The sequence below is a fragment of the Prenolepis imparis genome, unplaced genomic scaffold (genome assembly GCF_030444845.1).
Source record: "Prenolepis imparis isolate NDT839.2.m4 unplaced genomic scaffold, iyPreImpa1.0 SCAF_9, whole genome shotgun sequence".
Classification (NCBI taxonomy): domain Eukaryota; kingdom Metazoa; phylum Arthropoda; class Insecta; order Hymenoptera; family Formicidae; genus Prenolepis; species Prenolepis imparis.
In genome coordinates, this window is record NW_028141167.1 from 1,610,468 (window position 1) to 1,825,293 (window position 214,826).

Below are 214,826 nucleotides of genomic sequence, written 5' to 3' on the forward strand. Positions count from 1 at the left end.
AAGCAGTGGTATCAACGCAGAGTACTGACCACGATCAATTTTATATAATCCTCTTTGCAAAGCATTATACATTTAATTTATTAATATGAATCCACATTAAATATTTTATACAAATAATTATATATTTTATCGTGTTTGAGAAAAAAATGAAATAAAAGAAGCTAAATCATGTGTACATTTTCTTATTGTAAAACAATTGATTCCACATACATTTTATTAAGAAATAAATTCTATTATTTTAGGTACGTCTGACAATAGTCAAGCAGTGGTATCAACGCAGAGTACTGAAGAGATTTCCCTTATGATCTTCGGCATTCGACAGCCGGCATACAATTGTCGCATACATTGTTATTAATAACACTGTATGCGACAATTGTATGCCGGCTGTCGAATGCCGAAGATGTCATAAGGGAAATCTCTTCTTTACTCGCGACGCGACATTTGTCAGGACTATTGTCAGACGTACCTAAAATAATAGAATTTATTTCTTAATAAAATGTATGTGGAATCAATTGTTTTACAATAAGAAAATGTACACATGATTTAGCTTCTTTTATTTCATTTTTTTCTCAAACACGATAAAATATATAATTATTTGTATAAAATATTTAATGTGAATTCATATTAATAAATTAAATGTATAATGCTTTGCAAAGAGGATTATATAAAATTGATCGTGGTCTATCGAATAGAAAAATTATTATGCGACTTTTCTTCTTTCTGACATTGATTGCTCTAACTGCAAGTTAGTTATAACTATAACAAATTTACATTATACGGTACCTAACGATTGCACGACGTATTATACAACACTGCTCATTGTTTCCGTGTATTGTGGCTGATACACAGACTGCAATGGAATCGGGCGATGGTATCACTAAATATTGATCCCACCATCTGGTCACCACGATAGAGACATAGAAGTCCAGGATTAACGGAACCGGTATTAGGTCGTCAAATTCATTGCAGTATGCCACTATTAATTCGAAGGTCTTCTTCTGCTCGTCGTTTAACAGAAATCGGTAGACGCCGGATAGCGCATAGTAGATGACTAGGAAGACTGATAGGTCGAGCCAGACGAGTTTGTAAATACTCGCGTGCCATATGAAACAAATCGCGTAGCTCGTTAATGAGATGCGAACATCTGTCACGGGAAAGAGATACGAGACTCGAGATGATCTCTGTGAAATCGCGCCTTGGCGAGTAGACAAAAGTCCTAAAGATAGTGCGCTTTAAGATCTGTGGCAAAGTAGTCAAAATATAAATTTAAAACCATTGCACATAATATATGCTAACTAACGTTATCGCGTAATCGTTATCGAGCCGTAAGTCAATCATTCTCTTACGAGTTACGAGTAGAGACCGTATTTTAATTTCTTCCTACGAATAGCGGCATCACGTTTAAAGCAGTATGTCAACTTTGGATGACGAAGTGTCGTATTTTAATGCAAACACACGTTGGAAACGTGTTGTCACCCGTTATTTGCGATTGGAAATATTCCAATATAATTTACAGTGAACACTCTCTTCTCGAGGATGCAGCTTGCTCGTGAATGTCATTGTGACTTTTTCTAAATCTACAGCTCTACGTCAGTTTTACGTAAAATGATTGATTGCGCACAAATGATTAAATGGAGAAAGAAAGTATTTCATCATATTTCTGAAAGAAATTTCTGCAATTGCATTAATTCGTATTACAATGGAAAAAGATGAAAAGATAGTAAGAAATGTACGTGAAAAATAATATAAATATAAGAAATTATAAGCAATTATATACGCATTAAAATCAATATTAGAATTAAAATTAATACATTCAATATTACTAGAATATCAATATTAATAGAATACTTTTTAATATTGTGTAAAATTTTTATTTAAACATATAGAGACAAGTATTTTCTTGTAAAAAAATGTATATTTTTAATAATAAAATCAAGAATAAAAAATCATTCAAAAATTGCGAAAAATATTGAAATAAAAAAATAATAATAACGTTATAAATAATAATTGTATGTTCGTGCAAGATTCGCTGTTCTGTTCCGATGAAATAAGCGTTTGTAAGCAATATTTATGACGTTGCAGTGATATCATTAATGTCTTTCTGAGAGCCGAGAGAAAAGAAATAAAAGACACGTTTATTGGCGTTAAAAATGTTGTGAACATTTAATGCGCGCGAATTTATATTTTATAAACGCTAATTAATTGTAAATGATTTCTGATACATCATAGCTTTAATTTGTACGTCGATCGCTCTTTTACACCACGTATTCTCTCGAAGAAGGGTAAAGCCCCCGCGACAAAATTTCACTAATAAACGAGACAATCGCGTCAGAACGGTCGAGACTCGGATTTACAATTTATCAAACGTGATAATTACATACCCTTACTGCGGAGGGTAGCCTCACCGGAACGTTTCTCCTTGTCTTAGTCCCTCTCGAGTGCGCCAATCTCGCAGAAAAGGATCTTAGATCGCCTCGCGTCTTACTAATAAGTTGAGCGGTCGCACCAATCTGCCGGATCTATCGGCCCGAAATCGACAGTTGGATCAATTCTGCGCACGCGGGGTGCGTACGCGATAACCAATTACGACGCCGTGCTGTCTACTGTCGCCGCGCGAGATTAGCAAGGCCATACGGGGTGTAAGAACACCCCGCGCGATAACGCTAAGAATATCTATTCGCGCGATATTTGCGCAGGATTTTGAGGCCCTCGCGACCTCGTGCCGCGGACCTCCACGCGGTGGCCTTGTGTCTAGTATCCGACGGGGCGGTGACCCATGGGCGGGAGTTTATCCTCCCGGTCTCGGGCCCTTCCTGCGCCTGTTGTTGGGCGCTTCACTGGATCTCCTGCCGGTATATCGCCAAGGCCAAATTCCTGTATGACGCGCTATATTTGCTTCCTTCTGTGTTGTGTCAGCAAGGTCAGCTCTGATTGTTTTCGGCTGTTTTTGCGTCCCGCTAATCTCTCGAACGGCGGCTTTCTCTCTTCTGCGACGACAATACTTCTCTCTCTCTCTCTCTCTCTCTCTCTCTCTCTCTCTCTCTCTCTCTCTCTCCCTCTCTCCGGCGACAATTTCTCTCTCTGTCAGGCTCCTGATAAATAAATTAAAAATACATGCGAATTAATAATAATTAATAATGCGGCGCTCAGTCTCTCTGGGATTTCCGGTTTGGCTCTCTCTCTCTCTCTCTCGCTTTCTCGCGATTGGCGAGACCGCTCGGCTTTTTGCCCCGCGATTAGGTTGGGGTAAACGCGCGTCGTGACGACACGTCACAATATATATATATATATACATTTGAAAAGGACAAAAACGTTGTTTTGTCTTATTTTAAAATTGATATTTTTAAAACAGAAGGATTAATTTTTAATTATACATATTATATCTCATAGCATCTTCATTAACGTGATCAAAATCAGATCGTAAAATGACATTGTTTTCAGCGTTTTTCTTTGATCAAAAATCTCACGCTTTCGCTGTTCTGTTCCGATGAAATAAACGTTTGTAAGCAATATTTATGACGTTGCAGTGATCTCATTAATGTCTTTCTGAGAGCCGAGAGAAAAGAAATAAAAGACATTACAGTTTATTGGCGTTAAAAACGTTGAACATCCAAAAGCGCGCGATACTTTATAGACACTAATTAATTGTAAATGATTTCTGATAGAGCATATAGCTTTAATTTGTTTTTTTACCGCTATTGCTTATGCTTTCGCAAACTGGAATAATTTATCCAAAGAAAATAAATTTCACGATAATAATTGTATTCGTAATTTTTCAGAATTTTTAATTTTGTAACTGTTAGAATTCTTGTCTTGAATTTTTATATATATTTATTATTTTTCTTTCTCTCTCTTTTGATAATCTATCCTGTTTGATAATCCTATCATTATATATCTTTTCAGCTTTCATTTGTTTTTATTGAAAAAATATCTCTATATACATACAACAAAAAAAAAACAATACAAGCAAAGAATCTCGTTCGGTTCGGTTTGTAACGCGTGCCAGTTCCAAGTTACATTAGGTATATTTTGTATGTTAGTTATATGTAAAATGAGGTCTATTGATTGGTTGAAAAGGCGATTTGCTGGCAGAAACATAACGCAGATGATACAGTTGACTCGTTTTTCTTTTAATTCCGCAACATGCTCTCCTTACACTGGTAAACGCACACAACGATAATCCGATCATTATTAAAATACTATGAGATAGCACGTGTAACGTGTTATCGATATAATATTCAATACGTATTATTCAAATCGATATCTCACGATATTTTCTCTCTGATATTGGTAATAACACAACAATAGATATAACAAAGCACGTGTATAACGTCATATTATATATTATATAATTTATTTGAGGCGTTCCGTCGATCGCGCGCGTGCGAATCGATACCGGAAATAGGAAATAACCCGACGCAATCACGGTTCTTTGCGTCCGCGTCTGCTTCCTACTGTTTCACTTTACAATGTGACGCGTAACATCTAACGATAATAACTTAGCTAAAAATTTGTTTAAAAAATAAATCGGTTTGATAAAATATCTACCAGCGGGTGAACCGCGCCTCTCGCGAAACACACACACTGTGTATATACATATAGACTTAACACTCAGTTTTTCTTATAACATCTTTGTACACTTATTCGAAAGTATGTATATAAATAAAACGTTCGATATACATATATCTATCTGTGTGTCTCCGTCCGTTGGTCTTCCGCCTAAAGAAAATAGAATACGCGCGGATACACGTTCGAGTGAAATGTTTCAGGTCGAAAAAAAATACAATTAAAATACTTCAAGTAGAGCGCGGCGTAGAGACTTTCGCTCGAATCCGGCTTGCCTGATATAATTACAACGCACAGTCTTGGTCCCTAGAAGTCACAGCCATTAAATGCAACGAACAATCTGAGATTTAAGGCCACTCGATTTTTAAATTTAGTCGCGATAACTCGAATTCGAGAATGGCAATGAATATGTTAGCGTTATCGCGATAACGAGAACACGTCACGAACGACAAAGTTTCGACGATTCTTAACAATCTATATTGCACGGTTAGATAGCGACGAGCGCGAATCTTCATGCTCGGCTGCACCAACCACGATTAACTAGCTTTCCTTTCGAGTATCTACATCATTATATAGCTACAACCACGATATGCGGGGAATCGTGAACCAGAGATAGTTAATCGCGGTTGTCAGTCATCGCAAACGACTTTCAGAGAAGGTCAGAAAAATCCCTCTTAACCGATTAAAGATCACGCGGCTTTCGAAAAGGATCGCGGCGTCGAAGAGCGTTCCTCCTCTTCCTTCGCGGCGACTAAAGTCGGCTTTCCGAATTGATGAGATGGGCACGCTTCACTTGAATCCGATTGTGCCTGTCACGCAACGATAGTCGTGAGAGCGCTGCTTTTGCTTCTGTAGCTGCCGGGTCTGCAATGAACAATGAATTATACATTCGGAAAAACGAACAATGCGGAACCCGTGTTTAGCGTAATTATATAGCACGGGGTAACTGACATATATACCTGATGGTAGCGTGTTGCGAGGAACGTGACCATCCAGCAATAAAGTTGACTTCGCCCCTTTGACTACTGATACGCTGCCGACGAACTTGACTACCGCTTTTTGCGGCAATTTGCTGCGAGACGACTTGTATAGCGTCTGGTGCGATCGTGGACCGTATCGCCTTATAGACTAACCTGCGATCATTAAGAAACCAAAGAATGTCATTGTTTAATTATGCCGATTATAAGAACGATAATAACAATTAAATTATATGTAAACGTGCGCGGAAAGTTTAAAGTACATAAAATAAAAATCAATTTAAATTGTAAATACATTAATTTAAATAGCTGCAAGCTATCTTTACAATCTTTATCTTGAATTAATATCTAATCTTGAATTAATATCGCTTGCACAGTCTTAATTTAATTTACAAGGTAAGCATACCTAGGCGTTAACGCGAGGACAGATGTAAGTCCTACAGTGAGCCAGTACGTATGTTGAGTAATGGCTTTTTCCATTACCCAGAACGATCCGGGTAAACCCATGCAATTAACGCAGACGGCATTGTAAAATAGGCAAAATACGAAGAATATGCCCAAGGAACCCAAAATGGCACCGATATGAATTATAGTCTGAAATAAACAACACGTCATCATTACCCGGAACAAGATTATCTTCGGTTCTTCTTGCTTACCCAAGATCTAATTTCTATGGCAGCATGTAGCAGCATGACGACGATACACGCCGTCATGATAGTCGTTCCGAATTCCCATATATCGATAATCGAATCGTAATAGACCTGAAAGAAGCGAAATGATGGTGATCTTTGTGTGCAGTGATCAATCGAATTTTTGACTCCTTATACCTTATATCGCACTCACCTCTTTGGTGATAAAGAAGATAACAATACTTTGGTAAAGAGCGTCGCCGATCGTCAGCCAAAACGAGTGCGGCTGATAAACTAGTCCCAGACGTCCTCTTGTGTACAATTCCGGTGCCGAAAGTAATACGCGAGGCGCGGCGACTCGATCGTAAATCCCCAAAACTAGAGGCGGCAGCGAAGTGAACAGCAAGTTGTATAACATTAAATATATTTGATCTATCATTACGGCACCGGAGAAACCACAGTACAGCTATAAAAAGAAAAAAGAGATGCACGTTATTATAATTTGAGAAACACATCCACATAAATCTTTCGGCTAAAATTATTTTACGCGGAAAGCAGTATTTTTCTTTCATTTATTTTTATACATTTTTAATTAATCTCTTCTCCGTTCTTCGCGACACTCACCTGAAACCAGAATACGAGGAAGACAAAAGTTGCATTCTTGTAAAAGAAATACAAAATCATTCTGGCGAGACGGTCGTAACACCAGTGTCCGTGCACAAGGAGAAGCCGGCTGAGCATGGAAAATCGTGAAATCGCGAAATCGGCCGCCATCACCGCCTGCGTACCTTCCTGTCCCGAGATACCGACGCCCACATCGGCGGTCTGTATCATGCTAACGTCGTTTGCGCCGTCGCCGATCGCTAACGTTCTCATTCCCAATTGCTTTTTAACGATGCGGACTATGTATGCCTACAACGTAGAATTGATCGCGCTTTATTATTCCTTATACTATATTAATTAACTATTAGATTACATTTAGTTACAGAACTTGTCTCGAGTCTATATGGCAATCTTATTTCATAACTGTAACGTTATTCTTACCTTTTGCAACGGCGTGGCGCGGCAGGCTAAGACGCTGGAGCACGTTTTCGTGAGTTCGAGGAACGGGCCGGTCAGGCCCGATCGCGGATCCAGGATCACGGTCAACGTCTTACCGTCCACGACAAGCGCGCGTTGCCGTGGCCACGGACTGCCGATTCTATGGGCGTCTCTCTCGACGGAATCGCGATTGGGATACATGCCGACGGGATCCGCGATACCCGCCATCATGCCTGGTTGCTGCGGATGGCCATTGTTTGCGTTCTCTTTGCACGCCGACTCCAGATAGCCGCGTATGAGCGTCTCGGCAACGGATTTCGATCTCGCCTGCAGTTGCAGCAACTGCATAGCCGGCGAGAAGAGCCGCGCCGAGTACGCTACGTTCACCGCGGTCTCCGGCTTGTCCCCTGAAACCGCAAAAGCGATCACACGATCATACGTATGACACCAAGTCGCGTAATCGCTTTGACACGAGCGCGCGTTAATTACGCCCAAGAACGTGGCTTCGAGAGAAACGTTGATTTTATCATCTATGCATATTTTCCTACATAATTTCTTTTTTTCGCACAATCTTATAATCTTATGTAATCTTACATAACGTCGTTTATGTAATATAATGCATAGACGGAAGGTTGACTACGAACAATGCATTTGCGATTCGATGTGAAACGTATATTTCTCTACGATGAGTATTTACTAAAAAAAAATACGCGCATGCCAACGTTAAACCGGTTTGTGTGCGCGAAAGCCGATTCCGCTCACCCGCATACGAGCCTTTCCACGAACCTGTCAAAACCCACACGACGATCCCGGCGGCGACCAGAGCGGCCATTGTCTCGGGCACGCCGACTTGCAACTTGTCCTCGATGCCGGTCGCTCCCAGCAACGTCAAGTGCGACTCCAGCATCGCGTACGAATCGCGTATGCGACGCTCGCGATTCTCCGTCGCCAATTCCGCCTCGTCGTGCTTCTCTCGCCACATCTCGTACTCCTGCGACGTCAATGTCCTCCTCGTCATCATCAGGGTACGCAATCCTTGACGAGCGTACGACTGTAGATACTGTCGAATACTCGCCGAGGCGACGGTATTCTCGTCGCTCGGCGACAACGCTGGCAGCATCGTCGTGTCGGCGCCCTTGCTGTATAACACTATCTCTCCGGTGTGAGGATGCCTGAGTAACACCGACATGCACTTCCTGTTCGAATCGAACGGCAACACCTGCAACAGGTCGAAGAGTAACAATCAGTTAACTGAACACTCCACCGTCATGTGATTCTCATCCGTTTACAACCACCTACGTGAAGTATCTCGAATGCGAGCGTCGACTTGTCCGGAAAGGAAACGATTGCGCTGCGAGGCGTCCGTTTCACCAGCTTGACGTCGTAAGCGCGCGCCGCGTGTACTAATGCCAATTCGTCTGGACTCTCCGCCTCGTAGATCGCTTGACTTTGTAGCAACTCGTCGCTGTTTTTCGCGTCTGGACTACGTCTCTTCTGTCCGTCCGGCGAGAGTTTTCGTCCCAATAAACCGATGCCTAGACTCGGTATCGACGTTACATTCAGCAACTTTGGCCTGCAAAACAAATTGCTCCGTTAAATATCTTCGTACTTTACGTATACTCAAACGTTATACCAACCTGGAAAGTTTAAACGGAAATTTCGGCGTATCGTCGAACGTATTCGTCGTGCTGATTACAGGTGATACTGGAGACAAGATGCGGACACTTCTGTTGCTCGGAGATATCGGTACCGGCGGAGAATTTGCGGTCGGAAATGAATTGATATCCGAGTCTGTTATTCTGCAAAATGTCACAGCGTTAAACGTATAGAGAAAACGTGATAAAAAAGTAATAATAATAAATTAGTCGCGTTTAATTAACCATTCTTTTCCTTTTACAGACCGTAATAAATCTTTATATTCCTTTTATTTCTTAATCTAACATATGCCAACCTCCTGGGACCAGTTCCATTCTTTTGAGGTTCCTCGATGACCCCGCTAGAATTCATGATATCGTGATGCGGTTGAGAATTTACGACAACCGTATTGCACGTGGCCAAGACAATTAGAAACTCCTGCAAGCGATGTCGAAATGTACTTATGAGCAGGTCCTCTTTAAGCCGTGGGCACGGAAGCAGATTCTCGTTGTCGCCCATGTGCGCGTAATCCTGGCCGCCTACCGCGCATCTCCTGAATAGCATTTTGTTCTCCGTAAGGGTCCCGGTCTTGTCGGAAAAAACGTATTGCACCTGTAATTCAAGGGCAAATAATTTTAAGTAATATTTCTAAATATATATATATATATATATATATATATATATATAAATATCTATAGAATATATGTTTGTCTGAGAAAAATGCAAAGAAATGCAGAGAAGATTACAAAAGACGATAATATGACGTAACGGATGACAGATATCAATCAAAGTGGAAATGCAAATGAGAGACGAGAAATGTTTTAATAATAAGTATAAATATATATTAATAATTTTCCAACACACAAAAAAAACAATTATTTCACTAATTTTTTTCTCTCGTGAGAAAGCATAATTTTCATAATATCGATCGTATAAAATACTCTCTCTCGCGCGCGCAGATTCATTTAATATAAATTGTCGCACTCACTTGGCCTAGTTCCTCCGTGATATTCAGCGCGCGGCACTCCGCCTTACGGCCGGTTTCCGTGTCGTGGAGGGCCGGGTCGTGGCCGATGTGATACACCTGTCCCACCTTGGCCATCTCGATCGTCACGTACAAGCTCAGCGGTATCATCACTTGAAATATTATGACGAAGGTCAGGAAGGTCAGTATGCTCTCGTAAATCGGCTCTTGCAGCACCGGCAGAAACGGCACCACCGTTAAGCCCGTGTACGCGGACAACCAGGATCGGCAGCCGAACGCACCGATCACACACAGGACCAACAATATCACTACGCACCATTTCACGTCTCTGTTCATTTGCTTCTCCAGACGGGAACGCTGAAATTCATATCGCGTCGCATTATTATTTAAATCCGCGCGTTGAAGTTGTACTTTCATGCCATCTCTTTATTTAAGGAGGCAATTTGCGAAATTATACGCACAGACTATCTGTTTTTAAGATTCTTTTTCTCAACACTTACGTTTATTGTATATACGAATAATTTAATCTTTTTACTTTCTTTCGCATTTGTTTCGCTTTTGACATTTTGATAAATGCTTTTTGTTGTATAATAAACTCTTTCTGAATTTTAATTACGATTGAATAAAATCAACTTTTTTGACAATTTTGATCATTCGTAACATTTGATAAAACGTTTCGAAAGTTTTGACGTTATTCTTATACATCTTTTTAGATACTTAGTTATATCCAAAATCATTTTATATGTATAGCTCAAAATATTTAGGAAAAATTATCTGTTTTTCTTACACAAAAAATGTCATTATTCTCGCCCTCTAATTATTTCAGTTGTTAATTTAGTTATTAGGTTTTTAAACATTTTTTTACCTTGTATCTGGGTCCACCGTTGTTCAGCAACGCTTTAGTCTCGTGACCGGCGTATATGACTATACCCTCTACAAAGTCAGTGTTCTTTAAAACACATTCCCTGAGCAAAAGATTTTCCGTGGACACGGGCACTCTGCCACCGTTCGGATGCACTACGGCGCCATGGAACCTACAGATGCATTTAGTGGGATCACTCGTAATCTAGTTAATTCCTGATTTATCGCGACAATAAACACTGTTGCGATAACTGCTTTTGGAATAAATCGTAAAAAAATAGAACTTTATAAAAAAAAATACACGAATGACAGACGAGTAAGACTCTGACTCTGGAAATTTATAAAAATAATGAGAGTCTAAGAGGTGATTTTAATACATTGCAAACAAATTATCGTTCTCGTGTATATTACCTATATATCCTAGTACTTGGCTGATCGACCTCGACCACCGACCGGAACTTGATAGGCTGAAAGGTATCCTGCAGATCGAGGAAACCCCTGACAACCTGACGTTGCTTCAGATTCGACTCACCGTCGAGGTTGCACGTATCGAGATAAGCTAATCCCTGAGGATCGCTGCTTCTCAGAAGCAAGAGATCGGCCGGTACCAGTTCGTTGTTCGAGAGGTGAACCAGATCACCCACCTTGACATCCTTCCACGCCACCTTCATGTATCTGTCGCCTTCGCTACAATAAAATCACGGGAGATATCTCTCGTCATGAAACTGAGGCGCTATACTTTTGAGTGTTACTTAAACGGCAACGTCGAAAACAGTAATTACATATTTTTCGTAATCGCGTGAAATAATTAGAGTTTGCACGATAAATGGATTACTTCATCACGCTTTTTAATTTCATCGCACGGTCCGCAATTATATAAATTGCATTTTACGGCATAACTTTGCAGTAAGGATTTAATTGCGAGCTGTCTGTTTTAACTTAATAAACTTAAGCTATTACGTGTGAATATTATGCGATACTCTATAGTTTTCAGTAAATTAATAAAGCAACTCTGACGCGGGCAAACGCGCGTCAGAGTATTCTATTATTAAGATCTATTGTTAGGACCGGAAAGGGATTAAATCCAATCAATTATTTATACTTTTCTCTCTCTCTCTCTCGCGTGCAAAGGAGAAAAAAATATCCGGCAAATAAAGTTGTAGAATCTTGCTTCACGGTTTGACGTAAGACAATCGACAAATCCTCGGGTTGCATAAAAGAAGAACTCCTAAGGCTACTTTGCTGTCGTCAGTATCGCGAAAATGGACACTACGCAGAGCGAGAAACGCAAATACAACTTTTCGAGAACTGAAATGAGCGCAGCTTGCGATACGTGTATATTCGTTAATAAGCAATTAACGTCCACGTATACTCACTGGAATAGAAAATTGGCCTCGCGCTTCATCATAAATAGCGCGCGAGGAAAAATTATAATAAGTCAACAAGATGTTGCTCTTTCAACCATTCTTTTTTAGCTTTAATATTACACAATACGCGCCAAAAATACTCGATACCTCTCGTAAAAGATTTGGGGAAATATTTGAAACGACTCTCTCTCTGTGCAAGAACAATCAAAAATTAATACGCGAGACATCGTGCTGCAGGAGAACTCGCTCGTGAGAGCTCGGATTCTCTATTACGTGATTCTCTATTACTCTCCGGAGTTGTAAGCGGTGGCGGATCGGGCATGCCTAAGGCACGACCTTGAGTAGCTAATTCAAGTGTTCAGAAGATAGATTCATCTCGCTTCACCGAGCTGCCGTGATGAAATCGGCGATTGGCGATATTTTCCTTCAATTGCTGCAAGCGCGCGGTGTCTCTCGAGATTGCGCGACCTTGAACGTCACGTCCGCACGCGTTTGATCGGAACGATATTGAAACGACGAAGGCGTAGGCGAAGCCTTCTCGAACGAATGGCAAACAAAGTCTCTTTGCCGTTTGACATTTGAACGCGAACGGGAGAGACGAGGGCTAACAGTTGTCTATTCGCGTTCGTTTCGGGTCTCGAGAGAATACCGTACTGTCGCAAGGTCGTCTCTCAGGGACGAGGGATTAAATGCTGCAAAATATCAATTCTTTTGTTCATTTCTCGGAGGATAATATAAAGTAAGAGACGCGTCATTCTCGCTTTTGTATCGCTCACTTTTGCGCTAAGCTCAGTGCGACACGTGAATCGCCGTAAATGCATGCATTATGCATCGCGTATCGCAGTCATTAGTATCATGACGATTAGGTACGTGTTTTTTTTCTTTTTTTGTCGTGGATGTCGCTGCTCCGCGAGGAATTCGCGACAAGTAGCGCGGATGCGCGAGCTAATTAAACAATTATATATGGACGACGTTGTAATGATCGATGTACGATAGTTATATGGTATGATACGGATGAAACGAGACTGGAAATACAGAGCTAGAAATCTAATGGCTCGCCCACAAGATCATTTTTCCGCAGATAGTATAGCATAATGTTGCAAAAACAATAACTGTCTGATGAAAAATAGCGAGTTCTTATCCACGCTCATGGTACGTGGTGGATTGCATAAATGACATAACCATTTGTCCTCGGGGCACGCTGTATTAAAGCGGAACGATTAATTCGTCGTAACTATTTGCCATTTACTAGTGAACAGTTTTTTTTCCTCAGTTATACCGAGGAACATCAAAGGCACCGTATATAGCCCGTATGTGTTTGCTATCGCTCTAAACCGCCCATAATAATTCTAGAATAATTTTTCAACCGCACAGCAAGAGATAACGAGTCAAGGATATAGCTTACTACTTAGTTGCGCGCATTATATTTCAATCTTATCGTAATTCGCGTAACTTTCGTGAGATTTCTAAGAGATTTTTCGACATTTCGACGCCTAGCGTCTCTTGGCATCCTCTTGACGTTCGAAGGTCGACCTTCAAATGATTACTTTAGAACATCGCCAAGAAATAAGACATTTACGAAGCGTAAATCGAATTTATTACATTGGCGTGTTGATTGATTTATTGGATCTAATATTCTCATTCACAGACAAAAAAGATTGGTAAATTAAAATATTATGAAAGCATACTTCAAAATAAATTTTAAAAAAAGAATTTGTTTAGTGATAATTGTAAAGCTTATTGTTAGCAGGTAGACGCATATATTATAGATAAAGATCAAAGTATTGCCTGAGCCTGAATAGTCTCGACGTCTTTTTACGCGAGGAAGATCCATTCAAAACCTGATGAAAGATATCGTGAGAAACTCATATATATATATAGTCCTACGATGAGTACAACAGAGGAGATTATCATTTGCAGCTAAAATACGTTACTCGAGCATTTATAATTACCCCTTTTTATGCTGAATAATTTATGTCGAGAACTTTTTACGGAACATAATAAAGAAGCGGCCTTTACACATGGATTTGTAAGTCGCTCACCGATATTTCAGGGCTTCCAACGCGTTTCGTAAAAGCAATGAGTAAAACATGCACAAGTGGATGTGTATATATACACACACAAACATACATATACACGCATACACTATATACGTTTACAGCCGTTTACATCGCCCTGCTCTCATATGACATAAGTAATGACATCATCACTCGTCAGCTTAACGGCACTCCGAAAACTCCGAAAGAGAAGTAGACCGAAGAGAGGAGAGACTTCTCAATTTTCACTGAACTGGACTTATGCGGGTACCTACTCTGCTGGTGCCGAAAATTCACTACGTTGTAATGTAAACGAGAATATTGCGCAAGTATAGAAGGACATACATATATTGGCGAACGATATTTGAAAGTTGTTTGCATTGCGAAAGATGATATATGGGTTTCGCGTCGATGAGTCTCTCGGAGAGAAAGAGGCTTCTGAAGTGGAATTTTAATTCTTAACGCGGTAGCACTAGGTCACGCCTAGAGATGACGAAACTGATTCGATGAAGGGCGACGAAGGCCAATATTGCTGCTACAATCGGTGTCAAATAGACGAGGCAAGTGCGATGATTAGCCGACACGCAACGCCTCCAATATTTATTCCGATAAAACTTTTCCAGCCTATTCAGCTTGCAGCTCTGACCGCATCCTAGATTCCGTTTCAGTGAGTCGCAATAAATCGGATTGCATGTTTATAAACTGAAATAAACAAACTCTCTTTACCATCGATTTTTTTATCGAATGGTCATGTAAATAATTCCCAATGTGACGTTGAAGAAGCGAACTTTGAAGAATAAATTATTTTTCCGAAACGCTAACGGACTCGACTTGGACTCTCTCGACTTGACGGCTGTGAAAATGTTGATATTCTAGGCGTGGACGAGGCGCATAATGGCGATGAAAAATACGTCGCGGTAATTTAACGAGCGGAATCGACAGATTGCGAAGCACGCGCCGCGAGACGAGATAAAAAAATAAAAGAAGGTAATGGTAATAAATGCGAATGTCAAGGTCTCCGGCGCACGAGACGGATTGCAATCGACCTGTGGTCGCGAGAGACCAGAGGAAGGGAAAGAGAAAGCGGAATCGTTCGCACCATTATGTGGATATGTTGTGTTTAGAAAACGATAGGCGCGAGCGATTAGCGACTCGTCGACGATATGTAATTTCGAATCGATCGTTCCTTCCTCGAGACAAAGAATGCACGCGAATGCATCAACCGATGGTGCGTCGCAACACGTGAAAGATTCCGTCGATCGTTTCGCATCATACCGCTTTTTTGCTCGATTATTATATTTGTCCCGTCTGATATACGATTATGCTTCGACGAATAATTCTCGCGATTCCTCTTACATTGTTAATATTATATAATTTTGTTACTACACACACACACACACTCGTGACATTTGAGCGATAGCATCTCTCGTGTTAAATATGCATGTATATGTAATGTATGGAATATTTTTTCATATGGCAACGGTAAAAAATGCATAGATATTTTATCATTGTAATGATAATATAATGATAATAAATTTTTATCGTAAGCGCGACAATATCTCATTGTCAATGATAAAAACGCAAGTTGAAATCAAGATTGTCGCAAAAGTTTCTATAGAACGATCTTGATAGAATCTCTCATCGCAATCGGCAAATATCCAATTAAAAATTGAAAGAGAATCGACGTTCAGGGGACACTAGGGGACACGACGAAGGCTAAGGTCGTCCGCGAAATCTTTGCCCAAGTTATACCGCTGTATCAAAATAGCCAGGTCATCGATCAACTTTTCAATTACACTGCATTATGAACGAGTCCTCATGACGATCAAAACTGCGGACGTTCGCACGATCGAAATGATGAGCGAGCGATCAGATAGACCCATTGCACACAAACTCGATATATATTTATACGAGGCATTTATACGGGATCAACCAACTGTACATTTTTATGTGGATTCGGATTTCAAGAATATCATAAAACATATAAAAAGAGAAGTTGCTTTCCTCGATTTTCTTTCACGGATTCAATTCATCATAATTTAACGTCAATATATGTATAGTTGATAAATTTTTTCTTGCTATTTTACGAATATCTTTTTAAATAGTTGAAGTAACTGCCGATTAAAACAACGTGATATCGAAATACATATAATTATTCCTTAGTATGTAAAATTATTTCTTTTGCTAGAAATTTAGAAAACGTAATTTTAAATTAATTAGATTATTGAAAATTTTACAACGTTAATATAGAACCGTTTGTTATCTCGTAAGACGATTGCGGGCGACGAGAGAATTTTTCGGAGTTCATTCAACCCTCGTTCAATCCCTCCTTGTTGCGCTGCAATCAAAACCACGTGGCGTATGTACATACGCGTTTATATCGGCGCACGCGTTGAATTGTATCTATCTACGGTTCGATCACGCGCATGTGTGCAAATGGTACCGTGCAACGCTCTCCGATCGTTCGCTGACCATTTTGGATGGCACGATGAACGGCGAAAATAAACATATCGAGATCGTTTCATTAAGCGGCAGTTAGGCAGTTGACGATGCCGCGAGTCAATTAGGACTGGGGTTACGAGCGTAAACAATGCTCTGGCGATAGCGAACAATCAAGAAAGACACAACCAAGAACGACGACAATCTAGAACGTCGCAAGAGTATTCTTGCGGAAAAAGAACGGTATAACGCCGGACACTTTCCTCTCCATGTTCGCGTTCGTGCACGCAGACCGTTCGTCCGCGCTTCGTACGTGACCTACATATCTAGAATTGTCGGTCTTATTGGAATCGATCTATCGGAATCCGTTGCCGCAAGGATTCTAACTGAAGCGGCGAGTCGCGCGGTAAACTAAGCAAGGATAAACGAGCGAGGCCGCTGAAAAATTAAACATATCTATTCAATCATTCATACACGAGAGAGGGGGAGAGAGAGAAAAACCTATCATGCATAAAATATAGCACAACGTGAAGAGTGATGATTCGTTATTAGAAATAAAATTAAAACTCACGGAAATCGATCACATTCTTTCATGTTTCTTTGATAGATTTGTCAAGTGAAGAATTATTAAGGTGCTTCGAAGATGCTTCGAATTTCATTTTCCTTTAAAGAATTTTATAAATATCAATGTGTTTATGTGGTAGCATATTTACACACTAGGAGTAAGATTATGCATTGAAAAAATTATTGAAAGTCTGAGATATCTATATCAAGTTATATGTTATACTATTAGAAAAAAGATTCTCTATAATTAGAATTATAATGGTTATATTTCATTAATATCCTAATACCATCATCAAACTTTCTCGCAATAACGAAGGCATTGTTCTACGTGTTTTATCGCTTTCGATCGCTAATGTCTCTCTTGCTCAGCTCCCACGTATAATTCGCAGAAAGAGAGAGAGAAACGCGTAACGTTGTATTAACTGTTTTTATGATAGTCGTAAAACTTGCATTATCTCCGTGCACTGTGTTTTTGCGCAGGTCGGAAGGAGGAGAAAGGGGAAAGGGACGGAAGAACGAAGAAGAAAAGAGAGGAGCTGATTGTATTCGAACGATCTCTACGCTCTATGCTACACTATTATACGGATGTAACGTCGCACTTTGTTCGTCGACTTACCTAACGTAGACGCGGCAGGTGGAATTGTTCACACGCCGGTCACTGGCGAGACGCCGGCGATCTTCGAAGAAGTCCTTAAGCGCCGTAACACCCAGAACGAACATGACGGGGATCATAGCGATTTCCTTGCCAAAAGCATTTATAGCCGGCACCCAATTGAGCAGGACGATGAAGATGAAGTACAGATTGGCCACGCGGTGAAACTGCTCCAGCAAGTTACGAGGTAGGAAGCTCAACGCCGTATACTTTGTTGTGCGTACCCTGAAACGCGACGTTATCATGTCAGACGTGCGAGATGATGATCTTGTTCGTGTCAACTCTGACGCATACACGTCACTGTCCTTACCTGTTGTCCGCCCTATCCCCATTGGGATGCTGACTCTTCGGGGTTTTCGGGGAGACTAAATGATTCGGCACTATTGTCCTTAGACGGGGCTCTTCTGGTAGTGAACCAAAACAATGGGCCCATAGTCTCCTCCACCAGGGAGGTGCAACGCTACGTCTTATCGTATAAATAGACTCCGATCTACGAACAATCGTGGCATAGATCTTAATACTGTTACGCACGAAATATCGTCTCTTTAAAGAAAAAAAATATCTTAACTCGATTTATATATGAAAGATTCGATTCTCATTGAGACAGTAATTTAATTGATTGAATGAATTCTATTGTCTGATATATCAGAGATTCAAATAATGTTTCTCCATTATACGATGCATAAAATTATATAAAAAAAATTATATCCAAATTATAATATAAAGATTTAAAAAACATTTTACTTATTTATCGAATATTTATCGAAAAACTATCGATCGGACAAATAGATTTTACCTCTAAATTTATAATTAATATTAATTAGCTTCTCTTAGACATTATCTGCTGTTAGTGTATACTGTTATTCGATTCTGTTTTACGATCAATTTTATTATTTGGAACAATGGTAAATCGCGTTCCGTATGTCCCGTTTCGTACCTGGACGCCTGACGAGAATGGCCACGAAAGGAAGGCATCCTGCCGGCAGTAGGCGGCCTGCCTTCCTCTCTGTGGCCCGGCGGCAAGATGAAGTCCGTTCTGGAACCGACGCGATGGTGTCCCGTTACGGCCGACTGGCCTTGCGTCACGTCCGCCACCTGACCCTGGCTGAAGGCTCTCTGGTGACCCGGCTTCTTCAGCGCCGACGGTCGACCGGCGGACGTGGCGCTTCCCACCGTCGTCGGGGCGCCCAGGAAGGACCCGTAGGTCTGCCGTCCGATCGTGCAATCCGCCAGGACACCTCCATGGCTCGCTGATCTCGCGTGCGTCTTTGGCAGGGGTCTCCTCCTGGCCGGCGAGGTGACTTCTTCTACGGCGTCCTCGTCCTCGTCGCCGTTGCTGTTCTTCGTCGACGTGGACGTCATCGTCGTCGTGGTGCTGGTCGTCATCGTTGTTGTGTTGCTGGTCGTCATCGTTGTGCTGGTTGTGGTCAAGTGGCCGCCATCGTGGAGGCATGACGACAGTGGCTGAAGGGACGCCGTCGATGTCGACGACGACGACGACGACGTCGTGCAGCTGGGGCGGTCCGCACCCGGGAACACGTAGAGGGATCCCTGTTTCTCGCTCCTGGCTGCTTCCTGCGCGTCGTCCTCGGACATGCTGGCACATCTGCGCAAATACACGGAGTAAAAAGGAAAGATTAGCTGCAATGTATGAAATATTAAGTGCACAGGTAAATATCAATTGACTCTTAGCGATGATATGTCCCGAGAATTTAATTTATATTTTTATATATAATTATTTTAATGAAGATTTCATGGAAATTATTATTTATTTATTTTCAATTATTATATTAATTAAGATAAAGACACTTATTAAAATATAGACACTTATACATGTAATTTTGTATTTTTTGCATATTAGATATTTTTTTTTTATATCTTATATAATTTTTACATATTATATATAAATTTCTTATTATTTTGAAACAGACATACTTTTTTGCGAATTATTTATATTACACTAATTGTAAGATATTTTCAGAATTAGCTTGAGTGTTTTAAGTAATTTGAAATATTTTAGAAAATTAAAATCTTCTGCCTTTCTCTCACATGTGATTTCTGAATCTAAATTGACCGAATTTTAATTGATAAATAATAAAATCTCATTTTTAATATCAAATATTTCCAAATATATAAATATATCTTTATATCAACACTTTAATACTCTATATTTCTATATGATATCATTAAAGAATAATAGTAATTTGTATGAAAGGTTTTTTATCTCTCTCACAATTAGTAATTAACTGTATGGCTCAACCCACGGTGTAATATTCCGCCATACACATTAGCTGCAACTGAAATTAACTGAAATTTCTGGAATCGATAAAATAGCAGGTATTCAATCTTCTTCGATCGCATTGTGGGCGTGATAATTTCCGCCCTTGTTCCGATAATATATGTTTCCAGTTTCGTTCCAAACGTAACTGTTTGAGATTCAAAATTCGTCCGTATTATTCTTTTCGACAGACGTTTACTTATCCTCGCGACTGACAAATCATTCGCTTATACATTTCCGGAATAACAATCATACATGCATTAACGCAATCGTACAATTTCCTTAAATCATTACACGTGGCGTGAAATTAAATAAATCGATGCAAATTAAAAAATTAACAAACATTTACAATTTACAATTTACATTTATAATAAAAAAATGAAAATGATGTATCGAGATATTAATTTATTTTTTAAATATATGTATACGTATATGTACTTGTTTTTTGTTAGAATCTTATTTTTACAGATTTCTTATATATGTATAATAAAATTTTGCTCAAGCTTTCCTTTTGCGCGAATGCGTTAATAATCGCTTCGTTAAAAATAAATATGCAAAACTGGCGTATTATAATATCTGTTCTCAAATAAATCATTCTTTTGGAGCAGTTTCTCATATATCATAATCAGATGTCACGTATCATATGTCATGCGTTTGTCATATAAAATCCTGTGTTAATAATTATTTAACTAAATCGATTTTATCGGACAGTGTCGTTATGATTCTTGTACAACCTATTCGTTATAAATTTCGTTTATTCTTCATCGATTTCTCGCCTGATTTATTAGTAATGTGATACGACAAAACAATATTTGATCATTTCCAGTTAATTGGCAATTACATGAACACTCCCATCCGAGTTTCAACAACATGTAGTCTAAAATAAGCGCGAGACATATTTTACATTACAAACTCTTACACAATATAAGAATTTTAATGTCTGGGTAAATGTAAATCTGTAACTTGTGAAGATTTATTATTCGTCTTACTAAAGAATACGTATAATTTCACGCTCTTATCGGAAAGAAAGATACGAGATTTCTCGATATAGTGCATATTGCAAAAAATGCGATATTCAATAGATATGTCTTCAGTTAATCGCAGTTTCAACACCAGATATTCTATATATAGATAACTAAAGTAGACTATTTCCGCGAAAAATGTGCAATAATCATTGAACAAGCATTTATATTCAAAGTACTAGTATCTTAGAACATTCAGAAATACAAGATAGATGAGGAAATATAATACAATCGACAAAAGATGATTTCCTTGTACAAAGATAATATAATAAAAAATGTAGAATAATGTTTTCATATCAAGCTCTGTCTTCGAGAAAATTGACTTTGGAGTAAATATTTGCACTTTATATTTGCTTGAATTATCTCTACTGATATTATATCGAGAATTCGTGTCTCGATAACTTATAAATATAAAACAACAATACTCTATTTAGTAAAACAATTTAAAATAATTTAAGTCACTAAAGATGTTATTATGTAAAGTATCAAGATAAACTTTATTTCTTTAATAGAAAGAGTATTGTTTTTTCTTATACATATTTTAACAACCACCGAAATGAATTCGATGCAAAATCGTTGCAGATTAATTGTCATTCAAACTTAAGAAAGCGTAAATATAATAAATAATATAAATTTTTCAATTTTCAACGTCAATTTTCTCGGAAATATCTCTTTTCCTTTAGAAAAAAATTTTATTCTACATTTTCGACTTATTTTTACACAAGAAATTAATTTTTCTTCCGATATATTATATAATTATACCGGGTGTCCCATTTTAAAGGACCCACTCAAATATCTCAAAAACACTGCGTTAAATCAAAAAATGTTTCCTACAAAAGTTGTAGGGTTTCGAGGGGGACATAACATAGTAATATTCATATGACCTTGGGCGGCGTCTCCAAGGTCAAGTGAAGGTGAGAATAAATTTTTTAAATGGAAACCCATATTTTTTATTACAACATCTTTTTCTACTAATTAATTTGAACAACTTTTATCTGAAGCATTTTTTATTTTCTTCAAAATTCATTCTCACCTTCACTTAAGGTTAACCTTCACTAACCTTGGAGACGCCGCCCAAGGTCAAATGAATATTACTATGTTATGTCCCCCTCGAAACCCTACAACTTTTGTAGGAAACATTTTTCGATTTAACGCAGTGTTTCTGACAATGAGATATTTGAGTGGGTCCTTTAAAACACTTGGTATATCCTCCTATCTTAAAATTATCTTCCTATCTAAAGTTTTTAGAATATTGTCTCGAAATTAATATGGCAGCAGTAATAAATTTTAAAAGCTTTCTCATCTAAAAATGATAAAAATTTAATATTTTTTTTCAAAGATAGATCTAAAAAAGAAAGAAAGGTTAAATACATTCTGTACATATATAAAAAAAAGTGTGTATCACCAAGAGACCGAAACACCACTTATCGTTTATCTAACGCGACTGATACAAAAAAAGTATGCCTTTCGTCCAATATATGTATATCTGCCGATAATCTGATAAGCGATCGATATTACGATTTCTACACAGAGAATGGAATTTTCAGTTTTCTTTCTGATTTATTCTTGCTAACGTTAATAACCTCGAATAAAACTCATTGTCAGTATCGCGGATAATTGCAACACGATGCAAAAATAATGTTGGGTTAATGCGATCGATGAGACGCTTTTAAACGTACATATATGTACATATATATCGAACTGGCTTCAATTAATGTAGACATTGTTTATTTTGTTCTTGAACGATTCCCTAGTCACTGATATATATCCTGATCAGATCTTATCTAACTGAAATGTGTAATCGTTATAGGTATTCCTTTTATTAAAAAAAAAACAATTTTTTCATAAAAATAATCATTTTATACGATTAAACAAAATTTGAAACTTTTCTAAATTAAAACTAAATTATACGTGTATTACATATACATACATATAAAATCAATTATGTATGCGTGACCTAACAGAATTAGAGATGTAATTTAAAAGAAAAATTTTATTACTCCGTTTTTTTTTACGACATTCCATTTTTTCCCATCATTTTCCTTATTTTTATTAAAGACTTAATTCGCTCGGGACGATGTCGGCCTGATTCCATCTCAAAGTCGCGAATACGTGTCACGGTTTGCCGTTGTTTGTATGTCGGGCGTGCACACACGCGTCAATGAGCACGTCCGATCGGGTGTGCGTGCGGTCGCGATGAACGAGATTCCGGTGTACGACGATCGATGTGGTGTGCTGTAAGCTGTGCGGGTACCCTTCTCTTTGCGCGCGAATATCGCTATCGAATGTAAACGAACCGAGTATGTATATATATATATCAAGGCTAGAAAAAATCGAGCGGTTTATAAATTGGGTCACCTGTTTACTCGCGAGCGCGCTTTATCATCGCGTCGTTCGCTATCATTAGGATATGATTGGAGGTTGCAGATGAAGAAAATTACGATATCGATCCCTCGTCGATTATCGAGGCTCCTCTGAATTATCCGAGATTATTTTCCGCAAAAATCGCCGTATCATCGTATGAATACACGTCGGTATATCGATCAAAGCAAATTCTTCCCGAAGCATTTAAATCTTTTCAAGAGGATGATTCAACATTTTTTTTTATAATCCGGAACGCCCGAGCAGATATAATCAATGGAATTTTTAAACGCTCTAGATGTTTCTGATAACTTAATTTTTTTTTTCGAAGAAACGAAAAAAATTCTTGAAAAAAAATCTATTTGATTGAAGTTAAGGAGAAATCATTTCGAAGAATCTACAAAGCGAGATCAAAGACGATTGTTGGTTTGTTTATTTTTTGCGACTTTGTTATGGCGATATATTCCAAGTGATAACGCGAGATTTATTCGTCACCTTCTCACGCTTTAAGAGCGATGTCTCTTGATCAGTGCCGAAATAAACGTAAACGGGTGTGTATAACAGAATCTCTCTTTTTCTTTCTCCTATGGAAAACATAACAAAAACCTAGTAAAATATAGGATTCCTGAAACGTCTCCCTTGACGCATGAAAATAACATTTTCACTGGAATCGCGTCATCCTTTAAAGCGAGATATCGCAGCTGCTGCGAAAAAAGTGTTCAATGCACCATTTGAAACATCTAAACAATTTTCGCGGAAAGAAATATCATTTCAATTAATAATTTATAAACTTTTGATAGAGCGGCCATACAGTCATAATTCTTACATTCTTCTGCTATCGTGCAGATTATTATAATTTCATTCAAATTAACGTTTATTTAAATCTAGACATGTTTGTCTAAAGACGTGCATTATTAGTGTCCAATATGGCTCAGGTAGAGTATTGCAATTTTTTTCAACATTCGCTTTAATCAGTTCGCTGATAGCGAGCGACTGCGATAAGCGCATAAATAATGAACGAATTTGTGTATACGCAATGAGTTAATGAATAAGACATGACATTCTCTCTCTTTCTCTTTTTTCTCTTTCTCTCCTCTTTCTCTCGCTCTCGAAATTGACTGAAATCCCAACGGAGTACAGCATCGCCCCTTATTTAGTCGAAGCTAAATGTAATATTACTCGTGTGCATTATTTTATTATATCGCCCGGTCAGAACGAAATAAATCGACGAAACGTCATCTCTTGGGAAATGATAAGGTTGACATTTCTATCTAAAACGCAAATATCGCAAAATGAGGGATGTAAAGTTAAACCCCTGACATTCTCCAATGGTACTGGAGAAATGGAGAACGCAATCTGCGTATCATATTTATTGTAGCACGCATTATCATGCATGTGGGTGTGTACGTTTTTATTAAATTACGTGTTGTTTTACTGCGTCTCTCTTATTCTTTCATTTCGACGGCATAAAGTGTATCGTTTTACAATTTATTTTATTGAATTATTGAACATATAATGTGTATGCGTTATATGTCATGTAAATATTCCGAATTGTATAGTGTGTGTCTTTTAAGACTGTAGATATTTTAGAGACAGACGAATGCATCTGAGAATGACGCAGGACTATCTGGTGGACTCAATTTAGGACGGTGTCTTTTTGTTAACAGTCGGGGGAACAATTTTGCGCGATTGCATTTGTCAGTTGCGAATTAACCGTTACTTTGCACGACGCTGCGAACTGTAGGTTTCTCCCTGGCTCTAGTCTCATCTTTCTCACCGATTTAACGCGAACGCTTTTTTTAATCGAATTGAATTTAAAGGATAACCACGGTGTCCGAGGTATCGCGCTCGAGATCGCTCAAATCATCGCGCTCTCGCTTTCCGCTGCGAAATTAAATATCATCTGACGTGATCCCAGTTATAATCGAATCTTTCTCTATCACACGCAATTCTCATTAAAACCCTTTCACTTTTTTGCCTCGCCCGACATATAAATCTCATTCTACCGTCAAAATTGATTTTTTGTTCTCGACAAAATATAATTCGTTCGCAGCTTTTCCAAAAATTTTCGTATCAAGATCATCTTCCGCCTCTTTGACTTTCTCATTTTCTCATTTTCTCATTTTACGAGAATCGTGCGATCGCTCGCGGATCAAAAATCGACGGTTTCATTCCGCAGCTAACTTTCCCGAAGAAATACGTCGCTTCGAGGAAGAGGAAAAAGTTGGCGCGCGCGATCGCAACGCGGAAGAGAAAGAGAGAGACAGAGAGAGAGAAGGAAAGAGAGAGAAGGAAAGAGAGAGAGGAGAGAGAGAGAGAGAGAGAGAGAGAGAGAGAGAGAGAGAAAGAGGAAAAAAGAGAAGAGGAAAGAACGGACTCACATTTTTCCTGGCTCCCGACGTGGTCCACGTGGCCTCGTTTAAAACGGATGGCGTCTCTCTCTCCCTCGGAACTCGTCTCGTCGAGAATTCACATCTCTCCGTTGGTGGGAAAATCGGCGATCCCTTAGTCGGCTGGAGGAAACTCGATGACGGGGATGAGTCACGAACGGGATGAGGTACCTCGCAACGCGAGAATCATCAACCCGCGATCTCTTCTCCGTGGAACGAAAACGCGCGAGCACATCGAGTACGTTACGCGATTCGCGTTCTTCGGGGTCTTCGCGACTGCGCCGCGTCGTTTATTTTCTCTATATGTTTGGACCCGCTTTCAAAATTCGCGCATCCCCGCGAGGATCTCACCGCGAGAGCGCGTTATCCTTATCGCGGACGAGATAAGAGTCACGGCTGTGATAATAAGAGCGCGTCGTCGCCAGACGGTTGCTCCGAGATATGTTCGTTATAGGCCGACGCGACGCGACACAGCTTATCGCCGTACACGTACTGACAAGTTGAACCGACAACCAACACGCCGCGCAGTGCTGGGGGGGGCACGAATCTCCCGCGCATGCGCAGTAGCGTAAACGCTAGCAGACGCTGTTACGCCTAAATATATATATTTTCGTTGCACTGAGGGATATTATTGGGATCCTCGCGAAAAAGGATTAAAAAATATTAAATATATATATTAATACATGTAATATTTAATATATACTGCATATTGTTAGCATAAATTGTAACAAAAAGTATTGATAATTTATATGGGTTCCGACAAATGTATCGGAGCATGTTAGCACGAGTCTGCTGAAGTCGGTCACGTGTTCAATGACGTATTCGCGCATGCGCAAACCTCATTGGGGAGATTTGGTACGCGTCTATCGCGAAACTGGCGCCATCTGGTGGTGACTGAACGCAAGCAATAGGGAGAATTTCCCTGCAACGGGGGCGAGCGAAATATTACTAGAAGAGGCGCAAGGCGCGTTTAGAACAAACGATAGTTGATTCTGATTGGTGGAAGCTGGTAAACGATGTGTCATTCGTTACGATGAAAAATATTAATCGATTATAACTCATTAAATTATTCATGCATAACATATTTAAATTTATTAATAAAAATTAAATTTATTAGATTCATTAATCTTTATAATCAATTGTATACGTATAATCACTTTAATAATCAAGTGTAAAATTACATGTAAAATTAAAACGACTTTAGTGCCTCTTTGCAACGCGTCGGCGGGACTCGGCCTAGTGAAAAAGTCGACGTCACCGCCGTCAGTGACACCGTCGCTGCCGCTGCCGTCGTCGTCGTCGTCGTCGTCGTCGTCGCCGCCGCCGTCGACACAGAGTAGCGAGATAACTGGTCTTCCCTCCGTTCCACGTCGTACGGTGTCGTGTCGTTTGGTTCTCGCGTAGGTGATCGCGAATTGTCTCGAATTCTTCGCCTGCAAGAGGATCGGCGGCGCGCGCGAAAAAGAGGAAGACAGATAGAAACAGAGACAGGAAGAGGGAGAAACGCGAAGCAGACGTTGTAAAGGCTTGTTGGCGGCTCGCGCGAGATCTTCGGCTCTCCTACCTTCTCCTACCTTCGGCGCGAACATGAATGAGGAATACGACGCGATCGTCCTCGGCACCGGCCTCAAGGAGTGCATCCTTTCGGGCATGCTCTCCGTCAGCGGTAAACGGGTGCTGCACATCGACCGCAACAAGTATTACGGCGGCGAATCGGCCTCCATCACGCCCCTCGAGGACCTGTTCGGGTAAGTCGTAGAGCTCGCGTCCTGCCCTCCTCTATTCTATCCCCCCGTATATCCTATCGTCTATCCGTCAAACGACACGAGAGAATGTCCAGAAGGACATTCGACAGACACCTACGAGACATCCTCATCATACTTTTTCTTTCTAGCATTTTATATGTCGTACAAATTCTTCCTTCCTCTCCTTCTCTCTCGCGACATATAGGCGGGAAATCATCGACAGCTGGACGCGATTTTACGGAATTTCCTTCCCTTTTCGTTCGATCGAGATCTCTCGCCGGTCGATTATCTCTACGGATAAATGACGAGAGAAGAAGAGAGAGAGAGAGAGAGAGAGAGAGAGAAGGAGGAGGAAGTTCTCCCGCGGAGAACGTACCGAATCGTCGGAACTGCGTCGTATACGGCAGGGGGTGGGGGGAAGGAAGTATCGATTCTCGAGCCCGCATTTCCGCGGCGCGCGCGAATCGTCCGAACGCTCTTAATTCTCGTTCCGCGATTGATCGAAGTCGATGTCGAGATGCTCGACGCAGATAATGTATATTATATATTTTTTTTTCTTTCTCTCTTTACAGATTTTATCTTCATGTAACTCGTATACGTCAGAGTTATGTATATAATAATTGATATAATAATTAACGTATAATTATTCCATTTCGCCGAAAATTCTTGCATGATTTTTCGCACGTTTATTGTTTTGATATTAATCATTATAAATATTATTTGTTTAATAATAATATTATTATTATATGAATAATATTAGTAGAAAGTATCTCGAGCGTTTCTGACATCGCTTACAAGATTATTCGTCCTTTACTTGAATTTTCTCTGCATTTATTATATGAAATAGGAATAAAGAGAAAGCTGGCTCCACATTATAAATACTAAATACAAAAAAGAAAAATATGGCCAAAGCATGGTAATTATGGCATCAAATCTATGAATATATTATATAAAAGTTTGTCTCACAAGTAGAGAACGTTACATTTCGCTCTATTTTCAGATCATCTTCAATAAAACATTGCAAAAAAGTCAATACATAACCGCAATAATTGTCAGAGATAAAAACCGGTCAAGATACATGAAATATCAAGCTTAGGAAGAAAAAAATGAGACAATAGGAAATGGAAGGGACAGGAGCTCGAGCAGATTTATTTATACGAAGCTGAAATATTTTGGAACCACAGAAACGGACACTGTATTTAATTCTAAGTATAGCGAGTACTCCGAGCGTCTAATTGTGAATTCCGGTCGTTGCTACCGGTCGAAAGTAGCGGAAAGTTCGGTACCGTCAGCTTGGTCAGCAATAGTTACACTTGAGCGTAAAGAGAGAGCAAGAGGAAAGAGAAGGGAGGAAGAGACGGTGTCCGCCCTGCGTATACAAGAGAGAAAGAGAGACCTCGATCGAACGTGGCGAATTCGTCATCGCGTTACTTTGTCAAACGATTTTGCCCTATGCTAAAATTCTTCGATGTTTCGCCGCGATTTCATCTGCAATTCTTCAAGATATCAATTTTTATCTCGATAGTTTATTCGCGTCACGCCAAATAATTCTCTGCACTTTCCTCTTTTATCACCACGTGCGAGCATATTTTTGTTATTTTAAAAATTATACTAAAAATAATGTAATACAAAGAGCTATTTGCGATCTATATATTTCTCGTAATTGTCATATTTATTTTTATTCGCAGTTTATTTTTTATTTATTTTTTCTATAAATTTTCTATTTTTTCTTTATTTTTTTCTTATTTGCTTTTTTTCTTTTTCAATTTCTATTTTTTTCTTGTTTTATATTTTATTATTTTTCCTTTCATGTCAAGTTTTTCACAAACATAACGACCTTGTTAACCGCGTTTGTCAACATTTTACTGTAGATGCAATTGTGCGAAATGCACACGCCACATTATTGGCATAAAAAGAAAACAGAGACGAGAGATAACGAAAAGAGATAACGTTCGAGATGTATGTTTCGCGTTGTTTGTCGCATTTCGTATTTCGTTCATCGCAATTTCGCGATGGCTTTTCTTCATGCGATCGTTTCGCAATAATCGCGTGAAAAAAATGCGATCAAGTGTCAAAAGTTCACGATTATGGTCATCTCTTTCTCTCTGAAATCTTCCCTCTTTTCTCTCACCGCGACGTTTCAGTTGCAGCGATTGCGTGTTCTGTTAAAAAGGTACAATGTCACCTGAAAAACACGGATATCCTGTTGCCGGCATTTGATATATCCGTTACGTTCTTTTGTGCAGCAACGCGCGCGGAACATGAAAGTTCGTCGAGGAGAGAAGGAAGGAGGCGGCGGCTGCATTCGCGCGCCGAATGCAGATGGAAAGCGGAACGAGACGGCCGTTTCGAAGAGATTGCATTGTAATTATGTACTTCGCGGAAAAACGCACGTCGCGCGACACGCGAATCTTGGTCCCGGTAGCTTTCCGTCTCGCGATTACGAATGCAAATCTGATGAATCTGGACAAGTAGAAAAAGTAATTAGCCTCAATTTAAAATGCGAATGGACACGCCGCGTAATATTTCTCTCTACTTTATTCACGCGCAATAATATCTCTCCTTAAAAAAACACGAACAGTATATTACATTTTATAATGAAAAAGAAATTCCGTAATTTTATATGCTCTTTTTATATAATAAAAATAAATTTAATATAAAAATTAATATAAAATATGTATATGTATATAAAACTAAATGAGAAAAATTTCCGTAATTTTATATATGCTCTATTTGTATAATAAATATAAAAGTTAATTAAAATATATATATATACATATATAATACTAAAATGAATCTAGACGAGGTAAAAACAACGGATTGCGCAAAGAGAATAATTGGATGACTGTATACGACTATATAATACATACATCTCGCCCACAAAGTTGCGTAATTGCGTTTTTTTTTTTACGTTGTATACGCAACGCTTCTCTATGGATTCACATCGTTAATACAGAGAAAGCAATAACGAGCGACTATCGCGATTCCCTCTCATAAATCATCGTCGCGCAGCTAATCCATCCATATCTAGCGCTATCAATAAATTGTTGTCCTTGGTACTCGCGTCTCGCGTCACCTTCGCGATATCGCTCAATCATCATTTAGTGACGAGTTGTCAATTGATGAATGCAATAAATGCGGATTCATGCGAATAACATTTACGCCGTATCTTTACACAGCTTCGTGTAAAAATAATTCTTATATTTGCAGTTTCTAAACGCACAGATAAAGCCTTCCGGAAGCGGAAGCGTCATAAGCGTTTAATTACAATTGATAAGAAACTATCCACTATTCGTTGATGTCTTATTCGTAATAGATTAATTGTTTTTATTAATTTTTGTGATCCAATTTTTCTTGACAAATTCGCATAAATTAATTAAAAGACAGAGGAGACATCCAACGTCTAATTATCTCATTAAAAGTAATTACTTAATTAAATTTAATTTCACTTTATCAAACATTATTGTACATTGTGTTATTTAAAACGTAATATACTCTACAGATAAATTTATAACATAAATAAAAATTAATTATCGTGTGTGTGACCGCGTTTTATAATATATTATCTCGCTTATTCATAATGATGTTTACGTTTGTGTAGGAAATTCAAGGCCCCGTCGCCGGACGAGAGTTATGGCCGTGGCCGAGACTGGAATGTCGACCTGATTCCTAAGTTTCTGATGGCAAACGGTCTCCTTGTCAAGCTACTCATTCACACTGGTGTGACGCGTTATCTGGAATTCAAGTCGGTGGAGGGTTCATATGTGTACAAATCCGGCAGGATCTCCAAGGTACCCATTGATCAACAGGAGGCACTGTCCAGCGACCTGATGGGTCTGTTCGAGAAGCGACGGTTCCGCAGCTTCCTTATGTGGGTGCAGAATATGCAGGAGGACGACCCGAAGACGTGGGAAGGCTTCGATCCCTTCAACAACAACATGAGTGCGCTCTACAACAAATTCAACCTTGACAAAAACACGCAGGACTTTACTGGACACGCGTTAGCGTTGTACAGGTAATAATTGATCAAGACTTGTTTCGACAAGAATAAATTGTCGTGAGATTAAAGGAATCCATGAAACAAACGTGATATTCATTTTTGCTATCTTCAAAAAGAATACTTTATAAGAATAAACATTCAAATCTATTAAATAATACTTATTATTGTCCATCTTCAAAGAATGTTTATTTGTTTTCTGATCAGGGATGACGACTATATAAGCCAAACCGCGATACTCACCATCAGGAGGATCAAGCTATATAGCGACAGTTTAGCGCGATACGGAAAGTCGCCGTATCTTTATCCGATGTACGGTCTGGGTGAACTTCCTCAGGGATTCGCGCGTCTTAGCGCCATTTACGGCGGCACCTACATGCTGGACAAGCCAATCGATGAAATCGTCATGAAGGACGGCAAGGTGAGTGTCTCATTACGTTCGTTGTATCTCCGTAATTAAACTCAGTCACTGAAATCGATTATTATTTTGCCCAGGTGGTTGGCGTCCGTTCCGGCGATGAGGTAGCTCAATGTAAACAAGTTTTTTGTGATCCTACGTACGTACCTGATCGCGTGAAAAAGATCGGTCAGGTGATAAGATGCATATGTCTCATGGATCATCCGATTCCGAACACAGCCGACGCGCTATCCACGCAAATCATCATTCCTCAGAAGCAGGTAATTAAACATTGCATCATTGTTCTACTATAGTCTTCTTCTTTATTTCTAAAAAGTTCTATAACAATCTTTTTTGAATTTTAAGATTTAATATAAAACACTTTGCAAATCATTTATTCGTATAGATGTAAATTTTATTATTGTAATATTATTGTAATATTATTATTGTAATATTTATAAGAGTTTCCTATTTGTTTTATATATTCATATGCTTTTTTTTATAGGTCGGACGCAATTCCGACATTTACGTGTCCCTTGTATCGCATACTCATCAAGTCGCGGCAAAGGGCTGGTTCATCGCTATGGTCTCGACCACGGTGGAGACGAAGAATCCGGAGGTTGAGATCAAACCCGGTCTGGATTTGCTCGGTCCGATCAAACAGAAGTTTGTCAACATCTCTGACTATTTGGTACCGGTGGACGACGGTCTCAACAGTCAGACATTCATATCCACCAGCTATGACGCGACTACGCATTTCGAGACCACCTGCTTAGATGTGCTCGATATATTTAAACGCGCCACCGGCGAGGAATTCGACTTCAACAAGGTCAAGCACGAGCTCGGCGACGAAGATCAGTAACCGTAATTATGGAGTGCGCACGTGCATTTTTACATCATTACATCACGGGAAAATCGAAGCGTTCAGTGAATTCGCGTATTCGAGTAAACAAGAAATCCCTCGATGATCGCCGACCCGCATGCGACAGTGTCTCAAGGCAGATATCACGAAACAGATGTCACGCTTGCGAGCAGACCTGTGCCTAATTATGTAGGTTCTCTTTGATAGAGGATAAAAAACGAAGGTAAAGTTGACTAAATTCTCTCTCTCTATTCTATTTCGTCCATAATTTCATCTCCTGCTGTTCCCGCGAACTCAACAAAGTCCTGTTCGAAAGCGACACGAATTCTCTATTACATTTACATGGGAGAACTCTCGGACTATATTTCTACGACTTCAAGTATCGGATTATAAGATTAGATCGCCTCTTGTAAATTTATATTTTACATGAAATCCAATCTGCTAATATACGTTCGAACAGAGGATAATAAAAAAAACAAAGTTAATCTCGAGACGTCCGTGTCACTGCGTGTATACAATATATATGTATCATATTTTGATGTACCGAAATATAAGTAGGTGAAAGGTTCATCAGCAGATTACACTGTACAAAAAGGAATCTATAGGTATATCACTACATAAGAAATACAATATACCGTTAAGCTGACAATTGATTAACGACAATTGATAAAAACAATATAAATATCATATTTGTCTAGACTAGAATTCCTATAGATATAGAAGTTTCCAAAAAATTTTGGAAATTGTATGAATCTGGAAAAGTTTATGTTGTCTGGATGTTAATTATCTAGGTTGTTCTAAGTTGCATTTACCGAACAAAGTGATTGATTAATGATTTAGTTTTATACGAATCGCCGAGAATCGCAGACAAAGGTGTTCCAACGATAACTCTCCATTGTTTGTCGATTATTTAGTAAAATAATATCTAGGAATAATATAGAAATATATAACGCATTATATTTCGATATTTGCGTATATATAATTCTAACTATGTTTCATCTCATATATTTGTCTATTCTTATTGAAGAGAGATTTATTTAGGAAACAAATTGAAAGCACGATTGGATATCTTCAACGTGCGTTCGAAAAACAGAATTAGGGATAGGAAAGTCGCATTCATATATACTTGAGACAAAATCGATGGGGAAAATGAAAGAAAAAAAAAAGATCGATATCGAAACGTTGGAACGAGGAAGAAAAAGATATTCAAACTCTCCGGAGCGGCCAAGCATTTCACATTATATATAGATTATTATTATAAATCATTATAGTATATATATTATAAAAAAAAGATATGTATACATATATATATAAAAATATGAGAAGGTGGAGTCGTTGAAATATTGTTGTTTCGTGTGAGCTTGAGATCCGGATTATTTCTTTTGCATAATAAAAAAAATGCGGGTGTATCTTGTAATATTATTATTATTATTATTATATCGTTACCTGATAAAAAAAAAAAAGAGCACAAATATTTGTATATGCTCACCGAATAAATTAACGGCAAATTAATAGCGGGTGAGTGTAGGAAGAAGATATGGATTGGCCGTTTTTCACCTTTTTGCTTGCACTTTAGCATGAGTTACTATAATGACACAATGACACAACTTCACACTACGTATGAAAATCTAATGCAAAGAATGGAGAGGTATACTCATTGTCAGATGACGAACATTTGTTTCGACAGCAGATATCTTTCGCAGTTATCCGTCAACTTGTAACACGAGAGTAGAATAGAATAAACGCTATTGTATTAATCGTGTACTTTTTGCGATTTGCCGACCAGTCTCGCTCAAAATCGAAGAATTTGAGGAATTTGTAGCAAAGAGTTGCACATTTTTTAGTACACAAATATTTTAATGTTACTTTTACATCATGTTACACACAATTTCAAAACGTAAAGATTGTTATCTCGGCATCCCAAGACAGCAAGATCGTTATGAACAACTGGTGAAGAAAACGTTTCACCGGGAAGTTGCTTGATCGCCAACAATTTACCTTCCGAGAGGTCGAATACTTTAAGGACGCCATCCGTACACGCTACAAACATATGTCCATCTTCGCACCAAGGAGTCGCAAAAATAGGTGAAGACATTTGCAACTTATATCTCAAGTTCGGTTCACTTCCTTCAGTCATCTGCTGTGGCACCTCCAAACAATACACATGTTTGTTATGACTAGCCAAAATAACATGCTCGTTTGTAGACTCGACATTCCATATCACGGGATACGAAAACACATTGCCATGTATCGCGTATCGCCACATCTGCAATAACAAAAATTTGGTCACAACAGATATCGATCATGGGAAGAGAGAGAAGAAGTAAATAGATCTACCTGACAATCAGTTTCGATATCGAAACAACACAATACTCCAGCCACGGAACAAAATAAGACGTAGCCAGTTCGAAGAACGACGGGCGCGACGAAAATCGGATCCTGCAATTTACGTTTCCACATAATATGTCCAGAAGATTGCTCCAGAGCCAAGCACGAACCATCCAGCGTTCCGAAAAGAACCGAGGTCGATTGTCGATGCAGACAACCGGTTGCACAGATCCCACCTTCGCTCGCTTTAGTTTTCCATATTTGAGTACCGTCCTAATAGATTTATAAAGATATCAATTAACAGTTTCAAGTATACTGATATAGCATGACTTACCTCTATCGAAAGACAGTATACATAGTGGTCGTAAGAACCCACAAATATTTTGCTTCTTTGCGCGCACGTTATCGCCGTGCATTTCACCATATCTTGCGTTTGAAATTTCCAAATTACTTGGCCAGTTTTTAAATGGATACAGTAAACATACCCATCGTAACAACCTGTCGGCATTTGTTACTTGTTAATTAATAATTTTTTAATTGCATCTCTCGCATATCAATATCAGACGATATACTTACCTACGATGCCGCGAAATTCAGCTAGGACTAAAACAGAAGCTTCTATTCTGTCTGATAATTTTATCTCGTACGATCTCCCGCTGGTTTCTAGCAAATCAACAGTGCATATAATGCCGGAATGTGAGCCGACTGTTGCATACAATTCTGTTCTAAAAATTAACGAACGCGTGTGAATGAGACATGATATATCTTTTCGATTAAAATATTTTTTTTTGTTTTCAGAATTATCCTTACTTTGAATAACGGTAAACAATTGGCGAGGCATCGACGCACTTTTGCAAATTATATGTCGCTAATACTTTAATACTCGATATATTTTCCGAGAGAGCAGTATTTTGTACTTTCATTAATGTATTACCGTAAGTTTTTCCTCTGCATTTGTACCATGGATGAACATTTTCTTTATTTGACAATGAGAGAGAATTAGCCGACGATGATTGTCTTGTTAAAGAGTCTTCTGTATTCAACGTTTTCTGGGAAGAGTTGTCATCGAAAGAAATGTCGACGCGGCAATTGACATTCTTGCCGCAATATTGCTCAATTAAAGTATCTCTAATATAACTGACGCATTCGTTGCACGTAAAGTCTTTTAATAACATACCAATTAATTCAGGGAATTCCGCGTTAAAAGCTTCAGCGGCAGCGTTTGAGATTTGAAGGGCTGCTATTGACGTACCGCCTGATGTTAAAAAACCAGTGTTTTTAGATTTTATATGATTGTCCCACAAGTTTCCAAATATTTCACCCGCATCAGCACGCACATCGTTTACACTGATCATTTCTGTTTCAGATTCTCTGCATATTTGTTTTAATGACGCGTGGCAAATCTTTCCGCTAGTGGTAAAATTAAAATCGTCTATTATAATTATTTTATCAGGCTTGTAGATCGCCGGTAGTATCTTCAGATACGACATTATATCTTCTTCCAACTTAGGAAATTCTTCTTTGGTTTTTGTAGTAGATACACACAGATATAATTTGTGACTTTTTGCGTCCCAATATGTAGCACAATTTCGTACATAATTTAATTCCATCGCGACTTTCTCGAGTTCCCGTAAATTCACTTTATTTCCATATCTTTTTATGATGTTATTTCGTCTTCCTTTATAAAATATTCTACCCCGATCATCTGTCTAAAAAGAAAGAAAATAATAAAATTTGAGCGTTTTTTTATTAGACATATTTAATTTGAAGAAAATTAAAATTCTATTTTGTCTCTCTCTCAATAAAACTTACTCACTGAAACTACATCGCCAGTATTACGAAAAATTGGCTTATTTAAATCTTCGTCAATTTCATTTTCAATGATACAAATTCTATTAGTACTTCCTATATTGAAAACATAAAAAAGAAACAATTTATATAAAATTCCACAAATATATGTTTCACACATGTAATATTATAAATTATATATTTTACATATAATTGTAATGTTAAAACACTGACCGATATAAAGAGTGCCTTCACTTCCAGTTATCACTTCATTATCTTCATTTCTAATTTGAAATATAGTTTCTGACAATGGTTCACCCAAATAAGACTCATCTATGTCCTCGTCTTTGACGATTTCATTAATACTAGACCAACACGATACTTCAGTTATACCGTAGATATTAAATAATCGTGTCGTATTTTGTAGATGACTAGCTTTTAAAATTAATTTCGTACTGGGAAATGGTTCTCCACCCAAAAGAAGAACTCTTAATTGAGAATCTTTGTCCAAGATTGTTGTCTTTAAATGTTCAGTGGACCACTTGTGAAAAAGAAGCGATGGAGTAATTTGAAGAAATGTTACATGGGCATGGAATATTTCTTCTAAAAGTCTAAAAAAATATTTTTATTTGTACATTATAAACCTCATTTTATTTCTTTTCACATTTTTCAAATCTATTGAATAATATTTACTCACCTGCTAGCTTCATTTTTCAGTGCTTTTGAAACCATGAACAGAGTCGCAGCACAAGAAAGGCTTAAGAAAATCTCAACAATACTAGGATCAAAGGTAAAATTTGTTAATTGCGCAATTTTATCAGAGTTTGTCACATAAAGGATTCTCCTCAAATCTGTAATATTAGGCAATATGCAGGAATGAGGCACTTTAACAACTTTTGGAGTCCCAGTTGAGCCTGAAGTAGCAATTGCGTATGCGAAACAATACCATCTTCTATTATTGTTGTTTCTTTGGACATCTATTAATTTTGTCAAATATAATGACTCTCCATGAATATTCAATTGACATATGATCTTTCTGTTGGATGTCACATATTTTGTAAAAATATAGTTTACTTGTAGAGAAGCGAGTATCTTTTTATATGTTGATGGATCTGCAGGTACATTGAAAAAAGCATGTCCACTATCAAGGATCCTATCAAGAAATAAAAGTTTAAGTAAATATTTATAATATATATTATACGAGTATGATATACATACATGTAATGAAATACTGATTGAATATTTATAGAAACAATTATATTTCTTACCCAAGCATTAAAGAAGGAACACAATATTCTAAAATATCCAAATTAATACCGATGAATTCAGGATGCTGTAGTATACATTTCAAACAATTTGAAACTATTTGTTTCATCGTTTGTAACTCATTGTAACTTATAATCTTGACTTTCTCTAAATCGTGACATTCTATAACTGCTTTGTCAAGATAAAGCCAATTACATATATTATGTAAGGTTTGTCGACAATCTTGCTTGTCATCTTGCAATTTTAATTTTTTAGTATCATTAACTAAAAAAAATTCAATAAATATAAATGTATATTAAATGCATTTAGATATTCGTGTTGCTTTTTGTAAGATCAAATTATTGATTATTTATATTAATGTATTTACTCACTTGTATGACTCATTGCACAGGTAAAACATTCACAGATATAACATTAAAAGTAATATTCTTTTTATAATTGAACACGTATTAAAATTCACGTGTGAAATTAATTTTTTAATAATTAATAATAATAAAATTAGAACATAAAATATATTTATTCAAAGCAAGTCTTGTTGTTGGTTACGTTTTGATTTAAAGGTTAGGAAACATGGGTTCTCAATCTGTGATCTTACAAGTATATTTATCGAAAAATTATATCAAAGATATATAAGAATTTAATAAAAATAATTATACTATTTTAATAACGACATACAGAATTTAAGGCTCCTGGCTCCTTTCCGACCATGTCGAAATCGTGACGTCAGAGGCGAGAAAATACACGCTAAAATTTCTTAGGTGCCATTTCGAAATAAAAAAATATTTCGATGAAACAGCACTTCAGATGGCTTTAGCACACTCTTAAAAAACCCCGAAAACTATCCTTTCCCCTTTATAATTAATCAACAGCTGTAAAATGTAATATTATGAAGCCCAGTCCGTCTGGTCTTTGCACATGCGCAGTCATTCCGCATGTCAAAGTCTGACATCTTGATCATTTTACAGATGTTGATTGATTATAAAGGGAAAAGGATAGTTTTCGGGGGTTTTTAAGAGTGTGCTAAAGCCATTTGAAGTGCTGTTTAATCGAAATATCTTTTCATTAAAAAATGGCATCTAAGAATTTTCAGCGTGTGCTTTCTCGCCTTTGACGTCACAATCCAATATGGCCGCGGTGAGCACCCAGGAGCCTTAATCAGTAAAATAATCTTATGTGTTTCAAACTAATTTGTTAGTTCCTAGATTATTGGATTCCATAAATTGTTTTTTTAGCGACAACAAAACTTATGACTTTATTGCTATAATTGCAATTGCGTATAATTTTGTCGCTGAATAATTCGTCACCAATGGCTTATATAAATTTATAGTGGGTATCGGAACCTTTTTATCTAAAAAAAAGCACTGCATAAATTTAATTGTTTTCAAGAAGGGAGGATTTGAAGAGGATACAGAATATAAATTTTTAAATGGGTTTTCGCATAAACACTATAAATGTATATTTAAGAGTAAATTATTGTATACACACAAATTTAATGATACATTAAATGGAAAATTTTAAACATAATATAAAACTATTTAACATAAAAGTACATTTATAGTATACTATAATGATATCAAAGGATTTCGTATAGTTTTAATGATAAAAAATAAAGTATGGAAGTATACGTATATATTTGACAAAGTAATTTACAATTATTATTTTATCTTCATTTAATGAAATAAATAGTAGATCTATAGTAGTAGAGTAGAAGTTGCTTATATAATTTTAATGTTTTTACCATAATTAGTTCAGTTTTATTCAAAGAAATGTTCTTTTTTTTTTAAAGAAATCTACTAAAACAACAAAGTTACTAAATTCGAAATCTAGCGATACAATGACGAATTGTGTAACATTTAAGATATTTTTGCAACCATAAGCTTTGTCACTCTATTTACTTCTCCTCACACCACTCGTTCTCCTTGCGCACCTGCTCTTCTTCTGAAGCAGTGAAGTCATTCTTGATGTTGAATGTTTTACGAATCTCCTCGGGTGTCTTGCCTTTGATCATATTGGCAACAGTTTTGCATGTGACATCCAAGAGACCCTTGATGTCAAGATAGTTAGCTGCCAGAATTAATTCGAAGAGAGTGCCTTGATCAACCTATGAAACAAATATATTCATGTTTATAGCGAAATTCAACATTTTATTGTCATAGTATTCTCATTTATATTATTAATATTTATTTTAATTCTATAATCTTTAGATTCAATTTTGGTTCAGTTAACGTTTAGATTTAGTGTAAAGACATCTCAAACAAAGGATACTTGCTTTCAGAAAATCAGCATCCCATGAACTGATGTCATCGGTACGCTTCTCTTTGTTCTCATCATCTTCTGGTGGTGGAGGATCATCCTTGTGATACGTAGCCCACTGTATGACCTTCCTGAGGATTGCCGAATTGACATTCGGCAACGGCACAACCTCCTCTTCCTCTTCATCCATACCGAGATCCTCCAACATGGTCTTGATGGTGACCGAACATTTTGCGATCTCGACGTCAACTTCAAACACCTCGCCGTCAGAGCTCTGTAGCTTTATGTTAGGCATCTGTATACACAAAGGTATGGAAATTATGTTATTAATTACTATACATGAAATAATATTCCATATCATAATCAAGCTGACTTTATTACTTTATTAAAAAATAATTAACGATAATTTAAATAATTAAACAGATATGCAATAAATCGTGGAAAATATATTTTTGCAATTTGTTTCTTCCAAGCGTTTATATGTGCAATCAGTTTTTGTAGCACAAAAGAAGGTAGAAATCCAGTATTATACGAGCACGTGAGTGAAAACAAACAAAAGACATGGTCGTAAAATGCCAACTATTAGAAAAACACATCAGGTAAAGGCAAGTCATCTATTTAAGAATTCATGAATACACAAAATTCTTTTTACAAAGCCATGACACGTGAAAGTTTTGATCATAGTTAAATATTCTTTTTACTACCTGAAAGAATGCTTTGTTGTAACGTACAAAGCGATGTAGCACAATAAGCACAAGATATTCGACCTCTTTCTTTCTCTCAACATAACCTAACTTAATCTTACGACAAAGAATCACGATTTGTGATAACTGTAAATTCTAAAAAAAAATTTATTTCTCGTGTATATTTTTAAACTTCTTCCGAGTGACAAAAAAAAGGGCTTTATAAAAAAAATTTAAATTCAAGATTTTAATTTCTGATAGCAATCAGAAGATATATATATATGTACTAAAAAAAGCACGTGGTACATTTTCAGAATATTTCAAAATTAATAAGACTTTTACTGGCAATAATTAGAAAAAAATTTAATTTGTCTTTAGACGTCTATTTATATACATTGTTGTTTAACCTAATCGTACTTGTACCACTTTATGTACGCGTATACTGTTCTATTTGATATATTATCTCGTTGTATTATTCACGTTACGAATCGCGCGTAAAGAATCTTTTATACATGCTGACGAATTATTATATCAATCACCTAAAGAGATTATACTAAATCGAGAAAATGCAATAATTACTTATTGATGCAAATAGAAAGCGTCGACTCAAGTGAAGCTCCTTACCTTGCGGACTCGCTCTCTTCTTCCGATTCTTCTTTTCGTTCTCGTCGCTTTTCGACTACTGCCTTGGATCTCCTTCTCGACACCTTCTATTCAGAATTCAGACTGATGAGGAAAGCCAGGTCCGTTTTTCCAATTTCCGTTTATTCGACAAAGGGAAAGTCGGGGGAGAGAGTTTCCCGAGAGTTCCGATTGGTTCCGAAGCGATATCTGGAATCAGCTGGAACCTTCTAGCTAATTTCTGTCGGTAAGATCACCGCGTCGATAGAATTCTTGGATTAGAAATTAAATTATACGTCTCGCCTTTTGTATAATTTAATTGTGTATTCTTTTATATCCATGTGTGATCTTATTTCATTATATTGTTTCTGTATCTTTTTATAGCTTATAAAATTAAAAAAAACGATTGGAACGAACGTGTATTGGCTGGAAATGATGACAGATGGCGCCACAAAGCAGTTTTTTCATAACCTGCTAATTCAGGCAACGTAGCATCGACAACAAAAGGTGCGTTCCGTTTCACACATATGTGCGCGCATTTACCTATAGTACACGTTACGTTTACTATGCGTGAAACGGAACGTACCCAAAGTGTAATGGAAGAGGCGGAAGAGGATATTTGATCAAGAATATAATGTATACAAAAGGTATGTAACAAAACATATAATTATAATATAATGTTCACTTCTGTCACGTTTTTTAATACAAAATTTTTTCCATCCATAATAGAAAATTTTTCTTTAATTTTCTATTATAACGACGGAAAACTATATATTTTTCGTCTTTTCTTCTATTTATTTATTCATACTCAAGAAAAATGATTTTGTTAAGAAGTTACGGTTTTATTAAACGAAGGGAATCACATATGCAATAAAGATTTTTCTTTAATCAAAGAGCTAAACTAACCCAGCAGGTAGAACATAAAACTCATAATGACGTCATTATGACGTCACTAAAATGTCATTTTGAAAAAATCATAATAATCTCATTTAATACATTTTTAGCAACATTTTAATGACTTATTTTTGATTTCATATTGATCATTTTTTTATATATTACAATCACTATTGTTTATTCTATTGTTCGCATATATTCTAACAATATTTAAGCAATATAAATTTTTTGAAAGTTATATAATGCGATTTTCTTATATTAGCGGGCTTAAAATATTATTTTTTTTGTCATCTTTAAATCATGTTTTAATCATTTCTATTTAGATAACTACCCAGGTAGAACATAAAACTCATAATGACATTATGATGACGTCATTTAAAAGTGATTTTGGAAAAAATTTTTTATACATATATTGCAGTTATTTATTTATTGTTCACACATATTCTAACAATTTTTCAAGCAACATAAACTTTTTAAAAGTCATATAATGCAATTATTATATATTAAGGGGATTTAAATCTAATGATTACTTTTGTCATCTTTAAATCATTTTTGAATCATTTTTGTCCAGATAACTTTTAAGTGATGAATAAAATCATGATGATGTCATTATGAGTTTTATGTTCTACCTGGGCTTTTAAGTGATGAATAAAATCATGATGACGTCATTATGACGTCATTATGAGTTTTATGTTCTACCTGGGAATGTAAACATGAAATGGACTATCAACTATTTAGCTATTTTAATTTGTATGCGTCATTCGATATCGTGTAGATAGGCCCGTTTCTATCAACGTCGATTAATTTTAACCTTCGGTTAAACTATATCTTTGTCTCTTTTTAAGAGCGTATCTGAAAAGAGACAAAGATATAGTTTAATCGTCGATTAAAGTTAATCAGAGTTGGTCGAAGTGGCGCCATTAGTCATATTTATTTGGTCGCGCATTCTTTGTTCTTGAAAATGCGCTAGACAATTTTCCTGAGATTTCTGAAGGTTCGCGAACGATAGTTTACCCGGTTAAAAAGACAAATAACACATGTCAAAGGAACGTCACCCTTGTTGTTTTTTATTGTACTTATACACAGACTTCAAGGCCATAGACGAGCCGAGTAATTTGAACTACACGCATATGTTTATACAGTCTTTTCCTCGGGCACGATATATCTTATTACGCGATTGAATTTCGACAGATTCAGAAAAAATGCGCACAAATAGAATTAAATTAAATAAATTAAATAAATTAAATAAATTAAATAAATTAAATACTAAATCAAACGAGTATATAAAAGTTATCAAATTAAAGCGTAAACTTTGCTTCTCAATTTCTTTAAAGAGGATGAGCGATATATGGAATAAGAATGCGAATAACAAGGTGCAAGGTTTATTGAAATTACGGAAATTTATTTTACAGTGTTTATATTGTGATCAAATGAATTTTTAATCCACTTTGTTGATGCGTGAAAACCTGATGAATTAATTTTCTCCTCTTTCGATTTTTAATCTTAATATACCTACTTTGATAATTTAAAGCACAATCAGATATACCTCTTTTGAAAATTTAACTTATAATCTATTTAACTTATAATTTTGCTCGATTTTTAAAGCGGGAAACTCTTGGCTTACTACTTATTTAAAATTTATGAAGATATAAATAAAAGAACTGAATTTTTATATAAATTAAATGTATAAAAATTTTTAAACTTTATAAATATGAGAAAACTGAAATTGAAAATAGGAGCAAATCTCACTCGGGAATATGCGTGGTGCAAGGCCACTTAGAGATGATATTACTTCACATTATAATCTCTTATTAAAGCAATTTCGAAGAAAATAGAAACTATCAGAATAAAGCTGACATAGCATATTTTGATTTACTTCTGTGTTAAAAGCTTGAAATAATTCCCTCCTTTTTCTTCAAGCAGATTATATTTTAACATAAGATAAGTTTCCAGGCTCATATCGTAAGAGAAAGTGTGGAACATAATATATAATAAATGATATAAATAATATCATTTCAGGCATTTGACAGAAAAATCCGAAATACGTATAATTATCAGCTTTACTTTGATATTCACGTTTTTTGTGTTCTTCGAAATTGCCTTAAAGATTGTAACGTAAAGTGATATACATTTTTCGAGCAAAATCGACTGTTTTTTGCTTCTACAGGTATCGAAATCACTGCTCTTTCCCGCGCGCGATTGCATTGTAATCACTTTTTTCTTGGTTTCCCCTTTCTTATTGTTAGCGGAGATAGATAATGGAGTCGAAAAAGGATCAAACGTGACGTGGCGATTTTTATAAGCCACAGAATTACGCACAAGCTGCTTCGGCTCCAGGCATCTATAAAGTTCACTATTGCATGCGAAGTGAATGGCGCCAGCACCCACGCGAAACACATATACACACACATATACACGCGAGAGCAGCTATAGATTAACCCTCGTTCGGTCCTCCGCTTTATTAAAAAAAATGTTTTCTCTTTTTTTTCCATCTTAACTTTTGTTCGACTAATAGAAATGAAAAGAACATCGCACGCGAGGAAGGAAAATCTTCTTTGTGCCGGACATGATGATATAAATTCACTTCAAGATTGCGAGAAATGTAGAACAAAAGCGAAAAGGGAAGAACTTAAAGCGGAATGAACGAAGTAAACGCGAATGAAATACGCGAATGGAATTTCTTTCAGTTTTTCTGTTAATCTTCACGTGAAATTGTATAACTTATCGGTAAATTTTATCGTATAAGTATTCGAGCGATCATTTATAATGGTTGCTGACTGAACTGACTAATTATAATTAAAGATAATTATCGTGAATCGGCTTTTTTCGATGAGCCTTTTATTATATACTTACATAATATTAATACGTCTCTCGATCTACACGATTTTTTACATTCAAGAAATTGTAGATTTTTCGATTCCGAAAAAGTAAAAAAAAAATCCAACTAATGAAGAGATTAAGAGGAGAGAAATCGATGGAGAGAGTTTTCTAGAAAAGTTTAAGAAGGTGAGAAAGAAAAGCTTTGCCCAATTCACAGGGGGATTCGTGTTACGCGGTATTACATAATTGTCTCGGTTAATAATGACAAGTTGGATTGTAGAGGGTGTCAAATTAAAAGATAAAGGTACGCAATCGATGGTCGTTTTCACCGTTTGATGTTTGATTGCCAGCTACAGCTGGAGAATTGCGTAAGTGTTTTTTCAAATTGGCTGTTATCTGGAGAAAGAGTTAACTGTCGCAGGAAGCGTTACAATATTAATATTATATAATATTAATTAGCGCGGGCGCTAATTAAAGAAGTTACGAAAGTACGGCGCGGAATTCGCGCGTCACAAGGATTATCGATGCTTGTATATTTATTATGATGTGCCGTATAATTTACGTGTCAATTCTTTACGTAATTTTTTACACGTATAAATTAATTTTTTATCTTATTTATTTTTTACGTAAAAACGTAAAGAATGTAAACAATAATAGGATGTAAAAATAAGATGTAAAAATAATATTCTTTACACGTTCTTTATGTAAAAAATAAAAAATAATTTCTTTACGTGTAAACGCACATCACTGTTTATTATCTATTATCGACTTTTCGTGTCGACTCGTTAATTCTGACATTGTAATACTGTAATTATTAATACTTTGAAACGCTTCCTTTATCTCTCTTAGGGCAGGATTGAGGTTTCGGTTTTTCCGCAGGAGGAATTTTTATATAATAAGGAAAATTATATACAATGCATTTGACACATTGATTTGCAGGAAGGAATTAAAATCAATATTTTTAGAAATTCTTACATGCATCGTATCAATTTGACAGAAATACAATATGTAAATAATTACAGCTTACGACTCTCAATCGTAAAAATTAAAGCTATATGTTTCTTATTGTTCCCAAATTAATTTAACATATTTTTTAAATTATTCGAGGATAAATATATGTCACTCGTATTAGTTACTCATTTAAACTCACGAATTGAGTTCATGAATAAAAATATGTGTCTATCTAAATTCTATGTAGAGATTTAAGTATTTCTTTTTTATCAGACACCATTTGATCAGACTTTTGCAACACTTATCACAAGATAGCCAAGTCAAACATGCTTTAATTTGAGAAAAAGATTTACCTTTGGAATTAGTGCGAATAACGTCGGCGATGTTAGTCGCTGTACGACTAATTAAATCTTTTAAAAGCACTTTGAAGTCGTCCGGGTTCCTTCTGCCCTCTCGTGGAAGAGTAATATTCGTCTCGTATCTTTCGAGCGACGACGTCTCAATTTCCTTCGTAAACAGTGAATCGCGACGACATACTAAATGTAACGTGCCTGAAAAAATTTAACGATGTTGTGGTGTAGAATTTAGTATAGGAATTATAAAGTTGGCATGCAAGTTTCGTAACTTCTGCCGGTTAGGAAAGAGAGACAAGCAATTTAATTCCTCTTGAAGAGAAATATTCTTCCTGCATCAAGCATATATCTATACGAAAGATATTTGCGAAAGTTTGGAGACAAAGAGAAATCATGCGATATTTCCCGAATACACTTATCTATCGACATTTCGAAACAATTCTATTGTCATAGTGTCCTGATGTCTTCTCGAGTCGAAATTTTGCTCCTATTTTCAATCTCAATTTTCTCACGTTTACAGAGATTCTAGAGGATTTCGATAGATTTAATTTATACAGGATGATTTATTAAATGCACGAAAATATTTTAGAAGGTGAATGTACACAGTAAAATAAGTAGGAAATATTATTTGAACATAAATCATATATCATGGTTTCTGAGTTATGGAAGATTAAAGGAAATACTCGAAGTGTGTGTTTTATGTGTTATATCGCAAATGTTGTATTATATATAATGCCTCTATATAATACTGAATTCTTAACTCTCAATAAAAAACATTGTTCGAATTGTTTCGAATCCATCTCTTTTTGCAAATCGTGAACGTTATTAATTTGCATAGCGTATGCGATAGGTTTTAAATGATCGCAAAAATAAAAGTCTAATGGGTCTTACATCATGAAATTATGACCATGCTATGAATCTTTGCCCTATCGATCGGAAGAGAAGTTATTTAAAAATATTCGAATTGCAACAAGAAAGTATCCTGGAGCATTTTTTTTAATCTTCCATAACTCAGAAACCATGTACGACCTATATGTTCAAATAACATTTCTTACTTGTTTTTCATTCCCTGATGTATCGTGCATTTAATCATTCTATATATAAAAATTGAACTTGCACTTTTTGCCTCAAATAGGAATAGTAAACAAACAATTTACCGTCTACTTAGAATTAAATTGATCTGACTGCTTAAAGTGTCAGAGTTAATGTTAAATTAAAAATCAAAATTAAAAATTAGATGATTAAAATTTTGATTTGATAAATTTTATGGTAAAATAAACTATAGCATTGATAATGAAAAATATATCCATCTATTTTATATAAAAAAGATATGAAATTTAATTTTTAAACTCGTATCCATTTGTATTTGCAAATTGGAAAAGATTTATCAAGAAATTATCAAAAAATTATTACTATCGTCTACAAATTAGTAAAAAAGTTAAAATGACAGAATTAAAATAAGTTCATATAATGTTTTAAATATATATACGATTTAATTTTACAGTCACACCGATATGATGTACATTTATAAAACGATCAATCTCAGAGTGCAATTATACAATTCGCATAAAAACAAGCTAAGCGTGGCCGAGTAACATTGTAAAGTACCTGAGTTTCTCTTTGAGTGCACGCTTTCTCGAATAATTACGATAAAAATTGTTCAAACGATGTTTCGTTAATCAGATCGCAAGCGTTAATTTCTAAAATGCCTGCCGGCGATTGTAGCGAATCGGGAAAAGGATGTAAATGCTTTGAGAAGTCGTATTCGTCATTATGAAGATAAACGTCTCTATATAACGATCTCGATGTAATGAATACTGAATTATATACAAGCTTTTGACGCAAGGAACGAAGGCGCCGCGAAGTCTATCTCCCATCTCCGGTCGTCGCGCAAATAATTCGCTCTATCGGTGTATTCGACTTTTATCTGTTATTAATCGCTTAAGATATTTAAAAAAAAAGAAAATTAAATATAGCATGGACAATTTAAAGGATAAAAATAAATAATTGCACTTATCTCATACAATAATAGAGCGCAATTAACTAAATATTAATTCGGGAAGTTAGTGACTAAACTATATAACTTTTTCTCCTACTCTTGATTTCAATTTTGAGTCCAACATTTTGATACCTACTTTAAGCAGGCAGATCATTCTTTTTTGAAACTATCACTTATAATTTCAAAAGCTCTTTTTTAAAATCTCTAACAATAATAGGGAACCTGTTTGTTTATTTTCTGTTTTGAGATATAAAGTAAGAGCTCAAATTTCTATATAAATTAAATTTATTAAATTTCTCTGAAATATGAAAAAATTGAAATTAAAAATAGCAGTAAAATGTTGAAATGATTAAAAAATGATTTTTATTGCATTAATTATAACAATTATAATATTAGACATCGATAATGAAGATATTTTCGATTGTTTTTCTTTGCAATATTTTTTTTGTAGAATAAATTATTTAATTTTAAGAAAGGGGGTCTCTCTCTCTCTCTCTCTCTCTCTCTCTCTTTCTCTTTCTCTTTAGAAATGAAAATTAAGATTGTTATATTTATAGAAAAACTTTTGTTATATCTTTATCCGTCATAATGTAGTAACAGAATTATTCCATTGGCAGAAATAACAAACTTAATAAAGTGGAATGAGTTATATAACAAGGACATAAAATAATCAAGAATGATTGATTCATATATAATCAATAAGCTTTTTAATCTGATCTGTGTAAACTGTCTCAATTGTGAAGTAATATTTTTGCGAATCATCTTACATAATGAATCATGCATTTTATCCCAATATGTTTTATGGGTGAAATTATATTTATATGTTCGCGAATGCACATAAAATAATCTTACATATTTAATCAAGTAATTAAAAATGTGAGAGAGGACGGGCGCGGGAAGGGCGACTAAATGGAGACGCAAGTAAAAAAGAGACACTCGTTTATTTGGAAAACGCAGCTAACAATAAGACAAATTGCACAGTCACTATAAGGTACGCGAATAATCAAACTAATTTATGGAGAACTCAGACCAACAATTTCTCGCTTTCAACCGACGAAGTTGTTTTCAAAACTTTTTATCTTATACTGACCGATTCAATTACGTTTTATCAACGGACTCCACCGACATCTATTGTATAGACATAGGCGTATTATGCAATTAACAATTAAGAACCGTACAATGAATTCGATCACATTGCAACAGTTGCGCAAAAAATCCATTATACATTAATACTCGATTTACGGTCATCCGTCTGTTAGACCGATATGAATTTAATCATGTTAATTTATACTTATAGTAATTATATAGAATATTGCGTTAGAGTACTGAAGAAGACTGTGTGAGTATAGTCGAAACGTTTACTTATATTGGTACACTCTTACATATATTGAAATTAATAATAAACTCAAATATCTTTAACAACCTACTCATTGCTCGTTTAGTTGGCCTATTAAATTTCATTATTATTATTCTATTTACCTCGAAGAAGAAGTCCAACTCAATAACAAGAAAAGATAGAAATTGGGATAGAAATATTTTGACAATCTGACCTTTCATTGATATTGTCTTGCACTTTTACCCTCTATCTTTCTTTAGAACAGTAATGTCGTTATAAAAGATACTTGCCAAAGTTGTCTCAGCATTCCCGGTAAATATACAGCAATATAAATTATACATACAGCGCACATTTTTCTGAAATTGCATTGTCCCTCGAGTAGTTTCGCGTGTTCGCATACCACTTGTCAGAGTATACACTTATCTATACTACTTTTTATTCCGATACCAAACAACGTAGACTGTAGACAAACTGTGGAAGTAAATCGATTTTTCGCATCGCATCGACACTTGCCAAGTTTCGCCTGTGCTTTTTAAGACAGAACCGTCGCGAATTATTAATCGATCCTCGCGATTGAATAACCGTCTCAAATTTTCGAGAGATTATTGTGAGGATCATCTTCGAGGACAACCAAGGATAATCAGAATGTTATTATCGAGGGATCACGATTCATTGTTGAAGTTCCGGGCATTCTTATCCCATTGAGGACGAAGATACGTTTACACGATATAAAATTCTCATGAAATTCTAAGCTCTCTCTCACAAGATGATATTACAAGACGTTGATAAAAATTAAAGAATCCGAGCGCGCTTTTCCTTTGAATCTTTCGCGTACATTGTGAAATCAGTGTTCGCTTGTACGTACGTACGTTCGTACAAATCTTATAACGGGCGCAAGATTTTCCGAAGAATTACGATTCCTATAAGAATCATCTTTCGTGCTTCACAGATCACGTTGATATCCTAGAAAATATAGTGTTGCTGTTGCATGTGTGGGAGTGCATCATTTGACGTCTTAATTGCATCAATACATCTTTGCGTGTCAGCTTTCATGGCGATAAAATGTACAGTTTATCTTAAACAGGATCGATGTTAATCTCTATCCTGATATTTGTCCTCAATTTTTATGATTGTATCTCATGACGCGCGCGCGCGCTCTACTGTCAGTTTGATTTCGATAAGTAAGAGATATCGTGTAATTTTAGATTAACAGAATTGAAAAATATAAATACAATTTTTAACATTTCTTCTTTCGAGATAAAAAAAAAATGCAGAAAATAAATGCAATAAATACAAGTAAAGTTATGAAGATGTTAGAAAAGAAAAGCTCATATATAAAAGAAATGATTCTTTTGGAAGGACTCCTTTAAAAATCCGTGTTTTTCCTGATACTTTATAAAAATATTATAATTACATATCTATATTTTATAAAGTAACAGAAAAATAAGATAAAAAATCTTATTAAAATCTTAATTAAAATCTTATTGTGTATCTTATTAAAAAATAACTATATCTTTATGAAAAATGTTTGAGTACACGAAAGATATATGTGTGTAGGTTTTCGAATGTTAAAAATATTTATAAATGTTGAAGGAAAAAAAAGTTGTACAAGATTTTCTGAGATAAAACAGTTTTTTTTACTCTATTAAAGAGCTAAAATCGTAAATAAAAAAAAACTATTGCCGTGTTAGCGGCATTTTCAATACAGATTTTAATCGCAAGAATCGAATGTCAAAGTTAAAACAGTGAGATGCATATATTGCTTTTTTCATCGAAAAAAAAAGAAACGAAATTACGTAGTATTTTATACGTTAAATTACACATTAATTAGAAAAATCTAATACATCCAAGCTCTCGATAACCGCGCGTTTGAACAAACAAACATTGCAAAAATATATATTGCTCGCAACACGAAGAATATGTATTATAAAAATTGCCTTCTATCCTATGAGGGCGTTACGAGCCAGGTTCCATCAAAGTAGAAGTACCTCCGCCCTCGCAACCCCAATAGTCTCATCTCTCTACCCTGGCCACGACTTTTCATTCAGTTTCGCGGCAACGAAATTCACCCTCCCCCCCCTCCTCGCATTTATCCCTTTCTCTTTCTCTTATTTTCTGGGTGGAGACCGCAGCGGACAATGACGTAATAAGGATACGGTGCCAGGATACGCACTCTCTGACGAGCATAGGAGGAACGCGTTTGTCCACTGACGGTGGTGGTGGAGATGCGTGGCGCCCACCACACAGAGTCTGTGATCTGCTCTCGCACGACGGACGAAGAACGAAAGTGGGGTTGAGAGGACAGGGGGATGAGACAGCGGTATAAATGTAGCCCGCGCGAGTTCCACCAATCATTCGCCCTCTGACCTCGAAACTCTCGGAGCTCTTTCGTCTCTCCTCAACTTGTTTGGCGTTTGGTACTCGAGAGATACGTACCCCCTGCTACCAAGTCGTACGTATCGCCATCAACACCGTCCCCTCGTGACGCGACCCGCGCCTCGTGAAGAAGAGGAAGAAAGCGGTACCAAACTACGGACGCGGGACCAGTGTTACCGTAATTTTATAGCGAGGGACAGCAGAGCGGAAGGTTCCTTTATCGACAAGATGACGATCGTGAGTATTATCCACTTTTTACGCTTTGTATTCTTTCTTTGTATTCTCGTTTCCTTTCTTTCTTCCACGTATATATGAAACAGACGAGCGGAAGTGATAGTTTGCAGATTCGCATCAGGATTTGACTTTGTCTTTTGGAAATATTCGACGCGTTCTCGTGCATCGCGGATGCAATTATTAAAAAAATTTTTTTTAATAGTACAATTAACAAGGAAGAATTTATAAAATAGAAAATTGAGGAAAGTCGTAGAAAATGTATCTCACATCTCTCGAAAACAAGGGAGAAAAGATTTTAACGCGATGTTTATCTCGCAAATTCGACGAACTCTTTTTTTATATTTAATAAACGAGATGTAAAAAAACAATTTATTTATACATCTGCGTATTCGAAAAACCGCCAATATATTTTTCACAGCACTGCAATCAATATAATAATAAAAGTATTAGAAAATTTTAAACGCGCGGCTAAAACAATTGTGATAATAATAGACGAGTCTAGTGCGGCAAAACATTAGGTTTTTATAGCGCGAACGGCGTGTTTATGAAAGATTAATCGATCGCGTATTACAAACTGGATGCAAATTATACGGCGCGAATTATTCATTCGCGGGTTTCAATTTGTTCGTTTGCCAGTTTTAGTTTTATATCCGGAAGAATGTAATTGAAACCGAAGGTGGGAAAGTGCCTTCCTCATTTTCTATCGATGCACTGCTGACGATTGCATATAACAGCAGCACACATACGAGTCCTCGTGAAATTTTCGAATCACCGTCCTCCGAGACTCCAGCTCGATAATAGCGAGTAAATCGATCGGCATTCCGAATTACTTTTGCAAATTACTTTTGCGAAAGAGAGAGAGGGAATATTTCTCGTAGATAAAATAGTTTTCATTTTTCAAACTTTTGATTAAATTTCTCATAATTATGTAAATATTTATTTAAATATTTGTCACAATGTGGAGAACGCGATATATTGAAATGTCACTTTTTCATGCATTTTTGACGCATACTTGTTAGATTGATACATATTTGTGAATAAATAAAAGATTTTGTGACGGAAATACTTTCATTACGTACACGAGCTCTTTAAATTGAAGCAAACATTTTCGGTTTATTTCGGTGTAAAATATTTTTTTTCTTTTTACGTTGCACATTTGCAACCCGAAAGAGAGATACGTACATTAAAATAGTTCTATCGCACAAAACTCTCGATACTTTTTTTGAGAATTGCATTATGTCAAAGGGAAAACTTGACATAAAATGGATGTTGATTGGGCGAGACTTCTGACAATATACGTCAACTGCGTTCGCAACAGTTTGTCGAATAGACTACGCTTTTGACATGTCATCGTCACTCCAGCAATGTCCCATGGTATTCGAAATGTCACATTTCATAGACTATCGCAAATCTGTTAAACCCATTTGAAAACTACGAATCATCGGCCAATTAACATATAGCGCATTAGTACTATATAGTATATTTGAAAAAGAAACTGAAAAGAATATATTATTTATAATTATAATTGAAGAACTTTTGAAAATGTGTGACAAAAGTGTGTGTAAATATATATATATATATATATATATATATATATATGTATTTTTTTATATACAGGGTGTTTTATAAGATCCATTATAAGATCAATTTATTAGTTAACAAAAAATTTATATAAACATGTGTCTGATTTGATTTTGTTTTCGAGTTATGGCCAGTTTTATATTTTATTTAGCAATCTAATTAGTATCAATCTAATTTAGCACATGCATCTGAATGTATGTCTGTAAAACGTTTTAACATTGTTAACATTGATCTTCTAACTCACTCGAATCTTTCAAGTGAAATATGCTCCAACTTTGTTCAATTTCTTGGCAAAGTATTCAAATATTGTCAATGAACGTTCCATAGACAATATGTGTATATATACAGTATTTCACTAACTCTGTTACAATTGCCATTTTCTAACTATTGAAGATATTGAAAGTTTTGCTTTAATTTGATCAAATAAAGATAATATGTTAATATATATATATATACTTTGTAATAAATAAAATTTTAAATCCATATAAAATTTTAAACGGAACACAATAATTAAATTTTTATATATTTTTAAATATCTTATCAATCTAAATTTCTTGAAAGCATTTTTAATAATAATATACACATCGACAATTACAAAGATTTGAAATATAAGTTAAAAACCGCGTGGCGTTCATTTTGTTATCGATAAATGTTTAGAAGTTAACGAAAATTATTTTAAATATTTACTGAAATAAATAAATTTATTTATTTAGAATGTAATAATTTGAATCAAAACAAAATTATCGCGCGATACTTCAAGTCTCTGTAACTGCCGATGTATGTTTTATTATTAAAAATGCTTCCAAAAAAATATTCAGATTAATAAGATTTTCAAAAACGTGTAAGAATTTAAACATTGTTTTATTAAAATGTCGTAGTTGCTCTTTTTTTCTCCTTGCGAATTTAAAATTTTGTTTACTACCGAGTATGAAAGAGCTTTTTATTTGATGAAATTTAAAGAGAAGTTTTCATATCAGTATCTTCAATAGAGTGTCGCAGAAAATAGCGTGTAACGAAATTAACGAACATCCTTTATATATATATATACACACTTATACATACTTATATATACATATATTTAGAAATTTACATCGACAAATTTACAACAAATTTACATTATATTGGTTATTAGATTCAATTGAGCTAATTCATTTATGAGCTAATAAATTTTGAATATTTTTATTAAATAAGTAATTTATAAATTTATTCATAATGTTGTCGAGAGAAAGATAGTCATTGATAAATATCTTTCGAACATTTTGTAACAGAGATCCGGTGTTTTTATCGAAAAAATCTCTTTTCTTGGTGCATATCGAAACGACGGTGAGTTAGTTTTGCGAGTTTAGATATCGCGTGTGTATATATTTCCGACCGGAACGAGCCATATCAAAGGGCAAATGTAATCGTCGTGGTGATGCTGGAGACATTATGTCTAGTCCGAGTAGTCGCCAGAGAGTGCATAAAGTTTCTTTACTCGCTGCCAGTTAGCGGGGACGTGTATATGTGTATATATACGGCGACCGTGAACGGGGACAACGTTACGAGATTTTACGAGAGGTATACTCGCGTTATTTTCTCTCGATGACTAAATATTATTTTATGAGAATAATTCCCCGGATGCATTAATCCCTCCTAATCGCGGAGCGTTTTTCTCTCATACGATATATTAGAAATGGAAATTATATTATCGTTAGATATGTCGGCCCGATAAAGGACAACGATGCATAATAACGACGAATAAAACTGCAATGATCTCACGATTTCACATTTGACATGATATTACTCGACGTTTTATCTCTCGGTCGGCGGAAGAAAGAAAGAAAAAGACGTTATACTTAAGAAAATACCGGCATGACGATTCGACTGACCGACTTTTAAGGGAAAACAATTCCGGATCGAAGCGAGAATATAAAGACGTACGCCCCCAGTCTCTGAAAGAAATCGTCCTCTCTCGAGAGAGTCCTACCACGTCGCCTGTATAAAGCTCGACGATAATCCGCGGGATAATCCCCACGGACGAGAAACGTTCGGTCGAAGGACAATGGATTCGCTCGGGTAACCCTTTATCGCGAGCTTATAATCGCGAGCTTCGACGGGGAGTAAAGGACGAGGGAAAGATATATCGTTCGATATAATTGATGAATTAGAGAGACGGAAGACTCTCGCGCTGTCACGATTCCGATCGCGTCGATATACCGATGACGTTGAGAAAAATGAATCGACGGGATCGAAAGATCGGCAACGATCGAAGAGGACAGCGGATCCGACGAGAAGGATGCGTGGGAGGAGAGGAACGCTTTTTGTGTGCCACCAGACGGAGAGACGCCAGGACGTTCCATATCCGAGCGTGACTCTCCCTCGCTACCCCTTTCTACCCTCCGCTTATCGCGTGGGGTGTTTCGCACCCCGTCGTTCATCTCATGTTCTGCTCCTCTTTTCTCGGGATCTCGCTCTCTTTTCTTTCTTTTGTTTCTTTTTTCCCTTCCTCTCTTTCTTCATGTGTCTGTATCTTTTTCTTTCCGCCTCGTTTCCTTCGACACGACGGTACTCGAAAACGCGTATCATTAACTCACCAATGAAGCTGCGATATCGAACAAACGAGCGAATCTATATAAGGCGCAATTACGCGGCCGAGTCGAATTGTTGAAAGTTCAATTACATATATGAACGCAAAAAAATGTGCGTTGGCATGGAAAGGATTTTCCCTCTTGGTTGTCCCTTTACCTTTACGTACTGCCAGGATACAAAATGCTAGATGAACCATGCACATCTTCTCGCAAAGATAGAGTTGTCAGTACAACTCCTTATTTCCCTCTTCTTCTTCTTTTACCTCTTTTTCACACAAATATGGAAAATAATATTAGAAATATAAAGCTAGATTCAGAATACAGAACCGATTGAGTTTTCGATATTTTAAAATGAATGCAGGACGTTCTAAAAATAGAATTTAAAATTGATCCTTTGTAGCTTTTCGTTTAAACAAAATGTAAACAGAGGTCATCATTTGTCGCGATTTTTCAATCTCTTGCATTAAATTTCTTGAAGGAAAGAGAATATGTCGGACGTAATCTCTGCTTCTTTTATCTTTTTCGCATTGTTTTATTTTTAGCATAAAATTGTCTCTAAATTTGTCAAAGAATCTTTCTGTAAAATCTTTTTCAGTGGAGACATGTCTGCACATAATAATTTTTCTGTGTTTTTTTAATGATAAAATATAACCGACATAACATAATTCGCGTAGACGCAGATTATATAAAGCAAGCATATCATGTGCAGTGCAATTGTAAAATCGTCTACGAGCAAACGTCTACGAAACGATTAAATTCACTTAAGGAAGGAAATGTTGTTTTCAAAGACGAGAAATATATATATACGGGGAGAGAATTTATTTCTCTCAAACTGAGAGAGAGATAGAGAAAGAGAGGGAGAGAGATATATAAATCTCCGCGACGAAACCGCGAAGAGAAGCATAATAGCCATAAATTACACTGTAAAGCGAAATAATATCGGGCAAAATAATAACTTGCATCGCGAAGAAAAATAAATGTAATTGAACTTATGTGCCGTGAAAGAGTCTCTTGACGTAACGTTTTTGGCACGTAAAAAAATGTCGCCATGTCCGAAATTGTATCTCAATTTCCGCGTACATGACACTTCGCTTTACAAATCCACTTTTACGGATCGTTCGTACCCTACTACCATTAGCATACACAAACAGTGGCTAATGTTCCTTCAAAAAACAACGAGTGCGATCCACCAACCTTGGTAATTGATATCACCCCCACAAAAGAAACAATAAAAGGAGGGTGAATAAAGCAAAAAAAAACGTCAGCGTGAAAAAAAAAACCAACACCCTGTATACGTATCAATATTCGAATATTGAAGTCTGCGGGCAACGAAAAGTTTTAACGAGTTTTAATAAAATATACACAGTCGTCGGACGGAAATTGATTGTTATGTTAATTTAAGCACGTAAATGAAAGATCAGCCAGTCGGATATAACATACTTTTGAGATATCATTGAAGCGATTGAAAATTGTTTCTTTTTTTTTTAAGCTATGCCGCCTATGCGGTAAAATAAAAATAATAATAATATTAATTTTATATTGAATGCACGCGAAAAAGCAAAGCGTATAATAAAAATATAAATAAATTGAAGAATAACGTTGCGCTACAATAAGCGAAGCGTCATAGCAATATCGCTGTTTTCATGTTTATTATATTTTATTAATTAAAAAATAGAGCTAAGAAAAATCACAAACACATACATAAATTACATATTAGATTGAGACATAATATCAATTGAAGTGAGGAACAATGGCAAATGTAAATGATTACGTATGAGCTGATATGATATGTATCGTATCAAAATAATACGCGTATCAAGCATATATAATGGAGCTATAAACACTCGTGTATTGAATAATGTGCATTAAATCGCACGAATGTCTTAATTTATTTCCATTTTTAATATTTAACATTATTTGTATTTTATCTAAATCTTATCTGTACTTTTAACTTAAAACATGTAAACCTTGCTGTCGTTTGAATTAAACGCATTAATTTTGGTTCGTGCATCAAGAAACTTAATTACGATGTAAAAACAGCTGATTTTGAAGGATGAGAAAGAGTAGAAGTCGAAAGCGAGAAAGCGAATTAAAATATTTAACTACTGTAGAAAAACATTTAGAGTTTTTCTAGACTAACTGTTAAGGCTAAGCTTGAGAACAGAATTTTCGTCCTGCTGTAGAACGCAGACAAATCCAAATCGACATAAGTGTTTTCTCAATTTTAATATTATAATTGATATCCGTGCTTTGTGAGATTCACTGTTTATACTCCTTATCATCACAAAATATATTATGCATTATTATATAACATATATATGTATCTACCATTTGTTCGAGTCCATCGTTTTATATTACAGAGTATCTGATCAGAGTAGACTTTTGATGGTCATTTAATTAAATGACTGCGCTTATATTTAATTTGTTGTTATTTAATTAAATGAATATATAGCGAAGTGAATTTACATTACGCTTTTTCAGGTGTTATTTATTACAAGATTATCGCGTAAATTATTAATATTACGTTGGGAAATGAGTGTAAAATGCAGTATCATAATTATCATAATAATATAATAAAATTGACCAATATATTTCGTATTTAAAACTCTTTATTTATTTCTCTTATTTAAGACTCTTTATTTATTTTGCTTATACATATTCGATCGATTAATTATTTTAATAAAACATAATCGATGCAATCAAGTTAATTGATGATGATATGATCTTGAATATAGCGTTGTAACTGATAATTAACGCGTGCAGAATTATCGATATCAAATTTTTTTAGACAATAACAACGGTATCGCGCGTTGACGTAAATATATCTGCTTTCGTATGATGTAAATTGTAAATATATCTGCTTTCGTATGATTATACCGCAGAAGTCATTATTACGTTTACGATCATATTTCAGTCCCAATTCGATAATTGTATTTATCGCCTGGTCGAATATCGAAACATAAATTATTTCCCGCGACAAAAAAATATTCGGTATTTATATACCGTTTGTCTATTTTGACCTTTGACAAAGAACAAATGTCGCTAGTCCGACGCGTCCCACGCTTTCTCGGTACGGCTGTAAAATGTCTCACAAATGAGGTAAACAAGGCTGCGGCATTAAATCTGCGGTGTTTTTCAAAAAATGGGAATATGTCCTGCAACCGTATTAACAAGGATGAGTGGTCAACGACTCGACATGTGTGTCACATAAACGAAGAAAGATGCGAATTAATCTGATTAGGGACTATTTATCCGACGTTGTTTAACAATTAACGCGCACCGAAACATCGCGGATATCGTGATCGTGTTTCGGGGTAGTTCGTATCCGTCTTCGTTTATATGCGTGTACTTGTACGCTTCGATATATGCGTTTTTTTTAATGACCTCTTGACAAGTGCTATTTTACAATTACGATGACAACGTCCACGATACTTGTCTCGAATTATTTCACTGTATTGAGAATAAAATGTAGGTGCACGTGCAAGTATCGAAATTAATTAATTACAATTCATAAGTTTTACGATTACTTACACGATTTAATCAATTATTTTATATGTTTGAATTTTTTTTACGTAATGTAGATTGCAAAATGTAGCAACTGATTATTAAATTATTTTGTGAAACTAATAATTTTCGTATCACAATATTTTTAATAATGAATATGCACAAGTCTTTTCATAACACAATGTAATACTTTTATCATAATTTTGCTCTTCTATATAATTATTAAATAATATGTTATTTATCATATAATATAATTTATATATAATTTTTTTATTAAAAAGTATTATATTTATATAAATATTTTTTATTTATATTTATTATTTTATTTATATTTATCTAAATATTTATATAAGTAATTTTTATTAAAAAGTATTATAATATTATATAAATATAATATCTTTTTATATAATTTATTATATATAATAAATGTTTTTTAAGCGAAAAGAAACGGCTTCTGTTATAATTTTAAGTTCGGATTAACGGATGTTGCAGATATGCCAATATAATCGATATAATCGACTCGATCGTTGAGTTACAGAAACAACGAGTCTTATCAAATGCGCAGCAATTCATTTGCATAATTCCTGCAATTACGATAGCCGCCAATTAACTAAAATCAGCCGTGTGCGTCATTATCGTCGTACGACCTGCTCGGCCGCTGGCGCTGCCTATTCCGATTGAATGAACTCTTTGATCAATTTCGTATCAATATATGTGACTCTTTTGGGTGAAGTAATATTTCTACATGTATGGTACATGTATTAGGACACGAAAAAAAAAAAAAAAATTAATTTAGAAATAACGCCGAAATATACAAGAGCGAAGTAAACTGTTTCTAAATTTTTAGAATTTTTCGTCGAATGGGTATTTTTTACGAATTATATGTAATAAAAAAAATTTTTTTTTGTAACTTTCTCAGACATTCTTGCCTTATAAAATTGTATAGTTTTCTTCGACTATTTGGTAAAACTTTTTCTCGTCACAAGATATACGACCATATGATTTTTTTTATTTTATGTGTTATGTTAATTAATTTTATTTTACAGTATTAATTTTCTTTATATAATTTTTACATCGCATACATGCGCTTTGTATGAAAATAATTATTTTCGAACATGTGTGCGAAATGGTTTTGTTTACGGTGATTTAAATACCCTGAGGTATGAAATACATTGTTCGTTATGTCTGTCAGGATCATGTAATATATTCTCTGTTATGTACAGAGCCGTGGGATAGATAGCCGGAAGCGATATTAAGAATTATCTCGCTTATCAGGATATTGTTCAAGTTAATCGCTAAATTAGAACGGAACTCCTCATGCGATAACAATCGACCGAGAACTTTCAAATACGCATCGTATCATACCCTATTATGTGTGTGTATGTGTATGTGTGTGTGCGTGCCTCATAAAGATATATAATACTATTCATTGATTACAATCAGTTTGGATGTCAAATGTATGAGAATAATTCGTGTAATCACATTTGTGATTATAAAGTATCTTAATTTATTAATTGGTAGAGCAAGAAAAGTTCAGCTGCGTATTCGAAAAAAAAAGCTTTTTTTTTCTTCTCCGCGTTCTCCATAATTGTTAGATATTTCTTGTAATTGCATTTTTCATACAATTAATTCATATCTTTTTGCACAATAAAATATAATTGTTAGATTTTCTTTTTCCATATTATTCAAGTCAGTTTTTCTGAAAAAGGATATTATATATAAAATAGCAGGTAGATTATGAGAATATCCGATACAAGAGATATTTTATTGCTTTCACCTTTATCGTCGATTTATTCGATTTCTCCCGTATCAATTTGAAATGTTTGTAATAATATTCTTCTGACAATATTTCTTCTATTTGTCTACTGCCTATGTTTCATATTTGCATACGATTTTGAGTGAGTTTACAAACAAGTTTGTTTAACAAAAAAAAAAAAAAAAAAAAAAAAAAAACGTCGCGAATATGTATTTTCGCTTCGAGTAGAGCATAACAAAATTACGAAACGTACATATTTTTCATTAATACGCAGTCTAAAAAAGGCGCAACAGGCAGACAGTTTGACGATTAAAATTTTCGTGTTTATTACAATAGACAATAGAGAGATATAAATGATTCATTGTACCGCGAGAAAAGTTATCCTTTCCCTCTCTTTCAAAATTACTTGGCGACAAAAGGAAATATATTTTCGCAACAGAGTATATACGCATTTTGTACAAATGTATACGTCCGATTCGAAGCTCTTCGAAAGAGATGTTCGCGCTCGAGAAATTCCATTGTCAGATTCGGATAAGAGATCACGAGAAGGAATTAATACGAGAGAAGATGTGCACTCGCTCGCACAAGATACACTGTATAAAAAAAATAAGAGCATCGGGGAATAATATGAAACGGTGATATTTATGCGGCGGGATTTTTCTGCGAATTCTCGGATGAGAGAGAAATCTCATTTCTGTATTCTAAAAACGAGGCTGTCTCTTTACGACGTGTGCGCTACGTGATCAGTGCGTTCAATTCCGCTCAATTACGCAGAGAACCAAATAATAGCGCAAACTCGGGACCGATGGAGAGTGTAGGTGTATTGAAACAAATAAACGATAACTATCGCACAAAAGTGTCGAATGAACAGGTTTCTCCACAAACTTGCCGGGGAAGAAAAAAACAATTTTTATTACGTCGAGTCGCACCCAGAATCTCGATTCCTTCTTCCAAGTATCATTAGTCTGATAAATCTTTAGTTTTATCCGAGAAGAGCGAAAATAGACGCGCGCGTAAAAAATAAATGCTCTCCTTCCGCAACATCGCAATGCGACTGTTGTTTTTAAAGTAGGATGAGTCTCTTTTGAATGTAAAAAGATATAATAAGAATATAAATAAAAAATAATAAGAGTGAATAAAAAATAAAATAATGAGATATTTCAATCTATTTTCTTTTCTAAAAGTGTAACGTAGCACTTTAACAGTTTTTAATGTAACATATTTTATTTGTTTAAGAATTTAAAAAAATTTTTAATTTCTCCTACAATCGGGAATCGAGATTTATGCTCGAATTTTTAAAATTATGCTGTTGTCTTATGAGTTTTTATAATTACATAAGATTTTTCTAACACAAAGAAGAACTGAATTATTTTATTTGAAATTTATTTCATATTTTTATATCAATGTATATTTATAATAGAAATTTTTATTACAAGAGAGATTCGCAAGAACTTTGTATCTCTCTTTCTCTCCCTCTCTCTCTCTCTCTCTCTCTCTCTCTCTCTCTCTCTCTCTCTCTCGCTTTTTTTCTTTCTTTATTATAGAGAAGGCTTTAATATTATAATTGATGTAATTAATAGAGATCGTAAGAAAATGAAGCTAATTGAAATGAAATAATTTTATCGACTTTAAGATCCGCGCGAACTCCTCTGTTACGTAAACGCGAATTAAAATCGCCCACGTCGCCATATTTAGCGCTAAGTGCGGCTATGATATCGTTTGAATACATGATATCGCGCACAAATATTAGACCGTATTTATACCTCGTCATTATATTAGATAAATGAAACTCAAAATTAGACAGCTTTGTTCGGGACGCGGAACGTGATATCCCTCGAAATTCACGACCTTTCCCCTTTGTTTGTAAACCGTTCGGGAAAAATTGAGCAGGGAGATCCGCATAATACTCTCTGCAAATTGGCTGACGCGAATGGCGATGTTTGCCGCTCGTTTTTTCGCCGCATCGGCAAATAAATAAGTGGCACGCGGATATCGAGATCGCATGATCATGATGGACCAAACGAGATGACCTTTCGTTAGAAACGAGTGCTATCCATTGTACGCTCGCGTAAAGATAAGGATATCCTCCGCGTATCTCGATACCAGGAAGATCGCCAGTATTTCTTGACGATGACGTTCCTTGAACGTCACTTTGCACGATCCTTTGCAAAGGTAAAACCTTTGCCCTTCGTACATTGACGGTGCGTCAATTTGATGTTAATTTTCTATGTAATTAAAGTCGGCTTATAGTCTTGATTGCTACACTTTGCGCTGTAAAAAGCTTATTAGGAGTTCATTAATTAAAATTTCATCGACAACTTTGCGCAAATTCTTTTCCTTCGATTATCTTTATTATAGACGCAAGAACATCCATCTTAACGGATGAGTGATAATTTAAAAATCAATAATTATCAATAAACAGAAGAGAATTAAAGAAATAGAGTGAAAGCAATTTGAAATGAAGTGAAATTGCACAGTTGGAAAATTTGTGTTTTCTTGTTAAAAACGGTCCCCGTTAATTGTAAAATTAACATTTTTTTCAGTTAATTTTTACATTAAAACTATATTAATTTTACACAAAATTTATTACAAGTTTACTTGAAGTTTGCATTTATATTATGTTAAAATATTAATACAGTATTTGTGTCACCATTTAACATATCCGTATTATGTAAAATTAATACAAAAATTTCTGTGGACCGTTTGGGACACGTGATATTTGTTAAATTTAACACAAATTTTTCAACTGTGTGTATTTTCTTTCTTTTTTTTTACGACGATGTAACTTTTATATATAATTGCGTAAATTATGTAATCCCTTAATTTCTGCGTTTCAGACGTTTGTACAACGATGCATGATCATCTTCACCATTGTCGTGTGCTACTATCAATCCTGGGTCAGCGCAGTGAACTGCGAGTAAGCTTTGCATTTTTGTTTATCTTATTTTTTTCATGTTGCATAGAGAAAAGCAGAAAATGGCATAGAATAAAATGGGATTGCGTTATTACAGGAGAAATCCGTTTGACCCTTCCTGCCGAGGTTCACAGATAAGAAAACGCTTGACACCGTTACCTATCATGCGTACTATAGACTGCGAAGAGACTGATTGCAGCAAACTTCCTAGGATGAGATTCTTGATCGCGGTTCTCGATGACGTAAGTATAAAAGTATCTCGTTATCGAGATACGTCAATAACGTGATGAGATCATTTTCCGAGAGTTTAATTGCTTTCCTTATTTAATTGATGTATTTTGCTAATATTTGTCTTTAATTTAAAAAGTTTAGAAATAGAATTAAAAATATTTAATATGCAAATATATATTTATGCACGAAAGAGAGAGAAAATGCACGTGTTTTTAATTATCATTTGCAATTATTATTGAAAATGATTAGAAGATAGATTATGACACTTATAGAATCAATTTTGCCAAGTGTAAATTGGAAATTAAACAATTATTACAGTTAGACAAATTTCTCGTTCTTTCATTAAAAAATTAGTTCGATGATTCTCATTAATTTTACAATAATTACAATCTGTCAAACAATAATAAGAAGAATAATAAATTATCGAATAAAATATTAAAATTTGGATAGATTAATTATTTAAGATCAATATGAACAAATTAATAATTTTTTTTCGTTCATTTTAGACTCCCAGGGACGCTTATCCAGTTGAGCTTTCACCTCTCCATTCGAAGAAGAAGCTGCCGCGGGTTGATCCGCAGGATGTATATACGGACTATTGATTCGGCGATCACACATGGGATTATGTCGACGCTCTGCAAAGAGATAACCGATCGAATACTTTCCAGATAAATCATTCTCGTCCGTTCGATTACCTTTTATTATATTATCCGGCCTGACTACACCGTGTTTTTCCTGATTCTATACTCCCCGATAGATCTCTTTCTCTCTTTTTCCTCTCCTTCTTGCAAATCTGACGAAACAAAAAAAAAAAGAAATCAAAATGAGCGTGTGCACGCATGTTGTTAGCACCTTGACTTCTCAATAATAAACATTTGACCAGCACAACGGAAAGAAAGGCCAATTTACTATCTCGATCTTGTAGAATGGACACGCGCGAAACGATTACATCATTTGCATTAATCATCTTTCGGCATTCTATTCCATATTTTTAAATATAGTAAATAAATATAATTTTAAATATAGAAATATATACAAACTTTAAAAAATTTATATTTATATATATATATATGTAACATTTTAATTTATATATAAATTTTACGGAAATTAATCGCGAGTTAAGTTTACATTTATTCGTCATCAATTTTTGACTCTTTTACGCAATGATATATTTTAACTCGCCTTGTACACATCTATATCGATAGTTTAGAAAAATGAAGCGAAATGTTATTCCGCGTTATTATTCGAATTATTCTCTTCTGATTGTTGTTCCGCAAAATATTCAACTCTCGCGCTAAAAGGAACTGTGGATCAGTTTCTCTTGGATTATCGTATATTATGCATAAGACTCGTCACGCGATCGGCAAATCAAGTTCTTGTACATACATAAAGAGAGAGATGTAAAACGATGTTATATGTGATGTTTCAGAATGTTTCGCCTATGTTTCAAATAAAGTATATGTACATACTTGATAAAAAATGGAGGCTTCTTACATATTATATTATATACTTTCAATGCAACAACTAATCACGTGTATTAATCGCATCGTACAATAACCAATAAACTTTAATTACGTCATCGATACATTCATTGTTCTAAAGCTTACGGAAAAATGAGATCTGCGATATACGCATATTATACACCCCGCTGCTGATTATTACTATATTTATATATAAGTTATTATTGTATATTATTTTGATATTACTTTATTTTTCTATAGCAAATTTGCAAAAATTAGGCGAATTAATTGATAGAAAGCCCTCATGTACAAGATTTTACAAATTTTTATAAAGATCTGCTTCTTTTAAAAGTTGATTTTAAAATTACTCAAATTTGCAGCTATATTTCTTGTAAAGTATACAATCGCATTCTTTTATAAAAATATAATTTTTATAAGAAACAGACTTTTCTTCAAGAAGTGAAAAGTTATTTTTTACGCAATGTATAATTAATTTGTATGTGAATTTTATTGATTTTTTTTCTCGCTATTTCTATTCATGAATCACTCGATCACGAATGGAAATGATTCGAAATGCGATTGTCTCGAACTTCGAGTTTTGCGAGATATCGCGTCAAGAGATATCGAGATATCGCTCATCGTTGACTGTGGTTGCGTTCCACGGTCGGCACAGGAGCACAGATTAATAGACAGATAGCCAAAGACCTGGATGAAGGCGAGACCGGCATTTCTCACTGATTTCAGCGCCATATCGTAGTAGTGGCCAATGCAGTAACTATTAACTACATTCCCAAGAAATAAGTCATTTTCGAAGTCAAAAGTCGCGTCGTTAATACGACGGTAATAGTAGTAATTGTGGGATCCCAGGTTCAAAACTTGGGATGGCATAATTTTTTTTTCTTTTTTATTATTTTATATGTATATGTTATATGTATTATTTATTACGTAGACATAAATATTCGGCATATATTTATTGTTTTTTAGATACGCATATATCTTCTTATCCCCTTTCTAAAAAAGGCATGTTATTGACATTGTTGTCGCTTTTCCGCGATGCTGATTGGCTCTCTATCGATTCGCGTTGTGTGTTATATTCGTAGCATCGAAAGGCTGTCATCACGAGGGTTAGCAGTTAGCAGTTTGACAGTTAGTCCAAAATAAAATAAAATAAAATAATAATATATTTTAAATAATATGTTATAATACTTTAAACTTGATTAATATTTTTGACATTCGCCTTATGTGTTATATTTGTAGCATGAAGAGGCTGTCATCGTGAGGGTTAGCAGTTAGCAGTTTGACAGTTAGTCCAAAATAAAATTAAATAAAATAATGACATGTGTTAAATAATATGTTATAATACTTTAAATTTTGATTAATATTTTTGCGGAAAAGAGGCAACAATACTTGCGAGAATCGACTTAATATGTCTTTTTTAGAAAAAGACTAGAATAACACAAGCGCGCGTTATGCCATTCCTCGATTTTATTAAAAAAAGTATGATGTATTTATATAAAGTTTGTTTAAACTTCAATAATATTTTTTTACAGAAATCAGATGATTAAACCATTACATTGCCAATTAAATATTAAAATAAAAATATGTTATAAAAATTAAAATAATATATAATTCCTTAAACTCGATTAATATTTTTTGACAGAAATCAGCTGATAGCTGTTATAAATATTAATCGAGTTTAAGGAATTATATATTACATTATTTAAAACATATTATTTTAAATGTTATAACATTATTATTTTAAAAATTAATTAGCAAATTAACGTTTTAATCAGCTGATTTCTGTAACAAAAATATTAATCGAGGATAAGATATTACAACATATTATTTACAATATATTGCTATTTTAATTTTTATAACATATTACTATTTCAAAATTTAATTACCTTACTATATTAATATTTTCTAATATATTTATTTAATTAAGAAGTAGTACATTTATTAAGTTAAGAATAGAAGTGAGACATGAATACAAATTTACAATTAAGGTTTCGTAGATATAATTTTTAAAACAAAAATTATTTTCTTAAATAGAGTCACAAATATATTTCGTCCGACACTTTTCGATAATCTTGATATAATTCGAATTCCGAATGCGCAGTAGAAATGAGTTTCGACATATATTACCGCGATATATGCATGCAGTCACGCATAATTCGTAATAATGTGCAGACAATGTACTGTTAAAATGTATATAATTTTTTTGCACGTTTTGAAATATCGAAAATTAAAATTTTTAAGCCGCAAATCCCATACGGCGCAGATTTATATAACGTATATTAGACCAAAAAGGTAGTACGCTGGTATGCTTATGGTACAAAGATAATCTGCAAACAATACACTATTGAAATATATATACGATGAATTTTTGGCTCGTCTTAAAATATTGGAAATCGATACTTTTTACCGCTGACCCTATGCGACGCAACCATATTTTATGTATATCAAGTTAAAAAATTTGTACGCTGATGTCTGTTTGGTACCAAATGATTCTGTAATAAATGTACTATTAAAATGTATAATCGATGAATTTTTGGCTCGTCTTTAAATATTAGAAATCGATACTTTTTTACCGCTGACCCCATGCGACGCAATCTTATTTTATGTATATCAAGTTAAAAAATTTGTACGCTGGTGTCTGTTGGGTACCAAATGATTCTGTAATCAATGTGCTATTAAAATGTATAATCGATGAATTTTTGGCTCGTCTTTAAATATTAGAAATCGATACTTGTTTACCGCTGACCCTATGCGACGCATCCTTAATTTATGTATAGCAAATGAAAAAGTTTGTACGCTGTTGTCTGCTTGGTACCAAAAGATTCTGTAATCAATGTACTATTTAAATGTACAATCGATGAATTTTTGGCTCGTCTTATAATATTAGAAATTAATACTTTTTTGACGCGGACCTTGTGCGACGCATCCTTATTTTATGTTTATCGTATTAAAAAATTTGTACGCTGGTGTCTGCATGGTACCAAAAGATTCTGTAATCAATGTACTAATCAAATGTATAATCGATGAATTTTTGGCTCGTGTTTAAATATTAGAAATCGATACTTTTATACCGCTGACCCTATGCGACGCATCCTTAATTTATGTATAGCAAATGAAAAAGTTTGTACGCTGTTGTCTGCTTGGTACCAAAAGACTCTGTAATCAATGTACTATTTAAATGTACAATCGATGAATTTTTGGCTCGTCTTAAAATATTAGAAATTAATACTTTTTTGACGCGGACCCTGTGCGACGCATCCTAATTTTATGTTTATCGTATTAAAAAATTTGTACGCTGGTGTCTGCATGGTACCAAAAGATTCTGTAATCAATGTGCTATTAAAATGTATAATCGTTGAATTTTTGGCTCGTCTTAATATATTAGAAATCGATACTTTTTTGACGCGGACCCTGTCGACGCATTCTTATTTTATGTTTATCATATTAAAAAATTTGTACGCTGGTGTCTGCATGGTACCAAAAGATTCTGTAATCAATGTACTATTTAAATGTACAATCGATGAATTTTTGGCTCGTCTCAAAATATTAGAAATCGATACTTTTTTGACGCGGACCCTGTCGACGCATCCTTATTTTATGTTTATCGTATTAAAAAATTTGTACGCTGGTGTCTGCATGGTACCAAAAGATTCTGTAATCAATGTACTAATCAAATGTATAATCGATGAATTTTTGGCTCGTCTTTAAATATTAGAAATCGGTACTTTTTTGCCGCTGAATCTATGCGACGCATCCGTAATTTATGTATAGCAAATGAAAAAGTTTGTACGCTGTTGTCTGCTTGGTACCAAAAGATTCTGTAATCAATGTACTATTTAAATGTACAATCGATGAATTTTTGGCTCGTCTTATAATATTAGAAATTAATACTTTTTTGACGCGGACCTTGTGCGACGCATCCTTATTTTATGTTTATCGTATTAAAAAATTAGTACGCTGGTGTCTGCATGGTACCAAAAGATTCTGTAATCAATGTACTAATCAAATGTATAATCGATGAATTTTTGGCTCGTCTTTAAATATTAGAAATCGATACTTTTTTGCCGCTGAATCTATGCGACGCATCCGTAATTTATGTATAGCAAATGAAAAAGTTTGTACGCTGTTGTCTGCTTGGTACCAAAAGATTCTGTAATCAATGTACTAATCAAATGTATAATCGATGAATTTTTGGCTCGTCTTTAAATATTAGAAATCGATACTTTTATACCGCTGACCCTATGCGACGCATCCTTAATTTATGTATAGCAAATGAAAAAGTTTGTACGCTGTTGTCTGCATGGTACCAAAAGATTCTGTAATCAATGTACTAATCAAATGTATAATCGATGAATTTTTGGCTCGTGTTTAAATATTAGAAATCGATACTTTTATACCGCTGACTCTATGCGACGCATCCTTAATTTATGTATAGCAAATGAAAAAGTTTGTACGCTGTTGTCTGCTTGGTACCAAAAGATTCTGTAATCAATGTACTAATCAAATGTATAATCGATGAATTTTTGGCTCGTCTTTAAATATTAGAAATCGATACTTTTTTACCGCTGACCCTCTGCGACGCATCCTTAATTTATGTATAGCAAATGAAAAAGTTTGTACGCTGGTGTCTGCATGGTACCAAAAGATTCTGTAATCAATGTACTATTTAAATGTACAATCGATGAATTTTTGGCTCGTCTTGAAATATTAGAAATTGATACTTTTTTGACGCGGACCCTGTGCGACGCATCCTTATTTTATGTTTATCGTATTAAAAAATTTGTACGCTGGTGTCTGCATGGTACCAAAAGATTCTGTAATCAATGTGCTATTAAAATGTATAATCGTTGAATTTTTGGCTCGTCTTAATATATTAGAAATCGATACTTTTTTGACGCGGACCCTGTCGACGCATTCTTATTTTATGTTTATAATATTAAAAAATTTGTACGCTGGTGTCTGCATGGTACCAAAAGATTCTGTAATCAATGTACTATTTAAATGTACAATCGATGAATTTTTGGCTCGTCTCAAAATATTAGAAATCGATACTTTTTTGACGCGGACCCTGTCGACGCATCTTTATTTTATGTTTATCGTATTAAAAAATTTGTACGCTGGTGTCTGCATGGTACCAAAAGATTCTGTAATCAATGTACTAATCAAATGTATAATCGATGAATTTTTGGCTCGTCTTGAAATATTAGAAATCGATACTTTTTTGCCGCTGAATCTATGCGACGCATCCGTAATTTATGTATAGCATATGAAATAGTTTGTACGCTGTTGTCTGCTTGGTACCAAAAGATTCTGTAATCAATGTACTATTTAAATGTACAATCGATGAATTTTTGGCTCGTCTTATAATATTAGAAATTAATACTTTTTTGACGCGGACCTTGTGCGACGCATCCTTATTTTATGTTTATCGTATTAAAAAATTTGTACGCTGGTGTCTGCATGGTACCAAAAGATTCTGTAATCAATGTACTAATCAAATGTATAATCGATGAATTTTTGGCTCGTGTTTAAATATTAGAAATCGATACTTTTATACCGCTGACCCTATGCGACGCATCCTTAATTTATGTATAGCAAATGAAAAAGTTTGTACGCTGTTGTCTGCTTGGTACCAAAAGACTCTGTAATCAATGTACTATTTAAATGTACAATCGATGAATTTTTGGCTCGTCTTAAAATATTAGAAATTAATACTTTTTTGACGCGGACCCTGTGCGACGCATCCTAATTTTATGTTTATCGTATTAAAAAATTTGTACGCTGGTGTCTGCATGGTACCAAAAGATTCTGTAATCGATGTGCTATTAAAATGTATAATCGTTGAATTTTTGGCTCGTCTTAATATATTAGAAATCGATACTTTTTGACGCGGACCCTGTCGACGCATTCTTATTTTATGTTTATCATATTATAAAATTTGTACGCTGGTGTCTGCATGGTACCAAAAGATTCTGTAATCAATGTACTATTTAAATGTACAATCGATGAATTTTTGGCTCGTCTCAAAATATTAGAAATCGATACTTTTTTGACGCGGACCCTGTCGACGCATCCTTATTTTATGTTTATCGTATTAAAAAATTTGTACGCTGGTGTCTGCATGGTACCAAAAGATTCTGTAATCAATGTACTAATCAAATGTATAATCGATGAATTTTTGGCTCGTCTTTAAATATTAGAAATCGATACTTTTTTGCCGCTGAATCTATGCGACGCATCCGTAATTTATGTATAGCATATGAAATAGTTTGTACGCTGTTGTCTGCTTGGTACCAAAAGATTCTGTAATCAATGTACTATTTAAATGTACAATCGATGAATTTTTGGCTCGTCTTGAAATATTAGAAATTGATACTTTTTTGACGCGGACCCTGTGCGACGCATCCTAATTTTATGTTTATCGTATTAAAAAATTTGTACGCTGGTGTCTGCATGGTACCAAAAGATTCTGTAATCAATGTACTAATCAAATGTATAATCGATGAATTTTTGGCTCGTGTTTAAATATTAGAAATCGATACTTTTATACCGCTGACCCTATGCGACGCATCCTTAATTTATGTATAGCAAATGAAAAAGTTTGTACGCTGTTGTCTGCTTGGTACCAAAAGACTCTGTAATCAATGTACTATTTAAATGTACAATCGATGAATTTTTGGCTCGTCTTAAAATATTAGAAATTAATACTTTTTTGACGCGGACCCTGTGCGACGCATCCTAATTTTATGTTTATCGTATTAAAAAATTTGTACGCTGGTGTCTGCATGGTACCAAAAGATTCTGTAATCAATGTGCTATTAAAATGTATAATCGTTGAATTTTTGGCTCGTCTTAATATATTAGAAATCGATACTTTTTTGACGCGGACCCTGTCGACGCATTCTTATTTTATGTTTATCATATTATAAAATTTGTACGCTGGTGTCTGCATGGTACCAAAAGATTCTGTAATCAATGTACTATTTAAATGTACAATCGATGAATTTTTGGCTCGTCTCAAAATATTAGAAATCGATACTTTTTTGACGCGGACCCTGTCGACGCATCCTTATTTTATGTTTATCGTATTAAAAAATTTGTACGCTGGTGTCTGCATGGTACCAAAAGATTCTGTAATCAATGTACTAATCAAATGTATAATCGATGAAGTTTTGGCTCGTCTTTAAATATTAGAAATCGATACTTTTTTGCCGCTGAATCTATGCGACGCATCCGTAATTTATGTATAGCAAATGAAAAAGTTTGTACGCTGTTGTCTGCTTGGTACCAAAAGATTCTGTAATCAATGTACTATTTAAATGTACAATCGATGAATTTTTGGCTCGTCTTATAATATTAGAAATTAATACTTTTTTGACGCGGACCTTGTGCGACGCATCCTTATTTTATGTTTATCGTATTAAAAAATTTGTACGCTGGTGTCTGCATGGTACCAAAAGATTCTGTAATCAATGTACTAATCAAATGTATAATCGATGAATTTTTGGCTCGTCTTTAAATATTAGAAATCGATACTTTTTTGCCGCTGAATCTATGCGACGCATCCGTAATTTATGTATAGCAAATGAAAAAGTTTGTACGCTGTTGTCTGCTTGGTACCAAAAGATTCTGTAATCAATGTACTAATCAAATGTATAATCGATGAATTTTTGGCTCGTCTTTAAATATTAGAAATCGATACTTTTTTACCGCTGACCCTCTGCGACGCATCCTTAATTTATGTATAGCAAATGAAAAAGTTTGTACGCTGGTGTCTGCATGGTACCAAAAGATTCTGTAATCAATGTACTAATCAAATGTATAATCGATGAATTTTTGGCTCGTATTTAAATATTAGAAATCGATACTTTTTTGCCGCTGAATCTATGCGACGCATCTTTAATTTATGTATAGCAAATGAAAAAGTTTGTACGCTGTTGTCTGCTTGGTACCAAAAGATTCTGTAATCAATGTACTATTTAAATGTACAATCGATGAATTTTTGGCTCGTCTTATAATATTAGAAATTAATACTTTTTTGACGCGGACCTTGTGCGACGCAACCTTATTTTATGTTTATAGTATTAAAAAATTTGTACGCTGGTGTCTGCATGGTACCAAAAGATTCTGTAATCAATGTACTATTAAAATGAATAATCGATGAATTTTTGGCTCGTCTTTAAATATTAGAAATCGATACTTTTTTACCGCTGACCCTCTGCGACGCATCCTTAATTTATGTATAGCAAATGAAAAAGTTTGTACGCTGGTGTCTGCATGGTACCAAAAGATTCCGTAATCAATGTACTATTTAAATGTACAATCGATGAATTTTTGGCTCGTCTTGAAATATTAGAAATTGATACTTTTTTGACGCGGACCCTGTGCGACGCATCCTTATTTTATGTTTATCGTATTAAAAAATTTGTACGCTGGTGTCTGCATGGTACCAAAAGATTCTGTAATCAATGTGCTATAAAAATGTATAATCGTTGAATTTTTGGCTCGTCTTAATATATTAGAAATCGATACTTTTTTGACGCGGACCCTGTCGACGCATTCTTATTTTATGTTTATAATATTAAAAAATTTGTACGCTGGTGTCTGCATGGTACCAAAAGATTCTGTAATCAATGTACTATTTAAATGTACAATCGATGAATTTTTGGCTCGTCTCAAAATATTAGAAATCGATACTTTTTTGACGCGGACCCTGTCGACGCATCCTTATTTTATGTTTATCGTATTAAAAAATTTGTACGCTGGTGTCTGCATGGTACCAAAAGATTCTGTAATCAATGTACTAATCAAATGTATAATCGATGAATTTTTGGCTCGTGTTTAAATATTAGAAATCGATACTTTTATACCGCTGACCCTATGCGACGCATCCTTAATTTATGTATAGCAAATGAAAAAGTTTGTACGCTGTTGTCTGCTTGGTACCAAAAGATTCTGTAATCAATGTACTAATCAAATGTATAATCGATGAATTTTTGGCTCGTCTTTAAATATTAGAAATCGATACTTTTTTACCGCTGACCCTCTGCGACGCATCCTTAATTTATGTATAGCAAATGAAAAAGTTTGTACGCTGGTGTCTGCATGGTACCAAAAGATTCTGTAATCAATGTGCTATTAAAATGTATAATCGTTGAATTTTTGGCTCGTCTTAATATATTAGAAATCGATACTTTTTTGCCGCTGAATCTATGCGACGCATCCGTAATTTATGTATAGCAAATGAAAAAGTTTGTACGCTGTTGTCTGCTTGGTACCAAAAGATTCTGTAATCAATGTACTAATCAAATGTATAATCGATGAATTTTTGGCTCGTCTTTAAATATTAGAAATCGATACTTTTTTACCGCTGACCCTCTGCGACGCATCCTTAATTTATGTATAGCAAATGAAAAAGTTTGTACGCTGGTGTCTGCATGGTACCAAAAGATTCTGTAATCAATGTACTATTTAAATGTACAATCGATGAATTTTTGGCTCGTCTTGAAATATTAGAAATTGATACTTTTTTGACGCGGACCCTGTGCGACGCATCCTTATTTTATGTTTATCGTATTAAAAAATTTGTACGCTGGTGTCTGCATGGTAACAAAAGATTCTGTAATCAATGTACTAATCAAATGTATAATCGATGAATTTTTGGCTCGTCTGTAAATATTAGAAATCGATACTTTTTTGACGCGGACCCTGTCGACGCATTCTTATTTTATGTTTATCATATTATAAAATTTGTACGCTGGTGTCTGCATGGTACCAAAAGATTCTGTAATCAATGTACTATTTAAATGTACAATCGATGAATTTTTGGCTCGTCTCAAAATATTAGAAATCGAAACTTTTTTGACGCGGACCCTGTCGACGCATCCTTATTTTATGTTTATCGTATTAAAAAATTTGTACGCTGGTGTCTGCATGGTACCAAAAGATTCTGTAATCAATGTACTAATCAAATGTATAATCGATGAATTTTTGGCTCGTCTTTAAATATTAGAAATCGATACTTTTTTGCCGCTGAATCTATGCGACGCATCCGTAATTTATGTATAGCAAATGAAAAAGTTTGTACGCTGTTGTCTGCTTGGTACCAAAAGATTCTGTAATCAATGTACTATTGAAATGTACAATCGATGAATTTTTGGCTCGTCTTATAATATTAGAAATTAATACTTTTTTGACGCGGACCTTGTGCGACGCATCCTTATTTTATGTTTATCGTATTAAAAAATTAGTACGCTGGTGTCTGCATGGTACCAAAAGATTCTGTAATCAATGTACTAATCAAATGTATAATCGATGAATTTTTGGCTCGTGTTTAAATATTAGAAATCGATACTTTTATACCGCTGACCCTATGCGACGCATCCTCAATTTATGTATAGCAAATGAAAAAGTTTGTACGCTGTTGTCTGCTTGGTACCAAAAGATTCTGTAATCAATGTACTATTTAAATGTACAATCGATGAATTTTTGGCTCGTCTTGAAATATTAGAAATTGATACTTTTTTGACGCGGACCCTGTGCGACGCATCCTTATTTTATGTTTATCGTATTAAAAAATTTGTACGCTGGTGTCTGCATGGTAACAAAAGATTCTGTAATCAATGTACTAATCAAATGTATAATCGATGAATTTTTGGCTCGTCTGTAAATATTAGAAATCGATACTTTTTTGACGCGGACCCTGTCGACGCATTCTTATTTTATGTTTATCATATTAAAAAATTTGTACGCTGGTGTCTGCATGGTACCAAAAGATTTTGTAATCAATGTACTATTTAAATGTACAATCGATGAATTTTTGGCTCGTCTCAAAATATTAGAAATAGATACTTTTTTGACGCGGACCCTGTCGACGCATCCTTATTTTATGTTTATCGTATTAAAAAATTTGTACGCTGGTGTCTGCATAGTACCAAAAGATTCTGTAATCAATGTACTAATCAAATGTATAATCGATGAATTTTTGGCTCGTCTTTAAATATTAGAAATCGGTACTTGTTTACCGCTGACCCAATGCGACGCATCTTTAATTTATGTATAGCAAATGAAAAAGTTTGTACGCTGTTGTCTGCTTGGTACCAAAAGATTCTGTAATCAATGTACTATTTAAATGTACAATCGATGAATTTTTGGCTCGTCTTATAATATTAGAAATTAATACTTTTTTGACGCGGACCTTGTGCGACGCATCCTTATTTTATGTTTATCGTATTAAAAAATTTGTACGTTGGTGTCTGCATGGTACCAAAAGATTCTGTAATCAATGTACTAATCAAATGTATAATCGATGAATTTTTGGCTCGTGTTTAAATATTAGAAATCGATACTTTTATACCGCTGACCCTATGCGACGCATCCTTAATTTATGTATAGCAAATGAAAAAGTTTGTACGCTGTTGTCTGCTTGGTACCAAAAGACTCTGTAATCAATGTACTATTTAAATGTACAATCGATGAATTTTTGGCTCGTCTTAAAATATTAGAAATTAATACTTTTTTGACGCGGACCTTGTGCGACGCATCCTGATTTTATGTTTATCGTATTAAAAAATTTGTACGCTGGTGTCTGCATGGTACCAAAAGATTCTGTAATCAATGTACTAATCAAATGTATAATCGATGAATTTTTGGCTCGTCTTTAAATATTAGAAATCGATACTTTTTTGCCGCTGAATCTATGCGACGCATCCGTAATTTATGTATAGCAAATGTAAAAGTTTGTACGCTGTTGTCTGCTTGGTACCAAAAGATTCTGTAATCAATGTACTATTAAAATGTATAATCGATGAATTTTTGGCTCGCCTTTAAATATCGATACTTTTTTACCGCTGACCCTACGCGACGCAATTTTATTTTATGTATATCAAGTTAAAAAATTTGTACGCTGTTGTCTGCTTGGTACCAAAAGATTCTGTAATCAATGTACTATTAAAATGTGTAATCGATGAATTTTTGGCTCGTCTTTAAATATTAGAATTCGATACTTTTTTGCCGCTGAATCTATGCGACGCATCCTTAATTTATGTATAGCAAATGAAAAAGTTTGTACGCTGTTGTCTGCTTGGTACCAAAAGATTCTGTAATCAATGTACTGTTAAAATGTATAATTGATGAATTTTTGGCTCGTCTTTAAATATTAGAAATCGATACTTTTTTAACGCGGACCCTGTGCGACGCATTCTCATTTTATGTTTATCGTATTAAAAAATTTGTACGCTGGTGTCTGCATGGTACCAAAAGATTCTGTAATCAATGTGCTATTAAAATGTATAATCGTTGAATTTTTGGCTCGTCTTAATATATTAGAAATCGATACTTTTTTGACGCGGACCCTGTCGACGCATCCTTATTTTATGTTTATCATATTAAAAAATTTGTACGCTGGTGTCTGCATGGTACCAAAAGATTCTGTAATCAATGTACTATTTAAATGTACAATCGATGAATTTTTGGCTCGTCTCAAAATATTAGAAATCGATACTTTTTTGACGCGGACCCTGTCGACGCATCCTTATTTTATGTTTATCGTATTAAAAAATTTGTACGCTGGTGTCTGCATGGTACCAAAAGATTCTGTAATCAATGTACTAATCAAATGTATAATCGATGAATTTTTGGCTTGTCTTTAAATATTAGAAATCGATACTTTTTTGCCGCTGAATCTATGCGACGCATCCGTAATTTATGTATAGCAAATGAAAAAGTTTGTACGCTGTTGTCTGCTTGGTACCAAAAGATTCTGTAATCAATGTACTATTTAAATGTACAATCGATGAATTTTTGGCTCGTCTTATAATATTAGAAATTAATACTTTTTTGACGCGGACCTTGTGCGACGCATCCTTATTTTATGTTTATCGTATTAAAAAATTAGTACGCTGGTGTCTGCATGGTACCAAAAGATTCTGTAATCAATGTACTAATAAAATGTATAATCGATGAATTTTTGGCTCGTCTTTAAATATTAGAAATCGATACTTTTTTGCCGCTGAATCTATGCGACGCATCCGTAATTTATGTATAGCAAATGAAAAAGTTTGTACGCTGTTGTCTGCTTGGTACCAAAAGATTCTGTAATCAATGTACTAATCAAATGTATAATCGATGAATTTTTGGCTCGTCTTTAAATATTAGAAATCGATACTTTTATACCGCTGACCCTATGCGACGCATCCTTAATTTATGTATAGCAAATGAAAAAGTTTGTACGCTGTTGTCTGCATGGTACCAAAAGATTCTGTAATCAATGTACTAATCAAATGTATAATCGATGAATTTTTGGCTCGTGTTTAAATATTAGAAATCGATACTTTTATACCGCTGACTCTATGCGACGCATCCTTAATTTATGTATAGCAAATGAAAAAGTTTGTACGCTGTTGTCTGCTTGGTACCAAAAGATTCTGTAATCAATGTACTAATCAAATGTATAATCGATGAATTTTTGGCTCGTCTTTAAATATTAGAAATTGATACTTTTTTACCGCTGACCATCTGCGACGCATCCTTAATTTATGTATAGCAAATGAAAAAGTTTGTACGCTGGTGTCTGCATGGTACCAAAAGATTCTGTAATCAATGTACTATTTAAATGTACAATCGATGAATTTTTGGCTCGTCTTGAAATATTAGAAATTGATACTTTTTTGACGCGGACCCTGTGCGACGCATACTTATTTCATTTTTATCGTATTAAAAACTTTGTACGCTGGTGTCTGCATGGTAACAAAAGATTCTGTAATCAATGTACTAATCAAATGTATAATCGATGAATTTTTGGCTCGTCTTTAAATATTAGAAATCGATACTTTTTTGACGCGGACCCTGTCGACGCATTCTTATTTTATGTTTATCATATTAAAAAATTTGTACGCTGGTGTCTGAATGGTACCAAAAGATTCTGTAATCAAAGTACTATTTAAATGTACAATCGATGAATTTTTGGCTCGTCTCAAAATATTAGAAATCGATACTTTTTTGACGCGGACCCTGTCGACGCATCCTTATTTTATGTTTATCGTATTAAAAAATTTGTACGCTGGTGTCTGCATGGTACCAAAAGATTCTGTAATCGATGTGCTATTAAAATGTATAATCGTTGAATTTTTGGCTCGTCTTAATATATTAGAAATCGATACTTTTTGACGCGGACCCTGTCGACGCATTCTTATTTTATGTTTATCATATTATAAAATTTGTACGCTGGTGTCTGCATGGTACCAAAAGATTCTGTAATCAATGTACTATTTAAATGTACAATCGATGAATTTTTGGCTCGTCTCAAAATATTAGAAATCGATACTTTTTTGACGCGGACCCTGTCGACGCATCCTTATTTTATGTTTATCGTATTAAAAAATTTGTACGCTGGTGTCTGCATGGTACCAAAAGATTCTGTAATCAATGTACTAATCAAATGTATAATCGATGAATTTTTGGCTCGTCTTTAAATATTAGAAATCGATACTTTTTTGCCGCTGAATCTATGCGACGCATCCGTAATTTATGTATAGCATATGAAATAGTTTGTACGCTGTTGTCTGCTTGGTACCAAAAGATTCTGTAATCAATGTACTATTTAAATGTACAATCGATGAATTTTTGGCTCGTCTTGAAATATTAGAAATTGATACTTTTTTGACGCGGACCCTGTGCGACGCATCCTAATTTTATGTTTATCGTATTAAAAAATTTGTACGCTGGTGTCTGCATGGTACCAAAAGATTCTGTAATCAATGTACTAATCAAATGTATAATCGATGAATTTTTGGCTCGTGTTTAAATATTAGAAATCGATACTTTTATACCGCTGACCCTATGCGACGCATCCTTAATTTATGTATAGCAAATGAAAAAGTTTGTACGCTGTTGTCTGCTTGGTACCAAAAGACTCTGTAATCAATGTACTATTTAAATGTACAATCGATGAATTTTTGGCTCGTCTTAAAATATTAGAAATTAATACTTTTTTGACGCGGACCCTGTGCGACGCATCCTAATTTTATGTTTATCGTATTAAAAAATTTGTACGCTGGTGTCTGCATGGTACCAAAAGATTCTGTAATCAATGTGCTATTAAAATGTATAATCGTTGAATTTTTGGCTCGTCTTAATATATTAGAAATCGATACTTTTTTGACGCGGACCCTGTCGACGCATTCTTATTTTATGTTTATCATATTATAAAATTTGTACGCTGGTGTCTGCATGGTACCAAAAGATTCTGTAATCAATGTACTATTTAAATGTACAATCGATGAATTTTTGGCTCGTCTCAAAATATTAGAAATCGATACTTTTTTGACGCGGACCCTGTCGACGCATCCTTATTTTATGTTTATCGTATTAAAAAATTTGTACGCTGGTGTCTGCATGGTACCAAAAGATTCTGTAATCAATGTACTAATCAAATGTATAATCGATGAAGTTTTGGCTCGTCTTTAAATATTAGAAATCGATACTTTTTTGCCGCTGAATCTATGCGACGCATCCGTAATTTATGTATAGCAAATGAAAAAGTTTGTACGCTGTTGTCTGCTTGGTACCAAAAGATTCTGTAATCAATGTACTATTTAAATGTACAATCGATGAATTTTTGGCTCGTCTTATAATATTAGAAATTAATACTTTTTTGACGCGGACCTTGTGCGACGCATCCTTATTTTATGTTTATCGTATTAAAAAATTTGTACGCTGGTGTCTGCATGGTACCAAAAGATTCTGTAATCAATGTACTAATCAAATGTATAATCGATGAATTTTTGGCTCGTCTTTAAATATTAGAAATCGATACTTTTTTGCCGCTGAATCTATGCGACGCATCCGTAATTTATGTATAGCAAATGAAAAAGTTTGTACGCTGTTGTCTGCTTGGTACCAAAAGATTCTGTAATCAATGTACTAATCAAATGTATAATCGATGAATTTTTGGCTCGTCTTTAAATATTAGAAATCGATACTTTTTTACCGCTGACCCTCTGCGACGCATCCTTAATTTATGTATAGCAAATGAAAAAGTTTGTACGCTGGTGTCTGCATGGTACCAAAAGATTCTGTAATCAATGTACTAATCAAATGTATAATCGATGAATTTTTGGCTCGTATTTAAATATTAGAAATCGATACTTTTTTGCCGCTGAATCTATGCGACGCATCTTTAATTTATGTATAGCAAATGAAAAAGTTTGTACGCTGTTGTCTGCTTGGTACCAAAAGATTCTGTAATCAATGTACTATTTAAATGTACAATCGATGAATTTTTGGCTCGTCTTATAATATTAGAAATTAATACTTTTTTGACGCGGACCTTGTGCGACGCAACCTTATTTTATGTTTATAGTATTAAAAAATTTGTACGCTGGTGTCTGCATGGTACCAAAAGATTCTGTAATCAATGTACTATTAAAATGAATAATCGATGAATTTTTGGCTCGTCTTTAAATATTAGAAATCGATACTTTTTTACCGCTGACCCTCTGCGACGCATCCTTAATTTATGTATAGCAAATGAAAAAGTTTGTACGCTGGTGTCTGCATGGTACCAAAAGATTCCGTAATCAATGTACTATTTAAATGTACAATCGATGAATTTTTGGCTCGTCTTGAAATATTAGAAATTGATACTTTTTTGACGCGGACCCTGTGCGACGCATCCTTATTTTATGTTTATCGTATTAAAAAATTTGTACGCTGGTGTCTGCATGGTACCAAAAGATTCTGTAATCAATGTGCTATAAAAATGTATAATCGTTGAATTTTTGGCTCGTCTTAATATATTAGAAATCGATACTTTTTTGACGCGGACCCTGTCGACGCATTCTTATTTTATGTTTATAATATTAAAAAATTTGTACGCTGGTGTCTGCATGGTACCAAAAGATTCTGTAATCAATGTACTATTTAAATGTACAATCGATGAATTTTTGGCTCGTCTCAAAATATTAGAAATCGATACTTTTTTGACGCGGACCCTGTCGACGCATCCTTATTTTATGTTTATCGTATTAAAAAATTTGTACGCTGGTGTCTGCATGGTACCAAAAGATTCTGTAATCAATGTACTAATCAAATGTATAATCGATGAATTTTTGGCTCGTGTTTAAATATTAGAAATCGATACTTTTATACCGCTGACCCTATGCGACGCATCCTTAATTTATGTATAGCAAATGAAAAAGTTTGTACGCTGTTGTCTGCTTGGTACCAAAAGATTCTGTAATCAATGTACTAATCAAATGTATAATCGATGAATTTTTGGCTCGTCTTTAAATATTAGAAATCGATACTTTTTTACCGCTGACCCTCTGCGACGCATCCTTAATTTATGTATAGCAAATGAAAAAGTTTGTACGCTGGTGTCTGCATGGTACCAAAAGATTCTGTAATCAATGTGCTATTAAAATGTATAATCGTTGAATTTTTGGCTCGTCTTAATATATTAGAAATCGATACTTTTTTGCCGCTGAATCTATGCGACGCATCCGTAATTTATGTATAGCAAATGAAAAAGTTTGTACGCTGTTGTCTGCTTGGTACCAAAAGATTCTGTAATCAATGTACTAATCAAATGTATAATCGATGAATTTTTGGCTCGTCTTTAAATATTAGAAATCGATACTTTTTTACCGCTGACCCTCTGCGACGCATCCTTAATTTATGTATAGCAAATGAAAAAGTTTGTACGCTGGTGTCTGCATGGTACCAAAAGATTCTGTAATCAATGTACTATTTAAATGTACAATCGATGAATTTTTGGCTCGTCTTGAAATATTAGAAATTGATACTTTTTTGACGCGGACCCTGTGCGACGCATCCTTATTTTATGTTTATCGTATTAAAAAATTTGTACGCTGGTGTCTGCATGGTAACAAAAGATTCTGTAATCAATGTACTAATCAAATGTATAATCGATGAATTTTTGGCTCGTCTGTAAATATTAGAAATCGATACTTTTTTGACGCGGACCCTGTCGACGCATTCTTATTTTATGTTTATCATATTATAAAATTTGTACGCTGGTGTCTGCATGGTACCAAAAGATTCTGTAATCAATGTACTATTTAAATGTACAATCGATGAATTTTTGGCTCGTCTCAAAATATTAGAAATCGAAACTTTTTTGACGCGGACCCTGTCGACGCATCCTTATTTTATGTTTATCGTATTAAAAAATTTGTACGCTGGTGTCTGCATGGTACCAAAAGATTCTGTAATCAATGTACTAATCAAATGTATAATCGATGAATTTTTGGCTCGTCTTTAAATATTAGAAATCGATACTTTTTTGCCGCTGAATCTATGCGACGCATCCGTAATTTATGTATAGCAAATGAAAAAGTTTGTACGCTGTTGTCTGCTTGGTACCAAAAGATTCTGTAATCAATGTACTATTGAAATGTACAATCGATGAATTTTTGGCTCGTCTTATAATATTAGAAATTAATACTTTTTTGACGCGGACCTTGTGCGACGCATCCTTATTTTATGTTTATCGTATTAAAAAATTAGTACGCTGGTGTCTGCATGGTACCAAAAGATTCTGTAATCAATGTACTAATCAAATGTATAATCGATGAATTTTTGGCTCGTGTTTAAATATTAGAAATCGATACTTTTATACCGCTGACCCTATGCGACGCATCCTCAATTTATGTATAGCAAATGAAAAAGTTTGTACGCTGTTGTCTGCTTGGTACCAAAAGATTCTGTAATCAATGTACTATTTAAATGTACAATCGATGAATTTTTGGCTCGTCTTGAAATATTAGAAATTGATACTTTTTTGACGCGGACCCTGTGCGACGCATCCTTATTTTATGTTTATCGTATTAAAAAATTTGTACGCTGGTGTCTGCATGGTAACAAAAGATTCTGTAATCAATGTACTAATCAAATGTATAATCGATGAATTTTTGGCTCGTCTGTAAATATTAGAAATCGATACTTTTTTGACGCGGACCCTGTCGACGCATTCTTATTTTATGTTTATCATATTAAAAAATTTGTACGCTGGTGTCTGCATGGTACCAAAAGATTTTGTAATCAATGTACTATTTAAATGTACAATCGATGAATTTTTGGCTCGTCTCAAAATATTAGAAATAGATACTTTTTTGACGCGGACCCTGTCGACGCATCCTTATTTTATGTTTATCGTATTAAAAAATTTGTACGCTGGTGTCTGCATAGTACCAAAAGATTCTGTAATCAATGTACTAATCAAATGTATAATCGATGAATTTTTGGCTCGTCTTTAAATATTAGAAATCGGTACTTGTTTACCGCTGACCCAATGCGACGCATCTTTAATTTATGTATAGCAAATGAAAAAGTTTGTACGCTGTTGTCTGCTTGGTACCAAAAGATTCTGTAATCAATGTACTATTTAAATGTACAATCGATGAATTTTTGGCTCGTCTTATAATATTAGAAATTAATACTTTTTTGACGCGGACCTTGTGCGACGCATCCTTATTTTATGTTTATCGTATTAAAAAATTTGTACGTTGGTGTCTGCATGGTACCAAAAGATTCTGTAATCAATGTACTAATCAAATGTATAATCGATGAATTTTTGGCTCGTGTTTAAATATTAGAAATCGATACTTTTATACCGCTGACCCTATGCGACGCATCCTTAATTTATGTATAGCAAATGAAAAAGTTTGTACGCTGTTGTCTGCTTGGTACCAAAAGACTCTGTAATCAATGTACTATTTAAATGTACAATCGATGAATTTTTGGCTCGTCTTAAAATATTAGAAATTAATACTTTTTTGACGCGGACCTTGTGCGACGCATCCTGATTTTATGTTTATCGTATTAAAAAATTTGTACGCTGGTGTCTGCATGGTACCAAAAGATTCTGTAATCAATGTACTAATCAAATGTATAATCGATGAATTTTTGGCTCGTCTTTAAATATTAGAAATCGATACTTTTTTGCCGCTGAATCTATGCGACGCATCCGTAATTTATGTATAGCAAATGTAAAAGTTTGTACGCTGTTGTCTGCTTGGTACCAAAAGATTCTGTAATCAATGTACTATTAAAATGTATAATCGATGAATTTTTGGCTCGCCTTTAAATATCGATACTTTTTTACCGCTGACCCTACGCGACGCAATTTTATTTTATGTATATCAAGTTAAAAAATTTGTACGCTGTTGTCTGCTTGGTACCAAAAGATTCTGTAATCAATGTACTATTAAAATGTGTAATCGATGAATTTTTGGCTCGTCTTTAAATATTAGAATTCGATACTTTTTTGCCGCTGAATCTATGCGACGCATCCTTAATTTATGTATAGCAAATGAAAAAGTTTGTACGCTGTTGTCTGCTTGGTACCAAAAGATTCTGTAATCAATGTACTGTTAAAATGTATAATTGATGAATTTTTGGCTCGTCTTTAAATATTAGAAATCGATACTTTTTTAACGCGGACCCTGTGCGACGCATTCTCATTTTATGTTTATCGTATTAAAAAATTTGTACGCTGGTGTCTGCATGGTACCAAAAGATTCTGTAATCAATGTGCTATTAAAATGTATAATCGTTGAATTTTTGGCTCGTCTTAATATATTAGAAATCGATACTTTTTTGACGCGGACCCTGTCGACGCATCCTTATTTTATGTTTATCATATTAAAAAATTTGTACGCTGGTGTCTGCATGGTACCAAAAGATTCTGTAATCAATGTACTATTTAAATGTACAATCGATGAATTTTTGGCTCGTCTCAAAATATTAGAAATCGATACTTTTTTGACGCGGACCCTGTCGACGCATCCTTATTTTATGTTTATCGTATTAAAAAATTTGTACGCTGGTGTCTGCATGGTACCAAAAGATTCTGTAATCAATGTACTAATCAAATGTATAATCGATGAATTTTTGGCTTGTCTTTAAATATTAGAAATCGATACTTTTTTGCCGCTGAATCTATGCGACGCATCCGTAATTTATGTATAGCAAATGAAAAAGTTTGTACGCTGTTGTCTGCTTGGTACCAAAAGATTCTGTAATCAATGTACTATTTAAATGTACAATCGATGAATTTTTGGCTCGTCTTATAATATTAGAAATTAATACTTTTTTGACGCGGACCTTGTGCGACGCATCCTTATTTTATGTTTATCGTATTAAAAAATTAGTACGCTGGTGTCTGCATGGTACCAAAAGATTCTGTAATCAATGTACTAATAAAATGTATAATCGATGAATTTTTGGCTCGTCTTTAAATATTAGAAATCGATACTTTTTTGCCGCTGAATCTATGCGACGCATCCGTAATTTATGTATAGCAAATGAAAAAGTTTGTACGCTGTTGTCTGCTTGGTACCAAAAGATTCTGTAATCAATGTACTAATCAAATGTATAATCGATGAATTTTTGGCTCGTCTTTAAATATTAGAAATCGATACTTTTATACCGCTGACCCTATGCGACGCATCCTTAATTTATGTATAGCAAATGAAAAAGTTTGTACGCTGTTGTCTGCATGGTACCAAAAGATTCTGTAATCAATGTACTAATCAAATGTATAATCGATGAATTTTTGGCTCGTGTTTAAATATTAGAAATCGATACTTTTATACCGCTGACTCTATGCGACGCATCCTTAATTTATGTATAGCAAATGAAAAAGTTTGTACGCTGTTGTCTGCTTGGTACCAAAAGATTCTGTAATCAATGTACTAATCAAATGTATAATCGATGAATTTTTGGCTCGTCTTTAAATATTAGAAATTGATACTTTTTTACCGCTGACCATCTGCGACGCATCCTTAATTTATGTATAGCAAATGAAAAAGTTTGTACGCTGGTGTCTGCATGGTACCAAAAGATTCTGTAATCAATGTACTATTTAAATGTACAATCGATGAATTTTTGGCTCGTCTTGAAATATTAGAAATTGATACTTTTTTGACGCGGACCCTGTGCGACGCATACTTATTTCATTTTTATCGTATTAAAAACTTTGTACGCTGGTGTCTGCATGGTAACAAAAGATTCTGTAATCAATGTACTAATCAAATGTATAATCGATGAATTTTTGGCTCGTCTTTAAATATTAGAAATCGATACTTTTTTGACGCGGACCCTGTCGACGCATTCTTATTTTATGTTTATCATATTAAAAAATTTGTACGCTGGTGTCTGAATGGTACCAAAAGATTCTGTAATCAAAGTACTATTTAAATGTACAATCGATGAATTTTTGGCTCGTCTCAAAATATTAGAAATCGATACTTTTTTGACGCGGACCCTGTCGACGCATCCTTATTTTATGTTTATCGTATTAAAAAATTTGTACGCTGGTGTCTGCATGGTACCAAAAGATTCTGTAATCAATGTACTAATCAAATGTATAATCGATGAATTTTTGGCTCGTCTTTAAATATTAGAAATCGATACTTTTTTGCCGCTGAATCTATGCGACGCATCCGTAATTTATGTATAGCAAATGAAAAAGTTTGTACGCTGTTGTCTGCTTGGTTCCAAAAGATTCTGTAATCAATGTACTATTTAAATGTACAATCGATGAATTTTTGGCTCGTCTTATAATATTAGAAATTAATACTTTTTTGACGCGGACCTTGTGCGACGCATCCTTATTTTATGTTTATCGTATTAAAAAATTTGTACGCTGGTGTCTGCATGGTACCAAAAGATTCTGTAATCAATGTACTAATCAAATGTATAATCGATGAATTTTTGGCTCGTCTTTAAATATTAGAAATCGATACTTTTTGCCGCTGAATCTATGCGACGCATCCGTAATTTATGTATAGCAAATGAAAAAGTTTGTACATACGCTGTTGTCTGCTTGGTACCAAAAGATTCTGTAATCAATGTACTAATCAAATGTATAATCGATGAATTTTTGGCTCGTCTTTAAATATTAGAAATCGATACTTTTTTACCGCTGACCCTCTGCGACGCATCCTTAATTTATGTATAGCAAATGAAAAAGTTTGTACGCTGGTGTCTGCATGGTACCAAAAGATTCTGTAATCAATGTACTAATCAAATGTATAATCGATGAATTTTTGGCTCGTATTTAAATATTAGAAATCGATACTTTTTTGCCGCTGAATCTATGCGACGCATCTTTAATTTATGTATAGCAAATGAAAAAGTTTGTACGCTGTTGTCTGCTTGGTACCAAAAGATTCTGTAATCAATGTACTATTTAAATGTACAATCGATGAATTTTTGGCTCGTCTTATAATATTAGAAATTAATACTTTTTTGACGCGGACCTTGTGCGACGCATCCTTATTTTATGTTTATCGTATTAAAAAATTTGTACGCTGGTGTCTGCATGGTACCAAAAGATTCTGTAATCAATGTACTATTAAAATGAATAATCGATGAATTTTTGGCTCGTCTTAAAATATTAAAATTCGATACTTTTTTACCGCTGACCCTCTGCGACGCATCCTTAATTTATGTATAGCAAATGAAAAAGTTTGTACGCTGTTGTCTGCTTGGTACCAAAAGATTCTGTAATCAATGTACTATTTAAATGTACAATCGATGAATTTTTGGCTCGTGTTTAAATATTAGAAATCGATACTTTTATACCGCTGAATCTATGCGACGCATCCGTAATTTATGTATAGCAAATGAAAAAGTTTGTACGCTGTTGTCTGCTTGGTACCAAAAGATTCTGTAATCAATGTACTAATCAAATGTATAATCGATGAATTTTTGGCTCGTCTTTAAATATTAGAAATCGATACTTTTTTACCGCTGACCCTCTGCGACGCATCCTTAATTTATGTATAGCAAATGAAAAAGTTTGTACGCTGGTGTCTGCATGGTACCAAAAGATTCTGTAATCAATGTACTAATCAAATGTATAATCGATGAATTTTTGGCTCGTATTTAAATATTAGAAATCGATACTTTTTTGCCGCTGAATCTATGCGACGCATCTTTAATTTATGTATAGCAAATGAAAAAGTTTGTACGCTGTTGTCTGCTTGGTACCAAAAGATTCTGTAATCAATGTACTATTTAAATGTACAATCGATGAATTTTTGGCTCGTCTTATAATATTAGAAATTAATAATTTTTTGACGCGGACCTTGTGCGACGCAACCTTATTTTATGTTTATATTATTAAAAAATTTGTACGCTGGTGTCTGCATGGTACCAAAAGATTCTGTAATCAATGTACTATTAAAATAAATAATCGATGAATTTTTGGCTCGTCTTAAAATATTAAAAATCGATACTTTTTTACCGCTGACCCTCTGCGACGCATCCTTAATTTATGTATAGCAAATGAAAAAGTTTGTACGCTGTTGTCTGCTTGGTACCAAAAGATTCTGTAATCAATGTACTATTTAAATGTACAATCGATGAATTTTTGGCTCGTCTTAAAATATTAGAAATTGATACTTTTTTGCCGCTGAATCTATGCGACGCATCCTTAATTTATGTATAGCAAATGAAAAAGTTTGTACGCTGTTGTCTGCTTGGTACCAAAAGATTCTGTAATCAATGTACTATTTAAATGTACAATCGATGAATTTTTGGCTCGTCTTAAAATATTAGAAATTGATACTTTTTTGACGCGGACCCTGTGCGACGCATCCTTATTTTATATTTATCGTATTAAAAAATTTGTACGCTGGTGTCTGCATGGTACCAAAAGATTCTGTAATCAATGTACTAATCAAATGTATAATCGTTGAATTTTTGGCTCGTCTTTAAATATAAGAAATCGATATTTTTTTACCGCTGACCCTATGCGACGCATCTTCAATTTATGTATAGCAAATGACAAAGTTTGTACGCTGTTGTCTGCTTGGTACCAAAAGATTCTGTAATCAATGTACTATTAAAATCTATAATCGATGAATTTTTGGCTCGTCTTAAAATATTGGAAATTCATACCTTTTTGACGCGGACCCTGTGCGACGCATCCTTATTTTACGTTTATCGTATTAAAAAATTTGTATGCTGGTGTCTGCATGTTACCAAAAGATTCTGTAATCAATGTGCTATTAAAATGTATAATCGATGAATTTTTGGCTCGTCTTTAAATATTAGAAATCGGTACTTGTTTACCGCTGACCCAATGCGACGCATCCTTAATTTATGTATAGCAAATGAAAAAGTTTGTACGCTGTTGTCTGCTTGGTACCAAAAGATTCTGTAATCAATGTACTATTTAAATGTACAATCGATGAATTTTTGGCTCGTCTTATAATATTAGAAATTAATACTTTTTTGACGCGGACCTTGTGCGACGCATCCTTATTTTATGTTTATCGTATTAAAAAATTTGTACGCTGGTGTCTGCATGGTACCAAAAGATTCTGTAATCAATGTACTAATCAAATGTATAATCGATGAATTTTTGGCTCGTGTTTAAATATTAGAAATCGATACTTTTATACCGCTGACCCTATGCGACGCATCCTTAATTTATGTATAGCAAATGAAAAAGTTTGTACGCTGTTGTCTGCTTGGTACCAAAAGACTCTGTAATCAATGTACTATTTAAATGTACAATTGATGAATTTTTGGCTCGTCTTAAAATATTAGAAATTAATACTTTTTTGACGCGCACCCTGTGCGACGCATCCTAATTTTATGTTTATCGTATTAAAAAATTTGTACGCTGGTGTCTGCATGGTACCAAAAGATTCTGTAATCAATGTGCTATTTAAATGTACAATCGATGAATTTTTGGCTCGTCTTATAATATTAGAAATTAATACTTTTTTGACGCGGACCTTGTGCGACGCATCCTTATTTTATGTTTATCGTATTAAAAAATTTGTACGCTGGTGTCTGCATGGTACCAAAAGATTCTGTAACAATGTACTAATCAAATGTATAATCGATGAATTTTTGGCTCGTCTTTAAATATTAGAAATCGATACTTTTTTGCCGCTGAATCTATGCGACGCATCCGTAATTTATGTATAGCAAATGTAAAAGTTTGTACGCTGTTGTCTGCTTGGTACCAAAAGATTCTGTAATCAATGTACTATTAAAATGTATAATCGATGAATTTTTGGCTCGTCTTTAAATATTAGAATTCGATACTTTTTTGCCGCTGAATCTATGCGACGCATCCTTAATTTATGTATAGCAAATGAAAAAGTTTGTACGCTGTTGTCTGCTTGGTACCAAAAGATTCTGTAATCAATGTACTGTTAAAATGTATAATCGATGAATTTTTGGCTCGTCTTTAAATATTAGAAATCGATACTTTTTTAACGCGGACCCTGTGCGACGCATCCTCATTTTATGTTTATCGTATTAAAAAATTTGTACGCTGGTGTCTGCATGGTACCAAAAGATTCTGTAATCAATGTGCTATTAAAATGTATAATCGTTGAATTTTTGGCTCGTCTTAATATATTAGAAATCGATACTTTTTTGACGCGGACCCTGTCGACGCATCCTTATTTTATGTTTATCATATTAAAAAATTTGTACGCTGGTGTCTGCATGGTACCAAAAGATTCTGTAATCAATGTACTATTTAAATGTACAATCGATGAATTTTTGGCTCGTCTCAAAATATTAGAAATCGATACTTTTTTGACGCGGACCCTGTCGACGCATCCTTATTTTATGTTTATCGTATTAAAAAATTTGTACGCTGATGTCTGCATGGTACCAAAAGATTCTGTAATCAATGTACTAATCAAATGTATAATCGATGAATTTTTGGCTCGTCTTTAAATATTAGAAATCGATACTTTTTTGCCGCTGAATCTATGCGACGCATCCTTAATTTATGTATAGCAAATGAAAAAGTTTGTACGCTGGTGTCTGCATGGTACCAAAAGATTCTGTAATCAATGTACTATTAAAATGTACAATCGATGAATTTTTGGCTCGTCTTGAAATATTAGAAATTGATACTTTTTTGACGCGGACCCTGTGCGACGCATCCTTATTTTGTTTATCGTATTAAAAAATTTGTACGCTGTTGTATGCATGGTACCAAAAGATTCTGTAATCAATGTACTAATCAAATGTATAATCGATGAATTTTTGGCTCGTTTTTAAATATTAGAAATCGATACTTTTTTGCCGCTGAATCTATGCGACGCATCCTTAATTTATGTATAGCAAATGAAATAGTTTGTACGCTGTTGTCTGCTTGGTACCAAAAGATTCTGTAATCAATGTACTATTAAAATGTATAATCGATGAATTTTTGGCTCGTCTTAAAATATTAAAAACCGATACTTTTTTACCGCTGACCCTATGCGACGCATCCTTAATTTATGTATAGCAAATGAAAAAGTTTGTACGCTGTTGTCTGCTTGGTACCAAAAGATTCTGTAATCAATGTACTATTTAAATGTACAATCGATGAATTTTTGGCTCGTCTTAAAATATTAGAAATTGATACTTTTTTGACGCGGACCCTGTGCGACGCATCTTTATTTTATGTTTATCGTATTAAAAAATTTGTACGCTGGTGTCTGCATGGTACCAAAAGATTCTGTAATCAATGTACTAATCAAATGTATAATCGATGAATTTTTGGCTCGTCTTTAAATATTAGAAATCGATACTTTTTTGCCGCTGAATCTATGCGACGCATCCGTAATTTATGTATAGCAAATGAAAAAGTTTGTACGCTGTTGTCTACTTGGTACCAAAAGATTCTGTAATCAATGTACTATTTAAATGTACAATCGATGAATTTTTGGCTCGTCTTGAAATATTAGAAATTGATACATTTATGCAGCTGACCCTATGCGACGCATCCTTAATTTATGTATAGCAAATGAAAAAATTTGTACGCTGGTGTCTGCTTGGTACCAAATAATTCTGTAATCAATGTACTACTAAAATGTATAATCGATGAATTTTTGGCTCGTCTTTAAATATTAGAAATCGATACTTTTTTACCGCTGACCCTACGCGACGCAATTTTATTTTATGTATATCAAGTTAAAAAATTTGTACGCTGGTGTCTGTTTGGTACCAAATGATTCTGTAATCAATGTACTATTAAAATGTATAATCGATGAATTTTTGGCTCGTCTTAAAATATTAGAAATCGATACTTTTTTGACGCGGTCCCTGTGCGACGCAACTTTATTTTATGTATATCAAGTTAAAAAATTTGTACGCTTGTGTCTGCTTGGTACCAAATAATTCTGTAATCAATGTACTACTAAAATGTATAATCGATGAATTTTTGGCTCGTCTTTAAATATTAGAAATCGATACTTTTTTACCGCTGACCCTACGCGACGCAATTTTATTTTATGTATATCAAGTTAAAAAATTTTTACGCTGGTGTCTGTTTGGTACCAAATGATTCTGTAATCAATGTACTATTAAAATGTATAATCGATGAATTTTTGGCTCGTCTTAAAATATTAGAAATCGATACTTTTTTGACGCGGTCCCTGTGCGACGCAACTTTATTTTATGTATATCAAGTTAAAAAATTTGTACGCTTGTGTCTGCTTGGTACCAAATAATTCTGTAATCAATGTACTACTAAAATGTATAATCGATGAATTTTTGGCTCGTCTTTAAATATTAGAAATCGATACTTTTTTACCGCTGACCCTACGCGACGCAATTTTATTTTATGTATATCAAGTTAAAAAATTTGTACGCTGGTGTCTGTTTGGTACCAAATGATTCTGTAATCAATGTACTATTAAAATGTATAATCGATGAATTTTTGGCTCGTCTTAAAATATTAGAAATCGATACTTTTTTGACGCGGTCCCTGTGCGACGCATCCTTATATTATGTTTATCGTATTAAAAAATTTGTACGCTGGTGTCTGTTTGGTACCAAATGATTCTGTAATAAATGTACTATTAAAATGTATAATCGATGAATTTTTGGCTCGTCTTAAGATATTAGAAATCGATACTTTTTTACCGTTGACCCTATGCGACGCAACTTTATTTTATGTATATCAAGTTAAAAAATTTGTACGCTGGTGTCTGCTTGGTACCAAATAATTCTGTAATCAATGTTCTATTAAAATGTATAATCGATGAATTTTTGGCTCGTCTTAAAATATATGAAATCGATACTTTTTTGCGGCTGACCCTATGCGACGCATCCTTAATTTATGTATAGCAAATGAAAAAGTTTGTACGCTGTTGTCTGATTGGTACCAAAAGATTCTGTAATCAATGTGCTATTAAAATGTATAATCGATGAATTTTTGGCTCGTCTTAAAATATTAGAAATTGATACTTTTTTGACGCGGACCCTGTGCGACGCATCCTTATTTTATGTTTATCATATTAAAAAATTTGTACGCTGTTGTCTGCATGGTACGAAAAGATTCTGTAATCAATGTACTATTAAAATGTATTATCGATGAATTTTTGGTTCGTCTTAAAATATTGAAAATCGATACTTTTTACCGCTGACCCTATGCGACGCAACCTTATTTTAAGTATATCAAGTTAAAAAATTTGTACGCTGGTGTCTGTTTGGTACCAAAAGATTCTGTAATCAATGTACTATTAAAATGTATAATCGATGAATTTTTGGCTCGTCTTAAAATATTAGAAATCGATACTTTTTTACCGTTGACCCTATGCGACGCAACCTTATTTTATGTATATCAAGTTAAAAAATTTGTACGCTGGTGTCTGTTTGGTACCAAATGATTCTCTAATCAATGTACTATTAAAATGTATAATCGATGAATTTTTGTCTCGTCTTAAAATATTAGAAATCGATACTTTTTTACCGCTGACCCTATGCGACGCATCCTTAATTTATGTATAGCAAATGAAAAAGTTTGTACGCTGTAGTCTGCTTGGTACCAAAAGATTCTGTAATCAATGTACTATTAAAATGTATAATCGATGAATTTTTGGCTCGTCTTTAAATATTAGAAATCGATACTTTTTTGCCGCTGAATCTATGCGACGCATCCTTAATTTATGTATAGCAAATGAAAAAGTTTGTACGCTGTTGTCTGCTTGGTACCAAACTATTCTGTAATCAATGTACTATTAAAATGTATAATCGATGAATTTTTGGCTCGTCTTAAAATATTAGAAATTGATACATTTATGCCGCTGACCCTATGCGACGCATCCTTAATTTATGTATTGCAAATGAAAAAGTTTGTACGCTGTTGTCTGCTTGGTACCAAAAGATTCTGTAATCAATGTACTATTAAAATGTATAATCGATGAATTTTTGGCTCGTCTTAAATTAGAAATTGATACTTTTTTGACGCGGACCCTGTGCGACACATCCTTATTTTATGTTTATCAAGTTAAAAAATTTGTACGCTGGTATCTGTTTGGTATCAAATGATTCTGTAATAAATGTACTATTAGAATGTTTAATCCGCGGAGCCCATACGGCGCGGATTCATTTTACGTAAATTAGATTTAAAATATTGTACGCTTGTATGCTTATGGTACCAAAATAATCTGCTACCAATACAGTATTGAAATATATATATACGATTAATTTTTGGCTCGTTCTAAAATATTGAAAACTAAACATTTTAAGCCGCGTACCACATACGGCGCACAATTATATTACGTATATTATATCAAAATGTTTGTAGGCTGGTATGCTGATGGTACCATCATAATGTGAAGACAATGTACAGTTAAAATATATGAAAAATTAATTTTTGGCCCGTTTTTAAATAATAAAAATTAAAACTTTTAAGCCGCGGATCCCTTACGGAACACAATTATATTACGTATATTATATCAAAAAGTTTGTAGGCTTGTATGCTGATGGTACCATCATAATGTGCAGACAATGTACTGTTAAAACATATGAAAGATTAATTTTTGGCGCGTTTTAAAATATTGAAAATTAAAATTATTAAGCCGTGGATTTCAAACGGCGCATAATTATATTACGTATATTATACGAAAAAGTTTGTAGGCTGGTATGCTGATGGTAGGATAATATGAAAATGTTGTTAGGCTTGGATTTGTATGATATATAAATAATCTAAATACAATATAGTATTGAAATATGCAAACGATAAATTTTGTGCACGTCTTTAAATATTAAAATTTGACACTATAACGAAAAACAGCTGATCACTGTTAAAAAATATTAATCGATTTTAAAGTATATACTATAACATTATATACTATAACATTTTATTTAAAACATATTATTACTTTAATTTTTATAACATAATATTATATTAAAATTTAATTAGCAAATTAATGTTTGTATCTTTAATCAACTGATGTATGTCAAAAATATTATTAAACCGTTAATTTGCTATGTAAATTGTAAAATAATAATATGTTAAATGTATTAAAATAGTAATATGTTGTAAATAATACATTATAATACTTTATTTTCGACGAATATTTTTTGACAAAAAATAGCTGATAACTGTCAAAAATATTAACCGAGTTTAAAGTAGCTAATTTCTATCAAAAAATGTTAATAAATCTTTTCGTCAATAAAATCATAATTAATCTCGACGTTGTGATAATATCGATTATCAAAAGATCTTTAAAAAAATTCTATTTTTTTGTTTGCACTTTTTGTTTTAGATTTAATTACTAAATTTTTATGCATTGCATAATCAATTAATATATATATATATTTTCTTTATGCTTTGATTGCAATGCATGCATAAAAATATGTGAATTAATTATGCAATGCATAAAAATTCATCATTTAAATCTTTAACACAGAACAAAAGAATAGAATTTTTTAATAGAAACTTTCGATCAAAATATCTACGCTTCTATTAGATTCGCGCGTCTGTACACATCCACCACGCTACACGTCTCGTGCGAGACTTATCGCAAGACTCTGAGCAGCCGTGTCGCCAAGCACACCCCACACATCCGCCACGCTGCGCGTCTCGCGCGAAACTGACTCTTCGCTCTTCGATTGTGAGACTGATGATCTGACGATCAGTTCCGCGCGAGACGCGCAGCGTGGTGGACGTGTGGGTTGTGCTTGGCGACACGGTAGCTCAGAGGCTTGCGATCAGTCTCGCGCGAGACGTATAGCGTGATAAATGTGTACAAATACACGAATCTAATGGAAGCGAATATCTTGATCTAAAGATTTTTGTAGAAATTTCTATTTTTCTTGTTCTCTCTTTTAAAGATTTGAATAATGAATTTTTATGCATTGCATAATTAATTCACATATTTTTATGCCTGCATTGCAATCAAAGCATAAAGAAAATATATAATTAATTATGCAATGCATAAAAATTTAGTATTTAAATCTAAAACGGAAAATGCGAACAAAAAAATAGAATTTTCTAAAAGAATCTTTTAATAATCGAGATAATCACAACATCGAAACTATAATTACGATTTTATTGACGAAAAGATTTATTAATATTTTTTGATAAAAATTATAGCTACTTTAAACTCGGTTTATATTTTTTACAGTTATCAGCTGATATCAGCTGATATCTGTCAAAAAATATTAATCGAAAATAAAGTATTATAACATATTATTTACAACATATTACTATTTTAATTTTTATAACATATTATTACTTTAAAATTTAATTAGTAAATTAACGCTTTAGAAATTTTTTTTTATAGAAATCAGCTGATTAAGGCGTCAATTTGTTAATTAAATTTTTAAATAATAATATGTTTTAACAATTAAAATAATTTATTTTAAATAATATGTTATGGTACTTTAAACTCGATTAATATTTTTTGACAGTTATCAGTTGATTCTGTCAAAAAAACATTATTATTTTAATAATATTATTTTTTTTAATATAAAATTAAAGAATGGCGCGCTACGCGCGCGCTTTATTGTTCTAGTATATTTAAAAAATGTATAAAATATATAAAATAAACAAAAGCTACTTTTAATAAAATAATAAAATAAACAAAAGCAATAAACTAATCATATTCGATTACTGCAGATGCGGTTTCAATGTGAGATAATTTTTCGTTTTTAAGACTAATAAACCAACAAACGCTAAAATTAGACCAACAATCATCAGCAGACGATTACGCATCGATTAGACCGTTTTTTTTTTATTAAAAATGAGATTTTTCCGGCTAACTTTTCTTTTTTAATTTAAAAAAAAATTAAAAACCAACAAACGTTGTAATTAGCCCAACAATCACCAACAAACGACCAACAAACGATTAAAAAAAAAAAAATTTTTTAAAGTCGAAGTTGACCGGCTAAGTTCCCGGAGCTGATATATTACTATACTTGTAAAAAAAAAAAATAAATAAAAGTAAGAACTATAAAAATTAAATTAAATTATAAAAAAATAAAGCGTAGGGAAAAGTAGGGGCTTTTTATTAGATTAGTAGGGATAAGATCTTTTAGACCGGTGGCAACACTGGTTATCTGTCTTTATTTAACTTCAGGCGAACAACAAGGATGAAATGATTCCGCGAGCGTTGCGGTCGCGTGTGTGGTCCGTATTTTCTGTATCCTGATGTAACCTCAAACTGAGAGCGGTTCTACAAAAGCTTCTTCGCGACATTAACGTGAGGAAGAATTTATCGCGGATTACGAAGCTTTCCACGATGAGTGTATTAGCGCAGAGGCTGAGCCATTTGCGATGCACCTATTCGGTGCTGTTGAGGTTATGTGACCAGGGTAACCGTGTCCAAGGCATGATCGGCAGCGGGTTCGTCGGCAGCAACCGCTTGACCTCACAGGTGAATCACGTGGCGCGTCATCCACGTCGGTGTCGGGAATTCGCGGTGTTCTCCGCCGATCATCAGCAGGTCGACGCCGACCTGGACGACTTGCGCGAGAGTACCGGGCCGGAGAAGATGCAGGAGAACGAGTACGCTCACAATCTGTTCCGGAATTCGATCCACTACATGTCGACTGTGATGAAGCCGATCACGACGCACACCTACGTCACGAACGACGAAGCCCTGAGGCTCCTGGAGCAGGATTGGAGTCTGATGACGGGCGAGGAGATGGTGTCGGCCATCAAGAAGCTGTCATACAATGTTTCCCAGGGTAAATATGAGCGCATCGATCCGTTGAAGTACATGAACGCATTCAATGCGATGTGTGTACAGAAGCTGAGCGATAATGATTTGAGGATAGTGATGCGACACTTGGTGTCATTTTCTTGTCATTGTAATTCTCCGAATTATCGTTCTTACCATAAACTCTGCGATCGTGTGGACAGGGAGGGCGTAAAGCGTTTCATGCAGCTGAGCACCAATGAGATGCTGTTACTCTGCGACATACTATATCGGATGATGCGTAACAAATCTGAGTACATATGGCACTCGATGAGAAAATTAGGTAACAAACCCAATAAGCTTACTCCTAGACACCTGGTGCAGGTTTTATTCTTTCTGAATATATGTCGGAAGCCGCCTATAAATATGTACGAGATTGAATATTCTTTGGAGAGGTGTATATACGACTTGTCAATCAACGAGCTAGCGATAGCGGCTTTAGGTTTCTTCAAAACCGGCACGAAAATTAGAAATGTTAACTTTCTGATTGAAATCATGAAAAAAACTATGGTTGAAGTAGAGGCTGCGGATAGCGTCAGTATCGGAGCACTCTTAAAATTGATACGGTGAGATAATCGAATATTCGTTGACTCATAGAGACATTGGTTTTATTTTTAATATCTTTTTTCTTCCAGATATAGTATGCAGCTCACAGCAATCCCTATGCTTCAGGAATTGGTGAAGGTTCTGACGCCGTACGAGTCGCGTTTTACGCTGATGTCTTTGACACACATCGCGCATGCATGCGCTAGGGTCGCGTTATACGATGAGGAGTTCATGAATACAATAATCAGAAGGTAAATTCTATCCTTGTCTGTGTAATATATTCCCATTACATGGAGAAGGTAATAAGTAATGCATATGATTGATACGCTTTCAGATTCAATAGCGAAATAAAGACTGCGAGACTGAAGGACTTTGAGAGATTTATCTTCGTGCTCGCTTGTCTTAATGTTGATAAGAACAATAGTGTCTATCAAAATATAATCGAAGAACTCAGGACCACTTGGAACACGAGTCGAGCCCGCGAGATATCACAGTAAGTGTTATAACAGTGATAAAAGATTTCTAAATATAAAAAAAAAAGATTTTTGTATTAAGGTAAAAGTTGCATATTCTCTCTTTACACCTTTCTTTTAAAGATAGGAAAATTATTTTACTTCAGTAATACTTATAAGGTGTTTTTCACGACAGGCATCCACATGTAGCTTCACGCATTCTAGGATTTCTGGCGGGGTTAAGTATTTATCCCACGGATCTAATTGGACGCGTCATGGCAAAAGAGCATCTTGACAAGATATACCTCAAATCTAGATACCTCACACGTGAATACAGTGTGCTGGAATATAGCCTTCGGCTGGAAGTACCAGAGTACAACGGGCCATTCCTTAAGTTCTCTACATGTGAGACCCTAGAGAAGGTATGCAAAGAAAGTGTTTATCTGTAATCGCATTCTTTGTCGTAAAATTGTCGACTAAGTGACATATTAATAGATTTAATCGTGTCTTGCAGAAATATTTCCAGGAATATTCCAGGACTGGGTCGGCGGAATCGAGCCGGGGGAATCTACTTTTTACAAGCGTGTTGCAAACGTGTCAGGTATATCGTCGTAATAAATCCTACGGATTATAACGAATATTCTTATGAATTCTCTCATTAACAGGAGCTGTTTAATGCCACGTCGGACATATCAGCCATCCGACCGTTGCCGCATTATGCACCGCCGGACATCGTCTTCTGTCTGGACGAACAGAATGGACTTCTACCATCGAAGGAATTCCTATCGCAGTATCAAATGTGTGAGATCATGCGTGTGGACAAAGAAACTTCCAAGAACAGCAGGTGGATTTCTCTCGTCATGGCTCCTCATGGACTTTTAATAAGGAACAGTAATAATTTGCCCACTGGAATGTTGGCTACAAAACTAAGACAGTTGTCTATAATTGGATATACGCCAATCATGGTAAGTTTTATGGAATGTATCAATCTGGTTAAGAATAATGCGAAAATTTTAAGTGTGTAAAATTTAAAATTTTCTGAATCTTAAAAAAAACTTGAAATTTTACGTTAAAGTTCTCTACAATTGTTGACTGAAATTTCATTAATAATTTAATTTAAATCATTCTCTGTAATTTTTAACTATAATTTAAACCATGATAAATGGTTAACGATGATACAAAAATCATAATATTGAATAAAATCATAATAATTAAAATTATGTAGAAATTATTTTGTTGAGAAATTTAGTTTTAGAATATTTGAGACAACTGTGTTAATTAGATGAAAAGATTGGTGATAAAAAGAATGTTTTAATCTTTTACAGATATCACATATTTCTTGGTTCGAATGTGCATCATCACAGGAGAGGTGTGATTACCTCAAAAAGCTTATATTTAGGGATGATGCAGAATTGTCCAACAAATAATGTGTTGCGCAAGATTTGATCACTATATATTTAACTAATAAACTATATATTTTGACTCTTAAGTTGTTGGATATAGATCACTTTTTCCATCTTTCTATTTATGTTTCTGTATAATAGTTTACACACATAAAAATAGTTGTATAGTAATTGAATGATCTTTATTACAATCTTTCTTAATTTGTATATAATCATGTCTATAATTAGGGAAAAGATTACATATGAAATATATGAATTTTAAAAAATGTTATATAAATATTTTAATTACAAAGAGAGATAATTATATAACTTTTGAACATATTAGGGGAATATGAAAAGAGAAAGTTGTCGGAAATATATAGCTTTTATTAACAAAATGTTCAACAATTACACATATTATAATAGACACATTACATTGTTTTTTAATATTTACAGATTTGTAAGCGATGTGGAGTTTGTGTGGCGTACAATTTGATTGTTTTTTTTACAAATATTCTTCTAATACGTCAGATTCAAGAGGCATGAGAAAGCGAAAATACTGAAGTCGGTTTCAAAAGTAATTGCACATAAGCTTCTTCGTGTATTCGACAGTGATGAACAGTGTCGCTGTGGCTGGTACCGTTCTTATCAAGGTCGGTGTCAATCCATTATATAACGCGCCGATGCCTTCTTGCCGCAGGATATCCTTGAAGACTACCAAGGCGGGTGTTTTCAAGTTTTGCACCTAATTAAAACAAAAGACGGGAATTACATCTTTTTACACTAGACTTTCATCATTATGCCATGTTATTATTAAGTTTGCTTTTTAGGCGATAAAGACGAACCTGTATTCTGCTCTTAACCACATCAGCGGGAAATATCGCTAGCCAGAGCAACGTTCCTCCAACCGCACCAGCCACCATCGTTTTCTGCCAGCCAATGTCTTCCCGCTTCTGACCCTTCGTCGTCAGCAACTCCCTCGTGGCCTCGTAACCGCCGAAGAAGAAGAAATAGCCCGGCATCTCTCGGGCTATCGTCGACGACAGACCTGTAAACAGGCCTCTTACACCTTGCTCCCTAAAAATCTGTCTCGTCAGATTCCACGGTCCTATACGAGGTCTCTGAGAAACAACGACAATGTCACTCGAAATTCGTAAGTTTACAATGTCATTAAAAGCTACCGTCATCGAGCGCTATTCACCGTGGATTTGTTCGCGGCTGCTTGCATCTGTTCGACTTCCTTCATCGCCTGCAACTTGCATTTTATCAACTCGGTCGGGCATAACGTCAGCGAGGAGAAAAACGCGGCAAAGAAGCCGGCGCAGGCGTTGCTGAAGGAGCTCAGCTCTTTTACGTTCTGTACACCTATAAGAAAAAATTTGTATTACATATTGGATGAGTGATGAGATATAGCTTGTTTGTCAAAAATTCTGTTGCTTTACGGAATCGTGAATCAATGCGGTTTACGATTTACCTATTAAATGAGCGATCGCCTTCTGACAGCCGCCGTAAGCCGCGAACAATACCGAATTCTCGGCGACGTTGGCGGCCACCGCCGGGATCGTCCCGGCGTACAAACCCCTCGCGATACCGTCTGTCCTTAATGTACGTAGAAAGCAATTCGCCGTGCCCTTATATATAGACGGAAACGTCTGCATCTTCACCTTCACAGTGTCCAGCGGTTGCCCTACGTAGACGAGCGCTACGCCGCCTATAAACGTTAAAAAATATTATTACGATAATATTATTATATATTATATATTATTATATATTATATATTATTATATATGTATTATCAATTTACGACGTGAAAATGTATACGATATCTCACATGTGAGACGGTATTATAGGCTGTTTCTTTTTTACGAGTAATAAAAAATAACTCTTATCTGAAACTAGTTTAAACTAACAAGTATAAACATTTGATGAAAGAATGTCAAAATGTTAAAATCAAGTTTAAACTATATCTTGCTATATAAATTTGTAATTTTTATCGCACATTCAATATACATGCTATAATTCGTAAATTGGTAAATCATCACAAAAATGTGATATATTTTCTCGACAAATGTAAAGTATTTTTTTTTCTTTTTTCTTGTAATGTAAAAGATATGATCTCTGTCAATTTGTGATTGATAACTAGTTTGGATTTATCTGTTGATTATATACTTATGTGAAAGATAACATTAAAAGAGATAGGGATAATGTGTGTGCTGAAACGTTATCTTTCTGTCAAATCTATTACAAATGAATATGTATATATTCATTTGCAATAGATTTGATATATATAAAAAATATAATATATAATTTTTATAGTTTTTTTATTATTGAATATAATAATTATATACAATATAATCATTATTATTATATTATATATAATTTATAATTTTATATATGTGAGTTATGGCAATTTCCACTGCATATTCCTATACACGTGATTTTGGCCTTTATCCGCGTATCTCACGATTGTTTATAAAATATATAAACGGAAGAATGTCGCGTATAAAAACGCGATTATACTGGACATTACCAAGAGAGCCGGCCACGAAATCGATCACGCCGGTTTTGATATTTTCCACGGCACAGCTGTTCTCCTTCGACACGTGGGGCAACTCCGCGCCGATCGTCCCAGCGACATTTTCCGTCGTCATTCTAGTATATATTATTTAAAAATAAGAAAAAAAAAAAACTGACGCAATCACGTGTACGTTTCAGACAAGCGTACGATCGGTCAGTACTGATACTGATGATCGCCCATTTCGTAAGACAGTGTGTATCTGAAAAGAAGCCGCTATCGCGCGTGGTCGTTTAACGAGCAGGTTCGGCTCGAGAAATCCTCGGGCCCTTTGTAATATTTTCTAGAAATAAAAGAAGAATTTTTTCTTCTCGTCTTGGCGTCTCCAATACATTGGAGAGAATTCTTGTTTTTAGGTTAGGTCAGGTTAGGTTTGTATTGGAAATAATATTCAAAAAATATTCATGTAGAGAAATTAATTAATTTGTGTAATATAATTTTATTGTAATATAATTTTCTCGGGAGAAAAAATTGTTCATATGAAATTATATATAAATATATGTATATTATCTGTCTATACAAAAAAGGTGATAATTGAAAAAAAAAAATTATATTAAACTGTGACGTAATAAGATGTTTAAGAGCGTCCTGCCAATTAAACATTCGATGTAAATAAAGCGTACGTATGTGCATGGTGAAAAAAAAAAAAAAAAATATCACGCGGAATGCGATGGCGAGGGCAGATCCCGATCGCAGTTGCTAAGTTACGGGAGGACGCGGTCGGGTCGTCATGGAAACGTGCAGTGCCGCATCCTGGTCGCGCATAAGTCACTAGGAGGTGTCTTTCCCTCCGATCGCTCTAGCCTGGACGAGAATTTTCGCGACGACCGCGCGAGGTAGATACTTTGTCCGGTTCGCCATAATCGTCTCGTCGTAATCGTACACCCGAACACCCAGGTCGTCGTATTCGCATGCTATAGAGACGACGAGGCGTTTGCGACGCGAAAAAAAAATCACCAAGACGGCCCAGCAGCGCCTGGCTTCTGGTCATAAAAAGAGACATATGTTCGGAACACGCACGAATCACGACGACATTGTGCCGAGACATTCCAAAGCATGAATTCGCCTCGCGATTGATATATATATATATATGTATATATTTTTTGTCGCTTCCCCTCTCGCTCTTTTGTCATCCGCACGAGGAGGCGAGAAGCGAGATCGGGAACGCGTCGCCGGGGCCGACGACTCCGTTCATTGTCGCCGAACGAATCGCGCGAGAGAGGGCACGTACGAGAAAGAGAGAGAAAGAGAGAGAAAGAGAGAGAGAGAGAGAGAGAGAGGGGGGGAGGGAGAGAAGGAGCTAGCTAGATAGAGAAAGAGCTTGAGAACGCACGTTGCGTACGCACGCAAGGCAAGGCAAGGCAAGGCAAGGCCAGGCCTGTTCACGCTAAGCGGAGAGGAAAGTGTTGATGTACGCTGCGGGTCGCGTCGCGTCGCGGCCGCGTCGAGTCGATCCTCCGGAGATCGTCGTGTCCTCGCGTTCGGATAACAATACATCCTGCCATGGTAGCCGTCGCCGCAGCGTCTCCGCCGCGACAAGAGAGGCACGTCGCTGCGCCGCTCTAGCTTTTGGGGGCCCGATCGACCGCAAGATGCGAGAGGTCCGTTCTCGGGAGAGCATCCTCGCGGTAAGTAACGCGAGACGTCGACGACACGACTCGTCTCTCCTCTCCTCTCCTCCATCTCACGCGGAGAACCCGACTCTTCTTCGGGTCCCCCGCCATTAAACCCGTTGGCCCTTTACGGCGGCGTTCCTTCCGCCGTGCCGAGCGATCCCGAGGACGGGGGCGAGGTCGAGGTCCTCTTCCGAGAGAGGAGAGGACCGTTATGCCGACGCGCATCTATAGACCGTCTCCGTGTTCCGGTCGATACGGAGGCGCCCGACGTGGTTCGTCCCGTCCGTGGCGCTGACTTCCGAGGGAGAGAGAGACGGCTCTCTCTCGGACGATTGCGAGGCGAAGCAAAGCGACGCCGCCGCCGTTTTCGGCATCCTTCTCGAGAGACCGTCGCGTGCCCCGATGACGGATCCGGATGAATAGATAGATGAAGCGCGATCGCAACCTTCTCTCTCTCTCTTACTTGGTCTGTCTGTCTTTCTCCCCCCCTTTTCTTGTGACAAGTGGCTCGTTTCGACTGGGCTTGGTTCGGATTCTCGCTCCGACGCCAGGATACCTCGTCTCCTGGAGACCCTACCGGGGGGAAGCATGTGAATGTAAAAAAATTGTGCGTCCGGGAAGAGAAAATTCAACATGTGTGCTTGGGATTTAGCGAGGCACTTTTCCCATGTTTGGCACTTCAGTAACAGCTGAGAAGGTTACATTAGGAATAAGCACAATATTATTAGATAGAGCAATGTGGAGTAATAAATTCTTTGGGAAAACCTCGTTTGATTTCTCCTCGGCCGGATAGAATAGTCGGTTAAAGCTTGGACAATGTGTTCGTTACAATAGTGTAGCATTTCGGATCGTATATTTCGTTTGTTACCTTGACTTGCAAGAGTCTACAACGAGCTTTTTATTCAGGTTTAAATATAATGTTATTTTCTATCAATACAGTTGCTTCGCGAAACAATAGCAATGCATTATCAAATCTATTCGATAGACTTGATTGTTTTGCGGATGTGTAACAGGAATACGTTAACCTCTGATATGCATTAACTTATGAATGCATTAACTTATGAATGCATTAACTTAAATCTATTTGAGAGAGAAAAAAAAGAACTTATTCGTAGCTAATTATAAGAAAAATTAATCAATTTTTTTTATAGAAACAATTTTATTTTTCCTATTCCAGTGAAAGTCAGTGTCGCAGAATGGTGGTGGATTGCCTGTCGATCCAGACCTCAGCAACTGCAGTAAGGAAGCAGGAGCGAAGGTTAGGTGGCACGGTTGGTGCAAAGATGCAACCAAACAGTGGCGGTGGAGGATGTGGAATGACACCAAAAGAGCTCTCTGACAATGACGACTTGGCTACATCTCTCGTGTTAGATCCCTATCTAGGATTCACCACCCATAAAATGAATATCAGGTAAGTATTATTGGAATCGTTCCTTTTTTCCTTCTCCCCTCAATTAACGTATACATTCACAAGTTTTATCCTAACCTCGTTTAACTTGAAATTTTATCTTTGCGCAACAGATACAGACCGTTGAAGGCAAATAAAGATGAACTCCGAAAAATTATCTGTGAATTTATCCAAAGTCAAAATTATGAGAAAACGTATAAAAAATTAATGGGTGGAGACTGGGGTGCACGACTTCCCCATACAAAATCTAAGCAGCAACAAATCAATTTGGAAAATCACGTAAGTTAAATACAATGATAATTCTGTAATTTTAAATTCATTGTCATTTTATATGGAATTTATATTATTTTATTTTGAACTATGCAAGTTGTGTGTATGACACATTATTTTCTTTTAGATCAAACGATATTTGCGAGTTTTCGATAAGGATTCCGGATTCGCGATAGAACCGTGCTACAGATACAGCCTAGAGGGACAAAAGGGTGCTAAGATAGGTGCCACCCGAAAGTGGATGAAGCACGAGAAAATCTCCTGCCTCGTCGGTTGCATAGCTGAGCTTACTGAAAAGGTTTGAATAATACTCAAATAATATTTGAATAATATTTAAATGGAAAAGCTTATTCAAGTAATTTCTTTCTTATCATTCTCATTTTATTCAATCTTCTTTATCTTTATTCAATAGATTTTCCTTTATTTTTATTCAACATTATATGCGCTCTTTAGGAGGAAGCTGCATTGCTACATCCTGGAAAAAATGACTTCTCTGTGATGTTTAGTTGTCGAAAGAACTGTGCCCAATTATGGTTAGGGCCTGCTGCTTATATAAACCATGACTGTAGAGCGAATTGCAAGGTTGGTAACTACAATATTGCACGAAATTCGAAATGTAATTGAAAAAGGAATTATTATATGTGAACGCGAGAATATTAATTTCACGATATTGTACAGTTTGTAGCGACGGGAAGAGACACAGCGTGCGTCAAGGTGTTGCGCGACATTGAAGTGGGCGAGGAGATCACGTGTTTCTACGGGGAGGATTTTTTCGGCGATGGTAATTGTTACTGCGAATGCGAGACCTGTGAAAGGCGAGGGACCGGCGCTTTCGCGAGTCAGAAGCCGGGCGAGGAACTGTCATCCGGTAAGATTAAATGATAATAATATTTATTTATCAGAGGAATGCGATATCGTCATCAGCTCTTATCTGGATCGGGTACTGTGTAGGTTATCGTTTGAGAGAAACGGATAATCGAATCAATCGAACCAAGCATCGACAGCAACCGTTGAACAGGAACAAACAGCAAGCCGATACCGCTCTTACCGAGCGAAATGCAGTTCTGGTTGGAAATGCGGCGGTCGCGCCACAGTCTCTCAGTATGAAGGAATTGCGACGTAAAGGACTCACCAAGTACGATGCCGAGCTGCTGATCGCGCAGGGTTGTCATTTTTCCGATATCAATCAGCAGCAGCCGGCTATCAACAACGGCGAGAACGTGCTGCAGACTCGACCGCATCCTTCCGCGGTCACGACTTCCGTCACGAGGAGTCTTCGTAACAAACAGATGTGCAAATTCGATGGTAGTACTGATGACGGGAGTGCTCTCAAGAATACTCAGTCGCTGAGAACGTCTAGGTAGCCTCTTTTTTCCTTGATACGATCAAACGTTTGATCTTTATATATTTTAATACTGTATAATACATGTAATTTTAATTTCACAGGCTTCACAAGAGAACGGAATCGAAGAAGGGGAAGATTAGTATAAAGCCTGTGTCGGTCTGTCTCGACAGTTCCGTTGTGAAAGATGCGGAAGTGGCGAATATCAGTCATCGAAAAGAGGATTCGGATAGAGTACCCGAAGAGAGTCTGTATTCGCGATTGCAAAAGCATCTCGTCACGGAGATAGATAGCGATTTTTACGTGGAAGATTCACGACGGCGTACCGCGACAGAGGAATGCTCGACCGAAGACGCCTGTCCGTTACGACTGACAAAGATGGAGGATGAGTTTAACGTTAGCGACGACTTGATGGAGGATGAACGGGGAATACCGAACCTCACCGCAGAAGTCGAACCCGATACAGTAAATAATATTAATTCTTCCAGTTACAAAAAGGGACATTATAGTACAAACGCCTGTGATTCAATTCGATTAAACTCCGTGTCTCAGACCCACGTGCAACAGCGCTTACATACCGCAGAATTTATTCCCGACGACGCGAATTGTCGCTCGAGAGACTACCGTCGTTCTTCATCGCCCGTACAGGATAAGGAAGGTGAAACTGATTCTTGCAACACGGAGAATTGCCTCGATAAACTTTCCAAATCTCGTAGCAAACGATGCTCCTCGACGGACGAGAGCAAGACGCTGAACGAGGATTCGTCCTGCGAGGACGATGATTCGCCGTCGTTGATCGAAGAAAAGAAAGCTCTGCGACAGGCCGATTTCCGGCATAATGATGTCTTGTATGAATCAAGCTCTCGATCGGATGACGAATGTTGCGATATAAACTCGGCGAAGGTAATCGTAGTGCAGAAGTACGCTATGGAGAAAGATATGGAGAGTGAAGACTGCGAGAGTCCGATTGTCGTTGACGCGACGGCGGATAGGAATCGCACGGACAGTGTCGAGTTTTGTGGAATGAATACTGAGGAAGTTATAGAAATGAAAACTAGTATTGGAAACGTCTTAAAGTGTTATAATAGTACGGTTCCGAGCCAGGAAGAGGAAGAGGAGGAAGAAGAAGAAGAGGAGGAAGAGGAAGAAGAGAGCGTCGTGATGAAAAGTGATGCGTATATCGCAAATGTTGAGACTGACGTCAGATCCGAAGTGACGACGTTACGCGCAATCGAGTTAGACTCTAGAGTACATATTAGGGAAGAAAATAACGCGGCGGACTTTAATAACGTACAGACTGGCACAGAGTATAATAATGATTTAACGGATCATAGAAACTTGCAGGACAATCATGATCCCTCGTCGATGAAGAGATCAACATCCAGGCGGAAAGATCACGCGTTGGAAATGGCGTCCTCGAGATCGTCTCGCAAGTCGCAGAAGAGACTCTCGAGCACCAAAGCCAAGTTCGGCGTATGGACGGAAGATGCTCAGGATGACGGAGTAGAGGGGAAGAATCACGGGAAAACGGGAAAGAGCAAGAACAAATCGACCAAGAGCCAGAGGAGGGACCGGCAAAGATCGGCGACGGCCGAGATCGGAGAGGCCGATGACGATTCGGGCATCCAGGGTGATATATACGAGTTTAGCGAAAAAGAGAGTAATCTGGAGGACATTGGAATACTGTCTATAATAAGACGCGGCAAGCACGAATCTCGTCATGCGTCCTCCTCCACGTCGCCTGTACCGGAGATGCAGTGTAACGACGAATATAGTAAAGCCGAGCCGCCGGTATTAATCCCGGAGGAACCGTGGCCTCCGATCGATTCGACGGCCCGGAGCGAGCACGGCGCGGATTCCAATAACGGCGTTCAATCGGGAGAAAACTGTGATGTCGACAGGAGCATGGAGAGGTAAATTATATTGATACACAAACAATAATATTTCTTTTTCTTCGTATAAAATTTTTATTTTTTTTTATATTTTTGAAACACATGAAGCAATTCCCGGACTACAAATATATATGCTTTTTGCCTCGAAAGATTAGTATAACGAAAGACTATTTCTTTCAGATTAACAGTTTACGAAAACAATAGTAGTACGCGAAAATCAAGCTCGATCCCATCCTCCGAGTGTCAATGGCAGACGAGCAATCCGAGCGAATGTCGAGTCTGGCCCGCCGTCACGCCGGAGAAGCCCAGTCGTGGTCTTAAGCTGACGCTGCGCATGAAGCGATCGTGTCTGGAGGACAACATGGAGTCCGGCACAAGTGGTCTGAGCGAGGACAGCTACGAGCCCGAATACGAGGTGTTGCGCGTCGAGGGATTGGAGAGGCGCAAACGCCGGAAGAAGCACAAGAGCAGGGATCGCGAGAGACGGCACAAGAAGTCGCGCGAGCTGAACCTCGACCCACCGCCGCCGCCCATGAAGAGATTACGCTTGATCCTCGGCAACGAGACACGCACTATCGATCTAACGCATTCTTAACAGCTATAATTCCTCCTTTCTCCCCGTTCCTTTGATCCCTTCCTTTCCATCCCCTCTTAACCTTCGTCACGACGCGCGTGTAATATCAATTTCACACACACACATTTTACGACAGACTATCTTTTGAAATATAATTAAAAAAAGGAGGATCACACACACATACACACCGACACTCCTCCAAAAATTTTAGGCCTCCTCGTCCTACGACATGCGAGAGCGAGTTCATATCGAACTTGAAGGTACCTTTCTCACGATTAAACTTGGTTTAGAATTAGAACTAGCAATTACTGCCTTTCCTCCCTATCTCTCTATCTCTCTTTATCTCTCTCTCTTGTAGTCCTTGTTATTTAAATCTTCTAGAAATGTATGTCTTATTCTGGTAACAACGAATCTCTAAAGGCCTACCGAGATGTAAACGAGAAAATTTGTAGGTGGGAGAATTTGTAGATCGCATACATGTTTTTTTCGTCTTAAGGCTCCTGGCTCCTTGCCGACCATGTCGAAAACGTGACGTCAGAGACGAGAAAATACACGCTAAAATTTCGTAGATGCCATTTCGAAATAAAAAAATATTTCGATGAAACAGCACTTCAGATGGCTTTAGCACATTCTTAAAAAACCCCGAAAACTATCCTTTCCGCTTTATAATCAATCAACAGCTGTAAAATGTAATATTATGAAGCCCAGTCCGTCTGGTCTTTGCTGCACATGCGCAATCATTCCGCATGTCAGTCTGATATCTCGATCATTTTACAGATGTTGATTGATTATAAAGGGAAAAGGATAGTTTTCGGGGGTTTTTAAGAGTGTGCTAAAGCCATCTGAAGTGCTGTTTAATCGAAATATCTTTTCATTAAAAAATGGCATCTAAGAATTTTCAGCGTGTGCTTTCTCGCCTCTGACGTCCAATCCAATATGGCCGCGGTGAGCACCCAGGAGCCTTAAGAATTAAATACTTACGTACGAAAATCAAGGAAATAGTATGCGAATACTTATCCAAACGTCGTACAGTTTCATAAAGATTAATGAAGTGCTCTATAATGCATTAAACGGATAATTCTACTTAATGATTCGATCGAGCCAAGTCAAGCATATTCTATTTTAAAAATTTATTATCTTTGACGAAGAAGGATCGACATAATCTCCCGAAAAAAAGTCTTCTCTTTTTGTTTTTGTTTTTTTTTTTCAAACTATTTCCTATAAAACGCGAACTACTGTATATGAAACGAATTGTATCGATCTCATATTTTGCGAGATAAACATAGTCGAATCTTACAAACTATAACTCTCATTGAAATCGTTTCGGAAAGTAGTCCGTTATTATATTCTTGCTACTTTCTCTGTCTGCATGTGTGGTACACTCCGGAACGGAGAGAAAGGACGAAGGAGGAGGATCCCTATACTTATACTATGTATAATAATAATTATCTAACTGATTAAAAAAAATCTAGCTAAATATTAGTTAGTTACTATTATTGTAATCGCTATTCTCGAACGAAGAAGGGTCGAATATCATGGAGAACCTTGTAAATATTGCTTATACATATAATGATATATATATACATAAGAAGTTTATTACCGTATTCTGTTATTTCGGTGTATATTACAATGTCTTTCAATGCGAGTCGATACGTCACAGGCAGACGTCGCGCATTGCATATACTATTGTATACGGATACGAAATACACCGTTCACACACGATGCTGTAGTAGTAACGAAGTATTACAAGAGAGAGGGTTTTACTCGGCAACGCGTTTTCGTTATATTACACGCCGCTAGAATCCGAATGTCCATATATGTTGCAGACGAGGCCCCCCTCGGGGGACGAAAACGCTCGCCTTTGTGGATAAGACATCGCCATCTGTTTCCACGTTTGTTCGCGGACGAAAAAAGAAAGATTACGCAAAAGTAAAACTCAGAAGCGGTACTCGAAATTTTTCCGATTATTAAATTGGAGAGTGCAATTTATTCTCTGTATATCAAATCAAAAAAGCTATCGGATTTTTTTAAATCGATATCGAAAAGAAAAGAAAACATGTGTAATTCGATTAGATTTGCTTCTATTCAGTCGTAAAGAAAGTAATATCGTTGTTTTAGAAAATTTCAGTAAAATTAATATTTAATAATTAGTAATCAAAACACCGATCTTCGACGCACGTTTAATGAAATTATCATACAACGATATTACTTTACTTTTCGTTCGTGATACACATTTTATTTCTCTTGTCATTAGAGTCTTATATGGTAGAAAAAGAAATATTCGAAATTCAAGATGTGATATCCGTTTGAAAAAAAAGTTCCGTATTCCGAGTAAAAGTTATCGAGCGCGATGTTTATTCATTGTGCGCCGAGATTTAGTTAAAATTCTGACTTGACGAATGGGCCGTTACTCATGTCCACCGCTAATTGTTTTGTTTTAATATTGCAAATATTAAAAAAAAATTACGTCACATATCGTCACATATATATACATACATATATATATATGTATATATTTGACGAGCTGTGCAGAATTGCGAGAAACATTTTGTATCGCATACAGTACATAGCGATAAAAAAATACGTATTGCGTTGAATTGAAGTACAGTATATAGGATGTACAATTCATAAACATTATCTATATTGCATGGTTCATTGACTTTCTTTTCTTTATTTTTATTTGTTTCGAAGTGCAATACTAGGCGGAAGGGAGGAAAACGCGCAAATTTGGCGAAAAAATTTGTATATTGATTATTTATTGCAAGCTTAATGATAACACATTAGTACAAATATAACGAAATCGCGTGAGAATATTGGAGTAATTAATCTAAATTAATACTTTTCAAATTTTTGTTTGCTGGTTCGCTAAACTAATTTCGAATGAGCAATTAATCGTGCTGAATTGAATGCTTACACGAAAAGAGAACTGTACATTTACAATTATCATATATACAGATCCTATTTTAAATCTGCCCAACGAAATATACTAGAAAAACTAAATAATATCGGAAAAAAGTTTTGTACGAAAGTCGTATCGTGAGGGAAACATTCATGAAGAATCAGCACAGTTGTGTATCCGGTTGAAATGTTTTCGAGATATAAAGGCTTTTTTTTTTTTTTGTAGACTAATATAATTTAATATAATTTTTCTTTTACATAGGATTTTTTTAGTCAATCTGTATATAAAAAAAGTATTAAGATAGAATTATCGAAAAGCTATAACTTTTGTCCGAAACTCTTTTCCCAACATTGTTTAATTTTTCAGATATTAATATTTCATTGTGACATTTAAAGTGGGGACATTCTGTATATTATTCACATGTACAAATATATTACAAAGGAGATGTAAAAATTTTATTTTTCTTTTTTATGTCACGGATATATCTCGAAAAAATAAATTAAAAAAAATATATATGTATAAGTTGATTAAATCAACTAAACGTGAATTTTTTTAAAGTCGACATTTTAAAAACATTAAAATTGATTGTACCGACAGCTTTGATTAATAATTATCTATTAACAATTGCTTATCTCTAAATTTAATGCTAATATATGAAAAAATTTAGCATATTATCAATTCAACAACATTAATCAACAGCAATTGATAACAATATTAATTATTAATGAAATATTGGGCAATCGGTTAATTATATAGAATAACAGACAATATAATTATCAAATTCCGTTAGTAGATTATGATAGAGGTGGGTATCTCCATAGCACATCGGTATAAAATGTTCATTTTCATTACATCAAAATTTTTTTTTCTTCAAATTTCAAAGTTGGCCACTTTGATTCATTTTTAAGACCAAATTCGGCTTTATTATATTACATAATATAATATTATATATTAGATTATATAATATAATTATATATTATATATATTATATATATTATATATATTATATTACATAATATATATAATACATATATATATATTAGCTATAGTTTTATTATTATATAATGAAGCTAAATTATATATAATAGAGGGTGTCATTATTTTTTAAAAATATACTTTGAAATAAAGCCTAAAAAGGACTCAAACGCCAATCTTAAAATTTGGAAAAAACCAAAATTTCGATGTAATGAAAACGAACGATTGGTATTGATGTGCTATGGAGACACCCATCTATTATAATCCATTAACGAAACTTAATAATTATAAAAAAAGTTTGATATTTTGTTGTACTGTGTTAGTAATTTAATTAGCAAGTGATCGAACGTAATTATAGTAATCAAATCGGCTTATCCGACGTGATTAGAAAGAAACATAATGTATATCTTAATCCTTTGATTCTTTGATTAAAAATTTTTTTAAAAAGTTGAACTTATATTTGTATCGTATTTATATATATGATATTTTTATCACGTTCTCAATTAGCGAACGAATAAACGTATGTTATTTTTAATATTTCATTTAATGAGAATAAAGGGATTGAAGATACGAAATATCATTTATATTAATATATATATATATATATATATATATATATATATGTGTATAATTATTATTTATATATAATAAGTAGTATAATATCCGACCCGACCCGACATGACATGACATGACGAGCACCGTTGCTCGCTGGCGCAGCTTTACCGTATAATCGCATTAACGTTAATGATTCTTTGTCAACGTTGCGTGATCGTAGCGGCCCATTTCGAGATGTTGCGCCCCTCTGTGAGGTGTGAAGAAAGGAAGATTTTCATTCGATATTCTTTTCCCTTTCATTTGCGATGTGCATGCCGAGAGTGATTGTTCAAGGGAAGTCGATCAAGACTCCTCGCGAAATGTGCGTTTTTTTTTTTAGATAGAGAAAGAGAAAGGAAAACCGACGAGAGATAGGAAAGGGAGAACGGTGTCTCGGATATAACGAGAAGATTATATTCGAAGCCCCACATATATACACACATACACGAGAAGAGAGACGTTGGGTTTTTTTTTTTAAATTCGTCGTACGATTTTTTCCCCCCTTCTTTGTTATCGGCAGAATTTTTGTCTCACTGCCATTAGAAGAACGATGTTACACATTTCGATTAATCGTTCGTGAGAGTGTGTGAAGAGAGAATCCTCGTAATCGCACCCACCCATCCCCGCGCGAGATGCTGTAAACGCGATCATTGTTATAGGTGAATTTCGTCAAATTCGACGTCGCGCGACGAGGAGGACGATCTTTTTTTGCGTGTCTGTCCTCCCGCCAAAGCATAAAAGAGAAAGAGGAAGAAGAGAAGGAAAAGAAAGAAGACTCTAGTTGTCTGTAAAGCAGAAAGAATCGCGCGCGACGTACACATTGTAATTATACATTACTTTCTTTGTTGAGCGGAAAATACATAGAAATGTACATTGTCATTATTATTTTCTACGAATTAAGGAATCATAATAAATAAGTCGCATAAACGTAATCCACATCGACAGCATTTTTGGCTCCAAATTCATATTCGGATAATAATGCGGAAAAAAGGAAAAACCCTCTCTTTATGGCTTTCTGATCGATTGAAACTCAATCGCGTAATTTTTTTTTACGTAGATCGAAGAACAGAATCGCGAATGGATAAAGTAATCTTCGTTTCGTTAAAAGAGATTGAAATTAATCTTAAAAAAATTTAATTCTGCTCGGAAACTTTATATATGTATCTTTTCTTAAATGTAAAAAAATATAAAAACATTTTTGATTGCTCTGCGCAACAAATAGAGGAATGATAGAAATAGAAGAAATACATAGGAGAGAAATGAAAAAGAATTCAGAGCGAGACGAATTTTCCATCTGCAAGATTGAAAGAGTTTGACTTTGCGAATTGATACTTTTTTTCGCGTGTTTCTTCGAATTTTCCGAGTCGCATATTTCAAGTTATTCTACTTCGTTAATCCGCGATCGGTTTTTAAGTCGACGACATTTATATTTTTTATATAGTCGAACGCAGTAGATTATATAAATAAAACAAGTCCCTCGTGGTAAAACTTCGACTTGATCTTTTCTTCGGCGGAATAGTTTTAAGAATAGAATAAGATTCGACGGGTATAAACTTCAATTGTAGAGAAGATATTCTCTCATTCTTTCAAAAAAAGTGCGTGCAAAAAAAAAGAACTTACGTAATCATCGTCAAAATGCATTTTCGAGAGCAGTTTCTGGGAAAAATAAAAATAGTTCTTTCATAAACTTTCACACACGCTTGTGCAATTAATTTCGATGACGATGTTTGCTGTTTTACTGTTAACTTTTGCTAAGAAAATACATAAAACTTGCATCTTCGGAGAAGGCTGTAAGACTCGCACAAGTTTTCATATCGAGCGCTTTGATCATCTTTTTTAAATATAATAATTATTTCCCACAATTCTGGAATTTAATGATGGAGTATTTTTCAGCGAATTCCGGATTTATCAAAGATCTATTTTAATTAGATTCTGAAGATTTTTATATATTTCTTGTGTTAAAATAAATCTATTCTCTAATATGCAGCCATATCTATAATATAAAAATAAATTTAATACTTAAAAAAGAACAGGATTATTTTGGAATTGTTATACATATTATTACATATTGTTTTTCGATTTGTGCCCGGGGCGTCTTATATTTTTATCCAAGTTTGAATTAATTGATCGGATTAATTCTCTTGATAAGTGCACTTTCGGCGATGGCTCTGCGCAAAATTAGACTCGATCAATCGAGTCATCGATAAGTTTGACGCCACTTACACGATGTTTGCCTCGCCTGTTTATCGCCACGTTTTATTAGTGGACCCGGCTAGAGAAGTAATAAATAATGTTTACCCAAGGGAATACTAACAATGTACCGTCATCCACTAAAATACACGCTTACACATATACACACAGTTTTCCGGAAAGTCGATACAGTTCGACCAACTTTCGCATTATTGCGCGACGCGAGTATTATGAAGAAGAGGACGACAGGACGCGTTCGTAGGAATTGACTGCTCATCAGATAGAAAATATCCCGATGCATGCGGCATTTCCGCGCGTGCATTCTGCGGAATTTTAACGCCGCAACTTATACCGACTTCTCTCGCGGCCAATCAAACGGGGACACGCATCGTCTATATGTAAATAGGCGATCGCGTGTGTATTAACGCGGCGACACATTTCCGAGAAATGTCATATCCTGAACGCCCCGATACATAAAAGCGACGTTCTCCGACATTTGTATAACGCCGTATAATTATCTAATTTCGTTTCGCTCCTGCGTAGGAAGCGAGCGAATCCTTTCCGAGGATGAGCAAAGCGGCATTCCTATCTATTTAAGTTAAGTTCTCCGAGTTGGAAAGCTTATCTTATCCTCCGTCTGAGTTTCTTCGTCTTTCTTTACTTTAAGTTTCTCGATTTATTATTTTTTTTTTAACATTACCGCTTCGAGAAACAATATCATGCAGATTCCTGTCGCGAACAAAAGAAGCGAATGTTTCAATCTTCTTATGATTAATTCGTTCGAATTCTCGGACTACGCGGTTAATTTTTTCTCTCCTCGGGAGATATTTTTTTATTGCCTATTAACAGGATCAAAATAAAAAATTTGAGGCCGCAGAAGGCTCGACGTCTCTCGACTTTGAATATTAAATCGCTGACGTAATAATATTGCGTGACAGTTATATGCGAAATGCGTCGACACGCGTATCCTATACATGATGGGTGTGACCCACATGGTCTCCATTATATATACGGCGCGTTTGTATACTTACATAGGTAGACGACGCGCACCCTCGAGAAAAACCTGGTTCCACGCGACAAACTGTTTCCCCGGAACACGAGGAACGTTATCCGTCAGCCGATCGGATGTACCTAAGGCAAGATGCGAAAGAGATAGACCGGATCCGCGGTAGCTGCCGGAAACCGCGGGCGGTTTTCCGGAACGATTTGCAAATTCACGTGGCGGGCTCGTTGCAACTCGTTTAACAACACTGCACTCTGTTTAACGTTGAAATATTGATAAATTTATCCCCGAGAAATACGCTGCACATGTTCCCTCGAACATCGAATTGTTGCGTTTTGATAAATGAAATTGACAGGTGATCGAGATAAAATACACCGCACCGTTCTAGAGCTCGGTAACGTTGTAGGCGTAATATCGATATTTTTTTATTTTACATTCCAGTTAGACATTATGAGAGAGACATTGAAAATGATGTCACAGTAATTACTTTCACAGTGATTTTAATTAACGTAGAAATATTTTCCTTTTCATTGTTCATGCGATGCTTTAGATAAGTTGCAATTTCCAATTACAATTAATATATACTCGCATTTTTTTATTCATTTGCTTCTAAATGTAACATTCAATTAAAATCAATTAAAATTAATATTAATCTTTATTTTTTTTTTCTTCAGTTCTCTTTCAACATTAGTGTTTAGCGGATATATCTTATTTCGAGTGATTCTTATTTTGCGATCTGTCAATGCATTTTCGACGTAATACTTATGTATAATATCGGGAAGAGAGAAATGTTGTGCGACACACATTTGCGAGCAACACCGACGCACTCGCGTCCGTAAACTGATATTTCTTGCGGCGTAATTTCGTGATCGATCGTACATCCTATAAAAATACACGTCCCTTCGTACACACGGTAACAGGACAATAATAATAAGAGTGTAACATTCCCCGTTACGTTCTAATTTTCCCGTGTCGTAATGTGTGTGATCTTTCACAAGCAATTATCACTTAATATAATTTCATTCGTCAATTTTATATACGAGTTCAGATATGGACTACGATAATAATGTGCTACTGACCCGATCCTCTCAAGGCTGCCGTAAGCGATGTGCTGTTTGAATAAAAAATATTGCACAATTTCTATTTAATTTGATTATTATTGCAAAATATTTATTATAGAATTATTATATTATTATAGAATTAATTATCATAAATTATCATATTTTTCGTGTAATATTTGTTCATCTTTTTTTTGTCGATTAATATCTACAGATAACATGAAGCTGAATGCAAAGAGAAGCACGAGAAGCAAAGGGATGTGATTGTATTTTTAATTTTTTTGTTTTTTTTCTGGATTTTTTTGTTTACTTAACACGTGCAGATTCGATTTGAAAATTTTTTATTAAAAAAATTTTCAATTTTCTTTTGAGACTCCGTTAAATAAATTAGTGTACAAAGACACTTTGCATATCCAAGCGAAGGCTCTACTGTCTTTTTAATAAAGGCTTTTACCACTTCGCATCTTAACTACCAATTATATATCAGAGCTTTTTTCTTCAGAATATTATTAACAAAGCATAAATTCGATATCGTTTGATATTTGAATTAATGTAACAATTTAAAAAAGAAAGATTAAAAAATTTAAATTATTAATAATTTTTTTATTTTATATCGAATTGTTCGATTATTCCATTTTATTACAATTATTCAACACTAGTTATACAGTAACATTCCATTCTCAAAAAACTTTTTATCTAACGCCTGGATAAGTGTACTTCTTTAAACTACAAAAAGATTCTCTAAATTACACAAAGCATTGAGTGTATGAGATGAGAACAAAGCGATAAACTTATCTGATCTTCGATCCCTTACTTGGCAAATAAATTCCGCTTTCCTGTAAGCGACGGAATTTGCACCCTTAAAATGGGTCAGACACGAACAAGCCAAGATGCGCAAAAAAACGCAAAGTGCTGTCTTTGAATTTTATTCTTTTCTACAATGAAATTCACCATGCCTTTAACACTTTATATAAATCATTGTGTAAAACAACGGTCGCATCTTCCGCATTTTGAGAAACGAAAAGTGTTTATGCAAACAAACAAAGAAAATTTAGAAACATTTTATCCTTATATTTTTCTTTTATTGATATGTAAATATTATTGTATATGTAAATAGAAGAAAAAACAATACCCAGAGCACTCCTTATATTATCTAATAATTTTTTGTTATATATATTTTTTTATATACAATGTATAAAAAGAAAATTTAGAGAGAATCTCATATAATACGTCATACAATAATTATATATATTCATATACTAAAATGGATATATATAATATATATTTTATCTTTGTTAAAATTTGTGTACTGATTGTGTTTTATATCAACGTGTATTTATATAAATTTATATTAATCTTGTATTAATTCTCTCCCTCTCTCTTTCTCTCTTTTAGAGAATTTCGATAATGGCGTCTTGTAAAGGGCAAAAGGGTGTCAAAAGGTGTTGCGCGACAAAGAGCGAAACTCGTTCGCTGCTAAATCATCTGTGCCCTGCGACCTCTGGAAAGTAAACTCGGTGCACGTGATCGCTAAAGTAGGTCGGTTGAAATGGGTCGAAAATAAATTTTTCCGCTGACTATCGCGTCGTTTCGCCAAGGAAGTGTTTTCCTTATGCGCGTGATCCATCGACTCACGTACAGTACCTATCTCGCCGATTTTCCTCTTATCTCGCAAGCCCCTTCATCTTGGACTCTTGGACCGACTTTGCTCTCTCATGACCGGATTCGCGAGATAATTGCAACCGAAATTCGGGATACGTATCTTAAGTTCCTTTCCTGTAGAAATGAAAATTGCTTGTTTTCCCTCTTCTCGTTATAAGAGATATTAAATTCATTCGAACAAATTGCAACTTTGTCGATATAATGATGCTAATAATGAATAATTACAAAGTAATTACTAATTACCAAGAGAGAATTTTGCATTACATTATTACATAATCTGAATTAATAAGTAATTATTATGTAATCTGTTTCTCCTCGACTTGATATTATGTTATGTGCGAACATAGGCTAATTAGCATTTTTATTTGTTTCTCTCATTGTTAGTTTAAAGTTTAGATTCTCAATGTTTTTTACCAATCATTATCAAGTTCATTATACAGAGATAACAAAAATCTGGACCAGATGGGAAAATGAGAAATCTCAGATCGATTTATCGCGCTGCGTCTGACTACAAGTGTCATACACTACTGATATTTCTCTCGCTCCTTCAAATCGCCCACTTACTACTTATCGTCCGACTACAACTACCACTAACTACTAGTAGCCTAAAAAACCAAGCAAAGGAGTGATTTATATCGCAATTGTCGATGTCTCGAATTTTTATTTTCCCGAAAATAACCCTTTTCTTACGAGATGAAAAGAGGTAAACATTCACACACTCAGACAAACATATACAGAGTGGGTTTTTCATTCAGGCCGCTTTAAATCCGCCACTATTCTACTCGGGGATTGGCGACGCTCTCACCACCGCCACCCTCGTCGGCCCCTCGTCGTAGCGCTTATACACGCGCCCGCGTCGTTCCGCGGCGGCGGCGGCGTCTCGCTCGAGAGAGGAAGCGGGGGTGGGGGTGGGGCATCGCGACGCCAGGCGTCGCTGGCGTCGAGCCGGCGGCATATCGTCCGGAGTGCGAGTGTGGAGAGCGTGTGCCGTGTCGTCGTCGTCGTCGTCGTCGTCGTCGTCGTCGTTCGGCCTGTGCGTCGTGCGTTCGCGGAAAAAAACAAGAGAGGAGAAAACCTACGTTCTCCACCTGGTCGTACCTGGACTGCCCGGAAGTCGTTCACCGGATCGAGAGAGGGAGAGAGGGAGAGAGAAAGAGAGAGAGACACAGACACCCCCGCCGGCGCGCGCCACCGAAGGGAAACGTGTACGCGGGGCGAGACCCGAACGCGCGGTGGAATGCGCGCATATATAGGAAAAGGGAGCACTGGCCGTGCGGTTGCTCGAGCGAGACAGAGAGCGGTGCAGTGACATCGGGGTTGTCCGCCGTAGGCCGCCGAAGGGTGGCGAGGTCGAAGAGGGCGAGAGGCAAGAGGAGATTCGAAAGGGAGGAAACAGGATCTTCCCCGTCATCGTCGAGGATCCCCTCGCGAGCACGAGAAGCGCGAGGGCTAAAGAAAGGGAAGGAAACCGGGATTGATCCGACCCGATGATGATATAGACGCCGTCGTCGTCGTCCTCGTCGTCGCGGTCGTCCGATAATTAACTCTCCCCTCTCTCCTCTCTCCTCATCCTCGTGTCGTTCGAGAGAGGAGTTTCGTCGGAAGAGGGTGGCGTGTTTCTCGTGGACGCCGTATATGTAGAGGAAGCTTCGTAACACGCACGCACGCACGCAACACGCGTCGGTTTCCGTCTCTCCGCGAAAGTGTCGACGCGCGTGTATGTATATGTGCGCGGAGAGAGAGAGAGAGAGAGAGAGAGCGCGTATATATAAATATAATAGAACGCACCTAGATATCTATTTATAAGTTTACACGAGGCGAGAGAGGCCGCTCTGCTGCGAGAGATCGAGATAGAGGAAGGAGTAGAGGACGCGGGGAGAGATAGAGGAAGAGGAGGAACGGAAAGAGAGAGGCCCGAGAGAAAAAGAGGAAGAGAGAAGGACAGAAAGAGGGGAGGAAAGCTACATAAAAGAAGAGGAGGTGGTGGTGGTAGAACGGAACGTGTGCGCCCGCGCGCGCGCGCGCTCGGTTTTCCCCACGTCTTCCGTCGTAGTTGTGTGCCGGTCGTGCTTGGTGATTGGTGATGGTATAGTCTCGTAGTATAGTGGGTGTCCTCTCGTGTGTCGTGCGTGTCCAGGAAGAAGAAGAGGAAGAAGAGGAAGAAGAGGAAGAAGAGGAGGAAGAAGAGGAAGAAGAAGAAGAAGAAGAAGAAGAAGAAGAAGAAGAAGAAGAAGAAGAAGCAGAGGGTCGCGTCCCACGAGGGTGGAGAGGGTGATTACACACGAAGGCGCTCCTCGCGGAAGAAGAAGAAGAAGAAGAGGGTGCGTTGCGCCCCGCGTGAACCTCGGGAGCGGAGCCGAGCCGAGGCCGGCGCGAGACCTCCAGGTGGAGAGGAAGAGAAAGGGCGACTCTCTCTTTCTCTCTCGCGCGCGCATCTCTCTAGCGAGGATCCCGCGCGCGCGAGTGCGTGAACGCGCGGATATGACGAGCGGATACGCCCGGCGGCTCACGTGATACGCGACGCAGTCCGCTGTTGTGCTCCGCCGTCGAGGAAGAGATATGTGGTAAGTGTCTGCTTTTCTCTCCCTTTCACCCTTCGTCTTTCCCGGAGTGGAGTGATCGACGACTAGGGCCGGCAGAGTTGGAGATCCTCCTCTCCGAGGATCGACGGAGAGACCCTTGTGGCGCCAAAAGTTGACGGACGCCGATCGATGAGATTCGACTGGACGTTGTTTTATACAATTCCCGAGTACTGTTTAGAGGAAACATGTGACGTGGTGATCGATCGACCGCGAGGTTCCTGAAGATCATGCTCAGGAAATTCGCTGATGAATTATAGGGTGAACCATTTTTTTTAATAGTGAAAGTGTATCTAAAATCTTAATTAATTTAAAAAGCAGTATGTTACGATGTTATCGATATGTTTGTCCGATCTCTCTTGTTGATGAAGAGCGTGTTTGAGATCCGGTGTTTCGTCCTTTGTTGATGTTCTAGAGATCGAGGGTCTTCTCGGTTCATCGATCACCTCCGCTCGATTCTTAAACCGTCCAGAGAGAATCGGTGAGATTATATAAGACGACTATACGTCCCGTCATCGCGTCTAATATTTCGCGAGGTCGTTTAACTTGGCGGGTCTTTACGTAAAATAGGTCGGTGATCCTCGAATTTCAACGTCGATTCTATTTTAACGAATTTCGTTCCAAATCATTATCGGACTATTGAATAGCAATATATAAAGATACAAATTGGAGCACACAACAAAAAAATGAAACCATTCGTACTAAAAATAATAATACTAATAGCAGAAATATAATATTTTGTCGTTGTTGCATCTCGAATCTATATCGTTTTTCATATCTAAAAGAGATGATTATATAGATAAAAACTCTGGAATAATATATGAAGAACGGATAACAACACGAAAAGATCGCATCGTGATACGTCATTTATATACGATGAGCCACGCGATCATTAATCGACCGACAAATTATTAACGAAGGTACAGTCTAGAGCGAAAAACGGGTTCAGGGCTACGAATCCGTTTCGCGGGCAGCAGATGTTTTGAGAACGAACGCAGCCGTTTCGTAAACAGTGAGAGCGAGGGGGGAAAAAAGCGCCCTAAAAGAGTTCCGAAGCTCCATTTCCAAGTTTCGCGCGCCTGATTTTACGCCTGGTGGACGTTTACAGTCGACCAGGACACCGCGGAATTTACATCGAGATACACTTTTTAACTAGATTCTGTCGAACGTTCTGTGTCGAGCTAGCTTCGTCGGCGCCAGCGAGACCATCTCTCCGTGTCCCCGTTGCGGGTTCGATTAATTCGAGTAAAAGTCTTAATCAATCACGAAAAATTTCGCGACGAAACGATATCGACATCGATTATATTCGTTGTACCACATATCTCTCGATGCTCTCGTTGTTATGGATGATCCGCGAAAATCACTAAAAAGAAATGTTTTCTAATTGCGAGACCACGTCACGTTAAATTATACGGATGGCTGTTGAATAAAAGAAACCAAATTGCATCGAGAGAAACGAGGTTTTTCTCCAATTTTCTCTGATGGAGAGAGAAAAAAGTGACATAACATTCCAAGTGATGAGAATAATTTAAGATACTTTTACCTTGCTTAAAAAAAATCTCAATTATTAAATATAAAATGTGATAAAGAAAGAATTAAAAAAAAAAGATATATAAATATATTATAAATGTCAAAAATATGGTATATAATTATAAATGTCAAATATAAATTTATGGTATATAATTGTGTTCAATTCAATAGTAACATACTGTCTAATTATTATGATTATTATTACGTAAACTTTTCGGAGCGACAAAGTTTGCACTTTCGCAAAACTCGCCGTGTTTTGAACTTTAAATATCGATGTCGGGCGATTACAGGCGGGAAAATGTGTGTGTGTGTCAAAATATCTTCAACTTTAAATAATTCATACTGGCGCACACAATACCCTTCATACAAAAGCCATCTGCATTTATAGCCGTCGTCGTGTTAAGCCGCGCTGGACCAGCGCAAGGACAGCATAATAAAGTAAAGATCAGATATAATAAGCTGTCCGTGTCGAGACTATTTCAAAAGGAGTTTGAACGGCGTTGTTTTGTTGCGCCGTTTAACTATTAAAAGGAATAAGAAAGTCTTTTTTTTCTAACATTGAAAAAAAAAAAAGAAAAGGGAAACGACTCGCCGTCGAGCGATCTTGTGCGTTTAATCTCCCGGGGGCCGGGAATGCACCGGATTAATAAATTTCATTAAATTGGTCAGCATTTTCACGCGAGGATGTATGTATGTACAGATCTCGAAACAAATTGGCGAATTTCATTAAGCTATCTCACTCTCTCTCTCTCCCCGTCGAATGCGATAATTCAATCTTACAGATATGCCGGTGGAATTCCGTCTTTTTCTACTCAATCCTTCAGTAGTGATAGATGATAGTAGTCAGACCCGTATATCTCTCTCATAAATACGGGATATACGGGATTCCTCAAACTGTATTGCACTCCTCGCGTATCTTGAACGTAGAATGTCTCCGAAATCTCATATGCAATGATAAATCGATAATAATATAGTGCAGTTTTAGCTTTTTTTGATTGTCACATAATATTGATGCATATTAAATTAATACACGTGGCGCGTTTTTAGCGAGATATTAAATTTCTAAAAAAAATATTTCTCCGTAAGCTTCACATATATATAAATAATATGTCAACAAATTTTTTTTATAAATTACACTAAATAAAATAATAAAAATATTAATTAAAAAATTTAATAAGTAATTAATTAAAAATCTATGAATATAAAAACATTCTTTGCCCAACTGGAATTAAACTTTAAGTTTTGTTAGCAATAAAATTTTTCTAACTAAAATATTAAAAATTTTTATTTAAATTTTAAAAAAGGATTGAAAAAAATATTCCATTATTATTCCTTTCGACAGAAAAATCAATACCAATATCCATATATGCACAGATATGTATACATTTCAACAAATTTTTTTGTAAATAGGATAATACTAAGGTAATAAATATTAAATAAAAAATCTAATAATTAAATAATTAATTAAAAATCTATGAGCAAAGACATTCTTCGCCGACCTGGGAATTAAAGTCGTTGGCAATAAAAATTTCCAATTAAAATATTTCTAATTTTTATCTTTTAAATTGTGAAAAAAATATTGAGAAACATTGCATCATTATTTCTTTGGACGGAAAAAAATCAGAGTATCAATATTTATAAATATATTAATTAATATTCAATATTCTTTTGGTCTTTTTGAATTAATATATAGAAAGAAAGCGAAGCACACAGACACACATAGATAAATACACACATTCTCTTCGTGCCAATTCGCGACGAGTTGGCCGCCGATGATGGTAGCGCTTATTTTGCGCTCTAATGACAGATACATTTACTCGGCTCGCTATGCATCGCCGACACGTGTCGCCGGGAGAGAGGTACGCTCGCTATCAATATGCGGTTTGTTCCAACTACCACTACTACTATACCATGCCCGATGCCAACAGGGCTTCTTTACATACTCGGCGAGCATTGCGCGATACATTTTACCCGCCGGCATACACAAACTACGTTTTGATTCATCGGCTAAACTCTGTTCTGTCAGTGTGCATCCGTTTTCCGATTAGCGATGCGGCGAAACCGACACGAGAGAAAACTCGGTCGCTTTCCTCCCCTTCCCTCCCTCTTTCTCTGTCTCCTTCTCTCGTAGAAATGAGTTCGCATAATCACTAGGTTGCAAAAACAGCGACGAAGTTTAACCGCGAATTTCTTGGCACGTAGAGCCCTGCAGCTTCGGACGTCAGATAGCCAAGTTAAAACTCAATTTAACGAATTTCAAGTGAATCTTAAGAACTCGACCAATTTTAAGTAAATTAAGAATATATTTTGGAAGAATGGGAGCACGCGGAAGGAGAGAGAAACTATATAGAATGATAAGCTCCAAATGTCGAAGAGAATTAATGAGATACTTAAAGAGAGGGTTCCTTCGTTCAGCGAAAATAAATCGCCCCTTTAAAGCTCTGTTTCGTCTGCAGCTACTTGACGCAAATCTTACTGGGTTATTCCTATGTATATACGTGTTATGTATACACATCTGCAGATCTACTTAATAACCAGTGAGTCAAAACATGCCGATAGTCTAGTAACTAGATACGCGCCTGTTTAGTTGCGATCGCTAGGCAAATTTAGCTTCGAGGTCAATCAACTGAGCCGTGGATTCGTGGATAGAGACTGGATGGCCGGTGTCAACCGCCTCGTTTCGCTAATTTATCAAAAATCTCTCGAGCGTCCAATTTTTTTTGTATTTTTTTTTTATTCTCTCTTGTGTGCTGACAAAAATTAATACGTAAAAAAAATTACGTGTATTGCTAAATTTTGATTCAACGACAAGGAACCGATTCTCAGTGTATCGTAATAATAGAATCGTGTCATAATTTTTGTTTTATGATCTTTTTAGGTCTAACTATAGATAGTATAATAAGATCTGTGTAGCGAGCACGTAAGAAGCTTCGCTATCTCATTGACTGATTATAATAAATTGTCAACGTGTCGTGTCTCGCATACGTTGCGCAAAATCCCTCGGTGTCGCATTCGAGAGACGATGCGAGATCTCGTCGACCTCGGGAATCGCATACGGCGCCAGCAAAGTGCGCGCGTTATGCATGTAGATCGCATCGCGTTCTCGCATGCATAACATTGTTACGGCAGTGAAATCATTTCCGCGATTTTTATGTCTCTCTCTCTGTATCAGGCCAAGAGAGAGACTCCTCCGCGTTCTCTCGAAACGAGATCGCACGTTGCGCATATATAAATTCGCGATAGAGCGAAGAAGCGCCGATTGAGAGAAACTGCAAAGTTTGTCGAGGATAATTGATCTGTTGCTGCGATAACAAAACGGAAAAAAAAAAAAAAAACGTTGGCATATTTTTGAGAGATGGAAGAAAATTCATTTTACGCAAAAGTGAGAGAAAGGGGAGGCGTCAATTTTTCGTCGCGCGAAAAATGCAGATTTTCCGCTTGCGCGAAAAAAACTAGTTGAAAAGTAAATGCTTTGCACGCACGACCGAGTTGGGAGTACTTTTTTTTTTTTTTTAATAATGGAAATTTATCGTCGCGGCTGACAACCGGGAATCGCCGTGGAAAAAATAATGCGCCGACATAACGTTCGCGCGCAGTAAAAAAAAAAGGCGCGATATTTTCATACGCCGGTCGTATGTAAGATTGGACACGCGACGATAGAATTTCTTTACGATCCGAACGCTCCCGTCTCTCGACTAGATTAATTGCAGTCCAGAGTGACGACGACGACGCAATGATAAAAACGTAAAAAAATATCCAATTACATTCATTAAAAATTAAAAATCATGTGTATGCATAGTATAAACTAAATTATACAGAATACACTCTATTTACTTGAAATAATTTACGAATTCAACATCCACATCTCGTTATCAATTAATACTTCATGAATTTCCGCTGCTACAATTCCAGCTATAATCACGCTCCATGTATTATTTTATTTAATTTTTACGAAGATGAGAGAGAAAGAGAGAGGCAGAATGGGGAAAGAAAAAGGGCGAGAAGGGGAGGAATAAAATTGGTCTTGTTCCGTTTCTGCTAAATTCACACGAGAAGTCGTTATATTAGATTTTAATTGAATAATTAGATTAGATGGTAAGAAAATGGCGCACGCGGAGATTAATGATGGGATTTACACGGATCCGATCCGAGATGCGGAGACACCATACCTAAAAGAATCGTTCCCTTATCGTGGTAACACCGATACCGCGCGAACGCGCGCGCGCAAGTTAAGCCCAATCTTCGCGTGATTTAAGGGAGAGAGGAAGCACAGTTATATAACTGAGGGATCTTTTTTATAATAGCTCGTTTAATTACGCGATTAAGCGCCGTCGGTATTTCTTAACTCCGTGCGTCCGGCACGAGCGTAGTCTCGGGAAAATATGATATAATCTGCGCGGAGATGCGACGTTTAACATAATCCCTCGACTGATCCGCGATATTTTACCCCTTTAAGTCGTTACCGTACAACGAACAACGGTCTAGGAGTGCGGAAAATTCCGCGCAACAATTAAATTTATAATACAGAGAGATTATAAAATTCCGCCCTCCCCCCTGCTTAGCTTGATACGCCTTGTCGGGCTATTCGTCTTTAATTCACCTAATTTATGCTGCGAACTCGGGAACGAGATATATAGATATTTAAAATACACGATTTTCTAAATTAATTAACTTCAATTTTGATGAGAATTTATTTTCATTAATTTTTGTCTTTTTTTTATTATCTTTTTCAATATTCTTATTTTTCACTTAGAATTTTAATGAGGTAACGTTTCTTTAAACTTTTCCAAGGGAAAATTGGTTTTACATTCTTAAAAGCACATCGATACAATTACAATTCCAAGATTTAAAAAAATTCCAGTTATTTAATTTCGCGACTTTATTATAATATAAATTGAAATTACGCGAATTTTTATATAAGAGTCACATTTCTCGCTATTTTTCAATGCCACTTGTCGTCAAGCGAGGTCTAATGCCAGCTGAATTTCGATGCAGACAAAGATCGAAGTCTCTCGCATTTACAGACGCTGCTTGTCTTTCACCTGATGCGACTGCCTGCCGCGATCGGCTAATCAAATAGGAAATAGTATTTCCTTTTCTCTGTCAGCACGATCTCTGCTGCCTCGAGATCGCTGGTATTTTCATCTCGGAAATATCGATCGACTTTTGACTGAAGGAAGCTCTCATGGCATTGAAGAAGCGGCTCTATTCCGCTGAATCGCCAGTGGGCGATGATGGAATTCGAAAGAAGAATATATAGTGACTAATTTTGCTGGAAAGTCGAAAGGGAGAGGAATCTTAGCTCTTTGAATTCGAGTATAATCTTAAACTGCATTATTTGTATGTATAATATCAATTATATAATTTTGATTTTCACGTTTTATCAATCGACTGCTTAACAAGTTTTTTTTTAATAAAAAAATAAGCGATCCTTCAATTTGCTTAGAATTTGCTTAGAACTTATCGTACAATCATCAAAATTCAATTTTTTATGTTCAATTTATCGTTGTTTGAGAGAGTCATCGTTATTAATAATACGTCATATTAAACATATAACTTTCTCTTTCGCGCCTCTCTCGTTCCATCTCTTTCTCTCATTAAACTGTCTATTAATAAAACGTGAAAATAAAAATTATGTAATTGATATCATCGCTTCTAAGTTGCGCAGAAGTTAAAAAAGTCGAAGAAAATTTCATTACAAAAGACGTAAAAAGTCCCCTTGAATAGACAAGGGACACCGTAGGCTACAGTCGGAGAAAACCTCATTATGTTAAATGCGTAAAGGCTGCCGTGCGTCAATTTGCGAGAAAAAAAAAAAAAAAAAAAAAGAAAACGGTACTTTTCCAGCGACGAGAAACAGAGGCGGCTCAAAAAGAAACAGAAGTTCCTTACGAGCATTCAGAGATCTCTCCTGACCTTTTTCCCCCTGGAATGACCTTTTCGAGTTCTGCGTAACTTGTAAGTTATCTTTACAGATTGCTTCGAGTATATATGGAAGCCACATTCTCGTGTTTGTAACGTGATATGACGAAACTTTCTTTCTTGACACGGGAGGACGCGAAGTAAGTCGAGGGGTTGACAACCGCTGTCAGGGCAAAGCTCTGCAAGCTCCTCTTTCAAGCTTCTTTTCCATCTACTCTCACTCTCTCTATATATAGGCTACGGTTTCTTTTCAGTATCGTGACCGACGTAATTGCTAATCGCGATATAATAGAATTCGTGAAAGAAAATAATTTAATCGTAGTAGGAGAGAAGACAGAAGGTCGAAATAAAATGAAACTAACTGCGTCGACAGTTTTAGCTAGACTCGGATGACTCGGCGATGAATAAATGGCAATGTAGATAATGGGAAAATCAGAGGGAGAGAGAGAGAATCGACAATTCGATGGCGAAGGGATAGGCTCGTTAGGCAAGTCGGCGAGATAATGTCTGTGAACGTCATCGTCTGTGAACTTTCGGGCGTTCCGTTCCGAGGTAGCAATGGAAGGATCGATTGTCTTCGAGGGAAAGAAAGCACATTGCGCGTACTTTGATCGTTTCGATAAAAACGACGGCCGCGAAGAGAAATGGATCGTTTGCAGAGATAGGAAGAGCACAGAGAGATCGTGCGCTCCTTAAGAAAATTTAAATGTAAGATAAATTCTCATATACAGAGGTACATAAAATCACGGTACAGTCAATTTTCTTCCTCTCGGTAATTTAAACAGGTTTTTCTCCGAAAATGTAATCGCAAAATGGAGCAAAAAATATTTATTTTTGACAATAGAACGATAGATGGACTCTTTTTCGGTGAATAGGATATAAAAGTTGCTTCGAATTAAGCGACGAGATGGGTAAGGAGTATATTTACGCGAAGACGATTCCGGGCCAACATATTATGAGAACGTAGGCTGCCAAAATACGGTTTGCAGTTACGTTTCGCTACAAAGTGCAATGGCAAATATAACGTCGTCCGACAAGCGAGCGCATCGAATGTACTTCGCGCCCGACTTGCCGAAATGCTACAAACTCACGGCAATATCGCGAGTCGCGGCTCCTTCAACCGCGCGACTAAGTAAATTCGTGGCCTTCCGCTTGGACGAGCGCATGAGTTTCCGCTTCATCCGCGATCGGCATCGATCTGTTGTGAGCAAACGCGATATAGCAAATTATTCGCGCTTAAATGCACGCCAAATCACGTCCCCCTAGTAGTCGCAGAGATTCTTCTCAAGCTCGATGAAATAATCAATTGTTCGATGGAACTATAAATTCGACATGCTGTATTTTCTTTTTTTTTTTTTTTTAAAGATATTTTTGAAGAAAGACCACGAAGAAACGAGAAACATGTCAGTCTCCTCTTGTGCTTTCATCGATTTTTAATCTCAAAATGAGCAATTTAAAAATGAATTAAAGATATAAAATAATGTAAATTAATACAATTAAATATAAATGCATACAAGTGAAACAGATAATCGATCATGTAAATTTAATTCAAAATCGGTTTAATGAATATTGAGACGAGCGATGTATACATCAATTTTTAACTTGTTTAAAAAAAGAAGAAATATGTATTCTCGCGAAATATAACTCGTTTCTGTTTGAAAGGATCAGTACGCATAATTTACTTTGAGTAATACTGAACCCCACTATTACAATACAATCGCGTGAATTATCTCAATCTTATCTCATCGCCTTGTGATTTATTTAGGCATCATCCACGTTCCAGATTTTCTAGGTCTCTCGTTTATAATAGTTTCCCACGCAAATTCAATCGCTCATCTACGTGTCGTCACGTGCGTCTCCCTTAGAAAGGCGAAACGCCCATTTCTTAGAGTATCGCAGGCTAGATCGTCCCAAATGATTTCAACTTCGTGACCCAGAGTTCGAGCTATTTTTAGATCGTACCTCCCACTCGGTTTTGTACGTGCACATAGGCGACTCCCCTTTGCCATCGGCATCCTGTTATTTCACCCGTTCACGACAAACACTGTGTTGCTTTTTATAGATATTTTCCTCAGAAGCAGATTCTTTTTTTTATTCATCCTTTCAGATCTTATTTGTTTACTAAGACGGATCATTTGTATTAATTACTAAAAAACTATTTGTGCGTAGTTTTGTACAGCTTATTTAAAAGAGACTATGTGTGAGTGTATATGTAGGATTGTCAATAATTATAAATAAGTAAATTATTATTATATACACGTATAATTAAGAGAATTTACTTATATTTCTTTCTACTTACTATCTCATTTAAAATTATATGATTAACATCGCAGCTGCTAAATGATTTAAAATACATAACATCATCTGTGAACGATGACGTTAAAAATTCTAAAAAACTCTTTAAAAACTTTAGAGTACGCTTATATTATAAATAAAGAAGAAACATCTTCATTTATAGCAGATGATTGATTGCTGAAGAATTAAGAGAACGATCTAGCAATTTCTCACAAAAATAAATGAATAATAAATGTGAAATAAATTTCCACTTTTCACGTTGCAAAAAGGAGCATGTCGTCAAGTATTTAGTTATTTATGTACGCGAGATATACCAGCGTGACATATTATCGCCTGGGATAAACGTCATCGACAAACGGAGATCTTTGAATGAGTTTCCCGATAAAGAGCGACGAAGGAAATATGTACGTATTTATATGATACACACATATATACCCACATACCCACATACCCACACACACACACACACACACACACACACACAGATGCACACATACATATCCATATTATATACATATATATTACTCGTCATAATGTGTATGGTATACATATAACAATCTGTGTGCTGCGAAGGAACGGTATGTGGTTATTTATAAAACATCATTACTGCATACCTTTTGCTTTGTTTATCTAAATAAAACACAAATGTCACATCGCGTTCCACATTGTGCTTCAATTGATGAGAAAATAAAATTGAAACGAAATCAACGGCGGCTTTTTATCATAGTTCTCTATCACTTAATTCTCTGTACGTGTTATTATTTCAATGTTTTCCTTGATTTATATTCATTATTAGCAGTTATTTGAAACTCAAGAGGATTTCATAATATAATTATAGAGTAATTTTTCCATATTTCCTTAATGCGTATACAATTATTTGAAAAAGAGAGACAGAGAGAGTGTTAATATAATTCTTTGAAAGAGAGAGAATAACAATATTTGCTGTTATATTTATATTCTTTCTAGATAATTAATTTACAGCGTTCAAATAAAATATCGTAAAACCATTGCGGACGTAAATTAAAATTACTCTAAAATACAAAACTGAAAACAATTAAATATAAAATTAAATATAAATCAAATTACTGGATCATTGTATGTGCATTTATTCAATGTGCTGAATCACAATTGCGAATATTTAAACTACAAGGAACGATAGTTGTATGTATGTATGTGTCAAAATGAGAAAACAAATTAAAAAACACATACTTGAAGCGACAAATAAGAGAAGAAAGAGAGAGATAGAGAGAGCGGTTCGACGATCTTGACGAACGCCCGGACACGAAGACCAGGTAAAAATATCCTCGGTAGAGTACCGCTCGACAAAACTTCCAAATAGGATGCAGCGATATAGGAGAGTACGCAATTATATATGCACTATATCGAGCGATACTTGGCCGCGATTGACAGTTAAAGCGATTTCATCCGGAACGTATTATTCGTGGATGCAAAACGATCGATGCGGTCGCCGCCGCCTTCATGGAATTTTGTCGTCATAGGGCGGAAGAATTTTATACCATAAACCGCATTTCTCTTTTGTGACAAGCAGTTTCTTTTATCGTCGATTTATTTGTCATTATTAAATTGTTCCGTATTATCATTGAGACAATATTTTAAGAATATGTTTTAATAAAAAAAAAAGAGAGAGAAACACAAAAAGAATAATTATTTTACACGATTTCGGCTTACGGAAGTTGCTCTATTTCGTCACAATTTTGGGAAATTTGTTAAAGTTGCACATAAGGATTATTTTATTATAGTTTATCATGGTATAAGCATATAGGATATATTTTGAAGAAGTTTTGTATAATTAAATATGTGGTTAGGCCTTGAAAGAAATTTGTATCTATTATGTGGTTAATAAAATATTCATCGTTAAATATAGAATCAACTGCGGAAAAGTTGCGAATTAACCTATCGAGGATCTATAAAATAGTTTTCACACATTATGTTTATTTAACTTTGACCTTATTAAAAAAATGTTCGAATTTTTGCATAAATTTATGTATATATTTTGAATTTGTCAATTTTAACCTTTGTATTAAAAAATTCTCAAATTTAAATAAACAATTAAAACTTATTTTTTAAAACTTCAAACTTTAATGATCTCATTCGCAGCTCTTTTGTGCAATAGACCCCATATTTAATCATGAATATTAGTCACAATTAACACAATAGATTCCTTTTGAAAACTACACATTCTAACAAAATATATAACTTTGATTGTAACAAATTTTTCCAACATGTCACATATCATGACTGTAACATAACATGATAAAATACATATTAAAATAGCCTCTTTCTGCAACTTTAATCGCAAATTGCTCAAAATTGCGACGTGATGGAGCAATTTGGAAACCGGAATATCGTTCAACAATTCAATAAAATTACAATATAATAAACGATCTCTTTCTGGTATTGAAAAAAAGTTATTTTTGGTTGAACTGCGTAATCATCGTCAAACAAATATGACTAGCACTTGTGAAACAAATAAATCACGTAAAAAAATATCAATCATATTTTCAAGATATAAAAATAAAATAACTCTAACAAATAATAATAACAACTTGATTCGTATCTTTAAATATCTTAAAGCTTATTGTGTTTGAATTATTATCGATAAATAATAAATACGTGATTTACTAACAATAAAAATATATGTCGCAGGTTCTTTGAGCGTTTTACAAAAAGCCTGCGACATGTATAAACTATTAAAATATTCATTTTTTTTGTTTCTACTATAACTGTTTCTATCATAATCTCTAAAATTAACAGATAATTTCTAAATCAGAATTAACCGAAGTTGTCGACGCATCTAACTAACTAAGTCGGTCACATCTGCTATAAGTTCGGTGGAATCGCAATCTTCGAAGGATCGCGGTGCATTAGTATCTACCATCGACCGTGTCACCAAATCGCGTGAGACATGCAAATTGAGTCTGCTTTCCTGCCGCTATGCTTGAGAGCTGATGGGGCAGGGGATGGGGAGGATAGGGATGAAATACGCTGGCGAGAATTCACGCGCCTCGACATCTGGGACGGTTTCGGTAACTCGAAACTGTTCGCGAGTGATTTTCGGTGTGAATCATTTACTCGCACGGCCGAGGATTCTTCACGCTGCATAATTCAGCGAATGCCGAAGTTTGGCAGAAGCGACTCGAAACGAAATGCTATACAGATATATATGTATACATCACACACACACACGTGTGTGTGTGTGTGTATATATATATATATATATATATATATATATATATATATATACGTATAAGTCGCGTACGGTGAACGCGGACGATAGGATTAGCGAACAATGTCGAGCTGCGGCCGTGATCTTTCGGATAAACGAAGCTGGTATCATGGGAATAACGGGACGAAATCTCGGGATCAATCTTGGTTAAATGCCACGAGCCCGAATGGGAAGGATCATGCTGTTTCTGAATACTTGCCTCGTTGCACTCCGGATGCGGATTACGTATTAGATTTGATTGCCACGTATATAAAGGATCCATGTTATAGTAGTACTAGGAATACAAAGAACAGACCAGATGTTTATCTGATGTATTAAATTATTACGCGAATGTTAATATAAACATATAAATAATTTTCAATTGATAAGTAATTTTGTTGCAATGAAAAGGGATAGGAAAAAATAGAGAAAGAAATTCACGTCTTATCCATCACAAGTAGTATTCTTTTAAATATATCATCCTTAATGTAATTGTTTGTGTCTTAATTTGATATAGATTTAATTATGCGCTTTGACGCGCTTAATGTACATATTTACAAATGCATTAATTCGCCTCGCTACATGACGAATAAAATATTATATATGTATACTACGTGCACACATTACTATAAACGTCGAATTAAAACAAGATAAATTGAATATTAATAAAATAAATTAAATTAAATCTCGCGCGTAGAGAGTGCAACATTAAAATTTTTTAATTACAAAATTAATGCGGTACATTTATTTTATCATGTGAATTTCTCTCTCGCAAGATTTTTCCACTACATGACTCATTTCTAGTTACATGTTTTATTTCTATTTTACATTACAGGGCTATCTTTATGCACCCATTGCACTCTATTTCGTCATTTTGCAAAATCGTGAATAATTAATTTTAAAAAAATCACCTCTCCCCACCTTCAAAAAGATATCTGAATAATTTAAATGATACATTTACATGTTTCCTCTTTCGTAAAATTGAGGAACTGTGTTGCGAGATGTGCAACACATTTGTTCTCGAGAACAATGCCTCGTAGACAAAATGACTCGGATGAAACGAGGGAAACCGCGCACAAAGTGTACACGATTCATTGGCGAGTATATCGCGGTCCGAGTGCGATCGTATCGTGAGTATAAAGAGGCCACGACGGAGACGATTAAAACACAGACAAGTTTACAAGTGTCGCGACACCAGGCACGGGGACGCGAGAGAAACTCGCTCGTAGGTAGAGCTTTCTAGTATTTAGGCTCACTAAATATAGCACAACTCGGCTATAAATCCCAGGGCTCCTAGTCTCTCTCGTAGCCGACGTTTCCCTCGGACGAACACTCGACGATGACGGTCGTTTTGGATACCATTGTTATATCGACGGATAAAAAGATATGACGGATCTCTATACAAGTGTAAAAGTCACTTTCGTGATTTTTTTAGAAAAGGAAAGTCAATTTTTAATGCAATGATAATAAAATTATGTATATGCATAACATTATAAGAGAAAAATAATATAAATAATATATTTTATAATATAATATAAAATAAACACAAGGTAACAAAAATAAAAAAATTTATACGAGTCTCACAATTTTAAAATAGCGACGAAATTAATTTTGCATTCGAGAATCATTTTACATTAATAATATATTTTAGTGAAGATAGTAAATTTTTTATTTTGTCAGGCAAGCTGTTACATGTAAATTTTGCTACATGTAAATATGTTATGCATATATTTTTATATAATAGATGCAACTAAAACATATTTAGTACCAAAATGTATTTTATTTGTACGAATCTTTGTCAATTTTTAAATATTATAGAGGATTATTTTCAATTTCTGTGACACACATTTATTCATTAAAAACGCATGATTTTTTAAATTTGCATAAACTTTAAACAAACACCTAAAATGGTCATTAAAAACACTCAAAAATATCCATATAGGTATTGAAAAATTATTCTATCGCTTGAGAATCGATTTTGTATAAAATACCTTTTGTGAATAAGCGCGAATTTACGGAAAGAATTCGCCGATTGATCACGTCGATCTTTAAAACCCGAGTTTCGTAAAACCCTGTCTTCGCGGCAAGAAAATCGTTCGTAAAGCCGATACGCTCGTTAAATTGCGAAGAATTTGTCCGCGTAACAGTAATCTCCATGAACGATTTATTGTACGCGATAGTAGGATTATGGGGTCGGGAAAGCATCGACCGCTCTCGTACTGTAACGTTTCAACAGATTTCTATCGCGAGTAATTGTCATGTTACCACGTACGATCTGCACGCAATTTACATACGGCTTTGGCAGCTTCCGGGACTTGAAAGGGGCGGAATAAATGTTCCATTAGAGTGCTCGATAATTTTTCACTGTTCCAGTAATTTCGCGTAGCTTATAATAACGATTTACATCTTCTTTCGCATATTTGTTAACGTGAAATTTTTAAGTTTACTTGTGTAATGCTAAGAAAATGATTAATATAAAATATCCATAATGTAAAAGCAAAAAGTAGAAAATTTAAAATATTTCCTATTGTTTGGAGAAATAAAAACTAGAAGTATAATTTATTATAGAAAGCTACAAGATGAATTAGTCCTATTATTCTCAATTCTTTCATATCTTCGTTAACGTGAAATTTAAAGATTATTTGTAATGCTAAAACAATGATTAATATAGAACACTAGCAGATCCTGACGTCGATAATGGGGGGGGGGGGGTTGCAAAATTATTTTATTTCATATTTTTGGTTTCATGATTAGCTTTTATTCCAGGCTCAACGACGTCGATAGCTCTTTAATGTTTGTTTTTCTTTATTTATATTTTTTAAACAAATTCAGCAAAACTGTTTCTTTTAATTTGCAGGGGGGGGGTAACCCCCCCCAGGATCCGCCAGTGTATATATATATATATTATATTATATAGATATAAAAAATTTCTCTCCTAATTATTTTCATGCAACGAAATTATCTCATCATTTCGTCCTATGTCTGACTTAATCTATACTTAACTCCTTGAATGCGTAATGAGTATAATTTACAATGTATCTTATACATACATATTGTATATATTATATAGATATAAAGAATTTCGCCTAATTATTTTCGTGCAACGAAATTATCTCATTATTTCGTCCTATGTCTGACTTAATCCTCACTTAACTCCTTGAATGCGTAATGAGTATAATTTCCAGTGTATCTTATACTTTTATATATATATTTTATATATATATATATATTTTATATATATATATATTTTATATATATATATATTTTATATATATATATATAAAAGTATAAGATACACTGTAAATTATACTCATTACGCATTCAAGGAGTTAAGTATAGATTAAGTCAGACATAGGACGAAATGATGAGATAATTTCGTTGCACGAAAATAATTAGGCGAAATTCTTTATATCTATATAGGTAATATATACAATATGTATGTATAAGATACATTGTAAATTATACTCATTACGCATTCAAGGAGTTAAGTGAGGATTAAGTCAGACATAGGACGAAATAATGAGATAATTTCGTTGCACGAAAATAATTAGACGAAATTCTTTATATCTATATAATATATACAATATGTATGTATAAAATACATTGTAAATTATACTCATTACGCATTCAAGGAGTTAAATATAGATTAAGTCAGACATAGGACGAAATGATGAGATAATTTTGTTGCATGAAAATAATTAGGCGAGAAATTCTTTATATCTATATAATATATATTATAGATATAATATATAATGTTATATAATATTATATAGATATAATATATATTATATGTATATATATATTATATAAAGATAAAGAATTTCACCTAATTATTTTCGTGCAATGAAATTATAAATTATCTCATCATTTCGTCTTATGTCTGACTTAATCTATACTTAACTCCTTGAATGCGTAATGAGTATAATTTACAGTGTATCTTATACTTTTATATAGATATATATATATATATATATAATATATATATAAAATATATATATAAAAGTATAAGATACACTGTAAATTATACTCATTACGCATTCAAGGAGTTAAGTGAGGATTAAGTCAGACATACGACGAAATGATGAGATAATTTAGGAAAATAATTAGGCGAAATTCTTTATATCTATATAATATATACAATATGTATGTATAAGATACACTGTAAATTATACTCATTACGCATTCAAGGAGTTAAATATAGATTAAGTCAGACATAGGACGAAATGATGAGATAATTTCGTTGCACGAAAATAATTAGGCTAAATTCTTTGTATCTATATAATAAATATTATAGATATAATATATAATGTTATATAATATTATATAGATATAATATATATTATATGTATATATATTATATAGATATAAAGAATTTCACCTAATTATTTTCGTGCAATGAAATTATCTCATCATTTCGTCCTATGTCTGACTTAATCTATACTTAACTCCTTGAATGCGTAATGAGTATAATTTACAGTGTATGTTATACTTATATATATAGCGGATCCTAACGTCGATAACGCTTTAATGTTTGTTTTTCTTTATTTATATTTTTAAAACAAATTTAGCAAAACTGTTTCTTTTAATTTGCAAGGGGGGGGGGTTAACCCCTCCCCCCAGGATCCGCCAGTGATATAGAATATCTAGAATGTAAGACAAAAAGAAGAACAATTTAAAATTTTTCCTACTGTTTGAAGAAATAAAAACTGAAAGCAATTTATTATAAAAAGCTAAAAAATTAATTAGCCCTACTATTTCATCAATGGTGTAACAATTTCGACCACTTCAAACGTTTGTCACAAAACTGAGAAAAATAAACGAGCTGACTCTCGAGAGGAAAAATACTGCATTTGATAGGTAGCGCCGGGATCGTAGAAAAGCTGTCCCGAAATAATCGAGTTCTTTTCATTCAGTAGCCTTGTTATTTTTTTATTGCACCCATGGTGCAATCGAAAGGCTGTGCGCTATGCATTATCCCTCTGAATTGAAGAGGGGAAGGGGGGACAAGGCTACGCGATCCCCCCGATGCATTGTATACGTTGCTTTTACCCGGTGGATTTACATCGTCAAAGGTATAATTGCGTCGTTTGAGGCTGGAATGTTCTCGAATTGTCTGGAATATCTCGCTTTTCGCATAAAGTGTAGGCGTAGGATCGCCAACTTTAGGGGTGCTCTATTCTCTATATCAATGTAATAATAATTTAATCTCAGCAGCGTTATATGCATTTCATTTAAATGGTCGTGTTCGATGTAGAAAAATAAATGTTGAAAGTATTATATTCGCAATGTAATTTGCTTCCTTAGTTAGAGAACTTATAATACACGACAAATGATCGTACATTTATTAGCAACTTCAAAGCAATGAAGCGAAATCATGAGGAAACGATCCTCCATCCTCCTCGCTGTGATTTACAATTAAAATATTAAAAAATTATGTTCATATATTATTTTCAAATATATCGAGTGAAAATTGTGTATGATGTGACATTTTGGGAAATATGGTATTTACGTATACGCGTTTCGAAAATATTTTCACGAGAATGCACATCAATTCGCACTCGTGAATGCATCGCGGCGTTGGCTCATGAATAATTACAATTTATAGGGTACTCATCGCGATGCGCACTCGCTGTTAGGGCCGAAAGGGCTCTCCCTCTCCCTCTCCCCAATCTCTCTGTCTCACTCATGCTGATGAACCTCGACCTTTCAACCGCAGGTCACGGAGGGAGCTTCGTAGCAGCCCAGTGCCGTAGCATGCCGGCGAGCTGCAGCGCGTGGTGGGGCGCCTCTGAGACACCGCGTCGATCGGCGTCGATCTGCTCGGCCGGGCAGCAATCGCAGGTGCGTCGCCGCAGGAGAAGAAGACGAAGGCGAGATCGTCGTCGTAGCACGGGAAGCACGGAGCTCGACACCAGCGACCGATGAGCGCGGGGGGGGATGGGGGCTCGGCGTTGGGCCCACCTGCCCGGCTGCCGGGGGCCCAGCCGACTGCCGCGACCCCCTCCACCGCGACCCCCCCCATCGTCGGCCAGTCATCAATCGGTGGTGTCGGTGGTGTACCGGATGCCGCACAACTGGCGAACGCGCATCATCAATCGCCACCGCCGCCGCCGCAGTCGCAGACCGGCCAAGCCGGGGCCGCCGGCGCTGCTGCCTCCAAGTCGGCCCAGAAGAGGCCCGTCAGACGGGGTGGCAAGCCGCCGCCCGACAGGCCCGTCCGGGCCCTCTTCTGCCTGGCCCTCACGAACCCTCTTAGGAAGATGTGCATCAGCGTCGTGGAATGGAAGTATCCTTTTTGCTCGCAAGATTAAAGAGATAACGGGGGGTGCCCTCATGAGGGAAAGAATTCCGAGATCAAAGCTTAGCGAATCGATATTTACGCGTCTCTGGCTTTATAATAAATAATGGCGCGTTAGTCCGCTCTTCCAGACTGACCCTAATTCGAGTTTGGATATGACGATGATATTGGGGTTAATATTGCGACGGTTTCTCACGGCGGAAATGGTCAACACGCGAGAATAATCACCCTTATTTTTCCTTAATTCGCTCGATTTTATCAACGTCATTTCGCAGACCCTTCGAGTGGCTCATCCTTATGACGATATTTGCAAACTGCGTCGCTTTGGCCGTCTACACGCCGTACCCTTATGGCGATTCCAACCTGACCAATCAGTACTTGGTGAGTACCCAGACACATTTTTGATTATCACTTTTATTTTCTATCTAATATTAAGTATTTATAGAAATTCAATTTTATTTTTATATTAAATTTCTCTAAATAAAATTATCTTTTTTGCATCGAGGAAGCAGAAATTGAATAATGTCTAGCGTGTATTATTTTATAAACTATATATTTAAGTAAAAATAGAAACCTCGAAAGAGAGACTAAAAATAATTGCGAGCAAACGGGCATCATTTCGTTATGAAAGGCGCCGCCGGGAATCCCTTTGTGCGATTTCACCGAATGCGAAATAAAGCAATTTTACCAATCGTGAGATATATTATATATACACATATGTATGCACGTGTGTATGTCTCTAAATCGATGAGTGGCCCCCCTCTTGCAACAATAAGAGAGTGGCGGTCCCGTTCAACGAACCACGCGAACCTCTATCGAGTTATCGATTTCGAGACGGCATTGGCGGGGTTGGTGGCATGAAACTTATTCGAGCTGAAAGTTCAATAATTGTTCAATCTTGCTCGAGATCGGCGTGCATGGCACCCCGGGCGTCTATAATTGGAAAGCGCAGTTTCGTGTGTATGTCGCTGTAGCGCGAAGATTAATCGCGGGTACCCCTTTCTTCCCTTTATCCTCCCCCTCTCCCTTCCCTCTCGCCCAGTCGTCGGACACTTCAAAAGTCATTCACGGATTATCAATGCCCTTCGAACTCATTCACGGAGATTCGGCGGTATTCTCGACATCGTGGAATCTAGGCACGACTCGAGAGAAACGGTTCGAGTTAACGATGACACGAAATTGAGTTTTACGTCGTATTATGCACATACTAAAGTGGGATGGGCTCGTCGTGTCTCGCCAAAGGCGACTTCGTTTCGTGTCACTCAAAGGACATCCCTTGCACGCTAATTGATATCGAGAGGAAACTTTGTTCGAGATCAAGTTAACGGAACGTTTGCGAAAAGTTACCTGCTGCAAACCGCGTGTTACATTTAATTGTGACGTCTTGATCTTCGTTAAATTTTGACGAATGTGAAAGGATTGATTCGTATACAGATCTTATAATTCAACTTCTCTTTTATCGAGAAAATAAATATACAGTTAATAAATGTGCAGAAAGATAGCGTGAAACGTCATAAATTAGGAGTAGTTAATGAACGATATATGTAAAAATAATTAGTAATGAATGCAAAAAGACACGTGAGATTCTAATCTTGTAAAATTACTTAGAAAACGGTAGTTTTCTCTTTTTCGTACGAACAATCAATTCTTATAAAATCTGTGGCCAAATTAAACATTCTAATAATTTATTTTTTGCGTTTTCTTATCTATTTTTTATTGTCACTCTCTGTATGTCGCTCTCTGAGCATCCCCCCTCTGAGAAACGGGGAACAACACCTCCGGGAGGGAATCTCTAATCGCAAACTCCAAAAAGTCGCAAATCTTAAGCTCGCTCTCTCTAAATCTTTTTTTAAAACTTTCAACTTTTTCATTCTCCGCCCGATACTCAATCGAGGTAAAGCTCCAAAACTCTGATATCTTTTACCGTCACAAGATTATCAAACTACATAAAAAATTTGTAATATATATGTCGCTCCATGTATGTGTGTGAATATCTGTTAGTTTTCGAAGATAAAATGACAGAAAAAGATTTAACTTTTCTCATCTTGAACATATAAAAATCATGCTCGCAGAAAGAGAGCAGAGAGAGTATTCAGTAGGGATATTTAAATATGTAATTATCTTTTCTTATATATTACTATAAATATGTATATATATCAAAAAAACTTTTAGTAAAAGTTTTGCGCTTCAAAATATCGAGTTTCTTAAATAGTCTCGACTTAATAAAGTGTCTTCAAAATTGCATACAAGCTCTATTAGCTAGTATATGCGCTATTCGATGCAAATATGTGTCATAGATCGAAGTTTAATCTCTCGCACAGCGTGAAATATTTGTTAGGTCCCGAACACGATCTGGCATTTAATGTCGCAATAGCGGATCTATTCGGCAGGCACGTTTGCGTAATATCTACGTTCCTGGCCTGTTACCATCCACTTCCGTATTTCGCTCCCGTCGTGGACAATATGTTAATCCTCAAGCGTCTAAACTAAAAAACTATGCGTGATAGAAATGCATTTTCTAATGAGAGATACCAATCTAATAATGAAACATATATAAAGTGTATGAAGTTAATGAGAAGCTCGACAATAAATTATAATGCAATCTAATTTATATTTATGGGAACGATCTTTAGAGAATAAAGTTGACAGGTGCGAGATGAAAAATAATTTATCATGCGTTATCATTATAATATATACCTCACTTTTATTTCATTCGGATCAGTTTGTTCAATCACCGAACTGTAACAAATTATTCTCGAATTTTTATAAAAGAGCTTTCAACAAAATAATAATAATAATAATAAAAAAATACTTTATTTCCATCTGAAAAAATAATAAAGCAATTTTATCGAAAACAAGGCCTTAAAAATCATGCTATATTTGCCTAAGTGCCAGACGATGTTCGTCTCCAAAAAAGGGAATAAATTCGTAATAGAAGAAATAATAAAGTTTATTGAAAAGGAGAGCGAGAGCGAGCGAGAGAGAAAGAGAGAGAGTGAGAAACAACGCGATCCGTCAAAACTTTGGGAACTTTCTACACAACTTCGCGCCCTCAAAGTCACGTAACGGCGCCCACGTGTCATGCATCGCCGAGCAATACGAGCGATATAATGTGCGCTCGAGCTTATTTCAACGAACCGATAATCGATCGATTTTGGAAATTAAACGCAATGGATGCTGCGCAGAGGGGGAAAGAGAAAGAGAGAGAGAGAGAGATATAAAGAAAATCTGTGTCCTCTCTCTCTGTGGTCGTGTATCCGTCTTTCAACTTCCCTTTTAACGTCTACCATACCCTAGTGTGCCTCCTCTCTCGTACGGTGGCTTTTTTCTCCACCTCTGATGTGTAGCGAGCGAGCGTTCTCTCTTCGGCCTTATTTTTAACCCTCTGCCTCTTCCTTTTGTTTCGCCTGTTTTTCTCATCAAGGCCTATATCGTTTTATTTCTCTGCTCTCCCTCTCCCCTTCTCGTAAACTGCAACCTTGCCATGCGTCGATTAATCCTTTTACGCGATGGTCGGCGATGCTGCTGGTATTAATGCCCATGAGTCATACTAATGAGGGGTGATCGAAAAGTTAATCTTAAACTCGTGTTTTTTTTTCTAAGACACATCTTTGCTTTTGTATTTTTTTGCGGTATGTTTGCAATTAAAATATATTATTAAATTTTTAAGAATTGTAGTCACTTCCTGTTTTATAAAAATATTGTATTCGGTGAAAAAATTATATCTAATTTATCTTCCATGTCGCAGTCGCGAGTTTATCAATTTTTATCACATAGGTATACTCTTGATCACTTATATATAATTTTGCTCAGTCGTCACTTGTCAAAATATGGTATCGTAACCGTTCAAGAGCGTTATACAGTTTTGGCTGACATGGTAAGTTAATTAATTCCGCGACTTGATAATGAGTTGATCGAAGTTTCGAAATTCGGAGAGTAGCTCCCGCTAAAGTGTTCAGTTCTCTTGAACTAACCATCGTGCCGGCGAGTGAAGTTAAAGAGAATATTAAAACAAAGAAAGAAAGAAAAGCAACAGGTTATTACAATTGGTTCTAGAGAGAGAGAGAGAGAGAGAGAGAGAGAGAGGAGGGAAAAAAAGGCGCGAGTTCACAAGTCCCATGTAAAAAATATCGGCGCGCGTTGACACCTCCCTGTTCCGTGTAAACGGCGATCACGTTCTCGTCGTAACTCATTGTAATCCAACTGCAACGCGACGCTCGTGCTTGAAATGCTCAACGTCCGTGTTGTACGCGTGCGCGCGCACAAAACATTATTGTCTTCTCTCGGGCTCGTTTTTAATTGCAATCCACCGCAATTTGTTCCCGTCGCTTTCAATTACCCTCGCTTGACGAACGTGTTTCGCGGCTAAATTACGGCAATGCGTTTTATCAGCCGATCCTTATCAATTCCGGTCTCTTTTCAATATTGAAAAACACCCTCCTATTTGTAACTTTTGCTCCGAATGTTCTTTCAAAGATGATCGATCTACCTCAATATATATATATATATATATTATATATATCTTCCTGCTTTTTACGACGATTTTTCTTACGGCGTGTTGCAGGAGAAGATAGAGTACGTTTTTCTTGTGATTTTTACGGTGGAGTGCGTGATGAAGATCATAGCTTACGGCTTCGTCGCCCACCCGGGAGCTTACCTCCGCAACGGTTGGAACTTGCTGGATTTCACGATAGTCGTGATTGGGTGAGTACATCAGCTTAATAAATTTCCATATTTATTTAATCTTTTATCCACAGATAGACGTAGGTCCGATTTTAATTCACGGGAAAAAAAAAAAAAAAAAAAAAAAAAACTGAAAGATTTATTACAACTTTTATTCTAGATAGAATTAAATTCACGGGTGAAATTCTTTTATTTATCGCATTTATAAACTCGATATATTGTATGAATCGAATTCGCTATAATTGAATTAAATTAATATTATAAGATTAAATACGTTAGCGAATTTTTCCCCCCGATATATAGCCTCATTTACTAACATATTTATAAAAGAAACTTAGCTTTTCTAAGCTTACAATTAGATTTCTTCTTAAATTATCTTTTTGTTGGAATTTTTTAACGAAAATGGATTAACAAGTTGAGCACTTACGACGTCCGAATGATACTCTCGGCGTTCGTTTTCTGATAAATTTATTTTCCTCCAAATTCGACAAGCGAAATATATATATATATATATATATATATATATATATATAAATATATATAAATATATATATATATATATATATATATATGTAGTATCTAACAAACTTGTATCAATTGCAAGTGAATTGGATCAATGTCGATGTAATCGATAGTGCGATCATATACACTTTATCGTTAAATAGTTTACACCTGATAATGTTTTCCCCACACACAATACCGATAACATTCACCAAAGTGCACGAATGACAGCGACAAGTCGCATAACTCGATTAGGGACATTTGTTTGGCGAGTAAATATTGAACATTAATATTAAACATAACGGGAAGAATAAGTTATTTTTGCGATTCATTATCGACAAAATTCAGATACAATAATTATACATAAATATTATAAATCTTATATGTATATCATAAAAATATATAAAGCGATTTCATGTTATGGGAAATAGAGCGGAAAAAAATTATCGACAACTGTTTCGTACAACAGTATCATAAAAAGCTCTTACTAGCGAGCTTTAATATTTATAAGAGCCGGAGAGGCAAGTGTCTTATAAATACTAAAGCGATTTAAAAAACTCCGCCCTCTTATTTTGTACTGATTATACAGGAAGCACCTGAACAAAGTTACTCTCGTCGTTAGGTATCGGAATATTTTCATGTTTTCATGTTTATTATATACACGCGTTAAAAAAGCTCGTGAACGTAAATTAAAAAAGCGAGCAAAGAAAAATTGTAAAGTTTGCGCTTTATTATATAAAAATGCACGCGCGGGCTTCTGAAGGTGCCAAGTTGATGAAATTGACTCGAGCTCGCGAACGCGAGGCCAATCCGGTGTAAATTTCGCGGGATGCAAACTGATGGAGGAACGAACGAACAAACGGAAGGAAGGAAGGAAGGAAGGAAGGAAATCGAAAAATCTTTTTCGTCGTGATGGGCTCGTCGGGCTCGAATTATTACGCGCATGAAGACGGGTTAGAAAATCAGTTAGCGATATAATCCGGGTATACACATAATGTCGCGACTCAGGCATGTAAATTAAATCCGGCTGGGTATAACAGCGTGAGCGATCGGGAATTGAAGATTCATGAGCGGCGTTCAAGTATCGATAATGCCCCCAATATAGGTCTGGCCCTCCTCTTTACGGTGGTCGGGCTTCACCGATAGCTTACATCGTAATTAAAACCTTGGCAGATTGCGGAAAATTTGTACTCGCGACCATTAACATATATATATTGAGATAATTTTCGGAATCTTACGAAAAATGTGTGCGTTTATTTCGAAAATCACAAAATAAAAATGCGACGTCGCGTATTTTCGATATTTCATGAAATATTATACTCCGATCCTCTTGCCGAAGTTTCGCGCAAATAAAAAAAAAATATCAAAAATCATTAATCATGATTACTGCATCGTGTGAAACCGATATGCCGGTACCACACAATCCATCCGCGCCAGAGTCTCGATACATGATTCCTATATGCATCTATTACTACCACGATATGCGTGCTATATATACATGACGTAAATAATGGTACCCTATTTACGCGATCGCATCGATTTTTACAGAGTAAAGAGACGAGAGAAGTCCCGCACACACACACATATACACGTGCACACGTTATATAAAACGTCCGTGAAGAGTTGATAAACAGAGCATGTCGAGACCGACCCCTCTTCCTCGCGCTGCATCCCCCGGTTAATGATCCGCGATCGCCACGACGCGAATTTATTTGTTCGCGCGGAAGATTGTTCGCGAAAATCTATTATCATGGATTACGGTGTTTCGTATCGACAAGCATAACTACCTGTTTTCCGTATAAAAGATAGTCGATGACGCTTCCTCCCCCGCCTGATAACTTTATCGTTCTCTCGGTTAACGACACGGCGAATCGATCCGTCTTAATGTCCCGCGGGAGGGAACATGCGCGCATCCACATCTCTCTCTCTTTCTCCCTCCGAATCGACCATTACACAAGGGCCATTATTCAAATGACATGCAGCCTAATGTACGAAGAAAATGCAGTCGTCGGTAATATTCGAAATTGTCTCATCGAGCGAGATCGTTTCCTTCCGGTCGGCGGATCCATTCGGTTCGGCTCGTTTAGCGACAACGTCACACAAACCTTGTGGTCCGTCGAATGTTTACGGATACGGTAATTTAAAGACGCGAGGCGTGAAAAGAAAAAATTGATCGGTACCAGACGCGATAATTTCGGAAAAAAAATATAAATATATATTATTTTTTTTAGAAAGAGATATCTCTTGTTTATTTAGAAGGTAGAGGGAAAAGCTTCTTTTCCCTTCCTCTTTTATGCCTCATAAACGTTCTCATAAATGCCGCTATGCAGCGTTTATAATGCTATTAGCCTTGGCACACAAAGCTCTTTTCTTCAGGGACAAATTATCTTCTGGGAAAATAACTTTCAGCCTACATTATAAAGTCTCCATTTTATCATCAAGTCGTTAATCCTTACTTGTCTGTTGTATAGAAAAATTTTTTGCGTTCCTTTTTGTAGAATGATAAGCACGGTGCTGATGATGCTCATGAAGGAGGGTTTCGATGTCAAGGCCTTAAGGGCGTTTCGTGTTCTACGTCCTCTCAGGCTGGTTTCCGGTGTTCCAAGTAAGACTTTTCGCTCAAAATATCGATTTTATCGCAAATAACTCGAAGAAATTAAGCTAAATAAATTCAACTTGAACACAATTCATGAAATATCAAAATAATCAGTTGTTTCACTGGAATATATTTAGCTGTTTAAAAAATTAATAATAATCGATGTGTCAATTTTGTTGCGAATAAACATCAAGGAATTAAATTGAATAAATTAAATTGGAACACACAATTAAATAATTGAGATGTCAAAATAATTATAATCATTTTGTCAGAGCATATTATTTAGTTGTTTAAAGAATCAATGATTAGTAATGTATGTGTGTGTGTGAAAAAAAAAGAAAATGAGATGTACGCTCGCTTATTGATGATAGAGATAAATTGATTCTTTATCTGCGTAGGTCTTCAGGTGGTCCTAAACTCTATTTTGAGGGCGATGGTACCACTTTTGCACATTGCTTTATTAGTTCTCTTCGTCATCATCATTTACGCCATCATCGGCCTCGAGCTGTTCTCCGGAAAGATGCACAAAACATGCAGGCACAACACAACTGGTAAGTGCACGTTTCAGGATTGCTACGTGTTCTGATAAAAATTTCACGCATACGTGCTTGGCAACGATGGCGAACGTATCCCGGATCGATGTTTGCGCACATGCTCTCAAATTTATTATAAATTTTCTCGAATCCCGAATCTCTCTCTGACTCAGATATTCGGTTAAGAAATTCAATTTGAATATTATATCTTAATATTATTTTATATTATTTTATAACTAATTTATTCGACATATTTATATGACTAAAAATTAATACTTAAATTTCCGAAAAGGCGAATCTGAATTTTTATTAAATTCGAATTAAATTCATTATACTATAATCTTTAAGAAATTTTATAAAATGCATAGAAAATTATATTTCTTGAATATATATATATACATTATATATGTATAAAAAATATATAATATGTATATATAAAAAATATATTTTATATATAAAATCTATATATACATAATATCAAGAATATTTATCTTTAATTGTAAAGAAAAAATTCGTCGCATTGTCATGTTTAAAAAATTGCTGGCTTATAGCCAGTTTATAGCGAATTCTAAAAAAACAGGATCGAAATTATATATCGAGAATGTTAGTATAATACACGCATGAGGAATTTATCTGCATTCGCCCTGCCATAAAGAATTAACGAGGAGTTAGAATGCGAAATGTTGCTTGGATCTGTTAGATTATTTAGAATATCGCGTAGGTCTTGGTAAAGGTTGCTCCCGTGGGATATTCGACGAAAAATCGGTCGAGACCGAGGAATGGCGCAAAAGACGAAGAGGGATGAGGACGGGGGAGGGAATTTGGCGAGGGGCCCTGAAGGGAACTCCCGGCTTAGCCTCCTAACATACTTTCCGCCGGGACGGCTATTTTAGATATGATTCAGCCGCGAGATGCGAACGCGAAACTAACGTTTAATTATTATTAGCGCGAGGGACAAGCGCGCGCGACTTGCGTGCCGCACGGCAAACAGCTGATTCACGGGAATGCGTAAAATAGCGTGCGGACGTCGCCGGGCCCGGACGATACAAAGAGATGCGTCGAGATGCGACGAGGAGGAGAGAGACACGAATTCGCGCAGACTCACGTCTTTTAAGCTGCTTTTCGATAAAGTTACATCCGTTTTTTCTTCTAATTTTTTGCTCGTCGCTGTTAAATATAGAATTAATTTATATTAATGATTATATTAATTAATATATTGCGGTTATATATGTATTCTTTATGTTCTCTATCATTATACAGCATCGAAGTAAAGAACCTCCAACGTTAATCTCTAAATAATCAATTAGAATAATTACTTTAACTAATTAAAATTTATACTAATTATTTTTTGATTACATGTTAGATATTTCTCTGCCCTACATTTTGTGTATACTATTAATACGAAAACCACTTATATAGTCATTATTTAAATTTAGTAAGAAAGAGAGAGAAAGAGAGATCCAGATACGATTTGCCATGTTGGCTCAAATATATTTAAAGTTTAACGAAGTAACGGGTTTAATGAAGCTCCTTTAATTGACCTATGTACCGTGAAGCGCGAGAAACGCGAGATAGAAAGATCGATAAATCGCATTAGCAAAGAAGAAGAAGAAGTGTTAATCTCAAGCCACTTTGCATAGATATATATATAAGTATAGAGAAATATGTAAACATTTTTACGGTGTATTACGACACGTTAAACTCGTTGCTCTCGGAACTAATTAGAGAAGTTTTTAACGCCGCGCGTTTATATATGCGGAGGCCGATCTTATTACGGTTTCGTCGGGATTAAAAAATTCGATTCCCCTTTGTGTATCGCAGATGAGATAATGGACAATCCGGTACCTTGCGGCGAGATGGGCTTCCAGTGCTCTCAACTCGGATCCGAGTACTATTGCAGCAGACAGTTCTGGGAGGGTCCCAACTACGGCATCACGAATTTCGACAACTTCGGACTGGCCATGCTCACGGTCTTCCAATGCGTCACCCTCGAAGGCTGGACGGACGTGCTTTATAATGTAAAATCTCCTCTATACGCGATATACCGTGTCAAATGAAATTTTCAGCGCAGTCTCACGTTATGATCTAGGGTGTCTACTCAAATCTTGTAAAAAAATTTTCTGAAACGTGATTCTGATCTAATGCACCCCGGGTATTTTTGTTCAAAATTCCAAGTAAAATTGGAGAATTTTTAAAATAAGCTTCTTTCTTTCTACTCGTATAATCAAGGAGGAGGAATAAAGAGTCACTTAAGTTTAAAATGTTAGATTTAAAAAGATACTTAAAAACTGAATTGCTATTATAAGACAAGTATTTTTCACACTCGCACATTTTTATTTTATCATTAAGAATTACGATGAAAATTATGTATTGCATATTCAGGTATTTTGTGCTAGGGATTAAATATATATACACACACACACACATGTTTGTGATATAAAAACGAAATTATCAAAGAAATAATTGAAAAAAATTCTCTAAAATTCTATCTCCAATAAAATTCCATAAAAATTGTTTGATTTAAAAAAATCTTAAAAATTCGAGGTTTTTAGATTTTTACAGGAAATAAATATCCTGTTGAAGTAATTAATATAATTGGTTTGCACATAATTAATGTGATTATTATATTTGCTGTGCATTGTTTGTATCTGTATTATATTCCATATGTTATTGTTATTATATATATACGCTTAGCCGTGATTCTATTATTTTAATTTTACGTGCAAATCAAAATTAATCACTCATCAAGGACCAGTTCACTTATTTTTATCATCATATAATTGCGTTTTATTTAGATCGAGGATGCGATGGGGAGCTCGTGGCAGTGGATATATTTCATCTCGATGGTCATCCTCGGAGCTTTCTTCGTGATGAATCTAATTCTCGGTGTGTTGTCCGGGTAAGTGTCGCGAGAAGTTTTGCTCCATAAATAATCTCTATCGCGACAAATAAATTTTAAGAAGAATGCGCAGTTCTTCCTCAATTCGCTAATATTTTATAAAATATCGAGAATGATAAATTCGAATGTTATACGTGTTTCATCTAAACGTAAATATGCAGATAGATCAGATCAGACCTCTCTTTCGGAGGATACAACCCGAGTCGATCGGTTAGCGACGTCTATCCTTGCGGAGTTTTACAATTCTCGATGAGGGGACGGGATAAAAATATCTTTTTCTTAGGTTCATACACATAAACACACGCATACACTCCGTTGCGTATCGGTAAAGGATGCGTGGCCAATCGAGGCGTGAAAATCGGTATCGATGATAAGCGCGATTTAACTTCCTTCCCTTTTTTACGTTTTTTACCCATCGCTTAACGGATCGCGCGCAAACACTCTCATTATCGGAAACGCCGCAAAACATGTTCGAAATATGTATGCAGACCGCTCGAAAATTATCTAGTCGTCAAAATGTCAAGGGGAGACGTTTCAAGTGCGCCTACTTTCTCGAGAGGCAATAAAGAAGAGTCGGAGAAACGTATAATTAAAATCTTCCTCGATTCGCGACTTGTGTGAATAGAATCTCGTATGCTAAAATTCATGTCGTCGAAAAAAATTTCCTCGAAATGTGCTTTCATCCAGACAAGCGTCACTCCGCGAATAATTAGATCCTTAGATCTCCGCTTCTTTATTTTGCTTATAAAGAAGGGAGATCGTAAGCAAAGAAGGTCCATTTCTCGATATATATACGCGTTTGTCGAGCGAGAGATCGAACAAGCGTGGACAAATAAAGGGAGAGCTCTCTTCCTCCTCTCCCTTTTCATGTCTATCTCGATTTTCATTTCATAGCCTTTGAATGTTTTAATTACACGCCTGGCGCGTACCTTTAATCACGACGCGACACGATGGTATATGTGGAATCCGTCCCGTTTTTGGTGCAGTGAATTCTCCAAGGAGAGAGAGAAGGCGAAGGCACGTGGCGACTTTCACAAGCTCAGGGAGAAACAGCAGATCGAGGATGATCTCAGGGGTTACCTCGACTGGATAACGCAAGCCGAGGACATCGAGCCGGAAACCGACGAACCGAAGCAAGATGGAAAAAGTATGTATGCCGGATAAAAAAGTATATATACTAGAGATTAAGTATTATTAAATAAATAATAAATGATATACTATATATATATTTTTTTTCAATATCAATATTAAGTAAAAATATAAATTTGTATGTTGAAAATAATTGGAAGTATTTTTTATCGTACAATTCTAAAAAAGAATAAAATCGAAAACGACTATATATATTTATGTAAAATATATATATATTTTATCAATCGTTCATTTATATATATCGTTTTCGATTTTATTCTTTTTTAGAATTGTACGATAAAAATATTTCCAATTATTTTCAACATACAAATTTATATTTTTACTATATATATGTGTGTGTGTAATTTCAAAAAAAAGTTTATATGTAATTTTCCGCTATTTCATATATATCGCATCAGTATTTATGCAACTAAATTCACAGAGTATTTATGCAAATACGAGTATATAGAAGTGCATAATCTGAATTCGGGAAATTGTTCATTAAACTAAATTCCGCGAGATGAAATAACTTTCTCTCTCCCTAGTTAAGGTATGATAATTAATCGACGGAGTTTAATATTACATAGCCAAGCAACAAAACGAAATAGAGAGCACGGATCAATTGGAGGGCGACGAAGAGGGTATCCAACAAGAGTCCGTGTGGAAAAAGAAGAAACGAGACCTAGAGAGGTAAGAACGATTTTTGTGCGCCTGGCTCTTCCAAATTCAACATTGTCAAAAATATATATAAAATTCACGAATATAGAGCCGACGTCGTAGATATTTGAGAATCCTACGTTTTTGCGCGCGCGCGCGCGCGTGTGTGTGTGTGTTGGATTTGAGAAAGCTCCTTCTTCGAAATACATACGTCGCGAAATTCTTACTCGTATGTGTATATGTATACACGAACATCTCGATGTAGATCAAAACGTCATTTATCCGAACAAGTTCAAAGAAGTTCGCTTAAGCTTCTCGTATACGCTCGAGCGAGTGGGCGAGACTCGGGCAAACTTTAGATTTACATTCGCGTATTGTGATGCGAATTTGCAGAGTGAACAGGCGGATGCGAAGAGCCTGCCGAAAGGCAGTCAAGTCCCAGGTCTTCTATTGGCTCATCATAGTTCTGGTTTTCTTGAATACCGGCGTTCTCGCTACGGAGCATTACAATCAGCCGAGCTGGTTGGACGACTTTCAAGGTAAATATCGCCTCTTGCCGCTTGCTTAGCGGAAATAAAGTCGACTTTAGCGTGTGTTTGCCTTTAATTATAAACCGCCCCGACGCCTCTGGTAATGCATTTCGTAACGCGAGCCTCTTTCGTCTGCCATTAGAAATCACGAACATGTTCTTCATCGTTCTCTTCTCCATGGAGATGATGTTAAAGATGTACAGTTTAGGTTTTCAGGTGAGTAATCTCGTTGTATATTTTCCAATTATTCCGATATAATATAATGTAAAGTTAATTAATATATTATATTATTCGATTAATTCTCTTTCTTAATTATTATTTACATATATTAATGAAGTGTATTTATTGATAAAGATAAACGCGAGCGTCACTCTTTTTCTCATTTGAATAGACGCATTTAAATATTTTTTCTTATTATAGAAAAAAATATCTGCTTAATCTTCGATCACTGTAATTTATAATTCGCAGGGTTATTTCGTCTCGTTGTTTAATCGTTTCGATTGCTTCGTCGTGATCGGCTCGATCACCGAAATGATACTTACACGTTCACGTGTGATGCCGCCTCTTGGCGTTTCCGTACTCCGTTGCGTCCGGTTGCTCAGGGTATTCAAAGTAACAAAGTGAGTACTTGTCTTCTCGAGACGTAACTTATATATAGATATTCAATGCAATCCTTGAAAAATTAAATCACAATGATATTTAACGTGACGATAGAGATGCAACAGTATTTTCGTCATTATAAATGCGAAGCTTTCGGGATATGGTTTTTATTCGTATGAGATATGTTATTTTTCTCCTTTTGCAGATATTGGAGATCACTATCGAATTTAGTGGCCTCTCTACTGAACTCCATACAATCGATCGCCTCGCTGCTGCTCCTGCTTTTCCTTTTCATCGTTATCTTCGCTCTTCTGGGCATGCAGGTAGATTTAACGTAGAAGAGACGTAGCGACGCGAATAAACACATGCTTCATTTATTCGTTCAACATTTATTCTTCGAATAGGTCTTCGGTGGAAGGTTCAATTTCAGCGAGATGGAGGAAAAAACGCGTCACAATTTCGACAGCTTTTGGCAGAGCTTGCTCACCGTGTTTCAGGTATATTCCAATCGTAAAGAAAAAAGAGCACGAAATTTTGAAACAAAAATTCGCGCTCGCGAAATTATAAATCTTGATTCATTGCCAAGATATAATCGACTTTGCGACCCTATTTTCGGGCCACTTTCTTATATATTTTTCTTCTCTATTTCCTTACGCTTCTAAAAATAAAACGGGATACATTTGTGATCTCTCTGTATTCCCAGATATTAACCGGCGAGGACTGGAACGTCGTCATGTACATCGGTATCCGAGCTTACGGCGGCGTCGCGAGTATCGGTGTCCTCGCCTGCGTTTACTTCATCATCCTCTTCATATGCGGTAACTGTATCCTTTATTATCAAAAAGAGACATTCATCGAGGACGAGTGATCGTCGCTTCTCCCTTTCGCGCATTTTAAATTCGAAAGTCACGCCCGCTCAGTGTAATATCGATCCGGCCTGATTTAATAAATTTTAATCGATCCTTGACGAAGATAGCAACGCAGATATCCTCCTGAACGTGTTCTTGGCTATCGCCGTCGACAATCTCGCTGATGCCGAATCTCTAACTGCCATCGAGAAGGAGGCCGAGGAGGAGGTGAGTTTCAACACAATACATATTTAATACATAATGTATCAAATTATTTTACAAACTAATGCGAATCCAATATAGACCCCATAATTAATTAATTCCTCCTTACTTTGCTAAAATTAATAAAAATCGTATCCTTAAAAATAATAATAAAAATAAAAAAATAATTTTTATTACGTGTATATACTGAAGTGTTCAAAATTGCATAACTCGTCTCTCGAACGAGCTGTTTCTGCCGGATTTCCATAAACGATCAGGCTAATTCGGCCTCCCGATCTCTCTCTCTCTCTCTCTCGACAGAAGCTACGTCTTTTACATTATGTCGCGCGAAGCATTTGCGAGAAGTTAATATCGCGAGGCGCATTATGGACAATGCGAGTCCGCTCGAATAGGGCGGATGACGACTAAAGGCATGACAACGACAGGACGACGCCTATCCCGGTAAATGAGCGTCGCGTTTAACGCTCGTGCAAGGACGATAAGAAGAGCGCTGCTCCAATTTTCTTCTACTGTGTACCACATATCGACGACGGCATGCGCGAAATTGTTAGACTCTCGGGTTTCTGTGCCATAAAAATTTATCGAGACTCGATAATATTAATTTGAATTAATATCGTTCTTGGAAAAACGTCCTAATACTATCTATAATCATATAAAATGTCTTCCAGATTTTCGTTAATCTTTAGTATAGATTATTTCATCAATTACTCGTGTCGATTCTATCCTAAAGTAGAATTTTAATTACAAGTTATATAATTCTTCTCGAAAAGTTCTTTAAATAAAAGCCTGACTTTAAATTCGTCAAAGAATGTCGTTAGAATTATTTTACGATCTTTTTTGTAACTGTAAATGTCAAAAAGTATTGATTTAAATAAATGAATATAAAGTGGCTAAATTATATTATAAACGTTACACAGAGATATCCGGAGAAGTGGCCGTATGTGACATTCGACTTCTTTCATCAAATGCATAACCAATTGCAATTTACAACGTTATACGCGACACGAGCAATGTTGTAGTTTTACCCGTCATTTAAAACCGCGGCGGCAAAGTTCAAAAGCTGATTAATCATACTTGTAACAGCGGAACAACATTGATGAAAAACTGTCGACTGCGTCGTGGAAATTCTACGCCGTTATAAAGCGTTTTTTTTTTCAACCTACAACATGTTTCTCGTTGTATTAATAAAGAATTCGTTGTACATTACGTCGCTTTATTCAATATGTAGTTTAATATTTTTAATCTTAAAAATATTAAACTACATATTAATATATTAACTACATATTATTATTTTAAAATTAATAAATATTAATTCAAATTAATTTTTAAAAAAATTTACGCACATATTGCACGTATATATTTTTCTTCAATATTATTTTTTTCTCATATTTCTTCATACACATATATAAATTATAATATATATATATATAAATTTTTATTTATATAAATATTTATTTGCATAATATATTTATATAAATATTTATATATGCATATACATATATCTAATATGTATACATTTTCATCCTTTTTAATAATAAGAAAATATAAAAGTTACGTGATGATGAATCAATATTTGAATTGAATATGCAGCATGCCATTCCTACTGTTGTTTACCAACAGCGATCTAACAAGTAGTAAAGAAAGTATACAGCTTCCTTTTACAACGCAAGCTGCACTTTTAAGTCACGAGATCGCGGTAATAGAAAAATTTACTGCTCTCTGTTGAATTAAACTTTTTATTACGAATGTTCATATCACATTCGTCTTACGATTTTATGAAGAAAATTGGAAAAAAGAATTCTCACGTTTTTTTTCTATGCAAATAAATGGACATGGTTTTATTTCATAGATAGGAATATTAATGATATGTGGTTAATTTGTGATTTCAGCAAGTGATGCTTCGATAACGATCATAAATCAAATATTTATGTAAATGTATAGGTTCGATTTAGGTTCGAATTTACGTTATCAGCTTGTGTATAGCACGAGCTTTTGATAATAACGATATCAATCTCATACGGGTATCTACAATGTTGACTATAGAATTTAATGAGTTGAAAATAGATATTCTCTGATATCTGACATTATTCAGCAAAACTAATAAATATTCAGCGAAAGCTCTAATCCAATTCGTATTCTTTAACCAAATCTTTCATATGTTTCACAGATTATTTTTACTGACAGACGTTAATAAATTTTATTCGTGAACAATGTGCGTGCAATGTGCTTTATAAAAGAGGATACTCTAGAAATAATAATTTAAATAAAGCTAAATTTTATCGGCTAAACTAAACGCATAGTCCGACTTTTATCTGCCTTTACTACTAGATGACGTCCAGTATTACGAATTCATAAATGAATGAATTAATTAATTAATTAATAATTTATGAATTAATAAATAAAAAAAATTATTGTGACTTACAAGTTGTGTAATAATAAATTTTTTATTAAAATTTCAATTTTTATTTTATTTTAATTCGATAATATTGATATTTTATCGGAATACTTTTTGCCTACGAGATTATTGCTACTGATCGCTTTTCGATCGAATCACTTGACGGCTAATCTCCCCTTTCTACCTTTTTAGGCGGAGAAAAATAAATCCCGTAGCGGTTCGCCGGCAAGGGATGAAGTCAGCGGCGAGGCCGGCGACGATGATGGCGAGAGGAGCGGCGGGGAGGACGAGGGCGCCGGCACAGATCTCGAACAGGATCCTAACGAGACAATGGAGGACTACGCGGCCGCACTTGATACCGAAACGTAAGCCCCCTTTCTCGCGTAACGCAGAGCAAGTTGTAATACAGCAGCGTGCGTTATTACATCGACGAGAGATTAGAGAGAGCAGTTATTACGCGCGTATCCCTCTCTTCCCCCCCTTTCCTTATGCAATGCTATCCTTGTGATAATGCACGGGAGGATTCGCAAGAGTCGATAATCGCGGTTCAAGGACTAACAACGCACAGAACTTCGTAATTCACCATCGTTATATGCTCTTTCGTCAGCTATTTTTGGATTTTCAAACTGCACTTATTTGAAAAATTATTAAAAAATTTAGTGAGATTTTAAATAATGCTTCTTAATTATCGAGATTAATGTTTTGTCATATGCATCACATATTTTCGTAAAAATAATTGAAGATTTCTATCTTTGTCTATTTACAAGACATTAATATTTCGATAATTATTCATCATTAAATTTTTAAGTAAATTTCTTAATAAATAAATATATATATAATTATTTCTTTATATTTTATAGATTTCTCAAATAAAGAATGCCACGGTCGAATTCGTAAAGATATCAATTTCAAGAAAATCAATTTGTTTAATTAATCTATGTTGAATAATTATTATCGTTGATTGCAGATCGGAGAAAAGCGAGGATATGAATACGCACAAAGTGCGACTCAAGATTGAGTCTGATGAAGAAGTGGAGGAAGAAGAATTAGAGGAAGGCGAACAGGAGGAAATGCAAGGTACTTTCATTATTCTTTCTTAAAAAGACATATGTTTAATATTAAAATAGTAATGTTTTAAATAATATGTTATAATATCTTATCCGCGATTAATATTTTTTGACAAAAATCAGCTGATAATTGTCAAAAATATTAATCGAATTTAAAATATTATAACATCCCTTTCTAAAAAAAGGCATGTTAAGTCGATTCTCGCAAGTATTGTTGCCTCTTTTCCGCGATGCTGATTGGCTAACGCACAATGCGAATCGAAACAGTCAATCAGCATCGCGGAAAAGATGCAACAATACTTGCGAAAATCGACTTAACATGCCTTTTTTAGAAAGGGATGTTATAATATTTTTAATTCAATTAATATTTTTGACAATTATCAGCTGATTTTTGTCAAAAAATATTAATCGCGGATAAAATATTATAACATATTATTTAAAACATGTTACTATTTTAATATTTTCAACATATTATATACACCCCCATATATACACCGCTATAGAAATGTTATAAAATAAACAATTTCTCACTCACCGATACGTATAATAGCGGAGTTGTAGTACACAGCACATTGATCTGAAAACAAAATATTCAAATTATGTTATGTGTGTGTCGAATATATCATAAACAGTGCAGTTTAGAAAAAATGTTTTATTTTGCATACCTCACAGTTGCCCCGATGTCGCCCGATGCCTCCCCGGGCCTCCTCCTCCTCTCCTGGACTAAGAGGTCCACGGTAGCACTCACGACATTCGCGAAAACACGAATAATTACGATCGCCCGACACTTTACACGGCACTCCCGACGCGTGAAACTTAACACGGCACTCCCGACACGACGCGCAATGCTACCTGTAACAAATAAAATACATACATATTAGAATAATCTTATTATTTCGCATTATAACATACACAATATAAATATGTAAGCTAGATATATCCACGGATCGCAACACATTCGCGCGCGCGACAACAGATTGAGTTGGGTTATGTTGGCAAGAGATTTTGCATCGAATTTTTCGCGAAATATGCGTTTCGAACAATTACGCCTACATATTAACGTTGAAATTATGATATGCGATTGATAAATATTACAATACAAAGGTTAGAAATCGTTTCTAACGATTATGCTTACTAATTAATCACAGCGGGACGCAGCTCCAACTGCCTGATACTCGCGGCGTTTCGGTAATGGCCGAAGCTACAAACATCGGCAACTTCACTCTAATAGCGCGCGCGATACTATATACATGACTTAATATTTAATATTAATAATTAATCAACACTCAAAGGAGATTCGTTCGAAAAGATATAGCTATAGAAAGAAAAAATATTAATCGAGAATAAGGTATTAAAACATATTATTTATAACATATTACTATTTTATAACTTTTACCATATTATTATTTTAAAATTTAATTAGCAAATTATAACAAACATAATATAAATATAAATATGTAAGCTAAAATATTTAATTAACAAATTTTCGTCTTATTAATATTTTTGACAGAAATCAGCTGATTAAAGCGTTAATTTGCTAATTAATTTTTAAAATGTTTTAAATGATATATTATAATACTTTAAACACGATTAATATTTTCGACAATTATCAGCTGATTTCTGTCAAAAAATATTAATCAAGAATAAGATATTATAACATATTATTTACAATATATTACTATTTTAATGTTTTAACATATTATTATTTTAAAATTTAATTAGCAAATTAACGCTTTAATCAGCTAATTTCGGTGAAAAAATATTAATCGAGTTTAAACAAACTTTATATTATATTTTTAAAAATATTCTTTTTAACATAAAATCGAAGAATGGCGTGCGCTACGCGCGCGCTTGTGTGTATATGTTGTTCTAGTTCTTAAAAAGTCGCATGTTTCAAGAGTTAATAATGGGGGGAGGAGGGGGGGAGGAAACTGAGATTTTTCGAATCTAATAATTTTAAGATCTGAATATTTCTGATATAGAAATGCTAAACTGAATAAAATATTTATAAAGTTATAAAGAAAGAGATGACATTCTCTTTCAGATGACGGACAAGAAGTATCGGCCAGACCGCGAAGAATGTCAGAGCACAACACGGCCAACAAAAAGGAACCGATACCAGCCGGTTCGGCATTCTTCATTTTTTCAAGCACCAATGGGTACAGAAACTTCTTGAATATTTTTATTTCCCATTAACAAAGATCAAATTAATTCGACGTAAAATTACTTAAATTTTTCCGAATGTCTATTTTTCAAGCAGCTCATCTGGATCGTATATGATCATTTCTTTTTGCAGATTTCGCATTTTCTGCCATTGGTTTTGCAATCACAGTTATTTCAGCAATGTGATACTGCTCTGCATCATGATTTCCTCCGCCATGTTAGCCGCCGAGGATCCACTGAAAGCTTCATCGGACAGAAATCAGGTAATTTAAATCGTCGAAAGAAGAATCGATGTTTGATTTCTTTCTTTTTTTTTTAGCAACGTTAATATCTGTTCTGTTGAAACTTTAAGCACAAAACTGTCAAAGTATCAATGTAAAAATGGTCAGAAATAAATGTGGCGTATATACGTGTGTTACAGATATTGAACCACTTTGACTACTTTTTCACTACTGTCTTCACGATCGAAATCTGTCTCAAAATGATCTCGTATGGCTTCATCATCCACGAGGGCGCGTTTTGCAGATCGGCTTTTAATCTGCTCGATCTTCTCGTCGTTTGCGCTTCTCTCGTTTCCATGTCTGTCAGGTATATACATATATGTGTTCTCTTCACATTACATATTAATATTTCTAGCCCAGTCTTGCATGTAAAAATAAAAAGATATAGGAAAACATTTCTTTTTGCCTTCTACACAACTACGTGTATATGATTAGAATTATCTATTCAATTTTTCAATTAAGAATTCTATATATAATTTTATATCTATTTATAATTATAATCGTGCTATTTTTCATATCATAGTATTATACGAAATATAATAGTATTATGTAAATGAAAATCAGAATTTCATCGAAAATAGTTTGATTATTTGAAAGATAAAGCTCGCCCTAGATGTAAATTCTTTCGTTGCGCTTGTTCTATATTAATACAATGATTCATTGGATATCTTTATGTATATAATTGCAGCTCTGGCGCGTTCTCCTTCATCAAGGTGCTCCGAGTACTTCGTGTTCTGAGGCCGCTGCGTGCCATCAATCGCGCCAAGGGATTAAAGGTATCTCTTTCATTTGTCTCACCTATCCGCAAGTCCGCTAAAACCGGCCCGACTCACACAGCATATACGCGTCCTTACAGAACGTAATAGTAACGCCAGAGGCATAATATACCGTAATGTCCACAGCCAGCTAAATTAAAGAGTACGCTCCCGTTAGCCCGACGTTGATTGCCATGCCAAGTCGCGATTATTCAAATGTATACAAATGGTGGAAGAGCGCCGAGCTAGCTTTGGAAAAAAACATCGCGCAAACGAGTTATTTCCGTATTCACGCGCGACAATTTATATTTTTTCTAAAAAATCTGCAAAAAGATATAAAAATATTATTCAATCGTCGATTTCCTTTCTAACCGATTAACAAAATCTCCGTAGCAATTTCAGTCCGCAAACGGATATTGAAAAGACCTTCATCTTTCATTCAAAAGATCTATTCTATTTCTTTCATTTAGAAATTGAAATCTAATATCGAACTCTTATTTAAAGAAACTTAACTCTCGAGAGATCCGGATTTTCATTCGCTCTCTACGAGGACAAATGCTTTCCGCGACTTCCAGAGAGCTACTCGAACTCGTCGCCAACAATATATACATCATACATATATATATATAAATACGTGCTAAAAGCGTTTGACGCGATAATTTCCATCTCTCCACCTCACCCGAAGGGCGAATATATATATTATGAATTAATGTTGTGAACCCAGCACGTAGTACAGTGCGTCATCGTAGCGGTAAAGACTATCGGAAACATAGTCCTCGTCACCAGCCTCCTGCAGTTCGTGTTCGCCGTCATTGGCGTACAGCTCTTCAAGGTAGGATTATCGGGTTCCGATACACCGAGACGGCCCCGAAAAAAAGCTCTCCTCCGAACCTCTTGTAGTATATACATTAGAGTGGCATAATGTTTTATCAATTGATACTCTCTTCTCCCCCTTTCTTCCCTAACCCTAGCCCCTATTCCGTTTTCTAAAAAAAAAAAAAAGTTAGCCTTGAACTCCCACCCCTTCTGTCTCCCTTTCTCTCTTACTCTCTTTCTCTATCAAGATTAGATTTCGACATTTATTCATCCGTTTGTCCACACATTTTTTAATGCAATCTCAGCCAGAAAAAAATATAATTCACCATCACCATATATTCCATCACTACTACTATTACGACTATTACCTAGCTACTTAAGTACGCCTTTGCTCGATATCTCGGCAGCTTCTTCGACGATTATTTCCGCTCTGTTGCGAAACACGCAGTCAGCTTCGTAATCGATTAACGATTGTTTCCGCGAACATTGTTGTCCATCTAAGTGATCTTGAACGCAAGAACACGACTCTAAAACTCTCTTTGTCTTTGTCTTTGTCTTTGTCTTTCGAGAGAGAGAGAGAGAGAGAGAGAGAGAGAGAGAGAGAGAGAGAGAGAGAGAGAGAGAGAGAGAGAGAGAGAGAGAGAGAGAGAACATATGCGTTTGAAAAGAGCTTCTCGCTTTACAATGAAATAAAATATTATGTGTTTTCTCTGCACACTGAAATTTTTATCACGCGCACGTGACTTTGGCGATTTTTTTATCACCATTTTTTGCTCACCTCTGTACACGTTTTTTTGTATGAACATATACGTAACTCGGGGGTAAGTTTCATCAATGATCGTCACAGAAAGCTCTCATAGAAAATCCCAGCTCGCGATACAATATCGATATCGGATCGATGATTATTCGCGCGCGCAATTCCGCGCCAAGTTGCGGAATTAACGAACCTACGGTCCAATTAAAGAGCACGTCTCTCCATTCGACGTAATATCGATCGATGCGCGCGCGAGACAGCGACACGTGGAAAAATAATCGTCGGAGTGGCGCGAGCACGAGGCGAATGTTGTTTTCTCTGACAGATGCACCTCTGGGTACCCTCCCCCCCCCCTGCCCCCTATTAAACAAGCTGTTTTTTGGCGTGTAAAAATTTACTTACTCATAATTGAATTTCTTGTCTCGACACTCTCCCCGAAACCTCTCACTGGAGCCACGGTTGCGTTTCTTTTTTTTTGTGTGTTCCCCTTTATATAAGATTTTATTACGTCAATACACCCCGTTTATTATCGAAAGCCATACAATTTGACTCTTTGCCTTTATTGTCTCGTTTTTTATATTGACGTATAGCTCATTCAATAATGAACCAATGCTGAATCGTTCAATAGTTTGCGTTATTAATGTACAACTTGATGGTTCTTTTACTTCTGTTTTTTTTTTTTTGTAAATAATATTTTATAAAATGTTTTCAATACTGTAAACTTATTTGAAAAATTGCCTATTAGAAAATTTTTCACAACGAGAAGAGGAGAGAAAAAAAATAGATATTTATCAATTGAAAAGATTCATTAATGGAATATAGAGATATAATCCTTCAATATAATCCTTCATAGATTATATATCGTTTGTAAGTTTACATATTTATTGCTTCTTATTTTGCTACATCAAAGTCGGGCCAAGTACTTTAAAACTTTTAGAAAAACGCGCAAGAGCTTTATTTGAAATTTATCTGAAAGGCTCTTTCTCGATTCAATCAAACACTGTCTATACGTTATATATAAAGTCATTTATGTTTCAATCTACTAGATAACATATAATATATCTTCTATTTAGTATGAAAGAAGTTTCCTTAGTGACAGTTCCTGATGATTTAATTATGAGAAATGTGATGTTTCTCTAGCTGTATAGCATGACTCCTATTATATAATCTGAATCGTGAAAGCAACAGATTACATCAACAGATACATATATGCATATCGTTTTGAATAAAGTTCCCAGAAAATGCAAAAATCACATCACCGTATCATTTGTCGATAGCATCAGAGCAAGGAGAACGCTGTTGTTATTTCGCGTTTGTGAAAAACTGACAAAAAAAACACAAACACTGTTCTCGCTAGACTATTGACTATAAAAACAAAAACAATTCGAGAAATATTATATCGCATACCGATTTTTTTTTTTTACGTACGTATATATGTACGATTTTATTCAGAATTATTACAAAGAGACAAAACAATTTTGTCACATACACATACACATACATATATACATAGACATTGATGCGTGATACGATTTTCCGCCGCGAAAGTTTCTTTCATGCGATTCTCTGTCGTTTCAATATATCGACATGTTGATTCGATATATCCTATTTTGCTTTCAAAACCAAATTGAGTTATAATCTATATATCTCATTTCATTTGATTTTTGATCGGAAATTGTTTGCTGGAAATCATATTTTCAAAAAATGCGGGAAATAATTAAAACCATACAATAAAACACATATGCTCCACAATTGCGAAAAGAAAAAAAATCTATAAGAAGAAGATGTAAAGTCGAGTAGAGCAATTAAAATCTTAATAATTTGTTTAATTATAAAAAAATGTTTAGTGGCCATAATCTTTTAATATTTTTCGAATTGTAAATTCGACCCTCTCGAATAACTACTCGCGCTATTATATTTTGACAGTTTTGTAATGATCAGATTATCCCTTGAAAAAAAATCACGCAGTATTATCCTACTTATCCCATGGTCTCGATTACTCTATTTGATCTCATCATAAGTAGATCCACGCCGATATAATATAGTATTATATGAACGTATACATAGTGGATGAGTGACCGGGGGGAGATGAGACGGCAGCTCAAAAGCAGATCGGGGATAGTCGAGTGTAAACAAAAAAAAGCGGCTTTATGCAAGGCCTAACATGCCTTTGCTCTTTCGGCTTTCGTTTTTTGCTCCCATCAGCTGGACACACGATACATATACCCCTTTTATATTATATATATATATCTATATATCTATATTCTTCTTTTTGCCATCAAGAGACTTTTTGCTGCTCGAAACTTGATTATATATCGCTATGCAACGAAAACAATCACACACAAATCTACATACATTCACATATATACGTACATTTATAGTGCGTAAAAAAAATGTTCAAGTTTTAGTTTCTTTGTGGATTGCCTTTTAAGACATTCATCGTTTCAGTTTCTCAATCTCATTCATGTCTCGTCAAATCGCTGTCTTTTGATGATTTTCTTTAATAATTCTGGAAAAAGGAGAGAGAAAAATCGTGCGTGAGCTATGATGGTTACGTTCCGTGCGATTTTTCTCAAAGTTCAAGAAAGCCTTCAAAGGATTTGACGACGTGGATGGTAGATTCGAATCGAAACGATGAATGTCTTATAAAACAGCATAAAAAAAAAACTTCCACGAATACTTTTTGAGAAAACACATTGAAAAAAATATATATTGAAGTTCAAAGGGAGACAGCTTCTTTAGCTTGAAAGAAACTCATAAATAAGATTTCAGATTAGCCAATTATATCTCTTACAATGTCATTTCGGGAACTCTTTGATTACACTCTTTGATCGTAATATTTATTTTCAGAAATTATTGATGTCTTAAAAATAAACTCTGTAAAAGAAATAAAAGGTAATAAATTTAATTACTTGGTTGTATATATTATGAGATGTACAATATTTTTTTTATGCACTATATAGAAAATCGGAGCAGATCGATACGAGCCGAAAAAAAATCACGCAAAAATTATCGAATTAGCAATTAATAAAAAAAGCAACGTATGCATATGTCATTCTAATTTAAACTATTTTTTTGGAATTACTCGTTATATAACGTATAGTCTTCGATTTTTTTCTCGAGGAAACGAAGGAATCCCTCTCCGTTTTTAAAAATGTATACAGTTGCTTTCGATTATTTAAAAGTATCTTTCGATATGGCTCGAGCGTGTCGATCTCCCCCAACAAACACACCGACATATATACTTCGCGGACACACACATACACACAGAGGCATTTATATCTTTCAAGCGGAGCCAAGGGTGTACTTTAATTCCTTCAATTTTTATCTTTTTACACGCACACTTTTCCACCCAGCAAAAAAAAAAAAAAAAATAAGACTCACGCAGCCTTCGTGATTTTAAGATTGAATAGTAGAGGATGTTTGAGAATTGCATGCTTGTGCCGGCTGAGCGTTGCTGAGTGGTGTGCCGCTATATTAACATGAGAGAGAAAGGTGAAGGAGATGAAGAAAAGGGCACTATTTCTTTCTTTTCTTTCTCATAAGCCTCCGCTCGTCGCCGGGACTCTGCTGGATAATCGAAAAGGGGAAATATCACGAAAAGAGCGGTCCCTGTATTATATATACGCGCGCACAGACCCATAATTGCTGCAAAAGGAAGCACCACGGCAATTTCCTTCTCCGTTTTCAGCTTAGAAATCGTCGATCCCGATCGTCCGATTTTGCTTCGTGACAGCTCAGCTTAAATACTACGAAAATCGGCATCAAACTACATGCATTGAGATTGAAAATTGAAGATTCGAATTTGATCAGTCATCATAACAAAAGGTGGCAAGATCTCCTTTTCCCGATTGATCACATTCGAACCTTGAATCTTGATCTCATCTTGAATCCGATGCCAACTTAAGATATTTCGCTATTGAAATAAACGATTACACATCTAGGTGCGTTGACATTCATGTAATCTTTATTATGCTTTCGAGTTGTATAGATAGACGCAAACAAGTCAAAACTGAAAAATTTTCTCGAAATGTTTAATGGAACTTTTGACTCTTGTGATTCAGAAGCAATCGAGATCGATGAAAGCATAGAATATTCGTATAAGGTCTCATGAATTTATTATATTAGACTTAGACGAACTCGATGGAAGCTGCTAGGTGGATCAATGTCGATCAAGTTAAATTATGGCATTACAAATTTCAAATTTATATAGCGAAATGACGATCGCGTTAATCCTTTATCGAACCTGTCATCGAACCTTCTTCTTGCGAAGCCTCACAAGTATCATTAATTTTCCAATCGGAATCTATATAGAGTTTCTTAAACACTCGCGGACAAAAGTCTCAAAAGTGCTTCGTAAAAGTTCTTTTCTCTCGATAAAGGATATAACAAGATATTTCGCTAGCAGCACAATGACGTAGAAAGATGACATTCACGAAGCTGATCGAGGATATCGAAATATCGAATTTTAATTTTAATACAATAGGGGAAGGTATAGAGTAATACACACACACACACACATATATATATATAGAAAGATGGTAGAATAGTTGACATTCTCTAGGCTACGTTTATATATATTAGCTTGTTTTGATTATTAATCTTACAATTAGGCAGACGAGTCGTTCAGCCCAACAACATTATATCTATCTATACCTGTCTATCTCTATCCACTTATCTATATATATCTCTCTCTCTTTCTCTATCTATATATCTATATATACATATATATATTTCTCTCTTTCTCTCTCTCTCTTTATCTGTATATATACATATATATCTATCTATATATATATATATATATATATATATATATATATGTATATATCGCTCGTAGTTTCATGTGTATCGATCGCCCTACCATGTCTCCCCCTCACACGCACACACACAAACATAATACACACATGTATGCGACGCGCGATATTGGGTGTTACAGAAGTAGCTAAGCGCAAGCTAGCTCCGCGAGTGCCTGGTTTTGAGTTCTCGATCGACGGGGTGCGAGAGGGTGAAGATGCGTCGCTCTCTCTCTCTACGCGCAGCGATCACACGATGCAGGCGCGATAAACAAAAAGGCAATAAACGTGGGCGAATAAATAAATGGACGCTCTCGGTGCCATGTCGCCGATCGAGCTTGCGAGGTGGAATTTTTAGCTTCGCGAATCCGCGAAGCTTTTCGCGACGTCGCGGGAGAAACGAGCAATTTTATTCTCGAGAAAAATTGGGAATAGCATTTTTTTTTAATAGGTTTGAATCTTGCGTATGTTAAAAAATGTATATATAATACTTAAAGTAACGAATAAAAAAGAAAGAAAAAATTAGAATTATAGCAAAATGATGTTTTACACCGCAGGATATATATTTTTATAACAGAGATGCACGAGAGAGAATGTAATCGTAGTTGATCGATAAAATATAAATATCACGATAATTATTATGATATCCGCTTATTGGAGTTACATCCTCGTAGAAGAATTTCTCAGATCGTTCCAATTTCCAACTTGCAATTTTCGAGATTTGCACAATGTACATACATCATGTACGTGAAGCGATAACGGCTTTGAGCGCGGTACCTGCCAATTTTATTGAGAAGCGACCCGAACGAGAGAGCGGATATCCCACACGATTCGCAGACGTAACCGATTTACGCGAACACGCACTCGTGGTTTCGCATATGCGAAATCGACTTTCGACGAGGAAACGCCGAGGTTTCCCGGTCCAAAAAAATCCCATAGGTGCATTGCCGAGAAAAAACATCGAGCACTGATGGGTCGGATGGATGGCGAGGGCTTGGTTCACGATGAAAAAAAAAGGAGTAAACCCCCCTCCCCCTAACAAAAAAAAAAAGAAACGAAAAGAGAAAAGAGAGGGCAAAACCGAAAAAGAGAGAGCTTTGAAAAATCTCTCGAATCGAGAGTGGATCTTCACGGGGAGAAACAGAGAGAAGCTGCGCAACACTTTCAATGGTATAAATATATGTTCAAACGAATCGTGTATCGCGGCGTATAAGTGAAATTTATACAATGTAGAGATACAAGACGGAGACAGCACGAGGGAGGATAATCGAGCTACTAGCAGCGAGCTAAGCGTTATAATAAATAAAGAGCGACTAGAAAAAAAGGAGCGCGACGAGATTAATTAGAAAAGAGAGAAAAATTTGAATCGCGGCGAGAACTTCCACCACTCGAACCCCCCATCGATTCTCCCCTCAATTTCCCCCCTTGCCCCTGGAGCGATACCCTGATCACCCGAAATTAATGCTACTTTGTTTTTTTTGTTCTCTCTCACTCTCTCACCACCCCACGTGTTCCCCGCTGTGCTCGCTCGCCCCTGCTCGTCCGCAACTGAAAAACGCTACGTGAAAAAAGTACGTAGTGAAGTGTGTGATTGTCGCCATTAAAACGATCGGCAACATTATGTTGGTCACCTATCTCCTACAGTTCATGTTCGCTGTTATCGGGGTACAGCTGTTTAAGGTAAAGAGACATCCAGCCACATCCACTTAGAAAAGCTTACTAAACGAACGAGAGAGATTGCGTTTATCATTCTTTCTCTCTTTCTCTCTCTTTCTCTCTCTGTGCCTCCACCTTTTTTTCTTTTCTCCGTATTTTTGTTTCCACTTGTCTCTCTCCTTGCACTTACGTTCGCTTCTGTCGTCCGACGACGACAACGGTGAAAAATGTGCGGCGGAATTTTCCTGAGCGAAATACGGAGGGAGAGGCCGAAAGTATGTGATGATCGAATTATTGTGTAATTGGTTTTATAAGATAAATTAAATATAAATATCCAAGTGAATCTCTTGTTTTTTGTGAGAAAGAAATTCTCAAGGGAATTAATTAATTTCATGAATTAATTAATTCGTGAAATAAAAATGCAAACACATAAATTTCTAGAAATAAGTAAAATCAGATTTGACATCAAAATAATGCCTGTTTTTCATCACAAAATTTTATCCGAGATATTAATAATGACACTGCGAATGTTATGAATCGTAAAACTTATTATTATATACTACTCGATAAAATAAAGGTGAGAAAAATTTGCCATTAAATAATAATAGAAAAAAATTAGACTTTTTTATATATTACTCCGTATTTCGCAATATTGCTATTTTTCCCATCATTTTCTTTCCGTCCTTCGTGAAATTTCAGATTTAGGCAAACAATTTTGCAGACTCTTATCTCTTTTTCTCACAATTAAAAAGATTTAACATCACAGAGAAAATATGCTGAAACATTTGCACGATATTCGCAGAGCTAGTTTGCCTAAGTGTGTGCTTCAAGTTCTTTCTCTCTTTTTCTTTATTCTGTTCTTTTTATTTTTTCCTCCCATCCCCTTTACATCGTACAAGGGAACGTATCAGCAGCAAGATGCAGCGTTTTACAACATCGAAGCGAACATGTTACGAAACTTCTAACGCAATAACGCTGTAACATGGCGATACTATCACGGACACGTTTCCGACGAAAGTAACTTTCTCCACGTCAAGCTTACTTTCATTGCGAAATTACACCGGGTATCACCCGATTATCCGGACGATATATCATTGCGCCATCGATTATTAATTATCGCACGTGATTCTGACACGGATAACGAAACGATGACGGATCACTCCGCAGATGCATATATACATACACGATCTCGTTGCTGCCGGTATCTCTTTCTTTGTACGTCTTTCCCTCTTTTATGGCAACACCCTCGCGCACGGTAACGCTGTTAATAACAGTATAACGCTTCTTGACCAAAAAAAAAAAAAAAAGAAAACCAGGCGAGATTGTCGTGTAATTTATCGTCGACGTGCAAATTATGTATTGTATATATATATATATATATATATATATAAATCTTTGTATATAATTTATATATATATATTTATTCTCGTCTCTCTCACACACCAACGATACGCATACCATATAGCCATATAATCGTATCTTCCTTTAAAAATAGACACCCCTTAACCAGGCATGCCAGTTTCGCTATATGTGAGAATGAAGCTTTAATCGTAGTGCATGCTGGCCGTCCACGTGCACCGAAACCACGAGTTTACACGTGATTTTATATGTGACAGAACGAAACGAATTCTTATATACTATACATGTATTATAAATTGGTACATAAAGGTAAATCGTAATAAAGAAATAAAAATTAGATACTAGTAAGGAAATTAATAATTAATATTCACAATTTTCGCAATTATATATTAAGGCTCCTGTCTCCTTGCCGACCATGTCGAAATCGTGACGTCAGAGGCGAGAAAACACACGCTAAAATTTCTTAGATGCCATTTCAAAATAAAAAAATATTTCGATGAAACAGCACTTCAGATGGCTTTAGCACATTCTTAGAAAACCCCGAAAACTATCCTTTCCCCTTTATAATCAATCAACAGTTGTAAAATGTAATATTATGAAGCCCAGTCCGTCTGGTCTTTGCATATGCGCAGTCATTCCGCATGTCAAAGTCTGATATCTCGATCATTTTACAAATGTTGATTGATTATAAAGGGAAAAGGATAGTTTTCGGGGGTTTTTAAGAGTGTGCTAAGGCCATCTGAAGTGCTGTTTAATCGAAATATCTTTTCATTAAAAAATGGCATCTAAGAATTTTCAGCGTGTGCTTTCTCGCCTCTGACGTCACAATCCAATATGGCCGCGGTGAGCACCCAGGAGCCTTAATGATTATAAATATTAATTTATTTGAAGTTTACAATATTGATACAAAAATATTAGCCTCTTTAATACATATTTATCTCTTAATGAATTATCTTCGTCAAGATTGTGTGTCAATATACGCGAATAATTTCGATCTCTTTTAAAAACTGCGATTGAAACGTACGGTTATTTTTTTCTTTTTTTTTTTTAGATTAATCGTTTCGTTTTGCCACGGCTAGACACCAGTTGGTTCTTCACGACTCACAAGACCCCACGAGGAAACTGTAGAAGAGACTGTACACTTGAATTTAGGGTTTAGATGAAAGAGATAGATTGTTCGAAAGATATTACGCAGAGATGTGTCTGTATATAAGATAAAACGGCGTTATGTTTCTGAGCCGCAGTGTGAAATAACGTTGAAGTTACTCGCACGCGAGTCCGATCGGGGACCCGCGATGCGCCATTAGCATAGTAGTTTCCCTTATATGTTAGAGAGATGCGAACACACAGAAGTTTCAACAGTTACTCTATATAGGCGTGAGAGACTCTCTTCGTCGACTTCGACTAACGTTATTCATGCACACACGCCGGAAGTGAGAATGCGGTGTGTAGACAATGTATAACCGCAACTCCCCCGCATCGCGACGTTTAAAATCGATATCGCTCTGCGAAATTGCATTCTATTGAAACGCCGAGCCTCCAACAACGACGCGACGAGACAATACGACGAGTGAAGACACGTCGTTTCTCTGCTTTTCTCCGAATAATGCTTATTAATGTGGCTTACGAATGAGTATCGGCTTTCATCAAGGCGATGTAACCGTTTTAAAGGGAAGACGGTAATTTAACAGGGAATATTTCGTGGTTGCGGTTCGTCCGACACGCGTTGCATGGAATCTGGATATATCTTTTTTTTTATTTTTTTATTTTTCGAACGTTACAAACAAACGGTTGTTGCGTTTCGATGCGAGGCGAGGAAGGGATGATTGCGGTAATAATCGGATTTATATAAGAGAGTCGCGGGATTTTTCTATCTCTATCTCTTGATCGCGCGAATGTGCGCAAATAATTATATTTACAAATGTGATTGTTTAATCCATGTGGATTATTTTACGAGAATATTATCTTGATAAAGTATATATGTATATGTATATGAGTCAGTCATCCTGTGACAAGCGAAAAATTATGTATAAAGGATCATTTTTTAGGAAAAATATTAATTAAAGAATCCAATTAATCTGAACGAAGCTGTTTGGTAAAATAAGTGCGGGAAAAATATTCGTTAAAGTGCAATCGATCTAACGACGTCGTTTGATAACTTAAAAGTGGAACACAAAAATATATTACAATATCTTTATACAATCCAATAAAATAGTCGAACGTGATTTTTTTTAGAAAGATGATAAATTTGATGTAAAATTGATGGAGTCGTCGACGGGATTTAACGCGTCACGTGTCAAAATTAATTAGCATACATTCGTAATAATTATTCGTAATAATAATTACCTATAGTGAAAGATCAAATTTTGTTGTCTCGGTAAAAAATTACGGGAAGATAAAAAATTGAATGAATATAACAAATTATATCAAGATTGTAGTGAAATATTCAACAAAATTGCGATAAAACGCTCTTTAATATACCAATAATGAAGTTGGGATAGACGGTCATAAAGGGGGACTGCCCATTAAGGTTGCTCTAATAACCATTAACGAAAGAGAGAGGGTAATGCTGCGGAGGTTAATTAGAATCGTCGACATATTCTCAACACACTTGGCAATATTCCATGAACACTTTAATGTCTTTCATTATGGTTGTCTATCCCGACATTTGCGGCCATCGGTCCCAATGTTCATACTCGTCCATTTTAAAATGATCCCGCAAGCCGCGCAAGGATGAACGTTTGTTTTCACGTACAAATATTATTTTTCCCTCAACATATATAAACAAAAAAAATTTTTAATTTAATCAATGCGAAACACAATATCTGAATTAATAGATACGACGTAAAAAAAAAAAAAAAAAACAAGAAAAATATATACATCGCGACGAGATAGTGCTGCTTCTGCACGAATATACGTGCAACGCCTGTGCTTTTTTACTTGCAAGCAATTATGGATTACAAGAAAGTGGAAGAGGATGGATGGAAAAAGAGGAAGGAGGTTGAAAGGGAGGGAGGGAGGGAGAGACGATTATATATTATACATAATACAAAATCGTCAGAGCTACGCGCTGCTGTCAGCGGGTATACGGGGTGGGCCTGCGTTGTTATTTCAATCTGTTCGTTATTTTAGCCCGCACCAGCTCGTGTAACGTAGGTGGCAATTAGTACAATTTGGCGCGTCACGTCGGCCCATTGTTCGTGCTTTTTCCCCATGTCGTGTCCGAGTCTCTCGCCCACGCGGACGCGCCATGTTGACAGATATAATGTAGACGCGATGATCTCTCGTCGACAAGGTTTTATACGGAACTGAGCGTGTGTCCTGCGAATCGCGATTGTTCAGGTGCAATAATTGTGCCCGTTTACAAGAGATACACCTTCGCCGCCCCTTCTCGCGAAGAGTCACGTACTATTTCCTCAAATGAACAACGCGCGTAATTTAATTGTATTATTATACACGGGTCACTTGAGAGTTTGAGGCTGAAATTTCCATAATTAAGTAACGCTATTATCTACCTTATGGCTAAAACCATACCGCTTGTAATGTGTTTTATATAACAATTAGTCTTCATACACCACTGCGCTCTCTCGCAAATCCGATATTATGTAATATTACATAATATTAATTAGTTTATAATTATATTATTTCCATATCAATTACGATCCACAATTAAGGTCTGTTAATATATTTATTGAGAAAAATATCATCTTTTCGAAACGAGAGCCACAGATCTGAGAAAATAAATTTCATATCTTCGGTGCTAAGATCTAGCTTATAAAAAATGGATAACGTCGGACGCAAAAATTTTGCTATACCGAAAGAATCGAAAGGATTTTGCGATCGAATGAAACTTACAGGCGGCGAAGGGGATTATGTCAATTTTCGCGAATACAATAATAAATTCGATTATCTCGTTCTGTCAACATGGGCGCGACGCAAGTTCCAAAGCGAGGAGAGGGCGAAGAACCCCGTTTTCTCTCACCGACACCTCTCCCCCTCAGCGTGCTTATGCACTCCAAGCCGAGCGTGTGAACAGAATTACGCTTTTCTTTGTACACGGATATATATAGTCGCGAAATCGTCGGATGACCGCACGCATCGTACCTTGTTGTACATATGTATGCACGTGCCGACGAGGAATGTTCTTTTCTTTTTTTTTTTTTTTCCTTTCCTGTCACGTTTTTTCGCCTCACATTCTAACACTCTCTTTATACTTTGCTCGATCACGTCTCGCTGTTGCTGCCGCTGCTCTTGCAAATTGAGAATGGCCGATTCACAGCTGATGTCTATAATATTACGACGCGCTGGCGATCTTCGTGTTCAATTTTACGCAGAGTGTAGAAATTTAAGCGCGATTACTACTAATTGTAAGTCTACAAATGTCTCGAGACCTTGTAGTATCTTGTCATTTACGCAGCAGTAATTAAAGACCGAAGCGCATAATAATTACGTACGTCACGTCGCAAGTATATATGAACGTGTTGAGTCGATTATCTAATAACGTAATTACTCGCACGTATATGTGGAGTGCTATATTTGGACGGAAAATAATTACTTAGCTCGGTGAATGGCGTTAAATTGAATTTGAGGAACGCCAGTGTGTCATCCGCAGCTTTAACATGTTGCGTAAATTTTAGTCCCGTATTAACGGACACGTTGTATTAACGGCGATCGAAATTGATGGACTTCTTATGTTGTATAGGGCAAGTTTTTCTATTGTACCGATGCATCGAAAATGACGAAGATCGAGTGCCAGTAAGTTCTCATTACGTTAATATAAATCGATTAAATAAACCTATATTTAATTTAAATGCACAAACACGTAAGACATTTAAAAGAAATTTACGGATATATTAAATGTAATATAGAGAGAAAAATTTCTAACCAGATTTTTAACACATATTCACGCGCAATCGAGAAAGATCAAATAGAGCCCACTTTCGGAAAAACTGTGCAAGGCACTCTCTTTTCTAGGGGCACTTATTTGGAATTCGAAGACGGTAATATCAATAGACCGGTCGTGAAACAGAGAGAGTGGCTTCAGCAGCGTTTTCACTTTGATGACGTCGCTAAGGCGATGCTGACCCTCTTTACGGTCTCGACTTTCGAAGGTTGGCCATCGTAAGTACATTCTCATTGTGTTCGAGAAACATTCTTTTCGAGAGGTTTCGATCGCGAATTAAATATAGAAAAGATCACTTGTATGTCGTGAGAGCGAAGTTTTCTTCGCTCTTATTATCGACATAATAAATTGTCCCTTGAGAGAGAATTCGCTTCTTATCGTTCATTTTCGTCATCACTTTCTCTGATTCTAAATTTTGTATCTCGACTACATACGATGCTGTTCTGCTTTAACGGTATTGCGTAAGAATAAATAAGGGTAGACACGGTTCTAGTGATAGTTGGAGATATCACTTAACATTGTCTTCAATGTCTGCTGACAGACTGTTAGAATGGTCGATCGACTCCAACGAAGAGGATCATGGACCAATTCATAACTTCCGGCCGATAGTGGCCGCCTACTACATCATCTACATTATCATCATCGCGTTCTTCATGGTGAACATCTTCGTCGGTTTCGTTATCGTGACATTTCAGAACGAAGGCGAGCAAGAGTACAAAAACTGCGAGCTCGATAAAAATCAGGTAAGTATATCGCGCGAATATCCAATTAATAGTTCGATTAACCATCATGATCAAATTCATAGCGCTTACACCATAATGAGAGACGTACATGCGTGATGCTGAAAATATTTTAATTTCCAATTAAACAAGCATTTTAAAAAGAAACGCTATATTATACATATAATTAAATTTACAATAATTGGTAATAAAATGTAGTGCGACTTTTATTAAAATTTATTAACCGTCGTGTTTATTAATAAAAAAATAATGAAATTGAAAATTATATAGATCCCCCCAGCAACGCGAGAAAAATTGCGTATTCAGATACTTTATTCTGTATTCTATTTATTAAATATTTTATTAAATATTTTTAAAAAATTTTCTCACTATATTTTCTATTAAAATATGTATTTTTAGCATCATACGCGAGACTCTCCGCGTGGCATTATGAAGGCATTAATTCTGTCGTTTTCCTGTACAGAGAAATTGCATCGAGTTCGCGTTAAAGGCCAAGCCAGTCCGCCGATACATACCGAAGCATCGAATACAGTATAAAGTCTGGTGGTTTGTCACCTCCCAACCGTTCGAGTACACGATATTCACGCTAATTATGATCAACACCGTGACCCTCGCGATGAAGTTCTATCGGCAACCGGAAATCTACACGGACGCTCTGGACGTTCTCAATATGATCTTCACCGCCGTATTCGCCCTTGAATTTGTGTTCAAGCTGGCTGCATTTCGATTCAAGGTGCGGACTCGCCTTTATGCATATTGTGTCCTTCGTTATACACATTACATTCGCGTTGAGAAAGCTTTCACGTCTAATTATACCGGCAACTAGCTGTGTGTCATCCGTTTTTATTAATTTGCAGAATTACTTCGGCGACGCGTGGAATGTCTTTGATTTTATTATCGTGCTCGGAAGTTTCATCGACATCGTTTACTCGGAAGTTCACGTAAGTATCAGTTGCGCCTCGACTTTGATCGAGTACCCGAGAAGCAATATTCGCGATTATATTTAAAGAACCGGAAGTGTGATCCGCGAGTCAACCGTTTTACGACCCTTGCAGGGCCCTGGATCCACCCTCATTTCCATCAATTTCTTTAGACTGTTTCGCGTAATGCGATTGGTTAAACTACTGAGCAAGGGGGAGGGCATTCGAACGCTTTTATGGACGTTCATCAAGTCCTTCCAAGCTCTGCCCTACGTTGCCCTTCTCATTATAATGCTCTTCTTTATTTACGCTGTGATAGGCATGCAGGTGAGCGAAATCGATCGATTGAACGCGACGCGCGGTTTAAAAGCGTTGGAAAAACGACGATTTAAGCGAATGATTTTCTTCTCAGGTCTTTGGGAAGATCGCGATAGACGACGAAACGGCGATAAATCGCAATAATAATTTCCAGTCCTTTCCGCAAGCCGTGCTGGTCTTATTTAGATCGGCGACCGGTAAGTATATTCTATATTCGAGGCAATATATTTAATGTTAATGGAGAAAGTTTTCGAATCAGCTGATCTATGCAATTCTCTCAATGAGAAATGCGATAAATCTCTCTCTCAAAGATAAGCGTACAGTTATTATTGAAAAAAAAATTCTTTGTATGTTTCTGAATATAGGCGAGGCCTGGCAAGAAATCATGATGGGTTGTTCGTCGCAACCAGATAAAGTTAGATGCGATCTCAATAGCGACGAATCCACTAAGGCCGAGGGTTGCGGATCGGACATTGCATTTCCCTACTTCATATCTTTCTACGTGCTCTGCTCATTTCTCGTAAGTACTCTCTGGGAATCTTACTTTGTTTTGTTCCAATCTTTGAATATATAATTTCTTTTTCCAAATTCTATAAATCTAATATTTATATCTCGCGAAAAAAAGATCATCAACCTCTTCGTTGCCGTCATTATGGACAACTTTGACTACTTGACGAGAGATTGGTCGATTCTCGGACCGCATCATTTGGACGAATTTATTCGCCTGTGGTCCGAATACGATCCCGACGCGAAAGGACGTATTAAGCATCTCGACGTAGTGACGCTGCTGAGGAAGATATCACCACCCTTGGGTTTCGGAAAGCTGTGCCCTCATAGAGTAGCTTGTAAGGTCAGTAGCTAAGCTTAATGAAGGGTTTATAATTACGGGTCTATGTCTATGATAGAGAGCCTGCAATAGCGATTAAAAAAATAGTGCTACTTTTTTTATACAAAAAATTTATAAATAAATTTTTATCTTATAAAAAAATATATTATGTTATATAAAAATATTATTACTTCTATTTTCATTATTAATTAAATAATTTTCTCTGCACGCGATATCTGATGTAATATTATATCTATTACTCGGGTATATTTTTAATAAAATCGCACGAGTAAAACGAGACAACTGTTGAGCTAAAAAAAAATTAAATTAACATTACAATTTTAATTTCTCTAATCTCGCGAAATTGTAAAATTCAGAGACTCGTCTCGATGAATATGCCGTTGAACAGCGACGGCACCGTGTTGTTTAACGCGACGCTATTCGCCGTCGTGAGAACCTCGTTGAGGATCAAGACGGAGGGTAACATCGACGACGCGAATTCCGAGCTCAGGGCGGTGATCAAGAAGATCTGGAAGAGGACCAGTCCGAAGCTTCTGGATCAGGTCGTTCCGCCGCCCGGAGGTAAGTGATGCGTGTCTCGTCATAAAATTTGTTCTTTTTTTCTCGCGAAATTTAATTTATAATTATGCTTCGAATCGTTCTTTCAGTGGACGACGAGGTGACGGTCGGCAAGTTTTACGCGACCTTCCTCATCCAGGACTATTTCCGCCGATTCAAGAAACGCAAGGAACAGGAAATGAAGGATGGAGACAGAGACTGTCACAACACCGTGACCCTTCAGGTGAGTCCTTGAAGAGATCGGAGTAATTATAGAGTATACTATATCGAGATAATATCTGTCAAATGTAATTTTAATTTTTAAAAGGCCGGGTTGAGAACGTTACACGAAGCTGGTCCCGAATTGAAACGCGCAATTTCCGGTAATTTAGAGGAACTCCTCGATGACAATCCAGAACCTATGCACAGGGTAAGCGCTCTTCAAGTACTAATAAGAATTTTTATACAAAATAGGTTATTGCGCAATTATATTCAATCATTAATTTATGCAAAAATTTTTCTTTTTATATGTAAATTAAACTAGAAAATACTTTTTCAGAGAAATCACTCGCTCTTTGGCAGCGTGTGGTCCAGCATGCGAAAGGGACATCACAGCTTCCACAGGGCGAGATCGCTAAAGGTTAACTCTACTGCTGCGAAGGTAAGTAATCTCTGTCTAATCTACCTCTAATCACAGATTTCTAATTTTGATCTAATCCTAATTGATTGCGTTATAATCGAAAACTGTTTACTACAGGCGTCCCCGACCAATTCTATAGACTTTTTACCATACGCTTCGTTACGGAGGGCCGCTATTCCGGATGCCGCCAAGAAATTTACTCACCAAGTTGTGCCAAATGTAGCAGGGTGGGTATTTCCCGTATTTTAATACTAATAAAATTTCTGCCAATTTTTTTAAATAAAAAAATGTAAATAATAATTTCTCTGATATATATATATAAAATGATCGTAGTGGTCTGAGCGACGGTGCGATGAATCAGATGGGACTAAATGCGCGACTGATGGGCGTCGAGGAAAGCATACCTCTGAGACCGCTCGCTGCTTTCGGCAACCCGGTACAACCGAGCGCGTATAAAGTGGTCGAGTAAGTACGCGTGTGAACAATAAGCAGCCGCAGCAGTTATATATACTCTATTATTGTTAGTCTATTATGTCTCTTGTTTGAGTGTAATCGATGATTTTACTCTCCCTACGACAACCTCATTCTCTCTCGGTATCACGTCTCTCACGTCATAATGCATGTAGAATGTTCATCAATTTAATTTTTTTATTTTTTAATTGGCTCAATGTATCGCGAAGTAACTTACATTTGTAAATTTAATCGAAAGAGAAAAAAATGCTATACGGATGCATCAAGTTTTGTTTCATTATTTTCATTTTCACTGATATAAATGGGCGATAATGAATAAAAAGCAATAATAAAGGACCGATATAACGCGATTATATGGATTTTCTCGGTTGCGAGTCAGCTGATTTTTCCTATTCGCGGGAAGATGTTTATTTCGTTGTTATTTGGCAGGCTTTTTAGCGTCGCGCGAACGTGATTCGTACCTTTTCTCATTTCGCTCTTCTGTTTACTATCGTACGTTTCAGTGGATCGGCTAGCCGTAACTATCTTCACCCCAATAGCGAATATGGTAAGACAAGTTAGGGCTCTGCGATTGGTAGTTGGCTTTTCATTCTCTTTTTTTTTTTTTTTTTTTGTTCATCAGCATTGCTTGTTTTGCATGTGTCTGTTTTTCATAAATCACGCCTGCAGGATCCCGTTCAACATTTTCGCAAGAGACCGAGAATGTAGTGTTTACGTGAAGATTAGTTAAACGGGGGAGCCGAATTGCGAATTAGAAGTGCGGGACTCATATGCATTTCGAGATGCAACTGGAATGCATTTGAATCTCGCAAATCGTAGCGCTTCAGCCAGCTGATCGCGCATGTTGCATTTACTGTTAATCATTACACTTGATAATAATGCTTGTTGAGCTCTTCCAAATGCCTCGATAAAAATCGACTTCATTTACAAGGAATATCAATTTTTTACAAGATGATTTTAAATATAAAAAGTATCAGACCCTTTGCAGAAAAACAATAAAAATATATATCATTAATACAATGCAATAAATACAAGCATACTTAATTAATATTTGATTTATACACTGAGAGAATTTTCTCTTAGAATTTATCCTGAAAATCATGGTAATCGTGGGACAATATGATATGGAAAGAATTTTATGAGAATTTCTCTGATTAATATTTATCACAATAAAATATAAAACATGTTTGAATAATTTTATTAAATTGCACGGTAAAATTAATCAAACATATTTTATATTTTATTGTGATAAATATTAATCAGAGAAATTCTCATAAAATTCTTTCCATACCATATTGTCCTACGATTACCATGATTTTCAGAGTAAATTGTAAGAGAAAATTCTCTCTGTGCAGCATTTACTCCGATTGTGAGACGAATAACTATGCTGTTGTTCAAGAGACAGGACTCTCTTTCTACTTCATATCAGACTCTTTCAGACTCTCTCGAGGCATTCGGAAGTGCGTACACCAATTTGTCACGCGTAATCACGCACTAACTAAGAGCGACCTTTGCGCTTCTCTTTTCTCCCTTATCGCCTTCCCGCCCTATCCGCGTGCGCGTGTTGCACGCTCGTGCCGCAGTCTTCAGGATGGAATCGAGCGGCAGTTGACACCACCAACACCACCGCCACGACGAAACGCACCGTCCTCGTCCACCGGCACCCCGAGCTCCGGGATCGCGCACACCCCCGCTGTCGCAGCAGCGGCAGCAGCGGCAGCGGTCGCAGCAGCAGCGTCAGGAACCGCAGGAGAAGGCACGGCGAGCGGATCGAGCGTCGCGACGACGACGATCACCGCGTCGTTTACCACGAGCGCAAACACCTCGACCACCGCGACGAGTTCAAGCCCCGCTTCCTCGTCAAATGGGACAAACTGTTACTATACCTACGCGTCGCGGGGCTGCTGCGTCGATTGCGCAGTCTGGAGTAATCACGGTACGGGAATGCCGGTTTAATCACGCGAAGATTAACTACGCCCCGTCCCTGTCCTCGAGGAAAAGACACGTCGGCTTATAACAATTCAACAAAAAAAAAAAAAAGAGAGAATTGTTTCCCGCAATTTTTTGATCTCGAATACTATTCCGACGTCCCGTGAGTCTAAATTTTGAGAAATTTGCTGTTAAAATTGCAAAAATCATTGTAATGTATTTTATTATTTATTCGAGAAGTTTTGTTGTAATATTAAGTATGTATACATGTATTGAACTACTTTTGATTATGATAAAGCTTCTCCAATATGTTACATATATGAAAGTTATAATTCCTTAAAATACATAAAAATATTTTTGCAATTTTAATCACAAATTTTCCAATATAGAGAAATAATAGAAAAATTTGAAGGAATAGTACCCAACATCAAAAAAATTACAGGAACTGATCATTCTCTTTTTTGTTGAATTGCGTAATTTAAAAATTTCTATGTTTTTTAGTGAAAGTAAATTCTCTTGGATACTTTTTTAAGCTAAACATTTGTAAATGAGAGAAAAAGATTTGAAAAATTGGAAAATATTGCTGTTAAAATTAATTGGTGTCAAAAAAAAGGAAAAAAAAAAAAAAAAAGGAAAACAGAAAAAATTGTGTATAAACTAATTGGTACTAAATAATAAATAAAAATCTACAAAATTAATGAAAGATAATATATACACATAATACCGAATATCGTTAACGCAAAATTTGGCATTTTGAATATGATTTATTTGATGGTTTAACTCTCATTTTTTCTCAACTACGCGATTAATAAATAATTTTTATTAAACGACGCGGGGGATGGATGAATATTATCAGTTGCATTTATATTTTTCATTATGCTTCCACTTTCTCTCGTTTTAATTTTTTTTTTTTTTCTTTTTTTTCAACATCGCGTTAATTTACGAACAAAAGAGATGTAGGCTCTATGTAGGCTTGTGTCATTGATAAATCGTCCCCGTGTCCGCTCGCACGCAGCCTTAGACGACTGTGACGACGAGGATACGTCAACCGGAAGCGGATCGAGCGATTCTGGCAGGTGGAACCCGCGTTCGGAGGGCGGCGCCGCGCGAGGCACGACAGGAAAACCCCACGTGACCATGCTGGGTCGTAGCCGGTCGACGAAGCGCCGGTCCAGGGGCCGACGTGAAGCCGTGACTGCCGGTGGCAAGTCGGCCCCGGCGAGCTTCCGGTCGCGCGACGCAACCGCCGCCGCCGCCGTCACGACGATGACGACGACGACGACGACGACGACGACGGGGGGGTCCGCGACCGGTACGGGGTCCGCGTCGGGCCCTGGTATGCGCACCATCGCCAACGGCCTGAAAATGGCGCAGAACCAGGCCATCGCCGTGGCCGGCTTCCTCGCCGACGTGGACTCGCGACAATGGCGCGTTTGCGCTTCCTGCTTGTCGCACCGAGCGTCCTACCACGGCAGAGGTGATTAACGCACGCGAATTAATCCTTAGCGATCGCGTACAGACTCTTCAGGTATACCGCGAAAGTATATCTCGTTTTCCCAATCGAGATCAAAGTGATTTTACATCAATTGTGTCTTGCTATAATACGTTGTTTCATAACCTTCTTTTTCATCAGAAATGATACGGATCATACTCTATTATGATTTATTGTATTTCAAGAAAAAATATTATGCTTGGAAAAAAACAAAATAAAATAGAATATTTAATATCGTCGATCGTAAAGGATTAATATGAAGATATATCGATGCACTCTTATCACGAGCAATAGTTTTTTTAATTGTTATACCTTTTTACGGATTTTTATTAATTTCATTTTTCCAAATTATACATATATTTTAATTTTTTCCTACAATTTTTTAAATAATTTCTCCACATTTCTATAAACGACAGATATTTATAAAGGTATATAATAATTAAATATTTTTTACGTAAAAAAGTACGTTAATTAAAATTTATTTTGTGTTTAAAATTGTGTTCAATCGAATGAAAACTGATGTAACACACAAATTTATTCACGAAATCAAGCAGCTCGTGGTACAATCATTCTTCATTCGATTATTTTTCAACCTTTGCACCTGCATCTCTTGGCAAATGAAATTTTCCAAGAGGAATCGACAAGAATATACGAAGAGAGACGTAGGGGATACGAAGCAAAGTGTTGCTCAGGTAGTCAATCGCTGCTCGAAGCACGCGCTCTGTCAGCTTTCGAACTAATATTCTAACACGAACTTGTCACCTAACGCTTTTAACTTAACTGCAACTCGATTACACCCTAATAATTTTGCGACGCTTGCAAGAAGCACTTGTATGTTACTAATCGGTTTGTATGCGCTATTTTTGCTAACGTAAAACCTCGGAAAGCAAAAGTAAAAGAAATCGAAAGCAATAAGGAGGCAGGGCGTGATTTATTCGAGTAACACTCTGACGCCTCTCCTCGTTCGTCAGTTTCCTGGACCGCAGAGAGTAACGGAAGCGTCGGCGCAGAGCGCCTGTCCCACAGCATGCCCGGAAGTCCCGCGGACCGGAAGCCCAACTTCGAGGTCATCGGAAGCGCGGAGAGCCTCGTCGGTCGGGTGAGTTTAAAAAAATACAAAAATAAAGAAAAATATCGTAGGGAACGCGGACCTATTAAATTTAAGAGTCCTTTTTACAATCTATATTTAATATTATATAAATATTAAATTATATATATTAAATATATATTAATTATATATATTAAATATTATATAATTAATATGTAATTATATAATAATAATATTTATACAATATTCGAATTAATCGGAACTATAGGCAAATTATGCGGATTCTGTGCGTGTTAATAATTTCTCGCTATCTATCTCAATCTCTAATGATATTGTCATCGTCGTATATTTTTCAGGTTCTAGTAGAGCAAGGTCTGGGCAAGTTTTGCGACCCGGACTTTGTGCGGTATACATCGCGCGAGATGCAAGAGGCATTAGACATGACGCGCGAAGAGATGGACCGGGCGGCGCATCAGCTGTTGCTACAGGAACGACGCGGCCAGCCCTTGTCCTATCAGTTGCGACAGAGCGTAGCGGAGCAGCAGCCGTGGAGCAGCGACCAACAGCAAGAGCAGCAAGATCAGCAGCAGCAGCAGCAGCAGCAGCAGCAACCGCACCAGACAACCGGTATCGGTTATCAGCCGTTGCAGGAGCAGCCGCCGAGCCAGCCGGTCTACCGTCAGCTACAGTCCTCCGGCTTTCGTCATCGCGGCAGCAATCGGAAGCAGCAGCAACAACAACAGCGACAGCCGCCGTCCTAGCAGGACGACAACTCGCTCGCCGCGATGCAAACGTCGTCCACGTAACCCGAAAACTCCTACTCCCTCCGAACGGGAGTAGTCACCGAAGGAACGAGATCGTCGGTTACGATGAAGTAACCATTTCGATCGTCATAATTGTTCTCGTCCCGAAGAGGACGCTCGAGGACGCTTTTTGAACTGTTCTGAATATTTATAGCTATAATTAGAGAGATACTGCTCGAGGGACAAGACGTCTTGGCTTAGTCTAAAGGGGGGAAAAGATGTATATGTAGCAGCTCGAGACGTTCAAGATGTTCAGCCTGCGATATACGCTCGGGCACCACAATGAACCATGTATTTTCTAGCCGAGCGTGAGTGTTTTATCCGATACATTTTTTGGGTCGCCTTGATTCCTAACTTATTGGCTCGGCCAATTTCTAGCGAGATTTCGTGCGAGTTTTGATCGAGCGGATCAAGTCGCACGCTCGATCGCGCGTTTTTAGGCACAAGAATATATATAATAAACTCTTAGAATATATATTTTCGCCGCGACGAGACGGATCAAAGACGATCGAGTAAAAGTCGTTGCGGCACGGAGCTTCTTCGTCCTTTCGACGAACGGTCGCGAGACTAAAATTGACGAAGCATCCAGGGAGGACCCGGGCTCCCGACGGAATTGAGTTTACTTTTAGAAACAGTCCTTTAGAGATTTACCATTGTCCCCGTTTAACGTTAATCTCCGTTTTCGGTTCGATTTGTCCTGATCCAAGGACGACACGACGAATGTCGCGTGCACTCAAAAAATTGCGAAAAATAGGCGAATTAAAGTGAAAGCTAAGAATTTTTATTCTGTAAAACTGTTTTTCGACCTTAATTAGCTTGAAAATTGATTTATTTTAATTTGTATAAAGAACAAATTGCAAGCAATTGATCGTGAAATGAAAAAAATTCTTTATCCAAAAAATTTATTAAAATAAAATTCTGTCGCTATATTATATTTGATATTTAATTGAATGGCATAATTTTTGTTTAAAGGACAAAAAAATATAATCTAAAATTCGAAATTTTTAAAATCTGTCAAAGATTACAAATTCCATCTCACAAAGATAAAAGCATTTTAATTCGTCTATTTTGTTCTAGCAAAATTAAAAAATCCCTTTTTTACAAGGCTCGTCACCTCTGTGTTAACTCTTTATGGCACCTTATAAAACATTTACCATTACCTCATAAGAATAAACTTGTGTAACCTGACGTGACAACTTTTTATCTACTCACCATAATTTCTCATTGGATAATAAACACTTTTTTATACGGCGAACAAATTGTTATTCGCTAAAATAAAAAAAAATTAAAGTCATAGAGGGTTAAAAGAGGATGAAAAGTACGAACCACGTTACGCGCGAGAGGCACATCGGCGGATTTAATCATTCTTATTGCTCTCATTATTAATTATCTCTCGTTGCCCTTGTTCTGATGATTGCCGGTTACTAGCATGATAATTACAACTCATGATTCGTACGTATATATGGATTCTAGACGAGATAACAAGTGCCTAAGTATCTATAACTTCTTTCGGACCAGAGAAAGACTTTTATCAACTTAGACAAAGTAAACGGCTATTATTGCGAATTATTATTGCGCGAGGAGAGAGAGCTGCGAATCGAGTGTATTGTACACTACTGATGATATGTTGTGACGATATAGATATTATTATTCGTATTTGTAATTGTGTACATAACACCGTTTGCGCGCGTATATTTCTGCTGAGATGTGTGAGGATGAATGGCCGATAAACTAGTGCTGCGATATTTTATATATATATATATATATATATATATATATATATATATGTATATATGTACGTATATTATGTATACACACAATATAATATATATTATATATTATATTGTATACATAATATATATAATATTTTATATAATATATATATTAATATTAATATTATATAAAATATTATATATATTAATATATAATATATATATTAAATATTATATATATATATGTATATATATAATCTCGATATATATATATATATGATAATCTACACACAAACGAGGGTAAAAATATATAAGTGTGGATGGGTAGATAAGACGTGCGGACTTTCTTATGAAGGAACAACGCGGTGAGACTCTCGATACATGGTTTTTATTATGTTAAAATATTAGGATACGTGACGAGATGGTAAAAAAACGTAATGATTTAGATTGCGAATCAACGATCGTCGAATCTCTCCCTATCTCTGTCTCTCTCAATCCACCATTACACCCACTCAAGTGCATGCTCAACGGTACAAAGAGCCTTATAAAGAGAGTCACTTTATAGATATTTCCGACAGTCTAATCTCCTGGGGAACACGTCTTTCACGAACATTTACAGTTTTTAAAATTAAATTTTGTTAAATTTAATTGGCAAGAATCAAGCAATATTTTTTAATCAATCGGCGCATATTCGATTATTGATACCTCATTACACTGTAAATACAATTAATAACAAGGACTAAAATGCTAATTTCGTAAAAGATTTAATGTTGAATACGAAATAAAAAATCAAAATCATAAAACGACTTTAAATTGATTAATTTCAACATAATTGATTATATAATAATAACCGGATATCTATATTAAATATAATATTAAAATATTTATACAAGCAAAAAATGTGAGAGTACAAATGAAAAATTGATTGAGAGTAAATCGTTCGGAAATTGCGCGAGTCCCCATTCACGCACAAAGAGCTCACTCGCGAGGAAACGCAGTTGACAGAGAGTCGTAAAAAAACGCAGCCGCGCAGCAACAATACAATCTCAGATTTTTAAAACCCAAATCGCAATATGTAGAAACCGCGTTATCGATGTGTGTCATTCTGAGTGACTTTGGGATACGCAGGAACGCGTGTATGTGTGAGATATATTGGGAAATTACGCGGCGAGAGATGTGCATAGATAACTAAACTATAATTACGTAAATGTTAAACTTATATAGTCGTTGACAAATTTTTAAGCTCTCGTAAATTTTATATAAGTACTCGTCAATCGGCGTGGTTCTGGAGTTTTGTCGCGTAAAAGCTTCGATTTTTCCCGTTTGTACGCACAGTGTCACAGGTTGTAAAAAAAAAGAAAGAAAAAACAAAAAAAAAAAAAAGACAAGCGCGCAACAATGCGAAGGGAGAACGTGTCTAGAACCAATTAGAATCTCTAACAATTAGTCGAAGAGAGACGTCGCACACGGATCTCGGAGTTTCGCCGAATAGCGAGCGAATACATCGGGGGGGAGGAGGGCGATTAATATAAATCCGGTTTATTACTGACACTTACTAGAGTTTGGAATACCTTTCAGAACCACGTTCTTCGCGAAAGCCTCTTGGCTTGTCTACGACCAATTGCGAAATTCTACTCTCTCTCGCGTACCTCTTCTTCGCGAATTCTCCTACGCAACAGCCGAATAACCGTATCGATATCTATATTTTTTCTTGTCTTAAACTGTTTTTTTCCGTTTCTTTTATTACGTCTATCATTTTATACGAGATGCGCGTTGTTGTGTCTGAACACTATAAGCCAAAAAGTTCTCGCTTGCACCGACAACCGATTCTCGTTGAGCGCGCTCTTATAAATTATGTATAATCGAGGGTTTGTTTCTCTCATCCCTCATCCCCGATATTCCCTTTTCGACTGCGTTGTATATTTTTCCCATATTTTTTTATGTTCTGTATATTAATTTCACTTATAAGTGTCTCCTTCCCTTTTTCCGTTTAGTCTTCTTATTTAAGTGAAAGCGTTATTTTACGTAATAAATAAATAAATATATATATTATATATAGTACGTACACATACACATACATACATATGTATATGCCAAATTAGAAGTCAGATGATACCGAAGCGCAGTAAGTGTAAAAATCACAGACTACATCAGGTTCGTAAAACATGACCATAAGGTAGGAGCAGGATTTTTTACGCTCTGTAAAATAATGTAAATCGCCGTCTGTTCTTCGTTCTTTCACGAAGACGAAAGAAATACAAAAATAAAAATAAAGTAAATAGAGCGCCACGGTCCAGAACCACTAATGTTTAAAAATCCGAAGTCTGTTTATATCTTATGATGTCTGAATAAAAATTGTCATAGCAATTAAAACACCGTGCAATCGATCTTTTTCGTTTATAGTCGCCATGCATACACTGGGAGAATTTTCTTTTAGAATTTACTCAATCATGGTAATCGTGGGACAATATGGTATAGAAAGAATTTTATGAGAATTTCTCTGATTAATATTTATCACAATAAAAATAATATCTATCACAATAAAATATAAAACATGTTTTATTAATTTTACTAAACTGCATAGTAAAATTAATCAAACATGTTTTATATTTTATTATTGTGATAGATATTATTTTTATTGTGATAAATAATAATCAGAGAAATTCTCATAAAATTCTTTCTATACCATATTGTCCCACGATTACCATGATTTTCAGGGTAAATTCTAAGAGAAAATTCTCTTATTGTTAGTGTACATACACACACGCGCTTATATTTCGCAGGGATATAAGAGATCGAAAATTCTCAGGAAGAGAAAAGATCGTCGTTGGATTTTACGAAATAATCATCTGGCTAAATAATGATATTAATTATATAAAGAGCAAATCAACATATAGATTATTTGAAATGGAAAGAACTTATTATGCTTGCAAAAATATCTTTTTATGTGCAGTATAATATTAATTTCTTAACGTCTTTCTAGTAATGTGAAACCTTTTCATCCACGGCTATCTTTTTATACCGTTTTAAAACGGATGAAAATTCGCACATCGAATTGTAGATTACGTGCCAAGTTTCATTTACGATAAGCTCTCAACGTAATATACATCGCGAATATAAATACAAGATATAATATATGAGAGATGTATCTTTCTTTCTCTCGTATATTATATATTATAGAATTTATCGTATAAATATATAATGTCGCGTGAAAGTAGTCATAAAGATCAAAATTTTTAATCTCGTGAGACTGAATAAAAACCGATCAGGGAGGATATACGGCTGAGAATAGTGTAAGTATTAAAGCCGAGAAAAAAAATTACGAGTTTGCGACTGGAGAAAGTCTGACTAATCAGTCGCGGGAAAACTTGAAAAGAAAGTCAATACGCGAAATTTCATGAAGAATTTACCCGTAAAATACTTTTCGCTTGCTCTAGAGTATAATGTATAAATATATAGATATATATTTATATGTGTGTCTTCTTAAAACGCGTAGAAAGATTCGAGGACGCAGGATTCAACAGGACCAATCGCGTATTTCTACTGTATTAAGATCGTTTCTCGATACGTTTGTTGTACATGATCCGTTCGAAATATAAAATTGGTATTAATATAGCCGAGAATTAATATTAATACAGTCGAAGATTAATATATATTAATTGTAAGAAATAATTAATAATGATAGAGTGTGATATATATGCCGGGTACGAAGAAAAGACGCGAACCTCTCAATAGGTTTAGTGCTAACAGAACAAAATGCACAATAATTATATTCGTCTACCCTAATTAGATTTTAGTTAAACACACTGCGGATTTGTCAATGGACACGTCGTCGTCTTAATCATATATATTTCGCCGCTCGTAAGTTTATAGCAGTGCGTAACACAGTGTGTTTCAATATGGGTTTATTATAAACTTGGAATGTTGAAGTATGGAATGAGAAAAATAGGTCAATAAAATTGAACGGTGACTGAAACGACATTTCTTCACGAAATCCTTTCATGTCGCGTATCGTATACGGAGAGAATTATCTCTTATAATTTACCCTGAAAATTATGGTAATCGTGGGACAATATGATATATATGGAAAGAATTTTATGAGAATTTCTCTGATTAATATTTATCACAATAAAAATAATATCTATTACAATAAAATATAAAATATGTTTGATTACTTTTACTAAACTGCATAGTAAAATTAATCAAACATAGTTTATATTTTATTGTAATAGATATTATTTTTGTGATAAATATTAATCAGAGAAATTCTCATAAAATTCTTTCCATACCATATTGTCCCACGATTACCATGATTTTCAGGGTAAATTCTAAGAGAAAATTCTCTCTGTATCATTCGCGAAAAATATTTTTCCTATAGTATCTCTTGGAGAGAGATAACAGTTAAATGTTATTCATAAAATTATTCATCAGATTAAAAACAGTTCAGACGTCATTTCGACACGTATAAGAAAAGCAAAATGATAATATTTCAGAAATTAAGGAAAAAGCGCGAAAAATTATCGCCGCTTTTAACAGATCAGTGATATATTTTTCAAATTTAATAATATTTTGTTCGTTCAAAACATTTCTTCAATTATAGGATGAGGAAAAATTCATGTATATATATGTATAGTTAGGATAAGGAGTACTCACGGAACTGCAGGAATGGTTTCATTGACAAGATGACAAGTTCCAAGGGGCGTCTCTCAAAACGTCGACGTTTATTTATAAAGTTCGCCGTCCTTCTTCAGCCATTGTCCAGTAGCAGTTTCTCTTTATCTTACAGTACTTACAGCACGAAGTATAGATCGCTCACGAAGATTCATATTGCAAAAATGGAAGCTGTACACAAGAGATCTTCCCAAGTTGTAAGTTTGATCACCACGGAAATAATGATTGGCAGCAGTACGATTTTCCAAAGGTACAACGCGTAGGAATTAAAATGAGCTCCAGAATTCATCCAACAAAACATGTCAAATTTCTGTGTATGCCGTGCAGCTAACTCGTGCACGTATCGGCTGTAGCAAGGCACAGGTATACACGCGAACTGGTACTCAATGAGTAAGCTAAGGTTCTCGTCGTCCAGTCTTAAATTTCGATTATATTTGTCGAAAGGAAATCTTCCACCTTTGTCAGAAGATCCTTATCTCGTGGAACGACTTAATTGCCGCTCAAAATTGCTTGTTTAACTAGAGTTCAATAAGTTAGGGATAAATTTCGAGCTTAGGGCGCAGTTAATATTATTTAGCCATCTGTGCCGCCTTCTTCGCTTTCACGAGTTCTACCAGTTCCTGCAACAAAGAGAAATGAGCGTGTAGCGTAGCTACATGTGTGATTGTTGTGATGCGAAATTTGATCGTTACATATTTGCATAATGTTTATGTGCATACTAAAATAAATTAATTACATATAATTATGTTTAATTTAAATATTATTATTAAAAATATTGCCATTTTCTTGCTTTTATTTAAAAAATATATTTCTTGTTTGTTTAAGTATCAACATGATTTAATGTTATTTTATATAATTTTTTTCTTACCTTGTATCTTCTCATGCACTCCTTTTTCGTTCTGGTCGGTATACACGCAGCGATCTGGTCCCATCTGTCCGAGACCGTGGTGGGATAAGTTTTCAGAGCTTGTTCAAGAAGTTTCTGTTCACCCGGTGTCCATTCCTTTTTTACCTCTTTAGCGGCGACACCGTTCGCGATTGGATGATCCAAGCGTTCCGTAACGGCCGGCATTCTCTCCTCGACTGCATCCTTGCTCTTTTTCTCGGCGATGAAATTATCGAAGGCCTTTTTATTGGCTTGCTCCTTCAAACTCGATTTACTAAAATCGGTCGATTGCAGACTCTTGGCTTTTGCTAAGACTTCCTTGGCGTCGCGAGTAACTCCACTAGTAGAACCACTATGTTGATTTATAAAATTCGCGACCACTTCCCAACGTTGATTGGTCCCGGCGGGGAACAGATTGACCGCTTTTATCAAGAGTTGCAGGTCGTTCTCGCTCCAGGGCGCGGTGCATGTCTTGGTCTGTTTCTCGGGTATGTTTTTCGCATCGTTATTAATCACATTCACACGACGTTCCGCTTCGATTTTCCGTTCCGCCTCTTCGATAATGCTTAGAAACGCATTCCTACCGTCGCTCTGCAATTTCTTCATCGCTTCCTCCAGCTGCACCAGCTTAAACAGCTCGCAAATCTTCTCCACGCTTTCCATATGTCGGAGACTCTCGGTCGAATTTTGAGCGAAGTAATTGTTCGCTTTGCAGAAATCTCTGAGCGCTTTTCTCTCCTTGCGCAATGCCTTTTTCTGCATCTCCCGTTCCTGCTTCAGCACCTCTTGTCTCGCTCTCTCTTCAGATTCCTTCTTTTCCTTCTTCAATCTTTCCTTTTCCGCCGCGTCGCGGGCTATTCTCTCTTCCTCCTGCTGCCTGGCTTTTGCCGCTTCCTGTTTTGCTCTCTTTGCGGCGTTCTTTTTATCCTTATCTTCTTGCTGAAACTTCTTTATTCTAGGATCTATATTGTAAGCCATGTCAACTAAAGTTCGTATTCGCGTCATCTCTTCTTTTTTTCGTTTCGCTCTAGTGGCTTTGTTCTTCTTCTCGATCCATTTGCGCATATCCCGGCTGTAATTAATTAATTTTCGTAAGTGCTAATTTCGTAATTTTCTCTGGAAAAAAAAAAAAAAAAACTATCACTTATCATACTTACTCTTGACCACTCTCCTTGTCTTCTTCATCAAGGTATGAGTATTCGCGCCAGGAATCAAAATCGTACCAAAATGAATAGAATTCCTCTACTTTTTCTCGTTCCGTGTATGGCCCGCCTAAATATGGCACCGGCTTCTTTACGGACCACCGTGAATTCTCTTTGAAAGCTTTACCCAGTAGTTCGTAAAAATTGTTTCGACAATCTTTCTCCTCCGGCAAATTGTCGTCAAAGTAAGGATCCACACTGTCGTAGCTTCGTCTCTTTGCTTGACTCCCGAGGGTCTCCCAAGCACGAGTTATACACGTGAAGTAGTCGTCGTCTGGTCGGATCTCCTCGCCCATTGCCTTGCGTTTATCAGGATGGTGTTTTAATATTTTTTGCTTATCTGCAACATTTTAGATACATCCAAGTGTTAAACAATGTTGATATGTTAATGTTGCGTGTTCATAAAGTATACTTTACATACAAGCTCTTTTGATAACATCTTCTGTCGCTTTGTGCCTAAGATTTTTCAAGCCTAAAACAGCATAATGATCCTGATCCTTCCAGTCCCTCGGATCAAGAGATCTGAGATACTCAAGATCGTCTTCGAATTGATATTGGGACAGATCTTCCTCTTCGTCTGATGATTCCGAGAAACTGGTGCGGGTAAAACTGCGATAGAATTGGGCTCGCCATGCTTGTGCGGTTGAATACAAAACTACAGGACCAGCTGTGCTGGCATTTGCCTTACCAGGATCTGCAATATATATATTAGTTTCAGTAAGAAAGATACGAAGAAATGTTTTATACTACTGTAGCACAGTACAAAAAATGTAATAGTTACATTCCTAAATTCGCAAACAGATAACAAATGAAGAACACATGGTACACATGCACAAAGGCAAATATCAATCACGGACGAACGTATCCGCAGAATTATGCGAACGCAGATCGTGATTGTTTTACAAAATTTTTCGTCACAACCAGAAATAGGTACACCCGAATAATGAAAATTTACGAGTTGAAGGACGCGAGTTCATCCGAAAGACCCGCTTGCAATTCAAAATCAGTGAAAATTCTAACCAATCCTAACCTCTCGCGGCCGGTGTCGCGCATTGAAAGGCTCGTAGAGGCTCGATATCTTACCGGATATGGAATTAAAAACAGCAGAATCCTCGTTCCCGGTGCCATCCGTCATTGTCGCGTGTTCGTCACGACAGATTAATCTTTGAATCGCGCACACGGGACACGCGGATGAGGATCACGTCGAGGACTCTTCTATCACGCTACGTGCATCCCGAGCGCCATCAGCGTCGTCGCAAGAACAGCTAGAAAGTTCTATTGACTAACCTAAAAACGTTAGGTATTCGTTTAGCGGAAAATTCGATCTTGATCTTTTATATGTCTGCTATAAATATTTATATTTATAGCAGACATGATATATATCTATTCAATTAATTATAGAATGACATCCTTAACGTTGAAAAAATGTCACGAAAAATATGAGATTTCAATAAATTTCGGGCACATAATACATATAGTAATAAATATCAAAATCACGTATACTTTATGCAATGCTTAATAAATTATGCTGGCCAATTGATACCTTATTATAAAATATCTGCATTTTTTTACTTACAAAATTCACTTTCAGATAATAACAATCGCGAGAAATATGGTCAGAAGTCAGAATATTCGAACGATCCGAATTCGAATGTGCAATGCATTGCGATGCGTTGGACGCGTTTCATTATTCGAGAATCGAATATCGATTTCGATATCGAAACATTTAAAGCACTGCAAATCATTAAAAATTTGTATATTAATTAATAATTTAGCACAAAGAAATAATATTGAAATCTTTTTGATGGAATATTAATCGCAATTGTTCATTAATTCGTGAAATTATTTTAATGTCTAAGTAATATAAAAATATTGGAACATGCACAATAATAATTACACACGCGAAAGAGAAATAAAAAATACCTAACTTACTTAATATACTAGTTATTTTAAATATTAGAATAATAAATCGCGTAACATTCCGAACATTTGAAATTTATTGCATTGTATATATAACACGTTGAACATTTGAAATATTATCTCTCTGTTTACAATGCTTTTGATTAAACAATGCTCTAACAAGGCATGGTCCGAACAAATATAAGTGCACATATGTAAGACAGAAGGCACATTTTTTTTGTCAAACATTGGCTCGTGCAAAAATTTTAGCTTGTATTCTCTCTATTAGTTCTACGAGAAGTCTTATTTACCTTACAAAAAGTTCTTAAATAGCTTACAATAACAGGGAGCGATAAAGAGATACAGTCGTGTTCGTTTTCCTGCAAATTGTCACTTGGACGGAAATCTCAATCGCAACCAAATATAAACTTTCGAACTGCGACAGTTTTGGTTCAATATACTGGGAAGACAGATAATTATGGGGCAAATTTCAAATCATTCCAACTGGCAGCCACACCCTATGTTCATTGTTCGTATTGATAGTATAACTCGAACTTGGAATAAATTATTATTTATGTTTTTTTTTTTATTATCTCTTAATGTCTTAATTATTTTCGCGGTTAAATATAAATTATAAATAAATAAATGGTAAAACAAATTTCTTTTATGTGCAACGTTGCTGTGAGGACGTTATATATACTTTTCTTAGGCCGTAGCTCAAGAGAAAAGATAAATTAAAATACGAACAATGTTAATATAACAAATAGTCATTTACGACTCGTCAGTCATATCTAAAGAAAGTATCACTAAGGTAGCAAAGGAAATGTACCTCAAGTGGATCCCAAAGTGGAAACAGGAAAGGATTCTCAAGGATGAATGATTTACTGATTTCCGGGGGACGACAGTCGCCTCTTATACGGATTCTGAAGTAATCGAGGTGAACATTCGATTACGCGTAACAGCAATGCATCGATATAATCTTCTAGATCAGAGAGTCTTTTATTCTTCTCAGTGATTTGTCCTTGCAGTTGCAACGCCAATTCTATTATATCCTGTAAATGAAACGTTTTGAGAGAAACACGAAATACACTTGTCTGATGAAAAAAAAAAAAAAAAAACAGCAATCATATTCCAATCCAATAACAAAAAAATAAAATTTTTAATTAATTAAATTGATTCAAAAGACAGATTTTTCTGCATCAAGATATATTTACCTCTCTTGATTTCCCTTCGAACTGATGAAGGATCTCGTGCGGCAGACGACTCTTAGAGTTTGCGACATTCTTAACCGCGTCCTCGCCGCCAATAATGATTCTTTCGGAAGACAAATGATTATCGTTATTAGCGTTGAATTTATTCTCCTTATTCTCCTTCTTCTTGTCCTTTTTTACTTGCTTCTCCTCCTTGGGACTTCGTGAACCGTGTTTGTCGTCTTTTTTATCCTTTATCTTGTCTTCTTTCGCGAGTTTCTCCTTGCTCGCGAAGAGCTTCTCTCTGCTCGCAAAGAGCTTCTCTCTGCTCGCAAAAAGCTTCTCTCTGCTCGCGAACTTCTCGTCCTTGTTCTTTGGATGAAGGATTTCTCTCGGCGCCGGACTGAGCGGTTCCGGAGGATCTTTCAATCTCGATGCGGCCGGTGATGACGAACGAATGGGCGACGCATCGCGTTTGTTATTTTGCGGTTCGTCCACCACAATCTTAGGTTTGGTTTCCCATCTAATACGCATAAAACACGTAACATTGTTTTATTACTTTTTACACATCTTATTCACAAATAAATAATAAATGTATTCTATATTTTTTCAATTATAATCGCGTGTAACAAATTTATTATTGTTAAATATTCATCGAGTCAAACGCAGTCGTTCTTTCCTACTTTTTCTGTTTTTTTTTATTCTGTTTTGATTTTTCTCCCGACAATAAATATGACTTCACCTTTTAGGTACGCCGCTCGCCTGCTTGCCGTAGAGCTTCAAGCCCCACTCGTCGTCCTTCGTCAAATTGTCGACCTTTGACAGATTCGTAGCAGACGCGCTCATGGCAAATCGTGGCGGTTTGCTTGGCGCAGCGTTAATTGGCGCTGGTGGTACGTGCAACTCGCTGGAGACATTGCTCTGAGTACCATTCGGAATTCCATTGTTGCCGCTATTCGTGCCCGACGTGGGTGCGTTCAGCGAAGAGGCCGAGCTTTTATGGGACAGATCGTCAAACTATAACAAATTGAATTATCTTATTTTTAACAGGAAATTATCTCTCATACAAATACACAGATAATTAAATTTATTTAAATATTTCAAAAATTCCTCTCTCATTTTCTGCTTTTTACATATGTTTTTCTTATACATTTTTATAATCGTACTTATACGCCAAAACTAGAAATAACAAAAATAATTAACTCTCACGTAAAAATTAATCTAACAGAAAATAATTATAGATAATTATAAATATAATATTAAACTTATAATATATAATAAAATATAATAATGCTTAAATAAATAAATATAATAACTAAAAAATATAAAATATAATAAAATATAAATAATCGAGATATACATATGTTTACTTTCACTTACCGTAAATTCGTCTTCATCCTCGCTAATGACACCAGGATCAGCCTCACCCGGTTCCTGCCGGGTGATCCTCAAATGGTGTTCCTCTTTCTCATCCAGATTGTTTCCATCGAGACGACTTTTGCTTTTCCCTTTGACCTTATTTCCAATCGACTTGGCCAGTTTCTTGAGGCCTTTGCGTTTCTCGAGGCTACCGATACTGAGTAAACTACCGCCGATTGATTGCGCAGCTATAGACAACTGGCCTAAGGAACTTTTGTGACGCTCCTTCTTACTTAGATCAGTCAAACTTCCAGCCTTCACAATAAAGCCGATCCTCACTTCGAGCTCGCCTCTTTCCTTTGTGTTCTCTTTGCCCGGTTTGCTATTAAGGGAGTACCTAATACAAACGCATTTATTCCCTCATAATTTTCGATATCGAATAAATAATACATATGCACTTTTGTAAAGCATATATTATATAACATCATCGATTACTAACATTTTTATATTTGTTAACATTACATAGATGATATAAAAATTTATAAAGTGATATAAATTGACTTGAAAAAAATGAACCCCGAAGAATAGAAAAAACATAAATTATAAAAAAATAAATTGTAGAAAATCATATAAAATACGAAGAACTCTACAAAAAAGTGCTCGAATATTCAAGTATGTTAAACTTTATTGCCATACATGTAAATAACAGAAAGAGAAATGCAGGCGATTAATGAGATAGCGATAACGGGCCGCGATTTCTTTTTCCGGAGCGATTTTTTTTTCTATAGGTCGGATAGATTTGCATAAAACGCAATTTGTAATTAACTATGCTATCTGCTGACGTACCATCTGTTTCTAGGCCTTTCGTATACGTCGAAGTTCGACAGCGGTATGCTGACGGTGCCGAGGAACTCGTCGACACCCAGGAAATTGCGATGCAGGGCGGTGAGGACGATCTCCGCGGTGTTGCCCTGCTCCGGTATGAGTAGCTCGCATTCCTCGTGCCATTCCACGTCCTTGGTAGCCTTCTCCTTCACCGATGTCTGGTACTTTTCCTTACCGAGGGCGATCGTTACGAAGCAGTCGTTGGTCTCTGAATATAAAATACAAGTCACAATTCGGCGTATGATTTCGCGCGTAGGCGATCAAAAGGTCGGGAGATTAACGAGACATGTGTAACGGGAATTAAAGATCTGACCCGAAAAAAGTACAAAGAACATTGTCCGTTTTTGATGCCAGAAACTTCACTATTGCGAAAGAGTTTACCGATAGCATTCATTCAATAAAAAAAATCAATCTGAATTTTAACTTTCCCTCTCGATTAGAAGGCTGTTTTAACGTTTGCATATTATTTACGAATAAATTATATATACAAGTATAGATATTTAGTTTGACATTTTCATTTGTGGATGAGGAAATGTAATTTCTACATTGGATAACGTACGATAATACTTTTAGTTCGTACATTTCCACAAATGCGAACTCGTCATTAATTGCATTGTACATTCTTTCATTAACAGTACTTGGCTTATTTTACGTTGCAGGTAATACACGTAGTAATGTCATGACTGCATTGAGGACGCATGTCGGAAAGTCATCAACTCGTCGCAAACATAATTATACTCATTGTTAGGTCATGAAGATAATAAACAGATATATACGTTCACATCGCATAGATCATAGATAAAGTCACCAAGTTTGCGTTAAAACATATATACGCGCACTCTTTTTTTACTATTTAAAGTTTTTATGTTTTAAAATATATTTTCTTGAAATTGACAAACGAGAATATTACAATATCGATAAATTTCAAAAGGCTTTATAATTCCATTGTATGTTGTAAATTTTTTATTTTTTTTATTTTCTTCCTATAACGTGTCTTTCAATTCGTTAATAAATAATACATCTTTATTTTTTTATCAAAGCATATTTCTCACCAAATTCAACGTTTATTACTTAATTAGCAGCAGAAATCATCGTTGACTCGAAATTGTGAGACAGATCGTATTACGTATTTCGATTTTGCTGAGATAAAGGAATTCTATATTCGTTGGACAAAATTCAAGGCTGACATAACGCGTTCGTTTACAGTTTACATAATGACCAGTTTCTGCATTGTTTTGCAAACGCTGTGTTAACAAAACCGGATGATTCATGATTTAAAATAGCCGTAAAATACGGTATATCGGCGTGAACATGCGTAATAGTAACACGTACATATGTAGGCAAGTAAGAAACGTGACGCGTATATGAGTGACAGCTGGTCTATTGAGAAATTTTTAAATTATCAAATCTTATACAGGGAGAGAGAACAGCTAGATTATCAAGAAATCTCAAGATTATTTTATACAGGATGCTTCATAAAACGTCGAAGTAACATCAAGAGAGACTGAAAAGATCTCTTTTATAACTCAATTGATATTCAAATATTTTAAATATTATATTTAATGCGACTCTTTTGTTACTCCTTTTAAAAATAGAAATGGGAAAAATTTTAGTGCAATCGGGTTAAAAAAATACTCACTGTGCTTTCCTTTAGTTAGTAAGTCCTTGGCTCTCTGAACTGTAAACAAATGAAAAGGAATAAAGTCAACACAAACATTTGTAAGACGATATTTTGTTTACGCATTATTACGATTCGTATTATCTAATATGTTTACATTCCGAAGTACATTTTTACGAAATAAATTGTCGACTGAACAGATTATTTTATCGCAATCAATCCTTCAATTTACAAAGCTTTATTAATATTAATAATATACGCTCACAGCTTGTAATAAACTAAATAAGCGGGTATACACAAGAAAATGCATATTCAAATATTCACCTTTGCGTGCGCTATAATTTAATTAAATATTAATGGCGTAAAAGGCAGCTATAAAGTCGTCGTGAAAATAGAGATTTCTTTTTAACGTGCACCTTTTCTTTAATCGACTTTCCTCGATCCGCGTGTTTATAAGAAGATCTCACGTCATAGCTTTCGCGCATAATCGCTCTCGCTTATATCAGAGTAAAAGCTACATATACATATGTATATATTACACTGATTTCGTGATTCCAAAAAATCAATCTTCATTATTTTCTGTTGTTTAATCTTTTTAGCATTACATTATTATAAATATTAAATGTAGAATAAAAAGAGAAAAGAGGGAGACAGGAAGAAGAGAAAGTATCAATTATATTAGATATATATACAATAAAATAATTCATATTTATGTATGTGTTCACAAAGTTTGTATTTTATATTTTCATTGTCATTAAAAAGTTAATAATAAATAATAACGTTAAAAATAATCAAATGGAAGATTTGTAAATTATTTGAAAGTAAACTGAATTTTGCATGCAAGATATATGTATATACAAACGGTGCATTCTGACTTTAAACTTTAATATTAGTAATTAAGAGAGAAATTTCACATAGATCATTTAATAATCCATATTAAGCTAGTCTATTATCGCCAAATAAAATCGCATCTATTAATTAATTTAGTTAACTAATTATATTTAATTTTTAGCTGTAGTCCGGAATTTATTGCATTATTTAGTAGAAATTTATATTCAAAACAGGGGGAGAGGCAGAAGGATGACATTAAGCTAGTTTCCAATAATGAAAAAAATATATATGTATATACATATAATGTTCGAATAAAAATCAATTGCACTAGAATTTGCTACTTGTTGCTCTAACAATAAGATAACGTAAAAATATTTTGAAAAAAATTATACTGTTTATTGAATATCTCTATACACTATAAGTGTCATCGTGTCGCATCATCCATAAAATAAAAGTAATTAAAAAAATTGGTTTCTCGCACATTTTTGATATCAAAATAATCTGTAGACAATGAACTAGCAAATTATATAAGGAAACCGAATTTATTGCTCATTTTGAAGTATTAAAAATCGCATCCTCTTAATAGATTCAAAAGGCACATTCTCATCATTTCCAGACTCGGAGAATCGAATTTGCCTGCAGTTGTTGGAAAATATTCCTAAAACGATCGCGGAATATACGGTTTTTTTACGTTAAATAAGGAGGAAGCAAAGATAGAGAGCAGAGTCTCTCCCAATTATAATCCGTTAGTTCTAACGTGAAGCGTTACCGAATAACTGTAGGAGGCATTTTCTCGTTCTCACACGTGCAACGGCGATGAACCGTAATGAATGTGTGAGATACGACGAGGTATACATACATATTCCCCGATTTCTCGCGCATCGAGGAGAGCCAGCGGAACCGATTTTCTCGTCGCGCATTCTCCTCTGTGGTCTCGGAGTCGAGTCGATGGATTCGAAGAGTATACCTTACCGCGATGCAAAGCCGCAACCAAATACCGTTTACTCGGATGGGAATATGATTTCTCAACGCTTTGTGCATCCCAATAACGTAGCCATAATCATAACAACCCGATGGCGTTCAATCCATCTACCTTAACTTTTTTTTTAAAAAAGATTTCCAAACCCTTTAGATCTATTCTGAATTTTTTTCAAATAATTAATTTTATGCTACATATTTTATATCGCTAATACTTCTCCTTTTACAAAAATGTTCTGAATCTAAAATTATTTCAAATTAAATGCAAATAATAATGCAAAACGGAATTAAGGATGTAAGATTCGAAGATCTTTCTTATTTAAATATCGTGAGTCTTGAAGATCTACTTGAGAGGCAGAAAGGGGAACATCACGAAACCGCTAAACATGCTTTCACGCGTCGCCTATTTTGCATCGAGGTACGAAAAAGATTGATAACTTGTCACTTGATGATTCTTCAAGCATTGCGAAAAGAGAATTCATAAATATTATATACGTATAGTTTGTTGAGCATAAATATTATCTATCTCATGTCTTTCGATAAAGAAAAAAAAATACAGAAAATTTTCTTCGAGCAAATTGGATTCTCACGTCGGCTTCAATCAAACTATCGAATACACAGAGATGTCAGACATCTGGCTTCGCATCAGGTACACGTGATACACACTTCAACAACGATTCGACCGCGATACTTTCGATTTGACGAACCCGTTAACGCCCCGAAGGTAAAAGTCTCACGCAAGTTAATTAAGAGGACAAGTTGTCTAACGCGAGCACGCGCTTTCGCGAATTAAGCCGGTAACAAGACTTTTTATCTTGCAATCAGTTTCGTGATGAATCTAATTAAAGACTCTTTAAACAGCGCATTGAAAGTTAAAAAAAATATAATGAGTCGTTCGGAGATTTGAATAAGCCTGAAAGAAAAGCGAAAAGAACAGAAAGAAAAAACGTCAAATAAATTTCTTCAAAGATAGAATTTCGATAAAAATAATAAAAATATTTTTACTGAGCGACATTAGATGTATGTAATCGACAAGTATGAATAGCAGATGCACCAATTAGATGTATCGTAGCCGACAAGAGTGCATTTAATTATAATATAGATTGGAATATATTAATAATATACACACTCTTTTAAATAAAATAATGAAATATTCACAGGTGAAATCGATATATTTCCGTGAGCTATATCCATCTATATCCATAGTAAAGCAATGTATCCACATAATTGCATCGCATTTAATTACTTGTCGGAGTTAATTGAAATCATTACTAGAAACCGGTGCAATCTATACAAAAAAAAAAAGACAAACGTGCGTCGATTTTCTTACAAATCTCAAAAAATAAAGAAAGTGTGATTGAGAGATAAAAATCGAAACTAAAGAGGCAAATAAAAATAGGATATAAAATCATTCAATTAATCTGTGTAGCTTTGTAAAATTATTTCATGTATTATGAATAATGTAAAAATGTATTAAAATTTATGAAATAATTAAAAATAATACATATTTAATTAATTTTATCTAATTATTTTTACCAAATTATTTTATAATATATAATATTTATAATATATAGTAATTTAATTTATATATAGTTTAATTATTAGTTATAATTCAATTTAATTTAATACTTGATCAATATTAAATAATAAAATATATATATCATATTAATTTATTAAAAATACATTGAGAAATATATTTTTTCTACATGACGTTTCTTTGCAATTATAGAAAATTATAACAATGCAAAAATCTAAGATTTAGAAATTATAAGAAAATTATACGATCTGAAATTTAGAAATTACTATGTCGCGTGACAAATGAAATCGAGGTTTTCATCTACGCACAATGTGAAAAGGGAAAATTACTCTCGAATGATGCAGTCTTAGGCTGATATCTTACATTCATATGTAAAATATTTGTCGAGAGATGTCTCGATTGGCTATCTTGATAAAAACTCAAGAAATTTTTTTACTCGACAGCCAATTGCTACGTCCGATAACTCGTACGACAAATATAATATCCTTAGCCAGTTTCTCGACTTAAATACACGTTGCACTGCGGTGACACGATGACATACCTCAGAGCAGTGTCATTTATTTAAGTGCCACACTGTTCTGTTCTGTTTATGTCTTTTTCAGATAACGAGAGAGAGGACAATAAAAGTCAATATCTCGATATGACACTCTCTCATGACACATCCTAACATTGACATAAAAATCTTAAAATCATTCGTTAATATCAATATATTGATAAGATTATAATTTTATAAGGAATTATAATTTTATAAGATTATAATTTTATAAAAAACACAAAATTAAAACTTTCTAATAATTTATTATTCGTATCTATATATATCATAAAGATTTTAAAGGTATTTCTTGAAAAGTTTTCATAACTTTATGCAGCTCATGAAATAAAATTATCTCGTATTCTCTCACATGACATCAACAGACACGCGAAACCTTGAGATCCATCTAATATGTCAATGATAAGATTATAATCTTAAAAAGACTGAAATGTTCTCCCTAATGATCTCTAATTTTTATCTCTTTTATAAAGAGAGGAGATATAGAGCATGTTTTTTTTTAATAAAGAGAATCGCATAATTTTATCTGTTTAGTTTCTATAGAATTCAATTTTCAACGCCGCGATATGATGACAAACATTCTTGATGAACGTCCATTATCTGCGATGGATGCGTGACGAATACGAAATAGCATTCCCCGGGGCTCGAACAATACCGGATACATTCCTGCGCAGCGCGACGAGGCACGAGGCTGCGAGAGAGGGTTTCGCTCGCTCGCCTAGTTTCCCGAGCGAGGACACGTAACCTCACGCATATATACTCGCGCAATAATCGTGTTTACGGTACCGCGATGCATCCGCGAGCGTTCGACCATATCTGTCGAAAAAAAAGGGGGCGTCGTTTCACGCCACTCGCGTGATATAGCTCGCCTACCTGTCACTTGAACATGCGTCGGACTCCACATCTCGAAGCTGGCCCGGGATCACGAGATCCGCGTATCCGTTCGTTAGGGTTCACTCGATAGAGAATTATTGCGTAGCACTGTGCCGTTGTACGGTTTATGCGACGATAATAACGACGCGCGACGCGTCACAAACTAACGTTCACGCATCACAAAAGACACACGCACTACCAACCGCCTCGCTCGCTCGCGGCCGCCCGACTCCGCGCTGCAAACCGAAAATCACGTCACCAACGTCGGCAGCGCGTGGCGCGCGCATGCGCGACGATCATGGACGTGACGTAGACTTGCGCATCGAGTGCTGCGCCGAAATTAGAAGGAGAAAGAGAGCTTCAGGAGTTTAGTCTTCTCTCTTTCGGAGTAGAGAGAGAGAGAGAATCGTAAACATGTGCAAAGAATTTGTAGGCGTAGAGGTGAGCTAACATTATACTCCCCTCTCCTTCTAGTTTTATGAAGGACATCTGTATTCCCACTCAAGTTAAAAAAAAATAAAGACTGCTGAAATATTATATGCTCTCTTTTTAATCTTTGATACGCGAACGATTGAGAGAAAGAGAGACGTTTATATATTTACAATCTATATTAAGCAAGGCGACAATTATGGTCCGTTATTCGTATCTTCGAACACCGATATGGATGATTTGCATGCCAGGTGCGGATTATTATATAGACAATCTGAGAGGGACTTATATAATATTTTGAAAATATTTTCATAAAATACTTGTCGTATAATTAATTTTTTAAAAATCTCTATAATTCTTTAAAAGACTTTAATTTTTATAGTAATTTGCTACATTTTACGCAGGCCATGCTCTGGCAATGTAATGAGTAATGACAGTATAAATTAAAAATGTATCACACCCACTCACACACACAAGACAATGACTGCAAAGGTAGTGAAACGTACACACATATATGAGTTTTAATTTCATAGCTTTGGCCTTCGTATTTGAAAGAGATTTCCCGTTTGATTCTCGTATATTTAATTAATCATATCCTGAATGAAATGTTAATTAATCATTTGCAGTCTGAGATCTCCACACGGATAAGAACGGTACTATACAATGAGTGAGAAAAACTTTATGTATATCTAAAATTTTTGTTGTCATAATATAAAGTGATTAACCTTGTTGAAAAGCACAATAACAAGAATATTAAAACACAAAATACACAGTTAATCGATTTTTAATTAAAAAACTTTGTCTTAATATTTAAAGTCTAAATAATAAATATTCAAAATCATTTTTAATTCAATTATAATTTTATAGTTTATAGATTTCTGTTAAAGACAAATATTTTTATTCATTGCATAATTAGGCTCTCTGAATCACTTTTCTCTGAATAATATAGAAAGAGGGAGGGAAGGGAATGTATTTGGATGACGTTTTCGAATGCAGTTTAAATTAATATATTTATTACCAACTAGAAACTTTGGGTCTTGTCAGGCGAGGTGATCTTTGCCGGGCTCGACTTCTCATTCTTGACCGTAAGGTTAGTTTCGCCGTCAGGAATCAGGAAGCAGGAAGCAGGAGGCAGGAGGCAACATCGCCGTGCGAACGCAGAGTATCAAATGATCATCCGGCTGCTAGGCGCGTTCATTTTATACCAGACGGGGGAAGCGACGCCCCACCAATCACGTTTCGCGGCTGCCAGAGAGCCAATCAGCGCACGCGCAGAGTCGCAGAGTCTTGCGGTCGATTAATTATTTTAGATCGATATAAAATATCTTAAAAAGTTATTTTTTATTGAAAAGTTATATATAAAAATGGTAGCACACACGAGAATGATATATAATTTCGATATAACTCGCGAGACTAATATCTGAGAGAGAAGATATCGTATGTATATATGCGAGTCTGGTGAGTCTTAAACACGAATAACACGCAGCCACCCATTGTGATTCGTTATCGTTAAGATATGAGTGCACGAATAAAGTTTGCTATTGAATGTACAAAGACGATGCTAGCAAAGATCGATCATTATAACTTAGTTGTCGATATACGCATATAAAAAATAAGCTTTCGATCTTAAATAGATCATTATTTAAATGATAACATTAAATTTAATATTTAATTTAATTTTTTAAAATTGTGATAAATAATTTCCTGAAATATTTTTGAATTTAATTACATTATATCGAATTAATTTTGAGATTTTCAATGGTAACATATGTGATTAATTATTTCTTTGCGATCTATTATAACGTCTATGAAAATGCAGTTATAGATTATAGTAATCTGCGACTCTCTTAACTGCGAAATGTCATTTAGGCATTTGTGCCTGTTGCGTTTGCCGAGAGAAACTATCCGAAGAAATGATTAAGGTTACTTAAGCTGCGCTAAGCGGTTTTATTACAATCGTACAATTGCCCGCAAGGATTGCCGAAGAACGGAAGTGGCGAGGTGATAGCCGCCGTATAATTGCCGTGCATCATTGTGCTTGTCATTTCGTAATCATTTAATAAGGATTTCAACATTATAATTTTGATTCTCGATTCTCCGAATTCCGCGCAAAACGAGACGCGCGAGTCTAATGAAAGCTTATTAGATATTTTAATTGAAAAGTTCTTGCAGAAAATTCTATTTTTTTTTTATTTGCATCTTCTGTTAAAGATTTAAATATTTTTATTCATTGCATAATTAGGCTCTCTGAATCACTTTTCTCTAAGTAATATAAAAAGAGGGAAGGAAGAAGGAAGGGAATGTATCTGGATGACGTTTTCGAATGCAGCTTTAATTAATATATTTATTACTTTAATAGAAATTTCGGATCTGGTCAGGCGAGGTGATCTTTGCCGGGCTCGACTTTTCATTCTTGACTGTAAGGTTAGTTTCGCCGTCAGGAAGCAGGAGGCAGGAGGCAACATCGCCGTTCGAACGCAGAATATCAAATGATCGTCGGGCTGCTAGGCGCGTTCATTTTATACCAGTCGAGGGGAGCGACGCCCCACCAATCACGTTTCGCGGCTGCCAGAGAGCCAATCAGCGCACGCGCAGGGTCTTGCGGTCGATGGTGGGGATGAGGATCAGTCTCGCAGTCGCAGTCTCGCATTCACGCGCGAGACGCGCAGCGTGGTGGACGTGTGGGACGCGCGAAATCTAATGGAAAGGATAGAGAGAAGAAAGAAGAAAGACGTTGGAACAGGCGAATTGTTTCGCCGAACTCGGTTCATTCTTGACTATAAAGTCATAGAAAGAAAAAAACGTTGGAACAGGCGAATTGTTTCGCCGAACTCGGTTCATTCTTGACTATAAAGTCATAGAAAGAAAAAAACGTTGGAACAGGCGAATTGTTTCGCCAAACTCGGTTCATTCTTGGTTGTGAAGTCAAGAAAGAAAGACGTTGGAACGGGCGAGGTGCTTCGCCGAGCTCGGTTCATTTTTGGCTATAAAGTCAGAGAGAAAAAAACGTTGGAACAGGCGAGCTGCTTTGCCGAACTCGGTTCATTCTTGGCTGTAAAGTCAGATTTCGCCCTGGCGATACCGCTGCACAAAGTCACGCAGGTCAGTTTAATATTCGATTGACATCAACACGTCAATTTTTGTCAGTAAATAGCTATTTTGAATTAAGAATTATTTATTAAAGTAAAAATAATGAAAACTTTATTATATATAACTAAATATATTTGGCTTCAATTCAATTACATGGCATATCATAATGAAAAGTCTGATAAATCTATATAAATATGGATTCATTTTTTAAATATAAATTAACG

General features: G+C 35.8%; 11 protein-coding genes and 2 long non-coding RNA genes across 23 annotated transcripts in view; 6 read left to right on the plus strand and 7 right to left on the minus strand.

Annotated features, from left to right (window-relative positions):
• Positions 1-2,684, minus strand: part of LOC145941291 (uncharacterized) — a 6,056-nt gene extending 3,372 nt beyond the window's left edge. The window contains exon 1 of the long non-coding RNA XR_014426158.1: positions 2,382-2,684. This is a non-coding gene — a long non-coding RNA (uncharacterized LOC145941291). The remainder of the gene's footprint in view (positions 1-2,381) is intronic.
• Positions 1-17,718, plus strand: part of LOC145941292 (uncharacterized) — a 34,699-nt gene extending 16,981 nt beyond the window's left edge. The window contains exon 3 of the long non-coding RNA XR_014426159.1: positions 17,581-17,718. This is a non-coding gene — a long non-coding RNA (uncharacterized LOC145941292). The remainder of the gene's footprint in view (positions 1-17,580) is intronic.
• Positions 3,925-26,306, minus strand: LOC145941289 (phospholipid-transporting ATPase VD). The gene is made up of 18 exons (XM_083047352.1): positions 25,795-26,306; positions 18,690-19,358; positions 18,063-18,242; positions 17,717-17,977; positions 11,106-11,381; positions 10,699-10,867; positions 9,837-10,190; positions 9,165-9,460; positions 8,851-9,012; positions 8,513-8,786; positions 8,000-8,432; positions 7,217-7,620; positions 6,797-7,084; positions 6,387-6,638; positions 6,200-6,304; positions 5,950-6,137; positions 5,526-5,699; positions 3,925-5,430 (listed from the first exon to the last, which is right to left on the minus strand). The coding sequence occupies exons 2-18, from the start codon at positions 19,346-19,348 to the stop codon at positions 5,379-5,381; spliced, it is 4,527 nt and encodes a 1,508-aa protein (XP_082903478.1). The 5' UTR covers positions 19,349-19,358; positions 25,795-26,306; the 3' UTR covers positions 3,925-5,378.
• Positions 26,307-27,082: 776 nt separating this feature from the next.
• Positions 27,083-34,221, plus strand: Gdi (GDP dissociation inhibitor). The gene is made up of 5 exons (XM_083047173.1): positions 27,083-27,551; positions 31,150-31,563; positions 31,753-31,966; positions 32,041-32,223; positions 32,448-34,221. Exons 1-5 carry the CDS (start codon positions 27,391-27,393, stop codon positions 32,802-32,804), a joined length of 1,329 nt encoding a protein of 442 aa, XP_082903299.1. The 5' UTR covers positions 27,083-27,390; the 3' UTR covers positions 32,805-34,221.
• On the minus strand, positions 34,084-39,199 carry Aasdh (Aminoadipate-semialdehyde dehydrogenase). Of its 3 annotated transcripts, none has more exons than XM_083047170.1 (10): positions 38,558-39,199; positions 38,189-38,450; positions 37,618-38,073; positions 37,155-37,531; positions 36,949-37,037; positions 35,943-36,841; positions 35,709-35,857; positions 35,467-35,630; positions 35,142-35,405; positions 34,084-35,070 (listed from the first exon to the last, which is right to left on the minus strand). In XM_083047170.1, the coding sequence occupies exons 1-10, from the start codon at positions 38,568-38,570 to the stop codon at positions 34,678-34,680; spliced, it is 3,066 nt and encodes a 1,021-aa protein (XP_082903296.1). In that variant the 5' UTR covers positions 38,571-39,199; the 3' UTR covers positions 34,084-34,677. The 3 variants fall into 3 exon arrangements, with proteins under 3 accessions (XP_082903296.1, XP_082903297.1, XP_082903298.1); XM_083047171.1 differs by having other exon boundaries at positions 38,862-39,197; XM_083047172.1 differs by lacking the exons at positions 38,189-38,450; positions 38,558-39,199 and having other exon boundaries at positions 37,618-37,771; positions 37,867-38,036.
• Positions 39,200-39,798: 599 nt separating this feature from the next.
• Skpa (S-phase kinase associated protein 1 SKP1-related A) lies at positions 39,799-41,955 on the minus strand. Of its 2 annotated transcripts, none has more exons than XM_083047175.1 (3): positions 41,747-41,955; positions 40,456-40,734; positions 39,799-40,287 (listed from the first exon to the last, which is right to left on the minus strand). In XM_083047175.1, exons 2-3 carry the CDS (start codon positions 40,732-40,734, stop codon positions 40,078-40,080), a joined length of 489 nt encoding a protein of 162 aa, XP_082903301.1. In that variant the 5' UTR covers positions 41,747-41,955; the 3' UTR covers positions 39,799-40,077. The 2 variants fall into 2 exon arrangements, with proteins under 2 accessions (XP_082903301.1, XP_082903302.1); XM_083047176.1 differs by lacking the exon at positions 41,747-41,955 and adding an exon at positions 41,144-41,249.
• A 208-nt stretch (positions 41,956-42,163) lies between these two features.
• LOC145941214 (uncharacterized) lies at positions 42,164-67,017 on the plus strand. 2 transcript variants are annotated; one of them, XM_083047177.1, is made up of 5 exons: positions 42,164-42,390; positions 52,222-52,709; positions 64,952-65,031; positions 65,126-65,270; positions 65,766-67,017. In XM_083047177.1, exons 2-5 carry the CDS (start codon positions 52,701-52,703, stop codon positions 65,859-65,861), a joined length of 330 nt encoding a protein of 109 aa, XP_082903303.1. In that variant the 5' UTR covers positions 42,164-42,390; positions 52,222-52,700; the 3' UTR covers positions 65,862-67,017. The 2 variants fall into 2 exon arrangements, with proteins under 2 accessions (XP_082903303.1, XP_082903304.1); XM_083047178.1 differs by having other exon boundaries at positions 52,229-52,709.
• A 33,090-nt stretch (positions 67,018-100,107) lies between these two features.
• LOC145940519 (uncharacterized) lies at positions 100,108-103,487 on the plus strand. The gene is made up of 7 exons (XM_083045764.1): positions 100,108-101,286; positions 101,356-101,517; positions 101,601-101,759; positions 101,915-102,140; positions 102,233-102,319; positions 102,384-102,683; positions 103,044-103,487. The coding sequence occupies exons 1-7, from the start codon at positions 100,262-100,264 to the stop codon at positions 103,143-103,145; spliced, it is 2,061 nt and encodes a 686-aa protein (XP_082901890.1). The 5' UTR covers positions 100,108-100,261; the 3' UTR covers positions 103,146-103,487.
• Positions 103,488-103,671: 184 nt separating this feature from the next.
• On the minus strand, positions 103,672-106,049 carry LOC145940521 (mitochondrial ornithine transporter 1). Its single transcript, XM_083045766.1, has 5 exons — positions 105,631-106,049; positions 104,575-104,811; positions 104,302-104,465; positions 103,946-104,221; positions 103,672-103,845 (listed from the first exon to the last, which is right to left on the minus strand). The coding sequence occupies exons 1-5, from the start codon at positions 105,749-105,751 to the stop codon at positions 103,672-103,674; spliced, it is 972 nt and encodes a 323-aa protein (XP_082901892.1). The 5' UTR covers positions 105,752-106,049.
• A 908-nt stretch (positions 106,050-106,957) lies between these two features.
• Positions 106,958-118,177, plus strand: Hmt4-20 (Histone methyltransferase 4-20). Its single transcript, XM_083045762.1, has 9 exons — positions 106,958-107,303; positions 108,469-108,702; positions 108,813-108,978; positions 109,097-109,267; positions 109,423-109,551; positions 109,648-109,837; positions 109,921-110,329; positions 110,416-112,224; positions 112,384-118,177. The coding sequence occupies exons 2-9, from the start codon at positions 108,488-108,490 to the stop codon at positions 112,796-112,798; spliced, it is 3,504 nt and encodes a 1,167-aa protein (XP_082901888.1). The 5' UTR covers positions 106,958-107,303; positions 108,469-108,487; the 3' UTR covers positions 112,799-118,177.
• Positions 118,178-124,096: 5,919 nt separating this feature from the next.
• Ca-alpha1d (Ca[2+]-channel protein alpha[[1]] subunit D) lies at positions 124,097-194,977 on the plus strand. 7 transcript variants are annotated; one of them, XM_083045756.1, is made up of 43 exons: positions 124,097-125,722; positions 144,427-144,996; positions 145,284-145,389; positions 149,573-149,712; positions 152,691-152,797; positions 153,187-153,339; positions 155,143-155,339; positions 156,117-156,220; positions 157,207-157,367; positions 157,936-158,038; positions 158,399-158,544; positions 158,678-158,751; positions 159,004-159,155; positions 159,341-159,458; positions 159,540-159,632; positions 159,839-159,959; positions 160,120-160,211; positions 162,793-162,965; positions 163,568-163,677; positions 165,712-165,826; positions 165,964-166,093; positions 166,252-166,418; positions 166,800-166,887; positions 167,591-167,698; positions 180,947-180,999; positions 181,219-181,365; positions 181,689-181,890; positions 182,351-182,620; positions 182,745-182,828; positions 182,943-183,134; positions 183,220-183,322; positions 183,491-183,645; positions 183,751-183,975; positions 184,329-184,533; positions 184,620-184,753; positions 184,838-184,939; positions 185,069-185,170; positions 185,267-185,376; positions 185,483-185,614; positions 187,204-187,556; positions 188,565-189,026; positions 190,013-190,140; positions 190,446-194,977. In XM_083045756.1, the coding sequence occupies exons 2-43, from the start codon at positions 144,632-144,634 to the stop codon at positions 190,848-190,850; spliced, it is 6,687 nt and encodes a 2,228-aa protein (XP_082901882.1). In that variant the 5' UTR covers positions 124,097-125,722; positions 144,427-144,631; the 3' UTR covers positions 190,851-194,977. The 7 variants fall into 7 exon arrangements, 6 of the variants coding, with proteins under 6 accessions (XP_082901882.1, XP_082901884.1, XP_082901883.1 ...); XM_083045758.1 differs by having other exon boundaries at positions 190,052-190,140; XM_083045757.1 differs by lacking the exon at positions 167,591-167,698 and adding an exon at positions 174,802-174,909.
• A 2,317-nt stretch (positions 194,978-197,294) lies between these two features.
• LOC145940520 (dnaJ homolog subfamily C member 2) lies at positions 197,295-200,650 on the minus strand. Its single transcript, XM_083045765.1, has 5 exons — positions 200,447-200,650; positions 199,785-200,057; positions 199,319-199,703; positions 198,144-199,233; positions 197,295-197,895 (listed from the first exon to the last, which is right to left on the minus strand). The coding sequence occupies exons 1-5, from the start codon at positions 200,496-200,498 to the stop codon at positions 197,845-197,847; spliced, it is 1,851 nt and encodes a 616-aa protein (XP_082901891.1). The 5' UTR covers positions 200,499-200,650; the 3' UTR covers positions 197,295-197,844.
• Positions 200,651-201,342: 692 nt separating this feature from the next.
• On the minus strand, positions 201,343-211,324 carry Rip11 (Rab11 interacting protein). The gene is made up of 7 exons (XM_083045942.1): positions 211,084-211,324; positions 206,336-206,374; positions 204,658-204,904; positions 203,833-204,208; positions 203,195-203,469; positions 202,477-202,975; positions 201,343-202,314 (listed from the first exon to the last, which is right to left on the minus strand). The coding sequence occupies exons 1-7, from the start codon at positions 211,112-211,114 to the stop codon at positions 202,144-202,146; spliced, it is 1,638 nt and encodes a 545-aa protein (XP_082902068.1). The 5' UTR covers positions 211,115-211,324; the 3' UTR covers positions 201,343-202,143.
• Between the last annotated feature and the right edge of the window lie 3,502 nt (positions 211,325-214,826).

What these genes read in the sequence shown, in the direction of transcription:
- LOC145941289 (XM_083047352.1), bottom strand. Translation starts at nt 19,348, where the DNA reads ATGTCCGAGGACGACGCGCAGGAAGCAGCCAGGAGCGAGAAACAGGGA. An exon ending in GGGGATAGGGCGGACAACAG is followed by an intron (nt 17,978 to 18,062) that starts GTAAGGACAGTG and finishes GTCGCGTTTCAG; the next exon opens with GGTACGCACAACAAAGTATA. An exon ending in AATGGAACTGGTCCCAGGAG is followed by an intron (nt 9,013 to 9,164) that starts GTTGGCATATGT and finishes GACATTTTGCAG; the next exon opens with AATAACAGACTCGGATATCA.
- Gdi (XM_083047173.1), top strand. Translation starts at nt 27,391, where the DNA reads ATGAATGAGGAATACGACGCGATCGTCCTCGGCACCGGCCTCAAGGAG. An exon ending in CACGCGTTAGCGTTGTACAG is followed by an intron (nt 31,564 to 31,752) that starts GTAATAATTGAT and finishes TTTTCTGATCAG; the next exon opens with GGATGACGACTATATAAGCC. An exon ending in TCGTCATGAAGGACGGCAAG is followed by an intron (nt 31,967 to 32,040) that starts GTGAGTGTCTCA and finishes TATTTTGCCCAG; the next exon opens with GTGGTTGGCGTCCGTTCCGG.
- Aasdh (XM_083047170.1), bottom strand. An exon ending in TGAAGGCACTCTTTATATCG is followed by an intron (nt 37,038 to 37,154) that starts GTCAGTGTTTTA and finishes TTTTCAATATAG; the next exon opens with GAAGTACTAATAGAATTTGT. An exon ending in ATATCGAAACTGATTGTCAG is followed by an intron (nt 35,071 to 35,141) that starts GTAGATCTATTT and finishes TTGTTATTGCAG; the next exon opens with ATGTGGCGATACGCGATACA.
- Skpa (XM_083047175.1), bottom strand. Translation starts at nt 40,734, where the DNA reads ATGCCTAACATAAAGCTACAGAGCTCTGACGGCGAGGTGTTTGAAGTT. An exon ending in GGGATGCTGATTTTCTGAAA is followed by an intron (nt 40,288 to 40,455) that starts GCAAGTATCCTT and finishes TTTGTTTCATAG; the next exon opens with GTTGATCAAGGCACTCTCTT.
- LOC145941214 (XM_083047177.1), top strand. An exon ending in GTCAGCGCAGTGAACTGCGA is followed by an intron (nt 65,032 to 65,125) that starts GTAAGCTTTGCA and finishes GCGTTATTACAG; the next exon opens with GAGAAATCCGTTTGACCCTT. An exon ending in TGATCGCGGTTCTCGATGAC is followed by an intron (nt 65,271 to 65,765) that starts GTAAGTATAAAA and finishes CGTTCATTTTAG; the next exon opens with ACTCCCAGGGACGCTTATCC.
- LOC145940519 (XM_083045764.1), top strand. Translation starts at nt 100,262, where the DNA reads ATGAGTGTATTAGCGCAGAGGCTGAGCCATTTGCGATGCACCTATTCG. An exon ending in CGAGCCCGCGAGATATCACA is followed by an intron (nt 101,760 to 101,914) that starts GTAAGTGTTATA and finishes TTTTCACGACAG; the next exon opens with GCATCCACATGTAGCTTCAC. An exon ending in GCGTGTTGCAAACGTGTCAG is followed by an intron (nt 102,320 to 102,383) that starts GTATATCGTCGT and finishes TCTCATTAACAG; the next exon opens with GAGCTGTTTAATGCCACGTC.
- LOC145940521 (XM_083045766.1), bottom strand. Translation starts at nt 105,751, where the DNA reads ATGACGACGGAAAATGTCGCTGGGACGATCGGCGCGGAGTTGCCCCAC. An exon ending in GGCGATCGCTCATTTAATAG is followed by an intron (nt 104,466 to 104,574) that starts GTAAATCGTAAA and finishes TTTTTCTTATAG; the next exon opens with GTGTACAGAACGTAAAAGAG. An exon ending in CAGCCGCGAACAAATCCACG is followed by an intron (nt 104,222 to 104,301) that starts GTGAATAGCGCT and finishes GTTGTTTCTCAG; the next exon opens with AGACCTCGTATAGGACCGTG.
- Hmt4-20 (XM_083045762.1), top strand. Translation starts at nt 108,488, where the DNA reads ATGGTGGTGGATTGCCTGTCGATCCAGACCTCAGCAACTGCAGTAAGG. An exon ending in ACCCATAAAATGAATATCAG is followed by an intron (nt 108,703 to 108,812) that starts GTAAGTATTATT and finishes TTTGCGCAACAG; the next exon opens with ATACAGACCGTTGAAGGCAA. An exon ending in CAGTCGCTGAGAACGTCTAG is followed by an intron (nt 110,330 to 110,415) that starts GTAGCCTCTTTT and finishes TTAATTTCACAG; the next exon opens with GCTTCACAAGAGAACGGAAT.
- Ca-alpha1d (XM_083045756.1), top strand. Translation starts at nt 144,632, where the DNA reads ATGAGCGCGGGGGGGGATGGGGGCTCGGCGTTGGGCCCACCTGCCCGG. An exon ending in CGAACAGGAGGAAATGCAAG is followed by an intron (nt 163,678 to 165,711) that starts GTACTTTCATTA and finishes ATTCTCTTTCAG; the next exon opens with ATGACGGACAAGAAGTATCG. An exon ending in AGCGCGTATAAAGTGGTCGA is followed by an intron (nt 185,615 to 187,203) that starts GTAAGTACGCGT and finishes CTCGTGCCGCAG; the next exon opens with TCTTCAGGATGGAATCGAGC.
- LOC145940520 (XM_083045765.1), bottom strand. Translation starts at nt 200,498, where the DNA reads ATGACGGATGGCACCGGGAACGAGGATTCTGCTGTTTTTAATTCCATA. An exon ending in AGATGTTATCAAAAGAGCTT is followed by an intron (nt 199,704 to 199,784) that starts GTATGTAAAGTA and finishes AAAATGTTGCAG; the next exon opens with ATAAGCAAAAAATATTAAAA. An exon ending in AGTGCATGAGAAGATACAAG is followed by an intron (nt 197,896 to 198,143) that starts GTAAGAAAAAAA and finishes TCTTTGTTGCAG; the next exon opens with GAACTGGTAGAACTCGTGAA.
- Rip11 (XM_083045942.1), bottom strand. Translation starts at nt 211,114, where the DNA reads ATGTGGAGTCCGACGCATGTTCAAGTGACAG. An exon ending in ACTAACTAAAGGAAAGCACA is followed by an intron (nt 204,905 to 206,335) that starts GTGAGTATTTTT and finishes TTTTATATTCAG; the next exon opens with AGACCAACGACTGCTTCGTA. An exon ending in GAAAGGCCTAGAAACAGATG is followed by an intron (nt 204,209 to 204,657) that starts GTACGTCAGCAG and finishes CGTTTGTATTAG; the next exon opens with GTACTCCCTTAATAGCAAAC.